Source organism: Thalassophryne amazonica, chromosome 10 (genome assembly GCF_902500255.1).
Source record: "Thalassophryne amazonica chromosome 10, fThaAma1.1, whole genome shotgun sequence".
NCBI lineage: Eukaryota > Metazoa > Chordata > Actinopteri > Batrachoidiformes > Batrachoididae > Thalassophryne > Thalassophryne amazonica.
This window is the reverse complement of record NC_047112.1, coordinates 34,524,116-34,791,951: the sequence shown is the minus strand read 5'-3', so window position 1 is coordinate 34,791,951 and position 267,836 is coordinate 34,524,116. Positions and strand designations below refer to the sequence as shown.

General features: G+C 41.1%; 3 protein-coding genes, 1 long non-coding RNA gene and 1 other non-coding gene across 9 annotated transcripts; 1 reads left to right on the top strand and 4 right to left on the bottom strand.

Moving 5' to 3' along the window:
* Nucleotides 1-62,207: 62,207 nt before the first annotated feature.
* Nucleotides 62,208-72,981, bottom strand: LOC117518595 (C2 calcium-dependent domain-containing protein 4C). The gene is made up of 2 exons (XM_034179767.1): nt 72,886-72,981; nt 62,208-63,708 (listed from the first exon to the last, which is right to left on the bottom strand). Exon 2 carries the CDS (start codon nt 63,628-63,630, stop codon nt 62,368-62,370), a length of 1,263 nt encoding a protein of 420 aa, XP_034035658.1. The 5' UTR covers nt 63,631-63,708; nt 72,886-72,981; the 3' UTR covers nt 62,208-62,367.
* An 11,379-nt stretch (nt 72,982-84,360) lies between these two features.
* Nucleotides 84,361-84,432, top strand: trnag-gcc. The gene has a single exon. It is a non-coding gene; the product is annotated as a tRNA-Gly (tRNA).
* A 3,726-nt stretch (nt 84,433-88,158) lies between these two features.
* On the bottom strand, nt 88,159-90,339 carry LOC117519508. Its single transcript, XR_004563313.1, has 2 exons — nt 90,309-90,339; nt 88,159-88,221 (listed from the first exon to the last, which is right to left on the bottom strand). It is a non-coding gene; the product is annotated as an uncharacterized LOC117519508 (long non-coding RNA).
* Nucleotides 90,340-115,880: 25,541 nt separating this feature from the next.
* Nucleotides 115,881-155,713, bottom strand: cdc34a (cell division cycle 34 homolog (S. cerevisiae) a). Its single transcript, XM_034179766.1, has 5 exons — nt 155,288-155,713; nt 125,785-125,871; nt 125,489-125,586; nt 121,151-121,285; nt 115,881-121,023 (listed from the first exon to the last, which is right to left on the bottom strand). Exons 1-5 carry the CDS (start codon nt 155,468-155,470, stop codon nt 120,801-120,803), a joined length of 726 nt encoding a protein of 241 aa, XP_034035657.1. The 5' UTR covers nt 155,471-155,713; the 3' UTR covers nt 115,881-120,800.
* Nucleotides 155,714-160,005: 4,292 nt separating this feature from the next.
* ap3d1 (adaptor related protein complex 3 subunit delta 1) lies at nt 160,006-256,352 on the bottom strand. Of its 5 annotated transcripts, XM_034179760.1 has the most exons (35): nt 256,055-256,352; nt 239,333-239,428; nt 238,169-238,249; nt 227,280-227,360; nt 227,059-227,166; nt 226,740-226,869; nt 222,319-222,458; nt 216,962-217,035; nt 216,803-216,852; nt 211,856-211,905; nt 211,423-211,471; nt 202,768-202,913; nt 201,557-201,705; nt 201,233-201,463; nt 200,344-200,575; nt 196,808-196,953; nt 193,757-193,898; nt 193,367-193,438; nt 193,071-193,146; nt 192,616-192,815; nt 192,071-192,144; nt 191,772-191,795; nt 182,002-182,164; nt 181,773-181,916; nt 181,294-181,347; nt 173,850-173,954; nt 169,435-169,593; nt 168,968-169,015; nt 168,092-168,112; nt 167,521-167,710; nt 163,284-163,372; nt 162,934-163,019; nt 161,304-161,425; nt 160,974-161,053; nt 160,006-160,830 (listed from the first exon to the last, which is right to left on the bottom strand). In XM_034179760.1, exons 1-35 carry the CDS (start codon nt 256,148-256,150, stop codon nt 160,735-160,737), a joined length of 3,804 nt encoding a protein of 1,267 aa, XP_034035651.1. In that variant the 5' UTR covers nt 256,151-256,352; the 3' UTR covers nt 160,006-160,734. The 5 variants fall into 5 exon arrangements, with proteins under 5 accessions (XP_034035651.1, XP_034035652.1, XP_034035655.1 ...); XM_034179761.1 differs by lacking the exon at nt 168,092-168,112; XM_034179764.1 differs by lacking the exon at nt 181,294-181,347.
* Between the last annotated feature and the right edge of the window lie 11,484 nt (nt 256,353-267,836).

Here is a 267,836-nt window from a genome sequence, read left to right as displayed (position 1 = left end):
ACTGAATCAGGCATCAGAAAGACAAAAAAATACTGTATAATTTGCCAGCATTAAACAACAAGAAAAACAGAAATACTAAGGTGATCGCTGGCCACTAGCCCTAAACTTCACTAAAAGACCCAGAATTTAGGTAAAGTTGAGGCCAAAGAACAACGTAGGGTCAAAAATTACCCCAAGGTACTCACTTTGTCCATGTGATGTATGACACACGAGCCTCGGCTAAGTGTTAACTAGTCAACTTGTCTTGCCATCATTTCAGTCTTATCAGAGTTTACAAATAGGAAGTTTGTAGACATCCAGCTCCTCACTGATGCAAGGCCATCTTCTAAGGATTTTATGTGGATGAGTTGACCAGTAGTTATTTGTTGTGTGTGTGGGCCGCCAGAAGAGGAGGTACTGCTGGCCCACCACCAGTGGGCGCCCTGCCTGAAATGCGGGCTTCAGGCACGAGAGGGCGCTGCCGCCACGGACACAGCCGGGGGTGACAGCTGTCACTCATTATCTCTTGACAGCTGTCACCCATCTACTCAACATCATCTCACTCCATAAAAACCAGACGTCATCTCCACCTCGTTGCCGAGATATTGTACTGCATTGGAGGTAATATCCTCAGCCATTTGTGTTACTTATAAGCTGTATATTGTGAGTGTTTGCAGGAGTACCGGTCCCTCTTCCTGTGGAGGCTGAGTGAGTGCAGGACGGCACTCTTTTCCTCTGAGGGATCACTGTACATTCATCAGCGTATTGAGTGAGAGGTGGAGGTGGCATTCCCACCGTTGTTGTTACTGGGTGTGCACACACCTACACTTGACTGTCTTTGTTCTCGCCAGCAGTACCAGATCCGACAGTCGGGGACGGTGATCACCTGGGAATTCGGGACTTGGCGGCTCCAGTATTCACCAGGTTCGGTGGCGGCGGAAATTGTGTGGTTCCGGCTCTTCTCAGGACAGACGTCTTCTATCCTCGAGCCTGCCCACACGTCACCTTTGTGATTTGACTGTAATTATATTCTGAGATTGTCTGTATTTCGTTGTGCACATTTCACAACATTAAATTGTTACTTTTTGGCTCATCTATTGACCGTTCATTTGCGCCCCCTGTTGTGGGTCTGTGTCACTACACTTTCACAACAGTTATTGGCATGTATAACTGAGTATCATCAGCATAACAGTGAAAGGTAATCCCAAAGCGTTGCAATATGTGCCCAAGGGGTGCTATATAAAGGGTGAAAAGCAGGGGGCATAAGACGGACCCCTGTGGAATCTCAGATTTCATGTCACTAAGGTTAGCGGTAGTGTTACTGTACAGAACACAGTGAGAACGACTGGTCAAGTATGACGTGAACCATGCAAAGGCACTCCCAGTAATCCCAAAATGATTTTCCAGCCTATCAAGTAGAATATAATGATCCACTGTATCAAATGCAGCACTGAGATCTAATAGCACAAGAACCATAGTGGTGTCCGAATCCATTGCAAGCAGAAGATCATTCACCACTTTAGTGAGAGCCATCTCTGTGGAATAATATTTTCTAAAAGCAGACAGCAGTGGCTCAAAAGATTATTCTCAGTAAGATAGTCCATGAGCTGCCGTGAAACCACTTTTTCCAGAATTTTAGAGCAAAATGATCGATTTGATATTGGCCGATTGTTTTTCAGTGCACTAGGGTCACGATTAGGTGTATTAAGTAATGGTTTAATCACTGCAGATTTGAAACATTTAGGAACAGATCCAGAAGTTAAAGAAAGATTAATAATTTCCAGCACAGTCGGCCCAAGAGTGAGACAGAATTAATAACTAAGCCTTGGTTTAATACTCCTGAAAGTGTATCTTTAACTTGGAACTGGGGTTTTGTGTGTGTATATATATATATATATATATATATATATATATATATATATATATATATATATGTGTGTAGACTGCAGGGGTCTGGGAATAATCTCATTATGCAGTTGACCAATCCCAGGTGCAGTTCTGTTAGATACCAATCCCATATGTGGAAACACTGGTATTTGTGCCTTTTATAGAATGTGTATGCACTTTTTTTATGGCATTTTTTTACTGCTTCTATTTATTAGATGCCTTTTTATTGAATTTGCATAAGCACTTTTTTATGTATGTATGTATGTATGTGTATGGGTGTGTACATGTGTATGGGTGTATGTATGTATGTATATATATTGTATATGTGTGTATGTGTATATATATCTATTTATTTGTTTTCTTTTTTAACATTATGTGATATACACTTTTTCTTATACTACATATTTGTTTTATGTTTTGTATGTGATGGTATGTCTATTTGGGCGTTGGAGTCTGCAATAAAGTTTGACTATATATATATATATACATATATATATATATATATATATGTATGTATGTATATATATATGTATATATATATATATATATATATATATATATATATATATATATATATATATATATATATATATATATATATATATATATATATATATATATATGTATATGTATATGTATATATATATATGTGTGTGTGTGTGTGTGTGTGTGTGTGTGTGTGTGTGTGGACATAATTATTATATCGATGGTGTTGCATGTGTGGCTTGTTGACAAAGCTGCTATTTGGTGGAAATCCAGACTTGAATCACTGGAGGGAACCTGAGTTCTGTGAATATTGAACAGAAATGGTTCTTGATACCTGAGTTTTCTGTTGGGAATTCTGCTGTGTTGACACAATACTGCAAACAACAAAGTACAAATACACAGGAAATAAAAATGACAGTGTACATAGTGTTACAAGCCAATATTAATATACACAGTTCTGGGAAAGAACACAGACCGTTTCCACTCACAGCTGTAAAGTCTGAGTCATTCTTCTTCACTAATCAAAATGTTGGATAAGTTGTTCATAATGAAAACATTTATTTGACATATGATGAGCAAATAACACATTTTCCATGTTGAAACAGAGACAGTGGGCAGGTGACTCACATTGCAACTTATTAAACATGAGTGAAAACACAAATACATCTGAATGAGATGGAACTGAAACATATCAGTGTTAAATAACAGCAGCTGTTGTGACCTGAACATGTGATTTATTTTTGTCTGAAGCCTCCATTAGGGCCCCTTCACACGTAGTACGAATAAGTACAATCTGGGCTACTCACAGCGAAACAGCTCGTATGCACAAACCACGCAAACATCGAGCCAACGGGCAGATGTGTACGATCCTGGTGCGACAGTTCATGCACGTGACTGTGTATTTTGAGCAGGAACACAGTGCAAGCAGTTGCACCACATCACGGCGCTGATGTGGAGAACAATAAAATAAAAACCAGCTGTATAATTCATGAATATCACTGGGTTGATATAAATAATACATAAAAGGGGACACAATACAGAACCCCGCAATTAAATAACCCTGGTTAAAAAAAAAAATCACTCACGGGATTCAAACCCATAAGCTCTGATTAACTGATGGAAACATTACCACTGCGCTACCATCGCTAGCCTGTAATCAGTGCGGAAAAATGCCTGAAATCAACAAAGACATGGACGAGGCTCTGTCCAGCTGCTGCAGCGCAATGCAAAGATGAAAGATGTTTTATGTATTTCCACATGAGGACAGTAGGCAGAGACACATGCCTCACAGAGGAATGATGTCAGTTCATGTCCTTCCAAACACCGAGCGTGTTCTCAAGCTGGGACGTCCAGGAACAGAGATCTTTACAGCCACTGCTGTGAGGAGAAACGCTCCCCCCCCCCCCCCCGCCAATTCAGCACCCAGACCAATGTGTCACTCTGTGTTATGCAGTCATTCATCTTCGTGATTTATGTAATTGCGTATGTAGGTATTATTTATATAACTGTCCTGGCAGTGGTTTCTGTGTTTTAATGTGTGCGCAAGCTGTCATCCAGCTGTCAGTGTGCTGTGATCAGCTGACAGGCCCCTCCCCATGCTGTGTTCAATCACCCCCATGTGATCAGATCTGAATATACATATAAGCATTTTATGCAAGTGTGCCCCCCTCCCTCTCCGGCACACCAGATGTGTTGGGGGAGCAGTGGGAGGATGTGTGGCACACGTGCGAGACACATGCACCACGTGTGTGGCTTTTTGCAACTCCACAGTCGTGGGACACAGACAAATTTCACATCCAGCTCGACAGTGATCATCTGCTGACTGTTTTCGTGATGATAGTGTGAATGGCCACACATTTTCTAAGTGCCAAGCGAGCGGTGTTAGATGTTCGTGAGTGTCAGCTGGAATTTGTCTGACACCTGCCGCGAGAGGGTTCAATGGGCTCTCACAGCGCACACTCTGTCTTTCAGGGCCTGGTGTGCGCAAATAGTTGTAGCAACAGGTGTACGAGGTGTTGGAAGCAGCTACGGTTTCACACATTTTGCATACGATTCCTGCTTCATGCGCACTTCATGCACACTTCGAGCAAATTCGCACTATGCGTGAAGGGGCCCTTATTCACCTGTGTGTAGTTCAGCTGTGTGTAGTTCAATAACAGACTTGGTATGAAATACGATTAAATTATTTTGTGCCATGATTGTGGAGTTCTGTTTGTTTGTTTGTTTTGGGCCTGCCCTGAAATAAACACAAATGTATATCAGAACAGATCTGGGTAATGTTGATAATTAAAAAGAAAAAAGGTAGATATTGTGGTTTTGGGTGTTTTTAGGCCGAAATGAGAGCTACTGTCATTTCTTTTCATTTTCTTTGAAAAAGTATATATACAGAATTTAACATTAGCCAATACAATATGCTTGGCTGCATATTGCTGGACTGTGATGCACCCTTGTGTAATTCTATTTTTTCTGTTAAAAATGACTGCAGCACAAACAAATCATGTTTAGCTTCAGAAGTACCACCAACAATTTTGTTAAATCAGATGTGCAGATAGAAAATAGCAAACATAAAGTGGCCAAATTTCTGCCTTTCCACCAAGCTATTACAGGTTACCAGAGGACTCATTTACAAACTGAGTATGCACAAAAACAACATGTATGTCTGTTTCCCCACCTCATGCATACTTCAGGCCAGATGTAGGGGAAACCGGGTCACAGTGAATCAGTAGCTATATCTGCAAAACTACATATATATTTGCAGCAGTTATGCCATATATTTATGCATAAAGACCCCCCCCCCCCCCCCCCCCCCCCCATATAAATTAGTGTTTTGTTTTGGATACATTAAGGGTAAAACTAAGTGGCAAGTGAAGTCAGTTTTTCCTATCAAAAGTATATTTTGTGGATGTCAGTGTCTTTGTATTTATTTCTCACAACAGAGGAAAGGTGGCCCAAAAAATTGTTATGGTTGCATGCAAAAGTTTGGCCACCCCTGATAATTTTCATGATTCTTTCATTGGTTGTCTGGATCAGAAATTTCAGTTAAATATATCATATAGCAGACAAAGACAGTGATATTTGAGAAGTTAAATGAAGTTTCTAGTATTTACAGAAAGTGTGCAATAATTATTGAAACAAAATTAGGCAGGTGAATACATTTGGGCACCCTTGTCATTTTATTGATTTGAATACATTTAGCACTAATTATTGGAACACAAAATTGGTTTGGTAAGCTCATTGACCCTTGACCTCCTTACACAGGTGAATCCAATCATGAGAAAGCGTATTTAAGGTGGCCATTTGCTGAATGGCAACATGGGAGCCTCTAAACAACTCTCAAATGACCTGAAAACAAAGATTGTTCAGCATCATGGTTTAGGGGAAGGATACAAAAAGCTATCTCAGATATTTCAGCTGTCAGTTTCCACTGTGAGGAACATAGTGAGGAAATGGAAGACCACAGGCACAGTACTAGTTAAGGCTTGAAGTGACAGGCCAAGAAATATCTCAGATAAGCTGAAGCGAAGGATGGTGAGAAGAGTCATAGTCAACCCACAGACCTGCTCCAAAGACCTACAACATGATCTTGCTGCAGATAGTGTCTCTGTGCATCGTTCAACTACACAGCGCACTTTGAACAAGGAGATGCTATAATGCAGAGGAAGCCTTTTCTGCATACACACCACAGAGTTGCTTGAGGTATGCTAAAGCACATTTGGACAAGCCAGCTTCATTTTGGAATAAGGTGCTGATGAAACTAAAATTGAGTTATTTGGACATAACCAGGGGCGGTATGCATGGCTGAAAAAACACAGCATTCCAAGAAAAAAGCTTGCTACCTACAGTAAAATTTGGAGGTGGTTCCATCATGCTGTGGGGCTGTGTGACCAGTGCAGGTCCTGGGAATCTTGTTAAAGTTGAGGGTCAAATGGATTCCAGTCAATATCAGCAGATTCTTGAGAACAATGTTCATGAATTAGTGACAAAGTTGAAGTTGTGCCAGGGCTGGATCTTTCAACAAGACAACGACCCTAATCATTGCTTAAAATCTACTAAGGCATAAATGCAGAGGAACAAGTATAACGTTCTGGAATGGCCATATCAGTCCCCAGACCTAAATATTATTGAAAATCTGTGGTGTGATTTTAAGCAGGCTGTCCATGCACAATTTGTTATTGCTTTTTGGCACTTGGTTTCTGACTGACAACTAGAAGACAAACAAACAGGCATAAAATTGGAACCTCCATCCAGTTTTGGTGGTGTAGGTAAATCCATAACAGAAAAATGAGAGTGACTGAGGCACTTTTGATTAAGATATAATGCAAAATGTACACCAAATGGCCTTTCTAATATTAAATTCAAATGTCCACAAAATCCACAATCCGGATCAGATCTGGATCAAACTTTGTCAGGTGATAGTGAGTGCCAGTCTGCACCTCACTTTCAAATATGAGATTGATTGGGGCATGTTTAAGATATAATGTAAAATATACATTAAATGGGGTTCTCAATGTTAAATTTAAAATGGCCACAAACTCTGCAATCTGGATCAGGTCCAGATCAAACATTGTCAGTTGATAAAGGATACATCCTACATAACACTGTCAAATATGAAAGAAATTTGATATTTTTTGACAGAGTTAGGAATTTTTTGAAAAGTCGTTAAATGTTAAAGATATGGATTTTCCAATATTCCAAGATTTTTCCTGACTTTGTCTTTTGACCAATGACATTGAGAATTGAATCAGTTCTTGCCTATCAGGATATGAATCTTCAGTAAAAATTTCATAATGATATATGAAAAACTGTGGGCTCCAGGCTGTTCACAAAAAGACAAACGGGCAAAAACATAACTTCGTTGGAAGGTAAAAATCACAGATTGGTATGTTTTCAGTACAATGGAAATAAGAAACACAACATTAAAGCTATTTAGCCTACATTATTTAGGGAGTGACTGAATAGTCTTTCCAGATTATTACAAAATGTTTTCTTGAATTCCTGTGAAATATATGATTCAAATAAAATATGACTTGTGCTCAAATGTGACCCATGTTTAGATTGACAAACACAGAGGTTTTATACACCATTACCAGGGTACCCAGTTGATGTTCTGGTGTGAGATTAGGGTTTTCACCTGATGGTCTGGATATTATCACCTCATCTCACTCTGTTTATTAATTGAATGTTTGCCAGACAACCAATTTTTGAATTGACTTTGAGTAATAGCATCAAAATGGAATTGAGTGAAATTAAAGCCAAATCTCTTTGATCTTGACTGAGCAATACTTTTATCTATTTAATATAAGGGAGTTAATGTTTGCTAAGTATTTGGAAACTGCAGACATAAAAAAAAAAAGGAATGAAGCATGTGTGTATGTCGGGGGGGTGTAATTATGCATTTGTATGTGGGGGGGACGGAAGTGACTGAGTAAAGTCATCGTTAATCTTTCAGACTTTGATCTTAAATGATCAATGCTTTTATCCAATTAACATTATGAGCTCATCATGTTTGCTAAGTACGTGAGGAAGGAAGAAAGGAAAGAAAGGAAAGGAAGGGAGACTGTGGGATAAGGGTTTGGGGTTGTGTCTATGACAGGGTTGTGTATGTGTGAAGTTGCCGTGGTTACTGTCGCTAAGCAACAGGCCAGTCATAGCAGAACACACTCACATAACACCCAAAAATAAGAAACAAGCATTTCTCAACATTGCAGCCAGTGAGTCAAAACTTCACAAAACACACATTCTCAAGAAATGTTGGTTTCTTGAGCATGCAAAAGATGAAGAACCACACCTTACTTTTTCTTGGTCAAGATCAAAACTTCTCAGTTGCTCCTCGTACATTTGTCTTTTTTATATATATAAGATGCAAGTAATTAATTGAGGATGTCTCTATGTCCATTCACGGCTATAGATGGGAACGAATAGCAGGCCCACCAACTACAGAACTGTACTGTATAAAGAATCGTGTGTGCAACGGCTGTTGTTACTCTCACAAAGTTCTGTAAATGAGGCCCCTGATGTCTTGAAATCAGACATTAAAATTTGTAAGTAAAAACACCCCATCTTCATGAAAAGTGTTTTCAGGTCTCTAAGAAACAACCTGTTTCTGTGCATGCTGCTTTAAATAGAGAGAGGCTGCTGTTTGCGATGCTCAGTCACATCAGAGACCAGAAGAAGAAGAGTAACCATTTTTCTCCCAGAGAGCAAGTAGGTGTGTTGTCTAGACTGGCTCAGTGGGCATGTCTCAGAGAACAAACAGGAATCCAAAGAATGACTACTGTGACATGTGTCACAGACTTCACTTCATAGCAGACAGAGACTTTAAAAAAAATAATTTGCACTCTTTAAACCTTTTAAGAAAAGCTTGTGAAGCAGCCACATCCTCCATTTTGCAGGCTGCTCACCCCTGCAAAGTACAAAATGTCAGGGCCAGGTTCCACAAAAACCAAGTGGACTTGGCTTAAAATGAGCATACTCTGGGGTGGACACCTGTTCATTTGAAAGCTAATTTTCTTTGATTTTATGGAAGCGGTGCATTGATAAAGGCCTGGATGGTGCACTGAATCACTCGGCCGTTCTCTCTCCCTGCATCTATAATTAAGATCCCGGTGCTGGTGCACTAATGTTAATTCACAGGTGTCTGCGGCCAGTCACCATGGCAACCTCAAGGTATGTCGTCGAATCCGTAAGGCACACACACATGCACGTGCACACACTTTTCCCCCCTCGTCTTATCAGGGCTGATTAATCTGGACAACAAACAATGCTGTCTGTGGCGTGGGCGAACAGCTGCAGAGTCTTCCTGAACAGGAAATTGAGGCTGCGTGGTTAAAAAGTCAGATATTAAAGTGCATTCTAGATAGTAAACAAACCATAAAGGCTTGTTCATGAAAAAGCACTGAAGTCTCTCAGTGGAGTGGCTTCACTGGAGGAGTGGATCATCCATAAATGTTTACGTTAAGCTTTTGCCATCTCTCAGGCTGAGCACTGATCAAAATCATGGTTTTTACACATCAGTAAACCTGATCGGACCTTGATTTCTTACATATTTACACTCCAGTTAAGTACAAACCCTCTCTCCATAGGTATCTGGTCAGTGGCGCCATTTTTGGAATTTTGCTTTTAGTTTGTCCAATTACTTATGGCCTCTGATCATGGATTGACTGTGTATAAAACTGGCTGTAATTCCTAAATCAATATGTTTTTGATAAATCCTTTGAATGAAAGAAAAAAAATGACTACTTCAAACACATACTGATTATTTCATTTTAGTTTCATTGTGGTTGAGTACAGAAGCAAAAACTGTGTCCAAATATTTACAGACCTGGCTATGTTTCTGACACAACACCTGCTGAAAGTGAAATTCCAAAAATGTGACATCAGTGTTTTCTCGAGTAGATTTTAAAAAGTGCAGTTTAATTTGGTCTTGGTGCAAATAAAGCTGCTTAAAATTAACAAGAAAATGAACAACTCTGATGAAGTGTGAATAAAGAAATGTATGACACACAAGAAGGAAAAACAATGACGTTTAAATGCTGGTCTTCAGCAAATGTTGAGATCACGTTGTGATGTCACTGTGTTGCATGAGATGAATTTGCAGTTTTGTGGCATAAACAGCAGTATTTTCCTCAGTATGGCCAGAATGTGATGACAGATCTGCAAGAAAATAGTCCTCATCTTTGTGAGAAGTTAACAAAAGTTTTAATTTACCCTCACTCACTTTATTCATTTTTCATTACAGAAACAGGGCAATTATATCTCTGTGAATTAATCAGTAATGGTGTCACACAGGTGGGATATTTCTGTGCTTTATTGTTCTCTGACAAAAACGGTAAAAGTGTGTGTCTGTGCGCAGTGACGTTTCGCTGAATAAAGATGAAATGTTGCTTTTTCAACTATTTATCATGATCATTATGTACACTGCTGACAGTATTCTGCACAAAATGCGTTTTTTCTTTTTTTTATGTACTTTCATTCATGACTCGAGCTTCAAATGAATTAATGTCATTTATTACTGTGTTTGATATACGACATGATGCACTTTATAGTAGCTACTTGAAGATGTTATGTTTTGACAACTATATGAATTACCCTAAAATAAAGAGTTATCTGAGAGCACATACCTCCACCAACACTTCACACATAACTGGGAGGAGATCCCCGGGTAAGATCCAGGACACGCTGGAGGGGCTATACAGTGCATCCAAAAAGTATTTACAGCGCTTCATGTTTTTCACATTTTATGTTACAGCCTTATTCCAAAATGGATGAAATTCGTTTTTCCCTTCAAAGTCCTATGACAATTTTTTTTTTTTTACAAATTTATTAAAAATAAAAAAAGTAAGAAATCACATGTACATAAGTATTCGCACCCTTTACTCAATACTTGATGCACCTTTCGGCAGCAATTACAGCCTAAAGTCTTCTTGACTATGATGCCGCAAGCTTGGTGCACCTATCTTTGGCCACTTTGCAGCACCTCTCCATCAGGTTGGATGGAGAGTGTCGGCACACAGCCATTTTCAGATCTCTCCAGAGATGTTCAATCAGATTCAGGTCTGGGCTCTGGCTGGGCCACTCAAGGACATTCACAGCGTTGTTCTGAAGCCACTCCTTTGACAGCTTGACTGTGTGCTTATTGTCATTATCCTATGAAAGATGAACCATCGCACCAGTCTGATGTCAAAAGCGCTCTGGAGCAGGTTTTCATCCAGGATGCCTCTGTACATTGCTCCAATAATCTTTCCCTCAATCCTGACTAGTCTCCCAGTTCTTGCCACTAAAAAACATCCCCAAAGCACGATGCTGCCACCACCATGCTTCACTGTAGGGATGGTGCCTGGTTTCCTCCAAACATGACGCCTGCAGAGATGGTTGTCCTTCTGGAAGGTTCTCCTCTTTCCACAGAGGAATGCTCGAGCTCTGACCATCAGGTTCTTGGTCACCTTCGTGACTAAGACCCTTCTCCCCTGACCGCTCAGTTTAGACGGGTGGCCAACTCTAGGAAGAGTCCTGATGGATCCAAACTTCTTCCATTTATGGATGATGGAGGCCACTGTGCTCACTGGGACCTTCCAAGCAGCAGAAATGTATCTGTAGCCTTCCCCAGATTTGTACCTCAAGGCAATCCTGTCTCGGAGGTCTACAGACAATTCCTTTGACTTCATGCTTGGTTTGTGCTCTGACATGACTGTCAGCTGTAGGACCTTATATGTAGATAGGTGTGTGTCTTTCCAAATCATGTCCAATCAACTGAATTTACCCCAGGTGGACTCCAATGAAGCTGCAGAAACATCTCAAGGATGATCAGTGGAAACAGGATGCACCTGAGCACAATTCTGAGCTTCATGGCAAAGGCTGTGAATACTTACAGTACTGTGAAAAAGTTATTGCCCATTTACGTGTTTACGTGTTTTGAAAATTTTTTTAGGACATCAAAAAACAACAAAAAAAAAATCAGTTTTTTTATAATAAAATTTATTAAACTCTGCCCTTTAAACTCACAGTGAAAAGTAATCTCTACATCATGAATTAAAATAAATAAAAATCCAAAAGCCAAAATGATGGTGTGAATAAGTAAGTGCCCCCTTTAGTATAACACATGCAAACCATTACTTTTACATCCAGTCTTCTTCAGACAAGTCTGGGGACGAATACCTCGACATTTCCAAGACACTGAATATGCCTTGGTCTTTATTTACATCAGTTATGTAGAAATACAAACAGTATGGCACTCTATATCATATAGTCCCACTCCAATCTGTTAAAAACATTATGTTAGTGTTATATCACCACTATTATAGTGTTAAATCCACTCTATCATAGTTTTAAATCAACTCTATTTGAGTTGATTAATTAGTGTGTAATGTAGAAAACCATCAAAACCTTATTTACACTGAAAAATGATGGTGCTCAATGAATTTGTGCCAGAATTTAGTTGGTGTGGATATCTCATTTTAAAAATTGTTTATATGATAAATTCATCAAAAAAATGAGCAAAAAGCTCTCAGGAATCTGATGCATATTTATGGATTTGAAATCAAATTGTGGTTCACATTGAACTTGGAGAGGCTGCGGCTCATTTTCACAGCTGATTGTGGAGAAACTGGTTTCCTCACCACCTGACCTCAGACTTATTACCCTTTCTGCTTGTTTTTGCTAACAGACTTCTTTTCTAGAACCTGGGTTTTCCTCTCACTTGAGGCAGATATCCATTGGGTTGCTACGGTAACTCCAATAACATGGCGCTGATTCCAATATCCAGTCTCAACACAGGTCAGTGAAGGAGCAATTCATATATTTGCAGTGGCTGAGTCACAGGATCGGTGGCCCAGGGTTGGCCATCTGAGTGGTTATGATGCTGACCGGGTTGCTGTGGGTCAAGTCAACAAAAAACAGCAGCTGGTGATTCCAAAGAGTCAGAGCTATCAGGTGATAAATGTGGCACATCGCTTCACATGGGTCATTCGTACAGCAGGAGGAAAGATCATGACTCTCAGAGCTTTTAGAATAACTCTATATAAAGATTAAAGGTCTGAATAATATCTGTCAGTATTTACCAGAGATACACTGAAAGAAGGAACATATCACTGGATGAAAAGCAAAGAAAATCTTACCAGCGCTTTTGTCTGCATCTCAAAGGGAACCTCAATGGTACTTCTATTAGCTGTCATTAGCTCTGCTTGGCTGAAGATATTTTCATGTGCCATGCTGTAACAGGTATTAAAGGAGACCAATAAAATAAATAAATAAATAAAATAGGGTATGAAAAGAAATGTAAGGAGTGAAATTGGCAAAGTGACTTTTTCTTTCTTTGTCCTGATGGGTCAGGCAGAAAACCACCGTAGATGATTCAAAATATGAATAATACATCTACAATGGTTTAAAGGGTAAGAAATCAAATCTGAACTATGTAATTACAGTGATACGTGTTGTCTCCAGTGTTGCCACAGTTACATTGAAAAAGTAATCCAATTATTGATTACTCCTTGAAAAAGTATCTTAGTTACTTTACTGATTACTCAGTTTCAAAAGTAACTAAGTTAGATTACTAGTTACTTTCAGCAGCTGCCAACAACACCCGCCTGCCACCTCAACATTAAAATGATAACCTGTTTTGCCAATACTCGATTTACGAGGTCTATTAGAAAAGTATTCCACCTTATTTTTTTTTTCAAAAACCATATGGATTTGAATCATGTGTGATTACATCAGACATGCTTGAACCCTCGTGGGCATGCGAGAGATTTTTCACGCCTGTCGGTTACATCATTCGCCTGTGGGCAGTCTTTGAGTGAGGAGTCGCCCACCCTCTCGTCGATTTTTTCATTGTTTAGGAATGGCTCAGAGACTGCTGCTTTGTTTGATCAAAATTTTTTCAAAACTGTAAATTCAGCTGGTTTTCGGTAAAAATTTTAACGGCTGATGAGAGATTTTAGTCTGGTAGTGTCGCCGTAAGGACGGCCCACGACGCCTGACGGCGATCTGCACTTCGAGGCGGCAGCGTCTCGCCGTTTCAAGTTGAAAACTTCCACATTTCAGGCTCTGTTGACCCAGTAAGTCGTCAGAGAACAGAGAACTTTCAGAAGAAGTCGGCATGAGGAGTTTATTCGGACATTCCATTGTTAACGGACATTTTGTAATGAAAGAACGTGCGGGCAGAGTCGCATGTCGGGCCGGACCCGACCGCGGGGGGTCGCGACAGGAAAAACACCTCCGTTGGAAACCTTAACGGGCAAGTTGGAACATGCCCAAGCTGTTAAACAATTTCTCAGTTACTCACTTGTTGAAAGCCATCAAAAGTCGCCTGAATTTTACAAATGGTTTTCAACACGGAGGTGTTTTTCATGTCGCGGCGCACACAGATTTGCTGAGTCGGCGAATTTGCGCGCACGTCTTTCCTTTAAAAATGTCCTTAAACAGTGGAATGTCCTCATAAAGTCCTCTTCTGAATCTTCTCTGTTCTCTCACGACGTCCTGGGTGAATTAAGCCTTAAATTAGGATGTTTTCAGGTCGAAACAGGCCGACAACGGCGCCTGGAAGCGCTGCACGACGTCCCGCTCCGTGGGAAGTCCTTACACTGACAGAAACACCCCATAATCTCTCATCAGCCATTAAACTTTTCACCGAAAACCAGCTTAATTTCTCGAATAGTGTCCACTCGGATATTCCTCACAGGTCCAGAAAAAATTTTGATAAAGCAACGCGCACCGTCTCGAGCAGCGTGTGAAACAAAGGAATTCAGCCAAGAGGGCGGGACCACATCTCACTCAAGGCCTGCCCACAGGGAAATGACGTCACCGACACGCGTGAGAAAACTCACGCATGCACACGAGGGTTCAAGCATGATTGGTGTAATCGCACGTCATTCAAATCCATATAGTTAAAAAAAATAATAAAAGGGTTGGTTTATTATCTAATAGACCTCGTATAGTCACCCTTTCTTGACTTCAATGAAAATAAATACTTCTTTTATAAAAAGTAAAATAAAGACATATTTCTTGACCTCACATTTAACTGTTGATAACAAAGTAACAGTAAAACTTGTGATTTCTTACCTACATTGTTGATAAATGTAATTATTAAATTCTTTTGAACATTTTTCCAACATTTAAATTCTCTCTAAACATTTTAGTTGTTGAAATTATTATTATTATTACCTTTATTATTATTATTATAAGAGGTAATAGTAGTTGTAGTAATTTGGGGGTAGTTGGGGGGTGGTACTTGGGGAGGCGCATCCCTGTCCTGCCCCACAAACCCTGTCTGTGTGGATTCACCCCTGCTTTTAACATAACATTTAATTTATGCAGAAAACATGACCAGATTTACAGGTAAAGTTTTATTGTGTTTTTATGTCATGTTGTCCACAGAAGAGAGTTGAGGTGCATTTGAGTGGAAAAAAGTGTTAGCTGTTGACGCGTTGTGGATCAGATGTTTTCAGCAAACAGACAGGGAGCAGCTCAGCTCAGAATTCTAAATAAAGGTGAAAAAAGCATAAAAATGTCTTTGTAAAGCTCAGTGCAGGTGTGCTGTTGTCACTGCACTTCGAGAGATGAGGAGTAGTCGTAGCTGCTGCAGAAAACCGTGGATGAAAAGCTCGCAACTCGCTTAAAGTGTGCAGTTCAGTCGAACCCCGACCCCATACCCACGGACCAAGTTTAATGCTGTGATCAACCCACAATGCAAAAATAATAGCAACACAGAGACTTGGAGAAGTAACTTTAATCTGATTACTGATTTGGAAAGATTAACACGTTAGATTCCTCGTTACTGAAAAAAGTGGTCGGATTAGAGTAAAGCGTTACCAGCATCACTGGTTGTTTCAATGCCTAAAATATTTATAATATGCAATTATTTCAGTCATTCAGACAACTGGGTATTGCATTGTGTTACTGAGTATATTAAGCATCAGGAAAATAATACAACTGTGTATCATCTGCATAGAAACAAATATACACGTTGCATCTGTGTATAATGTGTACTAGAAGTCGTAGCATATTATCTCATTAAAAGTGGCTCTAGTAGAGAACCCTGAGAAACTTGACAGCACTGATGAGTCAATAAAAATAAATACATTTACTTTGAAGATAAGAACAAAATCTGTTTTCAAATGTTCCAGAGAGTCCAAGCCATTGAACAAGTGTGATTACAGGATCTAAGCCTGTATATCCCATCGATGGGAAATTTCACTTTTTATTTGTGAGATACTGACAAGCCAAAATGAGGCGGGTGATAGGGGGTTAACAAAGAATCAAAAGTATTAAATACAGACTGCCTGAGATGCATCAATTATCACAACTGTGTAATGTGGAAGGACTTGTAGTTCTGCACAAAATGAAAATTGACCTATGAACTAGTTCAGGCAGAAAACTCAAATTTGTTGTTGCTCTTATATTGCATGTTCTCCTCACTAGGGAAACCACACCACAATATATTAGAAATAATGTTATTGTTTGAGCCCAAGAGATCTCTTCAGTGTAGCACTTCAGACACTCTATAAATCTTTGATTGTTTCTCAATTCAGGGTTTTAGTTTTTGAAGTGTCACAGATGTGGTGAAATTCGTTAGCTGAAAACCTCAAACAGGCGTTTGAGAGAGCTGAGATCGCAACCGTGACTGCACTCATTTCTCTTTATTTATTCATGCTTTCTTTTAACTTGTCTCGATTCCTATTCGGTGCACCTTTTACGTATGTGGTTGTGTCACTGCTCTGCTGTGCTTTACCTCTTACTGCACTGCACCCTGGAAGGTTAATACTGCTGAAATCACATACGTGCTGTCTCACCCTGATGCGGCTGCCACTGTTCTTATTGCATTTCATTACACACACACACACACACACACCCAGCATCCACCTGTGAGCCCTAATTCTGAATTAATGTCACTCAATCCCCAAGTCCTGCTGTGCTCAGCTCATCTTATGAAAAATTATGGAGGTCAGAACCCAGCAGCCAAATATGGACTATTTTTATTCTACCTCATATACTAATTCAATATATGCAAGTTGACGGAATTAATTCAAAATTAGACCTTGGGTTTAATCATTAAATGTAAATCTGTCAGCCCACCAGACCAGCTTGCTATAGTTTTCACTAAAATCTCCAACCGCTCCCTGACACAGTCTGCTGTCCTGTCATGCCTGAAGACCTCCACCATAGTCCCCCTAATAGGGATGTCCCGATCAGGATTTTTTTTGGCCCCGATCCGATTCCGAGTCGTCTGATTTTGAGTATCTGCCGATACCGAGTCCCGATACAATACTTTAAAAACTGAATGAACAATGAGCAAATGCTAAATACACTCAACAAAAATATAAACGCAACACTTTTGGTTTTGCTCCCATTTTGTATGAGATGAACTCAAAGATCTAAAACTTTTTCCACATACACAATATCACCATTTCCCTCAAATATTGTTCACAAACCAGTCTAAATCTGTGATAGTGAGCACTTCTCCTTTGCTGAGATAATCCATCCCACCTCACAGGTGTGCCATATCAAGATGCTGATTAGACACCATGATTAGTGCACAGGTGTGCCTTAGACTGCCCACAGTAAAAGGCCACTCTGAAAGGTGCAGTTTTATCACACAGCACAATGCCACAGATGTCACAAGATTTGAGGGAGCGTGCAATTGGCATGCTGACAGCAGGAATGTCAACCAGAGCTGTTGCTCGTGTATTGAATGTTCATTTCTCTACCATAAGCCATCTCCAAAGGCATTTCAGAGAATTTGGCAGTACATCCAACCAGCCTCACAACCGCAGACCACGTGTAACCACACCAGCCCAGGACCTCCACATCCAGCATGTTCACCTCCAAGATCGTCTGAGACCAGCCACTCGGACAGCTGCTGAAACAATCGGTTTGCATAACCAAAGAATTTCTGCACAAACTGTCAGAAACCATCTCAGGGAAGCTAATCTGCATGTTCGTCGTCCTCATCGGGGTCTCGACCTGACTCCAGTTCGTCGTCGTAACCGACTTGAGTGGGCAAAAGCTCACATTCACTGGCGTTTGGAACGTTGGAGAGGTGTTCTCTTCACGGATGAATCCCGGTTCACACTGATCAGGGCAGATGGCAGACAGCGTGTGTGGCGTCGTGTGGGTGAGCGGTTTTCTGATGTCAATGTTGTGGATTGAGTGGCCCATGGTGGCGGTGGGGTTATGGTATGGGCAGGCATCTGTTATGGACGAAGAACACAGGTGCATTTTATTGATGGCATCGAAAGTTGGATTGGGTTGAACTTTGACCGCGTCAGCCTGCTGACAAGCGGCAATGCGCGCTCCAGTCAGAAGCGTCGCTTTAGCTCCACTTTCAACACTTCAGCCTCCTCTAAAAAGCAACATGTCTCATTGAAAATAATGCTTTTTAGACCGATTCTTGACGCTTCTGACGCATGAAAGGCCCATTAATCTGCAATAATGAGCTTGACATAGCGCTGATCAAAATAAAGAGGATAAAATCTGTATCAGATTCCTGAACAGGATGCAACGTCCGATTTCGATCAAGCCTGAAACCACGTGATCAGGCCCGATTTCCGATCACGTGATCAGATGGGAACATCCCCACCCCCTACCCAAGAAATCCCCCATAACCAGCCTCAGTGTCTACCAGCCTGTTGCACTCACACTGTGTCAGGTTTCTGCCCTGTTATCATTCCAGTCGTCGTGTGCCCTCTGTCCTTCATCCATTGTCTGCCCCGTTCTTGGTTTAGTAGTTGCGTAAATGGGAAGTTAACACATCTGCTGTGGTCAAAAAGTCGCACCAGAGGCTTTACTTTTTACGCACACTTAAGAAGAACAACCTGTCTGCTGAGCTGCTCAAGGCCTTTAATCACTGCTCCATCGAGAGAGTTTTAACTTACTGTAACTTACTTAACTTACTCTGAAAACAATAAGAATGTGTGAGTGCGAGCACTGTTTTTGAGGATGCACAAGCAAATTTCGTTGTGCTGTTTTACTGTGCAATGACAACAAAAGTGATTCTGTTTTATTTTTGCCAGTTTTTGAATTGAATTTATTAGACACCCATGCAACACAATTTCACTCAAATACAAGAACAAAACTCATAAACAAAGTAGTTAAAGAAAAAAAGACAGTAAGACAAATATAAACAATGTACACAGTGCCTAAAGGCGTAGGCAGAAGCAAAGCTTATCAACGCCTACAGCCCTCCATGAAGTCAAATCAAACCAGGCATATGTGCCTGTTCATAAACATTCATTTCTAAACAAAATCTGAACAACAGCAGCTCATAGTTACAATTAAAAGAAAACAAATATTTCCCAAACAGCTCCCAATACAAGCTGGTTAGTGGTTACCACCTACATATTTCAGTAGAAAAGGTTCAAGTATAACACCATACAGCACAGCGCAACCACTTTCATCTAATACATATCTGGAGAATACCATTTCTTTGTATAAATATTTGAACCGGTTGATATCTGGACATCGCTTGGAGTTTCTCAGGTACATTATTCCATTTTGTAGGACCACAAATGGAGACACAGAAGCATTTCCTGGTTGTCCTAGTGCCAGCAATTTTAAAATGATACAAACCCCTTAAATTCTACATTCCTTCTCTTTGCGTAAAATATTCTTGAATTCTAAATGGCAATTACTTATTTTTCGCTTTATACACCAATTAAACAGTCTTGAATGACATCATAATCATAAAGCTTTAATATCTTCGATTTAATGAACAATGGATTGGTATGATCCCAATACCGTGCATTATGAATTATTCTTAATGCTCTTTTTTGAAGGATGAATAATGGTTGCACTATAGTTTTATAGTTATTGCCCCAGACGTCAGCACAGTACATTAAGTAAGATGCAGTCAATGCACAATACAGAGTGTGTAGTGATTTGCCATCAAGAATGTGCTTTGCCTTATTTAATACTGCAATACTTTTGGATGTTTTCTTTTGAATATTTTAAACATGAGCTTTCCAAGTCATTTGCTAAGTCTTATCGTAGTTTGGTTCTGATGTTCTCTTTTCTGCGTATAATAATTTTGTCACTGGTTTTATTTTCTGTTTATCATACTTTAGTCATGAGTCAAGTTCCATTCTATTTTTTGTCCAGCCTTTGTTTTTTCCAATTATGTAATCATTAGTTGAATCACCTGTTTGTTTGTTTGTTTGTTTATCATATGTTGAATTATAACTGGTAATGCATCAGACGCTCAAAGAGCTTTACAAAAAATAATTATCTGTTTATTTGCTTTTGCTAAATGTGAGTTCCGTTCTCGTTTTGTCTTAGCATTTATTTTCTGGTTTCGTTTCTTAGTGCAATTCTTTTCATGTTAGCATTTTATTCCGCCTTTGGTTTTTGATTTATCTTTGTTCTCATCCATCCTTGTCCTATTTTGGCTGTTTTGTCACTTCACTATCTTATACCTGCTCTTGTGTCTTTGTGTCTTTCATCACTCTGGTTCTGTCTGCTTTGTGTTTTCCTACCTTCGCTCTCTTACACCTGCTCTTCCCTCATCTACATCTTTCTGCCACGCCCCTTTCCGGAACCTTCCCCCACACGTGTATCTCGTTTCCTAATCACCACCTACTCTATTTAAGACCTTTGTGTTTGTCTCCTCACTGCTAGTTTGTTGCACTTCCTTTTCTTCATCCCAGCTCTGTTCTTGTCCAATGCCTGATTGCCTGCCCATGTTTAACCCTGTCTTGTTTTCTGACCGTGCCTTTGTCTCAGCCTCTGTACTCTGTTACGCTGTGTTTTTTGAACTATGCTCATTGTATGACTTTGCTCCTTCTCTGGTTCTGTTTATTATGTATCTTTGGCATTTTATTATCTTGTTGTATTCTTTTTGTTTTTGGTATTGTTTCCTGTGATCATTTGTTCAAGTCATTCCATTATCTGTTTTGCTGTACGTTCTGGTTTTGTTTCTGTTCTTTCTTTATTTTCTGGTCATTCCATAGTTTGGTTTCTTATTTTCTGTGATGGTTATTAGTTGTACTTCAGCCATGTTCTGTTCTAGTTTGGGTTATCATCTGTTCTATCTTATTTCCCATGTTTGTGATTAGATTTATACTTCTCTCTCTTGCTTCTCATCCCATCTCTTTGCTTCACCAGACCACACCTCCTTCCAGAACCCTCAATTACACATGCACCTTGTTACATCACCTGTTATTTAAGCCCTCACTTCCCTCACTGCAGTGCCAGCTTGTTGATCTTTTGTACCTTTGTTCCAGTCTTGATCTCATCTCGTTTTCCTCATAGTGTTTTTGACCTCGTTCTGTTTATACGGATTTTGCCTTCTGCCTCAGCCTCTGATATTGTGTCTCTCTGTGCCTTTGACCTCAGCCTGTTCCTGACCATGTATTTTTGCCTTGCCCTCATCTGTACCTTTGCTACACTGCCTGCCTTTCTGTGTACCGGGCCCTGGACTGTTTTTGATTTAAAGCTTATTATTACATCTTACGTATTGTCTGAGAATTTGCATTTGTGTCCACCCACCTTTTGTGCCATGCGACCACATATGCTGACAATTATGACTAGGAGAGAACTGTCTTCAATTCTTTCAAGAACCTTTGTGTTAAAATGGGTCTAGTTCATCACCTTACTGATGAACGGTCAGCAAGTAAAACCACAGAATATTTACATAAGCATATCCAATATATCTTTATATCACCTGCTATGGATTGGGCACAAGAAGTGCTCGCATGTGCCCACAGCACATACAGCCAAATTTTTTAAAACATGAAGCCAACACTTGGCACTACGAGACAAATCCATTGTTCTTTGAGGAGTGCCAGCTGTGTGACTGGTCTGTTATGGAGAAGCTGCTCCCCTCTTGTCATTTGTATTGACCTCTCTTGTCCTGTGCATTTCACTCATAATAAATATTACATTACTTCACCTCCCCATATAAAACAAATCTCAATTGAATAAAGCACAACTCAGTATCTTTCATGACTGCGGTGTGTGGGAGAGCGCTCGTTCTCAAAACAAAAGTCATGTTGTGTTCAGGTCCTGAACGTGGAGTGCAGTGTGGGCCTAATGTGAATACACTCTAAGTCCTGTTTGTCAGCATGTGGTGGTTCAGCTGCTCCCTAGTTTGCACCCAGGGTCGCCACAGCAGATCCAAGGTGGATCTGCATGTTGATTTGGCACGGATTTTACACCAGATGCCCTTCCTGATGCAACTCCACATTACATGTAGTAATGTGGCAGGGGTGGGGTTTGAAATGGGAACCTTCCGCACTGAAACTAAGCACACTAACCACTTGGCCACCATCCATACTATGGAAGGGCCCCAAGTACCACATGGCAAATCCCCAGGAAGAAGACCGGTCCATCCCTAAGTCTTGAAAGTAGCCATCACAGTCAGGTGAGACATGTGCATCCCTTTGGTCTTCTGCAGCCACTGGACTCCTCAACACTCAGACACCTGTGTGCTGGATCCTGCACACAGAATGTGCCACAGGTCCAAAAACTCCTACCTGAAGCGCCCTTTGAATGCAATGCAAGTGATACTCCTTATCTCATCTCATCACTTGCATGTAACAGCCAATTCATAATTTTGGTGCTGCCATACATCTGCATCACCTCTAGAATTACAGCTAACTAAACACCACAGTGACTTTTTGACATGATGAAATGCAAACCTGCAAGAGTGTGTCTTCTCTGCTGCAGCTGACTGGTTGAAATATTGGCTGGGTTAGGTGATGGAGATGGAATACAACAAAATAACAAAGCATACAGTATTGTTCAGAATAACAGTAGTGCGATGTGATTAAAAAGATTAATCCAGGTTTTGAGTATATTTTTTATTCTTACATGGGAAACAAGGTACCAGTAGATTCAGTAGATTCTCACAAATCCAACAAGACCAAGCATTCATGATATGCACACTCTTAAGGCTATGAAATTGGGCTATTAGTAAAAAAAAGTAGAAAAGGGGGTGTTCACAATAATAGTAGTGTGGCATTCAGTCAGTGAGTTCATCAATTTTGTGGAACAAACAGGTGTGAATCAGGTGTCCCCTATTTAAGGATGAAGCCACCACCTGCTTTTCTCTTTGAAAGCCTGAGGAAAATGGGACGTACAAGACATTGTTCAGAAGAACAGCATAGTTTGATTAAAAAGTTGATTGGAGAGGGGAAAACTTATACGCAGGTGCAAAAAATTAAAGGCTGTTCATCTACAATGATCTCCAATGCTTTATAATGGACAAAAAACCAGAGACACATGGAAGAAAATGGAAAACAACTATCAAAATGGATAGAAGAATAACCAGAATGGCAAAGGCTCAACCATTGATCAGCTCCAGGATGATCAAAGACAGTCTGGAGTTACCTGTAAGTGCTGTGACAGTTAGAAGACGCCTGTGTGAAGCTAATTTATTTGCAAGAATCCCCCGCAAAGTCCCTCTGTTAAATAAAAGACATGTGCAGAAGAGGTTACAATTTGCCAAAGAACACATCAAGTGGCCTAAAGAGAAATGGAGGAATATTTTGTGGACTGATGAGAGTAAAATTGTTCTTTTTGGGTCCAAGGGCCGCAGACAGTTTGTGAGATGACCCCCAAACTCTGAATTCAAGCCACAGTTCACAGTGAAGACAGTGAAGCATGGTGGTGCAAGCATCATGATATGGGCATGTTTCTCCTACTATGGTGTTGGGCCTATATATTGCATACCAGGTATCATGGATCAGTTTGGATATGTCAAAATACTTGAAGAGGTCATGTTGCCTTATGCTGAAGAGGACATGCCCTTGAAATGGGTGTTTCAACAAGACTATGACCCCAAGCACACTAGTAAACGAGCAAAATCTTGGTTCCAAGCCAACAAAATTAATGCCTCATAGATGTGAAGAAATCATTAAAAACTGTGGTTATACAACTAAATACTAGTTTAGTGATTCACAGGATTGCTAAAAAAGCAGTTTGAACATAATAGTTTTGAGTTTGTAGTGTCAACAGCAGATGCTACTATTATTGTGAACACCCCCTTTTCTACTTTTTTTTACTAATAGCCCAATTTCATAGCCTTAAGACTGTGCATATCATGAATGCTTGGTCTTGTTGGATTTGTGAGAATCTACTGAATCTACTGGTACCTTGTTTCCCATGTAACAATAAGAAATATACTCAAAACCTGGATTAATCTTTTTAGTCATATAGCACTATTATTATTCTGAACACTACTGTATGGAGGAATTTGACATTTATATCAAATATAAGAAACACAGAGAGATGGACTTGTGATAGAGAATGTTCCATTTGAATCTCCATCAGACCAGAAAATCATTAAGGTCCCTCAGGCATTGTCAGTGTTCCACAAGTTGCTCCCAGTGTACAGTTGAGCGCCTTGCATGGCAGCACCCTTACACTGGTGTGTAACACATCATGATAAAGCACTTTGATCATGTGCTTCAGACTGAAAAGGCATTTACCATCTATGGTGTCTGGTGCCGGAGTGCAGCACCGCCTGCAGTGGTAATGGTAGAGGTGAAGAACATCGCAGGACCATCTCAAAATTTAAGTTGAGACAATGTTGATGTGCAGCAGCACAGAAGCAAGAAGCAGCCTTTGGAAAAAAAAAAAACAAACAAAAAAAAAAGAGTTTCAGAGCTCAAATAAAATAACCTCAGGAACGTCAAAGAGATCAAAGTACAAAGAATAAACAGCGGTATTCTGTTAGCACCATGGAAATACACAGTTATAACACTTACTGTGGAAATACACAGAAGCACAACGTACAGTATACACAGACTGTTGTTGAACAAACCTGTTGGTGTAATTCATTAATCTAATCACTACCATATTTGTGAGTGTGTGGAAGTCACTTTTTAAAAAGTGGGTTGTGCTTTTCTTCTTCCTCAGTGTTTATCAGTGCAAGGAAAAATGCAGCATGATATATATTGGATATCAGTTTAATTTTGCGCCCCCCCCCCCCATTTCTGCCATTCCTTCACTGCTCTGTGGTTGCCATAGTAATCGTGAAGCCAATGACAGCCCTAAATTTTTTCTACCCGAAGTCAAAGATGCCAGGGATGAAAATGGCCTCAATCAAATTTGCTCATCTGAGTGCAGGGTTTCATTGTTGCCGTCACATCACATCCGCACCACATTCCACCGGCCCCAGCTCCTCACCGCGTCCCCAACCCCGAGGCTGCACTGTATTTTCCCATCCTGCAGCCAGGCTCAAGAGAAGACAGCATTATAAATCAATTTCCAAGCTGTGAGAGACATCCAACTGAGGATGGAAATGAACAATGGCAGATGAAGAATATTGGAAAACATTTTCTCACCGCCACAGCAAAGAGCGCAGACAGAGGCGGTGTGTGATGTGCAGCCAGCACAAGAAACCTAATAGTATTTTGTGCATGCTTGTGCGCGTGTGTGATGAATTAGGAATGGCGGGGATGGGGAGAGAGGGCTGTCCTTGCATGAGAGAGCTGCTTTTTTTCTGATAAAGGACAATGAATAATACGAGCGAAGCGCCGCACAGTGAAGCTTGCTCTATGGTAGACGAAGGAACAAACTGGAAATGGCACCAAAAAAATCTGCCCATTGGGGAAAAAGCCACAAACCGGACAACATTGTCGTAAAAAGCCACAAACCGATGGTAGACGAAGCCGCAAACCAAAAATGGCATGGTGAGATGCTCGCTCATGTCTGCAACATATACATATTAAAAAGTGAAAATAATCAGTCATGCAGCAGGTGAAGCTGATTACGGAAGTTGTTGGATGAGGTGATTGAGTGAGGACAGAAAACAGAAACTGGATTGACACCAAATCTCATGAGTACATACAAATATTTAACTGGATTTTGAATCTCCATGTTTAAAGCTACAATGTGTAGGATTTAGGGGTGTTGGAGCATTAATAACATCTGTTCATCTGTGTTTTCATCTCACCATGTCATTAAGGTCCTTCAGACTTTTTTCAGTAAATGCTTCTGGGAAGCATTAGCATGGCTAAAATGCTTTAGCTTCTGGGGGCAAAGCCCCCCCAATGTTGACTCAACATTTAGCATTTCCTGTTTCAGTGTCGACTGTGCACTGAATTCCTGCAAGATCTCCTCTATACATGAGATCTCCTCTCTTTTCTTTTAAAGTGTTATTTTCTTTTTTTAAATGAGACAAACAAAAAGTTACACAAAAACCTTACAGAGGATAAACATAGCAGCACAAAAACAACATAATGAAAAACAGGTAACTATATTCTCCCAGGGCAGTTTGCACCTGTCTCCTGCCTGGAATGTCAGATTCTCTTTTTTTTTTCCTCCAATTAATCACAGTTTAGTTTAATAAGTTGCCAACCCTTCACAAAGTTGTCTCACATTTCGTACACTTTTCTGACTCATGGAAACTAAATTGAGAAGGGTTGGAGATGGGTTTGAAAACCCTGTGACTACTCTGAACGAAAATTTGTCATGCAAATTTTTGGAATATGTTCAAAATTCTAGTGATGTGACAGCGACACCCTCTAACTCAACGCAAGGAAACTGAGAACCCCCACAAATGTTTTGAAACATTTTGGAAACTCCCTCATGAATGCCATTCGTAATTTGTCGCAAACCAGTGGGATACGACCTTAAAATGCAAAGACGTGTAGGGAAACAAAATGGTGACGAGGCAGGTCATAATGCAGTCTTCAACTTCACCACTAGATGACACTAAATCACACACAAACACACACACACACACTATCATTAAACCCATTCATTCTGTCTAGGGTGTGCTCTGCCTATCGCCCAATGACTGCTGGGATATGCTCCAGCCCCCTGTGACACTTAATTGAAGTAAGCAGGTATCGTGCCTCCAGGACGTATCCACAGTGCTTCACTTTTTCTGCATTTTGTTATGTAACAGCCTTATTCCAAAATGGAGTAAATTCATTTTCCACCTCACAACATCCCATAATGACAACATGAGAAAAGTTTTTTGAAATTTATGCAAATTTATTAAAAATAAAAAACTAAGAAGTCACAGGTATATAAGTATTCACACCCTTTGCTGAATACTTTGTTGATGCATTTTTGGTAGCAATTACAGCCTTAAGTCTTATTGAATATGATGCCACAAGCTTGGTGCACCTATCTTTTGCCCATTTCTCTTTGCAGCACTTCTCTAGCTCCATCAGGTTGGATGGGGAGCATCGGTGCACAGCCATTTTCAGATCTCTCCAGAGATGTGCAATCTGATTCAGGTCTGGGCTCTGGCTGGGCCACTCAAGGACATTCAAAGAGTTGTCCTGAAGCAAACAAAAGGAAACAGGATGCATCTGAGCTCGATTTGGAGCTTCATGGCAAAGGCTGTGAATACTTACGTACATGTGATTTCATAGTTTTTTATTTTTAATAAATTGGGAAAAATATAACAAAAAATTCACATTGTCATTATGGGGTATTGTGTGTACAATTTTGATGGAAAAAAATATTTGTAGCATTTTGGAATAAGGCTGTAACATAAGATGTGGAAAAAGTGAACCGCTGAGAACCTTTCTGGATGCACTGTATAGAAAATGGATGAATGAATGAATGAATCTTATAAATATGGTTGTAAAAAACCTGAATACATTTGCAAAGAAATTTTACCTTGATTCCTATAAGCTCATGCCTTCTTCCACTCCCACGCACTTTGTCTCCAGCTGCAGGTGGCATCAAGTCTGACCTGTCTCTGCAGCTAAAGGTGAGGGTTCAGCCTTTTTAACCTGCCAGTGGCGTGGCAGAGAGGAAATATGTACTGTTGGTGTGGGTGCACACTGCTAATTGAGTAAAGGGATAAGACAGAGGTTACACAGAACGTGTGGCCCAAAACCTGAAAAATATGGGATCAAAGTAGGTGGTTGCAATTAACGAGACCTGTGGTTAGACTGGGAGCACAAAAATGTCACATTACTGTTGAAAATCATGTCATTTTAAAAGACAGGAGAGACGGAGGCAGGCAGAGAGGGCGCGCTTCAGACTGATGATGAGAAATTACACAAAAAGTTATTTTTATTTCTCTCTTGGCTGTAAGTATATTTACTTTGCTTTTTGTGTGCAGAAGAATAAGAGTGGAGGAGTGGCTGTGTAGGTGAATAAGAACATGGATTATAAAGTAGTAGAAAATATGACAACTGTGATTGATAACTTATTAGAATGTATAACTATTGAAATATGTGAAGGAAAAAATAAAAATGTAATAGTCAGTTGTATATATAAAGCACCAGGTTGTAGTACTGAAGCATTCACTGACTGGATGGGAGAAATGTTCTCAAAAACCAATCAAAAAGTTGTCTTTATTTGTGGTGACTTAAATGTTGATCTTAATTCAAACATATTCAGGCATAAAATAACAGATGAATTTATCAATACAATGTACAGCATGAGTTTATATCCAAAAATCACTAGGCCAAGTAGAATTACATCCCATTGTGCCACCTTAATCGATAATATATTCAATGATACTGAAAATAATACAGTGAGTGGATTATTAATCAATGACATCAGTGACCACTTACCAGTTTTCATTGCTTATAATAGAAACCAGTGGAGGAATCAGCCAGAGGAAAAACTCAAATACAGGCGAGAGTGGACAGAGGAAAAGATGAACACACTGAAGTATGATTTACGGGCGCAAAACTGGGAAGAGGTATACAGTGAAGGTGATGTTGATAGAGCATATGGAGCTTTTTAAAAAATATTTACATCACTATATGAAAAAAAATTGTCCAATAAAACAATACGGTAGAAAACAAAAATTCAAAGATCGGCCATGGTTGATGAAAGTATTACAAAATGCATGTCAAAAGAAAAATACACTATATAAAGAATTCATAAAACTAAGGAGGCAGAAAATAGATATAAGAAATATAAAAATAAGTTAACTAATATTATAAGGGTATGTAGGAAGGAATACTATAGTAAGATATTATACAATAACAAAAACAATATCAAAGGAATATGGGATATATTAAATAGTATTATTAAAAATGGTACAAAACAACAGAACTATCCTCAATATTTCATTGATAACAATATTAGAAAGGAAAATATGGATGAGGTGGTTAATGGCTTTAATATTTTTTATTTTTTTTTTGTTTTTTTTGGAAATGTTGGACCTAACTTGGCAGAAGAAAAAAAAAAATTCCCGATTCATTGTTATCTGAGGACTGGAATGATAATCTTATAGAGAGGAATCCCTGCTCAGTGTTCCTCACAGCAGTGGAAGAAAAATAAATAATAGATAAAAATTGCAAATACAAAATATCTACTGATTTAAATGAAACTGACATGATAGTTACAAAACAGGTCATTGAAGGGATTTCAGAACCATTAACATATATTTGTAATTTGTCATTTCAAACCGGTAAATTTCCCAATGAAATGAAAATAGCCAAAGTTGTACCACTGTATAAGACTGGGGATAGACACCACTTCACAAATTATAGGCCTGCTTCTTTGCTTCCACAATTTTCCAAAATATTACAAAAATTATTCAACAATAGATTAGATAAATTCATAAACAAACAAAAATTACTTATTGACAGTCAATATGGATTTAGAGCAAATAGTTCAACATCACTGGCATTAATAGAATCAGTTGAGGAGATCACAAATGCCATAGATCATAAATTACATTCAGTTGGAATATTCATAGACCTTAAAAAAGCTTTCGATACAATCAATCATGATATATTAATCAATAAACTTGAATGGTATGGGATCAGGGGATTAGTGTTGCACTGGGTGAGAAGTTATTTGAGTAACAGAAAACAATTTGTGAAGTTGGGGGAATATACGTCATCATGCTTGGACATTGCTTGTGGTGTCCCACAGGAGTCAGTATTGGGTCTGAAACTCTTTTTACTTTATATAAATGATATTTTTAATGTGTCCAATATATTAAAATTAGTATTATTTGCAGATGACAAGTATTTTTTGTTCTGGGGGGATTTGCAGAAACTACTAAGGAACATCACTGCAGAAATGGGAAAACTGAAAATGTGGTTTGACAGAAACAAATTATCATTAAACTTAAGAAAACAAAATATATGTTATTTGGCAATTGTTACAAAGACATACAAGTAGAAGTACAGGGGGTGGATATTGAAAGAGAATATGAACCTAAGTTTCTTGGGGTGATAATTGATGATAAAATAAACTAGAAGTCTCGTATAAAACATATACAGAGTAAACTGTCAAGAAGCATTTCAGTTCTGAACAAAGTTAAATACATTCTGGACCACAACTCACTCCACATTCTCTACTGCTCACTGATCTTACCATATTTACACTATTGTGTAGAGATCTGGGGCAATAATTATAAATGTACAACACAACCATTATCAGTGGTGGGCACAGATAACCAAAAAATTAACTTCAATAACAGATAATCAGATAACTGAAAAGTTATCTTTGATAAAGATAAACCACCCAAAAATGTATCAGAAGTTACAGATAACCGATAAATTCCCGTATTGTCTCTCGTTCATTTGCAACTACTAACAAGCTGAATTTGAGTTTTAACACTACGAACACTTTTGGAAGCATCAAAAGCAACAACAGACCCAAACAATGAGCCCGCAATTCTATGTTTGAACATCCTGCCCCCCTGCTGGAAGCTCTTGTTTGCTACACAGTTTCCAGCACAGACACCCTGAGAGCAGCCACAAAACCAGCTCTCGACCAATCACAACACTCCGGTCAGGCAGAGGTCTTGGAAAACAAAGTCATGCTGACTTATGGTTTGGTGTGAATACTGATAGAATAACTCCATTAATGTCAATTCTGTCATTTGTAAAAAGTTAAAATATAACATATATCTTTTAATGTTGAATAATTCTGAGGTTTTGTAACAAACAGACAGATCGCAAAGGATTCTGGGTAAAAGTGCCTCTGCTAAACACTGATTGGTTCAGTCATTCATTATGTAAACCATCACGTTAATGTGACATGTGTCGTGTGTTGGTGTTCACAGATAAATGTTTCTGTGTAGGCTCTCAGTTGTCCAGGTGGTTTCCATAGTAGAGAAGCTTGAATCTTCGACTGGAAGGGTTGCTTGACGCGAGGACGTTTCGCTTCAAATTGCAGAAGCTTCCTCAGCTAAAATTCTTGCTCTGGTGGTCTGACTTCTGTCTTGACTCATGTTGAGAAGAATGATCCGAAGTCACAAACGCTGGAGTTTTAAACCTAACCAGACCCCTCCTACCGAGAGGCAGACTGCTAAGGCTAGTGACTAAACAATAGCTCTAATTAGAACATTGTGCTCTAGTTAGCACCGTCCTAATGACAGGGCAGCTGTGGCTCCCTTGACGACTCTGCTGATGACGTGAATGACTCATTACCATGAACAAAAGACTGAAACTGCTTTGACCTGAGTACCCCATTGTAAACAGTGGATAAAGCGTGTCTCAGACACCCTCCCCGGTTAAGGCTGGGTTTCAAACGTTTCACAAAGAATGCCTCCTTGACACCTCTCTCAAACCATTTCTTCTCTCTGGCTAATATTTTAATTTCCTTGTCCTCAAACATGTGGTTAGTGTCTTTAAGGTGGAGATGAACTGCAGACTGAGGTCCACTGGCGCCCTTTCTGCGGTGCTGGTATAGCCTTTTGTATAAAGGTTGCTTCGTCTCACCTATGTAGTGTTCGCTACAGTTTTCCTGACATCTGATAGAATACACTACATTGCTCTGTTTGTAACTAGGGATCCTGTCCTTAGGGTGAACTAATTTCTGTCTCAAGGTGTTTGTTGTGTGGGCTGCCAGAACAGGAGGTACTGCTGGCCCAACACCAGAGGGCGCCCTGCCTGAAAGTGGGCTTCAGGCACCAGAGGGCGCAGCCGCCTCCCTGGAACACCTACGGTGACAGCTGTCATTCAACACCCCTCATCATCCAACCATAAAAGCCGGATAGCGACTCCACCTCCCTGCCGAGATATCTGCTTACCTACAAGGTAAACTCTCAGCTGATCAGTGCCGCACGCGCACAATTTACAGCTAAACTTCTCAGTTGTAACGTCTTTGCATCTGAGGTCGTAGTTGTAATGTTCTTGCATCTGAGTGTTTGCAGCTATATCCTTTTGGTATACACACAGCTGGTTGCTGAGTTTGTGGACATAGGGAGGAGTCGGCGTTCCCGCTCCTCTATCCAAAACTTGAGTGTTACATAAGGATCTGCACATACTCTGAGTAACCAGAAGGAACTGTGCTTGTTGACTGTTTACTTGGTGTTCACACACCCACCATAATCTGTCTGTTCTTCCTGCCAGCAGTACCAGATCTGACAGCTGGAGACTGTGGCCACCTGGGGACTCAGGACTCGGCGGCTCCGGTTTGTTGCAGGTCTCCGTTGGCAGTGGAAATCGTGTGGGGCCCGGCTCTTCTCTGGACATGCGTCTCCTATCCTCGAGGCTGCCCACACGTCATCTGTAATATAATTGACTGTTACCTAAAAACAGCATCTGTATTCCATTGTGCACATTTTCACAACATTAAATTGTTATACAACCCCTGGCAAAAATTATGGAATCACCGGCCTCGGAGGATGTTCATTCAGTTGTTTAATTTTGTAGAAAAAAAGCAGATCACAGACATGACACAAAACTAAAGTCATTTCAAATGGCAACTTTCTGGCTTTAAGAAACACTATAAGAAATCAAGAAAAAAAGATTGTGGCAGTCAGTAACGGTTACTTTTTTAGACCAAGCAGAGGAAAAAAATATGGAATCACTCAATTCTGAGGAAAAAATTATGGAATCACCCTGTAAATTTTCATCCCCAAAACTAACACCTGCATCATATCAGATCTGCTCATTAGTCTGCATCTAAAAAGGAGTGAACACACCTTGGAGAGCTGTTGCACCAAGTGGACTGACATGAATCATGGCTCCAACACGAGAGATGTCAATTGAAACAAAGGAGAGTATTATCAAACTCTTAAAAGAGAGTAAATCATCACGCAATGTTGCAAAAGATGTTGGTTGTTCACAGTCAGCTGTGTCTAAACTCTGGACCAAATACAAACAACATGGGAAGGTTGTTAAAGGCAAACATACTGGTAGACCAAGGAAGACATCAAAGCATCAAGACAGAAAACTTAAAGCAATATGTCTCAAAAATCGAAAAATGTACAACAAAACAAATGAGGAACGAATGGGAGGAAACTGGAGTAAACGTCTGTGACCGAACTGTAAGAAACCGCCTAAAGGAAATGGGATTTACATACAGAAAAGCTAAACGAAAGGCATCATTAACACCTAAACAGAAAAAAACAAGGTTACAATGGGCTAAGGAAAAGCAATTGTGGACTGTGGATGACTGGATGAAAGTCATATTCAGTGATGAATCTCGAATCTGCATTGGGCAAGGTGATGATGCTGGAACTTTTGTTTGGTGCCGTTCCAATGAGATTTATAAAGATGACTGCCTGAAGAGAACATGTAAATTTCCACAGTCATTGATGATATGGGGCTGCATGTCAGGTAAAGGCACTGGGGAGATGGCTGTCATTACATCATCAATAAATGCACAAGTTTATGTTGATATTTTGGACAATTGAAAGGATGTTTGGGGATGATGAAATCATTTTTCAAAATGATAATGCATCTTGCCATAGAGCAAAAACTGCAAAAACATTCTTTGCAAAAAGACACATAGGGTCAATGTCATGGCATAGGGTCAATGTCAATGAGCAGATCTGATTTGATGCAGGTGTTAATTTAGGGGATGAAAATTTACAGGGTGATTCCATAATTTTTTTCCTCAGAATTGAGTGATTCCATATTTCTTTCCTCTGCTTGGTCTAAAAAAGTAACCGTTACTGACTGCCACAATCTTTTTTTCTTGATTTCTTATAGTGTTTCTTAAAGCCAGAAAGTTGCCATTTGAAATGACTTTAGTTTTGTGTCATGTCTGTGATCTGCTTTTTTTCTACAAAATTAAACAACTGAATGAACATCCTCTGAGGCCGGTGATTCCATAATTTTTGCCAGGGGTTGTATTTTGGCATTTTCATTGTCCGTTCATTTTCGCCCCCTGTTGTGGGTCCGTGTCATTACACTTTCACAACAGGATATCTCGGCCAATCGTCATGGATCCCGAGGGGCGTCAACCATTGTTTGGACAATCAATGGAAATGCAAGGTGCACAGGCGCCAGCAGGAGGCATGTTAGGTGAGCTGCAGCAGATCTTAACCGCCTTCACTGCTTGGTTGGATTTAGTAACCGAGCAGAGCGTTATACTCAATCGGAGGATGGAGGCTCTCACTGCGCAGGTGGAAGCACGCGCGCAGAGCTCAGCTGCAGCACCACATTCCAGTGGTCGTTCAACAACCCCCCCCCCCCCCCGAAGCATACATAAGCCCTCCGGAACCGTACGGAGGTTGTGTCGAGACGTGCGCAGACTTCTTAATGCAGTGTTCGCTCGTCTTTGCACAGCGTCCCATCATGTACGCGTCGGATTCCAGCCGGGTGGCTAATGTTATAAATTTGCTTCGAGGTGAGGCACACACCTGGGCTACGGCGCTTTGGGAACAGAATTCATGGCTTCTGTCAGCATACACTGAGTTTGTAAGGGAGTTCAGACAGGTGTTCGATCACCCTAATAGAGGCGAGACCGCTTCAAGTGTGCTGCTGTCGATAAGACAGGGGTGTTGGAGCGCAGCGGAGTATGCAGTCAACTTCTGTATCACGGCAGCGAGAGCCGGCTGGAATACTGTTGCGCTCCGTGCCGCCTTTGTAAACGGACTGTCTCTGGTCCTTAAGGAGCACCTGGTGGCAAAGGATGAGCCGCGGGATTTAGACGGGCTTATCGACCTGGTAATACGGTTAGACAACCGTGCTAACCGTATGGTTAGCAGAACGCCGACGGGAGCGAGACGAAGGGCGTGGCCAGGCACGAGCCGTCCCTCTTCCTCCCGGGTCCGAAAGGGAGCCGTCTTCCCCACGCTCCAAAGCCAGGGCACTCCATGTGACGCCAGGGCACTCCATGTGACGACAGCTCCCCCTGCTGAAGTTGCTAGGGAAATGAGCAGGGCCAAAAGGAAATCAGATCAGAGACAAAGGAGGCTGGCCCGTGGGGAGTGTTTTCACTGCAGCTCAACCGAGCACACGCAGAAAAACTGCCACAAAAGGTCAAAACAGCAACACTCGCCCTTAGAGACTGGGCTAAGGGTAGATTACAACACGCACGCGGGGAGTGCACACAAATCTGCACGAATCCCAGTCACGATCCTGAGTGGGGATTTAACCCTTCACGCCCCAGCACTTGTGGACACGGGGTCGGAAGGGAATCTGCTGGACAGCAGATGGGCAAAGGAAGTAGGGCTCCCTCTAGTGGCCCTCCCTTCACCATTGAAGGTACGGGCACTAGATGGCACTCCTCTTCCACTAATCACACACCAGACACAGCCCGTAACATTGGTTGTGTCTGGAAATAACAGAGAGAAGATTGTGTTTTTTGTAACACCTTCTACCTCCCGAGTAATTTTGGGGTATCCATGGATGATAAAACACAATCCCCGGATTGACTGGCCGTCTGGGGTTGTGGCTCAATGGAGCGAAACCTGCCACCGGGAGTGTTTAGGATCCTCGGTTCCACCCGGTGTGACCGCTAAAGAGGAGCTTCAAGTCCCCCCCAATCTGACAGCGGTGCCAGCTGAGTACCATGATCTTGCTGACGTCTTCAGCAAAGATCTGGCACTCACGCTGCCCCCGCACCGTCCATATGATTGTGCCATTGATTTGATCCTGGGCGTTGAGTACCCGTCCAGCAGGCTGTACAACCTCTCACGTCCTGAGCGCGAATCAATGGAGACCGACATCCGGGACTCTTTAGCTGCCGAGTTGATCCAGAACTCCACCTCCCCGATGGGTGCTGGTTTAATTTTGTGGGCAAGAAAGACGGCGGACTCCGTCCATGCATTGACTACAGAGGGCTGAACGAAATCACGGTTCGCAACCGATACCCGTTACCTCTGTTAGATTCATTGTTCACGCCCTTGCATGGAGCCCAGATTTTCACAAAGTTGGATCTTAGGAATGCATATCACCTGGTTCGGATCCGGAAGGGAGACGAGTGGAAGATGGCATTTAACACCCCGTTAGGTCACTTTGAGTACCTGGTCATGCCATTCGGCATCACCAATGCGCCTGCGACGTTCCAAGCCTTGGTTAATGACATCTTGCAGGACTTCCTGCATCGGTTCGTCTTCGTATACCTAAACGATATTCTCATCTTCTCCCGGGATCCTGAGACCGATGTGAAGCATGTACGTCAGGTCCTGCAGCGGTTGTTGGAGAACCGGTTGTTTGTGAAGGGCGAGAAGTGCGAGTTCCACCGCACTTCTTTGTCCTTCCTGGGGTTCATAATCTCCTCCAACTCCGTCGCCCCTGATCCAGCCAAGGTTGCGGCGGTGAGAGATCGGCCCCAACCAACAAGACGTAGGAAATTGCAGCAGTTCCTCGGCTTTGCAAATTTCTACCAGAGGTTCATAAAGGGCTATAGCCAGGTAGTTAGCCCCCTGATGGCCCTAACCTCCACTAAAGTCCCCTTCACCTGGTCGAATTGGTGCGAAGCCATGTTTAGGGAGTTAAAACGTCGGTTCTCAACTGCACCAGTTCTGGTGCAGCCCGATCCTAACCGCCAGTGCATAGTTGAAGTGGATGCCTCTGACTCAGGGATAGGAACCATGCTGTCCCAGAGTAGGGAGTCCGACAAGGTCCTCCACCCTTGTGCCTATTTTTCCCGCAGGTTGACCCCGGCTGAAAGGAACTATGACGTCGGCAATCGGGAAGTCCTGGCGGTGAAAGAGGCCCTTGAGGAGTGGAGACACCAGTTGGAGGGAGCAGCGGTACCATTTATGGTTTTCAAGGACCATCGGAACCTGGAATACATCCAGATCGCCAAGCGTCTGAACCCCAGGCAAGCCCGCTGGTCACTGTTCCTCAGTCATTTTGACTTCCAGATCACATACCGCCCCGGGACCAAGAACCAATGGTCCGATGCACTGTCCCGGGTGCACGAGGAGGAAGTCGGAACAGAGCTGTCAGATCCACCGGACACCATCATACCCGAGTCCGCTATCGTGGCCACCCTCACCTGGGACGTGGAGAAGACCGTCGGGGAGGCCCTGGCACGGAACCCGGAACCGGGAACTGGACCCAGGAACAAACTGTACGTCCCACCAGAGGCCAGGGATGCAGTCCTAGACTTCTGTCACGGTTCTAAGCTCTCCTGCTACCCAGGGGTGCGAAGAACCGTGGAAGTGGTCCGGCAGCGCTTCTGGTGAGCGTCTATGGAGGCCGACGTCCGGGAGTATGTCCAGGCCTGTACCATCTGTGCCAGGGGCAAGGCGGACCACAAGAAAGGACAAGGACTCCTCCAGCCGCTGCCCATGCCTCATCGCCCCTGGTCCCACATCGGCCTGGACTTTGTCACGGGCCTCCCGCCGTCCCAGGGCATGACAACCATCCTCACGATAGTGGACCGGTTCTCCAAGGCGGCCCACTTCGTGGCCCTCCTGAAACTCCCGACGGCCCAGGAGACAGTAGACCTCCTGGTCCACCATGTCGTACGTCTGCATGGGATCCCGAACGACATCGTCTCAGATCGTGGTCCTCAGTTCTCCTCACAAGTCTGGAGGAGTTTCTGCAGGGAACTTTGGCCACTGTGAGCCTCTCGTCCGGGTACCATCCCCAAACGAATGGACAGGCAGAGCGGGCGAACCAGGAACTGGAGCAGGCCCTCCGCTGCGTGACCTCTGCGCACCCAACGGCCTGGAACAACCATCTGGCCTGGATCGATTACACTCATAACAGCCAAGTGTCCTCTGCCACCGGCCTCTCCCTGTTTGAGGTGTGCTTGGGGTACCAGCCCCCATTGTTTCCGATTGTGGAGGGAGAGGTCGGTGTGCCCTCGGTCCAGGCCCACCTACGGAGGTGCCGTCGGGTGTGGTGCACGGCCCGCTCTGCTCTGCTAAAGGCAGAGGGCCAAGGCCCATGCAGACCGCCGGCATTCCCCGGCCCCTGCATACCAGCCCGGGCAGGAGGTGTGGCTTTCAACAAAGGACATTCCCCTACATTCCGTTCATTTACGCCCCCTGTTGTGGGTCCGTGTCATTACACTTTCAAAACAGTGTTAACCGGTTTAAAGTAAACTGGGATTTTGTGCTGTCTGAAGATCCTCTGTAGTTTTTCCCCTACTGCTGCTAAATAAGGGAGAGACACTCCTCTTCTTCTTGTCTCCGTCTCCTGTCTATCTGGTCTCTTTGTTCTCTGGGACTTCTGCACTTTGTCCAGGGACCATCGTGGGTACCCACATACTGTGAGGGCTTTCCGGACAAGTTGTTGTTCGTTAGCCCTTCCCTCTGCAGTTGTGGGCACCCGTAGGGCTCTGTGTTGAAGCGTCCTGATCACACTGAGGTGGTGTTCAAGGGGGTGGTTTGAGCCAAAGAGCAGATAAGGCACTCTTGCTTGCCTCTACTGGTGGTTGGCTCTCACTGCGGTATTGTATCACTTCCTGTTCCGGAGCACAGCGGTGTTTTGCTGTATCTGTTAGCTGTTTAATCTGCGCAGTTAGATTGATCTAGTTACCTAGATAACGATTTGTTTCACAGTGTAATCTTCACGTGCCTTAACTAAAGCACTCCCTCTGCTGAATCACCTCTAAATTATTTACACATTATTCACTTTGTGTGTTTTTAGGAATCCGCTAGCTTAGCGCAGCTACTAGCTCTTAGCCGGTTTAGCATGTCGGCTTCTCCTGTCTCTCCCGCACTTTTCTGCTCTGGGTGTGAAATGTTTACTTATTCATCGGCCTCCTTTAGCAGTAATGGTACTTGTAATAAGTGTAGCTTATTTGTAGCTTTGGAGGCCAGGCTGGGCGAATTGGAGACTCGGCTCCACACCGTGGAAAATTCTACAGCTAGCCAGGCCCCTGTAGTCGGTGCGGACCAAGGTAGCTTAGCCACCGTTAGTTTCCCTCTGGCAGATCTCAAGCAGCCGGGAAAGCAGGCCGACTGGGTGACTGTGAGGAGGAAGCGTAGTTCTGAACAGAAGCCCCGTGTACACCGCCAACCCGTTCACATTTCAAAACCGTTTTACCCCACTCGAAGACACACCCGCCGAGGAACAAACTCTGGTTATTGGCGACTCTGTTTTGAGAAATGTGAAGTTAGCGACACCAGCAACCATAGTCAATTGTCTTCCGGCGGCCAGAGCAGGCAACATTGAAGGAAATTTGAAACTGCTGGCTAAGGCTAAGCCTAAATTTGGTAAGATTGTAATTCACATTGGCAGTAATGACACCTGGTTACGCCAATTGGAGGTCACTAAAATTAACATTGAATCGGTGTGTAACTTTGCAAAAACAATGTCGGACTCTGTAGTTTTCTCTGGGCCCCTCCCCAATCGGACCGGGAGTGACATGTTTAGCCGCATGTTCTCCTTGAATTGCTGGCTGTCTGAGTGGTGTCCAAAAAATGAGGTGGGCTTCATAGATAATTGGCAAAGCTTCTGGGGAAAACCTGGTCTTGTTAGGAGAGACGGCATCCATCCCACTTTGGATGGAGCAGCTCTCATTTCTAGAAATCTGGCCAATTTTCTTAAATCCTCCAAACCGTGACTATCCAGGGTTGGGACCAGGAGGCACAGTTGTAGTCTTACACACCTCTCTGCAGCTTCTCTCCCCCTGCCATCCCCTCATTACCCCATCCCCGTAGAGACAGTACCTGCTCCCAGACCACCAATAACCAGCAAAAATCTATTTAAGCATAAAAATTCAAAAATAAAAAATAATATAGCACTTTCAACTGCAGCACAGACTAAAACAGTTAAATGTGGTCTATTAAACATTAGGTCTCTCTCTTCTAAGTCCCTGTTAGTAAATGATATAATAATTGATCAACATATTGATTTATTCTGCCTTACAGAAACCTGGTTACAGCAGGATGAATATGTTAGTTTAAATGAGTCAACTCCCCCGAGTCACACTAACTGCTAGAATGCTCGTAGCACGGGCCGAGGCAGAGGATTAGCAGCAATCTTCCATTCCAGCTTATTAATTAATCAAAAACCCAGACAGAGCTTTAATTTATTTGAAAGCTTGACTCTTAGTCTTGTCCATCCAAACTGGAAGTCCCAAAAACCAGTTTTATTTGTTATTATCTATCGTCCACCTGGTCGTTACTGCGAGTTTCTCTGTGAATTTTCAGACCTTTTGTCTGACTTAGTGCTCAGATAAGATAATTATAGTGGGCGATTTTAACATCCACACAGATGCTGAGAATGACAGCCTCAACACTGCATTTAATCTATTATTAGACTCAATTGGCTTTTCTCAAAATGTAAATGAGTCCACCCACCACTTTAATCATATCTTAGATCTTGTTCTGACTTATGGTATGGAAATTGATGACTTAACAGTATTCCCTGAAAACTCCCTTCTGTCTGATCATTTCTTAATAACATTTACATTTACTCTGATGGACTACCCAGCAGTGGGGAATAAGTTTCATTACAGTAGAAGTCTTTCAGAAAGCGCTGTAACTAGGTTTAAGGATATGATTCCTTCTTTATGTTCTCTAATGCCATATACCAACACAGTGCAGAGTAGCTACCTAAACTCTGTAAGTGAGATAGAGTATTTCGTCAATAGTTTTACATCCTCATTGAAGACAACTTTGGATGCTGTAGCTCCTCTGAAAAAGAGAGCTTTAAATCAGAAGTGCCTGACTCCGTGGTATAACTCACAAACTCGCAGCTGACAGCAGATAACCCATAAGTTGGAGAGGAAATGGCCTCTCACTAATTTAGAAGATCTTCACTTAGCCTGGAAAAAGAGTCTGTTGCTCTATAAAAAAAAGCCCTCCGTAAAGCTAGGACATCTTACTACTCATCACTAATTGAAGAAAATAAGAACAACCCCAGGTTTCTTTTCAGCACTGTAGCCAGGCTGACAAAGAGTCAGAGCTCTATTGAGCCGAGTATTCCTTTAACTTTAACTAGTAATGACTTCATGACTTTCTTTGCTAATAAAATTTTAATTATTAGAGAAAAAATTACTCATAACCATCCCAAAGACGTATCGTTATCTTTGGCTGCTTTCAGTGATGCCGGTATTTGGTTAGACTCTTTCTCTCAGATTGTTCTGTCTGAGTTATTTTCATTAGTTACTTCATCCAAACCATCAACATGTCTATTAGACCCCATTCCTACCAGGCTGCTCACGGAAGCACTACCATTATTTAATGCTTCGATCTTAAATATGATCAATCTATCTTTATTAGTTGGCTATGTACCACAGGCTTTTAAGGTGGCAGTAATTAAACCATTACTTAAAAAGCCATCACTTGACCCAGCTATCTTAGCTAATTATAGGCCAATCTCCAACCTTCCTTTTCTCTCAAAAATTCTTGAAAGGGTAGTTGTAAAACAGCTAACTGATCATCTGCAGAGGAATGGTCTATTTGAAGAGTTTCAGTCAGGTTTTAGAATTCATCATAGTACAAAAACAGCATTAGTGACAAATGATCTTCTTATGGCCTCGGACAGTGGACTCATCTCTGTGCTTGTTCTGTTAGACCTCAGTGCTGCTTTTGATACTGTTGACCTCAGACTGCAGGCTTACTTGTAGTTCCTAGGGTTTGTAAGAGTAGAATGGGAGGCAGAGCCTTCAGCTTTCAGGCTCCTCTCCTGTGGAACCAGCTCCCAATTCAGATCAGGGAGACAGACACCCTCTCTACTTTTAAGATTAGGCTTAAAACTTTCCTTTTTGCTAAAGCTTATAGTTAGGGCTGGATCAGGTGACCCTGAACCATCCCTTAGTTATGCTGCTATAGACTTAGACTGCTGGGGGGTTCCCATGATGCACTGAGTGTTTCTTTCTCTTTTTGCTCTGTATGCACCACGCTGCATTTAATCATTAATGATTGATCTCTGCTCCCCTCCACAGCATGTCTTTTTCCTGGTTCTCTCCCTCAGCCCCAACCAGTCCCAGCAGAAGAGTGCCCCTCCCTGAGCCTGGTTCTGCTGGAGGTTTCTTCCTGTTAAAAGGGAGTTTTTCCTTCCCACTGTTGCCAAGTGCTTGCTCACAGGGGGTCGTTTTGACCGTTGGGGTTTTTCCGTAATTATTGTATGGCCTTACCTTACAATATAAAGCGCCTTGGGGCAACTGTTTGTTGTGATTTGGCAATATATAAATAAAATTGATTGATTGATTGATTATTTATAATTTGTAGTTGTTTAATTACACTCAACAAAAATATAAACGCAACACTTTTGATTTTGCTCCCATTTTGTATGAGATGAACTCAAAGATCTAAAACTTTTTCCACATACACAATCTCACCATTTCCCTCAAATATTGTTCACAAACCAGTCTAAATCTGTGATAGTTAGCACTTCTCCTTTGCTGAGATAATCCATCCCACCTCACAGGTGTGCCATATCAAGATGCTGATTAGACACCATGATTAGTGCACAGGTGTGCCTTAGACTGCCCACAATAAAAGGCCACTCTGAAAGGTGCAGTTTTATCACACAGCACAATGCCACAGACGTCGCAAGATTTGAGGGAGCGTGCAATTGGCATGCTGACAGCAGGAATGTCGACCAGAGCTGTTGCTCGTATATTGAATGTTCATTTCTCTACCATAAGCCGTCTCCAAAGGTGTTTCAGAGAATTTGGCAGTACATCCAACCAGCCTCACAACCGCAGACCACGTGTAACCACACCAGCCCAGGACCTCCACATCCAGCATGTTCACCTCCAAGATCGTCTGAGACCAGCCACTCGGACAGCTGCTGAAACAATCGGTTTGCATAACCAAAGAATTTCTGCACAAACTGTCAGAAACCGTCTCAGGGAAGCTCATCTGCATGCTCGTCATCCTCATCGGGATCTCGACCTGACTCCAGTTCGTCGTCGTAACCGACTTGAGTGGGCAAATGCTCACATTCGCTGGCGTTTGGCACGTTGGAGAGGTGTTCTCTTCACAGACGAATCCCGGTTCACACTGTTCAGGGCAGATGGCAGACAGCGTGTGGCGTCATGTGGGTTAGCGGTTTTCTGATGTCAATGTTGTGGATCGAGTGGCCCATGGTGGCCGTGGGGTTATGGTATGGGCAGGCGTCTGTTATGGATGAAGAACACAGGTGCATTTTATTGATGGCATTTTGAATGCACAGAGATACCGTGACGAGATCCTGAGGCCCATTGTTGTGCCAATACATCCAAGAACATCACCTCATGTTGCAGCAGGATAATGCACAGCCCCATGTTGCAAGGATCTGTACACAATTCCTGGAAGCTGAAAATGTCCCAGTTCTTGCATGGCCGGCATACTCACCGGACATGTCACCCATTGAGCATGTTTGGGATGCTCTGGACCGGCGTATACGACAGCGTATACCAGTTCCTGCCAATATCCAGCAACTTCGCACAGCCATTGAAGAGGAGTGGACCAACATTCCACAGGCCACAATTGACAACCTGATCAACTCTATGCGAAGGAGATGTGTTGCACTGCATGAGGCAAATGGTGGTCACACCAGATACTGACTGGTATCCCCCCCCAATAAAACAAAACTGCAACTTTCAGAGTGGCCTTTTATTGTGGGCAGTCTAAGGCACACCTGTGCACTAATCATGGTCTCTAATCAGTATCTTGATATGGCACACCTGTGAGGTGGGATGGATTATCTCAGCAAAGGAGAAGTGCTCACTATCACAGATTTAGACTGGTTTGTGAACAATAATTGAGGGAAATGGTGATATTGTATATTTGGAAAAAGTTTTAGATCTTTGAGTTCATCTCATACAAAATGGGAGCAAAACCAAAAGTGTTGCGTTTATATTTTTGTTGAGTGTAATTATTAAGATCCTATTGTCTTACATACAAGTTTTATATTTTCAATAAAGCCCTTCTATCAATCAATCAATCAATCAATCAAAAAAAAAAAAATTGGTCAGTGTGAGTTGGTTTTCTGTAAACCCCTGTCTGGAGCTGCCTGTTCTCTCCAATCGTAACAACACAGTCCAAGAAGGCTAAATGGTTGTTTCTGGCATCCTCGCGTGTGAACTTGATATTGGAGTCCACCGAGTTGATGTTTTCTGTAAAGTCCTCAACCTCTTGTTGCTTGATTTTAACCCACATGTCAAGCAACAGGAGGTTGAGGACTTTACAGAGCACATCAACTCGGTGGACTCCAATATCAATATCCTGTCATCAGCAGAGTCGTCAAGGGAGCCACAGCTGCCCTGTCATTAGGACGGTGCTAACTACAGCACAATGTTCTAATTAGAGCTATTGTTTAGTCACTAGCCTTAGCAGTCTGCCTCTCGGTAGGAGGGGTATGGTTAGGTTTAAAACTCCAGCTTTTGTGACTTCGGATCATTCTTCTCGACAAGAGTCAAGACAGAAGTCAGACCACCAGAGCAAGAATTTTAGCTGAGGAAGCTTCTGCAATTTGAAGCGAAACGTCCTTGCGTCAAGCAACCCAGTCCAGTCGAAGATTCAACCTTCTCTACTTTACAGATAAATGTGCTTTTGTAAAATATTCCATTTTTTATTTGTAAAAACAGGCATTTTTACGGAGCCCTGGAAGTGTCATCGCAAAATGTTTTGCATGTGGAGAGAATGTGCACTCATTTTATTAGTGCCGTACGCATGTTTTATGATGTGCGCATGTTTTATGATGTTGTAAAACATGCACTCAATATTGTCTTGACAAATAAATGTTGGCTTTACACTGTGCGAGTTTTGGCCCTTTTTCAGCTGATTTTTCATTCGTGTGAGAATTTTTTGAACCAAGTTTCAGGTTAATCGTACATCCTGCATTGTGTAGTGTACATGGAGTAACAAGCTGCGTTTAACATCTTACGACCACCTCCTAATCGCCGATCGTATGGTCAGATGAAAATAAAACCTGTTTAATATTATTCTGCTCGGCCATCATGAGGGTATCCTGCTGCTGAAGAGCTACAAGCATCCAACCGCTCACACTGTGCATGTGCACACACCGCAGAGCTGTCTTGTAAATTTTTTTGTTGTTGTTTTGTTTTTACACTTTGATGTCTCCCATCAAGAGTTTTTGTAAATTAACTTTGAAAAAAAAAGCTTACGTTTTGCTTCTGGAAACACGAGTTCGACATGGTTTTTGAACATACAATGTGTGTGAGAACTTAAATTGGGCACCCTGAACTTTTACACCGTGCGGTTCTGTTGTACAGTTTGAACTGAAACAGAGTACAGCAATTAAAATATCATACAGTGTCTGCTCAGCATCAGGATGAATACTGCCATGAACACTACTGGCCAGTAGATGGCAGTAGAGGCCTTGAAAACCTGCCAAAATAAAATTCCAGCTAATCTGTGTCTGCTAAATTTAAGACGCATGGAATTTGACAAACGCAAATACAATAACGTCTATAAACCCAGAGAATATATTCACGAGAGTTTTAGACACTAGAGTGTAATGCTGTTGTCCGTGCAGCATGAACAGAGTGTCTGAAATGCATTTGTCCTGTCGTGAACGTACTGAAATTACCCTATCCTACCCATAATGCACTGCTGGGCACAGCATGTGCTCACTAAAACCTTAAAAAGTAGCACATTACTTTAAAACTAAAACATATATCTGATATTTTCACTTTATAAAACTTCAGACATGACAGTAATTTTAAATAACTTGTCCAAAATTAGTTTGGTTAAAATTTGAACCATAAGTTAAAAATGTATACCTCTGGATGACTTGGGTGATATTGCCAGCATATGAGTATGGGCTTAAAAGGAATACTTTTTTGTGACCAGTTTTCCTTTGTCTGCAGAGGATGCAGTGTTTTTTTTCTGGAAGCAGCTCTCTTCTATTTGTAGAGGGTGGAATTATACTTCTGTTAGGAAACTTAACAGGTACGTGCTCAACTGATTTTAAATTTTAAAAATGTTTGCAAAAAATGTTTAAAAATCTAAAAAGATAATCCAATAATGAAAACATTATCTTAAATAATTATACTAAATCAAATCAAATCAATTTTATTTATATAGCACCAAATCACAACAAACAGTTGCCCCAAGGCGCCTTATATTGTAAGGCAAGGCCATACAATAATTACGGAAAAACCCCAACAGTCAAAACGACCCCCTGTGAGCAAGCACTTGGCAACAGTGGGAAGGAAAAACTCCCTTTTAACAGGAAGAAACCTCCAGCAGAACCAGGCTCAGGGAGGGGCAGTCTTCTGCTGGGACTGGTTGGGGCTGAGGGAGAGAACCAGGAAAAAGACATGCTGTGGAGGGGAGCAGAGATCAATCATTAATGATTAAATGCAGCGTGGTGCATACAGAGCAAAAAGAGAACAGGAAGCCAATGAAGAGAGGCCAATATGGGTGAGATATGCTCTCTCCTTCTAGTCCCCATCAGTACTCTAGCTGCAGCATTTTGAATTAACTGAAGGCTTTTCAGGGAACTTTTAGGACAACCTGATAATAATGAATTACAATAGTCCAGCCTAGAGGAAATAAATGCATGAATTAGTTTTTCAGCATCACTCTGAGACAAGACCTTTCTAATTTTAGAGATATTGCGCAAATGCAAAAAAGCAGTCCTACATATTTGTTTAATATGCGCATTGAATGACATATCCTGATCAAAAATGACTCCAAGATTTCTCACAGTATTACTAGAGGTCAGGGTAATGCCATCCAGAGTAAGGATCTGGTTAGACACCATGTTTCTAAGATTTGTGGGGCCAAGTACAATAACTTCAGTTTTATCTGACTTTAAAATCAGGAAATTAGAGGTCATCCATGTCTTTATGTCTGTAAGACAATCCTGCAGTTTAGCTAAATGGTGTGTGTCCTCTGGCATAATGGATAGATAAAGCTGGGTATCATCTGCGTAACAATGAAACTTTAAGCAATGCCGTCTAATAATACTGCCTAAGGGAAACATGTATAAAGTGAATAAAATTGGTCCTAGCACAGAACCTTGTGGAACTCCATAATTAACCTTAGTCTGTGAAGAAAATTCCCCATTTACATGAACAAAGTGTTATCTATTAGATAAATATGATTCAAACCACCGCAGCGCAGTGCCTTTAATACCTATGGCATGCTCTAATCTCTGTAATAAAATTTTATGGTCAACAGTATCAAAAGCAGTACTGAGGTCTAACAGAACAAGCACAGAGATGAGTCCACTGTCTGAGGCAATAAGAAGATCATTTATAACCTTCACTAATGCTATTTCTCTACTATGATGAATTCTAAAACCTGACTGAAACTCTTCAAATAGACCATTCCTCTGCAGATGATCAGTTAGCTGTTTTACAACTACCCTTTCAAGAATTTTTGAGAGAAAAGGAAGGTTGGAGATTGGCCTATAATTAGCTAAGATAGCTGGGTCAAGTGATGGCTTTTTAAGTAATGGTTTAATTACTGCCACCTTAAAAGCCTGTGGTACATAGCAAACTAATAAAGATAGATTGATCATATTTAAGATCGAAGCATTAATTAATGGTAGGGCTTCCTTGAGCAGCCTGGTAGGAATGGGGTCTAATAGACATGTTGATGGTTTGGAGGAAGTAACTAATGAAAATAACTCAGACAGAACAATCGGAGAGAAAGAGTCTAACCAAATACCGGCATCACTGAAAGCAGCCAAAGATAACGATACGTCTTTGCGATTGTTATGAGTAATTTTTTCTCTAATAAGTAAAATTTTATTAGCAAAGAAAGTCATGAAGTCATTACTAGTTAAAGTTAAAGGAATACTCAGCTCAATAGAGCTCTGCCTCTTTATCAGCCTGGCTACAGTGCTGAAAAGAAACCTGGGGTTGTTCTTATTTTCTTCAATTAGTGATGAGTAGTAAGATGTCCTAGCTTTACGGAGGGCTTTTTTATAGAGCAACAGACTCTTTTTCCAGGCTAAGTGAAGATCTTCTAAATTAGTGAGACGCCATTTCCTCTCCAACTTACGGGTTATCTGCTTTCAGCTGCGAGTTTGTGAGTTATACCACGGAGTCAGGCACTTCTGATTTAAAGCTCTCTTTTTCAGAGGAGCTACAGCATCCAAAGTTGTCTTCAATGAGGATGTAAAACTATTGACGAGATACTCTATCTCACTTACAGAGTTTAGGTAGCTACTCTGCACTGTGTTGGTATATGGCATTAGAGAACATAAAGAAGGAATCATATCTTTAAACCTAGTTACAGCGCTTTCTGAAAGACTTCTAGTGTAATGAAACTTATTCCCCACTGCTGGGTAGTCCATCAAAGTAAATGTAAATGTTATTAAGAAATGATCAGACAGAAGGGAGTTTTCAGGGAATACTGTTAAGTCTTCAATTTCCATACCATAAGTCAGAACAAGATCTAAGATATGATTAAAGTGGTGGGTGGACTCATTTACATTTTGAGCAAAGCCAGTTGAGTCTAATAATAGATTAAATGCAGTGTTGAGGCTGTCATTCTCAGCATCTGTGTGGATGTTAAAATCGCCCACTATAATTATCTTATCTTATAATTATCTTATTATCTTAAAAATTGTGTTACTATGTAACACAATTTTTGTTCCTGGCTTCTAAGTGTTATATTTCAACTGCTTATGTCTAAAGTCTATGGAAAAATGACTACATTCAGCACAAACTTTGATTTTTTTTTTATTTATTTTTTTTTAATGTTCTAGAAAGTTCTAAAAGTTTCTTGAAATTTCTAGATAATTCTGGAAAGTTCTAGAAAATTCTGGACAGTTCTAGCAGTTAAAGAATATTCTAGAAGACTACTCAGTAGTAGTGAAGGCGAAGCGAGAATATTCTTGAAAACAGACAAATTTCAAAATATTATTGTCCTGATCACAGAAGCAAAGTTTCTGTGGAATAACAGCTATTTTCTATTTATTTAAGGCGTAACAGGTTAGGAAAACACACTGTGTACCCAGGAACAAAACAAAAATAAAAATTTGTTACATAGTGATCTGTTATCGGAAATGTGCCCACCACTGACCATTATTCATACTGCAGAAAAGTGCTATAAGAATAATTCATAATACTGGTTATAAAGACCACACAAATTCACTATTCTTAAAATCAAAAATTAAAAAATTTACTGATTTGGTTAGAGATAGGGTGAGGAGCTCGGTCACAGGGAGTAGCTCGGAGTCGAGCCGCTGCTCCTCCATGTAGAAAGGAGTCAGTTGAGGTGGCTCGGGCATCTTTTCCGGATGCCCCCTTTGACGCCTCGCTGGAGAGGTGTTCCGGGTACGTCCCATTGGGAGGAGGCCCCGGGGAAGACAAGGGACACGCTGGAAGGATTACATCTCTCGGCTGGCTTGGGAATGCCTTGGGGTTCCCCGGAGGAGCTGGGGGAGGTGTGTGTGGATCGGGAGGTCTGGGCGGCTTTGCTTGAGCTGCTGCCCCCGTGACCCGACTCCGGATAAAGTGGAAGAAAATGGACAGATGGATGGATGGATGATCTGGTTCATTTTCAAAAGAACAAATCGTGTATAAAGCAATAAAATACACAATTTACTTCCTGGAACTATTAAAAACATCTTCTTTAATAGAGTAGGCAGTGGTGGGCACACTTCCGATAACCGATAATTATTGAAGATAAAGTTTTCATTATCAGATTATCTTTTCAGATAACTTTGAAAACCATTATCGGACTAATTACCTTCCGACAAATTCTTGTCCGATAATTTTTAGACCGTTAATGTGGTAAACAAAGGTGAATAGATGTGTAGTTCCACTCTCTGCAAACAGAGGAGAACTGCTTCTAGAAGAAACCACAAAAAATAAACACATTTCTTTTAACCCCATACTGATACGCAGCCAATATCACCCAAGTCATCCAGAGGCATACATTTTTAACTTATGGTTCAAATTTTAACCAAACTTATTTCGGACAAGTTATTTAAATTAACGTCACTTCTGAAGTTTTATAAAGTGAAAATATCAGATATATGTTTTAGTTTTAAAGTAATGCGCTAATTTTTAAGGTTTTAGTGTGGGCATGCTGTGTCCAAGTGCATTATGGGTGATAGGGTAATCTAAGTACGTTCACGACAGGACAAATGCATTTCAGACACTGTGATCAGGACAATAGCATTAAACTCTAGTGCCTAAAACTCTCGTAAATATATTCTCTGGGTTTATAGACATTGTTATTGTGTTTGCTTTTATTAAATCCCATGCATCTTAAATGTAGCAAGTAGCAACACAGATTATCTGGAATTTTGTGTTTGCAAGTTTTCAAGGTCTCTACTACCATCTACTGGCCAGTAGTGTTCATGGCAGTATTCAGACTGAAGCTGGGCAGACACTATGATATTTTCAATCACTGTACTCGGTTCCACCTCAAACTGTACCACAGAACCGCACGGTGTAAAAGTTCAAAGCACCCGATTTATGTTCTCACACATTGTACGTTCAAAAACCACACGTCGGACTCGTGTTTCCAGAAGCAAAACGAAAAAAGAAGCTTTTTTTTCAACGTTAATTTACAAAAACTCTTGATGGGAGACATCAAAGTTTAAAAAACAAAACATTACAAGACAGGTCTGCGGTGTTTGCACAGGCACAGTGCGAGAGGTGGTTGTGAGATGGTAAATGCAGCTTGTTACTCCATGTATACTAAACGATGCAGGACGTGCGATTAACCTGAAACTCGGTGTGATCTAAAAAATTCTCGCACGAATGAAAAATCACCTGAAAAAGGGCCAAAACTCGCACTGGCACCAGTAGATCATGGCAGTGTTCTATTTATTTTGACACCGGTTATATCAGACAGTTATCTAATTACAACTTGGCTTTTTTTTTTAAATGCCTTTTTTTTTTTTACAAATAAAAAATGGCATATTTTACAAAAGCACATTTATCTGTAAACACCAGCACACAACACACTTCACATTAACGTGTTGGTTTACATAGAATGAATCAACCAATCAGTGTGAGCAGAGGCACATTTTACCCAGAATCCCATCTGTCTGTGTTTGTTACAAAACTTCAAAATTAGTGCATTATTTAACATTAAAAGATATATGTTATATCTTAACTTTGCACAAATGACAAAATTGACATTAATGGAGTTATTCTGTCAGTATTCATTTTATTTATACACCAAACCATAACTCACCACTGCTTTATTTTCCAAGACCTCGGCCTGACGGCAGTGCTGTGATTGGGTAGAGAGTTGAGCTTTGTGGCTCCTCGCAGTTGCTGGAAGCCATGTAGTAAACTGAAGCTTCCAACAGGGAGCAGGATGCTCAAAGACAGAAGTGTTGACTCATTGTTTGGGTCTGTTGTTGCTTTTGATGCTTTCAAAAGTGATCATTGTGTTAAAACTCAAAATCAGTTTGTTTAGTAGTTGCAAGTGTACCAGAGACAATACTGGAATTTATCGGCTATCTGTAAATTCTGATACATTTTTGGGTGGTTTATCATTTTAGCTTTATTGAAGATAACTTTTCAGTTATCTGATTATCTGTTATCAGAGTAAATTTTTTGGTTATCTGTGCCCACCACTGAGAGTAGGGGATTATAATCTGAGAGGGGAGTTTAACTTAAAACATCAGTGGGCATGTACAACATTAAAAGGTTTTTGTATTTCTGTTTGTGGAGTGAGGATGTGGAACAGATTGGGGGTGGGGCTCAAGCAATGTCCAAGCATGAACCAGTTTAAGCAGCGATATAGGCACACGGTTTTTTCTAGGTATAGGGAGGAGGAAGGGTGCTGAGGGTTAGGGATTTTTGTTGATCATTGTTTAGTTGTGTGCACTTTGTTTTTTCTATCTTTTAAATATGTAGTATAAAATCACACGCATTGCATATGTATGTATCTATCTATCTATATATATATGTGTGTGTGTGTGTGTGTGTGTGTGTGTGTGTGTGTGTGTGTGTGTGTGTGTGTGTGTGTGTGTGTGTGTGTGTGTGTGTGTGTGTGTATATACATATTTGGGGAGAAAGGGTTGGGATAAATAAGCTGATGCTTCACTATGTTGGGTACATAGTGTTAATTATTTTTTTATTTGTCTTGTTTTTATTTGTCTAATTATATTGGGTGTGTCGTGTCTTTTTCACTCTTCACTTACCTTGTGTCGCATTTTCGAAATAAACAGTAAATATTTATATACAATTATACAGTTATATACAATTGAAATATTTGTATAAAGATATGGTGTTCACTAGATATGTTTATGATGATGGCATTTGAGTTTGTGTCGTGTTAAATGTGTTTGTAGAATGGCCCAAGCAGAGGGTCACGCCTTAGAGTCTTAGAGCTTGAGGTTTCTTCCTCAATACATCAGAGGGAGTTTTTCCTTACCACTGTCACCTGTGTGCTTGCTCTGGGGCAGGGGTGGGCAATCCTGTGCCATGAAGGGCCGAGACACTGCAGGTTTCCCTTTCTACCAATCACCTCAGTAGGTGATTTTATTGATGATCAGGTGTTTATGTTCAGGGGAGAAGCTCATCAGCAAACGCACCTGCTGAGGTGATTGGCTGCAAGGAAAACCTGCACTGTATTGGCCCTCATTGCCCACCCCTGCGGGGGTTGGTAATGAGTATATATGTAAGTAAGTCCCTTCGGCTGCTCCCTTGTTTGCACTCGGGGTCGCCACATCACGCCGGATGCCCTTCCTGACACAACTCCACATTACATGGAGAAATGTGGCAGGGGTGGGATTTGAACTGGGAACCTTCTGCACTGAAACCAAGCGCATAAGGGGTGGGCGTTTAGCTTTGCTTCTGCTCACCCCCTTTTGGTCACACATGTCACTGTGGAATTGTCTTGTGTGTCAGACTCAATAATAACAAAAAACTGTGTGCCAAATAAATTTATTTATTCATTCAGATAAAATGTTTAAATATTACTCCATCAGTTAAAAACAAGTTATGAAAATTGTTGCATGAAGTTTGACCTGGAATCAGTTATTGATATTATTATTGTATTCTGGGGTATTTCACAGGAGAACATAATGTATCCAGCATCAATATTGATAGTTGAGTTTAACAAAATGCCAATATTTGCTTATTTAAAATTTTGATTTCCTCAGAACAAATAATGTTCAAAGCTAATTTAGCTCATCTGCTCTCTGTGTTAACCTCTTGAAAACATATTTTTATAATAATAGAAGATAAACTTTATTGATCCAATTAGGGAAAATGCCCAATTAATTCAGTTCTATTCAGTTTTATTTAAGAGTACCTAATATCTCAATAGACTTTACTTTTCAGAACATATAACATCTTCTCTCCATGAAATTCTTCAGGAAGAAAAAACTTCATGGACAGAAAGGAATCACAAATGTTTGGTTACCCTATGACAAGAAACTATATCTATATATATCTATATATATATATATATATATCTATATATATATATATATTTATTCTTTCTTCAAACATTTTTAAAAACTATGGTCTTTAATGTGAATTTGAAAGAACTCTCAATCACTTTCTGCTTTCTTGCTGAACTCACCTCAGTTTTAGACCAAAACACCTACAAGTGATGAACAGTTTAAAAACAGATTAACACTTTAAAACCATTGGTGCTGGGCATTAAAATGACTTTATCAGATGGGAACATTTTAGACATTTTTTGCTGTTCTACTTTAAATTCTCTAATATGTTCTAAATGCCATGAAAGTGATCTTTCAAAGGATTCTTCAACACAACTGCTAAAGGGCCACAAAGGTGTCATTCCTCCACAGGAAAACATTTATCAAATATCTTGAAAAACTCTTCAGTTTTGAGTTCTTCATTTGCCCACTGGTGACTGTTAATGTAGCTTAATGAACAGAAAATCAGTAATGACATGAGCGGTGATACTGAGGAAGCTTCATTTTAATCAAATGATGTTTAACACATCCATTAACACTGTCACCAGAGAGTATAACAATATAAAAGTAGCTACATTTTACCTGCACAGGCACAATGAGAACATCACCAGTACGCGCAAAACCAGATTTCAGCAAGAAACTAAAGAATTCAGTGTCAAGTAACGGACAGACCCTTTGAAGATTTTTTTTAGAGAAAACCTGTCAAGACAGGAAGACTTCAGAAACAGATCGTATATACACAATTAAAAAAACGTAAATAAATATCAACCCGTGTGTCTTTAGCAGTCAGTGATGCCTTCTTCAATTTTCATATGAAACCTCGCTGCGATAATTAAAGAGCTGCAGACCAATAAACATTCATTTCTGTCAAGGCAGCAGATGAGATAATAGGAAGTTAATTCCAATCATTTGTCAATAAAACAAGACACGCACACAGCCAGACTCTACAATGTGTCAGTTTAACACTTTGACCCAGAGTTCTGTTTGTCTACTGTGGCTGAAATCCGGTTATTCAAGGTTTTCACACAACAAACATTTGACATTTCATCAAGTGCCACCTTGTTAAAACACACACACGTACACCCAACAGGTAAAATTAGTATTGAATACATCACCATTTTTCTCTGTAAATACTTGTATATTTCGAAAAAGGTGCTATTGAAATGAATTTTTCACATGTCCAATACTTATTTGACCCACTTTGTATGTGTGTGTGTGTATATATATATATATATATATATATATATATATATATATATATATATATATATATATATATATACACACACACATACACACAGTGAGGCAAATAAGTATTTGATCCACTATTGATTTTGCAAAGTTTTCCAAATTTAAAAAAAAAATGGAGAAGTCTGTAATTTTTATTGTAGGTACATTTAAACTGTGAGAGACAGAATCTCAAAAAAATAAATAATCATCAGAAAAACACACTGTATGATTTTTAAATAATTAATTTGCATTTTATTGCATTAAATAAGTATTTGATCACCTACCAACCAGCAAGAATTCTGGCTCTCACAGATCTGTTAGTTCTTCTTTAAGAAGCCCTCCTGTCCTGCACTCTTTACCTGTATTAATTGCACCTGTTTGAACTCCTTACCTATATAAAAGACACCTGTCCACACACTGAGTCAATCACACTCCAACCTATCCACCATGGCCAAGACCAAAGAGCTGTCTAAGGACAAAATTTTAGAATTGCACAAGGCTGGGATGTGCACAAGACAATAGGCAAACAGCTTGGTGAGAAGGCAACAAGTGTTGACGCAAAAGGGCAGTGCAGTCACGTTTGAACCCTGCGTGATATCGCAGGATTTAGCCAGATATGGGACAGCCGGCACCAACATGGCAGAGAGTCTCCAGGCATAGAGTGCCTTAATTGAGAGAGTGGCAACATGACGAGCCGAAAAAAAAAGAAAACAAAATCGGTCACGTGACTCATGGTACCATCTTAGGTTCAAATAGCATTCACTGCATTCACTGTCTGAATGGAAATCCAGCTATATTTTATTTATTTATTTGCTGAAAATGCTGGGTAGTGGGCATTTGGATGCACAAATAGACACAGCAAGGGCTTCAAGATGTACAGATTCCCTTCAGATCTAAACACAAGAAAAATTTGGGAAAATAAAGTCAGCCGTGTAGGATGGAAGCGACTTAATTGTCAAAGCTTTGCAAGGCAGGTAAATTTATTGTTCAGTCCCTCTGAGCTTGCGTAATGAATTGGGTGCGCTCCTGGAAAGCTCATGTATTTAGGCTACACCGTTGTAAGAGACTGACTAAGAGTAAAGAGTGATGACAGTATTTTTTAATTATTATTTTAACGTATAGACCCTCGGTCAAGTGATCTGCATACCACAAAACCAAACCAACAAGTGATCTTAACGATGCGCTGTTATGCACAATAGCGCGCAACAACACGGAACACTATTCTTGACCGTGCGTAATGGTTCCTGATAATTCTCCAGCAACACGTGCCATTAATCGTAACGTGTGGTAACAGGTTGCAGCAGTTCCTGAGGATACCTGACGCCTCTGCCCCAAATCATCACATTCATGATCAGCAGCCAAGAATGTGTACTTCGTGGCATTCGTGACTTGTCGTCGTTATGTGCAGCATTAACACCCTCCCCAAATGAGTCGTGCTGCATGATCTGCCTTTTGCTTGGTGGACTTGACGAATCCCAGGAACTCCAGCTCTGACACTGCTTGAATAAATCGAGCATGCTTTAGTTTGTCCACCTTGCCATAATCGCTGGACTCAGGATGCTTGCCCTCTGCCACACTGACAAGCACAACCCTCAACCTATCAAACCGCTTGAACACAGACACACGCCATATCCATTTGTGTTAAAATTAATTACTTTAGTTAATTAATTTGGTTTATTTGTTAGGTGGGAAAATCTGCAAAACTGACAGGGGATCAAATACTTATTTTCCCCACACACACACACCCTGCCAGTCTCAGCCTTGGTTCTTGTGCACTGATTCTTTGCGCAAAGAAAATCTCATTCTGAAGACTCAAATTGATGAAATGTAATATTACCACCAAAAATACAGCTTTACAATGAGAAATTATCTGGAAAAACTGCAGCTAAAGCAGAAAAGGCCATTGAGTTCAAGAGCAGTTTCTTTCTTTTAGGTCTTCAAGGTATTTACAGCAGACCCATTTGAGTCTAATCCGGGTCACTTGCGGCTGAGTTACAACGCTGACAAGTTGTGTGGGTGAGACGTGTCCCAATGTCAGGAGGAGGGCATGTGGAAGTACAACTGTGGGCCTTGTGGCCCAATTTGGGCAGCCGCACTCTTTCTAAGTCAAAGCCATCATCCACGGCCAAATGCAGGCTGTAACAGAACTGCAGATGGGGGTCACAACCAGGCCAGTGACTCACTGTTATTTGGTTAATGTGATTAACTAATTTGTATGTTAATCAGATCAGTGCCACACATGCATTAACGACAATTAATTATAATGCACTGACAGTCCACACATCAACCCCAGCACTAAATGAAGAATCCTAATATATAAGCAAGGAGCTAAAACCTAATATCACCAAATTAGGTTCTGAAGGCACAAAAGATAAATCTTTTTGATTTATAGGCTTTGGGCCCCATCTTGACAGTCTATGGTGCACAGGATATTGCAAGTACATTTGGGGCATGTCCAACTCCACAATGTAGGAGTTGTATATAGTTCATTATTCTAGGATGTGTTTTGGGAGTAACATGAAGTAAACTATGAGCAAGAGAGTAAATTCAGGTGAGAGGTTTTCTGGCAAGTTTATGGATCTGTGTGTAATGTGTCAAAGTGGGCAGCCACCAAATCTCCCTGAGGTGAAGCAGTAAAGGATTGAGGTGAAGTTTTGTATTTTTCCCTTAATATCTATATATTAATAGCCAAGTGGCCTATGTGTGCATGTATGCATGGACGCCTGCATTTAACTTCAATCAAGGACAAACTGGGGAGAGCTGACATTTGCCTTTTGGTACACTTATGTATTGTTGGTCAAGGATAAATGTTGTCAAAATGGAATGCTGAACGGATTTTTGGAGAAACTATGGCTATTAGCTAACAACACTGAACAATGGACATTGATAACTACATTCCGGACTCCCACACGATTCCAGCAGGGGGTGGTAAATCATCTATATATTAAAAGTGAAGTGGTGTCTGTGTGTGTGCGCGCGCGCGTCATTTTATTTAGTAAGTTCAATGTAAGTACATAATATAATTGTAAATACATGGATGACACTAGAAAGTGAAAGCACTTACTTCCACTGTGGAAAAAAAATCAAATGACAAAATAGAAGTACTGTAAAGTGTATGTGATGACAAGAACCTAAGCAATTTATAAATGCATTAAGACAGCAAATTAATATATATATTTTTTAATTACATAACAGGAAATAAAAAGGGTTGAGTATTTCCTCTAAAAACTGTTGAGGTCTAAGGTTTTAAAAACATTCTGGACTCTTTGCATAATTTATTACCACCCTTGAAAAAAATGTCAGCTACCTATTTGATAAACACTACCCAATCTAGAGTCCATGGATCTCCACGGGCAACACGCTAGTTTATTTTCATTATGTTTCATTGTTCTTTTCAATTCAATTTTGCTCTGTTTACAAGAAAAGCATTCATGTATCATAAATCTTTTTTTTTTCTTTTTTTTTAAAGTGCATCTGAATGTTGCAGAAAATAGAAAATCTTTGCACTCAACTTAAGACAAAGTTTCAGATGGTCTGTGGTGCAATCACTTGCTGATTCCACATGCCATTAATTAATGCACTAGACCAGTGCTGACTCACACCTAACTTTTTAGACCAATAGCAATACTTCCTGTGACATCATGACTCTGGTCAAGTGGGTTTGCTGACTAGTGTGATTGGCTTTGTTGTAGGTTAGCTTAGAGAAATATCTTACTTTTGCGTTGCCATCTAGGTTTCGAACATATTCAGAGGCCGCCGAATCACTTTCCTGTGAGTTGTTGATAGAATCACCATCATTTTCTTTCAAAATTTAAAGCATGTCTAACTGTTGCATTATCGAACTATCTTTTCAGTTCTATAAGTAAATTGCATTTAGTCTGCCAAAACATCATAAGTCTCATTTGTACAAATTGTAAAACACATAACCTATATCCTAATCTACAGCAATAAACACCTGCATCCTCAGAGCACAACAGAAATCCACTGAAACAAGTATTTTTGTCATGCAAGAACAAAACCCCCAAGAACCTCTCTGACAACATCAGGATGAAGCAGAGTTCACATGGTTTGAATAAGAAATACAGAAACTCTATAGGCAGGCAGTTACACAACAGATCAGCAACTGTCACACTGGAAACAAACCAAGCAGCATCTGTACATCAAACACATATGGCGAGCTACAAATACGGCCACACTAAAACTCTGCGGGAACACATGGAGGACACCTCCATCATTTGCATCGCTCTAATGTCTGTGGATTGTGCTTTTTCCTGCAGATGCCGTCTTCTTGAGGCTGTAATCACATGCAGTTTCTCCTAAGTTCTAAGCAGGGTACACAAAAAGAGGAGAGAACACATTCATGCTCTCTCCTCTTCTCTCTTATTTTTTATTTCACTTTTGATCTTCCCTGGGCTTCATTTTTCATACAAAATAATAATGTCCTGTCAGCATTGACTTGCTTGTACACAACTTGCATTTTTTTAAATAGACTTATAGAAACCATTACGCCTGCAGATATATACATATATATGATAGAAATTCAACATATATGTCAGAGTCATTTCAAACCATTGTACAAAATACTGCATTATACATAGAAAATTACAGTTAACAACTTTAGACAAAATGTCATGCTAATAAAACACTCTCGTTGTCACTCACACAGTAAGGCTTTTGGGTTTCGTCAAAGTCTGCACACCGTGCAAACCCCAGATCCATCAGTACATCTACGCAGCGACACCGGCACACTGTTCTTCTCATAAGACAGTTTAATATATTTACATGCACACAGTAAGTCTGCTCACAGGTAATACTGTGACAAGTAACAATCTTATTAAATTGTTTCCATAGTTGCAGAAATTAATCATTTTTGTTGTAGTGACCTGCAGCAGCTTGTTCCCTGCACCATTACATTCAGTTACAAAATAAAAAGGGGTCATATTATGCACCTTTTTAAGCTTAAGGCACCTTGACACTTGCACTAATTTGATCTCCACACTGGCACGCATTGTTGTGTGCCAATGCGTAAACTCAAACTGTGCATGGCTGCCTGCCATTGTGCAAAGAAAACTTAGAAATGTTTAAATTTCATGCCACTTGCATGAACATTGCACAACCTATTCAATAACAATGCGTGTGTTCGGGTCAGGCTGAATCTGAGTCAAGATGAAGCCAATTATGCAGACAAAACTCAAAAATGTTAAGGTGCCAAACACAAGGTGATTTATTCAGATCCCCAAAACAATCTTAAATGAGAATGTGCCTGAATGATGACAAAAATCCACAGAGCAAACTAGATGCAAAAAAACACACACACACAAAAAAAAGAAAGATACAACGTTCTTGGAGCATACATACAGAGGTGAACAAAATCAGCAAGCAAGAACAAAAGGCAAAAACAGAGAGGACCGTTCACAAGTAACAAACACAATGAACCGGCACTGACTAACAGATAAGGAAGTGCTTAAAGATAATCCTTATCTTACAATTCAGCAAATTACATATAATAATATAATATAAAGGACATATAATGAGGATAGACCCTTCAATGTAACTTTGTTTTGCTTTTTTAACATCCCATTGTCTGTGGATGCTAGAGTGATGATGGATTATGAGCAGGTGTGATTGACAGTAAGACCTTTTCCACAGACGTATGTAATGAATGAGAGACGTAAACTGTTTCTTTGATTGTTTCACAGTGAATATATTATAAAACATAACAGTCATACCTCTTGAACACCATGGAAAGAATTTTGTAATAATTTAACTGCAAAATTAAGAGCAAGGGAGAAGGTGGAGCGTGGTATGCAGAGAACGGGGTCCGTGAGAGAGAGTGCATTTCCACATAGAATGGATGACATGAGGGAAATAAACCGTCAGAACTTCTGCCAACAAAGTTGGGTGGATGTGATGTTTTCACCCGTCTGTAACCCACAATTTTTCATACATTGTTATGAAATTTTGACAGAGGCTTCTTATCCTGATAGGTAAGACCTGATTCAAATAGCAAGGTCATAGGTCAAAGTCAGGAAAAATCTCTATCCTAGCACTGAACGAATTTTGAAAAATTCATAACTGTAAAAAAAGATCAAATTTCTTTCATATTTGATAGCATCATGTATAATGGAATCCTTTGACAAAGTTTTATCCGAATTACAGATTTTTTGGCCATTTAACATTGAAAACCCCATTTAATGGATATTTTACATGATGTCTTAATCAAACGTGCCCCAATCACTCATATTTGAAAGTCAGATGCAGACTGGCACTCACTATCACCTGACAAAGTTTGAACCAGATCTGATCCGTATTGTGGACATTTTAATTTAATATTGAAAGGCCCATTTTGTGTACATTTTGCATTATATCTCAATCAAAAGTGCCTCAATCACTGTAATTTGTGACAATGGGGTGCAAACTGGCACTCGCAATGAGCAGACTTTAGTTTGAGCTGCATTGCTGATATTTAATTTTAACATTGAAAAGCTCTTTTGAAATATACTTTGCATTATATTTTAGCTGTAATAAATTACAGTTCTATATAAAATCAAACCCACATTGTGTGCATCCAAGACTTAAATAGTAATCTCTACTCTGTAATCACTGGGGACATTGTCATATTTGAAACACTGGCCTAAAGCCGGTACCAAAGTCTGCAGAGGTTTGGTGTCAATTTTGTTTGCTTCAAATTAGAATCAGGCAAAGTCCTGCTGTCTTCACCCAAATGACCTGCAACTCCCCAGACTGGTAATTAACTGGTTTGTAGACGGACACATGTCTGACATCAGTGGATTGTCAGTTCCACAGGTATGACAATCATACTTTTTACATGATCCAACACATATACAGATCACATTTCAGCCTTATAATAGGATCAGTGCTACGTTCAAAGAGATACAACTGTGGGACTTTGATAGTTAACATGAAAACCAAGCAATATTTAAATGTAAAAGTTCTATAAAAGATGGGTTTTGCACAATATGACTCCTTTAAAGCAAAATCCTGCACTACCATTGGCGATCACATCCACAGGGTCCTGTTGGCTTGAAGTTATTTGAAGGATAAAATTACTAGATGAGATTCACATTTGCGAGTTGTGATCATGGGGGGAGTTCACTGAAGGAGATTAGTTTTAAAGATCATTCATGTAACTGCATGACCTCACGGCGCCGAGGACTTCTTTTGTGCGAGAGGAACACGGCTGCAGACAGAAGCTGTGCAGAACAGCACTGAAGTACAACCAAGTGGTCTGATGGAGAAACATGCAGCCTGAACATTGTGTGCACGTTTGGCATGAACTTGATGGAAACTGCACCGAATATAATCAAGGTGCCTGTAGTTTCTGGATGATTCAAAGAAATTTCATCAGCAAAATAAAAGCACATTATGAAGAGAAGAAGCTCTGATAGCAACATTAATCATTTAAAACGTGATTCAAACTGCAGTACTCACATCAACTACCTGAACTTTAATTCTTTTCCAGATTTTACTTGCATTGCATCCATTTCTGATGTGTATGTAAATTTGGCTATTGTGGTTGCTGTGTTTGTCCATCACCCTCAGGTGTAGTTCCAACCGGGTTCAAAGGGTCATTTGCACATCAGAACGTCGAGCCACTTCAAAGAACACACCGATTCACAAAAACATGAACACAAAACGTGCTGCACAATCACATTCAGTGCTGTGACGGATTTTACATCATGTTACAACGGTAGGGCCATGCCACACGACATGCACTGTGCAGGCAGGGTCACTAGGAGAGGTGGCACCAAAACAGTACCAAGTGAGGATGTTGACTCAACGACGTTTAGGAAAATCAACTTGGTTTCATTAGGATTCAGCCAAATCTCTCATGGGTCATTTTCTCCCTCACTTCTTATTTTTGTGACTGAATAAAAATGATGAAGAGCAAACCGTATATAAATCTGAGCCTAACTGAAGGTTGAGTCAGCATCCTTTGACGTTTTTGCCTGTGGTGACTTGCAGAACGTGCGGTTTAAAGCCTTGGAAGGAGCTTCGTGAGAAGCACCTCCCGCTCACCTAACAGTGTGTCCCGCTTCAGACTGGTGCCTTTGTTAACCACCTTGAACTTCACAGACAGTTTCTTCACCTGAGCTGCGCTGATAGAGTCAAAGAAGAAGTCCTCGTTGAACTCTGGTTTGCGGCTGTTCTTGATGATGTTGCTCCTCTGCTTCTGCTGCTTGCCCGGGTTCAGGTACACCGACACACAGCAGTTGATGCTTTTGATATCGAAGTGTTTGTCGTACAGACTCTCCACTGCCAGGACACGGATGAGCAGGCGGGAAGTTCCGGAGTCGTAGCTGGCGCTGATCCTGATCGTTCCTCCTTTGTGCAGGTTGATGGTGTGCTCCCGGTGAAGCATGTGGTCCGATGCTCCGGCACCACCGTGGAAGGAGGGGACGTGGAGCCGTCGCGGAATGTTGGGGCTGGGCTCAGCCGAGCTGCACTCATCAGTCGAGAGGGAGCTGTGGCGTGCAAATGTCCGCTTGGCTTTCTCCACCTTGGCTTGTGTCTCATGAGTGAAGAGCTTGAGCAGGGAGGCAGAGCGGGAGAGCAGAGGCGAGCTAAATGGAGAAGATTCAGCTGAAGAGCAGGTATCACTTTCCCCACCACTGAAATAGCGATAAGGGTTCATGTGGGATGTGTTGCAGTTGGCTGGATTCAGATGGGTAACCCCTTCACTGGCTCCGCCTTTCTCCTGAGTCTTCCTCTGGCTGTTTGGGGAGGTTATGGGACTAATGACGTCACAGTGGAACAGCGACTCTTTACGGCGAGTGTGAGGACTCTCCTTCAGAGTTGTAAAGCCGTATGATGTTTGGGTCTTGGGTACGTAAGGCAAGGACATGGCCGTCTGAGACTGGGGGTCTGCATTTGTGTCGCCAATCACAACATCATCTGCACTCTCTATCTGAATGATGTGGCGGTTTGCGGCTCTCAGCAAGTTCTTGGTGTCTCCTGCAAGTTTGCTTACCAGACGTGGACTTCGTGGACTGCTGATCTTCCTCCCACTGCCAATGGCTTGCTCTGAAGCAGAAACTTGTAACCCCTCTTTGGGCTTTACCTGAGGAACCTCAGGCTCTGGGGAGCAGCTGACCAGTTTTGGAGGAATGAAAAAGTCTGGAATCTTGTCAGGAGTGAGGACGTTGCTGTAGGGTTGGGTGGCACCTTTGTCTGTGTTCTCCCCCTGTCGCAGCACACCAGTTTCCACAGAACCACGGATCTTATCCAGAACCCACATGGTCCCACCAGATGGAGGGCGGGCTGTGTGGGTGTGGAGCTGCCGGTGCAATCAGGTGTATCTGAAATTAATGGCAGACCGAGGGAAGATGTAAATGATTAGATGCTGGTTTGGCCACGGAGAGCAGAGTGAGAAAAAAAAAAAAAATGTAAATTTGCTCTGACTTGCAAAATCTATTAACCTTCCAGCATTAAACTGAAGTGCAGTGTTACAGTAGTCAGATGTGAGCACACGCTGAACAATTTTACACCAAAAAAACATTGGCAAAACTCAAAATTTTTAAGAAATTATTGCAATGGAGTTTTTTAAATAACTTAAATTTCTTCTATTGGCAAATTTTAAAGTTGGCGTTCTGCATTTGCAAAATGGCTGAGTAAACTCACAAATATAACGCAATGCTGAGCAATGTGTTCTTTATAATTTGCAGTTGTTAAATTAATTATTAAAATCTTGTGTACAACTTGCACATGTTCATTAAGGTCCCTCTATCAATCAAAAACAATTTACATTTTAACAGCGTCTGCAAGAGGCCTTGCGTGTACATGAGGTTTTTGACAAGAGCGGAAGTTGTGCAAACCAAGGAATATTTGTAGATCACCCTCTGTGCATTTTCAGGCAGGGGTGGTGGCCACGTGGTTAATGTGCTTGGTTTCAGTGCAGAAGGTTCCGGGTTCAAATCCCACCCCTGCCACATTTCTCCATGTAATGTAGAGTTGCATCAGGAAGGGCATCTGGCGTAAAACCTGTGGCAATTCAACATGAAGGTCCACCTTGGATTTGCTGTGGCAACCCCGAGTGCAAACAAGGGAGCAGCCGAAGGGCCTTACTTACCCTCTGTGCATTTTCAGGTTTTAATGAAACAAATTTAACTCCATAGGAAGTTAGCTTTTAGTTATTGTGCAAGCTAACGTCCACAAAATGTAAATGACTCCAGAGGTGTTAGCACATTACGAAAACAGCCTTTTCAGTTTTAGAAGTGTTTATTTCTTGCTAGCTTTCACATAATATATGACAAAGAGTTTATATTTACACACAAACAACATGGAGTTTTGCAGCTAGCTACCAGCCTGCGATGTCACCATGCTAGCATCAGTTCAGAGGTGTTATTAGGTTCCAAAAACAGTTTTCAGTTTTAGAAATGTTTTTCTCACTAGCTTTTACATAATACGAGGTCTGTCAATAAAGTATAGGTCCTTTTTATTTTTTTCAAAAACTATATGGATTTCATTCATATGTTTTTACATCAGACATGCTTGAACCCTCGTGCGCATGCTTGAGTTTTTCCACGCCTGTCGGTGACGTCATTCGCCTGTGAGCACTCCTTGTGGGAGGAGTCGTCCAGCCCCTCGTCGGAATTCCTTTGTCTGAGAAGTTGAGACTGGCGCTTTGTTTGATCAGAATTTTTTCTAAACCTGTGAGACACATCGAAGTGGACACGGTTCGAAAAATTAAGCTGGTTTTCGGTGAAAATTTTAACGGCTGATGAGAGATTTTGAGGTGATACTGTCGCTTTAAGGACTTCCCACGGTCACGCAGCGGTCCCAGGCGCCGTCATCAGCCTGTTTCAAGCTGAAAACCTCCACATTTCAGGCTCTATTGATCCAGGACGTCGTGAGAGAACAGAGAAGTTTCAGAAGAAGTCAGTTTCAGCATTTTATCCAGATATTCCACTGTTAAAGGAGATTTTTTTAATGAAAGACGTGCGGATGGATTGCAGCGTCGGCTCGCAGCCACTGCGACGCTCCGCCACTGGAAAGACACCTCTGTTGGAAGCCTTAAGGACAAGTTGGAACATGTCCAGCTGTTAAACAATTTCTCATATACTCACTCCACTGAAAGCCATCAAAAGCCGCCTGGATTGTACAAATGGTTATCAACACGGAGGTGTTTTTCCTGTGCCGCCGCACCGCGCCGGCTGCGTCCCGATGCGCGGACCCGTCCGCACGTCTTTCATTAAAAAAAAATCTCCTTTAACAGTGGAATATCCGGACAAAATGCTGAAACCGACTTCTTCTGAAACTTCTGTTCTCTCACGACGTCCTGGATCAATAGAGCTTGAAATGTGGAGGTTTTCAGCTTGAAACAGGCTGACGACGGCACCTGGGACTGCTGCTCGACGTCTCGCACCGTGGGAAGTCCTTAAAGCGACAGTATCACCTCAAAATCTCTCATCAGCCGTTAAAATTTTCACCGAAAACCAGCTTAATTTTTCGAACCGTGTCCACTTCGATGTGTCTCACAGGTTTAGATAAAAATTTTGATCAAACAAAGCACCAGTCTCTCAGCAACTTCTCAGACAAAGGAATTCCGACGAGGGGCTGGACGACTCCTCCCACAAGGAGTGCTCACAGGCAAATGACGTCACCGACAGGCGTGGAAAAACTCACGCATGCGCACGAGGGTTCAAGTATGTCTGACATAAAAACATATGAATGAAATCCATATGGTTTTTGAAAAAAATAAAAAGGACCTATACTTTATTGACAGCCCTCGTATATGAGAGACATGTATATAACCTAAAGCGGTTTTGGAAAGACCAGCCACTGACGTCACGGTGCAGCTCTACTCTGATTGGCTGTCATCCCCGCCACTCAAAAACAAACCAAACCGACTGAAACACAATGTGACTTTTTAACCTCTTAAAATAGGTCATGTTTGTCCATCCATCCATTTTCTTCCTCTTTATCCAGAGTCGGGTCGCAGGAACAGCAGCTCAAGCAAAGCCGCCCAATCCACACACACCTCCCCCAGCTCCTCCGGAGAAACCCCAAGGCGTTCCCAAGCCAGCCAAGAGATGTAGTCCCTCCAGCGTGTCCTGGGTCTTCCCCGGGGCCTCCTCCCAATGGGACGTGCCCGGAACACCTCTCCAGCGAGGTGTCCAGCGGGCATCCGGAAGAGATGCCCGAGCCACCTCAACTGACTCCTTTCGATGTGGAGGAGCAGCGGCTCGACTCCGAGCTCCTCACCCTATCTCTAAGGGAGCGCCCAGCCACCCTGCAGAGGAAACTCATCTCGGCCGCTTGCACTCGCGATCTCGTTCTTTCGGTCATGACCATAGGTGAGGATCGGAACGTAGATTGATCGGTAAATCGAGAGCTTTGCCCCCCTACTCAGCTCTCTCTTCACCACGACGGTCCGATACAGTGACCGCATCACTGCAGATGCTGCATCCCTCGCTCGTGAATAAGACCCCGAGATACTTAAACTCCTCCACTTGAGGCAAGGACGCTCCACCGACCTCAAGAGGGCAAAGCACCTTTTTTCGGTCGAGAACCATGGCCTTGGATTTGGAGGTGCTGATTCTCATCCTGGACACTTCACACTCGGCTGCAAACTGCCCCAGTGCACGCTGAAGGTCCTGATTTGATGAAGCCAACAGAACCACATCATCCGCAAACAGCAGAGACGAGATTCTGTGGTTCCCAAACCAGACCCCCTCTACACCCTGGCTGCGCCTAGAAATTCTGTCCATAAAAATAATGAACAGAACTGGTGACAAAGGGCAGCCCTGGCGGAGGCCAACATGCACTGGAAACAGGTTTGACTTACTACCGGCAATGCGAACCAAGCTCCTGCTGCAGTCGTACAGGGACCGGATAGCCCTTAGCAAAGGACCCCGGACCCCGTACTCCCGGAGCATCCCCCACAGGGTGCCCCGAGGGACACGGTCAAACACCTTCTCCAGATCCACAAAACACATGTGGACTGGTTGGGCGAACTCCCATGAACCCTCGAGCACCTGATGGAGCATGTAGAGCTGGTCCAGTGTGCTGCGACCAGGACGAAAACCACAATGCTCCTCCTGAATCCGAGGTTCGACCATCGGTCGAATTCTCCTCTCCAGTACTCTGGAATAGACCTTACTGAGGAGGCTGAGGAGTATGATCCCCCTATAGTTGGAACACACCCTTCTTAAACAGAGGGACCACCACCCCAGTCTGCCAATCCAGAGGCACTGTCTCCGATCGCCATGCGATGTTGCAGAGGCGTGTCAGCCAAGACAGTCCCACAACATCCAGAGACTTAAGGTACTCAGGACGGATTTCATCCACCCCAGGAACCTTGCCACCGAGGAGCTTTCTAACCACCTCGGTGACTTCGGCCTGGGTAATGGATGAGTCCACCTCTGAGTCCCCAGTCTCTGCTTCCTCTTCAGAAGACGTGACGATGGGATTGAGGAGATCCTCTAAGTATTCCTTCCACCGCCCGACAACATCCCCAGTCAGGGTCAACAGCTCCCCACCCGCACCGTAAACAATGCTGGTGGAGAGCTGCTTCCACCTCCTGAGGCACCAGATGGTTTGCCAGAATCTCTTCGAGGCTGACTGATAGTCCTCCTCCATGGCCTCCCCGAACTCCTCCCAGACCCGAGTTTTTGCTTCTGCGACCGCAAGGGCTGCGGCACGCTTGGCCTGCCGGTACCTGTCAGCTGCCTTCAGGGTCCCACCTACCAACAGAGATAAGTAGGACTCCTTCAGCTTGACGGCATCCACCACCGGGTTCGGGGATTGCCGCCACAACAGGCACCAGAAACCTTGTGACCACAGCTACGAGTGGCCGCATCAACAATGGAGGTGGAGAACATGGTCCACTCGGACTCCATGTCTCCAACCTCCCCCGGGATCTGGGAGAAGCTCTCCCGGAGGTGGGAGTTGAAGACCTCGCTGACAGAGGGTTCCGCCAGTCGTTCCCAGCAGACCCTCATGATACGTTTGGGCCTGCCAGGTCTGACCGGCTTCCTCCCCTCCCAGCGGATCCAACTCACCACCAGGTGGTGATCGGGTCGACAGCTCTGCCCCTCTCTTTACTCGAGTGTCTGAGACACGTGGCCAAAGGTCAGATGATACGACTACAAAGTCGATCTTCGACCTCCGGCTCAGGGTGTCCTGGTGCCACGTGCACTTATGGACACCCTTGTGCTCGAACATGGTGTTCGTGATGGACAAACTGTGACTAGCACAGAAGTCCTGTTTAGCCATCTTTGAACTTGTCCAAAGTATGTTTCCTGTGAATTTGAACACTCTGGCCATAATAGAACTGGACTTATGCTGAGCACAGATGGATGGACGGACGCAAAGCCTTCGCAATACCCGATGGCCATATTTGACTTAAGACTTGGAAGTTATCCAATGAACTAAGGCGTTGACTGGATGTCTTTGGTACGAGATCTCTTCAGAGGATCCTTGGGTACTGCTGGAATGACTTTGTAGCATGAGTAGTTACTTAGAGAGACTCGCTCGGTGGAGAAGACCAAGGAGATGACCATGTTTCACTTAGATGGTTATTTTACAGATGTGGGGATGGACCAGTTGTCTTCATTGGTGATTGCCATTCAGGATCCGAGCGGTTCCATGAGGTCATGGATATGGTGAAGCACTGCACCAGCACATGCTCCAAGTCTTGACGTATAATTAATAGTACTAATGGACCATCATAAAAGCCTGTGCACCAGTATTTTTGGTGAGTAAAATTGTAGCATTATTTAAGTTTTATATTAGCAGTATTTGCAGGAATTGACAGGTAATGTTAGTTACACAGATACCACCATGGTTGTTGAGGCTATATGGCAGTCATAGCTTATAATATCAGCAGCTGAGCAACACGATTTTTTTTTTTTTGAGTCACCTCCTAGTCATCAAAAATTAATATATCACCCCAACCCAGGTTACCTTGCATGTTAGCCTTAGCTAGCTTGGTATTTTGCACATATGTGGGCATGTTCTGGCTTCATTCATCCTGGCCAAGCCAAACTGGTCTTGCACAGTCTATCGCAGGGCGTGCAAGTGAATTTTCTTGTCTTTTGTATTATTATTCCAACTGACTGCACACCTGCCACATGTAAGACATTGGTAGCTGCTGGACCGCCTGCATTGCAGCGGTATATGTTTTATTCCAGATTCTTTTGTCTTTCTCTGTGAGCACATTTAATTTGGCTTTGATGTGTGTATGCATATATATATTATTCTGTGGGCGTACAGTGTGCACTGGGTACATTTTATTATGATTTTCTCTGACTCACTTGCTGTCTGCAAACCTCCTGTCAAGCATTTTATAATATATAAATTTACCATCAGCTTTCCCATTAGTTTGGTGCAAAGTGACTGAGCCTGAGCGTTTGGTAAAAGCGCAGAGCAGAAAAGCCATTTCAAACCCAACAGCAGCAGTCATGTGACTTTTCTTCCCCCCATCACTGAAATGGTTAATGGTTTTTACACTTTTTCGTGTCTGTGCCTTTGTTCCAAGTCTTACAAAGTCCAGTAACGCCTGGTTCACACAGCAAGATAATTAGGCCGATTTCAAACTCGGTCTTTCCCGTCCAACAATCTTAAAGATGCTCCAACTATCGTATTGCTCTAAAGATAATCTTATCAGATATCCCACTGTGTGTGGTGTGAGCGAGCACAAACAAGCACACAGCCTGTAGAATGTGACATGTAGCCGATCAGAAAGCAAGGTGACGGACGCACAGAGGGGAATCCAAAATCAAAACAGTTGTCACGGCGCACCAGAAAGTCCGGTGCTGGCAGTCTCCACTCGTTTAACCAACGCCTTCTCTTTTTGCATAGTTTTTTTTTCTCCATTAAAAATTGTCCACAAGCTATTGCCATTTCTTCTTCCTCGTCCACCATGTTCATTTACTCCAAAGTCACGTTTAATCTTGAGAGGCTTTGCAAGATTTTCCGTCTGACCTGGGAATGTTTGTATGTGAGATCTGTTCATAGTGCAACAGATAACTGAAACAATCGTGCAAATGGTGATACAAGCACCAAAGTTGGCACAAATTCTCCTTAGACATTGCTCTTTTGACAAAGCTGACTGGCCACTTGAATTTTCAATAGGCGGCCAGGTAGGAGTCAATTGAAGAACTACACAGGGGTCAAAATAAAAAATGCTCAAATAATTTTGAAAACTACACCACATTATTTGTCTGATTGTAAAGATTCCAAAAAGGTATAGTTTGGACTATCTATGAATTAATGATCAGGAGTTATAGGGTAAAAACAGCAAAAATGGTGACAAAGGTCAGTTTCAGTTTGTACAGGGGTCAAAGTTAAATTTGCTCTAATTTTGGTGAAAAGCGATGCAAATTATTGGTTAAGCTAATAGGATTAATAAATGGAATAGTTTTGATTGTGCTGAATGTTTGGTCCCCAAAGTAAAGGTTAAACAAGGTCAACGTCCATTGGATTCTATGATATATGTTACCCCGTAACATGATAACGAAGCGTGATACAGGGTCCAAACTATTCCTTTTTAAAACCCTGTTTACTCAACTAATAATTTGCATCATTTTTTTACCAAAATTGGAGCAACTTTAACTTTTGACCCCTGTACAAACTGAAACTGACCTTTGTCACCATTTTTGCTGTTTTTACCCCATAACTCCTGATCATTCAGTCACAGATTGTCCAAACGATACCTTTTTGGAATCTTTACAATCAGACAAATAATGTGGTGTAGTTTTCAAAACAATTTGAGCATTTTTAATTTTGACCCGTGTAATTCTTCAATTGACCCTACCAACCCTACTGCTGATATTGAAAATTCAAGTGGCCAGTCGTTTTTTCCAAAAGAGTAATGTCTAAGGAGTATTTGTGGCAGCTTTGGTGCTTGTATCACCATTTGCACGATTTTGCTCTAAATATTCTCTTAGCTGCTGCACTATCATGTGTGGTGTGTTGTCTTTACCATGTGGCTGCACACCACACACTGTATGACCAAAACTGTTTTATCTATATAATTTTTTATCACCGTGTGTGGTCTCTCAGGTATTGAAAACCTAATGATAATTTTAAACCCTTGCCATGTGAACCAGGTACAAGAGATGTGAATTATTTAATGTTGCCGACATGATGTCAAATTTCTGCAGATCCTTTGTCATTTGGCTGTCACAACAATAAGCCCACAGCATTTGTGGATGAAGCTGATGGTTTCCAGCCCAAACAACTGGACAAAAACTGCCACAGTGAGGTAACAGAAAAATGCCCAGAATTTTTCACTATTTTAACTGTCTTTTCTGCTTTAGCTAGTGTAGTATAAAAAGAAATACAGCCAAAGCTAAATAAATTATCAACTTACTATTCAGCAGTAAATGCATTACCACAATAATGCCCCTTTAAGTTTCAAACCTACTTCTCAGAAAACCTGTGGGTTATTTCACAGAGGGTTTTGCCGCAGTAAGAGGCTGAGAGCTGTTCTTCGTGTTATGGATATTTTCTAGATGTTTGTGTGTTGTCCAAATTTGAATAAAAAAAAATCAAATCAAATTATTGCATTTGCTGTAGGTTTATTTAATTTAACCTTTATTTAACCAGGTTTTCATCCCACGGAGACTGAGACCTCTTTTGCAAAGGAGACCTGGACAATTATAAAGTTTGCAATTCACCTAACCTGCATGTCTTTAAACGTGGGAAGAAACCAGAACACCGGGAGGAAACCCACACAAACACGGGGAGAAGATGCAAACTCCACACAGAAAGGCTACAGGTGGGAATCGAACCCATGACTTTCTTGTTGTGAGGCAACAGTGCTAACCACTAATCCATCGTGGTTAAATGTGTTGTCTGGGTTTGCAACAGGTTTTTGAACATAAATCCCTGTTGTAGTATTGACGCAGGTGTTTTATCATTGTGCTGTGGCCTCTCTCAGACACAACAGTGGTTTTCATCATAAAACAGGAACGAACAACAAAATATTCTCAACAACAGTCAGCGAATTAAATCAAACACAGATAAATCAGACTGCGACTACATTTAGAGCAGAGTCTGTAAATGCAACATGAGCAGTGCTGCCTGAACACTACAGGTTGTTTTCAGCCGCACTCTGGCTGCAGGCAGACGTAATAAAAAACAGTCACTTAAAGCTGTATGACATCACCCTTCAAAACTAAAAGATTCTTGCATTCGCAAATTTAAATTCTTTAAATATTTGCACGTGTTCTTTGTGATTTCCCTCTCATTGCAGCATCAGTAGTAGTTTTTGTGCGCCTGCTGATATTGTTAATGTTATAGAACGAAGGTCCGAAACGCTGCAGAACACTGGGTTGGAACGTCACACTAACATTTAGATTCAACACAAAAAGGTTTGAAGTTTTTGTTTTTTCTTTTTTGGTTTTCTCGCTCGTGTGCGTAAATAAGCTCGTACATGGAACAAAAAAAAAGTTTAACCAAATATTCCACAAGTACTCAGTCCGACTGGTGCGCACACGCAAATAAAGTGTTGTCTGCGTACACGCAGGGCCGATATACTCACAGGAGGAGAAGAGGAGAAGAGGCTTTCTGTCAGGAACAGGTGTTCGGTCCGGTTTGGAGCGGGTGCGTGCTACTGTGCGCTCCGCGGCGCTGCTCTGCGCACTCACATCCGAAGTGTCTGCGCGCGTGTTTTATAGGCGGCGAAGCCCGCGGCTGACCAATAAGATCAAAGAGTGTCTGCAGCCTGTCAGAGGATCTAACAGGTGGATTTAACCGCCACACTCACTGCAGCCTCCAACTCTCCTTTTTATTCCTCTTTTCTCAGACACGCATGAAGACTCATTTGGAGCCTTTTTACTTGTTGTTGGGGTTATTTTTCTCGTGCTGGTGTGTGTGTGTGTAAGTGTGTGAGTGTGTGTGTGTGTGTGGTGGATGGAGGGGAGGGGGGGGTCATCTGCATTTTATAATGTTCGAAGAAGAGATGGGTAAATACCCCCCACCGAGGTCCAACTGTCCCCCGCTTACATCTCTGATCTCTTCTCAAATCTTCTTCGGTGATCTTTGATCCCAATCACTTGTCTGTTATCCTGATCTGCGAAAACAGTTCACCTTTGATCCCATCATTTGATCCTGATCACTGAACTTTGATCCTTACTGATGATTGCTTTCATCCTGTATCAGGAGGAAAACTCATGAGTCCCTTGGTCTGGAGTCACAGCAAAAGTTAATGGAATCTTCCTCGACCAAATTCTTACATTTCCACCACATTTCACTGAAATCCATTTGCGTTCTTTTGCGATATCCTGACAAGAGACAGACAAACAGCAAGACGTAGCATTGAGAAAGTAACCATTTTTGTACAGTTATCAAGAGAACAAAATATAATTACAGTTAAAGAAAATCAAAAGCAATTTCTACAATGTAGACTAAATTAATGCCCCCCCCCCCAAAAAAAAAAACAAAAACAAATACATAAATAAATAATCAAATTATTGTGGGTTTATAATCATTTCTGCACATGTGGATCCTGCACTTTTCCTCTGTTCTTTTTTCAGAGCTGTTCAGGCTCTGTCAGGTTTTACAGAAAGCATCAGTAAACAGCTTTTTATCAATTCTGGTCATAATTTATATGGATGTGGACTCTTACTCACCCTCTTCATAAAATTAGTTCCGCTGTTTTTGGAGCATTCTTGTCTATGTTTGGCTTTTAAGCTTGAGGTCACTGTCATACTGAAAAACAAATCATTAAAGCTGCATATTTTTAGCAGAATACATCAGGTTTTCTTGCAGGAATTACAAATGTTTTGCTGTATTAATTTTAACCTCTCATGAATCGATCTTGTAGAAGAAGTGACCAGGAAGTTAAGAGAGTCTTCTGAACAAAGGATCCTTGCTTCAGTTCCTCTCAAAAAAGCAACTCACTAAAGTGTCCATGAGTAAGGGCCTTCAACCTCAAGTTGTTCTCAGTGTGTTGCTGGGTTTGACATAAAGATTAACATTATTGTATCAGATGAAGTCCTTTTTTTGTGACCAAATTTTTATTTTCCTAACTTTTAACAAACAAAAACAAACCTAAACATTATTTTTCTGATCAGAAAAGCTTCTCCGTAGTGTGATACTGCCACTGCTGTGTGCGAGGCTCAGTTTTACGGTGCATGTGGAAAGTATTCACAGCACTTCACTTTTTCCATATTTTGTTATGTTACAGCCTTATTCCAGAGTGGAGTAAATTCATTTTTTCCAATCAAAATTCTACACACAATACCCCATAATGATAACACAAAAAAGTTTTAAAAATGAAGAAATCACATGCACATAAGTATTCACACCCTTTGCTCAATACTTTGTTGATACACCTTTGGCGGCAATTACAGCCACAAGCTTGGCGCACCTATCTTTGGGCAGTCTTCCCATTCCTCTTTGCAGCACCTCTCACGCTCCATCAGGTTGGATGGGGAGCGTCTGTGCACAGCCATTTTCAGATCTCTCCAGAGATGTTCAATCAGATTCAGGTCTGGGCTCTGGCTGGGCCACTCAAGGACATTCACAGAGTTGTCCTGAAGCCAGGAAGGAGTTTTTCCTTACCACTGTCACCTGTGTGGTTGCTCTGGGGGTTGGTAGGGTTAGACCTTATTGTGTGAAGTGCCTTGAGGCAACTTTGTTGTGATTTGGTGCTATATAAATGAAATATCCCCACAGCATGATGCTGCCACCACCATGCTTCACTGTAGGGATGGTGCCTGGTTTCCTCCCAACATGACACCTGGCATTCACACCAAAGAGTTCAATCTTTGTCTTATCATTATCTTATAATTTTGTTTCTCATGGTCTTCAGGTGTCTTTTGGCAAACTTCAGGTGGGCTGCCATGTGCCTTTTACTAAGGAGTGGCTTCCGTCTGGCCACTCTACCATACAGGCCTGACTGGTGGATTGCTGCAGAGATGATTGTCCTTCTGGAAGGTTCTTCTCTCTCCCCAGAAGAATGCTAGAACTCTGACAGAGTGACCATCGGGTTCTTGGTCACCTCCCTGACTCAGGCCCTTCTCCCTTGATTGCTAAGTTTAGATGGGTGGTCAGCTCTAGGAAGAGTCCTGGTGGATCTGAACTTCTTCCATTTACAGATGATGGAGGCCGCTGTGTCTCATTGAGACATTCAAAGCAGCAGAAATGTTTCTGTACCCTTCCGCAGATTTGTGCCTCAAGACAATCCTGTCTCGGAAAGGGAATACTTATGTTCATGTGATTTCTTGTTTTGTTTTTTAATTTGCAAAAATCTAAAAAAAAAAAAATCAACTTTTTCACATTGTCATTATGGAGTATTGTGTGTAGACGTTTGAGGAAAAAAATTAATTTCACCCATTTTGGAATAAGGCTGTAACGTAATAAAATGTGGAAAAAGTGAAGCTCTGTGAATACTTTCTGGATGCACTGTACATACGAGAAAATGATGTCATGCGAGATGCTCCACTGCACACTAGGAGCAACATGGGGATGAAAGAATTTGCTCAAAGGGACCTCATCAGTGGTTATAAGATTGAGACAAATGCTGATTTCACCTTCCAAGCCCGCATTTTCCTCCACCTAGTCAAGGAAACAAACCTGTGAACCTTCCAATCACAAGGCTGCTTCAGTCTTCAGTCTGCTTCTCCAGCCTTTCAGTAAGGGGAGTGGTTATGTTGATGTGCAGTTGTGTCAGTTCATGTGACTGAAAATCAAATCCTAGACCCCCACCTGCCCCCAAAGAATTCAACAAAATCAGTTTGTTTGTTTGTTTGTTTGTTTTTTCTAGACTTCTGGATCCAATAAACATGAATTTGAATGTTAACATTGAAAATCCTGGGATGCAATCCATGTTTATGTATTATTTATTTATTATTTGCTCATTATCATAGTCAAATATAATTAAAAAAAAATTAATTTTCATCATTTTGACACATGTATTTTGTGTATACACATTTAAATGAATGTAAAATCTTTATTTTGACTGGAGTGCCATAAAAAACGTGTTTTGGGGAATTGTGCGTATAATAAGCTTTTGTTTGATATATTGTATGTTAAAATCCAAAGTTTATTGACTAAGCTGGAACGTAATTAATACAGCATAAAATTTTGTGTCTTACAAAAAGTGGCAATTAACGATTTTGGGGGTACCATTATTTAAGTGGTCAAAAAATGGATAGCATCCCAATATTGTCAATGATAATTTTCAAATTCATGTTTATTAGATCCAGAGGCTTGAAAGCATGATTTTTTTTGGAGTTGTGCATGGAGGGCTGAATTTGATGCAAATTACCCACTTCTGGTTTATGACCTCCTGCTCCACATCATCCTCCAGCCTGTAGATAAATGGAGAGCTCTTGATTCTTCAGTTTATGTGTATAACTCTGTTCCTGCTTTCCACCAGAGGATGACACATTATGAAGGGGATTGAGGAAAGTCGACTGAATCCTCATCCCTGAAAAAAAGAAACCATCAGATAGCACCAAGGATCCCTTCTCTGGAGGGTGGTGACTGGTGTGGACGGGTCATTCACTACAGTGCCACCAAAGTCAAAATTTGAGGCAGTTCAAATTATGACTTCAAGTGTCAAATTTGAACTGCCTCATTATGTCTCTCAGGAGAAACTGAAGAATATATTACGTGAAAGAACACGTTTATTGATTGTGCTATTTCAATTCAATTTCAATTTATTTTCATTTTTTATAGCACCAAATCACAACAGAGTTGCCTCAAGGCGCTTCACACGAGTAAGGTCTAACCTTACCAACCCCCAGAGCAACAGTGGTAAGGAAAAACTCCCTCTGAGGAAGAAACCTCAAGCAGACCAGACTCAAAGGGGTGACCCTCTGCTTGGGCCATGCTACAAACATAAATTACAGGACAATTCATGGAGGAATATACAAGAAATGCTGTTGGTGCACAGGACAGGAGGGTCACAAATACAACTCCCATCTCTGGATGGAGCTGCACCTTAAACAGAGAGAAAAAACAGAATCAGGCATCAGAAAGACAAAAAATACTGTATAATTTGCCAGCATTAATCAACAAGAAAAACAGAAGAAATACTAAGGTGATCGCAGGCCACTAGCCCTAAGCTTCACTGAAAGACCCAGAATTTAGGTAAAGTTGAGGCCACGGCACACTCCATTTCCTATTAAAATGAATTAAAAGAGTAAAAAGTGTAAAACAAAACTGTACCAGTATGCTAGCCATATGAAAGGGAAAATAAGTGCGTCTTAAGTCTGGACTTGAAAGTCTCCACAGAATCTGACTGACGCAGGGAGATCATTTCACAGAACAGGGGCATGATAAGAGAAAGCTCTGTGACCCGCAGACTTCTTATTCACCTTAGGGACACAAAGTAGTCCTGCACCCTGAGAACGTAAAGCCCGGGCCGGTATGTAAGGTTTAATTAGGTCAGCTAGGTAGGGAGGTGCCAGTCTGTGAACAATTTTATAGACTAGTAGCAGAACCTTAAAATCTGGTCTCACTGGGACAGGAAGCCAGTGAAGAGACGCCAAAATGGGTGTAATGTGGTTGAACTTTCTGCTTCATGTCAAAAGTCTGGTTGCAGCATTCTGAACCAATTGGAGACCCCTAATGCTAGACTGCGGTAAACCAGAAAATAGAACATTGCAGTAGTCCAATCTAGAAGAGATAAACACATGGATCAGGGTCTCAGCATCAGCCATAGACAGGATGGGACAAACCTTTGCTATACGAGGTCTGTTAGAAAACTATCCGACCTTTTTATTTTTTTCAAAAACTATATGGATTTGAATCATGTGCACTTGCATCAGCCAAGCTTGAACCTTCGTGCGCATACGTGAGTTTTTTCACGCCTGTCGGTTGCGTCATTCGCCTGTGGGCAGGCTTTGAGTGAGCACTGGTCCACCCCCCTCATCGGATTTTCATTGTCAGGGAAATGGCTGAGCGACTGGAGCAGTGCTGAATCAAATTTTTCCAGAAACTGTGAGAGACAGCCAGGTGGAAACCATTCAGAAGATTCAGATGGCTTTCGGTGAGAATACTCTGAGCGTCACACAGATTAAGGAGCATTACAACTGGATTAAAGATGGCCCACAGCGGTGGAGGGTGTGCCGCGCTACAAGCGGCCATCGACAGGCTGAAATGACCAGATCATTTCCAAAGTGAAGGCTGTGTTGATCCGGGACGTCGTCTGACTACCAGAGAAATTGCAGAAGAGGTGTACATCAGCACTTTTGCGGCACATTCCACTGTTACAGGAGCTTTTGTAATGAAAGACGTGCAGAGGAATTTGCGCGTCGGGACAGAGCCGCAATGGCACACAACAAAAAGCATGTCCGTGTTGGAAGTCTCACAGGACAAGTTGTGACATACCCAGCTGTTACACAATTTCTCGGATACTCACTTGACTGAAAAGCCACCGAAAGCCGTCTGAATCTTCCGAATGGTTTCCAACCATTCATATAAATAAGAATTTCAACATCATCCAATATAGTAATGGGTATTAAGTTTGGAAAGCATATCCCTCTATGATTTTTATGGACACGTCTACGGAAGCAGGCCATAGTCTCAACTTGTTGAATTTCCCTCCCTGGCATATAAACTGCACTATCACCATAGTGGATTTTATGCACTAATTTCCCCGCTAAGCTAATGGATTCCACACCCAAATTTGTCATAAGCCTTGCAGGGTCTCTAATCACCTGCTCCGTGGCCTGCTGTAAATTCTTAATGTTACTGTTGGGTATTTTCTCCTCCAAACATTTGTAAAACCTTTAACAAGACAAACAGAGTCAAGAAACACCAGTGAGACAGAAAATCAAATATTACGCGCGGAGTGCGGCCAGGCTGTACACCAAGGCTACACTAAAGTCTGGCCTGCTTTTCCGCTCTTTTTATTAAGAGACGCCCTCATCACATAAACAAGAAACTTGTCCTAAGGGTGGGGGTAATGACGCAAGACAAGTTTCTTCCCATAACATAAACGCATACGTCAAGTGCAGCTGTAAGGAAGAACACTTCAGGTCAGCACATCTCGTTCGTCTGTTGCAGGTATCAGCTGTTCTGCATCTGCCTGAAGTGTCCTGTCTTCCACACTCCTTCACACTAAACACCACATCACAATAGTCAAAACGTTCTCTTGCTCCCAGTCGTTAGAGGCTGCGAAAACAAAGTTATGTTATAACAATAAGTACATCCAGTCCTTCATTCCCAGCTCAGATTGACCCCAGAGTGCTAAAACAAAATTGAATTCTCAGGATTGCATTAAGACAGGTGCAAAACAGCACATCTCCGTTCTCATGAGAAAGAAGACAAAGCTAAAACAAGGTTGAATAACACGTACGTTCTCAGGGTGAAGTGCAAAACAGCACAACACCGTTCTCATGAGAAAGAAGACAAATGTACAAACGTTTAACAGTGATAACATATATACAAAATCTTTAACATTCCCCTCCTGTTTATCGCCTGTTAAACATACAGTAGGCATCACTCAGCTTAGCACTTCTTTTTGAGATTTTCACTAAGAGGTTCATCATGGTATGTTTTCTCTATAGGCTTACACCCCAGAGGTGATGTCATCATTGTCACCATCATCGGTGTCTGGGTCATCATACTTCCATTGGTCTGGGTACAGGTCAGGAGAGCCATCGTCCTCCTTGTCGTCATCTGTCCCCAGAAGTGGATATGATGCTGGACCCCCTCCTGGTCCTGGACTTATTGCTGTGGTTATCATTCTATTTACAAGGCCTCGGAGACATGGAATACAACAACATCCACACAATGTTAGAATTGCAGCAAATACTGCTATAGACACTAATAGTGAAGAAATCAAAGACCTCCATTTTCCCATCCCTTCCAGCCACCAATCCCAGCCTTCGGTGTTTACTCCACTGTGCTCTTTCATCTTCCTGTTCAACGTTCTCAGCCCGTCAATGGCTTGAGTGAGACTGCCGTCTGCAGCTGTGTTGTTGGGAATGAATGTGCAGCATTGTTCTCCGAACATGGCACAAACACCTCCTTTCTCTGCCAACAACATATCCAGAGCAATGCGATTCTGGAAGGCCATAAGGGACGTGGCTTCTAACTGTGAATGGACAGCCTTAAATCCTTCCTCAGTCCAATTTCCTAATTTCTGTACATTGTAGTGGATGTAGTTTATTCTGTCCACGTTTTTATTAATGGAGCACCACCAACAGATGGAAGATTCGAATCCAGCTGCTATTTGATTAACCAGTTTATACTCGTCAGGCACTCCCCTGGGGACTCCTATTGCGTCAATATATGTTGGATTTCCCACTCCTTTCCAATCTCTTTTCACTCTATGTCTGGCTACGTCTTTCTGCCAATCTTCAGGAATAAGAGAGGCTGCATATGTCGTAACGTCTTCAGGGGTCATGGGTATGGCTTCAACTGGTAACAATAATGATATTAATGCACAATAACCTGACACATTTCGTGGCAGTCTGTCAAAGATTCTGTTATCCCCACACCACCACCATACGTCACTCCTCCCGACAGGTTTGAATGTGGGAGTACTATGGACCACATTCTTACACCAGGCGGTGTGGTTTAAGCTACCCAAAGTCTTACTTGTCCCTGTCAAGTGTACACATGTATGGTTAGCATGCCCAACTTTGCTTGAGAATAAAGGTTTAATCTTAGTCAATTTGGTCACTGGATAGATCTTGTCCCACTTAGAACATTTGTTGTTTGCCGCAATGTATGTCTGTGTCATAGCAGTCAGTAGACAGTCTTTGGGTAATGCTGCCGGTATTACCTGTAATATAGGTCTGGGTCCCATACACACAACACAGTCCTTCTTTGCTGCTAGTCCTGCTTGTTCTGCCATTAAAAGCCAATTGTTATTTTGTCCACTAATTCCTGTAGTTACTAGGAACCAGTCATCTGCCTTCACGTCTTTTGTGCCTTGTACAGACACCCCCTTTGCTTGTATGGGCACCCCCTTTGCTTGTATGGACACCCCCTTTGACGTACTTAAGTCGGTCAATATTGGTTGCTGTACTCTATCTGTTTCACAGAGGAAGAAATGGAAATACGGATCTTTTCCTTGTTTGTATACCCAAAGGAGGAACAACCAACAGTCTCCCTCTATATCAGGTGGGAATATGGTTCCTTTTTCTGTGGTATTCACCACTATAGACAGCTTATCATCTGTTTGATACATTTTGAGACTTTGACTCTGGTACTTAGCCCACTCGGTTTGTGCCCATCTTGGTGTCCATCTACTCCATTCATCGGCTACCAACGTTTCCCATCTCCTATCTTGTTGATCGTTGGTCATATACCATGAGAAACTATTTCCGTAATTAGTCCCTCTGTCACCATCCGGCATTCCATGGATAAGAGCACTATATGGTACAGAGATGATCACAGAAGTATTTCTAGGAATGCAGGCCTGTACACCAAATCGGTATGCATTATTCCCATCACAGCTATGTACTGTGGCATTGATTATCGGACTGGGGTCTTTGTTACTTCTTTTTGGTCTCTGCAATCTGTGGATGTGATCCTTATTATCATGTCCCGTGCTCATGGCTTTTAATAATAATACCAATTCAAAAAAGAAAAGTAGCATAACAAGGACTGTCCGTGGGGTCCAGAAATCCCCTTTCTTTTTATCTTTTTCTTTCGCCATTTCTGCACACTACAGCACACCTATGTTCAGAACAGTGGCTTCTTAATGTCTTCTGCTAGCTTTCGTGTCTAACCTGGATCTTAACACCAAGCTCACACACTATTACTAGTCTTGTCCTACTGTTCTTACTGTTTGTCTGTGTCTGCAGAAATGACTTTCTTACAGTGAGTTAAATGAATCCATGTACTTCTTTCCCCAATTTTCAAAGCTGTGGGTGTTGTGAGTAGTACTTGATAGGGCCCTTCCCATTTAGGTGAATGCCAGTGTTTTCTCTTGATGCTTCTTATCAACACCCAGTCTCCAGGTACCACTTTAGGGTCCTCCTGTGGAGAAATGGGATCATCAGTGTTTGGAACTCTCCCTCGTTGTCCTTCTAACATTTTTCTCATGTAATCCGCCAAATTGGCTTCCTCAGGTACATCCCAAATTTGTCCATAATATGGCAATCGATATTTTCTGCCAAACAATGTTTCATACGGTGTCAACCCCATGGTACTAGTTATGTTTATATACATTTTTACCAAATCTACACAATGTGTCCATGGTCTGCCTGTTTCCTCCATTGTCTTTCTAAGTCTGTTTTTTACTGTTCCATTCATCCTTTCCACTAATCCGGCGCTTTGTGGATGATAAGCACAATGATTTTTGAGATTAACCTGTAGTGCTTCTCCTACGTATTGCACTATTGCATTAACAAAATGCGCTCCGTTATCTGAATAGACTGTTTCTGGTATTCCAAATCGTGGGATGATGTCTTTGCATAATGCTTTAGCCACTGTAAGTGAATCTGCATGTTTTGTAGGGAACAATTCTACCCATTTTGAGAAGGCATCAATTATGACTAAACAAAATTCCTTCCCTTCATGTTTACTCAACTGTATATAATCCATATGAATCACTTGAAAGGGATATTGTGGTGTTGGAAATTTACCTCTTTGGGGTCTCAAATTGCCTTGTGAGTTGTGTTTTGCACATATCATGCATGCTCTACAATGCTGTTTTGCATATGCATCGAACCCATAAAGACAAAAAATAGATTGCAATTGCGATATCATACCCCCTGATGAGACATGCGTCACGCCATGGCTCATAATAGCTGCCCATTTAAACATATTTTTTGGCAATATGGGTTTCTTTTGTGGTCATACGTACAAGTCATTTGCATACGTAGCGCCTTTAGCTATCCACATTTGTTTTTCTCTGTCTGTTGCCTGCTGTTGCATATCAGCAAGCAGTGTACGACCTATATACAAATCTGGAGTTGTTTCCTGTATAACAAAAATAGAAGAAGCTGCTGCTGCCCCTTTTGCTACTCTGTCAGCAAAATCATTTCCTTTTGAAACACTGTCAGAGCCTTTAGTGTGAGCCGCACATTTGCATATAGCAATTTGTTGAGGCAACTTCACAGCTTGCAGTAGGGCAGTTAGGAGAGTGGCATGAGTCACTGGCTTTCCAGATGATGTCACCATTCCACGCTCCTCCCACAGTTTTGCAAACACATGCACTGTGCTGAAAGCGTACTGGCTGTCTGTATAAATTGATACGGCCGTACCTTGAAACAGATAGCAAGCTGCAGTTAAAGCAACTAATTCAGCTGCTTGTGCTGAAAATGACGATGGCAATGAAGCAGAATCTAATACTTCTGAATTTGTGACGACAGCATATCCAGATTGTGTTTGTCCATAAGCATTTTTGGTGGAAGAACCATCCACATACACGATTGTACTGTTTGGGATGGGTGTGTCCCGGAGGTCTGGGCGTGCTTTTGTACAAACTGTTGCTACATCAAGACAATTGTGCGGCTCACCATCCTCAGGTAAAGGTATCAATGTGGAGGGATTCAATGTTGTACAGCGCTCTATCGTAAGGTGTGGCTGTGATAATAGCAAGGACATGCACGAAAGATGTCTTGCTGGGGACAAAAGGCTCATGTTTGTCTGCAACAAAAGTGCAGAGACTGCATGTGGAACTTTCAATGTCAACTGATGGAATAGAACAACATTACTGCTACTTTGAACAGCCATAGAGGCCGCAACAACAGCCTGTACGCATGGTGGTAAAGCACTTGCTACTGCATCCAATTTAGATGAGTAGTAGGCAACTGGCCTCAATTTTGAGCCATACACTTGAACCAAAACACTAGTCATGAACTTATTCTTACAATCAACTGTTTGAGTAAATGGTTTACTATAATCTGGTAGTGCCAAAACTGTGGATGACACTAATGTTTGTTTTACTTTTACAAAGGCTTCCTCAGCATCTTTGTTCCATTCCAACACGGTTGACATTGAAATATCATCTTTGTACATCAAATCAGAAAGTGGACTAGTCAACTCTGCATAGCAAGGAATCCATGCCCTGCAGTAATTTGTCAATCCAAGAAATGACATCATCTGCTTTTTGGTTCAGTGGTAGAATTCTCGCCTGCCATGCGAGAGGTCCCGGGTTCAAATCCCGGACGAGCCCCCAGTCAATGTTGGGTATTTTCTCCTCCAAACATTTGTAAAACCTTTAACAAGACAAACAGAGTCAAGAAACACCAGTGAGACAGAAAATCAAATATTACGCGCGGAGTGCGGCCAGGCTGTACACCAAGGCTACACTAAAGTCTGGCCTGCTTTTCCGCTCTTTTTATTAAGAGACGCCCTCATCACATAAACAAGAAACTTGTCCTAAGGGTGGGGGTAATGACGCAAGACAAGTTTCTTCCCATAACATAAACGCATACGTCAAGTGCAGCTGTAAGGAAGAACACTTCAGGTCAGCACATCTCGTTCGTCTGTTGCAGGTATCAGCTGTTCTGCATCTGCCTGAAGTGTCCTGTCTTCCACACTCCTTCACACTAAACACCACATCACAATAGTCAAAACGTTCTCTTGCTCCCAGTCGTTAGAGGCTGCGAAAACAAAGTTATGTTATAACAATAAGTACATCCAGTCCTTCATTCCCAGCTCAGATTGACCCCAGAGTGCTAAAACAAAATTGAATTCTCAGGATTGCATTAAGACAGGTGCAAAACAGCACATCTCCGTTCTCATGAGAAAGAAGACAAAGCTAAAACAAGGTTGAATAACACGTACGTTCTCAGGGTGAAGTGCAAAACAGCACAACACCGTTCTCATGAGAAAGAAGACAAATGTACAAACGTTTAACAGTGATAACATATATACAAAATCTTTAACAGTTACCCTCCCTGTCAAGCTCTATCTATGTTCGCAGACAAGATTGCGGCTCCTTCCCCAGTAGGGTGGAGGCCTTTCGGCATCAGCAAGCCACGGCGGCCCCAGAACGAAGACCAGTTATCAATAAAGCTAAAGCCTTACCGTCTACAAAATTGTACCAGCCACCTATTTAACGATGTCAGCCTGCTAAACGCCTCATCCGTACCCTGGGCTATGTTTCTGGTTTATGTGTCGACTACTTACGCATTTTTTTAATAAGGTGTACTGTTTTCTGGTATTATCCACTGTTTGTTGTGTATTAAGTGGTTTGCATTATATTAGCATAACCTAAAGTGATCTTTTGTAACTGTTATTGTGTAACTACTGTGCATCTGCTGAGTGTGTGAACAAACTAGAAACTGTGTAGAAAACTGTGGGGAAGTGATAAATGGGTCAGACATTCCGCGGCTAGAATGAGACATGGTTGAATGCACAAAACAACTCCTTATTAGGTAATTATCCTGAAGGACACCGTGTGTCAAGCACAGAAGACTGCACTGTGCGCAGGACAACAAGTGGACCAGTCACAAAAGAATACAACATCTTAGCGTAGTGACGCAATGTTTAGAAAGAAACTCAGATTGTATATATAGGTAGTCGGGGTTCCTGCTTAGAGCCTGATTGCTAGGGCAAACTAAGCGTGAACCCAGACAATCTCTGTTATTGTTACTTTGGCTCATTCTCTGTATTAAAGGCAAAGTCAATCTGAGAACTGGACTGAGTCCTGGTCATCTTTCCTTGTCTCATCAACGGACGAGCGGGGTGTGACTGAGGTAAACTGTTAGCAATTTTATGTTGATGTTTTGGGTTTACAGTTATGAGACTGTTGTAAAAGGTCCGCTAGAACAAAACAAACATATTCTTCTGCTGTCAAAGGTGTTTGGAAAGCTCTTTATTGTTGTGGCAGCTCTCTGTGAGGTCCGTAGACTTGGTGGTCAGATCTCAATGGGTAGACACGCCTACTTTTGTTGTTTTGATGGACCAGCTCCTTACAGTACAGTCAGATATCACTTTGATCAAAACGTGTTATGAGGCTCAGTGTCTCGTCTGTTGTCTCAGTATGTGGTGTGACTACGGTGAGGGACAGCTCAGTGAGGGAGACATTTAACTCTCACCTTTACTTGTTGTTTGACAAGTACTCAAGAAGAGACACTCCTCTCATTGGAGGATTTCAGTGTGACATTGCAGAGATGGTTAGGAGGACTATGGGTCCCGATGGATTTGGTAACTGAATAAAATGGCTCAGTACTCTTTGACAGGTTCCATCATCCAGACCAGTACTGCAGGACATGGTACTGCAATACTTGTGGTATAGATAAGGAGAGCAATCATTTTCTTGTGGGAAACCACTCGAGTCTCCTGCAGAAGCACCCAATTTGGCAACTCTGTAACACCCCTAAAGCTTTAGTTGAGTGTCTCAGACCTAATCTGGCTTGACTTCAAGGTCATATTGTTTTGTAAGAGTTTTGTGGATGCTGGACTTGCAAACACGGACATAAGAAATGACTAAAAAAAAGACTATGAGAGTTCTTTCATGACAGCACTTATGAAAACTGTCAGGGATTGCATTAGGAAAGAGATTAAAGGAAAACGCTGTTGAATTATGGCGGAGGGATGTATAACTGCTCTTCTAGTTTTGCATCTAAACTCATTTAACAGCAGATGTTTTTGGTTCCTTTTCTGGTTTGAACCAATTGATCGGTTTCCCAGGAAACCTTGCTGTGGTAACAAATATATTTGGGTCCCACTGACTTCATTGATCCACAGGACACACACACACACACACACACACATCACTTGTGCAGATGGCTTGAGTTGAGTGCAGTAACCTATGGGTGAGAGTGTAATCCCACTGCTGTCCGAGATCAATGGCATGAAATAAAACAGCAACTGACTTGTCCTGTAATACTGAAGTGTCTCGGAGATACATTTATACATGTACACACTTCAGTAACCAAGTTTAAAGTGGCAACAGAACAACTTTAATTTATGAGCATGAGCTACAATAAAATATTCTATAAAAGCAGATAATTAACATTTAATGCAAAAATCCCATAAAAAATATGTACGTCAATCTGGCAATAAACACAGAGGTAAGAAAATGTCAGCCTTCCTTTACACATAGTCAGGCCCATTAGTATTTGAGCAGTGACAAGACAACATCTTTTAATTTATTTTATAATTTTTCCACTGTACACCACCACAATAGAGCTGAAACAAAACAAGTGTAGGCTTTTAGCTTTAATTCAAGCTAATATGTTGCAGACATGAACCGCCGAAGCTCTTCAGTATCTCATCATGTCATTTAGGTCCTTCAGACTTTTTTTTCAGTAAATGCTTCTGGGAAGCATTAGCATGGCTAAGACCCTTCAACTACAGCCCACTTAACTCCCCCTCTCCCCACTATTTTAAGCATTTTTCTTTATTTGCCTCTCACATGCCCAGAGGTTCCTCACCATCTCACCACATCAATTAGGTCCTTCAGACTTTTTTCAGTAAATGGTTCTGGGGAGCACTAGCATGGCTAAAACCCTTCAACTTTTGGGGGGGGAGCTTTGCTCACCAACTGCAGCCGTCTTGACACCCTGCCATTTTGAAGATTTTTCTTTATTTGCTTCTCACATGAAAGTTCCTCACAATCTCACCATATGATTTAGGTCCTTCAGACTTTTTTCAGTAAATGCTTCTGGGGAGCATTAGCATGGCTAAAACCCTTCAGCTTCAGGGGAATTGCGCCCCCCACCCCAGACCCTCCAGCTATGGCCCTATTGACACCCTACCATTTTACACATTTTTCTTTTATTTGACTTTCACATGCCTGGAAGTTCCTCATCATCTCATTATATCATTTACATCCTTCAGACTTTTTAGTAAATGGTTACATCCTTCAGACTTTTTAGTAAATGGTTTTAGCATTAGCATGGCTAAAACCTTTTAGCTTACTTATTTTCAAAGATCAAACATATTTTTACATGTAATTTACATGCTAAATAGTCACTGACTTACCTCAAGACCTGTCAAGGTGCACACCCGCCTCTCAGTTTAGCGTTCCCGAAAGTGTTCAACATTTGACATTTCCTGTTTCACTGTGGACTCAAGATTTGCCATGTCCTGTTTCAGTGTCAACTTCCCACTGAATTTTCATGAGGTCTTCACTATTGTCGATCCAGGAAGTGTCGCTCCAGGAAGTGTTCAAAATTTGACATTTCCTGTTTCACTGTGGGCTCAAAATTGGGCACTTCCTGTTGCAGTGTCAACTTGTCACTGAATAGTGATGTTCAATACCACTGATTTCCTTTCTGATCCGATACTGAGTAAAAGTCAGGCTGTTATCGGCGATACCGAACCGATACTGATACTTTGTGCAAATACACCTAATGTGTATGGTAAATCTAAAAAAAGTAGTGTGTTTCAAATCATAGCTTCATAAAGAATTACTTTGTCTTAGCCTTCATCAAACATCTTTACAAAATGAGTTTCTGTCAGGATTTTTCTTCCTGGGAGTTTATATTTTGGTTCAAGAGTTCTCACAAATCCTTGGAAACTTTAGTCTTCTATTACAGACAGAGGCTGGAGATTCTTTGCAATCATGTCTCCAAGGGAAATATTACTAGGACTGCTTTCTTCCACCTGTGAAACATAGCGAAGATTCGTCCCATCCTGTCTATGGCTGATGCTGAGACCCTGATCCATGCATTCATCTCTTCTAGATTGGACTACTGCAATGTTCTATTTTCTGGTTTACCGCAGTCTAGCTTTAGGGGTCTCCAATTGGTTCAGAATTCTGCAGCCAGACTTTTGACACGAAGCAGAAAGTTTGACCACATTACACCCATTTTGGCATCTCTTCACTGGCTTCCTGTCCCAGTGAGATCAGATTTTAAGGTTCTGCTACTAACCTATAAAATTATTCATGGACTGGCACCTCCCTACCTAGCTGACCTAATTAAACCTTACGTACCAGCCCGGGCTTTACGTTCTCAGCGTGCAGGACTACTTTGTGTCCCTAGGGTGAATAAGAAGTCTGTGGGTCACAGAGCTTTCTCTTATCATGCCCCTGTTCTGTGGAATGATCTCCCTGCGTCAATAAAACAATCAGATTCTGTGGAGACTTTCAAGTCCAGACTTAAGACGCACTTATTTTCCCTTTCATATGGCTAGCATACTGGTACAGTTTAGTTTTACGCTTTTTACTCTTTTAATTCATGTTATTAGTAATTGAAGTGGGCCGCGGCCTCAACTTCACCTAAATTCTGGGTCTTTTAGTGAAGCTTAGGGCTAGCAGCCGGCGATCACCTTAGTATTTCTCTGTTTTTCTTGTCGTTTAATGCTGGCAAATTATACAGTATTTTTGTCTTTCTGATGCCTGATTCTGTTTTTTTCTCTGTTTAAGGTGCAGCTCCATCCAGAGATGGGAGTTGTGTTTGTGTTGGCGATCCTCCTGTCCTGTGCACCAACAGCAATTCTTGCATATTCGTCCGTGAATTGTTCTGTGAATTATGTTTGTAGCATGGCCCAAGCAGAGGGTCACCCCTTTGAGTCTGGTCTGCTTGAGGTTTCTTCCTCAGAGGGAGTTTTTCCTTACCACTGTTGCTCTGGGGGTTGGTAAGGTTAGACCTTACTCGTGTGAAGCGCCTTGAGGCAACTCTGTTGTGATTTGGTGCTATAAAAAATGAAAATAAATTGAAATTGAATTGAAATAGCACAATCAATAAACGTGTTCAATCTTATTTAAATTCAACTATGTATGTAATCTCTCTAAATAGCCTACAATAAGGGGATACAAACACTTGCTGTTTTATAATACTGGGTGACTTAAATTGAAATTGCCAGTAAAATATTTAATTAAATAAATAAATGCCACAATAATTGACACCAAACACACGTCATGTAGACAAAACCTCAAAAGTTTAGTTACTTTCCACTGTGTTCCTATTAATGATATACATTACCTCAAATGACTGAAGTATCAAAAGGATTGATATTTTGATTTTAAAATCAATTTTAGAGCATAAAGATCTGGTATCTGTGGTATATTTCAGTATCAATCCACACATCACTACCACTAAATTCTGACGAGATCTCCACTATTGTCAATCCAGGAAGTGTTCAACATTTGACATTTCCTGTTTCACTGTGGACTCAAAATTTGGCACTTCCTGTTTGGGACTCCCTGTACCATGAGCGAGCTCATGCTGCTTGCATGTCACTTCGCTCATATTAATTACCTCCACCAACGAACTTGGAGGACGTAATGTTATTGCTCTTGTTTGTTTGTCTGTTTGATTGTGAACAGCCTGGAGCCCAGTTTTTCATATATCATAATGAAGCTTTTACTCAACATTCATAACCTGATAGGCAAGAACTGATTAAATTTCATAGGTCAAAATCAGGAAAAATCTTGGAAATTTGAAAAATCCCTATCTTTAACATTGAATGAATTTTCAAAAATTCATAACTCTGTCAAAAAAGATCAAATTTCTTTCATATTTGAAAGTGTTATGTAGGATGGTATCCTTTGTCGATTGATCGAGTTTGATCCAGATCTGATCAAGATTTCAGATTTTGTGTCCATTTAACACTGAAAACCCCATTTAATATATATTTTACATTATATCTTAATCAAACATGGCCCAATCACAGTCATATGTGAACATGAGGTGCAGACTGGCACTTACCATCACCTGACAACTCACTTCTTTTCTGTGGTGAGTTTGCATGTTCTCCTCGCGTTTGTGTGGATTCCTCTGGGTGCTCTGGCTTCCTCCCTCTTCCAAAAACATGTAGGTTAGGTGGATTGGTGACTCGAAATTGACCATGGGTATGAGTGTGGATGAGTTTGTCTGTCTATAGGTCACCCTGCAATAGACTGCCATCCTGTCCAGGGTGTGCCCCGCCTCTCTCCAAATGCCTGCTGGGATAGGCTCCAGCTTGCTCATGGTTCCTCAATTGGAATAAATGGGTATAGAAAATAAATGATGTAAATGAAGTTAAAGAAACATTCTGTGACTTGAAAATGTTGACATATCCATCCTCTGATTTGTCTGAAGAAAACTGACTGTATAAGTGAAGATAATAATCTTCTGTTTTTGGACTAATCATTTATAGCTTCTGAAAATGGACAGACTGTGTAAAAATGGCTTTAATTCCTGAATGCTGAACTAAAGATAAAAGTCTACACTACGAGCACATCTCAGTTGTTTCATTTTAACTCCACTGTGGTGGAAAACACAAAAATTGTGTCACTGTCCAAATGCTTATGGGCCTCACTGTATGTTCTCATAGTAACATATAGTATTGAGTATTACACACTACAATCAAATAGAAAAGTGTGCTGTTGACAGATGACAAACATCATCACAGATCTGTTTAACTGCACACATGGAAATGTATGTGCACTGTTACAAATTTTAAAAACAATCAAAGATTCGGCCTCTTATGTCACTTTCTTAACTTTGTAATAACAGTTAATAGTTGAGCAATGATGCCACACACCACCAGCAGAGCCTAACGGCGTGTCAGCTGCATGTGGTCATCTCATGCAGATAAACACGACTGGAGTGTTCATCAGTTGTCATTCAAACCTCTTGGATGGGTTGCAACACCCACCAACGTAAAAAACCACAAACACAATACAAATCTGCAGCTTTTCATGTAATAATCCGCCAAATATAACAAATTACCCACAAACGCAATAGCAGTTGGTGACTACAATGGCAATATGTAATTATTTCCTGCAAATGTAGCGGTTATTACATTTGCAGCCATTTGTTACGTTTGTGGGAAGGTGGAAAACCACTTTCTATACCTGCTTATTTCAGTTAAGGGTCACAGGGGGGCTGGACCCTATCCCAGCAGTCATGGGGCGTGAGGGGGGTACAAATACGGTCAAGGTAAAGTTAGCATTACACCTAACCTGTATCTGCATGTCTTTGGATGTGGGAGGAAGCCGGAGCACCCAGAGCGAACTCATGCAGACATGGGGAGAACATGCAAACTCCACACAGTGGGGCCAAACTCTCTTATCCTCATGATGCCGAAGTCTTCAATTCCCATGAGGTTGTGAGTGGAGGGGGACTTAAGTTAGTGGAAACCAACATACTTGGTGGGGTTTTAAAGAACCCCCCCAACAACAAAAAAGAGAGAATGAGAGAAAGTGGAAGAGAAGGTAGAAGATGGACATGCAAGTTCACAGCCTATATTGCTTACAATTGTTTCTGTAATTGTTTCTGATTTACTCAACGCGCTGCTTTGACACATTTTGACCTGCTCTGCCCAAACACTCAAGTTTTTCTAAACGCCGAGTCAAACCCACTGACAGGTCTATGTAAATGAACAATCAACAGCCACAACACTCATAATTCATCTTCAAACGCTTTTCCAGGTTCAGGTCGCGGGGGCAAGCGCTCCAGCAGGGGACCCCATTCTTCCCTTTCCTGTGCCACTTTGACCACCTCTGACTGGGGATCCCGAGGTGTTCCCAGGCCAGTGTGATATAATCTCTCCACCTAGTCCTGGGTCTTCCCCGGGGTCTCCTTCCAGATGGACGTGCCTGGAACACCTCCCTAGGGAGGCACCCAGGAGGCATCCTTACCAGATGCCCGAACCACCTCAGCGGGCTCCTTTCAACGCGAAGGAGCAGCGACTCTACTCCGAGCTCCCCACGGATGACCAAACTTCTCACCCTATCTCTAAGGGAGACACCAGCCACCCTCCTGAGGAAGCCCATTTTGGCCTTAAAGCACATTGCAGACTGAATAGATATAGGAACTCTTTTGTTCCTATATCAATCATAGCCCTTAACAAATATCATAATAAACACCGCTAACAATTAGGCACATTAGGAGGTTTTAGTACTTGTATGTTTTTTTATTTATTTTTATTCTTTATTTATGTATTTATTTATTTATTGTTATGAACTGTTTATGTCCTGTTCTGTATCTTTGTATGGGTCATGATTTTTGAGAAGTCCAAGACAAAATTCCCCATGGGGACATTAAAAGTATATATCTATCTATCTATATCTATCTATCTATCTAATATCTTAAGAAACACAAGCAAAACTAATTTTTTATTGTCAGAACACTTAACAGAATGTCAGATTAATGACCAAAAACATATAAAACTGAAACAATATAAACACCACAAAATATACCCTGGACCAGACTATTGTCAGTCTTCATTAATATTTTCTTGCAGAACGTTTAGCAACAATGACGGCCAGTCAACATTTTCTGCAGTCACCTGTCTGTAGAAGATTATTTGAGAAAAAAACGTGAACAAACACGCAAGCACAAGCACAAACGGATAAGTCTTGGCCTCACACATGGAGCCCTAATTGGTTGAATATTTGACGCACGGTACAGGCTGAAACCACCAGATCCATCCAGAAATTTGTTCTAGTAGTCTATGATGACTTTTTCACCTTTTTTCAGCATCATTATATACAAATATTGGCGTTTTGTGCTTGTCTCACACCCAGACTTTTGATCTTCAATGATAAAAATGAATGGTAAAGAAACATTTTTTCTAATGTTTTAAAATATCTCTGAATAAAATATCAGTAAAATAATCAAAACATAATTGGGGTATTCAATGTCATACAACTGTTGTGATTTTTTTTAAACAAAATGTAGTTGTACCACACTATTGCCGTAATTTCCACCACAACACTGTAATGTCCCTAAACAGTTTGTATGAAAGATTGTTTGGGTAGTTTCTATGGAGATAAACAGTGACATCAGAGCACATGTATATAGCACCAAATCACAACAAACAGTTGCCCCAAGGCGCTTTATATTGTAAGGCAATGGTGTGGTGGAAATTACATTTACAAGGCCAATAGTGCCCGTAGTTAAAGAATCACCCATTTATGAATGTGAAACTCCCTGATGACCTGCTGAAAAAGGGATTTCAAGATCTTTCAATTGCTTTGTAACCTTTAGATTGGGGTTTTTTTGTTTGTTAGCTGTTTAAATAAAAGCCTTCCTGATGTTCTCCAACATTTCTCTCATCTTTTTCATTCTGAAGAGGAAGCTAGAAACAACCAAGCCCTTTTAACGCAGTAAAACTATCATGTATTGGTTAGTTAAGTCACATGACCACAGACGATTACACACAGGCCTCATATCCACTGAGCTTGAACAGCACAACTATAAAAACTTCAATTAATATGAAAAGAAGCATAGTTTCTTTCTATTTTTTAAGAATATGATGTCATCATACTGGTCATATAATTTGGGAAATGTTTAACTGTCTATTTCCCTCCAGGTCCTTTTTCTGATTTCTTTAAAACTTGGTATGTCAGTGAAGATTCACCTCAAAAATACCCTCAAAAAATTTTGGACAAGATCAAGGAATTTGATTTTCAACATAGTTTAGACCAAGTGTTCGAATCCAAAAATGCCCTAGAAAGTCACAGATGCATCATGTACATGAAACTGGAGGTTGTTGGGGTCAAATATCAGACTGATATGGTCTTACGGGTCCTATCTCACTGGGCACGACTGTTGAAAAGCAGTTGGAGGCATGACTTAGTGACCAAACACAGAACAAGTGACAGTGTGCAGTTGGTATCTTAATGAAGTGGCCACTCGCAGCTGAAGACTAATGATACGTTGCACACAAAGTGTTCAGCTCTTATTATGCTGCTATTATCCATTCCCCCACTTCTTCCCAATAATGGCAAAATAAAATAAAAAAAATAAATAATAATTAATACAAATAATAATAATAATAATAATAATAATAACAATAACAATAATAAAGCTTAGAGAGCACTCATCGCTTAGCACAATGATGTCCTTGCTGGATCTACTGTCCTATCTTCCATGTCCAGTATATAATCCACACTATAAAATGTTTTTTGTTATTATTGTCTTTTTTCTTGACGAAACTAGCACTGCAGAACTTCTTATCAGGTCCCTGATTGTCTCTGTGTTCAGCATTTGTGTAAAGTTGTGAATGTCACACACGCTGTCAGCCATGACGCACCTCATTTTTAACTTCAGTGTGTGTGTGTGCGCTGCTCTGAGCCCACATCCATGCTCCCACTAACTTTATTTCAGTTTCATGTTTATTCAATTTTAACAGGGTACCAAATAAAAAATCCCTGCATGTCTCCACACCGTTTCTAGTCATCTGAGCTTACACTCAGCATAATTTCTTTTCTGCGTTCATGTGGAATGATCGGACAGAGGGAAACCCCACATCCCAGGGCTTATTTACATGAATTTGTATATTTAAATAAGGGCATGGAAGGGGACGAGTTTGGTACATCTACATGTGTGCTCAATTCTATGTTCAGTGGGATGAACAAATGGAAGGTGCTTGGATCCATGCATGTGCACACCTTGACACATTTGGATATTTTTGTGTGTAAGCCAGTTTCTGGGTTTTAGCGTAGGCTATGTTTTCTCAAGACTTTGTACATGAGGCTACTGATGTCCTGCAACTGCGGCCAGGCTGACAGCAATGGCTATTCCTCTCCAATCATCTCTGCTATTGGACACTGCAGTCTTGTTTGAGGGTGGGCACTAAAGGGGTAACATATGACAAATATAATGTAATTTTTCTACTTCCGGAGACAGCCCTTGTCTGTCCCCAGCAGAAACATGGCACTTTCACTGAGTTTTTGGCCAAATTACATGCAAACAAAGTGAAATACAAAGAAAAAGTGACAATGCTATGGAAGGTGGACATGCGTTGCCGTTTGTTTATGACTTGGAGCTCAACCATGTCGAGGCAGTTGTGCAGGTGCGAGAACCCAGCTACTCTGGCTAGGTACTTACCGACATGACCTCTCCCATTTGCCTTGTCTTCCCTTCTCCACTGGGAACCAACAAAAATGCACTTTTCGTGACTGCTTCAGTGATTGCAACCAAAAACAAAATAGTACACCATTTTTCAGTTAGAAGTGACGCTGTTTGTGGGAAGAGACTAATACCCGGGAGGAGTGACGGAGTGTCTGAACAAACCATTCAGAGAATGGGGGTTTCATTGGAAGCCATTTTAATACAGCACGTCCACTAGGTGATGGCAAGTATGCTTTTCAGTTTACTGAGCTGAGCCGAATGGTTTGTGCTGAAACTCCTACACTCTACCCGGGTATTAGTCTCTGCCGTATTCATGCTGGCTGTCCCCGGATGTGGTCAAATCCTTCAATATCACACAGGGGTTCAAATGAGACCACACTGCCCTATTGTGGCGTGCTCCACTGCACCTCGTGCATGTGGCCCAGCAGCTCCCCCCACCCCCCACCCAACACACACACACAGTTCTGTCATGAATCTCTCATGTTAGCAAGTACAATCAGAGGATTGTAGGACAGCAGTGATGGCTTTGTCCCGCTTGACATCACGCTGTATAATAATTTCATAGTCGATGACGCCTTTGCTCTCAGAGCTTGGCTGATGAAACCATTCTCTCATCACTCCCAGAATCACAGAGAAATTATCTACAGCTGCAGGTTGTCTCATGTGCATTGTGTAGAATGCATTTGAAATTTTGTCTCAAAGGTAATTATTTATAATATTTAGATTGTAATGGATTGGTAAAACAATTGCATTGTCATTCCTTCTTATGAGTTAGATAATGTATCTGTAAAGTTATGTTTATTATACAGTGAGGAAAATAAGTATTTGAACACCCTGCGGTTTTGCAAGTTCTCCCACTTAGAAATCATGGAGGGGTCTGAAATTTTCATCTTAGGTGCATGTCCACTGTGAGAGACATAATCAAAAAAAAAAAAAAAAAAAAAATCCGGAAATCACAATTTATGATTTTTTAATAATTTATTTGTATGTTACTGCTGCAAATAAGTATTTGAAGACCTACCAACCAGCACGAATTCTGGTTCTCACAGACCTGTTCATTTTTTTTTAAGAAGCCCTCTTATTCTGCACTCTTTACCTGTATTAATTGCACCTGTTTGAACTTGTTACCTGTATAAAAGACACCTGTTCACACACTCAATCAATCACACTCCAACCTGTCCACCATAGCCAAGACTAAAGAGCTGTCTAAGGACACCAGGGACAAAACTGCAGACCTGCACAAGGCTGGGATGGACTACAGGACAACAGGCAAGCAGCTTGGTAGAAGACAACAACTGTTATGATTATTTATTAGAAAGTGGAAGAAACACAAGATGACTGTCAATCTCCCTCGGTCTGGGATTCCATGCAAGATCTCACTTTGTTGGGTAAGGATGATTCTGAGAAAGCTCAGAACTACACAGGAGGACCTGGTCAGTGACCTGAAGAGAGCTGGGACCACAGTCACAAAGATCACATTAGTAACACATGATGCTGTCATGGTTTACAATCCTGCAGGGCAGCAAGGTCCCCCTGCTCAAGCCAGCACATGTCCAGGCCTGTTTGAAGTTCACCAGTGACCATCTGGATGATCCAGAGGAGGCTGGGAGAAGGTAATTTGATCAGATAAGACCAGAATAGAGCTTTTTGGAATCATCTCCACTTACCATGTTTAGAGGATGAGAACAACCCCAAGAAAACCATCCCAACTGTGAAGCATGGGGGTGGAAACATCATACTCTGGGGGTGCTCTTCTGCAAAGGGGACAGAACGACTGCACCGTATTGAAGGGAGGATGGATGGGGTCATGTATTGCGAGATTTCGGCAAACAACCTCCTTCCCTCAGTAAGAGCATTGAAGATGGGTCATGGCTGGGTCTTCCAGCATGACAATGACCCCAAACACACAGCCAGAGCAACTAAGGAGGGGCTCCATAAGAAGCATTTCAAGGTCCTGGAGTGGCCTGGCCAGTCTCCAAACCTGAACTCAACAGAAAATCTTTGGAGGGAGCTGAAACTCCAAACCTGAAAGATCTAAAGAAGATCTCTATGAAGGAGTGGACCAAAATCCCTGCTGCAGAGTGTGCAAACCTGGTGAGAAACTACAGGAAATCTTTGACCTCTGTAATTGCAAACAAAGGCTACTGTACCAAATATTAACATCGATTTTCACAGCTGTTCAAATACTTATTTGCAGCAGTAACATACAAATAAATTATTTAAAAAAAATCATACATTGTGATTTCCAGATTTTTTTTTTTAGATTATGTCTCTCACAGTGGACATGCACCTAAGATGAAAATTTCAGACCCCTCCATGATTTCTAAGTGGGATGACTTGCAAAATCGTAGGGTGTTCAAATACTTATTTTCCTCACTGTACATGTAACATCTCCAATGCCCTGCGTGCATTGACACAAAATTTTTTTCAAATACATAGGTTGCACAATGTTCATAAGTTCACTCAAGTGGCAGGAAATTAATGTCTGCTAGAAATTTTCTTTGCACACTGGCACGCACCTGCGCACAGTTCACACACAGTTTACAACAGTTTACGATGCATTTACTCATTGGCATACAAGATTGTGTGCCAGTGCTGGGATCATGTTAGTGCAAGTGTCAAGGTGCTTTTATGGATCCGTCTAGTCTTCAGTGGTCATCAACTGATCCAGTAAACGTGGGGGAAAAAGCCAATTATCACTGAGACAAGACTTCTGAACACACACACACAAACTTCTGTTTGTCACAGACACATCACATGTCAGGCAGTCAGTGATCACTCGGCACCCATGACGCACAACACGTGCTTCATACAAACACAAAGCTTTAAGACTGCTAAAATGCAGCAAAAATTACAAAAGAACCTTAAACAAAAATGCAAACTGTGGTTTGTGGAAGAAGATTTGTGACACGTGCACATCCAGGCTCCCAGTGTTAACAGCTTCTTTTAAGGAATAATAAGCTTAACACTGAAATTCTTCAGTGTGAGACAAAGACGAGCTACAGCCTGAGAAAAGGTTAATGTGTCTGTTCTCTCATTAAAGGCATGGCACTACCTCTCTGTCCGCCCAAGCAAGCTGTGAACAACGAGTGTTCAAAGTGTCTATAAGCTTCAAGAGTAGCATTTGTCACTGACCAGAACAAAACAGATCTCAAAGTGTGAAGCTTTCCTCCTTGCTCGAGATGACATCACATAATGTCCCTCAAACTTTTTAAAATAGACACTGCTAAATATTGAACATTTAGCAATTAACATGTTTACACAGACCAAATTCAATGCTTTTTGTAAACGGCATGAAAGATTCCAGAAACGGATGGTATTACTTGTAAAAGATTCTGAATGACTAGCTGCCCTAACTGGACTACTTTCTTTCGTTCTTCATGTAGGCCCTACATGAAGAACGATTACTTTCTTGCATTCACAAGCAGAAAAAATAATCTAAAAAAATTCAACCAAGACTTCTGGAGCACAATTTTGGAATCCCAGAGTCAGGTTCCTCCTTACCAGCCATCTAAGTCGTGATACCACAAGCAATTATACCATCTACTATTCAAAAGTAGAACCTTGTGACTACGGTTGCACAACCCAAGAGTTTTCAAAGTTGGAGGCATTTCATTGAAGTTAATGGAATTAATTGGAAACTTCAGGAGGGAAAAGCAACTTGGCCTTTAAGAGGGAACGTCAATGTAGTTGAGGGGGGGAATGAATTTTAATTCTCAAATGTTAAAAAGCAATTTGGTTAAAACAATCAGATGTAATGCAAATTCAGGTCAAACCTGCACTGTGCATTCCTGTCACATGCACACATCCACCTCCTTTCTTCAGGGCTATTGAGGCCACACCCCCTGCATGCACTATACATTTCACAAGAAACATGCTTATTTTATTCAATATTCACATTTTTCTGAAGTTCTGCTCACAAATAAATCAAAGTAAAAAGTGTCATTTTTTAAAGAAGTTTTATTAAAAATGTTGTTTCCTTATGACAAAACAAAAATGTTTATGTTTCAATGTTTGCTCTAAAAATTGGCTAAATTTCCAAACACCCTGAGCTCAATTTCCCATGGAAATTTTCCACCCCTCTGCAAACCTACTTGTGCCCATACAGACGCACAGGTCTTTTCTCATTCTGACCATATTACTCCCGTCCTGTACTCACTCCACTGGCTTAAAGTTTGTTTTAGAATTGATTTTAATGTTTGTTGTTAAAGCTATTTATGACCTTGCACCTCCCTAGTTGTCTGAAATTTTAACTTTGTGCACTTACAGTAGGACATTACAGGCATCTGGCCAGCTTTACTTAGATGTTCCGAGGTCAAGATATAAACGTTGGGGTGATCGTGCTTCTGCAGTAGCCGGCCCCAGACGGTGGAACAAGCTACCTCTTGAATTACGTACTATTCCCGACCTAGCACTTTTTAAATCTAAGTTAAAGACTTTTTTTTATTTAAACTGGCTTTTAACACCTATTGGGGAGGTCTCATGTTCTGTTTTTACATGCTGTTTTAAAATTTTATTGTATATGTGTTTTATTTTTGTGAATTTGTGTTTTTAATGTTAAGCGCTTTGGACACCAGGCAGTGCTGTAAAGCGCTCTATAAATAAATGGTAATTGTTGATTGACTGACTTTACACTGATCTAGTCTGTCCCCATAGTGTGCTGCTATTTTGAGTCTTTGAGTACTAATCCTTAGTCTCAGTCTGTCTCCCATAAAACCGGGTCTACAAATCTGTTGCCCAACTCCTTATCCTACTGAGCTACCTGAGCTATTTGCAATGTTAAAGTGTAAAGACAGACTGCCAATATATCTCAGGGCTGACACACACAGACAGAAAATCAGATTCACACTCTCAGTCTCATTTATGGTCTATTTAGTCACCAATTCACATAACCCGCATGTCTTTGGAAGACGGAGCACTCGGAGGGAACCCACGCAAACATGGGGAGAAACTGCCAACTTCACACGAAAAAGGATCCATTCTGATTCAAACCTCGGACTTTCTCACTGTGAGGCAACACAGTGCTAACCACTACGCCACAATGCCACCACAAGATTAATATCAGACATAAAATCTATTCAAACTCGGGCCACATGTTTCATTAAGTTCAGTCAATTAGAGTAACAAACAACTGCAGGGGGTAAAAGTCAGTGTGACGAGTGGATCCGTTCAGTCGGCTTCACTTCCATAGCAGCTTCCCTGGTGACATCCGGCTAGCTTCTTGGAAGGACTTGATTGGAGGTGATCAGAACAGCAGCAGGAAAGAGCTCTGCAGGAGGCTGTCAGGTTGGACATCTCTTCTTTTTGTTGCATTAAACACACTCAGTCCTCATGCTAAACAAGAAAAAAAGTCCATTATTCCCTCTGTTCTGTTTATTGTTGCCATTACCATTCCTTCAGCCTGCACTCACCATCCACGCAACTTCTGTTGCCTTGGAGACATCTCATACCCTGGCATATGGATCAATCTCTCTCCAGCTCCATTCTCCTCCTCCCACCTCACACTTCTTCACCTCTACTGTCTGTTGCAGTCCACCCGGAACTTTGGCCACTGCTCCGCGTTCCTCGGGCCACCCGGCACACTGCCCAGTGTTGGTTGTGCGAAGAGTCCAACTCAGCCAAGCCTGGAGTTCACTGCCAAACCACCAGCTGCAGCAGAAACAGAGTAACACGTGTGACTCACGCTCACAGTGTGATACTGTTGAGACAGTCTTGCGGGTCGTAACATCTGACATCCAGCAGCAGCGTTTACACCCAACTATGTAAGAGCATCGCCCTTTCAGAGAAAACTCAAAAACACGAAAGAAAATGCAGAGCGAGAGAGGCAAGTCTGAAAATGCCAGGGCTATTTGTGCAGTTTGCTTGTCGGTTCACCGGACTGACATTTGGATTGGACACATGCAGGGCTAAAGGTCACAGCTGCCACTGCGGGGAACTAATTTGATGGACTAGGCAGCAAAAACAGTACCTCCGCAGAGGAAGATTGCTGGAAGGACCTCTGAGATTAGGGGATTATGGGTAAAAGGCTCTGCTTAACATAAAATAAAATAATGGGTACACAAAAGAAAGATTTGACTTAATTATTCAGAGCTGCGTGTGAGGAGCTATGCAAAGAATTTTTCAGCACTGCTATAATAAAAAAAAGTTCAGAAACTAATTAAAACTAACCAGTTTTAATAATCATAATATTATACAACAATAATAAAATGCTTTCTTAAATGAAATTAAAAATACAGACATAAAATGTTACTGGCACCTTTTGTTGAATTTAGAGTAAATCATCATTTTTTTTTTTACAGCCAGTTTTCATCAAAGAAGTCACTGAAATTTTTTCAACTTCATTCTAGAGTAGACTAAATGACTGGATAAGAAGAACACAAGTGAGGGAAGCTGCTGTAGACGCAACGGAACAAACTGTACAACTTGTGCCTGTTGTATCACAGCTTCATGGTGAAATGGAGCATAGAAGAAATTTAATCCAGGTTCAAGCCTACCTTCTGCAAAACTAGCAGCAATTTTATGTTTTCTTTTTAACAAATGTCCTTCTCTGTTACCCTCCACCATGAAGCTGTGGAACGTGGTGCAACATGTAAAACTTGCAGTTTCTCCACTTACAGCCACAGAAGCTTATAGCTACTATGTCTTTTACACTCTATCCTAAACATATAAGGATACCAATAAATGTGAGAGGGCCAGTATGTCAGGGCTAATTTAATTTATATCATGTTGTTTTATAAATTAAATATTTTAACTTTCCATCTGAATAAGCGACTGTGCACATGTCATGCAGCCTGTGTGTACCTGTGGCAGTCACAGATTCATATTATTACCAAATGATACTGTGGCATACTCACAGACTCACTGTGGCTCCTAGAGACAAAGTCAATATACCTTTGCTGCCCCCTAGAGGCAGAAAGCACAAACATGGTGGAAAAAAACTCCGACCAGCACACAAACAGGAATGGAATATGTTGTGCAGAAGAAATATGAAAAACTTCACCTAAATTTGTTAGTGTAATTAACGTCAATTATGAAACAGTTACATGAAAAGTCAGTTTGGGACCCGGCGCATGAATGCGTTGACCTCGTCTTACACAGTGTGTCAGCTCCTCCTTCACACCCCCTTAAACCCAACAACTGCAGCTTTATTAATCTTGTTGGTCAAGATGGATGTTATCATACATTATTCTTTATTGTTCTGTCTCAAGTCATTCTAAGTATATACAGTGTGTGTGTGTGTGTGTGTGTGTGTGTGTGTGTGTGTGTGTGTGTGTGTGTGTGTGTGTGTGTGTGTGTGTGTGTGTGTGTGTGTATAGAGGGATAAGTACACACCAGTGTGACATCATCCATCAAGTCCTTAAAAACCATTTTGATTCATTAGAGCAAAAAAGAGACAGCACAACTCTGGAACCAGTATGAGCTCATTTGTCTCCTCTGCAGGAAACTTATTCAATATTGGTGTGTATGCCGGAAACAAACAACAACATCATCTCATCTCAGGCTTTTGTGTGATCATATTCATCACCTCCACTAAGCAGCAGCTGATGTTTACACCTGTGCCTGTTTCTTTGACTGTCAGCAGGATTATGCAAAAACTAATAAACCAATTTGAATCAAACACAGCGGAGCAGCGGGGCATGGCCAGAGAAGAACCATTGCATTTTGGTGTAGTTTAAACTTTAAAGGAGAGGAATCATGAACGAAGGTCAGTAATCTTGATCAAAGACCAGTCTTGAGGCTAAAAGGTCAGTGACTGATATCTATGTTCAGCAGTCAGGACCAAAGTCAGCAACCTGATCAAAGATGAAAGATCAGGATCAAATAGTAGTAAAGGTACTGTCTCACTGGGCTGCAACAGCTTGCAAATGGCATTTGCAAGGGAATTTGTGAGAATTTGCGATTTGTTCACTGGGTGTTGGCATCTGCTTGCGTGAGTCATAGGGCGTTGCACGCGTCACACATGAATTTTGAACAGTTCAAAGTTGGAGAGCTGACAAAGGTCCTTGCCACATACTCCCAGAGCCGTCACTGGTGTCGTGAAGCCCTCTGAATGTAGTCTCCACAGCTCATAATGTGTGAGAATCATGAGAGAACTTTGTGAGGGGTTGATGACGGATGAAACTACATTGTGAGTCATTGGAGAAAAAAAAAAAAAGAGGATCTGACATTCCTCGTGAGAGACATGCACGAGCTGCCTTGGGAGCACGCCAAAATAGCCGAGATGATCGGAGAGGAATGGCGCTTCTGGAAGTGACCGAGCAAGTCTGTCAGCCCCTCTGCTACGTTATCCGGGCATATGCTTTTAATTACTTTTGTACTGAGGAGCACTATGGGAATAAGTGCAATACTTTATTGTTTTATCCTCGGCAATTCGCAGACACAGCGGTGACTGTTCCAGCCTGTGCCCCGGAGAGGTGGCCATCCAGAGAAGCTCCTCGGCCCATGGGCAGAGAGGAATGCATACTGGTCATCCCTGAGAAGGACATCTGTATCTACTCCTTCAACACCGGAGGACAGTGGATTTACAGATGAGACGGAGTGGGGGGGAGGTCACTGCTGGACGTATCTGTGTCACTGACTGTGTTGTCACCACGCAAGCTATTACTAATTCATTTATATTATTATTATTGACAGTGCTTTTTTTCCTTTGCCTACAGTCTGGGCTATTTCCACAGCTTTTTAACATAATCACAGCATAATGGCAGCACACAGCCATCCTGAGGACTTTGTTTGCAAGCGTGTCATTTCACTAAGATACCAACTGAAAATGCGTCACTCATTTGTGTTTTTTTTTTTTTCTTTTTTTGCTAATTAATCTACATCTCCAATGACCAGAGTTGAAGTGATTAAATGAAACTGAATTAGATTAGATTAGATTAGATTAGATTAGATTAGATTAAAGGGCATTTCATTTTGGATTAGATTAGATTAAATTGATTATTGTTTGGATTAGATTAGATTAAACGTTATTCGCGATATGTATGTTGTTTTGAAACACAAGGTTCGGTCAGATCGGCACACAGAAATGATCACACAGACTGCATTTTGCTAGAATAAAAAGGCGTATATTTATTCCCCACAAAAGCAGTTACATCAAACACAAGTGGTTGCAGCGCATTTTTCTCTTACCGTGACGCCTTTAAGGTGGAGAGCCAACACCTTCAGCAGAGTGCGCCTGTCAACCGGCTGGGCGTTCGTACGTTAACCCGCAGCAGACTCTGTTGAAGCATGGTTCTACTCCCTCTTTTCTAGTGTGTCCGCGAAGGGAGGGTGAGTGGCCAACTCAACCTCCCTGGCGCACATAATTTCTTTAATCAACAGGCATCTGAAAGTTATTTCAAAGATATAATAAAAGCAGTTCTTCACTCCCAGTTCAGAATGATCCCAGCATGCTTCACTCCCAGTCGTTAGTGGCTACGAAAACAAAGTCGTGCTATCAGTATCATCATTCTCATTGGAACCTGGAACTGTTCCAAATGCTCCGCCACCACTCTATGACAAATAGTGGGACTGTGTAAATATCCTTGTGGCAATCTTGTGAATGTATATTGCCGTCCTTCCCACGTAAATGCAAACTGTTCCATCCTATCCTCTGGGATTGGTATGGTAAAGAATGCATTGGCCAAATCTATAACAGCATACCACGTACCACTATGATGTTGCACTCGTTCAATTATACTCACAGCATCAGGTACAGCTGAAGTCAAAGCCGGTGTATGTTTATTTAGACCTCTAAAGTCTACAGTCATTCTCCATGTACCATCCGATTTACGGACTGGCCACAATGGATTATTCCATTTTGTTGTCACTGATTTCAAAACTCCTGCCTCCAAGTAGTCTTTTATGGTTGCAGTAATTTCTGCTTGTCCTCCAGGAATACGATATTGTTTCTGATTAATCACACATGTAGCCTCTGGAATGGGAAAAGGTTTCATTTTTACTTTTCCCACCAGAATCATTCTTACGTTTGCTATCCCAAATTGAAATTTACCCTGTTCTAAATGCAAAGTCATTTCAGCTAAAATATCCATGCCAATTATCCATTCATTAATTGGAGTCACTATTACAGTGTACACTTTAATTGGCATATTTCCAATTTTAAGCGGTATCGATATATTTTTTCCATACACCAATTGTCCGCCTAATCCAGTTAAGGGAACTATAGGTCCCTTCATTTTCTCTGGATTTCCATGAATCAATGAGGCCTCCGCTCCTGTGTCCACTAAAGCCGAGGTGACTTGAACTGATTTTTTCCAAAATATTTCCAATCACACATGGGGTCTAATATCACTTGTGAACCATTGTTTTAATTCTCGGCGGGCCACAAGAGTTTGACCATCATCCTAATCTTCCTCGCAAGGGTCAAAGCTCCAAGAATGCCTTTCTTTATTTTTCCCCTTCTTTTTGTCTTTCTTTCCTTCCCGGACTGCAGCTATTTGCACCAGATCATCATCAGAGTCCTCCTCCTCCTCCTCACATTCTGATGAGCGGACTGTATCTAAAGTTAAAACCCGCTCTTTCCAGGCTTCTGCACAAATCCACATCATTTCACTAATTCCTCCCAATGGAGCTTTATCTTTAACCTCCACCTGTTTCAACATTTCACATAAAACTGGCGGAGTCGCGGTGGGAATTGCTCCAGTCCACGACCCAGGGCGTCCCCCACGTCGCCGTAGAAGCTGGCCTATTTCCTTAAAAGTGATCCCATCCCACCCCGGGACCACTTCTTCCTGCTGAGATGCCACCTCCGCATCTCTCTTTCCCAATCTAAAGCAAGACTCCTGCTGAGATGCCACCTCCGCATCTCTCTTTCCCAATCTAAAGCAAAACATTTTTGGCGTTGTCGGCAGGATACGGTTACGCTCAGACTACACACAGAAATGTCTTGCTTTAGATTGGGAAAGAGAGATGCGGAGGTGGCATCTCAGCAGGAGTCTTGCTTTAGATTGGGAAAGAGAGATGCGGAGGTGGCATCTCAGCAGGAAGAAGTGGTCCCGGGGTGGGATGGGATCACTTTTAAGGAAATAGGCCAGCTTCTACGGCGACGTGGGGGACGCCCTGGGTCGTGGACTGGAGCAATTCCCACCGCAACTCCGCCAGTTTTATGTGAAATGTTGAAACAGGTGGAGGTTAAAGATAAAGCTCCATTGGGAGGAATTAGTGAAATGATGTGGATTTGTGCAGAAGCCTGGAAAGAGCGGGTTTTAACTTTAGATACAGTCCGCTCATCAGAATGTGAGGAGGAGGAGGAGGACTCTGATGATGATCTGGTGCAAATAGCTGCAGTCCGGGAAGGAAAGAAAGACAAAAAGAAGGGGAAAAATAAAGAAAGGCATTCTTGGAGCTTTGACCCTTGCGAGGAAGATTAGGATGATGGTCAAACTCTTGTGGCCCGCCGAGAATTAAAACAATGGTTCACAAGTGATATTAGACCCCATGTGTGATTGGAAATATTTTGGAAAAAATCAGTTCAAGTCACCTCGGCTTTAGTGGACACAGGAGCGGAGGCCTCATTGATTCATGGAAATCCAGAGAAAATGAAGGGACCTATAGTTCCCTTAACTGGATTAGGCGGACAATTGGTGTATGGAAAAAATATATCGATACCGCTTAAAATTGGAAATATGCCAATTAAAGTGTACACTGTAATAGTGACTCCAATTAATGAATGGATAATTGGCATGGATATTTTAGCTGGAATGACTTTGCATTTAGAACAGGGTAAATTTCAATTTGGGATAGCAAACGTAAGAATGATTCTGGTGGGAAAAGTAAAAATGAAACCTTTTCCCATTCCAGAGGCTACATGTGTGATTAATCAGAAACAATATCGTATTCCTGGAGGACAAGCAGAAATTACTGCAACCATAAAAGACTACTTGGAGGCAGGAGTTTTGAAACCAGTGACAACAAAATGGAATAATCCATTGTGGCCAGTCCGTAAATCGGATGGTACATGGAGAATGACTGTAGACTTTAGAGGTCTAAATAAACATACACCGGCTTTGACTTCAGCTGTACCTGATGCTGTGAGTATAATTGAACGAGTGCAACATCATAGTGGTACGTGGTATGCTGTTATAGATTTGGCCAATGCATTCTTTACCATACCAATCCCAGAGGATAGGATGGAACAGTTTGCATTTACGTGGGAAGGACGGCAATATACATTCACAAGATTGCCACAAGGATATTTACACAGTCCCACTATTTGTCATAGAGTGGTGGCGGAGCATTTGGAACAGTTCCAGGTTCCAATGAGAATGATGATACTGATAGCACGACTTTGTTTTCGTAGCCACTAACGACTGGGAGTGAAGCATGCTGGGATCATTCTGAACTGGGAGTGAAGAACTGCTTTTATTATATCTTTGAAATAACTTTCAGATGCCTGTTGATTAAAGAAATTATGTGCGCCAGGGAGGTTGAGTTGGCCACTCACCCTCCCTTCGCGGACACACTAGAAAAGAGGGAGTAGAACCATGCTTCAACAGAGTCTGCTGCGGGTTAACGTACGAACGCCCAGCCAGTTGACAGGCGCACTCTGCTGAAGGTGTTGGCTCTCCACCTTAAAGGCGTCACGGTAAGAGAAAAATGCGCTGCAACCACTTGTGTTTGATGTAACTGCTTTTGTGGGGAATAAATATACGCCTTTTTATTCTAGCAAAATGCAGTCTGTGTGATCATTTCTGTGTGCCGATCTGACCGAACCTTGTGTTTCAAAACATATGTGCATATGTGAATGATGAAATATGTGAAGAAGCTAACAGATTTTTCATTTTGAAACATTTATTATAAGGTAAACTATATGTACACTGTACAAGAAGTCAGGCATATTTACATTTAGTTTTCAATATCATCAGATACACAACATTGGACACTTAAACAACTACTAAACGTGGAGTCTTCAATCATTATTGCCATCACGATCAGTCTTCAACAACATGAAACGTCAGATATATAACATTAGAGAGTTTACTACATAATACATATCACATACAGTCTTCAGTCATCACTAACACAATCAGAGTGTCTCACTCAACCAGTTCACAACTGACATCTAGTAAGCAAGGGAGTCTTTTATCATAATCACCATCATAATACAGTCTTTAGTCACCACTAATACAGTGTCTAATACCAGTTCACAACCTAAGCATCACACCTAACCTCCTTCCAGTTGCACTTAAACATAAGTGCTCGGAAGACAGAGTCACTGAGGCGACACCTCTCAGGCCTGAAGATCTTCCCTGCCACTGAGAAAACCCTCTCCACTGGAGCTGATGTGGCAGGATGCACAGGTATCGCTGGGCTACCTTGGGCAGGTGTGGATACCTGCCCTCGTTGACCTTCCAGTAGGAGAGTGGAGCCTTGTCCATGCACAACAGGGGTTCATGCAAGTACTCGATGACTTCTTGGTGGGCTGGGGAGACATCAGGGGAGGTGGGCTGGACCTCTTTTGTTGAGTTTGTCATGCATGTTTACATTTGAAGGGTGAGTTAAGTGGCCTCTTTTGTTCTTTAATAACGTGTTTGTATGGCACTTGTGTCACCACCCTGACATTGTGATATTGTTTGGAGATAGGAATGGATAAGCTGAGTATATTGTTTTGCTGGGTAGATGGGAGAGAGAGAGGTGCTTTCTTTGTTGCACGAAGATAGGTGGAAAGATGGTATTGTCCTCAATTGAGATATGTTTACATGGTAATTGTGCTATCACCCTATTTTGAGAAACCTGCAAGGGTTGGCTTTGTTGTGTGAAGGGACTGAGATGTGACAAGTTTGCTTGAATTGAGCTGACAATGTACCAACTTGTATATAGAAGGCACTTTTGTAAGATTGTGGATTTTAATCAAAATTTAATCGAATTTTAATCCAAAAAATTGGATTAAATGGAAAAATTTTGGATTAGATTAGATTATATTAAATCATAAGAAAAAACAGATTAGATTAGATTAAATAATCTAATCGTAATCTAATCCAAATTTTGGATTACGATTAAATTGACTTCAACTCTGCCAATGACTTTCCAACAGTCGCATCCCAGTGAGATAGTACCCTAATGGAGAGGAAAGATAGGATCTTTGGACACCGGTGGTCAGGTAAGCCATCCGACTGAAGGAGGAGTCATTCTAGAGATATCTCAGCGGACTCCGGAGGCAGTTGCAAGGCACTGACAGGCCTGAAGGGCGACGGCCTCTGCTGTGAGGGAAGCAAAGCAGTGGGTGTGGGAGGACTTCAGAGTAACCATGAAGGAGGACTTTCGGTCGGCACTAAGGTGCTTCTGGCAGACCGTGAAGCACCTCAGGAGACAAAAATGGAACCATCCAAGCTGTCTGCAGTAATGATAGGACTCTGTTGACTTCAACTGAGGAGGTAATCGGGCGCTGGAAGGAACACTTTGAGGAACTCCTGCATCAGACCGCCCTCTATAGTAGGGGCAAACCTGGAAGCTGATGGGAGATTATCAACAATTTCCCTGGTAGAGGTCACTGAGACAGCCAAACAACTACACAGTGGCAAAGCCCCGGGGGTTGATGAGAGCTGTCCAGAAATGATGAAGGCTCTGAGTGTGGAGGGACGGTCTTGGATGAGATCTCTCTCCAACATTGTGTTGAGGTCTGTGACAGTGCCAAAGGAGTAGCACACTGGGGTTAGGGTTAGTCTACTCCAGGGTGCTGGAAAGGACGGTGTGGCCGATAGTCGAACCTCGGATTGAAGAGGAACATTACGGGTTCTGTCCTGGCCGTGAAACAACCGACCAGCTCTTCAATCTCACAAGGATCCTGGAGGGGGCCTGGGAGTATGTGTGCCCATTCAGTCTATATGTGTTTTGTGAACTTGGAGAAGGCATATAATCAGGTACCCAAGGAGATACTGTGGGACATCCTATGGGAGTATGGAGTGAGGAGATACCCTCTCAGGGCCATCCAATCTCTGTATTCACAAAGCGAGAGCTGTGTTCGGGTTCTCTACAGTAAGTCAGACTCGTTTCCAGTGAGGGTTGGCCTCTGCCAGGGCTGCACTTGGTCACCAATCCCTTTTGTGATATTCATGGACAGGATATCAAGGCATACTCGGGTGGGAGGAGGGTCTTCAGTTTGGTGGTCTCAGGGTCTCATCACTGCTTTCTGCAGATGATGTGGTCCTGTTAGCATCATTGACCTGTGACCTCCAGCACTCACTGGGTCAGTTTGCAGCGGAGTGTGGAGCGGCTGGGATCAGCACCTGTAATCTGAGGGCATGGTTCTCAGCAGGAAACTGATGGATTGCGTACTCCGGGTAGGAAATTAGGTCTTGCCCCAAGTGAAGGAGTTCAAGTACCTCGGGGTGTTGTTCAAAAGTGAGGGGACAATGGAGTGTGAGATTGGCTGGAGAATCGCAGCAGAGACGGCTTTGCATTCGCTGTACTGTACTGTTGTGACGAAAAGGGAGCTGAGCCAAAAGGCAAAGCTCCTGATCTACTGGTCAATCTTCTCTCCTACTATGGTCAGGAGGGTTGGGTCATGACCGAAAGAACTAGGTTGAAGGTACAAGTGGCCGAAATGGGCTTCCTCAGCCTGGTGTCTCCGTTAGAGATAAGGTGAGAAGCTCGGCTATCTTTGAGGAGCTCAAAGTAGAGCAACTGCTCCTCCGCGTTGAAAGGAGCCAGCTGAGGTGGTTCAGGCATCTGGTAAGGATGCCCTCTGGGCACCTCCCTGGGGAGGTGTTCCAGGCACAACCAGCTGGGAGGAGACACTGGGGAAGACCCAGGACTAGGTGAGAGATTATATCTCCACACTGGCCTGGGAACACCTCAGGATCCCCCTGTCAGAGGTGGTTAATGTGGCCCAGGAAAGGGAGGTTTGGGGTCCTCTATTGGAGCTGTTGGCCCCATGACACAGCCCTGGATAAGCAATTGAAGATGAGTGAGTGAGTGAGTGAGTGAGTGAGTGAGTGAGTGAGTGAGTGAGTGAGTGAGTATTTATGTAATTCATGATCATCATCTGATCTGATCTTGCCATGCTAAACCTTTTTGGGCACCTCCACGTTTACACTACAACATATTAAAATTTCAGCTATTTACACCTGTTTTTCAGGGATTTAAAGTAAATAAATAAAAAATAAAAAGGCCAAAGCTAAAATCACATCAGAAAAGTTACCAGTTAGCAGTAGCTGTAGCTAGTTTTAGCGGTTTATCATTGTCACAGCTAACGTTTCAGTTTGCGAATTACCAGTCAGTTACTGAAGCTAACTTTGAGGTTAGCTATACCCACCACTGACAATATGTCATTAACATCTGAAACTATACTACACTTTCAACATATTTACCGTACACAGACACAGTACAGTTCTCAGTACATTCCTTACTTTTTGCATTGAGACAACTTTAATTAATTTGATTGATTTCTATTTAATACGAATGCATTCTTACCTCTGCTTCTGTGGTGTCCGGTGGGTTGCACGCGCCGCATACAAGTAGTTGCTGTACTCAAAAGACCAAGATTCCTTGCGGATAGGACATGCGCAGAACACAAAATAATGTTCCTTTCTATGGGGATATTCCGATGCACGTTTATATGACCTGTTATCATATACAGTGGTCCCTCGCTATAACGCGGTTCACCTTTCGTGGCCTCGCAGTTTCGCTGAATTTTTTAGTGCAATTTTGCATGCTTTTTTTTAAACAGTGCATTGTGTTCTGCGTCCTTATCAGGCGGGCCCGTCGCGGCACCGGTCGGCATCACCACGATTGCTCTCACTGCCTCCGATGCGCTTTCTGCGGGCTTGGTAAACGCAGCAGCGGGCCACTCACACTGCCCTCCTGCTGTGCTGAGCTGCGCCAAATCTGGCAACACGTCCAGAGACGACGCTTGCTGTTTTGATCCGGATGTTGACCTCAGCCGCAGAGCTCCGTGGCCATCGAGAGAGGACTTGGATTCTTTGCGGGTCCCGCATCCGTACCCCCGGAGACAGTGAGCGAAGGGAGAGTACACGCATTGTGTTCTGTGTGTGTCTGTTTATAATCTTCTCGCACAGAAGAAAAAAGAGTGTTTACACAAGAGAGAAAAGTGAGAAAATGTTAATGCCTGTTTGAGAAAAGTGTATAAAGTGTGTAGTGAGGGGTTTTACAGCCTTAAACATCTATAACAATTGCAAAAAATAGTGCTGACTACTTCGCGGATTTCGCTTATCGCGGGTTATTTTTAGAACGTAACTCCCGCGATAAACGAGAGACCACTATACCTATAAATGATACGCCAATATGATTGGATAAAACACTAAAGAATAAATAGCAATACACCCTTTTCGCGGACGGGTAATATTTTACATACCACCCGAGTAATCAGCCAATCCGGACAACGGAGCGGCACCACGACGAAGAGGCGTGGTCAGAGGAACTGTGAAATACTGGTGAGTCACTATTAATAATTTCTTACATGTCCAACCTCATAGGTTGATCGTTAAAATTAAATTTGTTAGTTCTAAAAGCCATCATAATTATTTATAGGAAAATGTTCTGTTTTTTTCTACTAAGGTTTGAACTTTGAGTGTTTACACAGGAGAGAAAAGTGAGAAAATGTTAATGCCTGTTTGATAAAAGTGTATAAAGTGTGTAGTGAAGGGTTTTACAGCCTTAAAACATCTATAATAATTGTAAAAAATAACGCTGACTACTTCGCGGATTTCGCCTATCGCGGGTTATTTTTAGAACGTAACTCCAGCGATAAACGAGGGACCACTGTATATGATAAAATCGTTATCAAGTTTTACCAATGAATATTTCGGCCTCAGGGTGTATGGTTTTCTTCAGGGTGTATAAAGCCATATTCATTGGTGAACAACTTGATAATTGATAATATTCAGGATAGAAAAGGAGTAACCCAGGGGACACATTCAGGTTTTTAAAAACCGGAATATGAGCATATTCAGGTTTTTACATGGCCACGCGCAACCGAGTTATTGCTAATATTCCGGTTATGAAAGGGTTATTGGCTGCATGTAAATGTAGTTATTGTTTACTGTTTCTGTACTCTGACAAAATAATTTCCTTCGGGATAAATAAAGTTGTTCTTTATGTTTAATCTCATGTTTAGACTGGTTGTGTGTTGAAGACTGTACTGTTTTGAGACAGCTTCAAGTAGGAGGTAAAAAAGGTACAGACGGTGTATTTTTTTTCATGCTCTGTAATGATAATCAGGGCAGTTCAGGAACAAATGAGCACAGAACTTACAACAGATGCTGGAAGGCCTTTGTGCAGTTTCCATCCTTTCATTCTCCAGAGTCAACAGAGGAGCTGAAGACAAGAAAAATTCAACAGTGTACTTAGCAAATCCATTAATTAAATTTCCGTTTATGACAGAACAATTTTGGAAAGTGTCAGAAAATCCTTTATAGTCTCCACCACCCTCTGAGTTTCACAGGGTGACTACTGGGTACAGCTCTCATCATGCACTTTCTCCAAACTGCCATCCCACTAAAAGCTTTGCGAATTGTTACATAAATGAAACAAATAAAATTGAGACTCTTACCTCTCAGATCTTCAAGATAGAGATTTATTTTATTCACACCATGTGGGTACCTGTAAAAAGAACAGAGACAAGAAAAAGCAATAAGACTAATAAAGAGGCTCAAACAAAACACCTCTTCAGGAAGTCAATATAAGTCACCAGGGCTCTTAAAAGAATGTAAGAATTGAAGCCAAAAGTATCCCCTAGTGATTCCTAAAGTGTGGAACAGTTCCCTTTCCTCCTGTTGTGTGTTGCCCCCCCCCAGATTGTGGATGAGACCCCAGCCTACACCCTCAAGCATCTTCTTGAAGTGCATCGCAGGGGTCGGGGGCATCAAGTTCTCACTGAGTGAGAGGGATATAACCCAGAGGAATGTTCATGGGTCTATGCAAGTAACATGCAATGATGACATCCTTTAGGGTGGGGGTGGGATGTCACTGTCACAGCCATGTTGGCACTTCCACTGGCATTTTTATTTTGGTGTTCACTGTCATATCTGTTCACATGTCCACTTCTATTTCCTCTTCACGTGCACGTCTGTTTCCTTGCTAATGTCGTCATACGTTATTTAGTCTCCTTTCTTCCGTCACTCCAGTGGCAGAAATTCTAGCTCCCTACTAGTCCTAAAGCATAATTTCTTGGGTGAGTTTTTCCATTGCTGGCCATCGCTGCCTCTGCAAGTTTCCCAAGTCTTTGCCAGCTGATTTTAAATTCCTTGCCTGATATGACGACTATGTGTGTACTGCCTGTATTTTTAGATGGTCTCTGGTTTCCCCACAGAGTGCCTACTCTGTGTGTACTGAACCTTGCCTGCTTTCATCTGTGAATAAAGTCAGTTTTACTCACCTCACTGCGACCTTCTCTGCTGTGTAGCCCCGTCATACTTAACTCATAATTACAATAATTAAAAAAAAACCTAAGGAGTGTTATTCTTCATTTACCTAAGTTAACTAGACAGACAGAGAGATAGATAGACACACACACACACACATATACATATATGGAAATACAAGGGGTGATTGAGACGTTTTGAGTGTGACCCATAAAATGTAGGACATGGTTCTCCAGCTTTTGGATTTTGAGAAACCAGCATTGCACCCAGTGAATCAAAACTGCACACACTTGAAAAATGTTGGGTTTCTCAGAATGCAAAAGATGGAGAACCATGTCCTACATTTTCTGGCTCAGGCCCCAAAATCTCACAAAGCCCCCCGTACTTCATCGTAATCAAAATTGTGATTAAAAGTTTTGGAAGGGCCCCAGACAATTTTCAGATTTCAAACTGGCTCTGATCTTCTTACGTTTGGGAGTGACTGCCCTCACAATGGAGTTTCATTTTTGTATTTGACTTATTCACCTCCTGCACCAATAATAACAAAAAAATAATCCATATCTTGTAAAGATCTTTATTTTCAGCTTTTAAATAGATTTACAAACCATAAGAAAAAAGAAATATAAACCATGGCGGGGACACACACAGACATCAAATGATCATCAAGCTATCCACATGTGCATATATCAAGGTAAAGATTGTAAACAGTCTCTGAAGCAAAAAATTCTAACTTATTTGGGTCAAATTGACTCAGCTAAAAAAGGATTAGTTTTAACTGAGCTGCTCACATTTTTTGTAACCAGCCTCCGTGTTGCCGTCACCAATCAGAACTCAGATAAGTGCACAGGAGTGTGAAGACGACAATCAAATGAACAGTTTGATAAAAAACAAAAACTGCACTCACACAAATGTCCAAACAGAAGGGGAGTGTCACTCACAGGCCATTAAATGGGCATCGGTCTGTTAGTGACAACGTGTGTTTGGCCTAACCCTAACCCTAGTATTCAGTGGTAGATAGAGAGCTTGAAATCATCAGGCCGTGTGTGCCAGTTTAGTTCTGTACAACTTTTCTCAACTCTGATATCTGTGTTAAGATAAACGTGGTACATTTGTTTCCCCCTCCACAAACATTCTTGTGTTTTTAACAATCAGGCCAATATTCTTAGCACTTAGTACGTATAAGACACAAAACATTTGTGGCAGAAGCCACATTTGGGAAACAAAGGACAAAACAGGAAAAGCAACACAAAAACAAAAACCTTCAGCCCATTCACAAGGTAACAGCTTTAAATAAAATCAAGTATAAATTTAGGAACTTTTTCCCCTTAACACAACCCCAACCGGTATAGCAGACCTAAGACCACAAACACATCATAACTGCATGCTAGTGAAGAACAACACTCGTGTTCATCACAAGTTCAAAGATCAAGCGCCTCCTCGTCCCTTCCCAACACTTCGAGGACATCCCAAAATAATTGTGAATATTTATACACAACAGAAACAAAAGGTGATCTCAGTGAAGGAAATTTCATCACAAATACTGCTGAATGGTGATAATAGATTTGTACTGTGGAACATAGTACTCCTGGTTAAATGCAAATGTGAAATTGTAAATTTCACATCCTCAAGAGTTAAATTAACACTGAACTACTGATTCCCACATTAAAACCTAAAATACTGTTACCTGGCTCACTCTTACAGTGTAAAATATTAAGACTGTATCTAAGTCACATGTCTTCAGACTATGGTCAGAAGCCAGAATGTTGCTACTGAGACCATGGACACTCCACAAGTGAGCTTTGAACCTTCAATATACAGATTATGAGACAACAACACTACTGCTGGAGCAATTCAATGCAATTCATTTATACAACACCAAATTAGAACAGAAGTTACCTCAAGGTGCTATGCACAAGTAAGGTCTACCCACCCCTATGACCACATGCACTGGCAGCAGTGTTAAGAAAAAAGCAGTTTTTGATTAGAGAAAGAAACCTCAAGCAGACAGGACTTGGTGGGTGACCATGTGCTATGGCCATTCTGGCATAACAAAACAGAAGCCACAACTCATATTTGACAGAACATACAATTGCAAAAACAAAATTAAAACCTGCAACTAAAACATATATACAGGTCATTTGCAACAGTGGGATGATGACAGATTATATCATAATGAGGTGGAGGTTGAGAAGGCCATGCTATTAAGGAACTTTTTTTTTTTCACCTCTGACTCATTGATGAAGACATTATTAAAGTCACACTTGCAGAGAATTGAATCAGTTACCATAATCAGTAGACTGTTCAAACCCCATCTGTGTCAGCTCTGTGTGGAGTGTCCAAGGTCTCAGTGGAAAGACTTTGACATTCTCCCATTGGTCCAAAGACATGTGGCTCAGAAACACGGTAAGAGTAAGCCAGTAACATCAATGTTAATGCAATGTTTCTCAACAACCCTTTCAACCTCTGTATTTTCCAAAGTATAAGTCACACAAATTTCTTTATTGTTAGCTCTTTAATTTTGGATTTTTGTGCATTGTTATAGTGTATTTTTTTATTTATTCTTTTTTCTTATTGGAGTTTATTTTGTACAAGATTTAATTCCTGGGAAATCCCATATAAATAGATATTAGAATTCTATATAGAGAATTCTTCTTATTAATAACAAATGTGTGATTTTTGGGTATATAATTCACATAATTCGAGTATAGATCATAGGACCTCCCAAACTAGTAAAAAAGACATACTCTGGAAAGTACAGTATGATAATTTTACACTCACCCAGCGTTCATATGGTAACCACTACCTCAGTAGTCAGTTGTACTCAGACGGAGTTAAATAAATTTGCCGTATTCTTATGAGGGTTGGGATGACTAATTTTCTTCTCATCGACTAGTCAGGTATTTCAGATGTTCTTGTACAGCTGTGTGAAAAGCAGAGATGGAGTACCCTTATAGGGATAGTTCCCGAGAACAGGCCAACACTGACCAGCAGGCAGCAGTCCCCTTAAGGGCATTGAATAAATATCTTGCATCTTAGAAGTACTATAATTGTTTCACTGCTTACATCAATTCATTTTCTAAACCTGCTCATTCCGGGGCCACTCACTGATGATTGAGTATACAGAAGAAAACAAACTGTTTGTACACACAACTGCCACTAGGGGATGCACACTACACAGATGAGTGCATATCTGTTGCCTCACCTGAAGACTTTTGCTCCTCTGGTTTAGAATAACAGCAATCCACCAGCAAGTACAAAAAAAGACGCAACCCACACATACAAAGAGAGTCGGCCCAGAGCTCTCACACATACACATGGGTTGGGTCTTGTAAAAGTTGAGCTGGAGCTCGGAGTTGTCAGGCAAGTTTGGCTTGTGGCGTTCAAGCTTGAGTTGAAGTTCTCAGGCTCAGCTTTACCGCCACATTTAAAGCACTGAGTGTTAAACATGTTGGAGCACTGTCTGCATAGCTTTTTGTAAATACAGTACATGAGATTTGCTGTGCGGTAGCCTAAACTACATGTGCTTGTATGATTTAAGCTGTGCGGCGCGATGTTTCCATTGTTCAGTTCAGCTGTTCTATCTTACCTCATTCACAGTGTTCAAATCTGACAGGTGCTGCTATAAATAACTTCAAAACTATTGCAGTGGGGAAGGTGCCATGAACACAGAATGTGCACCTGAGACCTTGTGAGCCCAAATCTTTCTCTCTCTCTATCTGTGATCACAGGGCGATTCCCCTTTTTCTGTCTGACAACAGTTTGCATTACAGGTTTAAGGCTCCTGTGCTTATTGTCGCTTACTCATGCCACTCGGCTTTTGAAAAGATGCAAGGAAAGGGGCAAGGGAGTGATGAGTTCTTTTGCTGAAATGTATAATTTCCCTGTTTGGCGCAGCACAAGCCCTGAGGATCAAAAAGTCAAAGGTGAAGCGCGGGAGGGCTTCAAACCGCCTGCTAATCAGAGGTCACACACATGGCTCAGTGACAGAAGTGACTCATCTTACAGGATTGCAGCAAACACCACGTTTCCTAAACGAGCTTTACAAACCTCCTTTGTGAATAGAACAGTCATTCCTCAGCATAACTGGCTCAAAGAAACGCAATACAAAAATAATGTAAACCAGTTCTTCATCACCAGCCCAATCAAGCAGAAGTTAGGGATGTCCCGATCAAGTTCTCCCCACCCCCAGTCCCAATTGAGTCATTTAAGATATGAATGATCTGCCAATGCATAGTCCCAATCTGATACTTGCATTTTCCAGAGATGATCTACATGTATGTATACATGGTACACTTCAAGTACACTAAAGTCAACCCAAATGAGAAGCTCTGCAAAGCATTAAAGGTGAACTTGGGGATTTTGCACCCTGGAGCTTGTTTTAGGTGTTTTTTTGGTTTAACTTTTCACATGGGATCAAAAACTATTTTAAATGGGTTTTAACATTTAAATACTATTAAAACCTATCAGCTATACAATGTAAGCTAAAAACAAAACGGTAAAGCACTTCTTGTCACCACTGAATAGGATAAAATGTCATTTGACATGTTGGGAAGCATGAAACGGATCCCAGCAGAGTTACACGTGTGTACGTTTACCTCCGTACATGTGAAGAAACTTTTTAAAACTACTGATTATGCAGGCAGCTACTTGCCTTAGGTTTTTTTCTCCCCTGGCACCGAAGCTCTCCGCTGAGTCCATAAATGACAACAACTTATGCACAGCTCATTCTTGGTGTTGAAACAAAATACTGGACCCATTAAAAATATTTTTTGTCGCAAGTGAAAGGTTGAAATAAAACAGAAGAGAAGGCGGTAGTAGCACACACTCTTGCCACTCTTGAGCTAATAGGTTTCCAATGACCAATAAACTCTACAGAAGAAGACGTTAACTGCATAAAGAAAAATTCACACGGAAACTACAAAAAGTGAAGTGGCACCTGTCAAAAACAGACTTTGTGCGCACTTCAGGCAAATCAGAGAGTGAACATATTTTTGAAACGCACCACCACCACACTGCTGGTGAGTAAGTGAGCACTAAAATAGCAGAGTGGGCAGGTCGCTTCTGAAAGAGATCAATCAAAATACGCCATACGCAGACTTGATACTGATCTTTGAGATCTGATTGGAACATCCCCAACACAAAGAAATGAAATCTCATTGTCTTGACTTTCTAAATGCAATAATTTAATAATGAAAGTTAGTTTGCATCATGTGTGTAACCTCCATTCACACACACAAAAAGAAAACAAAAATTTACAAGCTTTCTTTTTTAAAAAAAGTATCAAGTTTCTGTGCACACACTATGACTGCACATGTGGCAGAAGGTGCGCAGCCAGCCCTGTGCTCAGAGAGGATGATGGTGGTTGAAAAAATTCAAGGAGAGGGCAGGGAATTAAAGTTTATTCCAGGACAGGACAGTAAGAGGGGATAGAGGTGAGGACTGGTCAGGGGCGAGGGGCGTGGCATTATGGGGACACAAGGTCAGGAGTCCTCATTGCCTGAGTCATCCTTGTCATAGCAACAGTCCTCACTGTCATCCTCGTCGTCATCCTCCAGGTCCTCGTCGTCATAGTAATCATCATATAAAAGCTTGGCGCCGTCGTCTGTCGGGGGGACACGTGTACGAACGCAGTACTCATCCAGCGTTACGGGAACCTTGACTCCATCTCGCTCCGCCTCAGCTTTGGTAGCCAAAACCTGTTTCCTATGAAACGTTAAGAGTGACAGAGTCAGCGTCATGGTTACAGCTGACGAGGCCTCCCAGAGTTTCAGCGCTCGTACTCCGAGTACCTCTTTGAAGTGTGCTGTGAGAGTGTGTTTCGTCTCGCTACCTGATGATCTCAATGTATTCTTTGTCCTTCCCCTTACTGTCCCTCCACTTGCGGTACATGACAGATGCATCCACGTTGGCTGGTGAAAAAGTGTTAGGCTCGTTTAACAGAGAGATGACACTGAGCAGGATAGTCCTGTGGAAAAGCATACACACGTACACAAATCAACAAATGAGGGGAAAATGGAGGCTGACTAAAATAGTGCAAAACAAAAGGGAGACGGACAAACAAAACACAGGAAATGGTGGGAGAAAAACATAGCAGAGGAAAGGGAAAAGCTTTGGGCAGGAGGCAGAGTAACACGAGACTGAGGATGCAGGACAAAGATGAGCACAGAGATTAACAGAAAGGAGAAACTGAGAAAAAGACAAACCAAGAATATTTTAACTAATGTACAGATCCTGTTTGAAAGGATTTGATTTACGAGTTCCCGGGTATATGGTTCCACAAGTTAGACATTCTGACTATAATATGATACCGTGACGCAATGAGATTTATGAACTGCTTCAACAAAGAGCCACTGGTTTATCACCTTGATCATAACTGGAACTGTTTTATTCCCTCTGCCAAGAAGGCAGTAATGTTTTCTACCCAATGCCACTGTTTCACTGTCTGTCTGATTGCAGAGCTTTTCAAAAACAATTATAATCCGGTAAAATTTTTTCCCCAAATCTGATTGGTTAATCGTGTGAGATTTCAGACCATATAATATCGGATGTAAGGTCGCAAAATATTCGACCGTTTCACATTTCATGTATTATTCCGTACCCTGACCACACGCGCTCAGCAAAATCTGTTGGACATGAAGGCACTGGACCAAAGAAATATTGATTAGCTTTTGAGCCTGGATCCACAATCATTTTCATCTCCATTCTGCCATAAGACCAGAAGAGAGGAATACAGAAATTTGAGCAATATCAGGTTTCACCAAGACCCTCTGATGACCGCAGACTTTACTGAACAAAGTTTTTGTTATTGTGGGGGATGCTCAGCATACAAGTGTCTTCTTTTACACTAAGAATTCCATAATGTCTCCCACTGATACCTTGTCATTGGTCTATTAGCACAACCGCAGCATGCTCCACTATGCACTTCAAATCGGTTAAAGGCAGACAAACACAGGACTGTTCTACCCTGGTGGAGGTTTACACTGGAAAGTGGCGGGAAAGCTGCTTACAAGGAGTATTCTTAACATGATTCACTGCCAGTTACTCGTTGCTCAGTGACTGGAGCAGTCTGACTTCACAACCAAGAAAGTCAATCATCAATCACAGCCAAACTCTGTGAGTACTCACTGAATGTTCAAATACTAACAGTGCTACTGAACAGTTGGACTGGGTGTAGAAGAGACTTGTGGAGTTCAAGGACTTAGATGCAGAGATTTACAGATCTTGAAGTTATGAATGCAGCACTTGAGAAGCTGAGTGTAGAGTCGGACCGTCTAGGTTTGTGACTGCCCTGGATAAAGACTAACATAAAGCCTTTTAATGACTTCCTGGGCTCAATCATCAGAAGTTTGTTTAGTCATTTCGAGCAGGTTAATACAAAAGAAAAATAATACATATATCCAGTACATATGTAATAAATTTATCATTTAGATCGAAAAGGAGTGGGAAGAAGAAAACTTATTAAATCCCACCCCATCATTCATTTTAACACAAAATAAATAATCACAATTACTTCCTTGTCAGTTCAACTGAAAACAAAATAAAAAAAAAAACAAAACAAAAAAAAACAGCAATGGTAAGCACAAAAATACCAAAATGGTAACAACAAGATATAGCACACACCAACAATGGTAAGAAATGCACAGGTAGAGTATATCACACACCAACAATGGTAAGGCCCCGTTTACACATAGACGGTAAGAGCTCCCGGAAGCGTCCCGGAAGAGTTTTTGGCCGTCTTAAGGATCAAATGCCGTTGTCAACGCCGGCACTAGGGGGCGTGGCTTAGTTCCGGCTTTACCAGGAATCGTGGAAAAAATTATTCAACATTCAACGGGAGCGCTCCCGGAGAATTCGCGTGACGACGGAGACAACGCGAACAACGGCGTTTGATACTTTTTAATTGCCGTGTCATCCTGCTCCTTCCTGTAGTGCCGCAGTTTACACCGCTGTAATTGGCGGCCGGCGTTGTATCCCTAACCAACGGCATGTAAAATGGCGATAGAGCCCACATCGGCGTCCTCAAAGGCGTTTTAACCGGCGACAGAGGCAGACAAAACGGTGGCGCTAGCGGACAGTACGTCGTTCTAAACGCCACCTCCCGGTTAACGGCGTTCCAAACGGCCGATAGGCGGCGGTCAATATAAAAACGTTAGCGTGCTGCATGCAGGCCTCTCACTCGCGGCCAGCTCCAGATATTTTTGCAGAGAAGCTCCAGTATGCCTCCTAAAAGTAAACTGGCAGCGGCAAGGACTTACCAAGAGGTCTGGTTCAGAAGCAGAGGAGAGCCCTGTCGTGGAGACGAGCAACACGTTGAGGAGGGAAAAAGGAAGGAGAATAAAAGGATGAGAGATGAGCTGAGAGATGAGCTCCCTCCCCCTGCATTGACAGCTGCTTCAGCCTATTATACTCTGGGGGCGGTGCCTATATGCAAAAGTTCCTGGAGTAACGCAGGATTTGCCTGGATAAATCCAGCGGTACACAGGGCATTATCGGCGGCAGCAGAACACCGCCGTTCTCACGCGCATCTTAACCTGCGATTGTAAAGGATAGAACTGGGTATTAACCCCCGTTGCCTGACATGTGCCGGATGCTACGGCGTCAAAACGCCGCTTTATTCGGCGGATTTAGCAGCGTTTTATCCGCGTATTTGCGGCTAGTACGGCGCTCAAAACGCCGGCGAAATGCTCCGCCCCTTCCACCGCGAAAACAGCCGGAACTACCGCGAACTTCGGTCTACGTACTGCCCGCCGACAAAACTGTCTATGTGTAACCTGGGCTTAAGGAATCATAAGGTACAGCACAACACTGATAAAGAACAGTACATTAAATTCTATTCTCTCTGTATACAGACCAAACCACATCTTTATATAAGGACTTGAATTTGTGAATGTTTCAGCAGAGCTTTTCCAGAGCATTCCACAATTTCACCCCATAAACTGTCACACAAAAACTGTAACTGTGTATCTGTAAGCAGTGAAAGTGTTAAGCTTGGAAAAAAATCATTGCCTATATTGGCAACCATGTCTCTTGTGTCCTCAGCCTTTGAGCTTGAGAGACACCCAGGAAGAGTTTATGAGGTCATGAAGTTGCTGGACAGACATGTTTGGTTACACCAATAACTTTGCAGGAGAAGAAAGGTCCAAGTTTTTAGCATTCCAGTGCTTCCTATCTTACTGTATGGTCAAGAGACATAGGTGTTGACTAGTGACCTCACGTGCTAAGTGGATGTCTTCAGTGAGACTCAGATGAGATGTACCATTTGATTTGTGAGAGAATGTCAGTTGCTGACATGACGTGTTTTTCTGAGGTTTTCCTAGGCATATTCCTGCATGTAAGAGCCTCAGTATTGAGGACCTCACCAACTGAAAAAGGCCAAGAACACATATTTGGATAAAGAGGTGCCACGTGGGTGACACGCTGCATGAAGCTTGAACATGCCAACCCATTTTCGGTTTACTGATGAGCCAAGCTAGCAGGCTAACCTTGGTTCGGATGTTTAGAAAATCTTTGGGAACTGCGCAGTTGTTCTCATAACAATTTGCTTCGGTGTGGGCTTTAAAACCTAGGAAAGGATTATTTTATCAGCAATTGTGGATTCACACACACATACACACACAACCATACAGTGGTCATGGAGTTCCTATAGAGATCAAAATCATTTTTTCCCGTTAGCTTTTGTACCATGCTATAAACATGCTTTTTATTTTTCTCCTTTAAGGTTGTACATTTTAACATGGACTTTTATGGGAACATGCTCGCTTTTAGAGCCAGCCTCATGCTGCCATCCTACAGACTCCAACTTTTTCTAGTTCCCAGTGGGCCTCATTCTTCATTTGAGTCCACTGAAAAAGCCCATCAATTCAATTTATTTATATAGTGCCAAATCACAGCATAGGTCACCCAAAGGCACTTCACAAGGGTAAGGTCCAACCAACTGGGTAAAACCTAAAATCACTGACTAGCTAGATGGTAAAAAAAAAAAAAATCTGACTTGTATCTGGTGCCAATATTTGTAAAATGGCTACAGATAAAAACAAAGTAATGGCGTTGGCACAAAGAACAAATAATTCAGTTTAAAGAAGATTCACACAATGTAAATAATATTAACAATAATAACAACAATAATTAAAGCAACCTGGAATGACATGTTGAATATTTGGTTATGTACCTGACGTTCTGCGTTGGGTTCCACCTCTCTGAAGGCAGCTCTCCACTCTGTGGGTCATCCACTGGTGGGTGCAGAATAGAGATGCACACATCTCCGTTCTAGCGGACAACACACAAGAGCATACAGCAGTGCCAAAATGTTTAACTGCTGCAACTAAACTCTTGACTGTCACCTTATTATACATTGTTGGTTTCCATTAGGCGTACTGTTTTATTAAGCACATCTCATATTGTAACACAATACTGCTGCATTAACCAAAGGCTGTGTTGAACTACATTTTCAGAAGTCCCACTCACCTCATAAATGTTCGGATGCCACATTTTGGTGAGGAAGCGGAAAGCAGGTGGAGAGTAAGGGTAGTCGATGGGGAACTTAATCCGAGCCTGAAGGCAAGAAGAAGACACATATCAGTCATTTGAGAAGCATGTTATTTAACTATGTTGCTTTATTTACAAGAGACGAGTAACAAACTGCACAATGTTGAGCTGCTGCCAACAGCGTACAGCTGGCATAAAAAAAAAAACAATCTATCAATCTATCAATCTATTCAACTTCTCAACCTACAGGAAATGAAACATTTTGATGGCTAAAGAATAGGGGTGCCGGAAAAAAATTGATTCACGTCCGAATCGCGATTCTTATTTATTATGATTTTTTAAACATTTTCTTGCTTACTCGCTGCGTGTACTGTCTGTCAGGCAACGGCTTCCGTACTGCAGTCAAGTACTTCAGAAACACTTCAAATCTGCAAGTCCACATGCGACACCATCACCCGGAGCTAAAAGAAGCGGAGCAGTAGTCTCTGCCGACTACTGACCAGCGCACACTCCATCACTTCGCTAAACTGCCAGCCAACTCTGAACGAACAAAGCAGATAAGTAAATTTACATCTTTAGAATCACTTGATTAACCTTGTAAAGCTGCATTTTCTTAAACATAAACATTTTTTAAGTAATGTAACTATTTCTCAGAGCTCTTTCAATCGAAAATTGATTCTGAATCGAATAGTCACCCCAAGAATCGGAATCGAATTGAATCGTGAGTTGTTGTAAGATTCACATCCCTACTAAAGAAATTAAATGCTTATGTCATTTCTGAGGAAAATGAAATGGTGACTTAAAACTGACCGTAGTAGTGACTATGAGTATGAATGTGACTGTCTGCATAGTGTGTACCCCACGCTTCACTTTTTTCCCACATTTTGTTATGTTACAGCCTTATTCCAAACACAGATGAAAATAATTTTTTCTTTATAATTCTACACACAAAACCTTGTAACGACAATGTGACAAAAGTTTTTTTTTTTTTTGCAAATATATGAAAGAAAAAAAAAAGAAGTCACGTGCTTAAGTATTCACAGCCTTTGCCATGAAGCTCAAAATTGAGCTCATTTGCGATCTGTTTCCACTGATCATCCTTGAGATGTTTCTACAGCTTATTTGGAGTCCACCTGGGGTAAATTCCATTGATTGGACATGATTTGGAAAGACACAGTGGCATACATCATCCATAAATGGAAGATGTTCGGATCCACCAGGATTCTTCCTAGAGCTGGCCACCGTCTAAACTGAGTGATCAGTGGAAAAGGGCCTTGGTCAGGGATGTGACCAAGGACCCGAATGTCACTCTGTCAGAGCTCCAGCATTCTTCTGTGGAGAGAGGAGAACTTTCCACAAGGACAACCATCTCTGCAACAACCCACCAATCATGCCTGTATGGCAGAGTGGCCAGATGGAAGCCACTCCTTAGTAAAAGGCACATGGCAGCCATTGCCAAAAGGCACCTGAAGGACTCTCAGACCACGACAAACAAAATTCTCTGGTCTGATGAGACAAAGACTGAACTCTTTGGTGTGAATGCCAGGTGTCATGTTTGGAGGAAAAGAGGCACCATCCCTACAGCGAAGCATGGTGGTCACAGCATCATGCTGTGGGGATGTTTTTCAGTGACAGGAACTAGGAGACTAGTTGGGATTGAGGAAAAGATGAATGCAGCAATGTACAGAGACATCCTGGATGAAAACCTGCTCCAGAGTGCTCTTGACCTCAGACTGAGGGACAGTTCATCTTTCAGCAGGACAATGACCCTAAGCACACAGCCAAGATTTCAAAGGAGTGACTTCTGGACAACTCTGTGAATGTTCTTGAGTGGCCCAGCCAGAGCCCAGACCTGAATCCAATTGAACATCTCTGGAGAGATCTGAAAATGGCTGTGCACTGATGTTCCCCATCCAACCTGACTTGAGAGGTGTTGCAAAGAGGAATGGGTAATGGGAGTGCTGGAAAAACTTTCCGGATGCTCTGGATAAAGTTACATAGATTTTTCAGACATATTGTTTTTTTATATAAATTTTGGCACTTTGTAAACTAAACTATTCTTCTTTTTCTTTTGGCTGTTCCCGTTAGGGGTCGCCACAGCAGATCAATCGTTTCTATCTCACCCTGTCCTCTGTATCTTCCTCTGTCACACCAACCACCTGCATGTCCTCCCTCAGCACATCCATAAACGTCCTCTTTGGCCTCCCTCTTATCCTCCTACCTGGTGGCTCCACCCTGATACCTATATACCTATATACCCTGGGTCCCTCCTCTGCACATGTCCAAACCATCTCAATCTCGCCTCTCTGACTTGGTCTCCAAACCGTCCCACCTGAGCTGTCCCTCTGATATGTTAATTCCTAATCTTGTCCATTCTCATCACTCCCAAAAGAATCTCAACATCTTCAGCTCTGCCACCTCCAGCTAGTTAGTGCCACCGTCTCTAAACCGTACAACATAGCTGGTCTCACTACTGTCTTGTAAACTTTCCCCTTCACTCTTGCTGATATTCTTCAGTCACAAATCACTCCTGCCATCTTTCTCCATCCACTCCACCCTGCCTGCACTCTCTTCTTCAACTCTCTACCACACTCTCCATTACTTGAACAGTTGACCCAAAGTATTTAAACTCATCTAATTTCAGCACTTCTACTCCTTGTAACTGCACTATTCCACTGGCTCCCTCCCATTCACACACGTGCTCAGTCTTGCTTCTACTGACTTTCATTCCCCTGCTCTCCAGAGCATATCTCCACCTCTCCAGACTAGACTCAACTTGCTCTCTACTCTCACTACATATCACAATGTCATTTTGCAAACATCATAGTCTATGGGGACTCCTGTCTGATGTCCATCACCAACCTGTCCATCACCACTGCGAACAAGAAAGAACTCAGATATGATCCTTGGTGTAATCCCACCTCCACCTTGAATGAGTCTGTCATTCCGACTGCGCATCTCACCGCTGTCACACTATTCTTGTACGTCCTGCACTACCCTAACATATTTCTCTGCCACTCCAGACTTCCTCATACAATACCACAGCTCTTCTCTTGGCCCCCTATCATAAACTTTTTCTAAGTCCACAAACACACAATGTAACTCTTTCTGGCCTTCTCTGTACTTCTCCAACAGTATTCTCAGAGCAAACATAGCATCTGTAGTGCTCTTTCTCAGCATGAAACCATATTCCTGCTGACAGATCTTCACCTGTTTTCTAAGCCTAGCTTCTACTACTCTTTCCCATAACTTCATGCTGTGGCTGATCAACTTTATGTCTCTGTAGTTATTGCAGTTCTGCACATCACCCTTGTTCTTGAAAATTGAAATTGACAACAAATTGACGGGTATAATATAAATAAGCATCACTTGTGGAAACAGCAAATAGTCCGTCTATGTGACATCTGTCAGTCACGAGAGGCACATGGTCTTCAGGTTTACTGTATATACAAGTGCATTATTTGTTTGAGACACTGACAACAAATAAAACAAGAGTGCTCTGAGAGCACAATATACCCTGCTGGCAAATGCTACTTTGGTACAAGTGCTTACTACATTCTGAGAAGGACCTGTACCAATTTTCACAAAATTCATCCTAAATATGTGAGGATTTAAATTCATGTGTGCACCAACTCATGAAGCTGGCAGTGTCTAGGTTTCTTAATCAAGGGCCATAACTCTGCTAAAATACGTCAATTTTGTACAATATGCATATTATCAACCTATATCAAAGATTTGTACCGTTATATGAAATTCCATCTCAAAGTGTGTGAGAAGTTGATTTCAGAATGCAAGAACCCAAGCACAAAACTGATGAAGCCTAGCTTTGTTCATCAAGGGCCATAACTCTGGTAAAATGAGCCAACTATATAAAAATATGCATATTACTAACATGTAACAAGGACTTATACCAAGTTTCAAGAAATTCCTTCTAAAAGTGAGAGAGGAGTTGATTTCAGGATGCTTATAATTTTGGGGGGGGGAATGAATGGACGGACAGACAGAGACACGGACAGAAGTCACCACAACATAATCCCCCTTCGGCCTTCAGACAGCGGGGAATAAAAACATTAGGGGATGGACTCATTTGTTTAACTATTCAACGACTCCATTAATTAATTTTATTTTGTTCTTTTGTTATTATGGCTAGAGCAGATGGCCAACCCTCTGAGTCTGGTCTGCTTGAGGTTCCTTGCTATATTCAAAAAACATCTGAGGGAGTTTTTGCTTACCCCTGCTACCAGTGCGCTTGCTCAGGGGGTTGGGTATGATTTAAACCTCACTTGTGTCTTTTTTATTTTAAGTCTGCTAATACACATGGGAGCACGATGGCTTGCTGGTTAGTACTGTTGCCCTTTGCATCCAAAGACATGTACTATTCTAGCACAGGGGTGTGCAATGAAGGCAGACGCAGTGCAGGTTTTCCTTGTAACCAACCACCTCGGAAGGTGGGTTTGCTGATGAGCTTCTCCCCTGAACATAAACACCTGATCATCAATGAATTCACCTGCTGAGGTGATTGGTAGAAAGGGAAACCTGCAGTGTCTTGGCCCTTCATGGCACATGACTGCCCACCCTTGGACAAACAGCTTGAAAAGGACCACATCCTTTTTTGTCCTGAGTGTTACTTCAAATACAGTTGTATATTCTAAACTGTAGCAGCTCCAGATTTTCCAAGGTACTCAATATGTTCAGAATGACCAGTACATGATTAGAAGGGTCATAGGAGAGTGTAAAATTTAAATACAGGTTTTAATAGAGATTTTGGTACAGATCCCAAGTGGTTCATTGGGGTCATATTAAACAGTTGAGTTATCCTCTCCTAAATGATGTGCATACATGTCTCAGCTAGGTCTTCTACTACAGAGTAGGTGAACTGGAAACTTTAAATTGCTCGTAGGTGTGTGTGCACGGGTGTGAATGTGTTTGTTTGTCTATATATGGCCCTGCGACAGACTGGGATCCTGTACAGGGTGTACCTCGCCTCACACCCTATGACTGCTGGGATAGGATCCGGCCCTCCGCAAACCAGATCTTGGATAAGCAGTTGAAGAGGAGTGTGTGAGTGTGTGTGTGCGCTAATAAAAACATTTTTTAAAATCATGGGGTAAAATGTTTTGTTTTTATTTGCTCTCTTTTTACAAAATCCTTACAGGGGTGCATGCAGTGAATTTTTACCACAGCCTTTCATAAAAGCTACTGCTCCGAAAATATGGAAATGACAGAGAATTTCATTCCTCAAATTTTTCTTTTAAAAAATATTTTATGACAATGGTGTCAACATTGAGGCCCTGTATGAAGTCTACACAATGGTGCAATCAGCTTCTACAGTGGCTGCAATAAAATTATTAAAAGTAGCAGTAATGTTATGACAGATCCCACTGAAGGGGCTGAACACAAAGTCGCCAGTGCCAGCGTAACATAATGTTGTGGGGCACAGACTCACAGCGCTTACACCTAGCTAGTGTGTGCAGAGAAACAACAGTGGGTGTGGGGGTTGATGTTATAGTAAAGATGTTACAGGGGTTTCTTCTCCAGCTGTCACTGCAATTCAAGATAATCCACTGCCTGTGCCTGTGTCCTTCTACTATACACACTGACAACACACCAAACAAACATGCATGAATGCTACTGTCAGACGTGCAGGGAGGAGCCATCCTCCCTTTGCATGAGAATCTGAATCTGCAGATGGGATTTAACATTTAATTGTTGTCTACCATCCTAGTTACAGCTGTATTTGAGGCTGTGTTGCCTTTAAAGTGTCTACCACTATTTATTGAGCCACAATACAAATAGCTACATCCTTTTACAAGACAAATTCATCAATATTTGCTGTACGTGATGATTTAAAAGAACCCGATTTGCAAAAAAACAGAATGCTCTCACAATACAAACCAGACCAGCAAGGGAGAAAATACTGTTGCAGTACTGTGAGAATGCTGCAAGAGAGAGAGAGAAACTGGTGTGACTGACCCCGCCAGAAAGTTGGCGGCCCTTTCAGAGCACGAGGTTCAAGCAAAAACTGTGCACATTACAGGCTGGCAAGAGTGTGCAACACATGATTGCACCCAGCCTGATAGAACAGGGCCAGGCAGCAACAGATGGAACTGATTCTCTCTTCAAATATTCATCGAGATCATCAATATCTGGCTACCGGCTGAAAAGTCCACATGGACAATTTTGCTTTTTTTGTGAAAGCCAGCCTCCTGATCTCATATTTTTAATCCAGACTTAACTGTATAGCCATCACCTATTCTAATTTACAATGCAAAAACAACTATGTGTTGCACAATTACATTTCAGTTTGGACAATTCAGTATGCTCCTGTCAATAGTCATCTGACACCTTTGGAAAAATGTACTCATACACAGAGATCACTTCCAACACTCAAATACCCTTAACGGGGGTCATATCACACAACGTTTCAGTAAGCTAACAACAATCACAGTGTATAGTACAGTGGTGTCCAAAGTATTCCAGAGAGGGCCAAGAGGGTGCAGGTTCTCTTTGCAGCCACGGAGTGCAGCTGTTGATTTCACTGATGAACTCATCCCATCTGCTCAAAGTGATGTTAATCAGTGAAATCAGCTGCTGGACTCAGTGGCTGCAAGGAAAACCTGCACCCTCTCTGCCCTTTCTGGAATACGTTGGACACCACTGGTACAGTGTGTAGCTGTGTGTATGTAATGCATCCTAAAAGTAACCTATTTGCAGGTCTTGAAGAAACTGAGAGTTATGTATGCAACTACAACTCTATAAATTCTGGATGACCGCCAGAGGGCGGTGCTTAGCACCTGGATTACCCTACATGCGCAGAGGTCGAGATCTTATTCCAAAAAATGTCACATTAGTGAACGTAACCTGGGTGACGTCAGCAATAACATATAAGACTGTGTAACCCAGCATTCTGTTCTTTGGGAATCTATTGACTAGACTCAGAATGACAACCAACTCATAGAACAGTAGTTACATACGTAACTCTCATTCTACTTCATTCCTCCTGACCACCAGAGGGCGGTGCTTAGCACCTGCATGACCTCATACCAACAAGATCACGAGAAATCTGCACTTAGCCTACCGAACCTCAGTTGAGGTTTGAAGAGGCCGATAATATAGCTGTCGTCACAGGGTGAGGAGGAGCCACATTAAATCTGTAGAAAATCTGTCGGCAAAAGTACAGGTGGAAGTCCACATTGCTGCAGCACAGATGGTGAAACACCTCTCAGGGTAGCCCAGGAAGTGGATATTCCCCGGGTTCAAACACATCTCACCAGTCACTGGTCCTATAAGACCGCAATATAGCATCAACAATCCAATGTGTCATCATAGGAGACAAACAGAGCATCAGTTCTGCTGAACTCAGCTGCCAATTCAATGTAACGTTTAAGTGCACAAACAGGACACAACAGAATAGAATTAGTCTCTGCACTAGATTGTTGGACAAAGACAGCCAAGATAACAGGTTGGTCAACACGAAAAGCCAAACCTTGCTTTGGTAAAAAGTAAGGATTAGGCCATAGAGTAACCCCTGATGCATCAGAATTCCACTGCACACACTTCTCTGCAATTGACAAGGCATGGAGCTCGCCAACATGCTTTATGAATTAAATTGCAAGGAGGAATGCAGTCAGACCCTATTGACTGACCAGCCACCATAATATGCCAAGCAGAGACAGCAGAAACATAAACCTTAACAGCAGAGACATAAAGACCACTGTCAAACAATGTTTGAAGATAGCTAAGCAGCACTGGCACAGAGCAACCGTCTGGGTCTACACCCTGTGTACTTGCACCGATGGTTAAAAAGCTTCCATCTACTGTCATATAATACCCTAGTGGAGGACTGACGGGCATTCAGTACAGACTGAACAACAGCTTGATCACAAGAGTTCAGCATGGAGTCTGACCCTTCAGGGGCCACACATACAGCTTAAGACATTCTGAGTGAGGATGCCAAATGCTCCCCCCAATTGTAACAAAAGGTCCCTCCTCTGAGGGAGAGGCCACAGCTGAGGAGCATTGGAATCATGGGGAACCATGTTCTGCCCAGCTAGTATGGGGCTACCAGCAACACTGTGATTGCTCAGGCATATCCTGTGTAGTGTCAGCATGATTAACGGAAGAGGAGGAAACACATACAGGAGACGGCCCGGCCAAGGGTGATCCAGAGCATCTTGGCCCAAGGTGCTGTTTGGTTCTGAGAGAGAAACCACAGGTGACAGTGTGTTGTGGCAAACAGATGGACTTTCGCCTTGCCACACCTCTCCCAGATCATCTGAACCACATCCGGGTTCAGGCACCACTCACCCAGTGGCGGTTTCTGTTGTGAGAGCAAATCTGTGGCATAGTTCTGCATGCCTAGCAGATGCACAGCTCTGGGGCTCTTCAAGTGAGGCAAAGCCCACTAAAGAAGCTTTTGGGCTTCTCTCAGGGAATGAACAGACCTGGTGCCCCCTTGATGATCTATATGGTGGACTGTTGATGTGTTGTCCAACCGAACAAGCACAATTCCCCTCTAAAGCAAGGGAGAAATGCCTCAGAGCTAGCCGAACAGCCTGCAGCTCAAGCATATTGATGTACTGAACCTCTCTCAAGGGCTCCAGACACCCATGACCATTCTGAGGTTCCACACTCCGTCCCAAGCTAAAAGTGAGGCATCTGATAGAACGACCTATCGGTGGACAGCAGAGAGCCCGAACAGCCTGCAGCTCAAGCATATTGATGTACTGAACCTCTATCAAGGGCTTCAGACACCCATGACCATTCTGAGGTTCCACACTCCGTCCCAAGCTAAAAGTGAGGCATCTGATAGAACGACCTATCGGTGGACAGCAGAGAGCCCAGAGGGACACCACGTGTCATGAACTCCCCATCTGCGCAGGGCCAAAGATGTTGAAGGCACCATCTGGGAAGACGCATTGACCTGTTTTGGTGCAGCTTGAGGTCGAGGCTCAGGCTGCTGAGCCACATTTGTAAGGGGGTGCAAAAACAGGAGTCCCAGAGGTACGACTGCTGATGCTGCAGTCAGATTTCCCTTCAGCTACAGAAGCAGACTGTAAGTCAGTCTTGTATTCCTGTGAAGACAGGAGACCAGAGTGAGAATATGGCCCACTCTCTGTGGGATTGGCAAGCTCTCATCACCAGTGGGTCCATTGCAATGCCAATTGAAAACCACATGGCTGGGAGTCAAGGAGGTCTTTGCAAAATTCACAGAGAGCCCTAACTGCGACATGTGGTTCAGTAGGGTCAAAGTGTTGTCAAGTGCTTGCTCCTGGTTTGGAGCATACACAAGCCAGTCATCTAGCTACGGAAGAATCCATATTCCACGAGCCTGCAAAGAACAGAGTGCTGCTGCTATGCACCTGGCGAACATATGGGGAGTGAGGGAGAGCCCGAATGGAAGGACTCTGAACTGATACACCTGTCCCTCGAAAGCAAACCGGAGGAACTGCCTGTGGTGAGCTGCCACTGGGATGTGGAAATAAGCGTTCTTCAGGTCCACAATGGTAAACCAGCCCCCCCTGTCAAATTGCCTGGAAGACATCTGTCATGCAGAGCATGTGACAATGCAGTATCTTTACATATTGATTTAAATTTCTGAGGTAGAGAACAGGACAAAAATCACCATCCTTTTTTGGAACTACAAAATAAATTGAATTGTTCCAAACGCTGAACCTGTTCTATGGCTTTCTTCAGGAGCTCTAAAATATTCTGCTTGAAAATAAGCATCCTCTCTGGGTCTGTAACAGCTGTAACGTTTACCCCAGTAAAGTTGGGGGGATGACAACTGAACTGAATACTGGAGCCCCTGACCAATGTGGAAACCACTCATTGGTCTGAGACCAAGGCCCGTCACCACTCAAGCCGTTTCTGAGAAAAATGACCAGTGGCCTCACACTGGGTGTCAAACCCAACTGCTGCGGACCCTTGATGATGTCAAGGGGCAGCCATGATGGTCCTTTCAGTCATTTCTGGGAGATCTACCTGTAGGTAGCCAAAAGGTGGACTGCTGGGAGGGCTGACAAGCCTGACCCTGACCCCAGGAAGCACGACCGTTTACATGGAAAGATGGAACTCTGGCTGTAGGATGGAAGGCGCCTACGTGCTTAGGTTGGTGTCTGGGAGGTCGTTGTAATTTGGCAATTTGCTGGAGACACCTATTTGCCTGAACAGCATGCTCCAAGGTCTGTTGGGCTGCAGGCCCAAAAACCTGGCCTGGGACAACGTGCAGGGTGCATAGTGATCCCCTGCATGCCTCAAACAGTGGGGACTGAGCCAACCATACTTGATGTCGGAAGAACTATTTATAATTTTTTTCTAGACAACACAAATTTTGATCATATTGGTACTGTCGTATTATAAATCCCCTGTGTAAAGGCTAACAAATATAATGTGGTGTCAAAGAAAACTGTTTTTATGCCTTAAATTTTTTAAAAACTTAGTGGCCCTCTACCTTTAAATGCTTATATTAGTATTACATATATCCCTTGGATCCCAGGATCACTGCTGCCACAAATCACTGAGTGCTGGCTGCACTATGTGCTCACAGCATGCTTTCTGACCATTGATGACTCATGTTTAATGACTCAGACACCAATCAGACAAAATAAAAATAAAATAAGTGGTTAGTGCACTTGGATTCAGTGCAGAAGGTTATTGGTTCAAACCCCACTACTGCCACATTTCTCCATGTAATGTGGAGTTGCGTCAGAAGGGCATCCAGCAAAAGACTTGTGCCAATCAACATGCAGATCCACCTTGGATCTACTGTGGCGACCGAGTGAAAATGGGGAGCAGCCAAAGGAACTTACTTTAGACATAGAATTTTTGGGACTTGATGTTCATTTAAGTTTATTTATTTCAAATAAATGAAGTTAATTTGGCAAAAAATTAAATCAATTAAATGATTAAAAAAAACAATTTATTTTCCGGAGTGCAAGTGTTATACACATCCTGGTTTCAGCATCCAAAAGTAAGCTGCAATGAATGTGAGATACAGCTCTGCATGCTCAGATCAGCGGCGACATCGACAGCAGGCGACGTTCTTCCCCGACGCCTCGCTCTCTGCCTCCACTGCGCTTACTGAGTGACACAGTTACACTTGAAACAGCTACACAGAAAAAAGGTGCTCTAAAAAAAAAAAAAAGATGCTGGATGCGGTGGATTTTCTCTCAGCAGCTACAAACACTCCATTCTCATTTAGAGCAACTGAAAAAAAAAAAGCTCAGAGCTGTTAGATCGAGTAAAATTATACAACAAAACTGACAGAAATTCAATCGTGATCTCAGTTCCAGATCGTCTCATTGCCAAGCATTGCTACTGGCTGATATGCCTCATAAGAGGATGTAGAACAGAAGGAACAGCACCCACAGTCAAAGTGCTAACTTCAGCAGTGGACTGATCTCGCTGGTTCAAAACCAAGCAAGCAGAAAACAACCAATAAAACATGGTGTTTACCTACAGAATAAAAAACAGCAGGCTTATTTTCACTTTCTATGAAAACCTTCTCTTTTTTGGGTTTTTGAACTAAAGAGCTGGCATGAAGCAATTTTAAAGTAAAATCATTTGTGCCCACACTGTGGAAATGACATGACAGCAAGGCAAAATAAACCAGGTCACAACAGCGCAAATACCCTGAAGAGAACAAATTGTATCATTCTGTTCTCCCAGTGCATTTCCTTACATTCTCTAGACATGTTTTCTCCTCATGTTCAAGTACACAATGCACATCCAGCCTTACTCATACAGTGTGACTAGACAGGGGTCGAAATACATTTTTTAACGTACTTGCACTGGTGCTAGTAACAAAAAAAGTTACTTGCACCAAAAAAAAGTTACTTGCACAACCAAAAGTCAGTCTTACATCAACCTTAAAACCCCTCCTCTGATGTGTCAGACTCTTCCTCTCTGGGGAGAGTTTGAGGGGAGAGCAGCAGCAGCTAGTTTTTTTTCCCATGTGCGCGTGAACAAATCGTCCGTAAAGATTATTTTATTAACAACACAGATGTATAATAAAACAAATAGTGACTGGTTGATAACACAATTATGACAGAGTTTGAGGGGAGAGCAGCAGCAGCAGCAGCCAGTTTTTTTTTTCATGTGCGCGCAAACTAATCGGCCATGAAGATAATTTTATAAACTACACAGATGTATAATAAAACAAATGGTGACTGGTTTATAACACAATGATGACAGATTTTGAGGGGAGAAAGAGCGAGGAACCGCAGCGGAAGCCATTTTTTTTTTCTTTTCTTTGTGTATATGTGCGTGCGCGAACGGGACAGGAGGTCCTCAAAGTGGAGCTCCTGCAGCTCCAGTTATTTGCTGCAGCAAATAATGAAACTCACAGAATTGGGAACGTCTCATGAGGATGTTGTGAACCCAGGGACGGCGCTGCTGGCGACGTTTGTCAGCTTTCCACAACAAATAGAGCACAGCAACTCGCACCGTTTGTGAGAGTCATAAAACGTAGGGAAGACAAAGACAACACACCGGAAATTGTTTTTTTCCTTATTTATTCCTTTATTGGTTCATTCTACTGGTGCTTATAGTTGATAAAACTTGGCTAAAGTTACTTCCACCAGTGCTAGTGCAGTATAAAATTAAGTGCACCACTCAAATAATACGTGCACAAACTAGCACATGCACTAGAAGTAGAACTAGCACAAGCATTAGAAGAAGAAATGGAAAAAGCAAAGAAGAAAATGATCAAAATCTTGAAGTGATATTCTAGGCCTGAAGTGATACCTAATATGCTGACTTAGTGTACCATATATGAAGGTGACCTCAATGATTCTTGCTAAGCTCAATATATTGCCTGTCTTGACTGTTTTGTTTACACAAGAATGTTACCAGCATTTTAGTTACATCACACTAAAATAAACAGCAAGGTTTTCACTGCCATTATTTAAGACTTTTGCGCAATGTCTAAGCTGAATGAAAAGAATAAATAAATACATGACAGACAGACAGACAGATAGATAGACAGACAGATATTTTTCCCCCCTACTCTTTGGTCATTTATTAAATGTGTTCCTTGTCATCTGGTAATGTGAAATGCACGGTCAGTTTTCAATATTAACCACACAAACAGTAGTTAATTTACGTCACTAAACCATTTTGCACAGTGTTTTCCAAGTATCGCCATTACAACCAGAATTAAAATAAATCAATTAAACTCAATTTATTTATATAGCACCAAACATCACAACATAGTTGCCCCAAGGCACAGCTCAAAATAGCAGAAAGCAGGATGGATTACTAAGATTAAGATCAGTTTAAACTAAGGTTGACATCTTAAAGCATGTTTGCATATGTCGTGGACTGCCTGTGATTAGGGGTGCCGAAAAAAAGGAGAATAAGGAGAAGGATTCTAGGGGCCCATGATTGACAGGTGCTCAGAGAGGCCCCTAATATAATTCTAATACTGCAAAATAATATTGGGGAAGGGGGGGGGGGGGTAAGATTTCTTTTCATGGGGCCCAAAATCCCTGGCAGTACCCCTGCCTGTGACATCCAGGACTGTCTGGCAGTAAAGAACCGACTGCTTTGGCATACACAGCATCGGTCCATCAACTTAATGTAAATAATTGACATTAGATCACCAGATTATTTTTCAAAGTTGTTCAGGGGAAATTTCTTTTCATTTCTTCTTTCCTTTTCTGAAAGAGGCAGGGTTATTTAACAGAATGTATCTGGTCAGAATTTACTTCCTGTTCCACACTCCAGTCCAATGGTGGCAGAAATGCACCAGTGAATTAGTTGCCAACCACCATTACACAGAAGTATTGATGCACATCTACACGTATTGACAGTGACGCATTGACAGTCCCTTGTACGTGTAACATAACAGGTCCACACGCACGTTGGAGATCTCGATGTCGATTTATAATTGCTTTCCTGAAGCGTGCATACCGAGTTTAGCTCTGATGAAGCATTGCTTCATTTTACTTCACGTTTACAGCAAAGATTCAGTGTCAGATCGGCTTCATTTAAGTGTTGAAGCTGTGAAGCCTTTAAATGCTTCATTATGAATCGTCTGCTCCATTTAGTTGTTTTGATTCAATGAAACATTATTTAGTTAACCTTAACCTTATTTGAAATAAAGCAACTGACTTAATTACACCATAAAAACCATTTTGTTCAGTAAAGATCTACATACATGTACGGTACATGTTGTGACGATTTGTGGAGGCTCCCTGTGTCTGTGTGCTGATGTGACTGAATCCAAACCAGATTATTATTTCGAACTATTTGTCCGAACCTGGCCCAATCCATCATGTCCCACCGGGCCCGGTTTGGGTATTCGCACGCTAGACTGTAAAATAACAACAGAATAATTCAATTACAGAAATATTGACAAACTAAATCTGTAAGAAACGTACATCTTTTATTCCATGTTTAACATCCATCTACATCTTCTCAGTAAGAAATGGAAGTAAAACAAATAGGTTTAAATCACATTTCTTCTTTATTCCATGTTTTACATCCATCTGCATCTTCTCAGTAAGAAATGGAAGTAAAACAAATAGGTTTAAATCACATTTCTTCTTCATTTTCTTTCCTTACAATCATGCGTTTTAGTTTATAGTTGTCATAACACAGTCCATACCAATCATTGTTCATCTCTTAACACCTTTAAACACTGAAAATGCTTTAAAGTTCACAGTCAGCTGTCTGTACACGTCTATAAATTACACCGGTGGTTTGCATCAGCCAAGCTTGAACCTTCGTGCGCATGCGTGAGTTTTTTCACGCCTGTTGGTTGCGTCATTCGCCTGTGAGCAGGCTTTGTGTGAGCACTGGTCCACCCCTCTCGTCGGATTTTTATTGCAAATAAATGTCTGAACGATTTGGAGCTTTGCTGCATCAAATTTTTCCAGAAACTGTGAGAGACCTCTAGCTGGACACCATTCGGAAAAAATAGATGGCTTTCAGTGACGATTTTATGGGGATTACACAGATTAAGGAGTGTTCCAGCCGGTTTAAAGACCGCCCACAGCGTCTGAGAGCGTGGCGCGCTCCGAGCGTCGATCGACAGGCTCAAACCCCGCTGAAACAACCAGATCATTTCCAATGTGAAGGCTTTGTTGATACGGGACGTCATCTGACTTTCACAAAAAAGGCAGAAGGCGTGGACATCAGCACTTTTTCGGCACATTCTACTGTTACAGGAGTTTTTTTCTTGGAAAGAGAAGCGGAGGATTGCGCCACCGTGCCGCTCATGGCACGGGACAAAACCACCTCCGTGGCTTTTAGGTGGCTTTCAGACGGCTTCCGGTTGCTTTTCAGTCGTGTGAGTATCCGAGAAATTGTGCATGAGCTGGACATGCCCCAACATGTCCTGTGAGGCTTCATCATGGCGTTGCTTTGCGCCATGCGGCTCCGCATGAATTGTCTCCACACACACACACCTATATTCATCCAACCGAATTCAGATCACTCCAGTTTTTCAGAAGAACTTTGTGACTGCATGCGTAGTTGGGCTCTGTGCCATGGAGTGGCGCAGAGAGGAGGAGGAGGACAGCGCCAGATGTGTGGCTTCATACGGCTCTCGTCTCGTGCATTTTCCCCAAACATCAGGCGCATGCAGCAGGTGGAACACCTGCAGGAGCGCGCTGAAGAGCACTGAAATTTGACTTTTAGCCGACTTGGTGTCAGCAATCAAACTGAATGCGGTACAGCAGGGTTTAATTGTGCGCGCGCGTCTTCCTCCGCCGGACTGGAGGAGGTGCAGAGATGTCTGGCTGCACGTGAGTCTCCTCTCGCTCCTCTGGTTCCTCTGGCTCAGACTCGTTCTCCCGCTCATTGGTTACAACAGCAGGTGGGACACCTGCAGGAGTATCCTGAGGAGCTTCAGCAGCAACTGTGGACCGACATTTGGAGCCGAGTTTAATTATGCGCACGTGACAGAAAACTGATTCGTCGTGGCGCACAGTGAAATGTGACGCCGCGTTACAAGTCATGTCAAAACTTGACAGTTTCACTTCGTAATAACACATGACAGTTTGGGCTCCAAGAACCATCACAGGAACCACTACGAACGTTGTCACGTTCTATTAAGGATCAATACTCATCAAGACGGATCAGTACGCTCAGTTGCGACCTCCGCGACGTGAGACGAAATGAGGATGGTGTGTGACATTCGTGGAAGATTTTTTGACAGGCAAAAAACATGCTCCACGAATATCAAGAATATCACGCATCACGCTATTAAGAAACATATTCAGATGCTTTAAGTCACATTAAGAATGTCAGGAATGTGTCACGAATGACAGAAAAATGACATTCGTAACGTGTCTTGGTTATGTGTAAACGCACCTTGACATCCAAATCATAGGTTCATGTAGGACCTTTGTAGAAAAGGGAGGAATTAGACACTTAGTGTCTGTCCTCCATACAAGGTCTGTTAGAAAAGTATCCGACCTTTTTATTTTTTGCAAAAACCTGATGGATTTGAATCACGTGTGCTTGCATGAGCCAACCTTGAACCTTCGTGCGCATGCGTGAATTTTTTCACGCCTGTCGATTGCGCCATTTGCTGGTAAGCAGCCTTTGTGTGAGGACATGTGTAGTCTATCATCGGATTTTGATTGCAAGGAAAATGGCGGAAGATTTGATTGAAGATCATGATTGAAGATTTGGTTATGAAAAGAGTGGCGGCGAAATTCGTGTCGATGGCTTCGGCACGAAGTTGCTAACGGCGGAGCAAAAGCAACTCCGTGTTGAAGTCTCACAGGACATGCTGGACTCCGAAAAATGATGCCCACCTCTTCCACCATTTGGAAGATTCAGACGGCTTTCGGTGGCTTTTCAGTCGTGTGACTATCCGAGAAATTGTGGAAGAGGTGGGCATGTCACAGCATGTCCTATGAGACTTCAACACGGAGTTGCTTTTGCTCCGCCATCAGCAGCAGCACGAATTTCACCGCCACTCTTTTCATAGCCAAATCTTCTGTCACAGTGGAATGTGCCGAAAAAGTGCTGATGTCCACCTCTTCCGCAATTTCTCGGATAGTCACACGACGGTCCCACATCACCACAGCATTCACTTTGGAAATGATCTGGTCATTTCAGCATGTTGATGGTCGACCGGAGCGTGGCTCGCTCTCAACCGTTGTGCGGACGTCTTTAAACTGGTTGTACCACTCCTTAATCTGTGTGATGCCCATAGGATCGTCACCGAAAGTCGTCTGAATCTTCGAATGGTTTCCACCTGGCTGTCGCCCAGTTTCTGGCAAAATTTGATGCAGTAGCGCTGCTCCAGTCGTTCCGCCATTTTCCTTGCAATGAAAATCTGATGAGACTACACCTGTCCTCACACAAAGGCTACTTTCCAGCAAATAACGCTATCGACAGATGTGAAAAAATTCACGCATGCGCACGAAGGTTCAAGGTTGGCTCATGCAAGCACACGTGATTCAAATCCATCAGGTTTTTGAAAAAAATAAAAAGGTTGTTTACTTTTCTAACAGACCTCGTATACCTCCTTTTAAACCACGCTGTGCCGCTAAGTGCAGTATTATTTTTAATTAAATGCATTTCATTTATATAGTACCAAATCATAACAAAGCTGCCTCAAGGTGCTTCACACAAGTAAGGTCTAACCTTAACAACCACCAGAGCATGCACACATGCAACAGTGGTAAGTAAGAACTCCCTCTGATGATCTGAGGAAGAAACCTCAAGCAGACCAGACTCAAAGGGGTGATCCTCTGCTTGGGCCATGCTACCAGCACACTTGACAATACAAATATACAGAAAATTTTGGGAGTCCATGCTGGTGTCCAGGATGGGAGGCTGGCTGGGGAGGGGGGTGTTTGGTTCCATAGATCCCATGTATTTCATGACCATTTCAGAAGAAGACACCCATTCCCAATTCTGGATGGAGCCGTACCTCAGACAGAGAGAAAAAAAACAGGATGAAGCGGCAGAAAAACTACAAATAAGGTATAATTTGTCGGCATTAAACAAAAAGAAAAACAGAAGAAATACTAAGGTGATCGCCGGCCACTAGCGCTTAGCTTCACTAAAAGACCCAGACTTTAGATAAAGTTGAGGCTGCGGCCCGCAACTGTTTACAAATAAAATGAATTTAAAAGGGTAGGAAGCACAGTAACATACTATGCCAGTATGCTAGCCATACAAAAGGAAAAATAAGCGCGTCTTAAGTCTGGACTTGAAAACCTCTACAGAATCTGACTGTAGAGTCAGTGTATTTTAACTGTGTGGTTTTGTTTTATTTATTTTTGGATATTTGTTTTTACATTTCAATTCCAATCTCTGACTATTTGTAAGAAATGGTTCAATATTGTCTGAAAGGATTTACTAGCATTCATAGTGGTGTAACATAGTGTTGGCAATATCATTTATTGCAAATATTTCTGGGACAGTACGCTGTCCAACAAAATTAGTTGTCAAGACAGTTCTACTATGCACTCATATTTAGGCCAAACCAAGCACTGAATCACATATCTTGCCATGTATTTTTGTGATGACTACACTAATACCACATAAGAGAAAAACACATGGTCAGGGCCTTTGGTGGACAGGATCTAAACCTTGCAGTCACCTCTGCTCAAAGCAACTCTCTTTACCAAATGTTATCACTGCAGGAAGGGCATTGGCCGTTTCTGTTTTTTCCTCACTCTTTTCCATTGACATCCTCTTATTTCTTTCTGTCATGGCCAGAAGGAGAAACATGACTCCAGCCTCTTTGCCGGACCAGCAAGACTGCTCAAACCAGGTTGGGCCCCCTTGTGCCTGCACCATCCTGCATTGTAAAGCCTGTATTGAATCATATTGTTTCTTTTTGTTTGTTTGTTTTGCAGTGAGTATTGACATACCACGAAACTGTGACCCTTGATTGTCTTAAACGGGTAGAGAAAATGAATGAATATTTACTGATGTGCATATGACCACCTGTGGTGCATATTACCTGTTTGATAAATACAGATTTTTTGTAGTTATGCACACAATAAATTCTGTTCATATGACAAAATTTAGAACCTGTTCTAAACTATACACAATTTGATAAAAGAGGTGTCAGGTCTTTGTAACTTGTTCATGTTATAGACTGAGTTTTGAAGGTAGTAGACAGGAGTGGAAAGTATCAGCCCAGTGCCTGTGAATGTTTGTCAATGTAGCTACTGTAAGAGGCCACTGCACAAAGGATTCCAGTGTTGGGCCAGGAATGCACAGCTAGACTGTAAAATCCACCACGTAGTTTTGAGTCTTTGTGCTAGGCTCAGTTTCCATCCAACCAGTTTACCTTATAAAATAAAAATAAAATAAAATAAATAAATAAAAAAAATAATAAATAAATAATAAATAATAATAATAATAATAAATAAAATAAAATAAAATCCTGACCCACTTACTCAGACACTCTGTTTTGGCATGCTGCAGCGGCCTGTTCATCAGAAACCAGGCTGTTAATGACGTCGTATGAAACCTGGCTGAGTCAGGCATTGTTTCAGAAGGGTGTTACTTTCAAAGAGTCACATCATGACACATTCATAATGACTGTAGGCTCACAGTGCACCGGGAAATATTGAAATGAGTTCCAAACTACTCTGACCAACTCTGCTACACAGCTACATGACATTTTGCAATAAACTACAACAAAATGACATATTATATTAAATTGACCACAGGTCTATCGTTATTATAACAGCAATTTTCTTTAGAGCCCGACCGATAATATCAGCCGGCCGATATTATTGGCCGATATAAGCCCTTTTCAAAGTACTCACTATCGGCCGAAATTCTGCCAATAGAACGCCGATAATTTCTCATAAACAGAACAGTTACTGAAATAATGTTTGTGTCGGCAATGTAAAATGTCCTTGCACCGTTTGTCCAGTAGATGGAGCTCTGACTCCATTTAAATGAGCGCTGCTTACACCCCTGCATAAATGTGTTCATCACCGGCCCCCATAGTTCGCCGTCACACTGCACTGATCGGTTGACAAAAGCATACAAGTAAGTTTATAAGGATCTATATCCTTATCCTGAACCTATATCTAAGTTGCAGCAACAAGTAGTACAAGATCAGATGTATTTCACAACTCTTTTTAAGGATATGTATTTGCTAATTTCACAAAGGTTTAATTCTTGATTGCATTTTTTGAACTTGAAAATTCTTCTCTGTTATAAAGTTAATCAATATGAGGACAAAGCTTCAGCTTTTAGCTCATACCTTTTTTGTTAAGGGTCCAAAAATACATTTTATTCATTTAAAAAAAAAAAAAAAATATCGGTTGATTTATCGGCTATTGGCAAATCAGCCGATTTATCAATTATCTGCATTTTTTTTCACCCAAATATCGTTATCGGCATCGGCCTCAAAAAATCCATATCGGTCGGGCTCTAATTTTCTTATTGGCACTGACTGAGATATCTCCTTGCAGACATTCATTTGTTTTACAATGTGTATGACGTAAACTCCTCTAGTGAGCTGCTCCTCCAAACTCCATGTCTGATTGCACGTGACCAGCCAGCCAGAGTTGTAGTACTCATGGTTCAGGGATGTGTTCTTGGCAGAACTGTTGCTTGCCTTCAGCGTTTTTTTTTTTTTTTTTACTGTGAAAACCACATCAATGTTTAACAAACCATTTTTATAACTTAGAATGCAAATATAAATCGTAAATTTCAAAAACATATGTACAAATGATGAATGTAGCAAACAACAAAGCTATATACAACTATTTACATTAAAATGCAGGAAATGCTTCAGGCATTTTCGTACAACTATTTACAAAACAATAAGATGCCACACAAAGTATTGTGCCACTCAGAAAAACAATTCCTGTCCAACAGAAGACAGGAGCACGTCACAGGCCTGACACTTTGTCATTCCTCCTGTTGTCCAGCTGGACGCAGCACTGGCACCTCAGTCTGCCTTTGGTGGCTTTTTGGCCAGCATCTCTGCCAATGAAAACAGGAATATGACTCTCTCCTGCTCTTGGTAGCGACAGCAACGATATGAATATCAGAAGACCAAAAATCTCTCTCTCTCATTCACTCACGCTCTCATTCTGGTGGTGCTGCAGCCAGAATGAGCTTTCCTGCATCTGCTCTATGCTGTGCACAATCTTCTCAGCAACCAAATATGTGGGTTGGTGATCATTTTTATTGGTTTTCGGCAGTGCATTTTTTCCACCAATGATAAAGGTGAAGTCATGTTTTCTTTCCCTCACAACTGTCCGGTGAGAGAGGAGAGAACAGGAAGAGAAACTCCAATTTTAAAGCACATTTCTGCACAAATTGTGCATGACAATAATATTCAGGAAAAAGCATGGTGTAATTTATTAATCATTACTCAAGTTTTGGTAGGCCTGTCAACACAATTTAAAAACTGGTATATAGTTTGAAGTCTGCACTTTCAACACACATTCAAACAGAGACTCGGAGTGTGGTGGATTTGATAGTATGTCCGCTTAACTCGGTCGTGTGACTTTGACGCATCCCCACATCAGACCACTCCAGAGGGTTAAGCAAATACTTATGTGTATGTGATTTATTAGTTTTTTATTTTTAATTAATAAATTATAAAAATGAATTACCCCCCCAACAAAAAAACAAGACCAGATTTCAATGTTATCAACAAACATAGGCCCTACTCTATCAAATGCATCTGAAAAAACATTGGGGTCCTGATGGCACTGGCCACCAGGGGGTGCCAAAGTACTCAACTTGTCCAATTTTGAGGAAGTTTTGCGCCACCTGGTGGCCGCGCGATCATCCTTTTTTTTAAAAATTCACAGGTTATGTGGTCTTTAAATACAGCAAATTTCGCAAAATGACCAGACTTTGAGTGTCCCCTATATTCAGCACCATCAATCCCCCAACCAAATATGTATGTAAGATGAAAGAGTTTGCCTCCCTATGTCATTTGATAGTTTAAACTAGTTTGGGGACTTGATGGCGCTGTATGTTACACCACTTGAAAGATGGGAATTTAACGAAATATCAGTTTTTGCCTATTTTTGCCTTGAACTTTGATGACCCCTGGCAAGGTCACTGCTTGGTTTTTGGTCAAAAAATTTTGGGAAAGTTCATTTCTTGGTAGGTTCCATCTCTGAGCCATGTTTCATTGAAATCCGAGTTGGCTTGAATCACAGCCCCCGTGAAAAAAATTGGCTCTTAAGCACATGGCATACTGCATTGAGATTCAATATAACTGTGCAACACATTGGATTCTGATCTGAGTGACTACTAAATGAACAGTCCTGGCTGTTAGCCTGGTCTGGAGCAGACCAGTTGCAGTTGTGCAGAATACATCCTTATGGTAATTTGTGTGCCAATACTTCTTTGAGATTCAACCAGGATAACTGGAAAATCCCAGGTTAACCTGCTTCCTAGGTTCTGTGAAATACCCTCTGGACAAGTCTGAAATTTAAACAGGATACAGGATACATACACATGCAATGGTGGATAAAGTATTAAAAACAGTCAGGAGGATGAATAATTAGCTTTCGACACGATGACAAAACACAAACGAGTCATAATTCATTTGGTTTTTTTCCAAATTGACACTGAAGCTGACTTTCACACACTCATTTGCTGGAGTCAGGAGTAGGGATGGTGGCCAAGTGGTTACAATGTAGGTGTGTAGATTACAAAGCCTAAAGCAGAGCCAAACAACAACGTCAACAATCTGAAGTAACTTTCCAAGGATTAATGCCACTGTGCCTTTAGAATAACTATACAAGTTACATTCATGTTACTGGAAAAAGGTCACATGAACGTGCAAGTTAATAAGAATAATAAGAACTTTATTAATCCCAAAGGAAATTATTTTCTCAAGTTCTCATGAAAATAAGGACTAACACACAACAGGTAAACATTTTGCTAAGTAGCTATTTCATCAACAATCTTAATGCTGCATGGTCTCGCTCAGTGTGGTAGAAAGTAAAGTAAGAAGTTATTAATAAGATGCTTTGGTGGATTTTTTTTTTTGCATTACCTTCAGGGATGGGATTCAGTAACAGAAATCTGAGGAAAAGCTAACCCTTAGGCTGAATTTCACTCTGGAAGCTGAAGGGTTCTAGATGCTCTGGAATTCATTCTCTTTACATTTTAGAGCAATACATTAAAGAAATTTCAGACTTTCGTGAGAAGATCCGAGAAAATTTTGTGAAACACAGCAGTCTGAATCAAATCAGACATACGGTGTCAATCCAGTAGATAATATAAATCTGTCCCCAACAGTAGTGCAGAGCATTAAAAGCATCAGAGAGTTGTACTTAAGATTCTTCAATATCCAGTTCTTACTGACTTCAATTGAGCATTTTGGCTACAGAAATAACAATCTATCAGAAGAGATAGGTGATTAACCGCCCCCCCCCCCCCCCCCCCCCCCCCCCCCCCCCCCCGATATTTGTGATTTTCAAATCTCAATGGATCTGCATTAATCTCGGAGACCAAAAATATTCATTTGAATTCGGGGTGTTACACATCACAAAAGCCACAATTCAGATCAGATACAGTTTTTAAGCCACAGATCAGAGCTTTTTCTGATCAGCAAAACAAAAGAAACAAAAACATTACCTTGCTTTCTAGAAAATAATAATAATAATAATAATAATAATAATAATAATAATAATAATAATAATAATAAAAGAAAATAAGGAAATCTGCATGTGTTCTGGAATGAAAACAAGGTGTCCAATTTTTACAGAATATTTTACTCTAAAATAATTAGTTGTTGCATTAAATTGTACAAAAGTACAAAAAAGAGAAAAGGAGCAAAACTGATCACAGTTTATAACTCACTTTTTTAAAACAAGAGATGATGATGTCTACATTGTCTGGTGAGAAAGTGGCAAGAATAATTTTATTTTTAACCCTTTCTGGATGAATACATTCATCCTACTCACTGATCATAATTCATTCAGGTCAATGACTTTGGAGAGCTCATGAACAGAAGGGAATACTTTTCCAGCCAGCTTGGCTGTGCACATGTTTCAAGTGGTTCAGTGGGCTTGTGGCTGCACAAGGAAGAGATGGTGGATACTTCATCCTCAACTCTTCATATTAACTAGTTTGCTGACGGTGGGAATCCACGGACTCTCGATTGGGTAGTGTTTATAAAGTAGGCAGCTGACATTTTTCAGGGGCTGCAACAAATTATGCAAAGTTTCTATAATGAATTGGAATAGTGTGTGAGTCCAGAATGTTTTTAGAACCTCAGAGCTCTGTCACATCTTGATGATTCAGCCAGCGTATGCCAACGGTATTAAAAACGCTGGCATACGTGGGTGTATGTCTAATAAATTATGCAGCTGTCACACCTTGATGATTTAGCCAGTGTATGCTGACAGCCCTGTTTCCACCAAGCGGTGCGGGTCAGTACTGCACGGTATGGTGCGGGTCGGAATTGTCAAGTAAATGTGATCCAGAAACCTGTCAATGTCCATTTTCTCCTGTCAGTGACCACCAGGTGGCATCAGAGAGACAAGCATAATGCTGTTCTCTGATCAACAGTGTTGGGTTCATTACTGGAAATAAAAGGAATGTACGTATCACATATATATAGGGAGGTGATGGTCTAGTGGTTAAGCGCTGGGCTTGAGACCAGAGGATCATCGGTTCAAACCCCAGCCTGACCGGAAAATCACTATGGACTCTTGAGCAAGGTACTTAATCACCCATTGCTCCCGGTGTGTAGTGAACGCCTTGCATGGCAGCACCTTGATATTGGTGTGTGAGTGTGTCTGTGTGAATGGGTGACTGTGAGGCATAATTGTAATGCGCTTTAAGCGTCTGATGCAAAAGGAAAAGTGCTACATAAATGCAGTCCATTTAAGTCTGGCTTGGTTTGCATATCTACTGCCGGTAGAACCCTTTTGTTTGGCAGGTGGAAAACAAATATTGATGAGCAAGTCATCAAACGTGCGTACACTATTGCATGGTTTTAACCCCTCCACACTGAAGCAAAATAGAGTAAACCACTAAAAACATTAGATCAAACGACCTACATACAGTCCGGAATTGCCACATACGAGGACTGTTAGAAAAGTATCGGACCTTTTTATTTTTTGCAATAACCTTATGGATTTGAATCACGTGTGATTGCATCAGCCAAGCTTTAACCTTCGTGCGCATGCGTGAGTTTTTTCACGCCTGTCGGTTGCGTCATTCGCCTGTGAGCAGGCTTTGAGTGAGCACTGGTCCTCCCCCCTCGTCGGATTTTCATTGTGAGGAAAATGTCTGAACGGCTGGAGCAGCGCTGCATCAAATTTTTCCAGAAACTGTGAGAGACAGCCAGGTGGACACCATTCGGAAAATTCAGATGGCTATCAGGGACGATTTTATGGGTATCACACAGATTAAGGAGTGGTACAGCCAGTTTAAAGACGGCGCACAATGGCGGAGGGCGCGCCGCGCTCTGAGCGGCGAACGACAGGCTGAAACGACCAGATCATTTCCAAACTGAATGCTGTGTTGATCCGGGACGTCGTCTGACTACCAGAGAAATGGCAGAAAAGGTGGACATAGCACTTTTCCGGCACATTCCACTGTTAAAGGAGATTTTGTCATGAAAACAGGAGCGGAGGAATTCGCCACGGAGCCGCTAATGGCGCGGAACGAAAGCACCTCCGTGTTGGTCTCACAGGACATGTTGTGACATGCTCAGCTCTTCGACAATTTCTCAGATACTCACTTGACTGAAAAGCCACCCAAAGCCGTCTGAATCTTCCGAATGGTTGAAGAGCTGGGCATGTCCCGTGAGACTTCCAACACAGAGGTGCTTTTTGTTCTGCGCCATTAGCGGCTCCGTCCTGAAGCGCGAATTCCGCCGCACGTCTTTCATTACAAAATCTCCTGTAAAGGGGCTTTCATAGTGGCGTATTCGTAGAGCTGCTCATTACAGCGTATCGTCTACGCTGTAATGAGCAGCTCTCCACCCACTTCATGAGGAATTTTTTCTCAATACGTAGCAGTATCTTGAGGGCTACGCGCGTAGGACGGAAGAAATTAAACCTGTTTAATTTTCTTCAGCGTACAGCACAGCATGGAGCCTCCACGGGAGTCCACGCAGCGCCATGCTACTGTCCGCTATTGTGAGCTCGCCCACGCACTGCAACACGGACTGTGCGTAACTTCACATCTCCCTGTTGTTCTTCTGGAGCTATAAATACTGCAAGATCGTTGCTTCACTTTATCATACTGGACGAGGACTGTTTCAGTGTCGCATCATTTCATAAAACCGCTCTCTCTCACACACACACAGAGAGAGAGAGCGAGCATGCGCGCGCGAGAGTGCTTTCAAATTCACTCAGATTCCTCTAAATAAAATCTCTCTCTCGCTCAGAAAGAGAGAGATTTTAAATAGTCACAGCTGTCATTATAGAGAGAGAGAAAGAGAGGTTTTATTCAGAGGAGTGAGTCTCCTTATAGCGCTCTCTCATGCGCGCGCGCTCTCCCTCTCATAAACGCCACTCGCTGCATGTCGGTGCGCTCATCAAACGCCCTGATCGATCAGAGAAAAGAGCTGACTCTAAAATAAACTCGCACTCGCTGCATTAAAAAAATAATAATGTTAAATGACTATTGCACCACACCATGCAGTAGAGAGAGAGAGAGAGAGAGAGAGAGAGAGAGACAGAGAGAGACAGAGAGAGAGACTGCGAGACTGCTTAAAATAAAATAAAACCGATGTCTCTCGCGCACGCACTCTCCCTCGCTCTCTCAGAGCGCACTTCACTTGATAATCTTTAAAACATTTAAGATCTCTAGATACTGCTGTCTGCTAAAGAAACAAGTTTTGTTTTGTATTTTTCACTTTAAATCCATATTCCATTGATAACAGTGTAACTAAAAATAAAATTTCACTATATTTGGGAAATGTTTGTTTTCTTTCGATGTACAGTAATAAGTTGACACTTATTTCAGCCATTTTCTCTCATGTGGTTTCCAAACTATTCCAGAAAGGGCAGAGAGGGTGCAGGTTTTCTTTGCAGTCACTGACTTCAGCAGGTGATTTCAATGATTAACATCACTTTGAGCAGGTCTGATGAGTTCATCAGTGAAATTACCTGCTGAAGTCAGTGACTGCAAAGAAAACTCACACCCGCTCTGCCCTTTCTGGAATAGTTTGGACACCACTGTATTAAAATATCAAAATGGAAATTTTACACTTTTCTATGACCCTCCCAAACATGTACTGGTCATTCGGAACATATTGAGTACCTTGGAATATCTGTAGCTGCTCCAGTTTTATAAAATAGGCTACACCTATATTTGAAGTAACATTCTGAACGAAAAAGGGCATGGTCATTTTCAGGCTGTTTGCCCCCAATAGAGATTTTGGCACATATCCCAAGTTGTTCATTGGGGTCATATAAGTCTAGAACAGTTGAGTTATCCTCTCCTAAATGATGTGCATACATGTCCTCATTTATGCGGCACACAACGGCAGACTTACTGTCCCACAAATGATCACTTAGGTCATCTATAGGGCCTTTCAAATTCCACAAATCTGAGAAAATTTATTTCTACTGAAATCCAATTTTTATAATGTAGGTTCAATTTTGTAACATGCTGCAAAATTACAGCTCATTTTAATGGAGGACATATTTATCTGGGGGGGAAATTGTCTTTCCTTCATCGCTGTCATGCAGATTAACTACAGGAGGAAGCGCATGTGTGCAAGTGTGAGGTTTTAAGACTACCTGTGACCCATCTTATGTTAGCATCCATAAGATTTCTTGGCAATCCCTTCCATTTCTACCAAATGTTGGTCATAGCATCTGATCCCTTGAATATCTCCCCCTCAGGGTTGGAATTCTAAATTGTTTCCAGATAGCATGAATATTGATCATATTGGTAATATCATACTATGAATCCCTTATGAAAATGCTACAGAATAAAATTATAGTGGTGCCACACAAAATTCTTTTCATGACTTAAATCTTAAAAAAACCACTTGCACTTTTTTTAATAATACTATGAGGCAGTGTTTCTCAACCCGGCCGGGCTTCAAGAACTACCGGACTGAAACATTTTCCATCTATTCCTGTTCTGCCACAAGTTGAATAGCTCATTCAGATGCACTCAGCCATTCAAGTGCTAACAGACACCTGAATGAGCTAATCAGCTTTTGTCAGAATAGGGGAGAGATGGAAAATCTGTTGATTAGTGGTGCTTGAGGACCAGGTTTGAGAACGGCTGCTATAGAGGAAACACTGAACTTACTTCAACAATCAATTTCTCTGCTGGTTCATCGGCAGGTGAAAGTCGTTGGGTATTCAACACTCACCTAAAGCCCTAAATCATGTTATTGTGCCAATGCTAATGTCTACTCTTGAAGTATGTTAAGAAATAAATAAAACAGCTCCCAAAATGATATGAAAATGGGAGATGACTGTGGGTGACAATTTAAAAGTCAGTTTTACACTTTGATTACCATAAAGCATCATGTCTATAGAGCAGCTGAATGGCACAGATGTCCCAAGCCAGATGGGTATGATGCCACAAATGCACACTGGTGCCAAACTTGAGCTCGGAGATACAGTAGATTGTTTGATGGATTACTTTCTTGGACAGATCATATCTATTGATATGCACGAGTGTCAGCCACTGGGGACTGGAACAACAGAGCATGACTCACTGGATCAAAACGGAACACTCTAATGAGTGTCGGCTTTAAAAGAATTTAGGATTTCGAACAAGTATAGGACGAACTCATATCTCTTGTATGAGTGGTTGTAAACACATCAATATGCATGCTGTCTACACTGGAATTTCTAAGCTTGGGAACTCCCATTGCTGAGTGGCAAGAAACCTTGGGAAGAAGTCGGTTGTGTATTCCAGTCAGTTGTGTATTTATGTAGTCCGTTTCAGTGGGACTCAAATCTACATCTGGGTGGTGTCTCTTCAGTTATCTCACTTTATGAACAAAGATTTAAATATGATTTCACTTGAACCCCTTCTGTTAGTGCATAGTGAGTCAATGTTAAGTATTTTGTCTTGATAGCATGACCATAGCAGATTGTCACCCTGCTGAGTTTGGTCTGCTTGAGGTTTCTAGATCAAAATGCAGGGGGTATTTCCTGAGTGTGCATGCTCATGCTGACTAAAATTAATGAAGACAAAAGAAATGATAAAACTGATTATGGCTACAACCCTTTTGTTCTATTGCAATACAAACTGTCAAATCTGATAGTCACTAGTAGTATATTTATGATTTCATTTTATTTTTTAAGAAAGGTGAGGCTCAAAAGTTTCAGTATTTAGTGTGTGACACTTAAGATGAACCAAGCCTGATATGTTAGTTCAACAACGAAAGAAAACATTAGGAAAGGGATCAAGTGGCAATTTCTTACATCTGCATTATGAACCATTATTTCCTGTTTGTTATAGCGTATAAACAAATGGTTAACCGCCGGTTTGTTAAGTAAACTTCTCAAAGCAAATTAAAATCAGATGGCTAAAAGAACAATAGACTGATTGCTAGCTAACATTGGCTACTCACCTTAAAATATCCACCCTCGTAGTGTGTGTTTGGGGGTCCGAATATCGCTACTTCCCAGTTGTACATGTCCGACTCGTCCACTAAAGTTATTTTAAATCCTTCGACGGGCTCATCTTGAAGACTTTTCATCTCCAACATGAGTGCTTTTTGAGAACTGGCTACATGGTGTCCATGCTGGGCCATATTCCAAAACGACTCTCCGAATAAATATGACAGCAAACCGCAGCTGCCAACCGCAAAGCTAGCTCGCTACAAATAGAACCGATAACGCCTCTCACACCAAAGGCTATTAACGGTACTTTCAGTTTGTAATACTCCAAAAATCAACTTTTACTATTAAAGAATAAAAATAATAATAAAAATCTAGACTACGCTTTATTTAAATAGAACTACAGTGCTGGGCAAAGGGCTCTGGACAACCTCAGGAGCCCGTTACGATCACCCAACAAACTGCTGTTAAGGCAGCCACAGCGACATCTCGTCTTCCTTGCCACATTTTCAAAATAAAGCTCTTATTTACGGCGTACTTTAAAAACATTGCCGTCAGTTTTTTTTAAATCAGCGTCGTCATTTAGCCATCATTCCCCTACACAATGATGTATTTTACTGCAAAAGTCCAGTTGCAGTATTGATTTTCATGAGGGAAGCCTACATCTTTCTGTGAGCACTGAGTTGTTCCATTTTACTTTACATTTTGTTTACTCATTATAAATTGCTAGTTAGTTGTATTAGAAAATTCATGCATTCTGTAATATAAAGTTTTGCTTGTGTTGAATCGTGATTTATATTTGGCAGCTTATGTATTTTTTAAACTTTTATTTTGAAAGTTTTACAAAAAAGTAAAAGTCATGCTAACTGCAATTATTCTTAAGTTGTCAACAAGATAAACCAAGTCGGCTGACTGGCCCTTTCTTTTGTTATACTTAAAACACAAGCTTAAATATTAAACATTGTTAAACTTGACGAAATTCTCTTGCTATCTTTGCTGCAAAGCAAGGAATTCTGAGAAATGTAGTACCACGGGGCTGACACCCTGTAAAGAAAGTGCACATCCTCATTTAATCACACACAATGTTTTTAAACATTTTTGGCATGGGGTGTTTATTGATCCACTTTAACACAAAAATAGTACAGTAGGATTTTACAGCTTTAAGTTTTTTTTATTTGGGTGAATTTATTGAAAAGGAATGTAGATAATTTATACTGTCGCCATAATGGAACATTACAGTTTGGGGTAGGATGAAATAAAAAGACAGGACCTTCAAAAATCAAAGTTATATTAGAGTATTTTTAAATGTCACAGACTGTGAAATAATTCACAAAGGAACTTTAGAATTAAGCCAGCAGCCCCCAGCAAGCTTTGTCATGTGACCTGTTCTGCTTTCAGGGCCCAACACACCAACCAGAACCCCCCCCCCCCAACCTTCACCAAAGCTTAATCATTTAAAACATTCAGCAATATTACTTTAATTGAACTCTGAACAGATAAAAATACAGTATCATCAAAAATAGAGAATGGTCATGTAAACTTTTTTAAAAACTGCAAAGAAAAAAAAAACAGAAAAGTGGAATCACTCAAAAGAGAAATAAAGTGTACATTTGTTACCATGCATTATACAAATTTTAATCAAATATGCACAGAGCAACTTATCAGAATACCTGGACAATGTATGATTCGGGAAGCTTTCAGTTTCACAAGTAAATTTGAGCATTTTCAGAAACAGGAAATAAAGTTTTTTTTCTATTAACATTCCTGAAATAAAGCTGATGGACTCTGTATTCAAACACTATGACTGAACACAGGAACTCGTGGAATGGTTGACCTGACCATCAGGTCACAGACATCATTATCGTACTTTATCTACAGTACAACAGCATGAGATGCATGAATCAAGACTTTATGAAATATATGAACAGAGATGCTACCAAATCAGTTCTTATCTTACTACTTAAACATTTAGTGCTTGTTCAAATAGTGATGTGTAACAAGAACGACAAACTAAATGTTTGTGTACCTCTAAGGAGGAATGGGGAGGCCATTTCTTTTAAGATAACCATTTGTGTTTGTCAGGGTGGTTTGCGTGCACACACACACACGGGCAAGGAAGTTCTAAGGGGAAAAAACAAACTGCATTTTTTCTGGAGCCATGTCAGCTGGGTGATGGCCATGTGCAGAGATAGGGTGGCACAGATGTGTGTTTTTAATGCAAGTTTGACATGAACACAAACAGTAAATGGATTTTTCTCTTGACAGAGTGGAGGCTTCCTCACAGTGGTAGTTGAGACATCTAATACTGTTTGAAAGAGAGCTTCAAACCACTGACCACTTGCCAAGAGAGTTGATGTCTGCAATCTAATTAGCAGAGCAGCTGTTAAGGAGACATGTTTATAATAATGAACGCCATCACGTGGCAGAAAACAATTTCAGAGAAAGGAGGCCACACTGTCAAGGTACATGATTCTCTGTACAGTGGATCCAGACAACATTCACAGTGCTGCACTTTTCCACATTTTGTTATGTTACAGCCTTATTCCAAAATGGATAAAATTCATTTTGTTTCCTTGTAATTCTACACACAATACCCCACAATGACAATGTGAAAAGTTTGTCAGAGATTTTTGTGAATTTATTAAAAATAAAAAACTAAGAAACCACATGTACCTAAGTATTTACAGCCTTAGCCATGAAGCTCAAAATTGAGCTCAGGTGCATCCTGTTTCCATTGATCATCCTTGAGATGTTTCTACAGCTTAACTGAAGTCCAGCTGGGGTAAATTCAGTTGATTGGACATTATTTGGAAAGGCACACACCTGTCTACATATAACGTCCCACAGTTGACAGTGCATGTAAGCGCACAAACCAAGGATGAAGTCAAAAGAATCGTCTGTAGACCTCAGACAGAATTGTCTCGAGGTACAAATCTGGGGAAGGGTACAGAAACATTTTTACTGCTTTGAAGGTCCAAATGAGCACAGTGACCAACATCCATAAATCCATAAATGGAAGAAGCTCGGATCCACGAGGACTCTTCCTAGTGCTGGACGCCGTCTAAACTGAGCAAACACGGGAGAAAGAACCTGATGGTCACTCTGTCAGAGCTCCAGTATTCCTCTGTGGAGAGAAGAGAACCTTCCGGAAGGACAACCATCTCTGCAGCAATCCACCAATCAGGTCTGTATAGAAAAGTGGCCAGATGGAAGCCACTCCTTAGTAAAAAGCACATAGCAGCCTGCCTGTAATTTGCCAAAAGGCACCTGAAGGACTCTTCAGACGGTGAGAAACAAAATTCTCTGGTCTGATGAGACAAAGATTGAACTCTGGCGTGAATGCGAGGTGTCATGTTTTGGAGGGAACCAGGCACCATCCCCACAGTGAAGCATGGTGGTGGCAGCATCATGCTGTGGGGATGTTTTTCAGTGGCAGAAACTGGGAGACTAGTTAGGATTGAAGGAAAGATTAATGCAACAAAGTACAGAGGCTTCCTAGATGAAAACCTGCTCCAGAGTGCTCTTGACCTCAGGCCGGGGTCACAGTTCATCTTTCAGCAGGACAATGACCCTAAGCACACAGCCAAGATATCAAAGGAGTGGCTTCAGGACAACTCTGAATGTCCTTGAGTAGCCCAGCCAGAGCCCAGACCTGAATCCAACTGAACATCTCTAAAGAGATCTGAAAATGCTGTGCACCGACACTCCCCATCCAACCTCATGGAACTTGAGAGGTTCTGCAAAGAGGAATGGGCATATTCAATAAGGCTTGAGGCTGTAACTGCTGCCAAAAATGCATCAACCAAGTACTGAGCAAAGTGTATGAATACATGTACACCTGATTTCTTAGTTTTTTCTTTTTAATAAATTTGCAAAAACTAAAAAAACAAAAACAAAACAAACCTTTTTTAATGTCATTATGGGGTGTGGTGTTGTGTTGAGAATTTTGAGGGGAAAAAAATGAATCTACTCCATTTTGGAATAAGGCTGTAACATAAAATGTGGAAAACGTTAAGTGCTGTGAATACTTTTTGGATGTACCGTATGCCACATTAGTCCATCCCCAAATTTACCACGTGGCAACATTGTTTGGGGCCCAAACAGCCTTCAGCACCATCACGGTGTCAATGGTAATATGATCATCATTCTGTGCAATTACAGTAACATAACATCTGCTGTACAACTTACATCACCTGTGAGTTTAAGAGGAATGCTGAGATGTGTGTCCTCACTGATTTGTTGAAATGAAATATCACTTAATCACACTGTACATGAGGCAGAGCAATGTTCAAAAATTCTCGCCTAGTGGCAGAGTGCACATAAATTTTTATACACTTTTGCTGTTCCAGTTTTTTTTTATTCTTGGAAGGATAGATTTGTTGCAAGTTATTTGGGATTAAACTGCAGCTTAACACAGTTGGAGCAGAGAACAAATATATGAAGGAAGGACTGAGGGCTCAGACTCTTAAAGAGCTGGAGCAGGCCAGACTGCAGGGATAAGGCACAGAGCAAAACCACTGATCTATTGCACACGTCACACAGACGTGTGCAATAGATCAGTGAACATATGATGGGGAATCATTCTGCTAAACCAACACCAGCAGATCTGCTCTGGGCCTTGTGATATCTCATGAAATAGCAGAGAAAACATCTGACAAGGTTCAAACCATACACAATGTTTTGGATTAATCTCTGCACTAATCTCACTGTAATCACCCAATGTGTCTGGTCTTCTCCAGGGACCAGGTCAGCAGTGGCTGAGCAGGTTGAAGTCCTGCTTTTTCCAACTGGAGCCAGTCTAAACACTAGTAATAATACTACTAAAATTACAAAAAAGTCAAAATGAATTCCAGACTTGCACAGAAGAGGAGCACACATGCTGATGTTTACTCAGTGAAACAAAGAAAGGGTAACGGGGAGAAGGCGTAGAGGCTTCGGACAAAATATGGAGACAAACAACACAAACAAACCAGACCAAAAAACAAACTAATATTCAAAACAGTCACAACACAATTCAACTTTCAACAACAAAAGTCCAGTTGCCAAGATTACTTTGTATTACGGTCACACGGTGGACTGAAGACAGAACAGTACACAGGAGAAAAAAAAAAAACTGATGGTAACAGGAGTTCAGTCCACAGTCAGAGCGGTGAAGGAAAAAGAGGGGGACAAGTAGAAAACCGATGATAAAACTGAAACAGCATTGCAGCAAACGCAGACCAGATGCACGGCGTGTCTGTAAAACGACATCAGTTGTCAGGGAGTGACAACACAGAAGAGAGTGTGGGAGTCAAACAGAAGGGAAGGTTGGGGGAGTGGGGTTCTTGCGAATCTGAGGACTAATAAATAAGGCGACAGTGGAGGTGCCGGCCGCAGTGTTTTGCAACGTGATTATGTGTTTCAGTGAAGGAGGGGGTGGCGTGGGGAGGTTGGGACACCCTGGGGTGGTCACACACAATCAGCACTCAGAGAAGGTCTGCTTGATCTCATCCAACACATTCCCAAGCAGCGTTGGCTCATCACATTTTGCGTCAATGGACACTGTCTGACCAGCCTGGGGGGAAAAAATGTGAGGAAGAGACAAAGTCCAGGTTACAATTTCAGAGTGCGTTCCTTTATTAGTGGAACATGTAATATTTGCCTCTAAATATCGCAGTGCAGTGGAGAGTGAGAGAGGAATTTCACTGGTGTGCTTACCGTTTTGACGAGTAGACAGACGTGATGACCCTGGATGGACCTGCTGTACATAGAGGCACAGGAGTCGATTCGCTCCACCACTAAAATCAATCAAAAACACAAAAATCCAAAAATATCATGATGCCTAATCTGCTCAATATCCTGATTATTCTTAGGTTTTGTTTCATACTGTTTATAACATAGTGAGTCATTCTATATCAGACGCTGTGTATGAAATTCACATCAAACTACTTCTCAAGGATGGTCTTAAACCTCAGTATCCTGCACATGTAACCCACTCATCCATCTGGTATGCTAGTTTGACAACCCATGTCATTTGTTAACTCGTACCAGAAAAGTGGTGGTGGAAGCAGATCCTCGCCAGTAGATGGTGGAATGGCATGTTGACACCCTCGAGTCTGACAGAGCTGCTCTTCAAGTCCGCCGACTCCAGCAGCTTTGCAAACGCATCACTGGTTAAACAAGAAACAAGTCTGTTTTCAATTTCTCCACAACTAAAGCACAATAAAGTGCCAAGGCATACAGTCAGGTCTATAGTTGGACAGTGACAATTTTTTGTCATTTTCCCCCGAAACAGCTTCATAGTAGAGTAGATAGGAAACAGACCAAATGAAGGCTCAAATGTCCCATGTGCCTTTGAGCAAACTGTAGCTGAAATTTCCAGTCTTCTTTTGCAAATTCTTCTGTTTCACTCCACAGTGAATCTGTGTAACTGGTGATGCAACAGACAAAAACCTGCACTGTCCACATTTTCTAACATCACAGCCACAGAAGCCTATAAATCCTTCAAAGCTGTCATAGGTATCTTGGTGGTTTCCCCACAAAGATCTCCTAATAACATGGTCACTGTTTTTGAGAACCATCTACTTCACCACAGAGTACCACGATGTTTTAATTTCTTAATGACTGGCAGAAACAGGTCAAAGACATAGTCAGTAACTTGGAAATAAATGTTCATGTATCCATCCTAAGACTCATAAATAAATAATAATAAAAAACAACCCTTATATTTAGTTCTTTCAAATTACATATGGCCTCTGAAAATGGAGGAACGTTGTCCACAAATAGATCAATGAATGGATGAATCCCCCTTGAATTAAAGCAGTTTGCATATACTGACAAGCACATCTGGATCATTTCATGTTAACAACACTGTGGTGTACAGAGGCAAATTTACAAAAATTGTGTCACTGTCCAAATACGTACCTCACTACCTTGAACTATACACATATCAACCACATTATCAGATTCCTGATGTAGATAACGGCATGGGTTATACATCATTTCTTGTTATATTACTGATAAAAATGAATAATACAAGTACATCAAAATATCCATTATTATTAAGAACTGTTATCATGACTGTTTTCTATAATCTACAGAACATATGTTTAACCAGTACGAGAATTTAGAAGGACGTGTTGGACTATCATCTTTCACATGGTCAGCTGTGTATGGCTAACATGCACATATAGTAAGTACATAGAATATATGTAATGTTAAGTTCTGTAAAGAAAGCAGATACATGCACATCTGTACAGCGGTTCAGCTACGAGTGCACTTCAAAAGGTTCCTGGCCTCACCCAGAAGCAAATGTATCTGCAGGCTCGTGATGTGACCACCTTTCGTGAAAGGATAGTGAAGCTTGAACATAGGGTGCATTGAAGTTGAGGGGGACTATGCTGAAAACTGTCTTGCATTCAATTTGAAAGCTTTGTCCTGTGATGTTTTCTGGTTGAAGCTGAGAACTTTTTGAAGTACCCTCGTAAGATGACTTGCCCTTGGTAGCCAACGGATCATCTGTGATGTCCCATTTAATAACTTAATCGTGCAACGAAAATAATCAACAAGGTGACACTTCATTTAAAGAAAAACTTCATTTTAACACCAAAGACAAAATTATAATTACAGTATTTGGGTGCGGGAGATATTTTTCATTCAAAACCTTTACAACACCAACCTGTAACAAGGAGTAGTGATCAAGTAAGAGGTGCATGTAAAGTGCAGTTTGAAGTCCAATTTCTCATGAGTGGAAGAGTCTTCATTCTATGGAAGAACAACAAAAAAAGAAAGCTAATTAAGCTGCAGTTGACTGATTTTCTTCTGACCTTTTACCTATACACAGATAAAAGGTGAGGAGTTACTTCCTGAACTGCTTTCTGGAGGACACACAATGCCCTTGCAGATTGTGGTGTATTTGGGGACTGTATGAAATGTTTGACAAGTTCTGACAAGTGGCCTGCGCATACACCACAAGGCACAAAGCCCTATTTGGAGAATACTGCCAACCTGTTGTGTGTTCTTACTGACCTTCACTATGAACGTGAGGGTTCCCTTCAGCTTTTGTGGCATGATGATGCTCTGCACGGTGAATACAAAACGTGCTTCATTTGAAACTCCTGAAACACAAAAGCTCAGGCTCAGCAATCAGAATAAACAACTAAAAAGGTCTGAAATGTTCAGTTACCCAAAGACTTCAAGTAATGTATACTTTATGTTGAACTACATTTTGACTTTTAGAAAGCAGAGCTCCATTTTGCAACCATTTTTTTTTAAAGAGAGAAAGAACTTTTTAAAACTACTCGTGCATGAGCAACTTGTAAATTTGCACTTCTTTTCCCCCTTGGGCAGAAAATGGAGAGCAGGGGCTGCTTGTGTAAGCCCTGGGGAGAGTGGGAGGGTCTCAGCGATTAGTGACCTCAGGATTTGTTGTATTATCTGGACTGCAATGAAGAGTGAAAGGAAAGGAGCTTATAACTCCATCACACTATCTGTTGCTCTGTGAGCAGAGATCAGAAGTGGTCAGAAAAAAAAGAAACAAGTGCACCATTTTGGCAACAGTCAGAAATTTAGATCCAAAAGTCAGATAATGTCTATCTATGGTGAAAAACAAACATTAAACATTGTGCCTTGTTTGCAAGTGTGTACGGCGTACACCACTGCAGAGTGCACAGGGGAGACTGGGATCGGCTGATAAACTTTTTCCTCTTATAGTTATCAATGCTGTTTCAAGGTTTGTTTTTGAAAGTGATTTTAAAAAAAGTGTAATCTTTGAGTTATATATATGTTTATATATATATATATATATATATATATATGTTTATATATGTTTATATATGTTTGCAAGTTCTCCCACTTAGAAATCATGGAGGCGTCTGAAATTTTCGTCTTAGGTGCATGTCCACTGTGAGAAACATAATCTAAAAAAAAAAAAAAAAAAAAAATCCGGAAATCACAATCTATGATTTTTTAATAATTTATTTGTATGTTACTGCTGCAAATAAGTATTTGAACCCCTACCAACCAGCAAGAATTCTGGCTCTCACAGACCTGTTCATTTTTATTTAAGAAGCCCTCTTATTCTGCACTCTTTACCTGTATTAATTGCACCTGTTTGAACTTGTTACCTGTATAAAAGACACCTGTTCACACACTCAATCAGTCAAACTCCAACCTGTCCACCATAGCCAAGATCAAAGAGCTGTCTAAGGACACCAGGGACAAAACTGTAGACCTGCACAAGGCTGGGATGGACTACAGGACAACAGGCAAGCAGCTTGGTAGAAGACAACAACTGTTATGATTATTTATTAGAAAGTGGAAGAAACACAAGATGACTGTCAATCTCCCTCAGTCTGGGATTCCATGCAAGATCTCACTTTGTGGGGTAAGGATGATTCTGAGAAAGCACAGAACTACACAGGAGGACCTGGTCAATGACCTGAAGAGAGCTGGGACCACAGTCACAAAGATTACATTAGTAACACATGATGCTGTCATGGTTTACAATCCTGCAAGGCACCAAGGTCCCCCTGCTCAACCCACCACATGTCCAGGCCCATTGGAAGTTCACCAGTGACCATCTGGATGATCCAGAGGAGGCATGGGAGAAAGTCATGTGGTCAGATGAGACCAGAATAGAGCTTTTTGGAATCATCTCCACTTACCATGTTTAGAGGATGAGAACAACCCCAAGAAAACCATCCCAACCGTGAAGCATGGGGGTGGAAACATCATACTCTGGGGGTGCTCTTCTGCAAAGGGGACAGGACAACTGCACCGATGGATGGGGTCATGTATTGTGAGATTTTGGCAAACAACCTCCTTCCCTCAGTAAGAGCATTGAAGATGGGTCATGGCTGGGTCTTCCAGCATGACCATGACCCCAAACACACAGCCAGGGCAACTAAGGAGGGGCTCCATAAGAAGCATTTCAAGGTCCTGGAGTGGCCTGGCCAGTCTCCAGACCTGAACTCAATAGAAAATCTTTGGAGGGAGCTGAAACTCCAAACCTGAAAGATTTGGAGAAGATCTGTATGGAGGAGTGGACCAAAATCCCTGCTGCAGTGTGTGCAAACTTGGTCAAGAACTACAGGAAATGTTTGACCTCTGTAATTGCAAACAAAGGCTACTGTACCAAATATTAACACTGATTTTCACAGGTGTTCAAATACTTATTTGCAGCCGTAACATACAAATAAATTATTAAAAAAAAAATCGTACACTGTCATTTCCGGAATTTTTTTTTAGATTATGTCTCACAGTGGACATGCACCTAAGATGAAAATTTCAGACCCCTCCATGATTTCTAAGTGGGAGAACTTGCAAAATCGCAGGGTGTTCAAATACTTTTATATATATATATATATATATATATATATATATATATATATATATATATATATCAAAACAAATATGAAGAATATGAAGGAATTTACAGTGATAAAAAATAAACCCTAGCCTTTATTAAAGCCACTGTTTTATAAAAAGTCATGATAAATGTAACATGAAACCGTGAGCTTGGAACAGATTAGATCATCAAAATATGACCAGGGGCCTCATGTACAAAGGTTGTGTATGCACAAAAATGTGGCATACATCCTTCTCCATGTTAACACTCAGATGTATCAAAAGTGAAATGACCTTGGAAATGTGCGGTGCCTAACGCCAAGTTCACGACTGGTGTACGCACATTTCTACAGCTATTGGTCCACTGGCGACATGTAGAGGTGATGCTGGGAAACTGTTAATAGTGTGAAAACAAGAAGTCATCAGAGTGATGTGCACATCAGAGACACACTGATGAACAATTAACACACCCACGTTAGAAATTATATGGGGGGATATAAAAGCATGTGCAAAGTGATGAGGAAAATGTATTAATGGTGCAATCTGACGTGTATTCAATTCAATTCAATTTTTTTTTTTATATAGCGCCAAATCACAACAAACAGTTGCCCCAAGGCGCTTTATATTGTAAGGCAAGGCCATACAATAATTATGTAAAACCCCAACGGTCAAAACGACCCCCTGTGAGCAAGCACTTGGCTAGAGTGGGAAGGAAAAACTCCCTTTTAACAGGAAGAAACCTCCAGCAGAACCAGGCTCAGGGAGGAGCAGTCTTCTGCTGGGACTGGTTGGGGCTGAGGGAGAGAACCAGGAAAAAGACATGCTGTGGAGGGGAGCAGAGATCAATCACTAATGATTAAATGCAGAGTGGTACATACAGAGCAAAAAGAGAAAGAAACAGTGCATCATGGGAACCCCCCAGCAGTCTACGTCTATAGCAGCATAACTAAGGGATGGTTCAGGGTCACCTGATCCAGCCCTAACTATAAGCTTTAGCAAAAAGGAAAGTTTTAAGCCTAATCTTAAAAGTAGAGAGGGTGTCTGTCTCCCTAATCTGAATTGGGAGCTGGTTCCACAGGAGAGGAGCCTGAAAGCTGAAGGCTCTGCCTCCCATTCTACTCTTACAAACCCTAGGAACTACAAGTAAGCCTGCAGTCTGAGAGCGAAGCGCTCTATTGGGGTGATATGGTACTACGAGGTCCCTAAGATAAGATGGGACCTGATTATTCAAAACCTTATAAGTAAGAAGAAGAATTTTAAATTCTATTCTAGAATTAACAGGAAGCCAATGAAGAGAGGCCAATATGGGTAAGATATGCTCTCTCCTTCTAGTCCCCGTCAGTACTCTAGCTGCAGCATTTTGAATTAACTGAAGGCTTTTTAGGGAACTTTTAGGACAACCTGATAATAATGAATTACAATAGTTAAAATTATATTATATTAATAGTTAATTATTACACACACATTATAATTAAAATAATTATAATGTGTGTGTGTTTATGAATGTGGGGGAAATGTGCACCTGTAAATTTTCTACTGGTCATCCTAAAGTTTTCACACAGGGACTACAGTGCTACTGCTACAAAAAACAAAAACAAATTGTCAGAGTATTTGTGCTTTGCTTTTTACCCAAGACCAAAATATGGCCAATGGGTATTGCAAATACTTTGCGTTTGTCCGTCTGTCTGTGCTCAGCATAAATCCAGTCCTACTACGACCAGGATCTTCAAATTCACAGAGAACATTCTTGGGACACAGACCTTGGACAAGTTCAAAGATGGACAACCTTGACCTTTTTTAAGAGGTCAAAAGGTCACATTCTGTTTCCTATTTTTATGCTCATACGACCGAGGGTATGTTAGCATTGCATTATATTTATTAAAATGCAAAAACTTGACTTTTGCAAATAATGACTTACCGGGTGGAAGCTGGAAGGGGACAGTGAGGCCATCATGTGGGCCTGCTCCCTCTGGCCTCTGCAGCTTGGAGTTGAGAGAGTCCAAGACATTAAACTCCATGGATTTGAGGAAGCTGTCACATTTGTTTTCAAATATCACAGAGACCACCACCTGACTGCCATCTTGCAAGTTTCCTTGGATGTCATAAACCTTGAGCAAAAAGAAAATATAATTATGAAGTAAATTAACTGGTGTCCGGATTCAATGATCGGTCCACACTCATGCCATCTAAATCTCCCTCTGTACATCTTTACAACTTAAACACTCATCATATAGATAACTGCACACACACGGAGCAAATCCAGTTTATCAACCCAAGACCCGACTGAACATCACAGTTTCCAGGAAACAACGGTGATCACAAGAACAAGTCACAAGAAAAAAACCATTCACAGAAAGTGAGTGCTACAGAGAGCAAGTTATTTTCTGTAATTCAGATTCATTTCATGAAGAGTAGGAACACACACAAAGTAGCACATCTAGGAAAGAGTTTTAGCAACACTCTGTCAGTGACAGAACCACAACCAGTACCTGATCAGCATCTTCCATAATCTTAAAAGAAAAGGGGGAGAGAGAGATCTAAATGCTTGCAGTTTTTTTTATTTTGTTCCCATTAATCAAAACATAAATACTGACACCCCTACAACATTAACAGTATGATCATTCAGGTAAACCTTCTCAGAAAAAAAGCAAGACAAAACTTAAAACTAAATATTTCCAGAAAATTCAGGTTTGTTGCTTTGTAACTGGGATCTTAACTGTGATGACAGTTGTATTGTTGAGATATCAAGATTGCAACTTTGCAGTGGCTGAATGAAATGAGCACAGAACTTAGTCAGCCAATCGCCCAATCAGATCTACACTCAAATTAGCAAATAACCTTCAAAACAGTTCAAATACACCACTGGAAAACTGTAGGGGCATCATCACTGTAGTTAAAGTATGAAGCAGTTCAAAGTACCTCAGGCATCTGAAAGTATTTTAGTAATCTTTTTGTTTACGCTGAACTATATGGTTTTGATGCACTGTTTACTTCAAACATGTTTGATTCATTTTTACTCCTTAATAATGTAAATAAGCTCACTTTGTCGACACTGCTACACAGCAACATACTTTCCAGTCAACAAATTTGTACTTGCCAATGCAGCACAGTTCAATAATGTATTACACTCTGTTCTATAGTTGCAATGGGTTAACATTCATTTAAACCTATGCTGAACAAAAACATTTCCTACTTCACCTGTACAACAGGATCACCTTCATAGAAAAATATGTCAGCTCATTCGATTGAATCAAGTATTATAGTGAAAATTATGAAACAATTATTTAAAAGCTGTTTTCTTTGCTCCGTGGGCTCTTGTGGAAAATGTGCTTCCTACACGACCATCCTGAATTCCCATTACTCACCATCTTAATGTAGGAGTTCTCAGCCAGCAAGCAGTAATTGGACATGGGCTGAAAGGAGAGACGAGGAGCTCAGGTCAGTTCAGGCGTTCTCTGTCACTCTGTATACTAAGCAGGTCACTAGATCTCTAGATAACTGATGCATAACAAGCAATGATGTGTGTGACCCGTCATACGTATAAATGTGAACCAAGAACGGGACAAATAAAAACAGATTTTGCCTCGTCAATGCAGCAAGAAGTAATTTTTTTGGCCTTGAGATCACAAATAACAGACTTAGTGCTTTAGGAATTAATATTTCTTGCACTGAAGTGGTTAAATTGAATAAAGAAAAAAGCTACAGTGAGTAAAAGTATAAATGCACATTTATACTTATATTTATGCACATTTTTTTTTACTTTATCAATGCATAGATTAAAATCATGCATAGCAAGAGATATTCAATTTAATGTGACAGTTGTGTCACACACCGGCAAAGGCTCCTCATCCTCCACAGTGCCATTCTGCACAGACTCCTCTCCGCCACCATCACTGTGGTGGTGATGATGGTGATGATGCTTCTTCTTCTTTTTCTTCTCCTTCTCTTCCTTCTCCTTTTTTTGTTTCTTCTTCTTGTGCTTGGAGGACATCTTAAGATTAGAAACCAAAGACAGCAGAAGAACAAGAAAATAATCAGAAACTCTAGCTCAGTAAAAATTCTGAAATTACACAACAGTGGCCTTAGCGGCCAACAGAACAGTGAGGTTAGCAAAAAGGTCTCATAAATCACATGCAAATAAAAGGCCTACTTTATGTGCCCCTGTCTACAAGCCCAGACATGTCCCACTGTACCAACATTTCTATTTAAACTAAAAAGAATGAGCCAGTCTTGCCAACTTGGCGATTTCCTCGCTAAACCTGGCAACTTTCCAAACCCTCTTGACGACTTACTTTCTCAAAAGCGACAAATCGAGCTACTGGAGACTTTTCTGGTGTTTGGCAACTCAAAAGTGAAAGTTTGTGTTGTCACTGAGCGGCAGCGAGCGGCAGCGGGCGCCCCCCCCCCCCCCCCCACTCCTCCGCTGCAGCTGACTGTAAAGCACTGAGTGGAGGGATATCTAAAATCCTCCGCGCGATACCTCCGCGACTGTTCTCTCACTGAATGTCAAACCTCACTTGGACTCGCTCAGCCTAATTATCTCGTTTGCTGCACTGTGACTAATTAGTCTCCAGACTTTGAGAAGCCCTGGCCTTGAGAAGTTATTTTATTTTAATTAATGGATGGCCAATTTTAATGGAAAAATAAATAAACAAACAAACCAAGAATCAAGTTTGTCATTTAAATATTTTTTAAGGTGGTTTTACTCACTTTTTTGTCTTTCCCATTTTTTTTTATTTTATTTCAACAAATACATTAACAAACAGTAAACAAACAATTAAGGCCACAATAACATTCACAATATTATCCTTATAAATAGAAAGAGATAGAAAATAAAAGAAATTGTACTGTAACAAAAGCAAAGGGATTCTTTAACATTAATTCTTTCGAAAGTTCCTTCCTTCCAGACAAATTTCTTTCCAATACTCTGCATTTATGAATATGGAATTTACCAAACTATATTAAAAGGTTGATAATGTATTCAGTGGTCTCTCCCATGTTTTTTTCCCCTACAGCATCTGCTATGACATCATACTATGCAGATAATATGTAAATTTATGATGACATCATTTAGCGACTTCTAGGACAGCCAATAGCTACTTTTCTTACTAATACTACGTTTACACATAACGACGACAAGTCACGAATGCCACAAAGTACACATTCTTGGCCGCTGATCACGAATGTGATGATTTGGGGCAGAGGCGTCAGGTTTCCTCAGGAACTGCTGCAACCTGTTACCACACGTTACGATTAATGGCACGTGTTGCTGGAGAATTATCAGGAACCATTACGCACGGTCAAGAATAATGTTCCGCGTTGTGACAGAACTTAGCGCATCGTTAAGTTCTGTCACGTTGTGAACGAGGTGAATTGTCTTCACACACACACCCATATTCATCCAACCGAATTCATATCGCTTCAGTTTTTCAGAAGAACTTTGTGACTGCATGCGTAGTTGGGCTCTGTGCCATGGAGTGGCGCAGAGAGGAGGAGGAGGAGGAGACGGACAGAGCCAAATGTGTGGCTTCATGCGGCTCTTGTTTTGCGCATTTCCCCAAACATCAGGCACATGCAGTAGGTGTAACACCTGCAGGAGCACTGAAATGAGGCTTTTAGCCGACTTGGTGTCAGCAATCAAACTGATTGCGGTGCAGCACGGTTTAATTGTGCGCGCGCTTCTTCCTCCATCGGACTGGAGGAGGTGCAGAGATGTCTGGCTGCACGCGAGTCTCTCGCTCCTCTGGTTCCGACTCGTTCTCCCGCTCAGGTAGAACACCTGCATACGTGTCCTGAGGAGCTTCAGCAGGAACTGTGGAATGACATTTGGAGCCGAGTTTAATTGTGCGTACGTGACAGAAAACTGATCCGTCGTGGCGCGCAGTGAAATGTGACGCTGTGTTACAAGTCGTGTCAAAACTTGACAGTTTCCGTGTCACTTCGTAATAACGCGTGACAGTTTGGGCTCCAAGAACCATCACAGGAACCACTACAAACGTTGTCACGTTCTATTAAGGATCAATACTCATCAAGACGGATCAATACGCTCAGTTGCGACCTCCACAACGTGAGACAAAACGAGGGTGGAGTGTGACATTCGTGGAAGATTTTTTGACAGGCAAAAACATGCTCCACGAATATCAAGAATATCACGCACCAACACGCCCTATTAAGAAACCTATTCAGATGCGTTAAGTCACATTAAGAATGTCAGGAATGTGTCACGAATGAAGAAAAATGACATTCGTAACGCGTCTTGGTTATGTGTAAACGCACCTTAAGGAGTTGGTGACAGTGGAATAAACAAATTATGTTAAAAGATGCCAACATGGCCCAAAACAGAAGGCTCATAGGTCCTCATCTGTATCTTTCAGAACAGTCGAGTATATAAAGTCAAAATATTGGTTGAACTGTGTACTTTTGGAACAAATCATCAAAATTTGGTTTCTAGCTTTTTTGGGGGGGGGGGGGGGGGTGTCATTTTCAATAAGATGATGAATCACTTGATCTCAACACCCTAACCCTGTCAAAAACCCAGAATTTTCTTTTTTTTTTTTTTTTACCTCTGCCAAGGAGGTTATGTTTTCGGTCGCATTTGTTTGTCTGTCAGCAGGATAATTCAAAAAGTTTTCAACGGATTTTGATGAAATTTTGTGGAGTGGTTGGAAATGACAAGAGGAACAAGTGATTAAATTTTAGTGGTGATCCGGATCACGATCCGGATCCCGATGCTAACGCGTTAGCATGTCTACGGCATTTTCAATGTTAAAAGTTAGCATTAAGCAGTTACAGCTGTCATCACGTTCGGGTGCATTTGTTTTCAAATTGTAATATTTCTTACATTTATTTTTGTTTATATATTAATAATCTAATGATTATTATATACAATATTAGAGAAAGAGACAAAAAGAAATAGATCACTGTGGCAAGGAGGGAATCTCTTTAGGGTCAGTGACCCTATGGCCTTGTTTCGAGAAGTGTTTCATAAATGTTAAAAAATTCATATATTTGCAGTTTAGTTGAATAATAAATTTAATTTTGTCTCATTTGTTTTTGTCTATAAGCACATGGAATATCAATATCAGTGTTCAGATGACAACAGCTTCAGGGAAAGGTGCACGTTGCAATAAACTGTGATGCCAAGCGCTAAGGATACATGCTATCCAGTCACAGCAGATGAAACTTTTTTTACTACATCATCATCACTACATCAGTCTAACATCATTGTTAGACTTTTTTAGGTTCAATGATTCCACGGCGTGTAGATGTTATGGCGTCAGTGACCCTATGGCCTTGGCGGAGGTTTGCACTCTCTGAGTGCTTCTAGTTTTTTTTAAATGTATTTCAACAACCAAGAATCCCAGATGGATCAATTTTGGTAGAAATATTACTTTAACAAATATCTAGAGCTGATTAGATTTTAGCCTAGTTTGGTTAAAGGCCAAGGTCAAAGAAAACATGGTACAAAAACACTTTTTTGTATATCTCCATCACAAACCTAGATGAATGAGCTAAAGCATCTACAGGGATTAAAGGGAAAAAAAAAAATCTTGTGACTGAATTTTTTTTTTCAAGCCCAAATCATAAGCTGTTCACATCTACCTTTTTTATAGAAACTCTTTTGCAATTGTGTCCTAGCATGTAAGGTAAAACAAGATGGAGACATAAGAAAACAGCAAGTTGTCCTCCTGTTGAACAACATTATATTTCACTATCCATTGCTGCTCTTTTCTAATGCAACCCCATATTGTAGAAAGGCTTCAACCTACACATTATTTAAATACATCAGGGAACAGCTTTTCTAGAGCTTTTACTTTATTCAATACCAATTAAAATTTTGAAATTGTTGGGGGGGGGGGGGGTTAATCTACGGGACTAGAACCAAAGATTTTAAAGCTGACAGCGCAGCAGTTGTTATGACATTACAGATGGAAATTTTGTGGGCCTACTCACTCACAGACTGGCTCCATTATGGCCGTTTTGTCCTGCTCATCATAGGTTCCTAGCTCAGAGAAGTTAATGTAATCCTGTAAACTGGGTACTGACTCTAGGCGGGCAACAGTGGAAATGGCCTTTATAAACTGAATCAGTATTCAAACATGGATTTCAGAAAAAATATTCCATATCAGTCATGTTCGAGCCGTGGTACACCGCTTCTACAAGTTCATGTGCCAAAAAGCTGGCAACATGTTGAAACAAAGCTGAATGTTGTGAATCAGAGTTACAGTTTCATTAGTGGTGCCTTACAGTCTCCTCAGTCTCTGCATCTTTGGATTCATCGGGGTCAGAATGTGGCCCTGAAGCTGCCTTAGGGACTTGAGCGTCATCTGCTGCTGCTACTGTTGCTGCTTCCTGTTCTCACACATAAACAAACCAAGCAAGTTCAGAAGAGAACAGCCATGACACGCAACAGTGTCATTTGTTAGTTCTGTGTCCACAGGAAGAAAAAAATAAAAAAAGCTGCTGAAGATCGTGCATTCACCAAATCATTCATATATACGTCAAAGACTTGTTTTTTTTAACTAAAACTACCACAAAACAGACTACTGCCCAGGCAAATGAGGTAAACCATAAGTGAGGCCTTGCAGGAAGCCAGACGACCGTTATTTCAATTATATGTAGTTGCTTTATTTCACCAGGCAGCAGTATGGTTTGCACCGCCGGTTGCACAGACAGTCTGACTCCCAGAACACTGATCATTGCTACAAAGATGTTCATGTGATCTCTTCCCTGAACCTATCGGCTACTTTAACAAGGAATACAAAAACAAACTGAAAAACAGTTGTGACCTTTCCAGAGCACATTTCTGGACACTGCTCATAAAATAAAAACAGAATTCCTCGAAATCCATGTAAAAATGCCTGAACGATGCTGTTTTAACAAACAAGAAAAGACAACGTTGCCCTAAAGACAGTGGTGAAGTTGAATGTGCAGCACTTGGTTTGCCAGCTGCACGGGGGTAAACAGGAAGGAGCTCCAGAGGGTTACCAAAATGGCAGAGATCAATGGGTGCCCTCTACCCACACTGGGGGACCTTCATGTCTCTTACTGTCTCAGGAGAGCTAACACCATCCTAAAGGACTCATCCCACCCTGGCCACTCTCTGTCAGAGCTGCTGCCATCAGGCAGACGGTACAAGGTCATTAATGCAGGTACAAATAGATTGAAAAACAGTTTCTACCCAACTGCTGTTAGAACTTTGAATGCCACTGGAACCAAGTAACCATGTCACATGCCACACTTGAAATGAGTGCAATATTTATTTATGTGCAATATCCACTGCTACTGAAATGTCCACAGTTTTGTACATAATTCGCCATTCTTTTTTATATGCAATCTCTTTTTTGCTACTATGTTCTTTATAATTTTTTTCTTTTTTAATTTGCATTCTGGACATACTTCATTCAGTTAAATTTATGTTTACTTTTCACTTCTTCAGACCTTTCAGGTCTACGCATGGTTTACTCAGGTTTATATTTGCACTGAAATGCTTGCACCTTACCTTTCGATGTACTGGTTACAATGACAAAGAATCTGTATTGGTATCTGTACGTGACCCTTGCTCATCATCATTACTGATGCACCACCGAGCAAACCTCACAATTTCCCAGACTCCAGTTCCAGGGGAGCTACTCATTGGCAAAAACATCCGGCTTTAGCTGTGCAAGTACGAACAGGCTGTTTCTGAAAGAGAGCACTCAGTGAGTCTTCTTTGAATAAATAAGACTAAAAATATTAAAAGCTGCTAAATGAAGTCAGTCTTAACACAATCTGTGTGTAACGGCATGAGTTATACTGTATGTTTAACCTCAAGCTATTTACACCAAATGAAAGCAGTCATTCATAGCTTTGAATGACTTTCGTAGCTCATTCATAGTCCAATGGACTATATGCACGGAGTGGTGTGACGTATTTCCTTTAAAATCTCTGACTGCTGTGTCATTTCCGGTTATGGCGGATGCCAGTGTTTGATTCTGTTCAATATCCGAAAACTTTAATCAATTTACAACGTTTATAGTATTTTTTTGTCATTGGTCATATTTTTGTGGTTGTGTGTATCCATCATGACATCGAAGAAGACCAAGTTTGCTTTCCAGAGGAGAGAGGACAGCACATCGAGCTATCACTGCTGTGTATCCAAATGCACAGTTTCTGTGCAGTGTAACTCCATTTTGACTTTTTTCTCTTCCCCAAAAGATGCTGAGCAGCAAAGGAAATGGGTCATAAATATTCAGAGGGATCATTTTGTAGTAACGAGTAACATGAGTCTGTTCTCGGCATTTTCTGCCTGCTGATGTGATCCAGCTGTCAACCACACGGGGGCGCCATTTGTAAAAAAAAAAAAAAAAAAAAGGAGCCGCCCCCGTTCTTTTCGAATGGAACAACTACTCCATTCCTGCCCCTCGTCCCAGTGTTTGGGAGTGAAGAGAGCAACCAAACCCTTTCGCTGATCACCTGGAGGAACCAGCAATGGAGGTAACTTTTCCTGAGCACGACTACTGCTCTTCTGCAGAGCCAGCTGCAGTGGATCTGGCGCTTGACAAAACCGAAGTGCTCCGCATCGGAGGCAGCAAACTGCTCCAAGCCAAACTTGCAGCTGATGGCTTCATAGTAAAAGAGTGCAGATACTAGACTGGCCTGCCTGCAGTCCAGACCTGTCACCCACTGAAAATGTGTGGCGCATTATGAAGCACAAACTATGATAACGGAGACCCTGTACTGTTGAACAACTGAAGTCGTACATCAAGCAAGAATGGGAAAGAATTCCACCTACAAGGCTTCAACAATTAGTGTCCTCAGTTCCCAAACGCTTATTGAGTGTTGTTAGAAGGAAAGGTGATGTAACACAGTGGTAAACATACCACTGTCCCAGGTTTTTTGAAACGTGTTGCAGGCATCCATTTCAAAATGAACAAATATTTGCACAAAGTCTATCAGTTTGAACATTAAATATCTTGTCTTTGTGGTGTATTCAAATTAATATAGGTTGAAGAGGATTTGCAAATCATTGTATTCTGTTTTTATTTACATTTTACACAACATCTCAACTTCATTGGAATTGGGGTTGTAAAATCAACAATAATGATAATAATAATATTAAAACAAACAGCTCTGGTATTGGAATAGTATAGGTGTCAGCAGATATCCAAATTCAGGTGTCGGGATGGGATCGGAAATGAAAAATTGTGGATCAGTGCATCCCTAAGAGGGTGCACAACCATTCAGAACTTTATGAGTTAACAACAGAACCTTATGGCCCAGTCACACAACGATTCCTGAACGAAGGGAAAAAGTAAAAAAACGTTACAATTCATTGAGAAAAGGTGGACGAAAGAGCTTTTATCACCGAACAGTCTGCGAAGCAAGAGCGCAAAAGGGACGAAAGAGGAACGTAACAAACCTGAAGCTCACGATCTCGACGAAACGTGCCTGGAGCCACTGCAGCAGTGTGTGTCTGCTCCAGGACTCGGCGCTGGGATGAAGCTCAAAGCGCCTGAGTCCTGGAGAAACTGCAAACAGAATCTGTGGAGATCTGTGTGCATGTCGATGGACCACCTGCTCTGGTTCCTCATCCAGAACAAGAGGGATCATCATCAGAATCCACACTGTCTGTCGACAGGCTGCGCGCTCCATCGTGCTCCAATTTAAAAAAAAAAGAAGAAAAAAAAAGTGTGCTGTGCTGTATCACAGTATTATGGTCTAAGCCATATATATTGATTTATAACAGAAAACTGTCAAAAGGGGGAATAAATATAAATATAAAGATGATTGAATATATCAGAGCAGTAAATTAATCAGTGCGTGTGAACGTGCGCATTGACTCACGTGCAGTTATTCCACCAGCTGATCACTGATCCACAACGTGAATTCTTCCTTCCAGAACAGCTCTTTATATCATCATTTTGATTCATCTGCCTGTTGCCACATGTACAGAAGGGCTGGATTGTCATTCCTACACTCATATTGTTATATTTAATACAAAATAATAAGTGCACGGAGCAGCTCCTACTGCCGCTGATGCTGCATTCAAGTACCGTCGGAAATTACACAACTTTTTCGTTGTTTCAAATTCAACAGTTGCTTGTGGCAAAATAATTAATTATATCCACACAAAAGATTAATTCTGGCCTATGTAATGTGCCTGAGCCCACTGAAGCTGCCCCCCGCCACACAGATAAAAAAATCCAAGCAAGCAGGCTGAGTTGCCTTGTAATTTCCGACGGTACATGAACGCAGCAGCAGCCTCAGCGCTCACAAACCGGCTTCTGCACTGTGTGAAAACGTTCAGCTGCTCCAATGAAGTCAAATTAAACAATAACATTACAAAAACTACACAAATGATTAAAAAACGTCAAGAACGACAGCAAAACGAAACACAGACGAACTGAGGTTTTCGTTGCCCTTCGTTCAAATTTTTCAAAAGTTTAAAAATCCTGACGAAGCACCCGCTGCAGGAACGAAGCTGCGCGAAGGTTAAACAATGCCAACGACAGTCAACGAAAGTCCAGATTTCTTGCTTCGTCAGGGCTTCGTCACCCTTCGTTAAGTGCCGTGTGACTGGGCTATTACAGTCCACCCTCGTATGAACAGGTAGACGATGTAAAGGAGCCAACACCAATAACTGCTGATTTTCAAGAATATTACTTCTAAAGTTAGAAGAGGTGGTGGCCATGTGGTTAGTGCGGTTGGATTCAGTGCGGAAGGTTCTGGGTTCAAACCCCACCCCTGCCCATTTCTCCATGTAATGTGGAGTTGTGTCAGGAAGGGCGTAAAACGTGAACCAAATCAACATGCAGATCCAGATTTTTTTTTTTTTTTTTTTGGGGTGGAAGCTATGTGGGTTGAGAATTCTAGATTGCCAAACAAAACGCAATATGATTTTCTGTATAACTGGTAAGGCAGTGCATGTTTGGTATCCTTTATTTTTATGTTTTACAATGTATGAAGATAATACGAGCGAGGCGCCGTGCAGTGGCGCGAAGTTCGCTTTTATGGTAGATGAAGGCACAAACCGGAAATGACACAAAAAGAAGAAGCCGCAAACCGGAAATGACATGGTGAGATGCTTCGCTAGTTCATGTCCACAACATATACATACAGTGAGGAAAATAAGTATTTGAACACCCTGCGGTTTTGCAAGTTCTCCCACTTAGAAATCATGGAGGGGTCTGAAATTTTCATCTTAGGTGCATGTCCACTGTGAGAGACACAATCTAAAAAAAAAAAAAAAAAAAATCCGGAAATCACAATGTATGATTTTTTAATAATTTATTTGTATGTTACTGCTGCAAATAAGTATTTGAACACCTACCAACCAGCAAGAATTCTGGCTCACACAGACCTGTTAATTTTTCTTTAAGAAGCCCTCTTATTCTGCACTCTTTACCTGTATTAACTGCACCTGTTTAAACTTGCTACCTGAATAAAAGACACCTGTAAACACAATCAATCACACTCCAACCTGTCCACCATAGCCAAGACCAAAGCGCTGTCTAAGAACACCAGGGACAAAACCGCAGACCTGCACAAGGCTGGGATGGACTACAGGACAACAGGCAAGCCAGCTTGGTAGAAGACAACTGTTATGATTATTTATTAGAAAGCAGGAGAAACACAAGATGACTGTCAATCTCCCTCGGTCTGGGATTCCATGCAAGATCTCACTTTGTGGGGTAAGGATGATTCTGAGAAAGCTCAGAACTACACAGGAGGACCTGGTCAATGACCCGAAGAGAGCTGGGACCACAGTCAAAGATTACATTAGTAACACAGGACGCTGTCATGGTTTAAAATCCTGCAGGGCAGCAAGATCCCCCTGCTCAAGCCAGCACATGTCCAGGCCCATTTGAAGTTCACCAGTGACCATCTGGATGATCCAGAGGAGGCATGGGAGAAGGTCATGTGGTCAGATGACACCAGAATAGAGCTTTTTGGAATCAACTCCACTTGCCATGTTTAGAGGATGAGAACAACCCCAAGAAAACCATCCCAACCGTGAAGCATGGGGGTGGAAACATCATACTCTGGGGGTGCTCTTCTGCAAAGGACAGGATGACTGCACCATATTGAAGGGAGGATGGATGGGGTCATGTATTGCGAGATTTTGGCAAACAACCTCCTTCCCTCAGTAAGAGCATTGAAGATGGGTCATGACTGGGTCTTCCAGCATGACAATGACCCCAAACACACAGCCAGGGCAACTAAGGAGGGGTTCCGTAAGAAGCATTTCAAGGTCCTGGAGTGGCCTGGCCAGTCTCCAGACCTGAACTCAATAGAAAATCTTTGGAGGGAGCTGAAACTCCAAATCTTAAAGATCTAGAGAAGATCTGTATGGAGGAGTGGACCAAAATCCCTGCTGCAGTGTGTGCAAATCTGGTGAAAAACGTTTGACCTCTGTAATTGCAAACAAAGGCTACTGTACCAAATATTAACATTGATTTTCACAGGTGTTGAAATACTTATTTGCAGCAGTAACATACAAATAAACTATTTAAAAAAAAAAAAAAAAAAAAATCATTACACTGTGATTTCCGGATTCTTTTTTTTTAGGTTACGTTTCTCACAGTGGACATGCACCTAAGATGAAAATTTCAGACCCCTCCATGATTTCTAAGTGTGAGAACTTGCAAAACCGCAGGGTGTTCAAATACTTATTTCCCTCACTGTATACTATGTTCATGGCTATGTTACAAAGTTTTTCCCCATTTTAATGACAAAACTTTTCAATTACTTATTGGATTAAAAAACAAAAACAAAAGAAGAGTAAAGACTGAGAAGCTCACACTCAGCTACACATTGCCACATCTCTATGGGTAGGACAACTTCCTACCTAATCATTTTCTACCCTTAGGCCATTCGCTGTTTTAATGTTTCCCATAATCCCCCTGGTGTCCCCTGTGCTTCCCAGAATGCACTGCAGCACCAGCAGAGCTGCGGCATTTCAAAGCCATGTAAACAATGGCTGGGAAGGATGCGGATGGTGTTGATCCAGCAAGTTCACGTGCGATTATGATGACACGTTCTCCCAAGTTGAGAGGGTTATCTAGAAGAGGTGTAGCTGTGATGGACTCCTGCTGTGCCCCGATGTTGTCTTGTTGTCCATACTTCATGAGGTATGTTTACATTGTGCTACGATGTGCTTTTAAAACTCTTAAATTCTGCCAAAGGTGCTTTTTATTTTCCTGTGCACAGCTCTAACACCATCAATAAGCACAATCCCACATGTATTTATGGAGGAAGAAGTCTGAGAACAAATAAGGTCATGCAACAGTGACAGGATTACAACAAGAAAAAAAACAACTGCAGGCCAGATTCCACGGAAACTCAGGCACTCTCCGCTAACATCAACACAAAACTACCACCGCTGTGAACACCACAGTGATGAACACACAAACATAGGTGTGTATATACACGCACACATACAGAGGAAAAAAAGGAAAAGACTGGAGAATGAAAGAGCAAAATGTTAGGTGACCTGTCCAACGTCCAAAGTCATGTCAAAAATGTGACGTGGGCTAGAAAAACAAGAAACCCAGAGAAAATGGACAGTATGGCGAAAGTGATGCAACACAACATACAAGTTAAGACATTACAAACACGGAATTATGGAAGTGGACATACGCTGTATAAGTGGAGGGGGAAGAGAGAGAGAGAGAGAGAGAGAGCGCGAGAGAGAAGGGGGTGACTCAACCTGGGTGTTAGAGGACACTGGAGCGTTTGAGAGCCAGAAATCCAGATCCGAAACCTAAGAGAGCAAGGAAGGGAGAGGAGTACGAGGAGGTGAGAGGGTGAGGGGCAAATAGTTTCTGTTCCTTACTGTTCATGAAAATGGATACAGAGATTACACGGTTCAATTTCATGAATAAATCAAGTATGTGGCAAGCGACTACTCTGTCATCTAAGAGGAAACTGATACTTGATCATAGAGCTGACTGAAAGAGAGGCTGAGAAGAAGCAATGGACGTGTGGCGTCAATGAAAATGATTGCCAGCTGTGCGCTCGCCATGGCCCAACACAAATTGCAGTCTGTTAACCATTTTGATTCTGAACAAACCATGTAATCTATTTTTAATCATGAATTTCTGGTCAGAATATTGCGTTTAAGAATTGTTGGCCAAATGTGAGCTTGGAAAAAAACTTGTGAGGAACTCTACCTTTGTAATGGCATACCTCTGCACTGGTGGAAGTGGGCGGTGCTACCACCTCATTGGTTCCTTCTGTTTGGACCACGGGCTCATCTGGCACAGCTCCAAGAAGGTCCTCCTCTTTTTCTTGACTTTTGTGTTTTTTCTTCTTTTTCTCTTCTTTGGTCCTCTGTGAACAAAATCCCTCGCTGTGTGAGTGACATCAAGAAACACAGTTGAGAACAGATATAAAATGGCTCGTGTGTCGTTTTTACCTTCCTGTCTTTATCCTTCTTTTTCTCCCTCTTTTCTTTGCTGCTCTTCTTCTTAGGCTCCTGTGAGATGCCACTTTCTGCATCTCCATCCTCCATTGGACTTTTTGGAACCTCTGCTGGACGATGTGACCTGACCAGTATCTTCTCGCTGTCTGCAAGTGGTCTGGATGCACAAAAGAGTTTGATGAACACATTGCATTTGACTTATCAGTCCATCAAGAGTCACTGGAAAGCCGTTCGAGCATCCATAACTGTTTTCAAGGATTACTGATTTGTTAGCCGAGGTGAAGCATTGTTGGGTGCAGCCATCTACTCTTTTCAAGCTCAGCAGCCAGGCTTCATTCAAAGCATTGAGTCAAGCCATTCCTCTGCAGTAGCAGGTCTTAGAGCGCCGACACATTCAATGGCAGCTTCACTACAGCTGTCCAGTTTATTTCCTAAAGTCTCACACTTTGATTAAGTAAGCACATGCACTACAGCCACCTGCTACTCCTGTAGATTACCTGACATGAACATTTCCTATCTCTCCCTGCTCTGGCTGCATCAGATCAAACCAGATCTGGTGTCTCCTAGTTTTTACACTGTCATGTTAATTAACAATGAGCAAACTCAAATGGATTGGTGATTTCCAAGGATATAATTGGTAACCAATTAAACTTTTCAATTTTTTGTTATTTATTTATTTACTTTGGACTTTTGGTTTAGATCTGATTTGCAATCACGGTAAATTTGTAATAAACGTAAAAAAAAAAAAAAAAAAAAAATCATTTTTCGGCAGTTTTTGTTGAAATTTTCAATGTGTTTAGAACTTTTCAAATGTCGATTTACACAGACGTTTCAATATTTATAGATTCTACAATGAAACATAAAACAAAGTTGAAGCAGTCAGACACAGCAAAAAAATAGTAAAATTAAAAAAAAAAACCTTAAAGTCTCAAGAAACATTTTTTTTTACCCTCTTCTACTATCCAAGCAGGTAATTTCCATTTCAAAGTAAAAATGTTTTGTCATGTGGTTTGTGTGATTACTTCCATGATTATTCCATGATCAGAACTGATCAATGGAATTTATAATGCTTGAAGTATTTAAACTGAACACGAAAAATGTCTTAGCAACATGATCTTCCATTGACAATGTCCTCATTACTCAAACCACGTCCACATGGTCTCGCCAGAAGCAACAATTTGGATCATGTTTTACCAAAATTGTTGCAACTTTAATTTTTGACCCCTGTACAACTTGAAATTGATTTTTGCCTCATTCATTCATAGTCCAAACTTTATGAGACAAATAATGCGGTATTACTTTTCAACATGATCGGAGGGAATTGAAATTTTGACCCTGTTTTGTAACCCTTCATTGACCCATACCTAGCTATGTCTGCCACCCTGAAATGGTCATCATACATTTTTGTGTATGTTATGGTATGTTGAAGCTGAATTGTTAAGTGACTGTAGTGCCTTTTCAGGCACTTCTCATTTAAAGAAAACTTTGTTTTGCAGTTACTAAGAGTCAGCCTACATTAAAAAAAAAAAAAAAAAAAAAATCACACAATATAAACCAAAAACAAACAACAACAAAAACACCCTCATATTGGATAGACACCATGTTCCTGTTGAGGGTAAGTGCTTTTCCGACTGACGTACATTACTAGCTAGATTGTAGCAGTTTGTTGTCACAGAAACAAATCCCACAAGAAATGCTTTTTTATTTTTAAGAAATCATTAAGATAAGGCACTGGAATCAAGTGTTTTTTGGCACCCTCTCAGCCCTTTTGTGGTTGGAGGTGGGGGGGACACTACATGGACGCAAGGCCGAACAGTATATAATTGAAGTGGGATGAAAGAATGAATGAATAGTTAATGCCAATATGTTTTTAAGAACCTTATCCGGGATTGCAGTTACTGCAACATCTAGTCCTGAGATCAGCAGCAGTAGGTTAAAATGGCTTCTAAAGGCCCGGTCACACAGCATACAATGATTCCTGAACAAAGAGAAAAAGTTAAAAAAAAAGTCACAATTCGTTGAGAAAAGGTGGATGAACTAGTTTTATCTATTTTCTGGTTTACCGCAGTCTAGCATTAGAGGTCTCCAATTGGTTCAAAATGCTGCAGCCAGACTTTTGACACGAAGCAGAAAGTTCGACCACATTACACCCATTTTAGCATCCCTTCACTGGCTTCCTGTCCCAGTGAGATCAGATTTTAAGGTTCTGCTACTAACCTATAAAATTATTGATGGACTGGCACCTCACAACCTAGCTGACCTAATTAAAACCTTACGTACCGGCTCGGGCTTTACGTTCTCAGGGTGAAGGACTACGTCGTGTCCCTAAGGTGAATAAGAAGTCTGCGGGTCACAGAGCTTTCTCTTATCGTGCCCCTGTTCTGTGGAATGATCTCCCTGCGTCAATAAAACAGTCAGATTCTGTGGAGACTTTCAAGTCCAGACTTAAGACGCACTTATTTTCCCTTTCATATGGCTAGCATACTGGTACAGTTTTGTTATATGCTTTTTACTCTTAATTCATTTATTAGTGATTGGAGCGGCCCGCGGCCTCAACCTTTACCTAAATTCTGGGTCTTTTAGTGAAGTTTAGGGCTAATGGCCGGCAATCACCTTAGTATTTCTGTTTTTCTTGTTGTTTAATGCTGGCAAATTATACAGTATTTTTTGTCTTTCTGCTGCCTGATTCTGTTTTTGTTCTCTCTGTTTAAGGTGCAGCTCCATCCAGAGATGGGAGTTGTATTCGTGTTGGCGATCCTCCTGTCCTGTGTGCCAATAGCATTTCTTGTATATTCGTCCGTGAATTGTTCTGTGAATTGTTCGGTAATTTATGTTTGTAGCATGGCCCAAGCAGAGGGTCACCCCTTTGAGTCTGGTCTGCTTGAGGTTTCTTCCTCAGAGGGAGGTTTTCATTACAACTGTTGCTCTGGGGGTTGGTAAGGTTAGACCTTACCTGTGTGAAGCGCTTTGAGGCAACTCTGTTGTGATTTGGCGCTATATAAATGAAAATAAATTGAAATTGAAATCACTGAATAGCCTGCAAACAAAGAGTGCAAAAGGGACGAAAGAGGAACAAAACAAAACCGAAGCTAACAATCTCGACGATTTAAACGAAATGACCCTGGAGTCACTGCTGGAGCAGTGTGTCTGCATCTCTGAGTTCCAGGACTTGGCACTGGGATGTAGCTCATAGCATCTGAGTCCTGGAGAAACTGCAAACAGAAGCTGTGGAGATCTGTGCACACATCAGTGGGTCCATCTGCTCTGGTTCCTCATCCAGAACAAGAGGGATCACCTCTTCATCAACAGAAACCTCACTGTCTGATGACACGCTGAGCGCTACGTCTTGCTTCAATTAAAAAAAACAACAACAAACGCTGATGTGCCGTGGTGCTGCTCTATCACTGTATTACTTTACTAAGCCATATATATTGATTTATAACAGAAAACTATCAAAAGGGGGAATAAATATAATTATTATATGGTATGTGATTTTACCAACTTCTGATTGGCCCATTCGCCACTTTCTGAGCTGTACCACATGCCGAGTTGACCGCTGGTAGAGCCGAGTACACCTCGTGTGCAACGTAGTGCTAGCCAATCGAGCGATGCCTTCTATCGATAACGACCAATCAGATAACACGATACAACGCCTACTTCGGCCCGCTTTGAGTTGCATCGTGCGTCGTCATGACGACGCCATGTACACAATGTAGTAAAAACTAAGGGCACAGAAAAAAAAAAACGTTGCTGACTACAGCAGCTCCTCAGTCTTCTCTCACAAATGTGTTTAAATACAGTCCATAAAAGTCCTGCTCACAGACTGACTGACAGAAACAGGACATGTCCACCTCAAGTATAACTCCAGACATCTCCACTCACAGACGGTTTGTTCGCGCGCGCATCTCAGAGTCAAAGTAGGAAAGAAACTAGAACAGAACTCAGAGCGCAGACCTGCAGCTCAGCACAAATATAAACTAGAAGATAAATCAGAGTGCACAGTCTGTCTGCAGCCAAACTGCACTCTGATTCCTCTGTGCAGAGAACCTGCAGGCTGTGTTCTCACCTTCTCTCTGCCCCCTGCTACGCGCACCTGACGCAAACATTCCTGCGTTGTCATGACACCACAGGAAGCTCGAGGCAGCCCCGGTGTGAAAGGGGCTTTAGAGATTGTGCTCATGAAGTATTTTGGACCTGTTGGTGCAGTATGACAGTAATAATAAAGAGCTGAAACTTGAGATTGATTTTCAGTTTTAGTATGTTTGACAAACTCCCAATTTTCTTGTTTACCATATAATAAAACAGTTATAGACTTTTAATTTCAGTGTACCGGCATTCGTTCAAATTTTTCAACAGTTTAAAAAACCTGACGAAGCGCCAGCTGCAGGAACGAAGGTGCGTGAAGGTTTCAATCAACTCAATCAATCAATCAACTTTTTTCTTATATAACGCCAAATCACAACAAACAGTTGCCCCAAGGCGCTCCATATTGTAAGGCAAGGCCATACAATAATTATAAAAAACCCCAACGGTCAAAACGACCCCCTATGAGCAAGCACTTGGCAACAGTGGGAAGGAAAAACTCCCTTTTAACAGGAAGAAACCTCCAGCAGAACCAGGCTCAGGGAGGGGCAGTCTTCTGCTGAGACTGGTTGGGGCTGAGGGAAAAAAAACAGGAAAAAGACATGCCGTGAAGGGGGGCAGAGATCGATCACTAATGATTAAATGCAGAGTGATGCATACGGAGCAAAAAGAGAAAGAAACAGTGCATCATGGGAACCCCCCCCACAATCTACGTCTAAAGCAGCATAACCAAGGGATGGTCCAGGGTCACCCGATCCAGCCCTAACTATAAGCCTTAGCGAAAAGGAAAGTTTTAAGCCTAATCTTAAAAGTAGAGAGGGTATCTGTCTCCCTGATCTGAATTGGGAGCTGGTTCCACAGGAGAGGAGCCTGAAAGCTGAAGGCTCTGCCTCCCATTCTACTCTTACAAACCCTAGGAACTACAAGTAAGCCCGCAGGCTGAGAGCGAAGCGCTCTAATGGGGTAATATGGTACTATGAGGTCCCTAAGATAAGATGGGACCTGATTATTCAAAACCTTATAAGTAAGAAGAAGAATTTAAATTCTATTCTAGAATTAACAGGAAGCCAATGAAGAGAGGCCAACACGGGTGAGATATGCTCTCTCCTGCTAGTCCCCGTCAGTACTCTAGCTGCAGCATTCTGAACCAACTGAAGGCTTTTTAGGGAACTTTTAGGACAACCTGATAATAATGAATTACAATAGTCCAGCCTAGAGGAAATAAATGCATGAATTAGTTTTTCAGCATCACTCTGAGACAAGACCTTTCTGATTTTAGAGATATTGCGTAAATGCAAAAAGGCAGTCCTACATATTTGTTTAATATGCGCTTTGAATGACATATCCTGATCAAAAATGACTCCAAGATTTCTCACAGTATTACTAGAGATCAGGGAAATGCCATCCAGAGTAACGATCTGGTTAGACACCATGCTTCTAAGATTTGTGGGGCCAAGTACAATACTTCAGTTTTATCTGAGTTTAAAAGCAGGAAATTAGAGGTCATCCATGTCTTTATGTCTGTAAGACAATCCTGCAGTTTAGCTAATTGGTGTGTATCCTCTGGCTTCATGGATAGATAAAGCTGGGTATCATCTGCGTAACAATGAAAATTTAAGCAATACCGTCTAATAATACTGCCTAAGGGAAGCATGTATAAAGTGAATAAAATTGGTCCTAGCACAGAACCTTGTGGAACTCCATAATTAACTTTAGTCCGTGAAGAAGATTCCCCATTTACATGAACAAACTGTAATCTATTAGACAAATATGATTCAAACCACCGCAGCGCAGTGCCTTTAATACCTATGACATGCTCTAATCTCTGTAATAAAATTTTATGGTCAACAGTATCAAAAGCAGCACTGAGGTCCAACAGAACAAGCACAGAGATAAGTCCACTGTCCGAAGCCATAAGAAGATCATTTGTAACCTTCACTAATGCTGTTTCTGTACTATGATGAATTCTAAACCTGACTGAAACTCTTCAAATAGACCATTCCTCTGCAGGTGATCAGTTAGCTGTTTTACAACTACCCTCTCAAGAATCTTTGAGAGAAAAGGAAGGTTGGAAATTGGCCTATAATTAGCTAAGATAGCTGGGTCAAGTGATGGCTTTTAAGTAATGGTTTAATTACTGCCACCTTAAAGGCCTGTGGTACATAACCAACTAACAAAGATAGATTGATCATATTTAAGATTGAAGCATTAAATAATGGTAGGACTTCCTTGAGCAGCCTGGCAGGAATGGGGTCCAATAAACATGCCGATGGTTTGGACGAAGCAACCAATGAAAAATTACTCAGACAGAACAACTGGAGAGAAAGAGTCTAACCAAATACCGGCATCACTGAAAGCAGCCAAAGATAACGATACATCTTTGGGATGGTTATGAGTAATTTTTTCTCTAATAGTCAAAATTTTGTTAGCAAAGAAAGTCATGAAGTCATTACTAGTTAAAGTTAATGGAATACTCAGCTCAATAGAGCTCTGACTCTTTGTCAGCTTAGCTACAGTGCTGAAAAGAAACCTGAGGTTATTCTTATTTTCTTCAATTAGTGATGAGTAGAAAGATGTCCTAGCTTTACGGAGGGCTTTTTTATAGAGCAACAAACTCTTTTTCCAGGCTAAGTGAAGATCTTCTAAATTAGTGAGACGCCATTTCCTCTCCAACTTACGGGTTATCTGCTTTAAGCTACGAGTTTGTGAGTTATACCACGGAGTCAGACACTTCTGATTTAAAGCTCTCTTTTTCAGAGGAGCTACAGCATCCAAAGTTGTCTTCAAAGAGGATGTAAAACTATTGACGAGATACTCTATCTCCCTTACAGAGTTTAGGTAGCTACTCTGCTCTGTGTTGGTATATGACATTAGAGAACATAACGAAGGAATCATATCCTTAAACCTAGTTACAGCGCTTTCTGAAAGACTTCTAGTGTAATGAAACTTATTCCCCACTGCAGGGTAGTCCATCAGGGTAAATGTAAATGTTATTAAAAAATGATCAGACAGAAGGGAGTTTTCAGGGAATACTGTTAAGTCTTCTATTTCCATACCATAAGTCAGAACAAGATCTAAGATATGATTAAAGTGGTGGTGGACTCATTTACTTTTTGAGCAAAGCCGATAGAGTCTAATAATAGATTAAATGCAGTGTTGAGGCTGTCATTCTCAGCATCTGTGTGGATATTAAAATCGGCCACTATAATTATCTTATCTGAGCTAAGCACTAAGTCAGACAAAAGGTCTGAAAATTCACAGAGAAACTCACAGTAACGACCAGGTGGACGATAGATAATAACAAATAAAACTGGTTTTTGGGACTTCCAATTTGGATGGACAAGACTAAGAGACAAGCGTTCAAATGAATTAAAGCTCTGTCTAGGTTTTTGATTAATTAATAAGCTGGAATGAAAGATTGCTGCTAATCCTCCGCCACGGCCCGTGCTACGAGCATTCTGACAGTTAGTGCGACTCGGGGGTGTTGACTCATTTAAACTAACATATTCATCCTGCTGTAACCAGGTTTCTGTTAGGCAGAATAAATCAATACGTTGATCAATTATTATGTCATTTACCAACAGGGACTTAGAAGAGAGAGACCTAATGTTTAATAGACCACATTTAACTGTTTTAGTCTGTGGTGCAATTGAAGGTGCTATATTATTTTTTCTTTTTGAATTTTTATGCTTAAATAGATTTTTGCTGGTTATTGGTGGTCTGGGAGCAGGCACCATCTCTACGGGGATGGGGCAACGAGGGGATGGCAGGGGGAGAGAAGCTGCAGAGAGGTGTATAAGACCACAGCTCTGCCTCCTGGTCCCAACGCTGGACAGTCACAGTTTGGAGGATCCAAGAAAATTGGCCAGATTTCTAGAAATGAGAGCTGCTCCATCTAAAGTGGGATGGATGCCGTCTCTCCTAACAAGACCAGGTTTTCCCCAGAAGCTTTGCCAATTATCAATGAAGCCCACCTCATTTTTTGGACACCACTCAGACAGCCAGCAATTCAAGGAGAACATGCGGCTAAACATGTCACTCCCGGTCCGATTGGGGAGGGGCCCAGAGAAAACAACAGAGTCCGACATTGTTTTTGCAAAGTTACACACCGATTTAATGTTAATTTTAGTGACCTCCGATTGGCGTAACCGAGTGTCATTACTGCCGACGTGAATTACAATCTTACCAAATTTACGCTTAGCCTTAGCCAGCAATTTCAAATGTCCTTCGATGTCGCCTGCTCTGGCCCCCGGAAGACAATTGACAATGGTTGCTGGTGTCGCTAACTTCACATTTCTCAAAACAGAGTCGCCAATAACCAGAGTTTGATCCTCGGCGAGTGTATCGTCGAGTGGGGAAAAACGGTTTAGAGATGGAACGGGTTGACGGTGTACACGGGGCTTCTGTTTAGGGCTACGCTTCCTCCTCACAGTCACCCAGTCAGCCTGCTTTCCCGACTGCCCGGGATCTGCCAGGGGGAACTAGCGGCGGCTAAGCTACCTTGGTCCGCACCGACTACAGGGCCTGGCTAGCTGTAGAATTTTCCACGGTGCGGAGCCGAGTCTCCAATTCGCCCAGCCTGGCCTCCAAAGCTACGAATAAGCTGCACTTATTACAAGTACCGTTACTGCTAAAGGAGGCCGAGGAATAACTAAACATTTCACACCCAGAGCAGAAAAGTGCGGGTGAGACAGGAGAAGCCGCCATGCTAAATCGGCTAAGAGCTAGTAGCTACGCAACCTAGCGGATTCCTAAAAACACACGAAGTGAATAATGTGTAAATAATTTAAAGGTGATTCAGCAGAAGGAGTGCCCCAATCAAGGCACCAAACAGGCCATGAAGCAGCACAGGCAACGCACGACAACAGCGAACGCACGACAACGGTGCTAAAACAAAACAAAAATCAACCAAACACGCTGTGGAGCAGCACAGACAACGCACAACAACAGTGCTAAAAGAGAAAAAAATAAAATAAAATAAAAAAAAATAAAAACGAAAGCGTTAGTAAGCTAGTTAGCTTGCCAACGCTGATGAAAGTTAGCTGATAAAAGTGCTCCGTCGCGATGTTTCGACCGTTAGAGGTCTTCCTTAGGCGTTGGAGCACAGCAAAAAAGTAAAAAAAAAAAAGTAAAAAGGTAAAAAAGTCTTGAAAAAGACTGTTAATTCAAGTCCAAAGCAGCAGGTAGCAGTCTCTGTGTAAACAGTCCCAACAGAGAGCCAAAATTCTGATGTGGATTCTGATACAGAATTACCGTTTACCGTTTTACCGTTTCAATGCCAACGAAAGTCCAGACTTCTTGTTTTATTTGGGCTTCGTTGCCCTTTGTTAAGTGCTGTGTGACTGGGCCATTAAGACTATGTTTTCTCGATCAAAGAGAACTTTTTAACTTTACTGCTCCCAGAAATCAGTTTGTACAAAAATCCTGCTGATATTATCAAGCTGATACAGACTACAAACACATCAGTGTAAGATTAAAACTTATATTTGATATTATGAGTTCAAAGGCTGTAGTAAGTATGATGTTTAAATTACAAGAACTAAAAACAGAGATAGCAGTTACAACAAGCCCCTAAAAAGCAAAGAAAAGGAAGGGCAGGCTATGTTAGTGACAGGAGATAAAAAGACAGCAAGGCATCATCTATAGTTGGGCCCAGGTCCTGTAAACGGGGGAACACTCACCTGCGCCCAGCAGTTTCCACCAAGCTGACCAGACAAAGAGGGAATAAAAGGTGTGTATGTGTCCATAGAAAAGAAGAAAGCACAACCACTTGTGAAGGAGGAGTCTCGTCCTCTGGGACATTTTGCCCAGGAACCTCAGAAACACATATTCCAAAATAAAGCTTAAAAAAAGAAGCTACAATGCTAGAATGAATGTCAAATTTTCAACAACAAACCAGCTCATTTAGATCTAAATTATGTGCTAGTAACTTCTAAAACTTCAATGGACTACATACAGGAGCTAAATAATATGGACTCACTTGTCGAGGTCGATGTCAAGGGCTTTGTGAGGGTCATTAGGGTCTTTTTCATCATCATCGCTAGGTAAGGCATTCTGCAACAACGAGGTACAAACATTACAAAAACAGTTAATAACATTCTGAATAACTGTACATGTACAAAACTGAGATGCTGATATACTAGACTTCCTGCATTGAATAATAAACAATACAGTAACTCTGATTCGGTCTTTCATAGCATATGTCCACAGTTATACAGTCATCACACTGAATTCATAAGTTCAAATTCTGTGATCCAGCATGAAAGAGAGAGAGAGAGAAAGAGAAAATATTCATTTTACAGTCTGCACAGTTCAAAAAACACAGTTAATGTGACTGAGCAAAGCTCTAAGAAATTCAAAATTCCACTTTTGATTTTAAAACGATTATTCAGCTCTGAAAGCAACCATCAAACGTTGGATCCAAAGGATGTTTTGCCCAAGTAGCAAGATGGGTACAGAAATGGTCTGCCAGAGGTCTTGTGTTCCTCTTTAAACCAACATTTTTTTCCACAGGGCTCTGCCTACCTCTGGCATCTCCTCTGTAACGATGTCAACCATATGTGCTGGTGTGATATCCTCTTCGCTCTCTGGGCCAGAATCGTGCTTCTTCCCTCTCCCGCTGCGCTTTTCTTTCCTCTTCTTCTTCTCCTTCTTCTTCTTCTCGGCTCTCTCTTTCTGCCGACGCTCCTCCTCTAACTTTACGTACTGGTCAGACATAGGCAGACCTATAGCAAAGAAGAAAACTATCTTCAGGCATTTGCACAAGGCAAAAATAAATAAATAATAGTACCATATATGAGGAAATGAGAAAAGAAGAAATGTTTTTGTTTACAAAACAGTAAAAACCAAATGAAATGGGAGCAGCTCAAAAACATTAAGTGAACAAAAACTTTAATGCATCATGTTTTATCTTCCAGAATTAAGAAGAAAAAAAAAACCCTGTCAGGACTTTGGGGCCGAGAGAAAAGCATGTCCCCCACCTGGGACTTTGAGAGGCACACTGAGGTCAATCTGCACAACTGGGATGTGCTCCACTCCAGGAGTGTCCTGGTACACCTACACAGGAGAAACTTATTTAGACACAAACACCACATGCTCCTACGCACTTCACAAACACACAAAACATATTTATCAGATGTAAGTAAGGCTCAGACATCAACAAAGCAATGAGGCATAATTTGAATTTTCATACATCTCGAACATTCAGGTTTTTAAAAAGTTGGATCTTTACTTGTACACAGTGAAAATAGTCAGTGTATTTGCAAGGAAAGCAAACCTTCTGAGATGATGGGGATGCCTTGATGTAGAACGGGTTGTTGGCTTGCTCCTGCTTCCTGGCTTCTCTCCTCTTGAAGCATGTGGGTAAGGTGGGGGGGGGGAACACAAAACATGAATTAATCATTCAGGGCAAAGTCTACCAAAGCTGTAGAAGAAGAGGAGTTAAGTAGAAAATCATATGTGCAGATTGCACACCCCGATTAAAGCATTATTTGGCAAGTTTCTTCTCATTATAGCAATGCACTGACTAAATAGACAGAATAACAAATTACTTTGCCTTGCTGCCTTGAAAAAAAAAAACAAATACAGTAAGACCACAGCTTAAACATTCACCAAAATGTATTTTTAATTACACTGTACTATTATAATAAACCTGCCCAGTGCCTACCCTTGCCAGTTCCTTCTCATCCACCTCGGTGTGCCGTGAACGGGAGTGTTTGGGCTCATCCTTAGTAAAAATCGCTCTGGGCTGCTCATCCTCAGACTCACTCTCTGATGGAGGCTCGTTGATCCAGGCATCCAAGTCCAAACTTGAAAGGAGGTGTAAAAAGACATTTTTTTTCCCAAACCACTGGCTACAACTCAAACAGATACAGTGGATCCAGAAAATATTCACAGCGCTTCACATTTTCCACTTTTTTTTTTTTAATATTACAGCCTTATTCCAAAATGGATGAAATTAATGTTTTCCCACAACATTAGACACAATACCCCATAATGACAATGTGGAAAAAGTGGAGATTTTTGCACATTTATTTAATAAATAAAATAAAAAAAATCAAAGAAATCCCATGTACATAAGTATTCACAGCCTTTGCCATGAAGCTCAAAATTGGCAGCCCGCCTGGAGTTTGCCAAAAGGCATCTGAAGGACTCTCAGAGCATGAGAAATTTATTCCAGACCTTCCAGAAGGACAACCATCTCTGCAACAACCCAGCAATCAGGCCTGAATGGTAGAGTGGCCAGACAGAAGCCACTCCTTAGTAAAAGGCACATGGCAGCCCATCTGGAGTTTGCCAAAAGGCACCTGAAGGACTCTCAGACCATGAGAAACAAAATTCTCTGGTCTAATGAGATAAAGATTGAACTCTTTGGTGTGAGTGCCTGGTGTCATGTTTGGAGGAACCCAGGCACCATGGCTACAGTGAACCATGGTGGTGGCAGCATCATGCTGTGGGGATGTTTTTCAGTGGCAGGAACTGGGAGACTAGTCAGGATTAAGGGAAAGATGAGTGCAGTAATGTACAGAGACATTGTGGATGAAAATCTGCTCCAGAGCGCTCTTGACCTCAGACTGGGGTGACAGTTCATCTTTCAGCAGGACAATGACACTAAGCACACAGCCAAGATATCAAAAGAGTGGCTTCAGGACAACTCTTGTGAATATCCTTGAGTGGCCTATCCAACCTGATGGAGCTTGAGAGGTGCTTAAGAGGAATGGGAAAAACTGCCCAAAGATAGGTGCACCAAGCTTGTGGCATTGTATTCAATTTACTCCATTTTGGAATAAGGCTGCAACATAAAATGTGGAAAAGTGAATCGTGAATACTTTCGGGATGCACTGTATATAAATGGATCAATGTTTCAATTCCTCTTTCAGGCAAACCATAGTAAAGTCTATATATCTGAGCATAAAGTGTTCTCTGGCTATTATTCAGGAAAATTATACAGTAAAACTTGCATATAATGGATTCAAGTGGACCAGTGAATTCTGTCCATTATAGTTGAAATCCGCTATATGTATAAAACAGACAAAATGCTCTATATGTATGTAACGGATTAGTTACAGCCAGGATCTACGGGGAATCCTCAGCACCAATTACACCTACTTATTTCCTTGATTAAACACCTGACCTTGAATTGGGGCACGCCTTATTTAATGACTGGTGTCACCCCGAAAAATCAGTCTGCCCTGCCTTCACTGCGCATGCGTCATTTCTGTGCATCAGCCGTGGTTCACAGCTTATCACCTTGTTTCTGCTTAAAACTGCACTCCAGTCATCATCAATGTCAGCGACAGATATCTGAAGCTTTTGTACAACAGTCATTTCCAATTAAATTCTGCATTACTTAATGATAAAAGACGGATAAAGCAATCAAAGCGCAGCAGCCAGACGAGCTGCTGCTGCCTTCAACGCACCTCCATCAATTCAAAGCATCAGTAGCGCCTCACCGATTAACACCTCATTTATGCTTAAACCTGACTTTAGAATGATTTAAGAAGTTTTACCTTGTCATATGACAGTTAATCATCAAATTATTCCCTTTGATTGCTTTAGGTGTAGAGAGTCCGTCTCAGACGAGGGGCTGTGGTCCCAAATGATGCAGGCGCAATGAAGGCAGGGTGGACTGATTTTTAGGGGGGTATTGTTCGGTCAGTGACACCAGTTCAAAACTTCATCTGAGAAAAATAAACGCCTACCTTAAATAAGCGCCAGGCATTACGTGCATTAAAAAGATTACATTTGGTTGAGTCACTCTTTTTTTCGAAGTCCGCTTAGTTGTCCCTTAAAATCCTAAAGCCTGATTTATGCTTCTCCAACTCTAACTTCGTGGCCATGCAATGAGGTCGCCATGCAGGTGACCCTTGTAAAGTTCTCCGCTGAATCTTTATGCAATTTACCACAGGAACAGCGGCTTTTTCTGGATTAATTTGTCCCTCAACGAGCTCCACTTTTTTATACAATTATCAACCTTCAAACCAACAGCATGTTTAATTTCTTTCCATGAACTGCAGGTCATTTAAAAGTCTTTTTTCTCACTCCGTCTTGTGAAGTTGGTCATATTTGCGGACTAAACGTATCTGATCCATGATCAATATGAAATTGGCATGGGCACTGCAAAAACTTTTAAAATATGGCAGGAGAGTGACAAACCACAGCCCTATGCATTCTCCGTCATTTAGCAAGTGCGAGGGTTCTTTGGTTCATCACACCCACTCTGCTCCCAGGGATATTTGTGAAAATTAACACCATATTACACTGCAGGCAGCAAACAGCATTTTGTTAACCGTCTGTCTTGAATTACAGCCTGCCTCGTTTAGGTGCCGGGTCTGAGTACGGTTTTTAAAAGAAAAAATAAATAAATAAATAAAAAATACCCAGTCTTTAAATCCCGGAAAAATGGCACCCACTTTCCTCAAATCGGCAAGTGTCAGTGCTAAACTTAATTTCATACCTGTTACTGGGCATGTCCAGACTGCTCTGTCCGGTATATGCAAGGGGTTTTTCATGAAAATGCATTGCCATCGCACAGGACGTTTTGTCCGATGTGAGTGAAAATCCGATATATACAGTGTTTATTAGGTGGAATTTGGGACTTTTGCTTTTGTCCAGTGGGTGTGAATATCTGGTTTATATGATGACAGTTTAGGAGAGTTTTACTGTAAATATACTGTCCAAATTTTTTGTGTGTTTTTCATCTTTTAATGCCACTCACCCCTCAGGAACAGGTACTTTCTTCTGTGCCTTAGGTGCCACAGGATTCAGTTCTCCAGCAAACAAGGCACTGACTTCTTCAGCTACTTCTACATCCTTCTGCTGCAGCTTCTGAATGTACTTCACTAGCTGCAAGATGCAAGATGCCTGAGGACATGAGAGAAGAGAATGAAAATTTGTGGATGTTGTCAGGTTTTTATACGTAAAGTCAAGGTTGGTGAAAACGGAGAGAAATGCTGCTATAGAACATGTTGCCTGAATACTGGCTGTGTTGCTTCTATGGCTGGGCCATGAACAAATATTCATGATAATGATTATAAGATTTGGGCAATGTATACTCTGTCAATATGTGACTCTCACCATTTGCATTATTTGTGATAATATTAAATTTTTCATTTTATCATGTAAACAATGCAGAAGCACACTTGTTGTAAATTATGTCTTTACTTAGTTTGTTGTGCAGAGCACTCTGACAGCATCATTTACAACTGTGTCAAGCATGGCTGAGACTCCCATCACCCCTTGGTCACATTAGCTACAAAAGAGATGTAAAGCAACCAGCTGCCATTCACTTTAACCACAGTTTGTGTTTTATAGTCAAAAGAGACAAATGGTCACTATGCTACCAGTTAGGTGGCACCAAAGTAGATGAGCAGCGTATTTTATGAAAACATTGAATGATGTAACAAGGTGACTGCCAATCTGAGTGTTTCATAGATCTACAGACAGTTCCTTTGCCTGCATGCTTGGTTTGTGCTCTGACATGCACGCTTAACTGTGGGGCCTTATATGTAGACAGGTGTGTGCCTTTCCAAATCATGTACAATCAACTGAATTTACCCCAGGTGGACTCCAGGTAAGCTGTAGAAACATCTCAAGGATGATCAGTGGAAACAGGCTATACGTAAGTTCAATTTTGAGCTTCATGGCAAAGGATGTGACTACTTGCATACATGTAATTTCTTAGTTCTTTGCTTTGTTTTTTTAATTTGCAAAAACTTTTTCATATTGTCACTGTGGGGTACTGTGCGTCGAATCTTGAGGAAAAAAAATTAATTCCATCCATTTTTGAATAAGGCTGTAACATAAAATGTGGAAAAAGTACAGCACTGTGAATACTTTCTGGATCCACTGTATGCATGTTATGTTGGTTGGGTGGTTGCAGGTTATATTCATAGTAATTTAGAATAAAGTTCACTGTAAAACACAAAGCCTCAATTTCATTACTTTATTGTGTGTGGTAAGGAAATGTGTAGATTCACTGCCATTTTTTAATGTATACATTGGCATATATGTTGATATAGTAAAATATTAGAAACGAGGTGCAAAACAAGAAAAATGGGAGGGAAAAAGGAGAGAGAATTGAACCAGTCAGGGACAAACACACAGCAATCATAGGATGACAAACTGAATAAACAAAGGCTACCTTGTGTGAACAGATTAGAGTTTGCGGCACTAAAGTCACCATGAAGCATTACGCAGATACAGACACACCTTCTGTCCTAAGATTTCACAATATAGGCTCTAGATACGTGCTGCTGCTACCGTAGCAGTAGTAATAATATTTATTTGTGTAGCACTTTCTAGCCATATATACAAAGTGCTTCGCAAAATAGAAGTCAATAAAGAAAAATATTTAAGTCATGATCCTTCTATTTTCTACAACTTTCAGTCACTATCAGAATATTTTTCAGACAGCATTTTAAATTATACATCATCATGATCATAGAATAATGTAGAAAAAATAAAATGTATGAAATCTCTGATTGAACTTGTTTTTATTTGTGAACAAAGCACTCACTCAAATAAAATCATAATACACTGAATTTCAGCACTAATGCATTTTCCAGCCTAAGCTGGGCTTTTTTTTTTTTTAAACCATTTGCCTGGTCCTGTGACTTGCATTTCAAAGTGACATGAAAAAAGAAATACTGCATTATCACCTACAGCCACAAGATGGATCCATCTACAAGAATAACACCCTGCTCCTGTAAACTGATCTGAATGAGGAACTGTCTGGAGCAGGAAGTGGCAGTAATACACCACTGAGCTGGATGTCACCTGCTATAAAACAAGTAGATTTTAAATAAGGAGCCAAGGTGCTGGGTCTTACAGGAAAAAGTGAAATTAATAAGTCATGCTTTCTAACTAACAGACTGCATGTGAATAAAGACAGGAAATAACCTTCAAACTACTTGGCATTCAACTTGTTTGCACTTTGTAGGACGGCAACGAGAACAACGGCTAAGCTAAGATCAGGCCAATTATAATGTAAAAAAATGTATAATAATTTTGTTTCTTTACATTTAGTGAGTTAAATATGCAAATATGTAGCTCTTTGAAATTTTCATTTGTTCAGTGGCAACAAGAAGCAGTTCACACTAGGGATGTGAATCATACAACTTACGATTCATTTCGATTCCGATTCTTTGGGTGACGATTCGATTCAGAATCGATTTTCGATTCAAAGAGCTCTGAGAAATAGTTATATTACTTAAAAAATATTTATGTTTAAGAAAATGCAGCTTTACAAGGTTAATCAAGTGATTCAAGATGTAAATTTACTTTCTGCTTTGCTCGTTCAGAGTTGTCTGGCAGTTTAGCGAAGCGCTGGTCAGCAGTCGGCAGATACCGCTGCTCCGCTGCTTTTAGCTCCGGGTGATGACGTAGCATGTGGGCTTGCGGATTTGAAGTGTTTCCGAAGTACTTGACTTTCATTTTGCAGATTTTGCACACTTCATAAGTCATGTCAAGCTCCTCCTTACGCAGCAAACAATAAAATCCAAAATGCGCTCCAACATTTGCCTTCAGCAAAGACGGTGCTGGCTGAATTAGCTCTTCATCCGCCATGCTAAGCTGCAGCTCACAAATGTTTGAAGCACGCCGGACCCTCTCCTACCGGGGACGTTGCAGTATGGAAGCTGTTGCCTGATAAACGGTACACGCAGCAAGTTAAGTAAGAACATGTTTTTAAAAAATGCTTTTTAAAAACTGATTCTTGGACATTTTGGATCGATTCAGAATCGTAATAAGAATCACGATTCGGACGTGAATCAATTTTTTCCAGCACCCCTAATTTACACTTTATTTTTTTGTGCTTCATAAATAACATTAATTCTCACATTAGCTTCTACTTGCTAACAAGGTGTCTGCATTATAAATAATGCACTGTTTAAATTAATTTTGCTTCTTGTTGCAAGATGCAGTAACATCACATTTTTAAAATAAATGTGAGTTATAGGCAGAGGCAACATGTATCTGTTTTTTTTTTCTCCTCCATGACATTTTTAAATAGATGGAACCAATATACCTGCATAACATATAATCCTGAAAATATGTACCCAGGATGCATTCACAACCATTTATTCAGGAAGAACTATTGTTAAAGACATTTTTACAGTCTGACATTCCACCTGTTAAATGGAAGCATTTAACAAACTATAATGAACAAGCAGCATCCAGACTACGGTTCAAGTAGAAGATAAATAGTTTTAGGGAAGTGATGTGAGATTTGATAGAACTGGTCATCCACCTTACCCTCTCCTGCACCTCCAGGTTGGCGCTCTGGACAAAAAGAGGCAGTCTGTCTATCATCAGCTGGCTGGTTTCCTGTGCAGCTGTGCTGTCTGTGTTACCCTCCTGGCTCTTGACCACAGTGGAAAACAGCTTGGCAGCATTCTGCACATACACTGCTTGGATGTGGCCTGGTAAGGTGGCCACCTTAGGCCGCAACATGGCTTCCAGCGTCTGCATAGGTGTCTCCAGATGTCTACAAAACAAGAAGGGGACATCGAGCAAGGCATGATAGAAACATACGTCAACCCAAATGACAATGCAGACTTATCATCAGATATCCAGATGGAGCATATTGATTAAAAAAAAAAGAAGTCATTAACTGTGAATATGGTGATTTCCTGTTTAAAAAGGTTTTGAACGCTACTTTATAATTACATAGAAACAAATGTGAAACTGAAGAATAATAGGTATATTCTTCCTTTTTGTATATAACAATCAGTTGTGACAGTGCTCGTGCTTTTGGAAGAAATGAGCAACAATTCTGCCTTCTCGTCCACTTTAGAGAGACACTGGACATGCATATAAAGAATATGGATGTGTGTTGTACACTGTCAGTCACATTATGCTCCCAGGAATGAGCTAGTATGTTCTGCAATCTGAAAACAGAAAATAAACAAACAACAACAACACACCAATAAGGTTGAAACAGTCGTCAAAACTGTCAGTCACGTCACTATCGAGTCAGTGTTTCAGACAACACCGCCCATACAAATTTTCACTTCATGTTTTCAGAGTTTTTGCCTCAAAACTGTGTAAAATATGGTAAATGACTGAAAGATTAAATTGGCTACTTGAAAGCAAGTGTCTTTCACATGTTTATGCCTCAATAAGTGGCGAGGAAGCAACATACTCTGAGAACTCGCCACAGATCCAGGCTGCAGCATGCAACACCTCACAGATGCCATTTCTCTGCATGTTTCCAGTCAACAGGTGGGCGTTGTCCAGTAACATGGCCATCTGGGTAACAGCAAAGGCCCGGATGGCCTTGACCCGAATAGCTACATCCAGCATTTGAGAGGCAATGAGGTGGCCATGCCGCGTGCCCTCTAATCGGGTCAGCTCCACTAGTATACTGATGTACCTGCCGAGCACATATAAGTTTAATATCACACCAGAGCGGATAAGAACATCAAATTTAAAAAAGGACACAATTTGTATTCAGTAAGCGGCTGACCATTCAAAGTTGGTGATGTATTGGTAGTTACTCTGGCTGCAGATATCAATGATCTTTGTGAGAAGTTCATCTCTGTAAGTGGTCCCTTCCGCTTTGTCCACATGCAACATCAGTTTCTTTACGATCTCCATCAAGTTCTTTTTGGATACCTGGAACAACACACACCCACTCACTTTAATGTTTACATAAATAAAGGTAGCACTGCAGCAACAGACAATCAGCTGAGTAAAAATGTTCTTAACGCAAGTTCTTAATGTGGGTTCTGCCTCCACTTACAAGTTCAGTTGTTCTACAGCAGCATAAAAGACTTATAGTGACCAAACATACATCACAAAACATATCACTAAAATCCAGTATGTTCCATATAGGGTTGCCACAATACTAAAATTTCAAAGTTAATACCGATACCCAGGAAAACATTTTCGATATCACAAGGGAAATTAACAAAAAATTAAGAGGTTTTTAAAATATAAAGTGAGAATTATGCAAACAATGACATCAATGACAACAGTAGTTCAAACTGTCTGAAGTAGTGCAAAACAAAAACAAAGCTTGAATAGGTTACAGCATACATCCATATCGTTTTTCAGAATTCATCAAGTGAACACAGCTTTCCGAAGTATTCATCTTGGGATTTCCAAGTCCTATTGAACAGAGCATTAGTATGAACCTGTTAGCAGACCTGAAATATGAGGCTTTGACACCAAACAAATGAGACACAGCGCAATCCCATCATATCAAAGACTGTTGCATGACTTTTTTCCTTTGGCCAGCTATCCTTTTTATAGAGACAACACTGTTGGTATCAATAATGTTGCAATTGAGTATCTAATCAGATATTATTTTTATTTTTTATTATTATTTTTTTAGTTTTGATTAGTAATTGAGTATTGATTTTTTTTTTTTTTAAACAACCCTAGTTCCAAAAGCCATCATCTCAAAATGTGTTGAAATACAGTGATGCACACCTTTGCCCAGCCCAATTGTTGGACATACGCATAAACAATTTGTTCACAATTGTGATACTAGAATAAAAAAAATAAAAAAAACTCAAGTAAAAAACTCTAATCACACAAATGCACACTTGTATGATGGGATCTTCTTTTCCAGACTGGGCTGTTTTTTCAATTTTACTCCCCACACAAGTGAGCCCGAGATAAAATAATGCTACTACTAATAATAATAAACTGGCTGTAGTCGAAGCTCCATACCATGCCGTAGAGTAGATCAAGAGCTCTCAGGCGGATGGACTCATCCTTGTCATCCAAACACTGGAGGATGAGGTCCTTATGGGACTGCACAGACTTGGGGTGGGTCTTCAGGATCTTTGACATGGCCAGCAGGCCCAAGTACTTCACTACATACACACAAACACATGGCTTTAGTGGATGTTGCAAAAGCATTTTTTGCTCCTTCCACCTTCTCAAGCAGAGTATCGACTGCTACATCTCCGTTCATTACTCACTACACTTACAGTCCTGGCAGGAATTATTGGCACCTGTACAACCCCTGGCAAAAATTATGGAATCACCGGCCTCGGAGGATGTTTATTCAGTTGTTTAATTTTGTAGAAAAAAAGCAGATCACAGACATGACACAAAACTAAAGTCATTTCAAATGGCAACTTTCTGGCTTTAAGAAACACTATAAGAAATCACGAAAAAAAGATTGTGGCAGTCAGTAACGGTTACTTTTTTAGACCAAGCAGAGGAAAAAAATATGGACTCACTCAATTCTGAGGAATAAATTATGGAATCATCCTGTAAATTTTCATCCCCAAAACTAACACCTGCATCAAATCACATCTGCTTGTTAGTCTGCATCAAATCACATCTGCTTGTTAGTCTGCATCTAAAAAGGAGTGATCACACCTTGGAGAGCTGTTGCACCAAGTGGACTGACATGAATCATGGCTCCAACATGAGAGATGTCAGTTGAAACAAAGGAGAGGATTATCAAACTCTTAAAAGAGGGTAAATTATCACGCAATGTTGCAAAAGATGTTGGTTGTTCACAGTCAGCTGTGTCTAAACTCTGGACCAAATACAAACAACATGGGAAGGTTGTTAAAGGCAAACATACTGGTAGACCAAGGAAGACATCAAAGCGTCAAGACAGAAAACTTAAAGCAATATGTCTCAAAAATCGAAAATGCACAACAAAACAAATGAGGAACGAATGGGAGGAAACTGGAGTTAACGTCTGTGACCGAACTGTAAGAAACCGCCTAAAGGAAATGGGATTTACATACAGAAAAGCTAAACGAAAGGCATCATTAACATCTAAACAGAAAAAAACAAGGTTACAATGGGCTAAAGAAAAGCAATCGTGGACTGTGGATGACTGGATGAAAGTCATATTCAGTGATGAATCTCGAATCTGCATTGGGCAAGGTGATGATGCTGGAACTTTTGTTTGGTGCCCTTCCAATGAGATTTATAAAGATGACTGCCTGAAGAGAACATGTAAATTTCCACAGTCATTGATGATATGGGGCTGCATGTCATGTAAAGGCACTGTGGAGATGGCTGTCATTACATCATCAATAAATGCACAAGTTTACGTTGATATTTTGGACACTTTTCTGATGTTTAAGGATGATGAAATCATTTTTCAAGAAGATAATGCATCTTGCCATAGAGCAAAAAACTGTGAAAACATTCCTTGCAAAAAGACACATAGGGTCAATTTCATGACATAGGGTCAATGTCAACGAGCAGATGTGATTTGATGCAGGTGTTAGTTTTGGGGATGGAAATTTACAGGGTGATTCCATAATTTATTCCTCAGAATTGAGTGAGTCCATATTTTTTCCTCTGCTTGGTCTAAAAAAGTAACCGTTACTGACTGCCACAATCTTTTTTTCTTGATTTCTTATAGTGTTTCTTAAAGCCAGAAAGTTGCCATTTGAAATGATTTTAGTTTTATGTCATGTCTGTGATCTGCTTTTTTTCTACAAAATTAAACAACAGAATGAACATCCTCCGAGGCCGGTGATTCCATAATTTGTGCCAGGGGTTGTATATTTTAAGGACAGAATAGGAACATAATTATGAATAAATGCATAATCAATATTTTTACAGTCACAATATGATTCATGGACACGACATTTTCATGTCAAGACATGAAATTTCAGCAGCAGCTCACCAGAAGGGACATAAGAAACTGAAACCTAGATTTGATCAGTCTTCTTTTATTAAAATGTTTTCTCTTTGCCACTCCACCATCAAGATATATAACTGGTGTAGAACTGGTTTAGTTGCATTTATTTATGAACATATTTAAATTCTGTGCTTACAAGGCCTTGGCTCAGAGTCCTTTTTGTTTTCTAACACATGAATGCTGCCTGATATCACCCTGAAAAAGTAGGCCAAAGTCAGTGGTGCTGCTGAACACATGAGAAGGTTGTCAGATGAACTTGTAACCCTCAAATTTTGTGTATGTGACAATTTGGTATCAGGTAATTGCATGGTGAAGCCAAAGGACACACGCAAGCACAGATAGAATTCACGTCTACTGCTGCTACACTTCTGTGTCAGGAGCATAAAAATAAATAAATCTAAACAGGGTTGCCAATAATTTTGACCAGGACTATACCAGGTACCAAGATACATTTTATATTTTACATGACTGTCTCAGACATCACTTTCTACAGACAATTTGTTTCTTAAAAAAAAAAATAAAAAAAAATCATTAGATCTCCAAATATTTCACTTTGATAACGGCTGTCTCTTATGTAGAAAACAAACTTAAGCTCATGTATATTCACTGGGGACTGCAACTAATATTTTCTCATTACCAATTAATCTAAGGAAAGATGTTACACTTTGAATCAAGAGGTTTTCTTTAAGTCACCTACACGACAGTAAACAGATACCGAGAAGAATTCATATTTCTCCAACTGAAATGCAAAGCCATTAAACATCATAATAACTGGGTTTCCTGTTTGCAGATTTTACCTTCGCCAAGGACGTAATAAAATCACCTGCGTTTATTTGTCTGTCTGTCTGTTAGCAGGATTGCGTCAAAATTACTGTACGGATTATGATGAAATTTTCACCACAAATAGATATTAGGCCACAGAAGAACCCATTAAATTTTGGAGTTGATCCAGATCCGGTCCTGGATCAAGTTTCACTTTATACAGGCTTTGAAGGATTACTGTTAGCAGGATTATGTCAAAACTACTGCACGGATTTGGATGAAATTTTCAACACAGATACATATTAGGCCATAGAAGACTCCATTAAATTTTGAAAGTGATCTGGATACGGATCCAGACTCTGGATCAAGTTTAAATTTATATATATATAATTTATATATGTCTTTGAAGGATTATGTCAAAACTACTTTGCGGATTCTCACCAAAGTTGCCCCACACATAGACATTAGGCCATGAAAGACTCCACTGAATTTTGGAAGCGAGCCGGATGCGGATTCTGGATCAAGATTCCCTTAAAATAAGCTTTGAAGGATTACGTTAAACTACTTCACGGATTCTTACCAAATTTTTACCACCGATACATATTAGGCCATGGCACCGCTGGACTGATAGTATTGCACACCGGGCATCAGGCCATGATTTTTTTTTTTTTTTTTTTACGAAGTAAAGCGAGCTGTGAGCTTTTCATCCACATTTTTTTTTTTTTTGTAGCAGCTACGACTCGTCGTCACCTCTTAAAGCGCGGTGATAACAGCACACCTGCACTGAGCTTTACAGACATTTTTATGCTTTTTTCCTCCTTTATTTAGAGCTGAGCTGCTCCGTATCTGCACGTTAAAACAGCTGATCCTCCGCGACGCGTCAACAACTAACACTATTTTCCACTCAAATGCACCTAAACTCTCTTTCTGAGGACCACATGATGTGAAAACGCAATAAAACTTTCTGACCTGTAAATCTGGTCATGTTTTCTGCATAAATAAATGTTATCCATTCTTTGTGCTCAAACGCCAAAGCAGGGGCGAATCCAGATGGAATGGGGGCGTGGGGCAAGGATGTCCCCCCCTCACAACACCCCTAGATTAAAGGTCCAGTTTTGAAGCCTTTTTTTTACTACAACTACTAATACTACTTAAAATAATAATAATTTCGACAAGTAAAATGTTTAGAGAAAATTTAAATGTTAGAAAAATGTTAGAAAGAATTTAATAGTTATTTATTAACAATGTAGGTTAGAAATTACAAGTTTTACTGTTACAGTGCTGTCAACAGTTAAATATGAGGTCAAGAAAGAGGTCTTTATTTTACTTTTTATAAAACAAGTATATATTTTCATTGAAGTCAAGAAAGGGTGACTATAAAGTGAGGTGGGCACCACTACGGCCATGACGGTAAGTGAAGGTTAACTTCAGCTATTAATTGATGAACAGCAAACTAACTTGTTCATAAATCAGACATCTGTGTGTGAGAGAGACATTCTGATCTTCTGGTCCGAACTAAAGTGCTGTCTAACTGGGTCACTCAGATATGAATTAAGGCTGGATATTATTTTCGTTCGTGCTAACTCTGCCAGTCACGTAACATAGCCTAGCAATGTAACCTGTGCAAATGGTGTGCATGGCTAGCTACCATGCTGTCGCCGCCAGGTTGTTTCTTTATTCTTTATTCTATTTGTGTGACAGTCGTGCGTCGGTCATATGAAGTATGCTGTTTTGCACAGTCTGCAGTGCGGTGGCGTGGTATAACGGCGTCCCTGTCTAAAATGTATTTTCCCAAGTCCTGGCATAATTTCACATACCTAACATTTTACTTTAAATTGCGAGTCATTCTCTAAGTTGATTAGCAACACAAATTGGTAATAAAAGAAATCCTTGATGTTACTTGTAGCTTGTAGTGAGATAGACAACTGTCTCCATCTTGTGGCCTTTTTGTGTATTGCAGTTTCAAAAGTTCAACCTTTGTTTCCAGTCATTGGTCCAGTCATCCAGTCATTTCTTGCTTTATATGATGAATTGTATCACACAAGTAATGATATATTATTTATAGTATAGCATACAGTATTTCTATAACAAATGTTTTTATATAATTTCTATTTCTAAATTTAAGTAACAAGGCTGAATGAAATGATGGCTTATTATGTCTACAAAGTAATGTGACCTACTGTCAATAGATCGTACTTTTGATAAGCCTATGATAACTGTATTTCGGGAGAACTTTTCATAATGCTTCTTATAGTGTTAAAATGTGTGTCTCCTGGTGCACATTGATCGGTTAACACTCGGAGGTCCAAGCTTTTCTCTTCTACCTGTAAAGCCCACGGAGAGTCAAATGACCCTGGCTAGCTGACTTGGCTAGCCACATTCTTGTGTTTGCATAAAGCCCATGGAGAGTCAAATGACCCTGGCTAGCTGACTTGGCTAGCCCCATTCTTGTGTTTGCATATTTGTTGTCTGTGTGTTCTGAGACTTCCTTGTTTACATAACAGAAGTAGCTCTCCACAGGGGATCTTGGAGTCACTTGCCTGCTTAGCTGAAAGGGCTGCGTATGAAGCAGGAGTTGCGTGCAAAACGTGTAAAATTACAGCTGCCTAGTACACCTATTGCTACAACTATTTGTGCACCACAGCGGCTGAAAGATCTGTCGTTCTGGATGTCCCAGCTGGACAACATGTACTGTGTTTGGTTAGACATGGACTAACAACTGCCCACTGTGACGCATGTGTGTCTGCTTGCTGTCATCATGTGGACATAATGACTTAATAACAGTGTGGGGACTGTTAGTCATTGTGAGTGACTGTAACCTGTACCTATTGTATATATTTTGGTTTTCTGGTGTTTTTGGTACATTTCAATAAAATCCAGAAAACAAAATTTCATCTCTCCCCCAGGAAGTTTTCTTTTGGTGTGTTTTTTTGGTACATTTCAATACAATTCAGAAAACAAAATTTCATCTCTCCCCCAGGGTAAAGTTATTTATCCACAAATCAGCAGCCCTTTTCAGCTAAGCAGGGACACAGACAGCAAATATGCAAACACAAGAATGTCAGAAAGTCAGCCCCTCCCCTGAGGTGTTCTGAGACTTCCTTGTTTACATAACAGAAGCAGCTCTCCACAGGGGATCTTGAAGTCATTTGACTATCCGTGGACTTTAGAGGTAGATTGGTCATTTGACCAGACCTTGGCCTTCTAGGTGGGACTAAAAAAAAAAAAAAAAAAAAAAAAAAAAAAAAAAAAACACACTGTCACAGCAGGCTTAATTTTTTTCCCCTTTGATACCTGGTGGTGGCCTGGTCTTGGTTAAAAATGCCCGGCCTGAAAAATTTCCCCAGTCCAGTCCTGGGCCATGGAAGACTCCATTTAATTTTAGAGGTGATCCAGATGTGAATCCGGATCATGATTTTACTTTATATACGCTTTGAAGGATTACATCAAAATTACTTCACGGATTTTGACAACATTTTCAACATATATACATATCAAGCCATGGAAGACTCCATTAAATTTTGGAGGTCATCTGGATCAAGTTTCATTTTATAGAGTCTTTGAAGCATTACGTCAAAACTACTTCACAGATTCTCTCTTTCTACTAAAGAAATTAATGGGTGGCATTTTCATATTTGCATTATAGGTCCCCATCAATGACAGTTTCCTCACTATGCAAGCTGTAGCCGAATGTACACTGAAAATAAATATGTAAATAGACATTACTGATGTGATGAAATTTAATGCAATGTACCACAACCTAAAATTTGCAATAAAAAGGAACACAAAAGAACAGATGAACACAGAGCCAGACTCTGGATAATGATAACACACACACGCAACATGATAGTTTTGTTTTTTCTGTACTGTATAATTGGCAGCTTTTCCATAATTGCAGCAAAAATCAACGTCTCAGCTTCATGGATCAGGAAGAACATGTCTGTGGCATCGACCCAAGCATGAGACTGACTGCTGCAGTGAATCCACTGCACACCTGACCAAAGACATGGTCTCAGTGTACCTGCAGAAATTGTTGTGGAAGAAAACTGAACTTGATACCACTTTGTGTCAGTGAAAGACATCATTATGAGATGGAACGTGGAGAAGGACTGAGCAAATATTTCAAGGAATATTTAGTCTTTAGTACTTGTTTCAATCTTTCCTAAGAATTATTCCTGTCTGTGCAACTGCAATTTATTCCAGGAAAACTGTTTAGCTCAATTATGAACCTACACAAACGCAAAATAAATCTAAATTGTCTGGTGTGCAACACATTATAATAGAAGAGTAACTCAAAGGTGATTAATTTTCCTCCTTTAATAACACAATAGATGGCCATCTTATCTTGACTATCATCTTGATTTTTTTTTTTTTATATCAGTGAAAATACATGGCTTCTGCGACAAATGACTGATGAATTTTACTGAGTAATTGACTGCCAGTGTAAGTGTGACTTTTGTCACTCTACTGGTTGAAAGAGTCCATGTGTATCACCCAAAACACTTTCCTGTCCCCATTTTTGATCTGGATCACTTCAAATTTCACTTAAATGGGTGGCTCAGGACCTAATAAAGACACCTAAGTGACTACAACATGAGCCATCAAACGTGACCAAACTTGCCTGATCCAACATACATCAACATACATCCTATTTTCCACACATACACCAAGGGTGTTACCATTAATGGATACAAAATATAAAAGAATAAAAAAAAAAAAAAAGAGTGCTCTGAAAGCACACTATCCCCCGCTGGCAAACCCTGCTTTGGTACAAGTGTTTGCTACATTCTCATAACATTTCAAGGTATGTGATAGTTAATTTCAGAATGCAGGCACCAACTCATGAAATTGGCAGTGTCTAGATTTTTCAATCAAGGGCCAGAACTCTGGTCAAATGGGCCCAACTCGAACGATACAATAATATGCATATAACCAAACTATAACAAAAACATGTACCATGTTTTACAAAATTCCTCCTAAAAATGTGAGAGGAGATTTCAGAATGCTTATACCCTTTTTTGGACGAAAGTACAGAATTTGCCACGACATAATCCCCTTTCGGGCCTTCGGCCAGCAGCAGATTAAAAAACAAAAGAAAAAAAACACAACAGAGGATCACAGTCTAAACTAGTTACATGACAATCTACTCACACTACACTTCTATCTACGCATGGCTCCAGATAACTCAATACACAGACATCAGCTTAAAAGAGCAAAGCTCAAGCAAGCTGACCGCCAGTGACATAGCAGGAAGAGTGTTTTTAAATGACTGAGTAAAAGAGTTGCACACATGTAACTCAGGCTGGGATGGAGCACAAAACTACAGAAATTAGTGTCTCCATATGGACTAAAAAGACTTCAAGAAATGCTTGTGCCTGAAGCATACCTATTAATTTTATTTCAAGTCTTTAACAATTATGTTAAAATGTTAATAATACTGCTCTTGAAGTCACTTTAATGCATGTTCGTGGATTTTGCAGTTTGCAATAAAAGGCTGACGGAGACAATATGAATAACTGCTAATTATTTTGCAAAAACTTTGCCTAAAGTGCCTAATGTAAAAACATTAAAAATTTAACAGAACAACTTCCTGTTAAAACAGGATATTATGAAGAGACTCACCACTTTAAAAGAATGCAAAGATGCACATTCCAAACACTATAACACCTTGGAAATAATCTGATAAACAGTGTGGTATGAGTGGAAAAATGTGGATTTAATTTGGAGTAAGACAGGCTTTGTTTGTATAAGGAATAGCTGTGACTTCAGCATATTATTGTTCCATCACGTCACCTAATTAGAAGTGGAAAGGATGTAGTGTTCGAGTTATCCAGAGTGATGGGTTCTACATTCTTGTCTTCTAAATGGAGGGACTATTCGATAGCCGGAAACACACAGACAATGAGAAAATGACACACTGCAGGCATTGACAGAGGGCTCACAGTTCTGGTCAGAATCTTCAATCAGGATTCGCAGCTTCTGCACACAGAGCTGGGAAAAGTAAAACAGCAAAAGAAAAACAAAGGAGAGGAGAAGGGAAAAGCCATTAAGATCTCTTTAATCCTTTCCACACCAGTTTCAGTCATGTCATAAGGATGTACTTCAACACAAGAGGATGACAAAAAAGTAAGAAGAGTTTCTGTATTAACAGAGCAAAGTATACATTTTCTTAGTTCATGCATTAAAACATTAGTTAGGATGGAGGAAAGAAGAGTTAAATTATGTATTTCTTAGCTGTATGGCAGCTCTATGTGAAATATGTTAAGATAAATTTGTGAACAGGAAGAACCACATGGAAGCATGCACTGTTATTTGACTGGAGTGGAAAGGGTTCTAATCAACTAAGTACAAAGCGAGGAGCCCATGGAATCCTACCTGGATGCTAGCACTGTGGTTGGGCATCCCAGAGGACAATGAAATCAGCACTGCAAAGTGGGATAAAGATACAGTTAGGTCGCAAACTTGACAATTCACGCACCTGATATCTCTCTGTGTGTGTGTGTGTGTGTGTGTGTGTGTGTGTGTGTGTGTGTGTGTGTGTGTGTGTGTGTGTGTGTGTGTGTGTGTGTGTGTGAATGTGAGACATCATTGTAATGTGCTTTGAGCATTTGCATTAGATGAGGCACAACACAAATGCAGTCTTTTTACAATGTGTAAGCCCCGTACAGTCATTTGACCTTCAGTGCTGAAGCAGCCATGTTAGGGTTCATAACAGACACTGGATCTACTCTCTTAAATCCCAGTCAGACACAAATCTGCCCATTCCTAAGTATTTTAAAACAGAGACTGTGAAGCTAAGGAACAATGCAGGACATGGCAGAAAAAAAATATGTTCACTAGTTGATGTGCAAGACACATACAGTGTGGATAATTCAGCACACTGCATCTTCTTCCATAAACTACAGAACTAACAAAGGAAACTGATTCAAACTGTCACCATGTGTCAAGATGACTGACAATCAAATAATCCAAATTTAAAAAAAAAAAAAGCAAAAATGACTCAGACCTCCCAATTGGATCCGGTGTTGCAGACCGAACAGTCCGCCCCCCAAAAACTGGTCCGCCCCACCTCCATTGCGCATGCGTCATTTTGGAGCTCAGCAGCTTGTCTCAGATGGACTCTCTTCACTCAAAGCAATCAAATGGATTAATGGGCTTATTAACCATCAGAGGACAAGGTAAAACCTCTTAAATCATTCTAAAGTCAGTTTTAAGCAGAAACGGGGTGATAATCTGTGACGCTTTGAAATGACGGAGGTGCAGTAAATGCAGCAGTGGCGCTCTGATCGCTTCCTCTGTCTTTTATGATGAAATACTGCTGAATTTATGTGGAAATGATTGTTGTACAAAAGCTTCAAACATCTGTCGCTGAGACAGATGATAACTGGAGTGCAGTTTTAAGCAGGAACGAGGTGATAATCGGTCAACAGGGCTGATGACGCATGCGCAGTGAAGGCAGGCTGGAATGACGCCAGTCTGCAAATGGACCCCCCTAAAAATCTGCCCGCCTTTTGCATCTGCGCGTGCGTCATTTTGGGCCACAGCAGCACGTCTGAAACCCAAAGCAATCAAATGGATTAATGGGATTATTAGCCATCAGATGATAAAGGTAAAACCTCTTAAATCATTCTATAGTTATTTTTAAGCAGAAACAAGGCCATTATAAGCAGAAACGAGGTGAAATTCTGTGACGCTCTGAAATGTCCGACGTGCAGTTAACGCATCAGCTAGCAGCTTCTGACGCCTTTTATGATCAAATAATGCTGAATTTATGTGGAAAAGATTGTTGTACAAAAGCTTCAGATATCTGTCGCAAAGATAGACGATGACGAGTGTAGTTTGAAGCAGAAAAGAGGTGGTAACCGGTGAACCGATTCATTAGGGGGGGCCGATTTTTAGGGGGACCGTTCGGTCTGCGACAATGGAACTTCATATATATTTATTTATTTAAAATAAATAACAATAACCAGAATGGCATTTAGAGAGTAGTCAAATTTCGGCTCGCTCCTCTGCACTATTCAATTTCAATTCATTCATTCATTCAATTCATTTTATTTTTCATATTTATCGCTTTCTGGTCACCTGCAAAATGCCCAAGTCAAAGTAAAAGTAAGTCTGAACAAGACAGATAACTGCTTGCTGCACCTGTAACAATGGTGGAAATGATCCTTCTGCTCGAAGACCACAGAGCTGCGCTGTCTACGGACTTTAAGCTTTCCTTTGAAAGTTTGTCATCCAAGCTGGACAGTGTCTGATCTGCAGTGTGCGACCACAGTTTACGCATCAATTTTCTTGAATCCACAAACACCAATTCTAATCAGCATTTGGACCAGCTCAAGGCCGAGGAATCTGGACTTCAAAAAGACAACTAGTGGTAAAATCCCTTTCTTTTTCCTCAGATCATGCTCCTTTTGCTCTTGATATTGCCTTGTCTCTTCGCCATACAGCTCAACCTCCTTAGAGGTTAAACCCCTTGTTGCCCGCTGATTCTACCTTCTGTGAATATATTTAATATAATAGATAACTTTTTAATTCTGAATAAATCTGATGCCATCACAGATATTTTATTATGAGAAACACTAAATGCTTATCTTAGAAGCCAAGTTATTTCTTATTCGTTTTTGGTTTTTGGTCTAGCTCACCTGTCCAGGTGCTGAGTAGTTGTTATTACAGTCTCGTGGTAACTATTATGAATATGATGATGACCTTGTATTGCTTATCTTGGGTCACTGAAAATTTGTGGACCTGATTGAACTGATTGCCATGGTTGATTGCCGTGTTGTGTGTGTTTTTTTTTTCTTTTTTAAAATCTATTATTATTTTGTAGGGCCTATGGTTAGTATATTGGGATTAGATATTCATAAATATTTGGTTGATGTCTCTTTAATTGCGCTTATACTTTTGAAAACGATGTGCTAGTGCTTTGTTTTTTTGCTGAAAAAAAAAAAAAAATATATATATATATATATATATATATATATATATATATATATATATATAAATGTTAAAAAAAAAAAAAAAAAAAAAAAACAGTTATTGAATTCCAGCCCAAAATAGTCTGACACTCAGTGGTGTGTCCAGACCTATTTGAATTGGGTAGCTCTGATTCATGTAAGGGTAACATGAAGAATGAGCGCACACACATCACAAAACAGAACACTCAGATTTAAGGCTGATAAGCTGTAAGAGCGATCAGCCTGTTCCTAAGTATGACTGACAACACGGATGGCAAAAATGACAATGACCAATGCACCTCTACACACAAAGATACCTGCCTCTGACTGGGGTCAAACATAGTTTACAGTACTGGGAAGGCAGCTGGAGTAGCCAATCAGATTCCCAGAGTGAAGTGTACCACTCGAGGCCATCTCTTAGATTAGGCATTTTCAAAGTGTGGGAGAGTGAGCCTCCCTGAGAACAAATGACTAGCTGTGTCCCCACGGACACACATACTCACAACTTCAATGTCTCTGTGTGTTTCTTTTTATTCTTTTTCACCTTAAACACATTTTAAAAGTATTTGTGTGTTTTTAAGGAACTGTCTATGCATTTACACATTTTACAGCCTTTGTAAACATTTTAAACGTGTTTTTAAAGAACTTTCTATTCTTCTATTTTTATCTTTTGTCATATTTTAAATATTTTTAAAACATCTCTGTATGTTTTAAACATCTTTGGCATAACTAACACATTTTAACATAAACAATAAGGGATGGGTATTGACAAGATTTTATCGATATCAATGCCATTATCGATTCTGCATATCGATCCGATACCTCTTGTGAATTTTCTGTGTACTAATGTAGGCTTTAGGGGTTTTCTATGTCAATAACATTTTATTGAATCTTAAAGTAAATAAATATGAAATTGGTCAGTGGATCCTTAATCTCTGGACATAAATCAAAAAATCAGTGGTTTTCTCAAAAGCATTTCCTTTCAGATATTAATGGCTTGAATGTCACTCCATACCTTTGAGCTGAGCTCTTACAAGTCAACATCAATGTAATTCGTAAAGGACGCAGGATGTCTCATTTTGAGAGGGAAGAAAAAAACATTTTAGACTGTTGTCTGTGTTACAACTTTTGGAAAGAGGTGTCATTTGATTTAAACGGTGATTCGCTTTGAAGCTATTAATTCCGACCGGACTCTAGCGTGTCTTGGCAGAGAGCGGCGCAGCATTTGGAGCTGTGCAAACAGAACGGAGAACGATTCTTGTTTCTTGCTCGCAACAAGAGTCCCAGTTAGTGACTTTAATCCACACAAAAGTGACTCACGATTGACATTTTTAAATCACGTTGAAGGGGTTAAGAAGCGGACTTGCCACTTCTGAAAATCAGTGAAGCTCAACCAAAGAAGCAGCGGGTCGGAGCACTGCTTCGTTGTTTCATGCTTCAAAGCGGAGCCGTTACAGAAGTGGCTGATTACAGACCCGCTGAAGAAATAATCATTTTCCCGATAAAACATCCTCAAAAACAATGGCCGCTCTGAAGGACTGATTAGGGAATCATTAAGAAAAAAGGTTATTGATGTCGGTGGATCGAATAATTTCTTAATGATTCTCGAAAAAAAACTGGTTCATGATACCCATCCCTCGCGCCCCCCCCCCAAAGAACTCTGGCGCCCCCCCACCCCCCTGGGAGTGCCTTACAGTTTGAAAACCAATATCTTAGATCATCCATGCTAACACAATTTACGTGATTCAACATACTGTGTATCAGACATGCACCAGGCACGGATGTGCACTGTGCCACTCGTTAATGAGCGGATGACTTTGCTTGGATTCCAACAATCTCATCAATTCTCGCAAATATTGCCGTGAAGGAAATTATCCAATATGAAAGCAACAGCAATTTATCTAAGGACCTGTGGTTTAAATGGGTCATTTTTTTCCCTGCCACCTATCTCACATGCACGCGCACACACACACCTGTTAATCATTTAACTCATCTTTCCTGGTTTGCTGGAAATCTACAGGATAAAAATAATGTTTTGTTGCTGCCATGTACTGAAACCACCATGTGTTCATCAAGCCAGAAGGCTCAAAATGAGAAAATAATGAAGAATGGGTTTAATAATTTACTAGTCACTGCAAACGGAGCGAAAGGTTCTTGCCAAACAACAATGCGATCTCATGACATAATGACGTCAGCTGCACAGGGTTTATATGCCTTTTAACAAGTAGAACCAAAAACTGGTAACAGCTTTACCACAAGTGGAAATTACAAGTATAGTTTGGGAAGGCTGTTCCATTCCATCTTAATTCTAGTGTAAATATAATCAACTGAATCAGACTGCTACACTGCTGAGATTACCAGCACTGACCTGCAATTACCGTGTTGACACATTCATACAGCAGAGACATGGCAGAGGTACTGTGAGAGAAAAGGACAAAGTAAGAAGAAAGAGCAGTTTATTATTAATTTACATATCAGGCCACTCTACTTTTACTGTCTACGGAAAAATTTGCTGTGGCTCTTTTACCTGTGGATTAGGTTTGTAAGTGGCTCAATCAGCTTCTTTCCCAACCGTGGCTCAAGTGGTGTGAGTGCACCAAACTGAAGACAAACACAATATTATGACAAATGAGGAAATCCACAATAGAAATGTTCCATCATCAAAATGTTTTGGATTCAGTTACATATTTTTTTGAAAATACATTTCCAAGAGAAAGCAGTAAATCTATTGATTTTATGGAAGAAAGACTTTATTCACTTTGTTACAGACCCCTAACGAGTGGTTCCTATTTACTTGAGTGTATTCTTGATTGAGCTCTGCTCACACAATACGATTTAGTTTTCTGCGCACCTGCTGATAACCACACTGTTTTGCACACACACTGCAACATTTGAAGCTACAGATAACCGATAACTTCCAGTACTGTCTCCGGTACACTTGCAACTACTAACAAGCTGATTTTGAGTTTTAACACCATGATCGCTTCTGGCAGCATCAAAGGCGACCACAGACCCAAACAATGAGTCAGCACTTCTGTCTTTGAGCGCCCTGCTCACTGCTGGAAAGTGCTGTTTACTACATAGCTTGCAGCAGTGAAGCTCAACTCTCTACTCAATAGTAGTGTTGCCGTGAGGCAGCGGTCTTGGAAAATAAAACAGTGCTGACTTATGGTTTGATTTATAAATAAAATTAATACCGATAGAATAACTCCATTAATGTCAATTCTGTCATTTGTACAAAGTTAAAATATAACATATCTTTTTATTTTAAATAATGCACTTAATTCTTCCCCCAGTTCTTTCTGTAATACTGCCTCTTACAAAGCACAAACTGGAACTATTCCGCACTTTTAAATTTAATCAAAGTCACAGCAAAAATAATCAGGCCTGGGCCCTGCAAGAACTTCTATTACAGACAACATCTGCTCTTACGGAACCCCAGACAATGGATACAAGCAGCTTTTATACAGGATTACAAATGCGTAACAGAGGTGGACCTTATTTCGCAAAATCTTTCTCTTATTGACCCCGTGGGCATTCAAGGGAGGTCCATCCCCCTGCCCCAGGCCCGCGCAATAACGGGAGACATATGATTTATAATCGTAACCTAACTCTCTTTATCCGAAGTGGTACAAACTGGTTAAATCCAGTTCTGCATGCACATACCAAGAGAGAACAAAGGAAAGTGAGAATAAGAATGAAACTAAAAGTATAACCCTAAATAAAATAACTACCTTAACACCAAAAGAAGTACAGAAAACAAATAAAGAAAACCATAATTACTGAACACAAATATATCTAACAGCACTAATTCTGAAGTTTATTACAAAACTTCAGAATTAGTGCTAACATTGCTAACAACGTTAATATTGTAGTAACATCTAACATGTAACATCTGCTAACATTGATTGGATGACTCATTCATTCTATGTAAAAACCAACACGCTAATGTGAAGTGTGTGTTGATATTTACATAGAAATGTACTTTTGTAAAATATGCCTTTTTTTTATTTGGAAAAAAAAAGGCATTTGCAAAACAAAGCCAAGTTATAATTAGACAACCGTCTGATATAAGCATTGTAAAAATAAATAGAACACTGCCATCTACTGGTACCCAAACAATCAGTACTTAAGGTGAATACTGCCATAAACACTACCGGCCAGTAGATGGCAGTAGAGACCCTGAAAACTTGCAAAAACAAATATTCCAAATAAATAATCCGTCCGTGTCTGCTATGTTTAAGATGTGTGGAATTTAATAAATGCAAACCGAATTTCATACATCTTATATATATTACTCTGGAACAAAGAGGACAGTGAGTGTCTGACAAAAGCAAGACAAAGCACAAAAAGGACATGAATGCAGCTCACAATGATTCCAAAGAGGACAGTGAGTGTCTGACAAAAGCAAGACAAAGCACAAAAAGGACATGAATGCAGCTCACAATGATTCCAATTGAAAATAATGGAGGAGCAACCTGAGCTTCTGGCATTTTTACATAAAACAAACAATAACAACGTCTATAAACCCAGAGAATATATCCATGAGCGTTTTAGGCACAATATACAAAGGGTTTAATGCTGTTGTCCGTGTGGAGCCTGATCAGAGCGTCTCAAATGCATTTCTCCTGTCGTGAATGTACTGAGATTACCCATAATGCACCTGGACACAGCATGTCCACACTAAAACCTTCAAAATTAGTGCATTACTTTAAAACTAAAACATACATCTGATATTCTCACTTTATAAAACTTCAGACGTGACGTTAATTTAAATAACTTGTCTGAAATTAGTTTGGTTAGGTTTTTTTTCCCTGTGAGCAGTTCTCCTTTCTGTGCAGAGGATAGAGCAGTTTCTTCTGAAACTAGCTCTCCTCTGTTTGCAGAGGATAAAACTGCCCATCTATTACACTCAAATCTTTGATGTCAGACTTTATAAATGTTAGCGGTATAAAACTTATCAGACCAAAATTTATCGGAAGATAATTAGTCCGCTGATGGTTTTCAAATTATCTGAAAAGCTAATCCGATAATGAAAACATTAGCTTCGATAATTAGTGGTTAGCAGATTAGCAGAACTGTGTCCACCACTATGTTCAGAAACAGAACCGTTGATTTAAAATAATGGTCACCGGTTGATACAGTTGAAAAAGGTCTCAGCTTTAAAATGACCCGGTGAGGTTCACTTCCACGTCGTTTATTTTGATTGTTGTTGTCAGGACAAAGTGCTGCCATCCTGTGTTTCATGCGCAGAAATGCACCTGGAGCAGACAAATATCAAGGGGGTTCTTTAAAAACACTGCATTTATTCGGGTCACTATTATGCTTTTTTTTTTCTCTTTTTTTTGTGCCTTGGTGGATCAAATGGGATTTATTTTCATCGCAAACAGACCAGTGAAGATACGTCAGGTGGTCGAAGGCTGGCAGGAATATATTTCAACTTTTACAATAACATATTTTTCTTCTTCTTGATGAGACAAAGCGCTGGAGTTCTCTGGTCCAGGCTGAGAAACACACCAGGAACAGACACACACTGGGACTTCTTTTAAAAAAACGCTACATTTCTTCAGTATTCTAAGTATTTCCGAGACATTGTCTTCCAAATCAAGAATGTCTTATCCTCAGGCTGTGATAATGAATCTGACTGAAACAAAGTAACAGGCCAGATTAAGACTTTATATTTACTCAGTGTGTGAATGGTTTTAATATTTGAAACAGTCTGAACTGTAAGAATGGTCGCATGAGAACCGTAGCTTTAGCTCATGAGCCAATCAATGGACAGCAGTGAGTTAGAGCACGGTCCATTATCTTCATACCACAGGCTTCTCTGCGAGGCAGCACCGTGTTTTTTTAAAACTACATGAAGCACACTGCTTCACTTTAAATACGCAATAAGTCTATTTCAAGGTGATCAGAACGGAGCCTATATCGCTTTAAAAAAAACAAACAAAAAAACTTTTACTCAGTGTCCAGTTTTGGAAAGTTCTAGCCTCTGCTTCCTGCTACAGCACACTATATTATTGTCTTCTCCATCTTTCATGGCAGCATTACAGCGCTACATACAGGTCTGGTATATGCAGTGTTTTTAGTGTCCCACAGGTGACACGAACGCTATTAACCAGTTTGAGAACAATATTTTCGGGTGGATCCGAAAACCGGAAATGTTAAAATACCATTTCTGCTCGGTACAAACCAGTTGGGAAAAAAAAATTTGGTTCAAATCTCTGCACAGATACACGGGGCGACTCGGGTCATTGTGATTATACAGACGTGCTTATTTGTTTCCATAAGTCAATGAAATTTCACCTCATTTTCACAGACTGTGTGAAGGTACCCTGACACTTGCACAACTTTGATGCACACACATCGCAGTGACTATCCCACCCACTGTGTTCCCAGCTGGATGCCGTGCTTTGTTCCAATGGCTGCCACGCGCTCTGCACTGGACACTGCATATATAAAATAATTATTTCAAAGTGAATTAATAATTTTCTCTGCATGTTGGCTGCTGAAAACGGCTCTAATCGCTTCCTGTATCACAGAGGACCGCTCCAGCAGCAGCCGTTCACGCATGCTGAATGAGCTGAAGAAAGCATTTGGAGCCATCTAAAAAGGTAATTATTTGTCATGTTTACATTGCCATGGCTTGGTAAAACAGCTGCATGTTCTTTCCTTCTTGTGTGCAGCTGTAAAAGTATGTTTATGATACATTTAACATCTCGTTATAATCCTTCAGACGAGCTGCTCTCTGATGCGGTCCACTGACGCAACCACTGGCTCTGTTCACTAAGCTGCACATAGTGTTGGCGAGCAGATTGCGCCACGTTGCATGACATTTATGCATGAAAGATTTTTTGAACATTTCAAAATTCTCTTTGCGCAATTGCAAGCGCCGGCACCCCTCTTATGTTCAGTCTACTCCCGTTAAAGACGAGTTTACTCTCCTGCACGACACAAGTCATGCAAGTGCGTGCATCAAAGTCGTGCAAGTGTCAGCGCACTTTGACTCTAGTTTCATGTTCTGTGTAAAAGGAAGTGTGATCTTTTGCCTGAGAAAAGGAGGCATGGCCACACCCCTCTGCCTGTTGTGTGTGACTGTGGTGTGAGTCCAACAGCAGAAAGAGTGAAAAAGCCACTTGAAGCGAGCAACTGTATTATTATTATATGAATATAAATTTAAAAATATGAATGAAATTGGTTAATTTATCCTTTTCTTCTGAAATACAAACCTAAAAACGAAACCGTACTGATACCACATTCGTTGTTGACTTACCATCCCGAGATGAAATCGGACTGCATTCAAGTTTACACGCCACCACTTGATGACAAAAGTTGAGGCTTTATATGAATTAGAGTAAAATTTCACAGATGAGATTGGTGCCAAATAGTGACACTGCATACAATGATGTCATATCTGTACAGAGTGAGGCCGGCATTTGAGCAAAAATAAAACAAACTTAAAATGAGCAAAATATTGAAGGGTGTGTGGCTCCATATATCGCAAAAAAAAAAAAAAAAAGACAGCATGCTGCACAGGAAGATCATCCCAGCGCAAATGAGATGCAAAAAAGACATTTTACACTTTGTTTCACAGTGCTGAAGTGTCTGACAGCAGCTCTGCTGACCACAGATTAAAGTTACTGTGCTGAAGTCATAACCGTGACATCTAAACACAAATACGTAATGAACCGTGACTTTTGCGTATTATGACACCCCTAATATAGACAAATACATTAAAACCATGGTGGTACAAATGTTGAGGAAATGCTATCCACTACATAATCCTAATTTCACAGAACTGGCTCCACATGAGATGACATGGCAGAGAAGCAAACACTAAAAGTAGTCACAGTCAAAGACAAATACGTCATTCTATCTACTCACCAGCTTAATGATCTTAATAAGAACCCAATTATTCGTGGAGGAGGTCATGAGTTTGAAGAAGAGTGGGGCCAGAGACAAGTAATTCTTGGGATTTCTTCGAGCCAACTCACAGATGACATTGACAGCAGCTGACTGGACGCCTTAAAAATACAAAAAACAAATCACATTTAAACATTTCACATGTACTTTTCTAAGAACTCTAATAATTACCATAAACATTTGTCAACAATGAAAGGAACGTGCGATAAAATACCAGTACAGTGGTCCCTCGCTGTTTCGTGGATTTTTTTAGTGCAATTTTGCATGCTGCTTTTTTTTTTTTTTTTTTAACTGTCTGCTGTGCTTAGTTGCAGCCAAAATCTGGCAACAGGTCCAGAGACTACATTCGCTGTTTTGATGCAGAGCGCTCCAGCAGCAAAGAAAAAGCACGTGCATTGTGTTCTGCGTGTGTCTGTTTATAAGAATCTTCTCGCTCAGAAGAAAAAAAGAGCACCAACAACCACCCATAGCACTCGGAAAAAGACACCTGTGCCGAGGTGGAAAAACAAGCTGCCGAGCGGCGCCACGATGAAGAGGCGCGATCAGAGGAACTGTGAAATACTGGTCAGTTACTATTAATAATTTCTTATGTGTCCAACCTCATAGGTTGATCGTTAAATTAAATTTGTTAGTTCTAAAAGCCATCATAATTATTTATAGGAAAACGTTCTATTTTTATTTCTCAAACAAATGTTTGGGCCTGAAAACAGGTTCTGATCTTTGGTTTCATTCTATAATACTGGACGTATTTTTCTACTAAGGTCTGAACTTTGAGAGTGTTTACACAGGAGAGAAAAGTGAGAAAATGTGTGTAGTGAGGGATTTTACAGCCTTAAAACATCTATAATAATTGTAAAAGAAATAACTACTTTGCAGAATTCACCTATGGCGGGCTATTTTTAGAACGTAACTCCCGCGATAAACGAGGGACCACTGTATTACACGTTTTCTATCTTACATTCCAGTTAGACCATCGTTTTGAAGACTAAAATAGAACTTCTTTAACAAACTCTGACCAGTGAAAATTAGCTTGGTAACATAAGTAAGCCTGACACTACACACATAAACAAGGCAAGATACCACTGAGGCATCTTTATAAGGAACTGAGGATGCGATGTGTTTGTGCCTTTCTCCGTGTTCACATCTACAACCCCTGGCAAAAATTATGGAATCACCGGCCTCGGAGGATGTTCATTCAGTTGTTTAATTTTGTAGAAAGAAGCAGATCACAGACATGACACAAAACTAAAGTCATTTCAAATGGCAACTTTCTGGCTTTAAGAAACACTATAAGAAATCAGGAAAAAAAAATTGTGGCAGTCAGTAACGGTTACTTTTTCAGACCAAGCAGAGGGAAAAAAATATAGAATCACTCAATTCTGAGGAAAAAATTATGGAATCATGAAAAACAAAAGAACGCTCCAACACATCACTATTATTTTGTTTCACCACCTCTGGCTTTTATAACAGCTTGCAGTCTCTGAGGCATGGACTTAATGAGTGACAAACAGTAGTCTTCATCAATCTGGCTCCAACTTTCTCTGATTGTGTTGCCAGATGAGCTTTGCAGGTTGGAGCCTTGTCATGGACCATTTTCTTCAACTTCCACCAAAGATTTCCAATTGGTTTAAGATCCAGACTATTTGCAGGCCATGACATTGACCCTATGTGTCTTTTTGCAAGAAATGTTTTCACAGTTTTTGCTCTATAGCAAGATGCATTATCATCTTGAAAAATGATATCATCCCCAAACATCCTTTCAATTGATGGGATAAGAAAAGTGTCCAAAATATCAACGTAAACTTGTGCATTTATTGATGATGTAATGACTGCCTTTACCCGACATGCAGCCCCATATCATCAATGACTGTGGAAATGTACATGTTCTCTTCAGGCAGTCATCTTTACAAATCTCATTGGAACGGCACCAAACAAAAGTTCCAGCATCATCACCTTGCCCAATGCAGATTCGAGATTCATCATTGAATATGACTTTCATCCAGTCATCCACAGTCCACGATTGCTTTTCCTTAGCCCATTGTAACCTTGTTTTTTTTCTGTTTAGGTGTTAATGATGGCTTTCATTTAGCTTTTCTGTATGTAAATCCCATTTCCTTTAGGCGGCTTCTTACAGTTCGGTCACAGACGTTGACTCCAGTTTCCTCCCATTCGTTCATTTGTTTTGTTGTGCATTTTCGATTTTTGAGACATATTGCTTTAAGTTTTCTGTCTTGACGCTTTGATGTCTTCCTTGGTCTACCAGTATGTTTTCCTTTAACAACCTTCCCATGTTGTTTGTATTTGGTCCCGAGTTTAGACACAGCTGACTGTGAACAACCAACATCTTTTGCAACATTGCGTGATGATTTACCCTCTTAAGAGTTTGATAATCCTCTCCTTTGTTTCAATTGACATCTCTCGTGTTGGAGCCATGATTCATGTCAGTCCACTTGGTGCAACAGCTCTCCAAGGTCTGATCACTCCTTTTTAGATGCAGACTAACGAGCAGATCTGATTTGATGCAGGTGTTAGTTTTGGGGATGAAAATTTACAGGGTGATTCCATAATTTATTCCTCAGAATTGAGTGAGTCCATATTTTTTTCCCTCTGCTTGGTCTAAAAAAAGTAACCGTTACTGACTGCCACAATTTTTTTCCTGATTTCTTATAGTGTTTCTTAAAGCCAGAAAGTTGCCATTTGAAATGACTTTAGTTTTGTGTCATGTCTGTGATCTGCTTTTTTCTACAAAATTAAACAACTGAATGAACATCCTCCGAGGCCGGTGATTCCATAATTTTTGCCAGGGGTTGTAGAAGTGCTGCCTATGCTTCTGTGTCCCACTCTCTCACACTCAAAACTGCAAAAAGAAATTACAACTTCTTGTACAGACCGACCAACCAACCGTCTGTTGGTCTGTCTGATAGACAGACAGCTATGTAAGGGTGTAAAAATGTAAAGGTAGAAATGTTGAACAGAATGTGGGAACAAGATGAATTCTGAATGACTGATTGTTGACTGATGAAAAAACTATCTGGGCACAAGTGGGCGTGGCCTAATTTAGGAGATTTAGCTCGAGCCAGTGAAGGCGTCCATATAAGGCACTTGAATGTGCGATGTACGGTTTGAGAGTTGTCGGCCAAAACGTAAACGTGCTGCGATAGTGCCCCCTATAGTTGGATTTGTTTAAAAAAATTTGTATCTGAGATGGTTGGAGGGTTTTTGTACCAGTTCTGAAAAATCGCAGCTCTCCAGCTTGTGTAGTGTAAGCTGCAGCATTGAATTTTTTTTTTTTTTTTTTTTGCATTTTTCATCTGTTCCCATCACAAACATGACACTTTTTCTGAGTTTTTGGGTAAATTACACGGCAAACAAAATGAAAATGCAAAGAAAACATGACGACGGCGTGGAAAGTGGACATGTGTTCCGGATTGTTTATGACCTGGAGCTCAAACACATCCAGGCAGTTGTGCACTCTGTCAAGGTGAGTGGGCTAAAACTTACCAACAAGACCTTCCCTTCTCCACTGGGAATCGAAAAAAAACTGCTCTTTTCACGACTGCTTCGGTGATTGCAAACAAAAACAAAACAGTACACCATTTTTCCATAAGAAGTGATGTTGTGTTTGTGCAGGCTGACCCCGGAGTGGTCAAATCCCGCGATACCACACAGGGGTTCAAACGAGGTTGCGGTTCCCTATAGGATTTTCAGCCTTACTGGGGCTGGGAACAACACTGCTTTGCCTCCGCTGCCCCCAGCCCCACCGGGCCTGGACCGCCAATAAGTTGTAAGCCTGAAACCATTTGTTTTAGATTTCTGTTACGTACGTATGGAGCAGACGTCTATATCTGGGCTCCGGGCTTGTTCATGCTCAATCTGCCATACTCCTTGTGCAACATGGTCACATTGCCCTTGGGAGATGGGAGATATTCCACCTCCAAAAAGTACTTATGTAAGGCAAGTACCACAGCTCTTACATTTAAAGCAGCAGGCAGAGAAATGGGTCATATTCTAGAGACCTTCAAATTATTCTTTTTAATTTTTTTAGGCCATTTCATCTCAGTATCTATGGGACATTTTTATGGCTCCAAACTTTAATACCCATTTTATAAATACATAGCTTGCTGATACAATGTGACCATTTAAATTCTCATTTTTTTACTGCTGAATAATTCAACAGACAGAACTCCTGTCCCCCAGAATACTGAAACAATCTATAATTGAGCCAAATTACTCTAGAAAATGCACATCTGGTCCATCTAGAGTTACAGTCACTCCCAGCATATAAACAAACAACTGATTTTTTTGTTGCTGTTTGTTTTGTTTTTTTTACAGTAAAACATGTCATGTCTTCATTATAAACGGTGTCATGTCTTTACACATACCTGGGTCTGGGTCCTCTAGTTTTTCCTTGAGTCTGGGGAAAGCAGGTCGAAGGGACTCTGGGTACTTCAAAAACACCTTATACATGATGAGCACTGCTTTCTTTCTGATATAGGGCTTAGTATGAGACATCTATTGTGCAATAAGAGTGAAGACAGTTGTTATACTTTTGATGGAAAATAGGACAAAATAAAACTGTAATAATAAGATGACAGCTTTTAAAAAAAAAAAAAAAAAAAGAAAGAAAGAAAGAAATAAAATGAATGAATCAAACTGCAATCCTTGGTGGCAAAACATTTGCACAGGTTGTCCAGAACTCACCAAGGTCATGATGTCATTTGCCAGGTCCCGAGCAAGGTCAGGCGTCACAAAACAGGAAAGGCCAGTGAGTGCAACTCCTGTGTCATACTGGTTGGGACTGCTGAGATCCTGGAGTAGAAAAGTGAAAAAGAGAGAGAAACATGATCATGGAGAAAACCAAGTGTCTGGTAAATGGAGAAATCATAATCAGACAGAGTGCACACAACAGGCGCATCACTGACCTTCCGAATCTGATTAGTTGTCAGCATGATGACATCGGTGCTTTCATGGAAGCACTGTGAGGCAGCCAGGTAGCCAATCCTCTGCAGGAAGAACAGCAATCACAAACTTCATACTGCCTTTTTTTTTTTTTTTTTTTTTTTACGTAAACTACATGCTGCTACAACAACATACACTGTTGTCGTATTTTGCACTTCATAATGCGCCACACATTTTCAATGGGTGACAGGTCTGGACTGCAGGTAGGCCAGTCCTGTACCCGCACTCTTTTACTACAAAGCCACGTTGTCATGACACATGCAGAATGTGTCTTGGCATTGTCTTGCTGAAATAAGCAGGGACGTCCCTGAAAAAGACGTTTGGATGGCAGCATGTGTTGCTCCAAAACCTGGATGTACCTTTCAGCATTGACGGTGCCATCACAGATGTGTAACTTGCCCATACCATCACAGACGCTGGCTTTTGAACTTTGCGCTGGTAACAATCTGGATGGTCTTTTTCCTCTTTTGTCCGGGGGACACGGCGTCCATGATTTCCAAAAACAATTTGAAATGTGGGCTCATCCGACCACAGCACACTTTTCCACTTTGCGTCTGTCCATTTCAAATAAGCTCGGGCCCAGAGAAGGCGGCGGCGTTTCTGGATGTTATTGATTGATGTATGGCTTTCACTTTGCATGGTAGAATTTTAAATTGCACTTGTAAATGTAGCGACGAACTGTGTTAACTGACAATGGTATTCTGAAGTGTTTCTGAGCTCACGCAGCAAGATCCTTTACACGATGTCGGTTTTAATGCAATGCCACCTGAGGGATCGAAGGTCACGGGCATTCAATGTTGGTTTTCGGCCTTCCGCTTACATGTAGAAAGTTCTCCAGATTCTCTGAATCTTATTATTATATTATGGACTGTAGATGATGGAATCTGTAAATTCCTTGCAACTGAACATTGAGAAACATTGTTCTTAAACTGTTGCACTATTTTTTCACGTAGTTGTTCACAAAGTGGCGATCCTCGCCCCATCTTTGCTTGTGAACGGCTGAGCCTTTTGGGATGCTCCTTTTATACCCAATCATGACACTCACCTGTTTCCAATTAGGTGTTCTTTGAGCATTCATCAACTTTCCCAGTCTTTTTTTGCCCCCATCCCAACTTTTTTTGAAATATGTTGCAGGCATCCAATTCAAAATGAGAAGATATTTGCACAAAAATAAAAAGGTCTATCAGTTTGAACATTAAATATCTCGTCTTTGTGGTGTATTCAATTGAATATAGATTGAAGAGGATTTGCAAATCACTGTATTCTGTTTTTATTTACATTTCACATAACATCCCAACTTCACTGGAATTGGGGTTGTAGATTAAGATTAAATCCTATTGATTTTGTTTTCACAATGTCATAAGAAGCATTTTAAATACAGTTGTCAGCTCCCAATACTTCCTGAAGACTAATGCTGTTAAAAATAACATTGCTTTCTCAAAAATCAAGGTGCTTCACCAAAATAATACTAATAAATACAAGCACATATAATAATCACAACTGTGAATTAAAATAATAAATAAATAAAATCTAAAAATCCAGAAGTTTAAAACATTTTGCAACTACACCATTCAGCTACAGCATTGTGATGACCTGCCTAATATTGTGGAGGTCCCTGTTTTGCACCAAATATTTCTGACCCATAGCTAGACCTCTGACGGGGTGCTGTGTATTTAGCATCAAGACGTTAGCAGCAGATCCTTCTTTTGGATCGGGCAACATGAGTAGCCTTCGTACTCTACATGCATCAGTGAGCCTTGGCCGCCTGTAAACCTGCCAGCAGTTTCTTCTTTGGACCACTTTTGTTAGGCACTAGCCAGTGTAAGTCAGAAACATCCCACAAGAGCTGTAGTTTTAGAGATTTCTCTTGCGCTTTCATTGAGCCATCACAATTTGGCACTTTCTTAAAAAAAAAAAAAACACTAAATTTTGGTACATCCCTATTTTTCCTACTTTGAAACACATCAACTTCGAGGACAAAATATTACCTTGCTGTTGAATATATCTCACTGCTAGTGTAAGAAATGGCATTATTTTAGAACTGTTCCATAAAATTGGTGCATGATACCCTTAGGACCACACAACAGACCAGCTTCCTGAGACTGCAAGGCATGTGCTGACACATATGGCTGTAACAGCTCAGCCAGACAGGAGGGTGCAAGGATGCGACCGATCCGATCCAGTATCGGAAGCCGATACCAACGTAATTCAAGTATCGGAAAATAACGATACAACCCGCGATGTTCTCTGGCAAAGGAGAGGAGCCACTGTGAAACCTCTCAACTGCTGCTGCATGCTTTGTTTGCTGCTGAGCGTGAGGAGGGGAGGAGAGCGGCTTCTGAAGCCAAGCTGAGAGCTCTCTTCCGAAGTGTTCTAAGCCACAGGTAGCAGCAAATTTCTGCTCGGCTCTCGGGTTCAAACTGTTTGAGCTGCCAAGCATGGATTTTCCGAAAAATTAACTGAATTGTTGGTGGAAAAAGTGTGCTGAAAAGTTATCCGCTTCAGCGTCCCAAGGCTGTGAAACACCAGCTCAAAACACAGCTGAGGAGGACAACTGCAAACAGATTCTGTCCGTTAAAATGGAAAACAATCTTCAAAGTCCTTCAGTATTAATCCAGAGTTTGTCCCGTGAGCACTGCTGATGATACATTTAGAAAATTATGGTTTATTTTACAGTTGAAAGGCTTCGTGTTTCCAAGTTTGCTCAGCAGGAAAACAGTGAGAGAGAGAAAGAGAGAATGAAGGAGAGAAAGAATAAGTGAGAGAGAGAGAGAGGGGGAGAGACAGAGAGACAGAGGGAGAGAGGACTTAATTTTTAATTTTTACTCTTAACACTTACTTTGACAATGTAAACATATGAAAATTGAGAAAGAGAGACAGACAGACAGAGAGCGCTGTCTTTTCTCTTTAAGGCTATTAAAAAATAAAAGTACTTAATTCTTTCACCAAAACATCAAATCTAGCCTTGCAGATACACCTTCTGGCAAATTGTAGCTGAACTTTCAGGTCTCCTTTTTATGAAAATCTTCATATACAACACCAGTTCCAATGAAGTGGGGATGTTGTGTAAAATGTAAATAAAAACAGAATACAATGATTTGCAAATCCTCTTCAACCTATATTCAATTGAATACACCACAAAGCCAGATATTTAAACTTTGTTTTTGTGCAAATATTTGCTCATTTTGAAAAGGATGCCTGCAACATGTTTCAAAAACGCTGGGACAGTGGTACGTTTATCACTGTGTTACATCACCTTTCCTTCTAACAACACTCAATAAGGACTGAGGACACTAATTGTGAGTGCCATGATGAACTGAGGACACTAATTGTGAGTGCCATCTCAACGTATAAAAGGAGAATCCCCAAAAGTCTCAGCTATTCACAAGCAAAGATGGGGCAAGGATCACCGCTTTGTGAACAACTGCACGAAAAAAATAGTCCAACAGTTTAAAAACAATGTTTCTCAACGTTCAATTGTAAGGAACTTAGGGTTTCCATCATCTACAGACCATAATCAGAACATTCAGAGAATCTGGAGAACTTTCTACACGTAAGCGGCAAAGCCGAAAACCAACATTGAATGCCTGTGACCTTCGATCCCTCAGGCAGCACTGCATTAAAAACCGACATCATTATGTAAAGGATCTTACCGAGTGGGCTCAGAAAACCACTGTCAGTTAACACAGTTCGTCGCTACATCTACAAGTGCAAGTTAAAACTCTACCATGCAAAGCGAAAGCCATACATCAACAACATCCAGAAACACCGCAGCCTTCTCTGGGCTTGAGCTCATTTGAAATGGACAGATGCAAAGTGCAAAAGTGTAGCGTGATCTGATGAATCCACATTTCAAATTGTTTTTGGAAATCATGGACGTCGTGTCCTCTTTACAAAAGAGGAAAAAGACCATCCAGATTGTTACCAGCACAAAGTTCAAAAGACAGCAACTGTGACGGTATGGGGGTGTGTTAGTGCCCATGGCATGGGCAACTTACACATCTGTGACGGCACCATCAATGCTGAAAGGGACATCCAGGTTTTGGAGCAACACATGCTGCCATCCAAGCAACGTCTTTTTCAGGGACGTCCCTACTTATTTCAGCAAGACAATGCCAAGCCACATTCTTCGTGTTACAACCGCGTGGCTTCATAGTAAAAAGAGTGCGGACACTAGACTGGCCTGCCTGCAGTCCAGACTTGTCACCCACTGAAAATGTGTGGCACATTATGAAGCGCAAAATATGATAACGGAGACCCCGGACTGTTGAACAACTGAAGTCGTACATCGAGCAAGAATGGGAAAGAATTCCACCTACAAAGCTTCAACAATTAGTGTCCTCAGTTCCCAAACGCTTATTGACTGTTGTTAGAAGGAAAGGTGATGTAACACTGTGGTAAACATACCACTGTCCCAGCTTTTTTGAAACGTGTTGCAGGCATCCATTTCAAAATGAGCAAATATTTGCACAAAAACAAAGTCTATCAGTTTGAACATTAAATATCTTGTCTTTGTGGTGTATTCAATTGAATATGAAGTCTGTGAGAAAAGTATCGGACCTTTTTGTTTTTTTTCAAAAACCTGATGGATTTGAATCACGTGTGTTTGCATGAGCCAACCTAGAACCTTCGTGCGCATGCATGAGTTTTTTTCACGCCTGTCGATTGTGTCATTTGCTTGTAAGCAGCCTTTGTGTGAGGATGGGTGGAGTCTCGTCGTTTTTTCTTTGCAAGGAAATGACGGAACGACTGGAGCAGCACGACTGCATCAAAGTTTGCCAGAAACTGGGCGACAGCCAGGTGGAAACCATTCGGATTATTCAGACGGCTTTCGGTGACGATGCTATGGGCATCACACAGATTAAGGAGCGGTACAACCGGTTTAAAGACGGCCGCACAACGGTGGAGAGCGAGCCGCGCTCCGCTCGGCCATCAACATGCTGAAATGACCGGATCATTTCCACCATTCGGAAGATTCAGACGGCTTTCGGTGGCTTTTCAGTCGTGTGACTATCCGAGAAATTGTGGAAGAGTTGGGCATGTCCCAGAAGGAAGCGTAGTTCTCAACAGAAGCCCCGTGTACACCGCCAACCCGTTCACATTTCTAACCATTTTTCCCCACTCAATGACACACCCGCCGAGGATCAAACTCTGGTTATTGGCGACTCTGTTTTGAGAAATGTGAAGTTAGCGACACCAGCAACCATAGTCAATTGTCTTCCGGGGGCCAGAGCAGGCGACATTGAAGGAAATTTGAAACTGCTGGCTAAGGCTAAGCGTAAATTTGGTAAGATTGTAATTCACGTCGGCAGTAATGACACCCGGTTACGCCAATCGGAGGTCACTAAAATTAACATTGAATCGGTGTGTAACTTTGCAAAAACAATGTCGGACTCTGTAGTTTTCTCTGGGCCCCTCCCCAATCGGACCGGGAGTGACATGTTTAGCCGCATGTTCTCCCTGAATTGCTGGCTGTCTGAGTGGTGTCCAAAAAATGAGGTGGGCTTCATAGATAATTGACAAAGCTTCTGGGGAAAACCTGGTCTTGTTAGGAGAGACGGCATCCATCCCACTTTGGATGGAGCAGCTCTCATTTCTAGAAATCTGGCCAATTTTCTTAAATCGTCCAAACCATGACTATCCAGGGTTGGGACCAGGAAGCAGAGTTGTAGTCTTACACACCTCTCTGCAGCTTCTCTCCCCCTGCCATCCCCTCATTACCCCATCCCCGTAGAGACGGTGCCTGCTCCCAGACCACCAATAACCAGCAAAAATCTATTTAAGCATAAAAATTCAAAAAGAAAAAATAATATAGCACCTTCAACTGCACCACAGACTAAAACAGTTAAATGTGGTCTATTAAACATTAGGTCTCTCTCTTCTAAGTCCCTGTTAGTAAATGATATAATAATTGATCAACATATTGATTTATTCTGCCTTACAGAAACCTGGTTACAGCAGGATGAATATGTTAGTTTAAATGAGTCAACACCCCCGAGTCACACTAACTGCCAGAATGCTCGCAGCACGGGCCGAGGTGGAGGATTAGCAGCAATCTTCCATTCCAGCTTATTAATTAATCAAAAACCCAGACAGAGCTTTCATTCATTTGAAAGCTTGACTCTTAGTCTTGTCCATCCAAATTGGAAGTCCCAAAAAACAGTTTTATTTGTTATTATCTATCGTCCACCTGGTCGTTACTGTGAGTTTCTCTGTGAATTTTCAGACCTTTTGTCTGACTTAGTGCTTAGCTCAGATAAGATAATTATAGTGGGCGATTTTAACATCCACACAGATGCTGAGATTGACAGCCTCAACACTGCATTTAATCTATTATTAGACTCAATTGGCTTTGCTCAAAATGTAAATGAGTCCACCCACCACTTTAATCATATCTTAGATCTTGTTCTGACTTATGGCATGGAAACTGAAGACTTAACAGTATTCCCTGAAAACTCCCTTCTGTCTGATCATTTCTTAATAACATTTACATTTACTCTGATGGACTACCCAGCAGTGGGGAATAAGTTTCATTACACTAGAAGTCTTTCAGAAAGCGCTGTAACTAGGTTTAAGGATATGATTCCTTCTTTATGTTCTCTAATGCCATATACCAACACAGTGCAGAGTAGCTACCTAAACTCTGTAAGTGAGATAGAGTATCTCGTCAATAGTTTTACATCCTCATTGAAGACAACTTTGGATGCTGTAGCTCCTCTGAAAAAGAGAGCTTTAAATCAGAAGTGCCCGACTCCGTGGTATAACTCACAAACTCGCAGCTTAAAGCAGATAACCCGTAAGTTGGAGAGGAAATGGCGTCTCACTAATTTAGAAGATCTTCACTTAGCCTGGAAAAAGAGTCTGTTGCTCTATAAAAAAGCCCTCCGTAAAGCTAGGACATCTTACTACTCATCACTAATTGAAGAAAATAAGAACAACCCCAGGTTTCTTTTCAGCACTGTAGCCAGGCTGACAAAGAGTCAGAGCTCTATTGAGCCGAGTATTCCTTTAACTAGTAATGACTTCATGACTTTCTTTGCTAATAAAATTTTAACTATTAGAGAAACAATTAATCATAACCATCCCAAAGACGCATCATTATCTTTGGCTGCTTTCAGTGATGCCGGTATTTGGTTAGACTCTTTCTCTCAGATTGTTCTGTCTGATTGTTCTTACTTTCATTAGTTACTTCATCCAAACCATCAACATGTCTATTAGACCCCATTCCTACCAGGCTGCTCAAGGAAGCCCTACCATTATTTAATGCTTCGATCTTAAATATGATCAATCTATCTTTATTAGTTGGCTATGTACCACAGGCTTTTAAGGTGGCAGTAATTAAACCATTACTTAAAAAACCATCACTTGACCCAGCTATCTTAGCTAATTATAGGCCAATCTCCAACCTTCCTTTTCTCTCAAAAATTCTTGAAAGGGTAGTTGTAAAACAGCTAACTGATCATCTGCAGAGGAATGGTCTATTTGAAGAGTTTCAGTCAGGTTTTAGAATTCATGAATGTACAGAAACAGCATTAGTGAAGGTTACAAATGATCTTCTTATAGCCTCAGACAGTGGACTCATCTCTGTGCTTGTTCTGTTAGACCTCAGTGCTGCTTTTGATACTGTTGGCCATAAAATTTTATTAAAGAGATTAGAGCATGCCATAGGTATTAAAGGCACTGCGCTGTGATGGTTTGAATCATATTTATCTAATAGATTACAATTTGTTCATGTAAATGGGGAATCTTCTTCACAGACTAAGGTTAATTATGGAGTTCCACAAGGTTCTGTGCTAGGACCAATTTTATTCACTTTATACATGCTTCCCTTAGGCAGTATTATTAGACGGCATTGCTACGGCATTGTTACGCAGATGATACCCAGCTTTATCTATCCATGAAGCCACAGGACACACACCAATTAGCTAAACTGCAGGATTGTCTTACAGACATAAAGACATAGATGACCTCTAATTTCCTGCTTTTAAACTCAGATAAAACTGAAGTTATTGTACTTGGCCCCACAAATCTTAGAAACATGGTGTCTAACCAGATCCTTACTCTGGATGGCATTACCCTGACCTCTAGTAATACTGTGAGAAATCTTGGAGTCATTTTTGATCAGGATATGTCATTCAATGTGCATATTAAACAAATATGTAGGACTGCTTTTTTGCATTTACGCAATATCTCTAAAATTAGAAAGGTCTTGTCTCAGAGTGATGCTGAAAAACTAATTCATGCATTTATTTCCTCTAGGCTGGACTATTGTAATTCATTATTATCAGGTTGTCCTAAAAGTTCCCTGAAAAGCCTTCAGTTAATACAAAATGCTGCAGCTAGAGTACTAACGGGGACTAGAAGGAGAGAGCATATCTCACCCATATTGGCCTCTCTTCATTGGCTTCCTGTTAATTCTAGAATAGAATTTAAAATTCTTCTTCTTACTTATAAGGTTTTGAATAATCAGGTCCCATCTTATCTTAGGGACCTCACAGTACCATATCACCCCAATAGAGCGCTTCGCTCTCAGACTGCAGGCTTACTTGTAGTTCCTAGGGTTTGTAAGAGTAGAATGGGAGGCAGAGCCTTCAGCTTTCAGGCTCCTCTCCTCTGGAACCAGCTCCCAATTCAGATCAGGGAGACAGACACCCTCTCTACTTTTAAGATTAGGCTTAAAACTTTCCTTTTTGCTAAAGCTTATAGTTAGGGCTGGATCAGGTGACCCTGAACCATCCCTTAGTTATGCTGCTATAGACTTAGACTGCTGGGGGGTTCCCATGATGCACTGAGTGTTTCTTTCTCTTTTTGCTCTGTATGCACCACTCTGCATTTAATCATTAGTGATTGATCTCTGCTCCCCTCCACAGCATGTCTTTTTCCTGGTTCTCTCCCTCAGCCCCAACCAGTCTCAGCAGAAGACCGCCCCTCCCTGAGCCTGGTTCTGCTGGAGGTTTCTTCCTGTTAAAAGGGAGTTTTTCCTTCCCACTGTTGCCAAGTGCTTGCTCACAGGGGGTCGTTTTGACCGTTGGGGTTTTTACGTAATTATTGGATGGCCTTGCCTTACAATATAAAGTGCCTTGGGGCAACTGTTTGTTGTGATTTGGCGCTATATAAATAAAATTGATTGAATTGATTGATTGATTTCAGCATGTTGATGGCCGACCGGAACGCGACTCGCTCTCCACCGTTGTGTGGATGTCTTTAAACTGGTTGTACCGCTCCTTAATCTGTGTGATGCCCATAGCATCGTCACCGAAAGCCGTCTGAATCTTCCGAATGGTTTCCACCTGGCTGTCGCCCAGTTTCTGGCAAAATTTGATGCAGTCGCGCTGCTCCAGTCGCTCCGTCATTTCCTTGCAAAGAAAAAATGATGAGAGACTCCACCCATCCTCACACAAAGGCTGCTTACAAGCAAATGACGCAATTGACAGGCGTGAAAAAATTCACGCATGCACACGAAGGTTCAAGGTTGGCTCATGCAAGCACACGTGATTCAAATCCATCAGGTTTTTGAAAAAATGAAAAAGGTCCGATACTTTTCTAACAGACCTCGTATAGGTTGAAAATAATTTGCAAATCATTGTATTCTGTTTTTATTTACATTTTACACAACGTCTCAACTTCATTGGAATTGGGGTTGTAAAATCAACAATGATAATAATAATATTAAAACAAACCGCTCTGGTATTGGAATAGTATAGGTATCAGCAGATATCCAAATTCAGGTGCCGGGATCGGATCGGAAGTGAAAAATTGTGGATCAGTGCATCCCTGGGAGGGTGCACAACCATTCAAAACTTTATGAGTTAACAACAAAACCTAACAATCACCCTCATGTGAACAGGTAGATGGTGTAAAGGAGCCAACACCAATAACTGCTGATTTTCAAGAATATTACTTCTAAAGTTAGAAGAGGTGGTGGCCATGTGGTTAGTGCGGTTGGATTCAGTGCAGAAGGTTCTGGGTTCAAACCCCACCCCTGCCCATTTCTCCAAGGAATGTGGAGTTGTGTGGAGTTGTGTCAGGAAGGGCGTAAAACGTGAACCAAATCAACATGCAGATCCAGATTTTTTTTTTTTTTTGGGTGGAAGCTATGTGGGTTGAGAATTCTGGATCCTCAAACAAAACACAATATGATTTCTTTAGCAAGTTCAACACTTATATTATTATTATTATTATTTAAGTTTTACTTTTATTACTAAGTTTAGTGATAAAGGTTACTTAGTTAGTTATTATTATTAAGTTTATTCCTTTGTTTCCTTCCTTGTTTGATTTTAGACTTTTAATTCGGTCTTATTTTCACTGTTGATATTGTTATCTTTGTGTACCTTGTCCTTTGTGTGCTCCTGCTGCAACATTAATTTCCCTTTACGGGACAATAAAGAAATTCTGATTCTGACTGTGCTAGTTGAAGTTAATGTACAATATTGACGGTGCGAGAGTGGAGGTGGCACTCGTCGGTCTAAACATAAAATTTGGTGTCTTTGGGGGTCTATAGCTCCATGCACACTTATGAGACTTCAATTAAATCTTTACAAACACACATGTGAATAGATTTTTTTTTTTTTTTTTTTTTTTTTATTAACAGGTGACACACATGTAACAACATTGTGTTTTAGCCCAAATTGTTCTACTGGCAAACATTTCCATCACCAAATGTTGAAGTTGATCTCAGCATATACTCCATGTTGTGGGGGGAGGGGGGCTCTTTATGGGAGGCCAGAAAACAAAACACTGTAATAAGCAATTCTGGATGATACAAATGCACAAAACACCAAAAACATACAGCATATTTTGTCAATTACTGAATTCCCTGAGACGTGCACTTGTCACTGTACTCCACTCATACCTTGTATGTGAATTTGGATGAGCTCATGACTTCAACGATGTTGAACGCGGCCCAGCTCACATCGTAACCCAGCATCTGAAGCTGTTAACACATAGAGAGCATAGAGAGAGAAGGGTTAACCAAGAAGCAAGAGGAATGGAAATGTCACTGTTGAGCACTGAATGACTAAGACCCTGTTCAGACTGGAGTTTGCAATCCTGAATCGGGCTGAGTTTTTTCTGAATCTGAATGGTGCAAATCAGGTTTAAGGTGGACTGCTTCTCAGAGGTGGTTTGAGCCAGATTTGCCACAGACTGAATGCAAACATGGCTAGAATCCAGCTAGGGGATCATAACGTCAAACCCACTCCCAATGTCTGTGGGGTCACAGTGTCTTCTCCAGCAAAGCCTCAGTAAAGCAAACAACCTTCTTTCTGTTTTCCACCTCATCACCGCACAGAAATGCAGAAAAAAATAAACATCAAAAACACTCAGAGGTTGCTGCAGTAACCAAATGCAGGTTGATGGTGTGAGGCTCCATCACTTTTCAATGACAATGACAATAATTTCATTGAAAGATACAGTTTTAGTGTTAGCCGGAAAACCCTGCTTCTGAGTGAAGCTTAAAAAGTAAACTTTTTAGTAAGGCTACAAATTAATTACTTTATGAAATATCAAACAAATTCACATTTACCTGTTTAAAGTCAGGCGACTCTCTGGCCATAATTTGTCTCACAGACACACACACAGACACACTCAATCAGCTCGAGCCAGATTGAGTTTGGACGCGAGTGTAGGATGAGCCAGACTTGAAAAACAGGTCTGAATGCTATCTGGCTAGAAAGCAACTCAAACTGAATCTGGCTCAAGCTGGAATGCAAACTCCAGTGTTAACGGGAGCTGCATACGTTGAGCAGGGAACTTTAAAGAGAGCAAATACGCAAACCCAAACACAGACAAACTAAGTAGAAAAGGGTTTTGTTAAAACAGACTTTGCATTGTTATGTGGAAGTCTATTTTATTGCATTGTTCACTGGTCATTATTTGGTGGGACCAAGACATTAGGCTCTAAAGCTGGCAGTTGTGTGTCGATGCTGACTGGCTTACATATTTTACAAACACATTTGGCAGCGCCAAGTGATAGAAAGGAGGGAGAGAATCAGTAAAGGGTATGGAGAGATCTTACGTAGGTGAGCTTGCACACAGCATTGGCTTTGACAGCGATGTTGTCCTGCTTGAGCTCCTGTTTGATCTCATCAATGCAAGTGGAGATGTACTTCGCCTGAGGATAGACAAGAGGACAAACATCAGACACCAGATCAGATTATTAAAATGATTCATGGACTGGCTCATGGACTCTTAATTTATTAGTAATTGGAGCGGGCTGTGGCCTCAACTTTACCTAAATTCTGGGTCTTTTAGTGAAGCTTAGGGCTAGTGGCCGGCGATCACCTTAGTATTTCTTCTGTTTTTCTAGTTTAATGCTGGCAAATTATACAGTATTTTGTTGTCTTTCTGATGCCTGATTCTGTTTTTTCTCTTTGTTTAAGGTGCAGCTCCATCCAGAGATGGGAGTTGTATTCGTGTTGGCGATCCTCCTGTCCTGTGCGCCAATACCATTTCTTGTATATTCGTCTGTGAATTGTTCTGTAATTTATGTTTGTAGCATGGCCCAAGCAGAGGGTCACCCCTTTGAGTCTGGTCTGCTTGAGGTTTCTTCTTCAGAGGGAGTTTTTCCTTACCACTGTTGCTCTGGGGATTGGTAAGGTTAGACCTTACCTGTGTGAAGCGCTTTGAGGCAATTCTGTTGTGATTTGGCGCTATATAAATGAATATAAATTGAAATTAAATTGAACTGAAATAAAAGCGATCAGAGGACTGATGCATACCCTGCGTGCTCTACACTGTGATATATAAATGTACAATATACATTTATAATTGCGTTTTTGACCATGTATGACTCCATCATATAACTTTGATGTGACATTATGAAGTTGTTCATATCAAATCAATCACAAATATTTTGCTGATCAATATATGCTTTAGATAATCCATCTATTTTGACTGGTTGCTGGGATATACAGAAAGGCGTTTTTTGGACCATGTTTTTCTTGACCTTAGACCAAACTATTCCAAAAATCTAATCACCTCTAGATATCTATCAAAGTAATATTCTCAACAAGTTTGAAGGAAATACATCCAGTTGTTTTTTTTTTTTTTTTTTTGAGTTGCCTTACCCACAGATACACACATTGAAAACAATACCCTCCTACTGTCACTTCACCAACATGTAGGATAAAAATTACACTATAATCATTTCAGAATCAGACATCAGGTTGTCATGGCGAGTATAAAATTTATGTTAACATGGAGGTCAGATGAACAGGAATGACAGAAGGTGGGACTCCAATATGAATCACAGAACATGACTCATAACTGCTGGTACAACTGTACAATGACTGAAAGGCAGCAAACAGATCTTAAAGTCAGATATTCAATGTAGGGGAGGTTAAAAAAGAAAAAAAAAAGTAATATCCCCTCTTCAAAGAAAGAAAGGAAGTGGGCAGAACTTGAGCGACAGATACCATAGGTCTGATGAAAAGGTGACAAAACTTTAAAAACTGACCAGGCTCATTCAAGCACTAGATAATATTTCAAGAAATACCAAGAAAAAAGTAACTTTTATTATAATTTTTTTGATTGTGCGTGGGTTTCGCTGTGATAACCTTCATGATGATTCATGTGTGGACACTGGACAAAAAAGAATGTTATGTCTCTTGTAGTTTGTTTCTCTGTAAGAAACCTTGTATTTATTAAAATTAAATAAATTACAAATATGGCATTTCTAAACCTTGATCTATTGTCATTGTGAGGAGTTTGTGTAAGTATAACAGTTGTTCAAGTCTGAAAAAAAAAAAAAACTGCAGTTGTTGCACACAGGAAGATTTTTTTTTTCTTGCATGCAAACAGAGAGAGACGTGAGAGGCAAGAGCCAACTGTTTCATGTTATTGCAGAAGGAACAGGCCCACCACAGGTCACTAATGAAACTTAAACAGGTGTTCAAAAGTCCACATTTTTGATTCAGGTTTAACCTGTGCCAACCATGTTAATTACTGTGGCTGTGCATAGCGAACACACACACAGATGCACACGTGGTCAGCTTTATATTAGATTTTAATACATTCAGACTTTTTGAGCACTTTTTTTTAAATGAGTACTATAAATGTTTATAGTTTATCATCATGATCTCAGTTTTTAAGTGGTTTTAAAAAAAAATTCAAAGCCTTAATCTTGAAACAAAACAGATAATAGGGCTGCACAATTGTGGATAGGATGAAAACACAGTTTCATTACTTAAGCAATCGACATGAAACTTGGTATGGTGACTGGGGCACCAAGGGGGAGGTCTTTGGGGCCCTTAGGTAGAAAGTGTTAAGTACACACACACACACGCACGCACACACACAGAGTCAGCCTTACATGTTATATCACGACCCGCTCACTGGAGCCCTTATTTTTGCAGTTCACGTGGTACTCAGGTCAGGTAGCAAGCATCACACTTTACTTACTACGCAGTAGCAGCTGGCTACTTTGCACTTTAATTACAATCCGTATGGGCCAGCACGTGCCGCGTGCGAGTTAAGGTGTTTTTTTCCAATTAAAATGTACCTGCTGTGTACGGCATGCCAGAGCATTGCAGTGCTATGACATGCTATCACCTATTTATCATCATTCACTTGAGTCTCATGAATGTCACAAATTGCTCTATGAAAATTAATGACGACAACATACACACAATGCAACTTACTACACCTTAACTAAAGTGACATGAAATACACAATGACATGGCTAAAATTCATTACCTGTGCGTAGAACTGCTAACTCAGCTAGTGACAGTATGAAGTACATCATCAAAATAAACATTTAGCGCACACACACACACACACACACACACACACAAAAACCCAGCTCACAAGATCAATGTGGATGTTGACACTGGTTTTCTATAGAGACCCGGAAAAGCCGAAATGACCCCCTTTTCTGGGCATTACCCCACTTGCACTGATTCACGATAAACCCATTTATGTATGAAGGGGTGGAATTTTATGAATTAAAATGTCTTAAAGTAAGAAGTTAAAAAAATTCACCCTATGTACAGTTGTCACACAGAAGAAAACTATCTATAGAGACCAAAACCATTTTTTTTTTTGTACCAGTAGACCATGGACTGTGTAATCAATATTCCTTTGGATTTTTGACACCATGACCTACGTCTGTGGTGGGTCTGAAAATGTGGGCAAATGAAAACCAAACAACATACTTTTTTCCCACAAACGTGAATTTTGAGCATTAGTGAGAACCACTGGCCCAAAATTTCAACATACTTCAAGTATATGTTATTTAATATATCTCAAAATCAAAATAACACAAAGCCTGCAACTGACTTAACTTACTTTCATCATTATTTATGGATTTTATTATTAAACAAGAATGTGGTAATCAGTTATTCCATTTCTCCATCGCCATCTTCATCAGAATCTTCTTCACAGTCATCATTATCTAAAGAACTGCACCCAGTGATGTTATGACAATCATATCTGGCACATTTGCACAGATTTGTGCATGTAACACTGTTTTGCAGACAGGTACAAATGTCTGCATCTCTGCATTATTTTTTATTTTAATTTATTTATTTACAATTACCAATGCAGTACACAAGTTCCATTACACAATCTTGCAATTGCATAAAATCACAATTACCACAAAGTCAATTAGCTATGAGATGCAGTATTCCAATTATGCAATTGCTGCGCAGTACAAAAATAAATAAATAATTGGCCAGAGGTTCCCCATGCAGCAAAGCATCTAAAGTCTAAAGCCATGATGTATGGTATTCCAATCAAGGCTAAAGTTTGATAAGAGCTTTTGTCTGCATCTCACTTCCTCTCACTGAATTTACTTTTGATTTCAGCTGCTCTGTACCACATAGTCTGAGAGACCACCATGCTTCTTTAGTTAGCTCTGATGCCAAGAAATACAATGGGTTTGAACTACTCTCATAAACAAAATGAGATCACATTAAAGTTTGAATAGAGATCTCAATTTTAATATAAATAATCATTCAACCCTATAATGTACCAGATCAAATTGGGGCAAGGCCACTTATCCACTGCAGGAGTATTGAACAGGCTTTAAAAATACCTGCGTAATTTATATAGAAGTGCCAGAAATAAAAGGCCATGCCTAATGGCTGCACAACAAAGACAGTGAACATAAATCACCACCAAATGTTTACATAGTAACACAAATTACAAAGTTGTTAAACACAGGATTAAACACAAAGTTATTTCATAGCTCAGCCTATTTATGTCAAATAGAGGACAGTCATCTGAACAAGAGATCATTATTTCATCAAGAATTTTAACAAACTGGATAACGCCTGAATTACGTTAGTGAAAAGGCAGCTACTCAGATGACCCCAAGTATAAGAAACAAAAAGGTCTGGAATAGGAAGAAAAGGGACATTTTATTCAAGTGAGGACAAGCTTATTCCTGACTTTTCATTGATAATGAGTCAGCCACAGTTGAGAGAAGCAAGGCTATCAAATATATATGGTGAAAGAGCGAGCGAGTGTGTGTGTTGGTCATGTGTGTGTGGTCATAAGACAGCACAGGAGGAGGAGGAGGAGGACGTGGCAGCATTACGCTCTGCTGCTGGAGAAACCATAATGCTGGAGGAATCCAACATCAACAGCTATTTTGTTCTTTTCCACTCAGTCAGGCACTTCAGTGACAAATTCAGAATGCACTGACATAACAGAATTTAATGGCACAGGGGCAACACACATCATCCTTCTGTCAGAAACCAGAGATGGGATGTTCCAATTCCACCTCAAAAGTTGGTATTAGATCCGTTCAAAGCATTTTTTTTTTTTTTTTGACTGATCACCATCAGCTTTATTAAACACGAGTCTCAACTTGTGGTCCATTTCAGAAGTGACACATTGATATGTGCCTTTGAGCCAAGTGCCATGGCCTGAATCTCAGGGTTTTCCAACTAGTAGGTACTGATATGCACCAAAGCTAGCACTTATGGGGCATGGGCGTGTCCACTTAGGTCAGTCCAGGGCCATCTCCCCAAAGAAATTTTGTAAAAATTAAATTGAAATGTTGCAATGTAACGCAATGAGACATGTAACTTTGAACATTTTTTGTGACTGTCCACAATCAAATTTTTGTATCAGTATTTTTCAATTCATTTCACTCGATTCAGTGGGCTAAGACAAAATCAATCTTGGTTTCAAAGTCAGCATAGTTCAAACTGCATTAGTTTATTCTTAAATAATACAAATCATAAGTCAATATAATATATTAAACAATATCTTTTTCATTGTAGAAGAATCTGGAAAATAGAAATATTTTTACCCGAGGCCAACATATGTCTATCGGGTATTATGAACACCTGCCGTCCATCCATCCGTCCGTCCGTCTATTTTATTAGTGCCACAGTCTTCAAATTCACAGGGAACATTCTTGGGACACAGACCTTGGACAAGTTCGAAGATGGCTATCCTTGACTTATTGTGAGAGGTATTTTAAGAGGTTAAAAAGTCGCATTCTGTACCTAATTTTATGGCATGATCTTGCAGACATTAGCGTGGCGACATCACTTACTGGTGCCGCTAACTCTGCTTCATTTTTGGTTAGAAATAACACCTTTCTCATATATTATGTAAAAGCTAGCGAGAAATCGATGCTTCTAAAAGTGAAAGCACTGTTTATGTAACCTGATAACACCTCTGGAAGGATTTACAAAACAATTCGTGGATGTTAACATGCGTGACTGATTGATAGAGGGCTTTATTTAACATGTATAAATTGTAAGGCAATAGGATCTTAATGAATTAAACAACTGAAAATTATAAAGAACACAATGCTCATACAGTCGAGGGTATTTTAGCATTGCGTTATATTTATTATGTGCCAAAATATTTTTAAAATGGCTTGAAAAGAGGACATTTAAGGGGGTTGGGGGGGTGTTCCCACCTCTTACTCCTGTGGGTCTGCCCCTGCACATTCTGTGTGAGCTGTAGAACAGACTAGAAGAGAAAGGGGGTTCACCGACTCGGCAATGAAACAGCGAGACAGACGCGCACTGTTGATGATCTAAAAGAGACGTATATTTAAAAGGGAACCAGTGTGTTCATGTATTTTTAAAAAATACATGCCACTGTGTTTGATCCCCTGGCTGCTCACTCCACCTCATAGATGAAGCAAAAGGAAAGGTGCACTTTTTTTAGTGAATCAAGTTTAAGTGACTAATCAAAAAATGCCTTTATTGGGCTGATTCTTTTCGGATACGATCAGAGTTTTCATCTATTCATCAACAGGGCACACAGTGGATTTATTAATGCGGCTTTTGAGGAAATCAATACGGAAAAGCTGCACTCCATAGGCCCACACAAGGCTGTTTTCACGACGTGCACATGCTGCCCCTCTACTTGATTTTACTGCAAATGCATTGAAATAAGTGCAGTTATCTCTTTAAAAACAAGTCGCCATGACACACAATAAATGTTAAAATAATAATAATAATATCACACTTATGTAAACTTTGGAAATAATCCATGGTTCACCTAAGTGTCGATCCGTGGTGGGCGGTCTGTACCATGATCTGTTACACCACTACTGCAGCTGTTTTTTGAACCAGCAGGGTCTACCATTATTGTCGCAATCTCTGACGGCCGATGCTTACGGAACTCCATGCACTCTTTACTCAAAATGTTGCGTGAATACACGCCAATTACTGTCAACATTCTGTTACCTTCTGGCTGTCTGGTGGTTTCAAACCATTCAATATCATGTCACTTTTTACAATTTGCTTCACACTCTAAGTTTTTTTACTGTCAGTACATTTTTATCTAGTCTTGCCTTCTACTGCCTTTTCCTGGTTTTCATTGACAACCTCTTGGCACATTACCACCACTAACGGTACAGGAGTGTGTACTACCATTTTCTTTTCAACTTATTGCATTTAATTAGCATCACTGGCACCTATACGTCATAAATAAAACAGTCATAATCTTCCCTTTGTCATGGAATTGACATTAAAGAGCAATGAAAAAATAAATTCCATTTGTTCACAATCTTTTTTTAAGCTAAGCAGTAGCTTGAATTGCAGACAAGTTTTTTTTCTTAATGCACTGCAAAGCTGTTCAATTGTTAAGAATAAACACTGGATGACTTTGATGTAACTTGCAATGTGCCCTGTTCAACTGTATGATCTACAAAAATACAAGTATCAGCTCAGGACTCTGTATTGGCAGATACTCAGTATTTAATGATTCACATTCTTACTGGTAGTTTGAGGTTACACCACTTTACAAAGACTGTACATCATTTTTCCAATTTCCTTCCTTTTTGGAAACAAAAGGGAGAAACTGAATGAAAAAACTGTGCAAGGACTCAGCCCATGTGAATAACAAATGCAATACAGTCAAGACTGTAGGCCGGTCAGGAAAAAGTCCACACGCTCACAGAGGAGTCAACACACAGTGTATTAATATTTTAGCAGCACGTCCACTGTTGGCTGGGTAACCACCAGCTTATCTAGGCCGGCTAGCCAGGTTGGGTTACCGTGAGAATACCTTGGGCATTATGCTGAATTAAAAGATCAGGCATGAATGATCTGCAAAACAGCTATCCTTAAAGATCACCATTTACACTGCAAACATGAACACATAAACAGCTTTGATATACTATTAAAAAAAAAATGAAAAAAAAAGTGCACAGACACCCTGGTAGCTAGCCCACTTCTAGGGCCCAGCATTAAAAGTCCTTGACATTTTGCTGAAATGGCGATGCAGGAGTCGAAATGCATTTTTTAAACCTACTTGTACTGGTGCTAGTAACAAAAAAAATTACTTGCACCAAAAAAAGTTACTTGCACAACCAAAAGTCAGTCTTATATCAGCCTTAAAACTCCTCCTCTGATGTGTCAGACTCTTCCTCTCTGGGCCCGTAAAGCCCCTTTCACACCGGGGCTGCTCCCAGTTGCGTCGTGTCGTCATGACGATGCTGCATGGAAGCAACTCAGTGCCGAGACAAGCAGCTCGACGCCACAACAGCGCGAGGGGCGCAAAGGACGAAGCAAATCTGATGCCAAAAATTAAACCTGTTTAATTTAAAAAATTAAACCTGTTTAATTTTTGTTTGCGTCCTGTGCTCGACGCTGTGCCGTCGAGCACAGCCGTTTGCGTCCTGTGCTTTGCGTCCTGTGCTCACTTTTTTTATTCCTCTTTCTCTAATTCAGCAGATGCATTTCAGCTGGAGGTTGAACATGCACGCCTCGCAGTCAGTTTTTTTATTATTTTATTTGTTACAGTGTTTGTGAAGCGTTGTGTGTTGCCCAAAAACACAATAATTAAAAAGTGAAACACTCAGTGCGAGTCTGAGCAAAACACAGAAGAAAGAGTGGACCTTTGCCAAGAGGATCGTCTTTCAGAGACTGTCTGTGTGGCCGGGGGCGGAGCTGTGACTCGGTCTGAGGTGAGTGCTGAGACTCTCACACCGGACAGAGAGCGACAGCAGCCAGACGCCAGGCGAATAGCCACTTCCCCTGTAGAGCGGACTGTTGTTTTTAAAAAACAAACACACTGCTTTGCTTTAAATATGCAGTTAAGTCTATTTCAGATGATCAGCGTGGACAGTCTTTCTCTGTCCACGCAAGGCTTTATTATTTATTTGTTTATTTATTTGGATCCCCATTAGCATCTGCAGTATAACTGCATCAGCTACTCTTCCTGGGGTCCATAGGCTTTATTGTACTCTGTCGCGTTAGAAAGCTGTAGCCTTTTGGTGCTACACTGATTAGCCTTTACACGGCATATGCGCATGCTCTAGTCTTCTGGTTTTTTCTGGGGACATTGCAGCACCACATGGCATATGTACTACAACATAAAACGTCTAAAAATAGAACCACCTGCCTGCAACAGAATGCGGAAAAGACAAAAAGCTGTTTTTAGGTAGGGCAGTCACAATTATTACAATATTTGCCAATCGCGATTATTTTTCATATTCGCTAATATTTTTCATAATCGCAATTACCGTGAATTATTTATATTATCAAAAAAGTTGCATAAAACGACTCGGAATCTGACGTCATCATGCAGCAGCAGCCGCACGCTGTCTCACTCACTCTTTCCTCTCGTCTTGGTCGGATGGTTAGCGAGGCTCGGATAACATGGAGCGTGAGGAGGTTCTGGTTCCAAAGCCACGTATCGCTGTGGATGCATTTCGGTTTTGTAGGGCTGGCTTGACTAGTCACGACTACGTTGACGATTGAAATTAACAACTAATTTAGTAGTCGACGAGTCGTTTATTTTATTTAAGTCTTTGATTTTTCTCTCAATTCATAGTTTTAGGCAGCGAGTCATCCTGCCGTCATTTGGACATTCAAATTTTGCATAAGACAGCCGATTAAAACAGCAGCCGTCTTGTTCAAAACCTTTTAAAATGCGCAGTTTACCGAAGGAGCTGTGTGTGTGTGTGTGTGTGTGTGTGTGTGTGTGTGTGTGTGTGAGTTGACTCCACGCGCGCCCACCAACTCGCTGCAGACTGAGGGAGCAAGATTCCTGAACGGAGGCACGAGACGTTACGTTCTGCTGTGAAGCATCACATGAAACAGCGAGCGCGGAGCAGAGAGAGAAGATTTTAACCCGAGTGAACATATATATAAAATACCAAACCATGGCGCTGCCTTTACTCTCTGTACCGGTGTGGTTCTGACGGCACCGTCCTGTTCACACCATGTGCGCGTTGTATACTGAATTTATGAGATCATGAGATGAAATAAACGGTCAAATATCCTTAAAAAAATCCTTAAAAAATGAGAATATATAAATGAACTGAGCAAAAATTACAGAAAAGCTGTGCAGTAATGCTCAGAGGCACAGATCACAAAAAGCTGAACTTTAACAGCTGTTATTTTCCAAAGGTATGTATTTGTTCAATCTTGAGCTTAATGTAGTGTTCAAGCACAAAACGTGACTGATGAGGGAAAAAAAATGATGACTTCATCACCCTAAAATGAACTGGAGTCAGAATAAAAATACAAGCTGCTGATTTCTGTTATTTTTCGAAGTTATTAAGCTGTAGCTATATGTTTTAATTATTTCAAAGTGAGTTGCCGCTTATTGTATTCTGATTTATTTATACAAAAAAAAAAAAAAAAAAAAAAAAAAAGATATGGGGAGTCTAATCAGCCTGCATTGTTCTGTTAAGTTTATATCAGTTTTCCTGCACATGTCCAGGTTTGTTCCTTCTTTATAAGAGTTTGGTGTTTGCGTTTGCTCCACAAAGTTTTAAAACACAATAAAATGTTCACACTTTTCCTTATAGCAGTTCTGTAATTTCAGAAATGCAACAGAAACAACCACAAATCAGAAAAAGTTGGGACTATATGTAAAATGAAGATGAAAATAAAAATGTTGCACTATTCCCGGTTTCTCCACTCAGAGAAGCCAAATGTTCTTCCAGAGTTGTGTAATCATATCGCGATAGTACAATATAAAGAAGGGAAAAAAGAAAAAAAATAGACAATATAATCATCAATTGCAATTATTTGCCTGACAATTAATCATCTCCAGAAATTCCTAATCGTGACAGCCCTATTTGTAGGCAGTCACTCTGCATTTTCCCCCAGAAAAGCCACTATATGGACACATGGCTTTAGTATTTTGAACAATCTGGTAATTTGCTACAAGCTTCAACACACTGCTTCGAACCAGTGTTCTAGTTTCCAACAGTGAAAACCTCGATACCTCAGTTTTTAATGTCCTATCACACTCAGTTTTGGGAGTGTAAAATCTTCCAAGTCTGCCCACTTCCCATATGAACGATCACTGTGACATCATTACTTTAAGCTTTTCCTCACACCTCTGTTCATGTCAGGCTCCAGAGATAAACTACAATTAGCAGTCATGCTCATTTCAAGTCACCATGAATAAATGCCATAACCAAACAGCAACTAACACAACAGCTGAAAAAATGAATGTCTGTTCCTATGAACCACTACCAGAGATGACCTGCTTACCAGCCAGTGCACACCGGAAAAACAGAATGCAGCAATAACAGTGATCAATCATATACTGCACAGAACAGCTTCATTAACCAGCATGCTAGTGAGGCAGTATATTCCAAACACTCATATATGTGCATCTATCCATCTGTAAAAATGTTTTTTTTTTTTGTTTTTTTTTTTTTTTAAATGGATAGAGAGATTTTCATCACACTTGGTTGGAATATTACTTGGGCAGATATCGAGATGATTTACTTCTGGAGAGGATCAGACAAAGGTCAAAGTCCAGGCTGACAAAATTGTGTGAAAAACATTTCCTGCTGTAGCTCCGCAACCAATGGGACTACAGAGATGATATAAAGTTTATACTGAACATATACTGATTGGTATAGGCGAGGGCAGAAATACAGGAACTTGACTACAACCGGGTCTTTTGTAACCAACCTAAAGGGCCGGTGAGAAAACACAGGATTTCTCTGTTGTTTACATACATGCTAAAACATCGAGAACAAGCCGATGAATATTCACTACTCTAACACGGTAATCAACACGGACGCCAGTGAATGCGATGCTTGTTTTCACCGGCACACTGTTTGTGGTCACGTGACCACTGGGCTATGGCGTAGCGCCGCCACAGCAATAAGTGTTGTTATGATGAATTCACAATGAAGTCTTACAGTGGAAGATCTAACTGACTGCAACCATTCTCTTTGAGGTGACCACCATGTTCCCATCTCATAAATTAGCACAGTTTTGGAGTGAAAGAATAATAAACATATTAAGCTGCATTATGATTCAACAAAAAGTTAGAAGATCCTATTACAATACATCACCACAGGTTTTTGTAATCAAAACACTGTGCACACTCACAAGCTTGCACATACTACCCAGACTGGAATGTTGTATGCGGAGCACTTCTTCCTCAAACAGTGTTCCCCACAAAATCCACACAAACATATGCTTCAAGGCAACTGAAAAATCTGCATCAACGCAAAATAAAAGCGAGAAATAGTTTAACGTCTGTTCTCAGAAAACACAACTCCGACCATTATTTGTTGTTCTTTACAGCCTGTGTCCATTAACCTGCACATTGCCGTCACTTCCTTCCAAGGAGCTCTGCAAAATATTACGCATATGCTATTTACTGCAATCAATCCGCACATTCATAAAGCTATGGCAACATTAGCAACAAAAGACAGCAACAAGTATTTGCCTTTGCCGCTTGACGGGCAACCCGAGAGGTTATCAAAAAAAAAAAAAAAAAAAAAAAAAAAAAAAAAACAGCATTTTTAGATGTATAAGTATTTATTTCTTACTAACATTTAGAAAACAGATTTATACAGAAACAGCTGTTTTGGAGTGTTTTCCACCATCTTCGATTATTCTGTTCAAGTGAACAACCAGCTGAAGTTACGCTGCCCATTTGCTCGGACTGGCAGTCGCTGTGTCACTTCACTCAACATTTGCATAAAATAGACTTCAGATCTATTTTGGCTCCGCCGAGATGACAGCAGAGCAACCTTGTTCTCCTGCTGCTGCTAAACAGCCACTCTGATTGAAAATGAATTGCAAGTCATCACTTTTTCTGTCGCTTGTAACGAATGTGACCGTCAATAAAAACATCTCACCCACGCGCTTAAAGTGCAGGTGACACGATATGTAAATTTTTTTTTTTTTTTTTTTGAGTATTCAAGACAAAAATTAAACAACAGCTTGGAATTTATCCTTTCCTGGTTCGCAGTTACTGAAGATAAATATTCGGATTTTGAGCTGCACGCCACTAAAAACCAGGAACTTCCTGGCGAGTCCTAAAACTGGAGAAGAAGGAGGAAGTGATATCAGCGCCGGATCCATTATCTTAATAATCCCATTAATTTATGGATTTTTAGAGGCTACTGACAGCCCCATATGCACTGAGTGGTTTGGGTCAGAGCTGCATGGTGTTTTCAGTGTCAGAATGGTTAATTCTCACCGGCAGAATCCTTTTGATCGCCAGGTGGAACACATATTGGCAAGCGTGCACGCACGGTGTCTGCAGCTTCTCCACTCGACACGGAGGCAAAACTGAGTATTTACACATTATTTTATTGTTTTGTGGATCATGGGATGATTTTGTCACAGGCAGACTGAGACGTTATGAGCAGATGAGGGACTGGGAGTCTTAACTTGCAGTGCACAGCGGCCCGCTGGGGAACAAGAGGATCCATTCACAGCAGAGACTCATTCCATCAGTCCCAGACGCAATTAACAGATTATACCTGTAGTCAGTGGTGGGCACAGTTCAGCTAATCAGATAACAGATAATTATAGAAGCTAATATTTTTGCTAGCAGATTAGCTTTTCAGATAAGTTTTAAGTTTTAAAACCGTCATCGGACCAATTATCTGCCAATAAACTGAGTTCCAATAACATTTTTTTTTTTTGCTGGTAAACAGAACAAAGTTTAATGGTCAAAAACGTTTGTAAACCCTAAAACCAAACAATAATCCATCTGTTGCGTTTGTGGCAGACTGGCTGCCTGTCGCTTGCTGATGATGTCATCATTAAGTGCAAGATGTGATTGACCGGTCGATACAGGGAGCACTGTAGGTAATGTAGCTCAGGTTCACTTTGGACGTTACACTGTTACAGTCCTCTCGACACAAACAAAACAGACTAATTTTAACATTATTTTATTTCTTTGTGGCTGACGGGATAATTTAATTGCCAAGACTCGGTGGGGGAGAGGAGCTCTCACGGTGCAGCTGTGTAGGGACTTTTCTTCACAGTTTACACACTGTTTTGGATTTTAAAAAACGACGCTTTATTTCTTCAGATGAATCCCACTGAAACTAACAGGTAAGAATTTATATTCACTAACATGTCTTTTACTCTACCAATCAATGCATTAATGGATGCATTTCGGTTGTTTAAGCCACAGGGTTCAAAGCATGTGAAAAAAGCAACAACTTTTTAGTTCATGTATATAATACCGAGAAACTGTGACTTCTAATACTGTGTTTTACTTTTGAAAGATGACAGTGTTTAGGGTTTTATAATAACGTGTTGCACTACTAATGTACAGTACACAAACTCAGGCCCGGATCCAGACCGGTTTGGACCTATGCAGTTGCATCGGTCAAATTTTTTATTTTTTTTTTACACATTGTTCGTCATCGGTAAAAAAAAAAAAAAAAACTTGAATAATCCCGAGTAGTGCCAAACGTGTCCCCGCGGTGAACACAGCTTTGGTTTTCATGTCAACCTATAGTCCATAAATTATACGGATTTTTCCGAGTTACAGAGTCATACGGATGTACAAATAAAGTCGGATATTCAGGGTTTGGTCTGCAGCGGGTCTGTAATCAACCGTTTCTGCAGCGTGACTCCACTTTGAAGCTGTGAACCATTTAAGCAATGCTTCGATTCAATGGCTCGTAGCTCTTTGATTCGCTGCTCTTCAGAAGCGGTAAGTCCGCTTCTTAACCCCTCTCAAAGCCATTAAAATATCATGAGTCACTTTTGTGTGGATTAAAGTCACTAACTGGGACTCTTATCTTGTTGCAGTCAAGAAACGAGAATCATCCTCCGTTCCGTTGGCACAGCTCCAAATGCTGTGCGGCCGAGACAGAGTCCGGTCGGAATAACTTCAAAACGAATTGCCGCTTTAAATAAAATGACATGTTACAAACGATGTAATACAGACAAGAAACTACAATCGACTAAAACATTTCTGAATCCCAAAATGAAACGTGCTGTATTTCTTTACAAATTACATCCTGAAGTGCAGCACAGCAGCTGTAAGAATCAGCTCAGATATATGGAAAGACATTTATGCCAATAATGTCTGAAAGGAAATGCTTTTGACAAAAACTACAGATTTAGTTTATTCCTATTTATGTCCAGAGATCAAGGATCCACCATGTAGAGATTATTATGTCCAAAGTTTAAGGATCTGGTGACCAATTTCATATTTATTTACTTTAAGATTCAATAAAATGTTCAATTTCAATTTAATCAGCTTATAAAGTGCCAAATCACAACAAAATCTAAATATACTAAAACAAATACATCACAATTGTACACATATCACACAAATACATCACAACTGTACAAATATCATAACTGTGATATGTGTACAACTGATGTATTTGTTTTAGTATATTTAGTCATGGACATGATGAATATTGTTACCTGTTGGACTGTTTCTAATTTTGATTGGTATCAATAGAAAATGTCTTCTGTGAACTGTCTATCTCAGTATATTATTATTAAGAATATATGCAGTCACACTTGATTGATTTTATCAATTGAAAAAAATCATATATAGATTCAGGTATAATTGAAAGATTTTGGCAATAAATTTAATCCTGTTTACAGTCAATTTTTGTTATAGTTTTTTTAGGACATCATATTTATACAAATAAGAAGTGTTCACTATGGTCCATGAAGTATAATAAATATATTAAAAGAAGTGTGACAGTGTATGTTGCACACGAATAAAAGAATTAAGATTATTGAATAACAAGACGCGTACGATTTTTATTTTATCATTGGGCAAAAATGCATCTGTCAGATTTTCACTCTGGATCCAGCCCTAACTGTATTCAAGAAGGAAACAATATAAAAAAAAAAGAAAGAAAGAAAAAAAAAGAAGATATTTTCAGTCCCTCCTGACATTTTTCAGATTTGAAATGTATGTACCCGTTTCTCGGGGGGGGGGAATCATAAATAAAAAAATCCAAACTTCCTCATCACCTTTTCTGATATCACAGATGATAAAACTATTTTTAAAATCAGTTGATTATGACCAAAGAGCTGGCAAAAAAGTTTATCATCTCCACCTGCATACCAAAATCACCTTCATTATTATTTTTTATAATCACCATTCTGTGTTCTGAACTCTGCCAATATCGTCACTGTTGTCAGACTGAAGGTTTTCGTCCAAGGTTTAGTCTCTCTCATTGTGGTCTAAATAAGACTCCAAACCATAAGGCTGTGTCCCACAGCTTCAGACTGGACTTAAAAAAGAAGCTCCACACTAGAAAAAAAAAAAATCGTCTGAAAACACCTCGACCTCCACCGTGTTTACAATTGATTTGGGCTTGAATCAGCAGGTGTCGTTCTGGTGATGATGATACGGCTGCGGCTGAGGGCTGAAATAGAGCGCAGGCTTCAGACAGCTGTAGTTTGTCCTTCACCTGCACACTTATCGACTTTTATTGTTCAGGATTTTTTTAAATATCAACATTCATCATTTTTGGCGATGATGTGTGCACATTTTTTGGTGTCACCTACACTTTAAACTTTCCAGTCTGACATATTAAAAACATGAGCGATCAGTCGTGGATATATCCCAGTGTGCAGAGCGCACAGAGTTTGCATCACCACTCTTAAGTCATTTCAGCTTTTTACTGCTTCAAAACAGTGACTGTCAAACGCTATCGCTTCATTTTTAAGCAAATCAAAAACTTGAAGCATTTTGTAATGCAACTGGTTCAAAGCCTCGTTTCTGCTGTCAATGTGCAGACTTTCGTGGGGGGGGGGTGCACCCCCAAAAATCCACCCCCGACTACGCCTATAGAGATTATTGGGAAATTGCTCCTGGAGGGGGCTGTTTCCTCAAACTGAGCTGTCATGAACTCTTCGTGAGGCTACAAACTTCACACCCCCACGCCAGCACAGAATCAGAGCGATGGGTTTGTGCGGTTTCACAGCAGCTAACGGTGGTATGACTAAGCTCAGGCTAACATAACGTTCATTTACCTAGCCTTAGCTTGCTAGTCAACACGGTTTTCCCTAAAGGCGAGAGATGTTCCAGGTGACATTTGCTCGTCGGGCCGCATTACCTCATCCTCCTTGTGATTCCTAATGCCACGTACTAAATCCTGGAGGTTTTTATCGAACATCCGATCGATGCTCCCTTTGACAATCTTCAAAGCCATGGCTGTCTCACACTTGTACCGCTTCTTTCCCGCGGGCCTTGCAGAGGTCTGGAGGGCGGTGACCGACCACCGACTCTGTGTCTCATCCACCCGGTTAAAGTCAGGCTGGGCCGCTGGTCGTCAGTCTCCTCCGGGCGGGTGAAGTGGCGGAGGCCAGTCGGAGCGTCCTACCAGTGATCGCTGGAGGAAATGGCTGACACAAAATGGCGCCCGCAGTCAGCTGACCCGAGTGTCGCGCGACGTTCTCACATGGGAACGAGTTAAAGGTCTACACTTAACTCTTCTCGCTGCTACAACTGTTTAGTGGCGCTGAAATTTTAACAGAAAAATTATGAAAGCATGAGACCAGTGTTGCTCAACGTCCCGCCCTTTCCTTATTTGCAGATGACATTTATGTGGAGCAATACACAGTGCACTTTCTTCAATCTAAACATAGGCGAAGGAAGGGGGGGGGCTAACGCCCCCCCCCACACACACACACACACACACACACACTTTGTATTTGGAGTGTGCACCAAAAATATAAATGAGTAGATGAATCCATCCCAGACAGGTTGAATGTGAGGGTTTGTTTTTCCTGTTTATCTTGTGTTGAATTTACATAAGGAAGTAGCTATAGAGGGTTTTCATATGACGTATCGGTCACGTCATTTTGTGTCCCGTGCCCATTCTGGATTACCACGCGGTGGCTGCTGTGATATGCTACGTGCATTTGGCCAACAATTGCAGAAGCTTCAACGTCAGTGTGAAGAAGCCTCACGGCACCGTGGCGCTGAGAGAGATCCGCCGCTACCAGAAATCCACTGCTCCCAGAATTTTTATTTTATTCGGCAATAAAATTATGTAAGAATACATAAAAATACTGCCGAGGATAACACAAAAACACTTCCAATACGGATGCTTATTTACACTGTGGTCCTCGACCACCAAGCTGCTGATCCACAAGCTGCCCTTCTAGCGCCTAGTGAGAGAAATTGCTCAGAACTTCCAAGATGACCTCCGATTTCAGAGCTCCGCTGTGATGCTCTGCAGGAGGCTGGCAAGGCTGACCTGGTCGGCAGCTTCCTAGTTCACAATATCGCAGTGTGACACTGTCGGCCAGTTCGTTACATCACCACTAAATTCACTATCTGGTATAAGATACGGATCCACTGAACCAACTGCTACACATCTATCACGATAAATAGCTTTATCTCGAGGATTTAAAGCATCGTAATAACCGCACATTCTCTCCATTTTTCTATCACGCGCCAGCCTCCTTGTAATCCAGAATGGAGACGGCACCTGTCCTGCAGCAAATCAGTCACGTGATTGAAAACCCTCTATAGCACAGATATTATCTAACATAGCCGTATTAATAATTCCAAAATCCATTTGTATGTAGCACAGCATTGTTATTGTTAGGGGTTACGGTTATGATTATGGTTACAATTTGTGGTTGTGGATAATTAGCTTCAGAATCTACATATCAATAGCAAATTCTTGAGGGGTACATGTCACTTCCAGCGGAGTGGCAAATCTGAAGGCGAGAATTCGTACTTCTGCGACTGGTCGCTCAATGAAAACACACTCTGGATGTATACTGTTCGCTAGGTTATGAAAGAGCCAGATATAGTCAAGTTCCCTGCCCGCCCCCGCCTATATAAGTATATAGCCTCATGATCACATGACCTTTATTGACCAATGAAAGAGACACTACGTACCAGTAAAATTTCACTATATGAATACGGCTATGTACGGATAGCCATTGTATTACATAATCCCTTGTATGTTCAAAAGTACACCAACAAGGGTCATACTATCATTACCCCCCCCCCCCCCCCACTCAGGGTCACCACAGCAGATGCAGTACGTATCCCCATTAGGAATTGGCCCATTTCCACCAGCAGCCCTTACTGATACAGTTCCAGTTCTACTTTGAGAAACTTGCTCATGGGTCCTGGCAGTCCCATGAGGTCTCCCAGCCAAGTACCAATCAAGACCAACTGCTTCACATCCAATAGCTGAGGAGATCAGGTGTGCTCATATGCTAACATTATGTAACACACCGAATTAAAAGAACATATGAGAACAAACTATTGCAACACTCATGACGAGGAATGGGTTAAGTTTTTATTGATATAACGCATCATTTTTCTGCTTATGTCATTTTTTTTTCAATTGCCTTATTAATTTCCTGAAAAATTAATGTCTACAGATGTTTTCATGCCAAGTTTGACATCAAGATCTTACATCTCAAATTATTACATGAGCATGTAACACAGAACTGTCATCTCTGCATTGACGGAAGGAATGGATAACATCTAAAGCATACAATGCAGATGGATTGATCAGTTTGGGAGAAATTGTCAACTGGAACCGGTTCTCAATTCCCATCCCTCATCATGACATTTCAACAAGTGAGCAATTACAAGCTTCAACTCAGGCAAAATGATTTGAACACATGGTCACCTTGAATTTTTCTTTGCCCAGAAACTCATACAGAAATTCTACCTGCATTAAAGCTGTAGGGCCCTTCCTTCACAAAACTGAGAAGATTTAGTTTCTACTGAAATCCAAGCATTATAATGTAGGTTTATTTTTGTAACATGTTGCAAAATTACAACTCATTTTAATGAAGAGGACATATTTATCTGGGGAGAAATTCCATAGTGTATACTGTCATTTCCTTCATCGCTATCATGCAGACTAACTGCAGGAGGAAGCGCATGTGTGAGATGTTGAGATTACCTGTGATCCCATTTTACATCAACGGCCATAATAGGTAATAATTCGTGTAAATAATTTCCAAATCTACCAAATGTTGGTCATAGCATCTGATCCCTTGAATTTCTCCCTTCAGGGGTTGAAATTCTAAATTGTTTATAGACAGCATGAATTTTGATCATATTGGCAATATCATATTATGAATCCCTTCTATAAATGCTAAGGAATGAAATTATAGTGATGCCAAAGAAAATTCTTTTCATGATTAAATCTTAAAAACCCAGTGATACTATACATTTAATTGTAAATTTCCACCAGGTTGCGATACTGCACAATTTCCTTGAGTACAGTGTAGAAGAATTTTTAGGTCCATATTTGAACTGTGATGAACTATCAAGTGTCCTGATCCGAACTGTATGTCCTCTGGTTGAACTAGCAGGTGTTCAACCCAAAAAAGGGCTCTATTAGTCATTCAGTCTGTCAGGGGCTTTCCAAGGCCTTTTAGGTGCTTTCCCGCAGGCCACGTGCAGGGGCCTCAGGCCAGCTGCACGTGTGGCTGAGGCCACGTGCGGAGGGGGCCTCAGGCCAGCTGCACCTGTGGCTGAAGGTCTTTTAAAAAAATCAGTTGTAAATCCTTCATGTTTTAATGGGAGCGTTTGTCACATTGAAATAATGGCCTAACACCTGCTTAGGGTTCACTAGAGGACGCTTCCAATAGAAAACCATGTCTTGGGAATGAAATAAATAAAAAAGTCGAAGGAGGAGCGATGCCCGCGGGTCTCCAATAAATAGACGAGCGCGGTTGTCATATTCAGTCTCTCTAGAGGACTCAGTTTGTCTAAGCTCTGTGTCAAAGGCTTAAATAAACTTAAAAACTCTGTGCATTTTATCTTGCTTAAGGCTGAATTATTCTAAAGTGTTGTGTCATTTTCTAGCATATCACTTGCAATTAGTTTGTGTTATCTAAAAGACGACATCCTGAGAAGACTAAAGACGAGCCGCGACAGAACTTGGCGAGCCAGCTTCAGGAGGGTCCAGGGGCATTCCGGCAGCTTGGGGCAGTCCAGCTCATCCCTCCAGACCGTAAATAACAGTGATCACGACTAAAAGGTAAGCAGAAACCTTTTATAACTTCTGCACGATCTGGAGGAGTGAGTCGGGATTTCCGCCCAAGTTGACAGGTGATATTTTTAATTGCCTCTTACCCAAAAGAACCTGGACTAAGAAAATTGATAAGAGACTAAAAAAGATAAGATTGAAAATTATCAGGCCTTGTAGATAAAATGCTCAGAAGGTGTGTGTGTTCCCGGGAAAAAGAATGTCTATGTGAGTGAAAGGTCAGGAATGTTCATGAACTCTGGTGCGGAAAGAGTGCGTGGAGAACTAACCTGGATGCTTGGGGAATAATTGGTGTTGAAATTCGTTACTAATGTGCCGGCTGATAGCATGCGCTGTAGGGGTTAATTTAGGGGAGTATACTGACAAATAGATACAAGGTAATACAAGGTTATTTAAAGAGTTTAACAGAGACTGAAGTGAAATAAGTGAGAAAAAAGAGTTTAACAAGAGAATACGTGCAGAGAAAGCACAAGATAAGCGCCTGAGGGGGCGCAGTAGAAATACCGTACATGATAAAGAGATTTAAAAGTGCAAAGTGGCACAGCTGACAGTAAGTAAAAGAGCTCAATAAAGGACGTCATTTTTTAAGAAAAGAGAAAAACTATAAAAAAAGATAAAATGAATGAAGAGTTAGTGCAGAATACATGAGAATTAATGAAGCAGAAAATAGTGCAGTAAGGCACCAGATACACGCTTGTGGGGCGTGGGAGAAGAATAAGTAATTAAGTACACAGTAATATAAATTTTTTATAAGAAAAGAAAAAGAGAATATTTTCAGTGCAAAGGCACATTAAGCTCACGAGGAGCTCAGTAAGTGAAGAAAAAAAGGTAGAAGAAAGTGCAGAAAGGCACAGGATACGCACGCGAGGCACGGTAAGGCGTAGAAATAAATGAAATATTGTATGCTCAGAAAGGAGCTTGTGAAAATAATATAGTAAGCACAGGATACGCACGCGAGGCGCGGTAAGGCGTAGAAATAAATGAAATATTGTATGCTCAGAAAGGAGCTTGTGAAAATAATATAGTAAGCACAGGATACGCACGCGAGGCGCGGTAAGGCGTAGAAATAAATGAAATATTGTATGCTCAGAAAGGAGCTGGTGAAAAATAATATATTAAGCACAGGATACGCACGCGAGGCGCGGTAAGGCGTAGAAGTAAATGAAATATTGTACGCTCAAAGAGGGCTTGTAAAAAAGGTAATATATGAAGTTGCTGACAGCGCCGGAGAAGCTGTCTAACGTGAAGAAGAGATACATGCTTAAACAGAACACATTGGTGTTAAGTGAATAAAAAGGTTGTTTAAAGCCGCGGAGTGAAAAGTGGCAGAAGTCTAGATAGAGATATATAGAAAGTTGTTTTTAATAATTTTTGTGTATAAAGCTGTTGAAAATTGTGTGTGGGAGAGTGGAGAGTAAGCGGGGAGGTGCAAGCAAAAAGCTGTGAGGGCTTGCAAGCTGGCTGACATACAAGATTAATGTGAAAGAGTACGAGGGGGAGGTATTTAGACCCAACAGGAGGACTTGGGAGGTGCATGACAGGCAGAGAGGAAAGTGTGAAACAGAGACAGTGAAGAAAAAGACAGGAGAAGAGTGCTATGTAAATACAGAGAAGGTAGATATTATTTCAAAGAGAGAAAACTAATAAACAAACATAGCAGAAAAAGACGAGAAGCAGAAAGTTAAAAAAAAAAAAAAAAATTAGAAGGGAAATAGAAAGTCGGGAGCAAAGACATTAGGAGGTGTTAGGGTTGTAAGAGGATTAAATAAATAAAGTTGGTTATAAATCAAAAGAGATAAAGCTTAGATTATAGTGAAAAAGCTGACAGACTGATCAATGCTTGGGACAGTCATTGATGGGAGACTTAAGTGATGATGAAATAATACTCCCAGAACATTACTTGACTGACGGAGACATCGAAACCCAGGGAATCAGGACACATTTTTGGCTGGAAAGGACCTATTTTGACAGGGTAGGAGCAGAACATTGGCAGGACGAACAAGAGATCAATCAGAAATTATGGCAGATTACTAAGGTAATCAATCTGAAGCAAAAGAAAGAACAATTCCCTCTAATTAATTGGGAGCTGCTGATAAGACGTCTGTGGCATCAGGGTTTAACCCCGTGGCTGGAGCTGCTTTGTGCTGACCCTAATAAAGAACTTAGCATACCATTAAATCATTTAGTAACACTACCAACCGATCCAGGTGAAGAACTGTTTCCTAGGTTGACTCTGACTGTGGTCCCAAGGAAGGTTCGGTGGGAAACAGGTAAATTTTCATATTTAGTTAAAGAAAAAGAAGACGGGCATAGCAGTTGGAAATTTAATCCTTTTAAGGGTTTAAAATACAAAACAGGTGTTACAGCCAGCAAGTTATTGGTCTGGATCAGGACAGCCCCTGAGGGACTACCAGAACACCATAGAAACACCTCACATAGCGTTTGTCAGGGTTACATGGGTAACTCTCAAGGTCAAGGTCGGGAAAGTACCCCACTAGACTTAGTACTAAGAAAATATCCAGGAAAACGCACTAAGGCCAACCAATGTATGAGAAAGTGGCACAAAAGGTCACATGGGGGCAGGCAATGGCCTTTGGTGGGATCATTTGATCCGGTGATGTGTGAAGCAGTTGCGGTAGAAATACAGAAAAAAGAAATTAAAGATCAGCAGAAGAACGTAAATAACAACAAAAAACGCACTGAAGAAAAAGAAGTTTTGGCCTTGTTCAAGCAGGAAGCACAGAGGCTACAGCAGAAAAGAGAAAAAATGACAGAGGAAAGATCCAAAGAGACTAAAGCCAGTGCACCGAGCTGGGAAGCAGAGCCACCCCCATATAAACGTCATGATATGGGGAAGACAGCTGGACAATTTGTATTAGGAACTCGTGAAGAGGACCAAGGCATGGATGTGGAGGGCAAATTCACACTGACACTAAAAGCTCGAGAGCCACAAGGAGACAGGTCCTCAGTCTGTCAAATGGATCATACAAGGTCTCCAAGTCCGAAAGTAAGTGGTCGCACACCACGACCAGCAGGGGGGGCCACAAATAACAGTGACACGGAGGCAGACGAGGATAAAGAGAGAGACCTGAAAGCTCCGCCTGCACATCGAGGTCCACTGAAAACCGTCCCCTCCCACCATAAGTCAGCCGACTGGACCTTCACAGGCTATAGAGGCTCCGAAGAGTGGCACAAGAGCTTCTGTGACACACTGGATCTGGCCAGAAGAGATAATGAAGAACTAGCTGAGCAACTTCGGCTAGCGAAGGAAAGAATACAAAGACATAGGGACGCAGAGGAAAGAAGAATATTACAACAATCGACGCCCAATCAAGGGAATCACATTATAGAGCCACCCACCCGAAAAATTTCTGGTGAGATCATCACTGAGAGTGCAAAAGAGGCCCGACTCAGGCAAAGACAACAATGTGTAGGCAAAGACATAGCGGCTTTAGAACAGAATATAACCGACTGGATGGACTGCCTGGAACCAGTCAGTCGCACTCGATCTGGAAGACAGTATGGAGCCCCCACAGAAGAAGAGGAGGACGAAGACCTCATATGCCCATTGGTGGTTAGAAATGGTCATCATGTGTATACCCCATGGAGCTGGACAGACATGGTGGGGCTGGCCAACAGGCTGCCAGACATCACCCAAGGAGCTGGGAGATGGATAACTGCCTTAGAAGAAGGCACTGCAGGGGTAACCTTGTCTTTAGGTGACATAAAAGCCTTGCTAATGCATGTCATGGGAAAACATGACACTGAAGAATTAGCAGGAAAGGTTGGACTAACACAAATGATGGGCACTAATCAACATGATGAAGTCCCCTTTAATCGCTATAGAAACTCCATGTGGGAAGGACTGAGAAGAAAGTACCCTGAGGTCTTGGATCCCTCTAAATTGGATGATGAGGAGTGGACACCTGAAGAGTGCCCAAAGAAGTTCCTGCACCAATTCCAGAAAAGATGGGCGGAGGAAACAGGAAATGCATGGAACCATTCTCCAGCAACTGAAATCCTGTTTAAAATAACTGTAAAAAAGGCTCTACCAGATGAGGTTCAGAAAGCCCTAGATGGAGTCGTGGGACTATCGAAAATGAATTGGGCTTTATACTCTGAGCATATTTGTCACCATCTTGAAATCTACAAGAAAGAAAAACAAAAAGAAGAAGATGCAGCAAAATCCCTGACGAAAAAATTGGTGCAGATGCAGTTGGGAGAGCTAACCAAAATCAAGAAAGAAAAAGCAAAGACCCAGGCACCAATGATGACCCCTGTTCCTTCTGAGTCGGCAAGCACAGGCCCTACGGCAAACACTGCTGCCACCATACAGGCACCTGTGGTAACAGCCACACAGAGCCCCCAAGGAGCAGCAGGAAGCACTCCTACAGGAGAAGTCTCAGCACCAGTGGAGCATCACTATCACTACCATAGCACTGGCACACCCGGAAATGGACCCACCTACAGTCATGGGTAGAGAGGAGAGTCACGGAACTTTCAAGGTCAAAGAGGAGGGTGGCAAAGAGGATCTCGCCAACCTTCATTTGGAAGCAGATTCCAAAACTCAGCTCCCAGGAACAGTCAAGCGGGACCGCCTATGGGACCAACACCCCCAATAGGGGATCAACCCTCTAATGAGTGTTGGAGCTGTGGACAACCTGGACATCGAATGAGAAATTGTCCGGCCCGACCTTGGGTTGGACCCTCTGCCTATTGGCAACGGGGAGGCCTAGAGAAGACAGAGGGGGAAACGGTGGCATTGGCTATTTCAATGATACCTAAGGAAGAGCCAACCGTCACTGTTAATATACAAAACAGAGATTTCCCTTTCATGGTGGATACAGGGGCAACATACTCTTGCATAGGGAAAATGGGCGCTCATCTCCCCCTCTCTGGGTCTGTAATTAAGACCATCGGCTTCTCTGGGAAAACTCAAATAATACCTTTTACACGCCCACTTCCTGTAACGATTGCAGGAAAAACAATTGAAGCACCCCTGTTATACTCACAAAATACACCTGTGAATTTGCTGGGAAGAGACATTTTATGTAAGCTACAAACCCAGATAGTGTGTACCCATCAAGGACTGCAAATACACTTTCCTGACGAAGCACTTGCCAACATTATGGTGCTTATGGACATGGAAAACAAGGTCCGACCTGTGCAACCCATGGTATACTGGCTGAAGTTACAACCAGAAAATTCAAATCTTCAACTGGAATGGGAAAAATGGAAGCCCTGGGCAGAACAACACTATGAAGCAATATGTACACCTAGTTTACCTTTACATGTCACCCTGATGTTCGATGCCAAACAAGAACAAACTGACAGAACATGCTGCTGGGATGCATTGATGAATCAACGGCTGTTTCACATAACCACCACAGAAATTTATTTAGGCCCCCAAGGGGCCGCAGCTTCTGTCAAGCTAACTTCAGCTGAACAACAATGGTATCAAGTGCCGAATGCCATGCCTCATGTGACCCTTTTAGTCTCAGAAAAGTATGAATCCCATGACCTAGGTCCAATGGTAAAGACAGCCTCAGAAGTTGAAGAATGGCAAAACATGGAAAGTCCACAAGTACATCTGTCAAAAGACCAGCAGTTTATACGAATTAATTTAAAAGTAAATGATGAGGCTATAGCTCAAAAAGTGGAGCTCAATCCTAGATCAGAGGGACAGATGGTGTTATCGGCCCAACAAGAGAAATTGTTAGAGCAAATACCACCAGTGGTGTGGTCCAAAAGCAAAACGGATGTAGGACTAGTAAAAACAGCCTTACCAGTAAAAATAAAAGTAAAACCGGGAGCAAAACTGCCTCACCAAAGGCAGTATCCATTAAAACCTCAGGCTATTGAAGGCATAAAACCAGTAATCAAGGGACTAATGGCAGCTGGAGTTTAATAAAAACTGCAAGCCCATGCAATACTCCTATCTACCCTATCCCTAAAAACAATACCAAAGAGTATCGGCTGGTACATGATCTGCGTCCTTTCAATGCAATTATAGAAATGGATGCACCTATAGTACCTGATCCGCATACTATACTATCAAGCATCCCTGCTGGAGCAAAATGGTACACAGTAATCGATCTGTGTTCAGCCTATTTCAGTGTGCCTGTGCACCCAGACTCACAACATTTGTTTGCATTCACATTTCTGGGACAACAGCTAACGTATACACGGCTACCTCAGGGACTGAACCTGTCCCCAGCCATCTTTAACAAAGTCCTGGCTGAAGATTTACAACACCTTGACATACCCAGTACATTGGTGCAATATATGGATGATCTCCTTATTGCATCAGAGACTCAAGAACAGTGTGAAAAAGATTCATTAATTGTATTGCATGCATTGGCAGATGGAGGTCATAAAGTAAGTAAGGACAAATTGCAGTTCTGCAAACAACAAGTAGAATACTTGGGAAGACAGTTGTGTGGGACCACGCGATGTATAGCCCCAAGCCAAGTGGAGGCTATAATCAAGGCTCCCAAACCCCAAACAGTGGGACAGATGCTTTCATTCCTTGGGATGGCAGGGTACAGTCGGCCGTGGATTTGTGATTATGCTATAAAAACTGCACCTTTGCGTGCCATGATTAGAGCAGTGGGGCAAACAAGCAATGCAGCTCTCCTCGTCTGGACAGATGAGGCAACGGGAGCTTTTGAGGCCCTAAAAACAGACATGCAATCTGCTCCTGCGTTAGGTAACCCAGAATATGGGAAACCTTTCCATTTGTATGTTACTGAAAAAGCTGGTTATGCTTGTGCTGTACTAATGCAGGAAACAAATGAAGGAAAACAACCATTGGCCTATTATAGTACAAAGCTTGACAACATTGAAACAGGATTGCCACCATGCTATCAGGGTCTAGCAGCAGCTGCTTTTGCATTTCAAAAAGCATCATCCATAATCATGGGACATGCAGTAACGTTGTACACGTCGCATCAGTTACATGCCCTGCTAACCAGTCAACGTTTTGTCTTAACACAAGCTAGACGCACTGGATATGAAGTTGTGTTGTCCGCTCCAGAAATAACAATACAACGTTGTCACACGGTGAATCCCGCCACCAAATTGACCACACCGTTAGATGGTACTCCACATAACTGTGTGGCAGAGACAGAGAAATTTTTGAGAGCCAGAGAACATTTGTATAATCACGCCATAGATGCAGATCTAACCCTGTTCGTGGATGGCTCATGCTTTCGGGATGCCGCGGGATTGCATGCGGGTATGGGGATTGTTAAACTAAACACGGATGGCGAGACCTTTGAATTACTGGAGTCCCAAGGAATTGATCAGCCTTGTTCAGCCCAACTGGCAGAAATCAAAGCCTTAACTATGGCTTGCCAGATAGCTAAAGATCAACGTGTTAATATCTACACAGACTCAGCCTACGCTTATGGCGTATGTCATGTACATGCAAACATTTGGAAACAAAGGGGATTCCTGAGAGCAGATAGGCACCCCTGTCACTCATGGAGAAGCGATTTCCCAACTGTTACAAGCTCTCCAATTACCGTCTGAGGTAGCCATCATTAAATGTGCAGGTCATCAAAAGAATAATAACATCATAGCTCAAGGTAACAACCTAGCAGATGACGCAGCTCGCAAAGGAGCACAAGGAGAAAATATGTTTCCCCTGCTAACCATCCAAGATTGTGCCCCACTGGTTTCACTTGACGCACTGATAGTGGCTCAAAGTAGGGCCAGTGGAGAAGAAAAACGAATGTGGGTTAAACGAGGCGCTATTGAGACACGCAGTCAGGGGCCAGCGGACAAGCTGTGGCGCAGTAGTCATGGACATTTTGTGTTACCCACCAATTTATTACGACATGCAATCATTTGGGCCCAC

Bases quoted from the DNA above. Each gene is read 5' to 3' on its own strand.
- cdc34a (XM_034179766.1), bottom strand. From the start codon at position 155,470: ATGGCCCAGCATGGACACCATGTAGCCAGTTCTCAAAAAGCACTCATG. The intron at 125,587-125,784 runs GTGAGTGGGACT...GTTGTCCGCTAG, and splicing joins GGCATCCGAACATTTATGAG to AACGGAGATGTGTGCATCTC. The intron at 121,286-125,488 runs GTACATAACCAA...GCTTTTCCACAG, and splicing joins AACCCAACGCAGAACGTCAG to GACTATCCTGCTCAGTGTCA.
- ap3d1 (XM_034179760.1), bottom strand. From the start codon at position 256,150: ATGGCTTTGAAGATTGTCAAAGGGAGCATCGATCGGATGTTCGATAAA. The intron at 238,250-239,332 runs GTAAGATCTCTC...ATGTGTTAACAG, and splicing joins CTGTGTGCAAGCTCACCTAC to CTTCAGATGCTGGGTTACGA. The intron at 193,439-193,756 runs GTAGGCACTGGG...ACATGCTTCAAG, and splicing joins ATGAGAAGGAACTGGCAAGG to AGGAGAGAAGCCAGGAAGCA.
- LOC117518595 (XM_034179767.1), bottom strand. From the start codon at position 63,630: ATGTGGGTTCTGGATAAGATCCGTGGTTCTGTGGAAACTGGTGTGCTG.